Source organism: Loxodonta africana, chromosome 1 (assembly GCF_030014295.1).
Source record: "Loxodonta africana isolate mLoxAfr1 chromosome 1, mLoxAfr1.hap2, whole genome shotgun sequence".
NCBI classification, from domain to species: Eukaryota; Metazoa; Chordata; class Mammalia; order Proboscidea; family Elephantidae; genus Loxodonta; species Loxodonta africana.
In genome coordinates, this window is record NC_087342.1 from 148,805,601 (window position 1) to 149,086,435 (window position 280,835).

General features: G+C 38.6%; 4 protein-coding genes and 2 pseudogenes across 8 annotated transcripts in view; 2 read left to right on the forward strand and 4 right to left on the reverse strand.

Annotated features, from left to right (window-relative positions):
• CGA (glycoprotein hormones, alpha polypeptide) overlaps nucleotides 1-12,001 on the reverse strand; it is a 12,420-nt gene extending 419 nt beyond the window's left edge. The window contains exons 1-4 of the mRNA XM_003404364.3: nucleotides 11,795-12,001; nucleotides 2,388-2,494; nucleotides 1,172-1,356; nucleotides 1-747 (exon numbers count right to left, since the gene is read on the reverse strand). The exon at nucleotides 1-747 is cut by the window's left edge and continues 419 nt beyond it. Coding sequence (XP_003404412.1) covers nucleotides 670-747; nucleotides 1,172-1,356; nucleotides 2,388-2,487 — 363 coding nt within the window. The 5' untranslated portion in view covers nucleotides 2,488-2,494; nucleotides 11,795-12,001 and the 3' untranslated portion in view covers nucleotides 1-669. The remainder of the gene's footprint in view (nucleotides 748-1,171; nucleotides 1,357-2,387; nucleotides 2,495-11,794) is intronic.
• A 75,916-nt stretch (nucleotides 12,002-87,917) lies between these two features.
• ZNF292 (zinc finger protein 292) lies at nucleotides 87,918-199,132 on the forward strand. 5 transcript variants are annotated; one of them, XM_023544017.2, is made up of 9 exons: nucleotides 88,130-88,237; nucleotides 110,623-110,752; nucleotides 154,668-154,822; nucleotides 155,021-155,099; nucleotides 157,402-157,537; nucleotides 172,575-172,777; nucleotides 185,857-185,993; nucleotides 187,904-188,045; nucleotides 190,255-199,132. In XM_023544017.2, exons 2-9 carry the CDS (start codon nucleotides 110,633-110,635, stop codon nucleotides 197,419-197,421), a joined length of 8,139 nt encoding a protein of 2,712 aa, XP_023399785.2. In that variant the 5' UTR covers nucleotides 88,130-88,237; nucleotides 110,623-110,632; the 3' UTR covers nucleotides 197,422-199,132. The 5 variants fall into 5 exon arrangements, with proteins under 5 accessions (XP_003404411.2, XP_023399785.2, XP_023399789.2 ...); XM_003404363.4 differs by lacking the exon at nucleotides 110,623-110,752 and having other exon boundaries at nucleotides 87,918-88,237; XM_023544021.2 differs by lacking the exons at nucleotides 88,130-88,237; nucleotides 110,623-110,752; nucleotides 154,668-154,822; nucleotides 157,402-157,537.
• Nucleotides 122,654-123,987, reverse strand: LOC111750184 (golgin subfamily A member 7-like; annotated as a pseudogene).
• On the reverse strand, nucleotides 126,538-128,549 carry LOC104845694 (heterogeneous nuclear ribonucleoprotein M-like; annotated as a pseudogene).
• Nucleotides 199,133-231,157: 32,025 nt separating the features above from the next.
• Nucleotides 231,158-231,992, reverse strand: GJB7 (gap junction protein beta 7). The gene has a single exon (XM_003404089.2). The coding sequence runs from the start codon at nucleotides 231,953-231,955 to the stop codon at nucleotides 231,158-231,160; it is 798 nt and encodes a 265-aa protein (XP_003404137.1). The 5' UTR covers nucleotides 231,956-231,992.
• Nucleotides 231,993-272,230: 40,238 nt separating this feature from the next.
• On the forward strand, nucleotides 272,231-276,626 carry SMIM8 (small integral membrane protein 8). The gene is made up of 2 exons (XM_023544009.2): nucleotides 272,231-274,040; nucleotides 275,687-276,626. The coding sequence occupies exons 1-2, from the start codon at nucleotides 273,849-273,851 to the stop codon at nucleotides 275,843-275,845; spliced, it is 351 nt and encodes a 116-aa protein (XP_023399777.1). The 5' UTR covers nucleotides 272,231-273,848; the 3' UTR covers nucleotides 275,846-276,626.
• The last annotated feature ends 4,209 nt before the right edge of the window (nucleotides 276,627-280,835 follow it).

Genomic DNA, 280,835 nt, shown 5'->3' on the forward strand with positions numbered 1-280,835 from the left:
AGCCAGACATAAGCCAAGTGGAGAGAAACTTCAGGCAAGGGAGGATTCTCTTTTTCCCAAACCCTAGAGCAGTGTTCTCCAAATTTTTCCTCAAATGAATCTACTGATCAAACATCCCCAACATATGCATAATTATTTATTTATAAATTGTATAATCTATATAATGAATAGAAGCTCTCATATTTTCTTCCTTCACCCCAATGAATCATCTGATGTCTAGGCCATGGCTGGAAGGACTCACCGCTTGTTTCTAGAAAGGTTGGTGGGAACAAGGGTCTCCAGTGTCAGGTCACTGAGTGCCTGTGACCCCAACTCAGCCATTGACTCACTCCCTTCAATTAATCCCATGAAAAGCAACTGGCTTTAAGCCTTTAAGAAGAAATTACAATTTAATGATTGAATGATGATTTAAAAGATTTTATTTCTAAAGGAACCAGCTTTTTATGGTCATGCTAAATGTTGTATTTTATTCCCCATGAAAAGAGCTAGACTGCTGATTATACTGAAGGATAAGGAGAAAGGCAATAAAGCTGCAGTATATCTTTGAAGCATGTCAAAGGTGGTATGGTAAGGAAAAGGAGGGTTTTATCTCATAAGACCATAAACAGTGAACAACTTAATCTTCCATTCCGGGAAATCAGCAGTCGCCAACACAGCATGGCAAAATATTTAAGATTTGTGATAGTAGCAGGTGCTGCAGTGGCACTCCGTGTGGTTCTCCACTTTGGCATTTCCCATGACTGTGGCCTAAAGAGGAAGGAAGGAAAAAATACATACATATGCAAAATTAAATACATATATATGCAAAATATCTCTATGTAGCCAGATGAACTAAGTAGATGCTTACTGCATTTACATACTCTCCCTTTCGGCTGCTATTTTCACTCTAAAAGGGTAGGTTTGTATTATGTACAGATGGTGTAGTCTCGCCCAAACTTCCCTTCTTCACCTCCACCCCATTCTCTTCATTCCGAATAAATCCTGCCTGTTTTTTTTCTAGTACCCACAAGACTGTAGACTCTGTTAATTAAAACGGACAAATGCAGACCCTCCCTGTATAAATGTCCATCAAACAATGGGTCACCTTTGGCATTAAAACCCATGGATACACTCTGTGGGCATTTCTCTGTTTAAGCTGTTTGAAAGCTTCTGGGACCATTTAAGTTCTCACCTTGGTAAATGTTTTGGCCACACAGCACGTGGCCTCTGAGGTGATGTTTTTGGGAACCAACATTGTCTTCTTGGATCTCGCTGGAGTGGGATATGCTCTGGAGAAGCAGCAGCCCATGCATTGATAAATTGGGGCTCCCAGCTTGGAGAAGTATTTGTTCTCCTTTAGCTTGCATTCTGGGCAACCTATCATTAAAAAGGCAAAGATCAAAACAAGCCGAAGAGGATTCAGAAAGAAATACTCATAATGAGTATTTCCTTATGTATAAGATGGTAAATGTTCTTTTTTCTTTGGAAAATAAATACTTTTTTGCAATAAGTTCATCTTCATACATAATATCTATTTGTATTGGTTACAGTTATTTACATGGGAAAACAATGCTTGCCGATATGCATGGGAAATCACAGTTGTGTTAGTTTCTCTGTCCTCCAACTTGGATTCTCTACCCCAATGCTAATAGTATGCCTGTAGGGAACACAAAACTTGACAGATGAAAACACCATGCTCATCTGAGAGGAGAGTTTTGCTCAGAGGCAAAATATTCTACTTCTTGGTCTGTGCTGTTATTTTTCCCCATAGAAATTCCAAATATTGACAGAGAAAAATATGTCAGAATTAAGAATGCTCAGCACGTGCAGGGAACCTGATATTAGATCTGGCAGCTGCACTTGGGAGTTGGGATTACAATATTACCACTTTTCTAGAGAAAAACCCTAACCAATAGTGATTCACAATTTCACAGCAGATAGAATTATACCAGTTACTATATGAGATTTTCTTTCAAACTATACAGCAAAACAAATTTACTGCATAAAATGGTTTTGTTTTTCTCACTTGTTAAGTGATATGAAAATTCACCTACTAAGGGAATGTTAAAATCTTCTCAAGTCTTTTGGGAGAAACATGAAAACAAAAAATGAGGCAACTAAATAAAAAGCATTTTCTGCTTTTAAAACTCAGATAAAGAATAATAAAGAATCCATTTCAAATGAAAATGTACAAGCTGCTATTTAAATGGACATATGAGATATCACTCACTGTACATTTTCTGAACCTAATTTAATTTTATGCTCACAATCTACAAGTGCCTAGATATGTATCCAGCAGGCACAGATTTGTTATCATATTTGAAAAGGAGATGAAAATGTATTAATGGAGTTATTGATGTATATCTGTATGTTGTTCTTATTACTGCAAACCAAGTTTGGTCACGCACCCTGCAATGCAAACTCTCCATCAGGAAAGGAATGGAGGAGATGCAGAAACACAGACAGTGTGGCCAGAATGACAACCGCATATTTTCTGTAGTAATCCATGGCTTTCCTGCAAAACAGATATGGGGGGCGGGGGGGAGAAAGTTAGTTAATCTAAAAACTGATTTCCAGTAATAACAACAACAAGTAACTTTAACATTACTACTAATAGTAGTGATCACTGTCTTGATCCTTTTCAGCTCCCCAGCATACTCCACCTATTACCATTGAGTTGACTCCAACTCATGGTGGTGACCCCATGTTTGTCAGAGTAGAACTGTGCTCTAGGGTTTCCAAAGGTTGTAACCTCTTGGAAGCAGACCACCTTTCTCCCAAGGTGCCTCTGTGTGAATTTGAACTGCCAACCTTTTGGTTAATAGCTGAGCACGTTAATAATTTATACCATCCAGGACCCAGTACACTCTAAAACCATGTAAATTAAAAAACAAAGAGAATAATTTCACTGGCCATCTCTTTTTAGAAAGGAAGTAGAAAATTGAATCTTCCCATTCCTCATGTAAACCAGTTGGATTTGGCTTAATGATAACAAAAATAAATTCTCTCTTTAAATATATATCACCTTGTTAAGAAACCTCAACAAGGAAATTAAGCTAGATAGTATCAAAGATACATATTATATATGAGTGTAGATAGGCATGATATGGTGTGATATAATACAATATGATATGATACATAAGCATTGGAGCCCTCCCGTTTCCAAGTTGGAGACAAAAGGAAAATACTATGTCTCTCCTGTTTTTTATTCACTGGTGGTAGGTGAGCTGTAAGTCTCTTTGTCAATGTGTAATACTAAAATGCCGATTCAACAAGATGGCAGGGGTAGAGAGCAGAGAATGCTGATTAAAGTTTTGTTAAATGTACTCCTTGACTTACACCTGTAGATACACCTTTACCTCAGCATTTTGAGTGCATGAGGCCAGAACTAAATAGAGAGGCATAGTATGCTCATGGTTTGGAAGACTCAGCATAGTAAAGATGTCAATTCTCTCCGAATCGATCTATAGGTTTAATGAAATGCCTATTAAAATTCCAGCAAGGTTTTTTGTAGACATAAACAAGCTTATGCTAAAATTCACATTGAAAAGCAAAGGATCTAAAATAACCAAAACAATTTTAGAAATGAAGTAGAAGGAAACTCTCTAACCTGTGTTAAGATTTACTATCTAGTTACAGCAATCAAGATAATGTAGTATTAGCAGAGCAGAGGAATAAATACATAGACCAATGAAAAAGAATAGAGAACCCAGAAACAGACCCACACAGATACGTCCAACTGATTTTTGACAAAGGTGCCAAAGCCATTGAATGAAGGAAGGATAGCCTCTTCAATAAATGTTGCTAGAGCAATTGGACATCCATAGGTAAAAAATGAAACCATCCTAAGCCTCACACTCTAGGAAAAAACTAACTCAAAATGAATCATAAACTTAAATGTAAAACTATGATTTTGGGGGGGAAAAAAATGGGAAAACATTTGCACAACCTAGGTCTAAGCAAAGAGTTTTTAGATTTGACACAACAAGCATAAGCAAAAATGAAAAAAATGATAAATTGGTCTTCATCAACCAATTTCCACATTCAGCTGGATCATCGAATGTGGAAATCAACCAGACTTAAAAAAGTCTGCAGTGCAAAAGACCCTACATCTCAATGCCCACACCTCCTGCCACCCAACTACACCAGAATAATATGAGTCCAAGAAAACAAGTGTTTTCTCACCTCAGCCTTAAAGGCCTTTCTCTCTCTCACCACCCCATCCACCTCAGAGTCTACTAAGGAGCTGTCCAACTGCAAGCTCCAATGTGAAGACTTCATCCATCTCCAAAGCCAGAACGAGTAGACCCCTCCACTCCATTCTCCTACCATTTTGCTTATAATTATTAGATCAAGTCCCACAGACTGTCCTGAACTCTAGCCAGTCAGGGGTATGTCTGTCTCTCTGTCCTTCTGAAAGCTTCTTAAGGGCAGAGATGAAACCCGTTGCCATGGAGTCAATTCCCACTCATTGCAACCCTATAGGACAGAGTAGAACTGTCCCATAGGGTTTCCAAGGAGCGGCTGGTAGATTCAAACCACTGACATTTTGGATCGCAGCCAAGCTCTTAACCACTGCGCCACCAGGGGCAGAGACTATGCCCCTCTGATCCACCACCACCCTAGCAAAAGGCCTTGCTCATAGTAGATGCTCAATACGATTACAAGGTTGAACTGGAATCTTAGAACAGTAATAATAATAATACCTATCAAAAGTTGCTAATGTAGAGCTGTCATTCACATTGAGGAATAAGATAGGCCTTAAATGACAACTTAGAATAAATGTTCAAGAAAATGACATATTTTCAGATAATAAATTCATTAGAGACAATGTATTCTCACTTAGCTGTGTAATTTGTAGCTGGCAAAGGTGTGAGTCTGTAAGTATTAAATATGCAAAGAGGGAGCCATTTTATTCCAGAATATAAAAGTCAGAGATACTCAGAAGAAAACATTAATAAAAAGCATATTTAAGAGCTCCAGGGTTAAATTAGGTGTCCCTTAGTTTTTTTTTTTTAGTTTATATCAAACTACATATGTACCTAAATTTAGATTCTTGATATAATATGACTTGTGAAGAAGAGGTAACATTTTTAAAAGTACAAAAGAATATTATTACTATAATTTATTATTATTTAATATGTTTGCATTACATTATTATATTATTTATTGAGATATATATAATTATCTTTATATAATTAATTTATTAAATAGTTTATGAAATAGGTAAATCCTCTACCAGTGTACCACACAAGCTATAAATGTGTGTGTGTGTCTATGTGTGTGGAAAAGATTCTTCCGAAAAGATTACAAGTGCTTGGAACAATATGACATTTTGCCCTTCACTTGCAAAGACGTTGCCATTGATCTCCTACTGGCAGATATGAGGTTTTTTGTTTTTCCAGTGTTGCTGATAGCTGGGTGACTCATCTATAGTCTCACACCAGGAAGCCCAACTGACTCATAACGTACATTTTTGAGATGACTGGCTAGGTTTAGAAGCATAATTCTATGTTAATTAAGCAGATTAAATCTAACTGACTTCTTGAGGGTTAATCTAAGGCTTTACCTCATTAGCCCCATCTAACCAATCCAGCCTTGACTAAATGATAATTGGTGAAAGAAACCCCTTAAGGATAGGGTCTTTAATCCCCAGAACATTGCCTGTCATGAGATAGGGATTCAGTAATTGTTGCTTAAACAAAAGATAGGCCTGTAATTGTTAACTATCTGATCCAGAGAAGATAATTCAGGAATTGTCTTAATAAAAGGTTTGAAGGTAGAAAGTCTCAAAGGAAAATATAATATCCTGGCTCCTTCGTCCTACCAACTTCCCCAGAGAAGGGCCCCGAACCCATCTGCAGGCTTACCTCCACCTCCTGCCAAGTGGCTACCTCTGTCTCCAGGTAAAGAAATTTAAAGAGTCTGGGTTCAGTGGTCAGGAAATTCAGCTGTGAGTGACTCCGGCTACTAGTTTTCCTTCCTCCTGTGATCTGCGTCCAGTAAGTGGGTTTCTACCTTGTTCTTGTAACATACTCTGAATCCCAGGTACAACAGTGAGTATCTTTTTGTTGTTCCACGTTCCAGTCACCCAACCTTAATCCTCCAGGCTTTCCATTTCTTCTAAGAAAACATCTTTTCCTCAACATTTCTCCCCAGAACTAGAGTAACTTGAGACCCATTAACACATTCACTGATAGTTTTCTCCAAAGATGGTGACAAGGAATGGCTTAAGATTTGGGGGGAAAGGGAAAGACTGGTTAATACCCACACAATCTGCCTCAACTCTCCTCAACCATTTTTTAATAATGATGATTAAAGTTTATTTTATAAAAAGATGAATTTTAGATAGTTTAGCAGGAGTTCAAATGTTGTAAAGTGCAAATTTTTAAGGTTCGAATTGAATTCTTGGGAGATTTAAGGACTTTGAAATGAATACCTGCTACGTGCCAGGCACTGTGCCAAGTACACGTGATACGAATATGAATAAGATATCCTGTCACCTGAGGAGCTCAGAGGACAATGAGGGCTCCAGGTACAAAGGCAAATAATTATGAGTTAAAGTGATAACTGAAATAATAAAAGCATATTTAGGTATTGAGACATTTGGGAGGCTGGAGACATGAAAAAGGATAGAAAAACTACTGAGGATAAAGAACATGTACTTAATGGAAAAAGAAACACGACAGTAGTATATGTATATGTATATTTTGTTGTTTTGACCTTCATTCAGTAGTCCTTATGATTTCCCAGCAGGTAGAGGTAGCAAATAAAGTATCCCTCAGGTGCCCCTGTATTTGAGGAAAATAAGGCCAAATGAAGTAACCCAGTTCGGCAGCAGTATTTGGGATGACATTTCTGTTTACCAATCACTGAACAGTCATTTTTTGCCTCCACGAAATTAAGAGTGCCAACTGGTTTTCCAGATGAAATGGAAAGAAAAGAAATGAAAACAAGGGCCCATAGACAAAAGAAACATACAACACTGCTTATAAAGCTCTATGAAAACAGGGGTTTCCACAAAGAAGAATAGAACAAAGGATGAACTTTCAGAACATTTCTTTTAAAAAGAAAGAAGAGCAGTCAGTATTTAGAAGAAAGTTGATATAATGCTCATAAACCAAAAAAACCAAACCCAGTGCCGTCGAGTCGATTCTGACTCATAGCGACCATGGCATTAAAAAAATGATTTCAATTTCTTTATGAGCATTCTTGTAATAATGTTTTGAGTATTTTCTTTTCCTAATTGACTAAATTTAAGAGACTTGCAATAAGATGTACACTTTCCACTTTAATTGTTACTCAAAGATGCTCTACAGTGCTAACATAATTATGTAATCAAAATCTTGATTCTTCTATTATCTTTCTGATGTGCCTAGCACATCAGCATTTTTTTAATTTTCTGTATACTAAATCTATATTGCAAAAAAATCAATAAGATGTTGATGTGAAAACTCTACGCACCATAAAATATTGTTTTAAATGAGAATTTCAAATGTTTGTTATTTTTAAATACACCAAATTTTTAAAACAACATGATTTTTAAAATAAATACTATCAGAAATAAAACATTGCATAGTGTCAGTTTATCACACAGAGAAGTAAAAGTTCCAAAGGCCAGAAAATTTATGTGGGAAACTATTATAATAAGAATCTTCCTTGTAACTTTTTTGATTTGTGCATTATCTTCTGTTACGTTTCTATGAGACTTTTTTCATGCCATCTTCTGACACACCAAATATCATTTTCCTCATTTAAAAGTAATAAGAAAACAAACTCATTGCAATCGAGTCAGTTCCAACTCATAGTGACCATATAGGACGGAGTAGAACTGCCCCACAGGGTTTCCAAGGAGTAGCTAGTGGATTCGAACTGCCAACTTTTTGATTAGCAGCTGTAGCTCTTAGCCACTGTGGCACCAGGGGTCCAAGGTTGAGTAGGAGAAATAAACACTTAAAAAACACAAATAAATGTAGTAAAGCACATGCAAAAAAAAAATCATTTGCCTAAATTCAGTAATAGAATAGGTAGCCCAGGATTATAGATTTATCAATCCTGCCGACTTTATTTATAAGGTATTTTTTCTATGGTAAAAACAGAGCAGAGGAGCCTCAAAGAGAATTCCCTTTGTTGTTCATCGCCCCTAAGTCTTTACTGCTCTGACAGGTTGTATTTTCCCAAAATGGCCACAATAACAGCTCTCAGCCCACGTGCTCTTCGGCAATGTGACCTTATAACTCACACATCAAAAGGTATTGTGTACCTTTGTATCCCATTAGATCTAGGCAGGCCCTATGACCACTTAAACAAATAGAATAGGGCAGGAGTGACACTGGGTCAGTTCTGGACATATCCCTGGCAGTTTCTGCTTCTTGCCTTTTAGAAGTCAACTGCCATGTAAGAAGTACTACTACCCTGAGATCATCATAGGATGGGAAGGTTAAGCCACATGCAGATGCCCTGGAGGATGAGAGGCCGCATAGAAAGGGAGAAATAGCCCAAGGAGTAGGGAGACATGTGAGTGAAGAAGCTATCCTGAATGACCAGACCCGTCCTGCCTGCAGATAACTTCAGCCCCAGCCACTTTCCGAAGGCAACTGCATGGGAGGCCCAACTTAATTACCCTGCTGAGCCCAATAGGTGATAATGATTCATTATTTATTCATTAATTTTTCAGGTAGTTGGGTGCACAGCAATAGATAACTGGAAACACTGCTGATCTTTTAACAAGAATTTCTCCTCGGAAGTCTTAGATATAGAACTATAATCTTGCCTCTCTACTTTCTCCCTGTACTTTCCTCTATAGTGGGTTATTTATATAACATATATTCTGTTTATTCAGTTAATCTATTAGGGCAAATACAACAAGGTGTAAAAACATTTTGGAGTTAGCATTCTGCACGGCATCTATAATAATAGATTTGGTACTGTCTTATACTTTAAAAAAGATACCTGCCGTTAATTGAGCGCTTGTATGTGCTAAATATTCTTCTGGGTACCTTGGATACACAAATACTTTAAACGCTAATGACAGCCCTATGAGGTATTATTCTCACATTTACAGATAAATAAATTCTGGAGGTGATGTAACAAGCTAGTCACTGGCAGAGCCAAGATTTAAAAATGACCCTTTATAACTCCAAAATCCAAGCTCTGAACCATACCCCACTATACCACCTTCAACCCTTTATATATTCCAATAAGTTTCTTAGTTTTTTTAGATGGCATGCCCCTTAATAAGATGTTGACATCTTTTTTTGAGAGCAACATTATCATGTACCAGCTTAAATATAACTTGCCCATCTAACTTTTTATTTTTACCCATTTATTTGAGGTCACCTTCTTAGGATCAGACTTACGAAGTCCATTTCATTTGGATAAAGAGGGATAGCACAGGAATTTTAGAACTGATCAAGTTAAAAGGACCAGTGTCTGACTGGTAGGGGACGGCTGGAGGGGGAGAAGCCTTAGCTTTCAGATAACGTTTCCTTGTTTGATTATCTTTGCACTTCTATGAAGGAAGCATTATTTCATAGGTGAGAAACCTGCACTTCAGAGAATTAAAGGAGTCTGCCAAAGTCACCAAGAACATGATTTGACCCTAAGGCAGAACCCTTCCACCTGTGCTACCCCCATAGCCTAGAAGCACACAGTTAATCCGTTTCCTCCTTTATGACTCTGATTCACACATAGATGATGTTGTTGGCGTTGCCTTTCCCAGTTCAATTCCAAATTTTGCCCTTGATTATACCCCCTCCCCATAAGCCTCAGCCCTCTCTCTCTTAGTCCCCAACATACTAAGGATCCTAGAGAATTTCCGTAACATTATTTCTGAGTGTGATGAGCCAAAGAATTGCTGGATTACTTTGTGCAACATTACTATGAGTACTGCTGAAATGTTACACCAAAAGCAGAATTTGCAAGGATCATAAGCTGACTGTGAACTTCTTTAGGATTCACAATCTGCAAAAAAATGGAAATTTGGTGCTATAGAAATACTAATTTATTCCTGTACATTTTCTCTTTGTGGAAGCAAATTGCCTCGATCTGCTTTTGAACAAGATGCACATTACCTTCTAATTTTGCTCTTTCTATTTTCCAGCTCTTACTTTGAGTTCTCATGTAAATTTGAGTCCCACATTAAAAAGAACTATGCAATGAAACTGAGACTCTGTTCTGGAACATAATCAATTGCTTTTCTAACGTTTTTCACATACCACCCTTTCAGCAGGAAACAGAAATATGACTCACTTAAAATTTCACTAACTCAATTAACTACTGCAAGAAACAAGGAAAGATACTTAAGAAAACCAAAGTTAAACTCGTACTGAAAACACGTAAAACTTTCATAAATGGTGACTGATCTCTTTTTTAAAAAATTCAAGACTATAGCTAAGTGTTGCAATGCAATTTGGACAACTAATATTGTGAATAACTGAATTGGTCTTAAGCCAAGTAATTATTTGAAAGACTTCTTCAGAAACTTAGAAAGTTTCCTCTCTTTAAATGCAAAATATTTTACTTTTGAGGAGGGAAAGGATTGTTGAACTTAGAAAACGGAAGTTCCTATGGGGATGAAACAGTTTTTGCATTCTCAAGGAATCCATCAGGTATCAGCCCATAGTTCTTCCCATGTGCCCAAATCCTTCCTGTTCCTCAACACTCGTAAGGGGGGCAAAAGAGAACTTTTATCTTCTAGTCTCAATTTCCTAACCAGCTGCCATTTCAACTTGTGCCAATTTAAATGTGACTATTTATTGTTAGAGAAACCCTGTTGGTGTAGTGGTTAAATGCTAAGGCTGCTAACCAAAGAGTCAGCAGTTTGAATCCTCCAGGTGCTCCTTGAAACTCTATGGGGCAGTTCTACTCTGTCCTATAGGGTCGCTATAAGTCGGAATCCATTTGACAGCAACAGGTTTGGTTTTTAGTTTTGGTTGTTGTTAGGTACTATCAAGTCAATTTCGACTCATAGAGACCCCACATGACAGAGCAGAACTGGCCCCATGGGATTTGCTTGGTTGTAATCGTTATGGGAGCAGATCACCAGGTCTTTCTCCCACAGAGCCAATGGATGAGTTCAAACCGACAACCTTTTGGTTAGCAGCCAAGCACTTAACTGTTTGCACCAGCAGCCCTCCTTCTAAGGTCAGCAAAATTTTCCAGAGATCTTCATTGGAACAAACCAATCAGGCTTGGGCAAGTGACTTATCATTGAAAGGTCATTAGTAATACCTAGAGAAATAATACTGACTCTGATTTTTGTGACATTGTATGAAAGAAGAAAATGGAAACAATGTTGTTCAGGAAATTCCAGTGTGACTATTCAAGTCTACATGAGAACATCTATTCAAAAGATATCAGAAGTTACTGTCATTTGGCTGAATAGATGAGCTGTTCTATTAATGGACAGCTGGAAGTTACAGTTACGCATCATTTAAAAACTGATAATAAAAATTATTGACAATTTATTTAATGTCCACCCCTGTGCCTGACCCCTGGAAGCCACTCGGAAGAATGCCTTTCAAATGACATCTAATAATTCTTAAGGAAATTTTTTAGATACTGACAAGCATTCAAGCATCCTAGTAGAAGTTTGGTTTCTGGCTTCTGCTAGATAATATCTTAGCTTGTGATCGCAGACCACAATTTTTCAGAGTTCCTCCTAACTTAATCGTGAGCGCTGAAAGAAAGTGAGCAAATACCTCCTGTCTCATCTTATTAAGGTCTATACATAGACTCTGAAAGCTCTCCTATAGGTTCAAATGTGTCATTCCTTGCTCAATTAAAATCTCAAAAATTGTTTCATTCATATTACCTTCGTCTGGACTTTTGGCAGGATGTGTTCAGGGCAGTTGCTTGTGAATCTGAAGAGGGATTCCAGTTTCGTCTTGTGATTCTCAGTAACTGTAATTCATAAAGTCCTCACCTATCTTTTATACCAGCCGAGTAATAAAAACTACATGTTCCCACCTGCATCTAAGCCTGGGGATCAACAGTAAATCCCACCCAAGACTGAATGGTACTTAGTGTAATCACTATGACATCAGTTTGATCTTATCTTGTTTCATCCCTTAGATCATTTTTTGTTTTGAACCATTTTCAGGCAGTGGTGGCTGCAAGGTCAGCCTATGAAAAGAGAGCACGCAGTCGTTTTCTACATAGTGTTATCAAGACTTAAACACAACATCCTGAAAGTCAACACTTTCCTATAAACAAACCCTGAGAGTATCATATTTAATTAGCTAAGTACTTGATGTTTACTTAAAACAGAAGAGCCATAGATTTCAGATAACATGTAAAAAGCATTTTCAGGCTTATAACATTATTTCAGTATGAAACAGAAAAATTAATCACATGCCTATTTAGACTTTTCCAAAATTAATGTGTATCTTGATTCAATAAAATGCAAGGGAAAGATATGAGGCAGTTCTGAGAAGGACTGACTAGTTCTCGATATTCGTGCTTTTCTCTCTCTCTCTCTTTTTTTTTTCTTGTTATACTGTATGTAAGGCTCATTTTCAAGCAGAAAATGCATGTGCTATGGTTTGCCAGCTATGGGACAGATAACTCCTAGCGTGGCAATTTGGTGTCTCTCTAAAATCTACACAACTCCTCAGGCTGCAGCTCAGGTTGCCTCCCCTTTCCCACCCTACCCCTGATGCAAGAGATTGTGACCCTTCGAATGTTCCTATTTCCATCTACTCTGCTTTGTGCCACTTCTGCAGGAACCGGCTTAGATACAAACTACCAAGGGCCTGTCCAGGCGAAAGTTTAGAAGATCCATGTGATGCAAAAAGCAACTTCGGTTGAACATAAGAAACTGACCTCAGAAAGCAAAGTTGTTTTGTGATTATTACCTGTGATAAGTTGATTTTTTTTTTTTTTCCAGTTCTTACACCTCTTCAGCTTTCCATTATCCCCTTGCAGCGGTTTCTTCACTCTACCCATTCACCTTTTCCTATTGACAACTGATGTTACCATTATTCACAAATGTCTACTATTTAAATCTCAAAGGACTGGCAGTATATTTCCAATGCGATGGACTTATTTTGAAAATCTGGAACCTTTATAGTTTTAAGGAAGGGAAATCCGAGAAATCTTAAGGAAAGATTGTTTTTTCCCTCTCTCCCTTTCAGTAAAATAAAACCCTGGGCGATGCAAACATTTAACACACTCAGCTGCTAACTTGAAGGTTCAAGTCCACTCAAAGGAGCCTCGGAAGAAGGGGCTGGCAATCTACATCCAAAAAACTCAGCCATTAAAAACCCTGAGTCAGAGTCGACTTGAAGGCAACTGGTCCCCTTCCAATCAAGCATTTTATTCTCTTCTCTTGCCTTTATTTGTGTCTTTCAGTCCTTTTTTTCTTTCTTTTTTTTATGTGCATGGCTAAGTAGAAATAATGTTTCTTGTATGCTCTTATTAAATTATTATCATTTGGTTTGTGATTTAGTAATGGGATTTATTTTTATTTCAAAGGTTTCAGTGTAAGAATTAGGAAAAAATAGGCATATTAGGGGATTCAATGTGAAAGTTTTCTTGGTTTGGTTTGTATTTTTTTAATAGCATGGTATGGCAAAATAAATAAATAATACAAAAAAATTGTCAAAACGTTACCTCCCACATCTGATCTCTCCTCCAAATCCCCTGCTCAGGGGCAATGTTTACCGTTTCTTGTTGACGTTGTTGCAGATATACTGTGTATATATAAGCAGATGATACACGACTCTTCAACCACATTCAAATCCTCCTTAGAATGATGAACAGAATTCAAAACTTGGAAGAAATTGTGTAATTGTGCTCATAGTTTCAAGAAATTTCTTTCTGTTAATATAGTATAAATTATACTTTTCTGTACTTTCTACAATAAGCACATCTTTTATAATTGGAGAAAGCACCAATAATAAAAATGTTTCTTAAGCTTCATTATTTTATGTAACTGCTTTCATGTATTATTGATGGTTTTATCCCAGACCTGATAGCTCTATCTCCTCTCCCACTGACAGGACTGGTACAGTGAGGGAGTGCTGGTGGCGCAGTGGTTAAGAGTTTGGCTGCTAACCAAAAAATCAGGAGTTCGAAGCCACCAGCTGCTCTTTGGAAGCCCTAAGGGGGCAGTTCTACTCTGCCCAATGGGGTCTGTATGAGTTGGAATCGATTTCATGGCAACAAGTTTCGTTTCTGTTTTTGTTTTTTGGTAGGGTGAGAGGCAGAAGCACCAGTCCTCATTCGTTTGCAGTTACCTCCCAGATGTTAAAATTTAGAGTACCCACCACAGGGTAGGTGGGCTGGCTTAAGACACAGGGATGACTCATGGCAAACACTCACCTTCACTGGGAAAAGGCCTGACCTTTTGGTTAGCAGCCGAGCACTTTAACCTCTGTGCCACCAGGGCTCCTTTAAGTATATACAGACTATGCTACATGTGTGAATTTTTCCTAAGGAAGTTTCGTCATTTATAACACAGAATTTTTTTTAAATAACTACCTTTGTAAATGTTTCACATGCGTACCTGATTTGTTTTGTTAAATATAATCTTATATTAAACATACTTTGATCTTTCTAATAGCAAAATATGGTTATCCCAAGCACCATGCTGTAATCAGAAGAACAGCTGAGGTGTGTAAAATCTTTGCTTTTTCAAGCAGCTTTTACTTCTGTAATTTCAACCACATATTACATGATTTTAAAATATCAAAGGGTACGAGAACATAAATCAAAAGTGTCTTCCTCCTACCCCCAAATCTTCAATGCCATTCCTGAATGTATCCATTTTTAAGACTTTGTTAATGTTTCCAAACATTTTCTGTGTATATACACACACTTATTCTGGGAGTTTGCTGCACACAAATAGAAACATAATGTATACATTGTTTAGAATCTTGCCTTCTTTCTTGTTCTTAACCCAACAGTGTACCTTGGTGATTTCTCCATATCCACATGTGCAGTTCTAACCTATACTTTTCAATAGCCCAAAGTGTTTGTTATGGACCATTAATCATTTAACTAAAAAGCCCCTATTAATGATCATTTGCACCATTTTCAGTTTTTTACTCTACAAAAACTTGTCATTCTTGGTCTGGTTACATGTACAATTATACTTCTAAGATTAATGCTTAGAAATGGAATTGTTGGATCAAAGAGTGTAAGTATTTTAAATTTGAACAGAGATTGTTAAAGTGCCTTTTTCCACCACTGATCAAAACTGATGCCATGACATAGGTTAACTTTTATGAAACTAATAGATGAAAAATAGTACCTTATTTTCATATTTTTTGAGCAGGGTTGAACATCATTTCATAAATTATAGGCTATTTGTCCTTTTTTTTTCCCTGTGAACTGCCTACTCAAAAGGCTTTCTCAAGTTTATAATTTTATCTTTATATTTTAAGTTTGACTTTTTACTCTTTTAATAGTTTTATAATCACATTTATCTATCTTTTACTTTTAGGCTTGTAGGCTTTATGTCATGCCAAGGTACTAAAAAGAGGTATTTTTTTAAATTTGCCTTTATTTATTTTAGGTTTTGATCTTTAATTCATCTGTGATTTATTTTGGTGTAAGGAATGAAGTAGAAATTCAACTTCTTTTTAAATCTAAATGACAAGACAGTTGTTGCAAAACCATCTATTGAATAATCAGTCCCTTTTGGTCCAATAATTTGAAATGCCAGTAAATTCCCAAATGTTTTGGCGTCTATTTCTGGATTCTCTATTGTGATCCATAGGAATAATAATATTCAATAAAATTATTTTAAATGTTTTAAAATTTTTAAGATCATAAAATATTAGACTTAGTTATCTACTTTCTACCTACCAAATATATCAACAAAAGTACAGTATCCAAAGAGAAATTAGATATAAGTCTTATCCTGAAGTTGCTAGCAATCTGGTTGCTATAAATAAGAAATATTGGAATTTTCCCTCAGTATTTTCTTTAATTTGTCAGGAGGCTACTAAACAGAAGCTTTAATGCTTTATAGCTGTGTTTCTTGAAGCTTGTCCTGTGTGAAATTTAAATAATAATTACCAAGGTGTTTGCTTAAAATGCAGATTCCTGGGCACACCTGAGACCTACTAGATCAAAATCTCTGTTCATTGAGTCCAAAAATTTGCATATTATATGCCAGAGTTTGAGAATCGTGACTTATAGCATTACTTAGCAAGCCAGAAATGTGGTTAAGGAGCAATGTAGTTTGTTTTCATCTCCAACTGCCCCTGTAGCACAACTAAATTGAAGATGGTAAAGCCATTCATTAAACTGTGTGAGTCTGTACTCTGCACAAACAACTAAAACATCCAGCAGTAAGAATTTATGATAAAGGTATCCCAAAGCACCAAAACAACTATCCCAGGGTCACAGACACAAAAACAGGCAGAAGACTGTTTCTTGGTTGAGATAAGGTTTTTAATCAGCAGCAGCAGGTAAGGCAACTGACAGTCTGAAAGAATAACCTAGACATGATGTCTAACACACACGGCAGCAGCAAAACCTCCCAGAATTGATGGACAAGAAGCAGGTGGACTTGACACATGCAGAGTGTCCAAGAATATTCTCTGCTATTCCAGTCAAAACAGTGTGGCCTAATCAATAATGCAAACATCCTGTTACTCAGGCTAACAACCTCTGTCACCTGAACCCTCCGAGAGAGAAAGAAACTGGTGGTATAATTGTATGTAATCTTCCTCCAGTCTGAAATGTCAATAGTCTAGGCAAATAATGCTGCAAAGAAAGAGAGGAAAATCTCACCGGTGAAAAGTAATTTGTTTAACATTTTTCCATTTCTTTTTGCTTTGCCTAGAGCTCCTCCCACTTCCATTTCAGAAAGCTTTTGATAATGGGCTATCAATGAAAGGCTTCACAGGAGAAATGGATTCTTTGTAAGAACGGAAAGAGAAGCAATTGTGTTGATAGTGTGGCTCAGTTCTATTTATAGTGCAGTATTTTTTTTTATGAGAGGGGAAAATGAAGCCCAAAAGAACTTCCTACCCTAATTTTGCACATTAGAAGGCACTTAGGTTTACCCTAAAGCATCTCCTTCCTATATGGCTTGGCTATTTTGCAGTGAGATTAGGGTGCTACATTCAGAAACTTCTGCATCTTCACCCTCTGTGTCTGTATAAATGGCCATGAGCAGTTTTAGAGACAGTAAAGAACTCGGAGGGAGGGAATTAGGGCCACTTTTCTTAAGCAAAATAGATTTCCCTTGGAGAATGCTTTTGGGGTAGGTAACGGGAATCCCATGGTTCCTACAAGCAGGAGGGGCCAGCAGGGCCAATTGGTCTGACCTAAAATTTTGTGCAAATGGCTGCTAGCCAAAAAATGTTGAAGGTTCACATCCACCCACAGGTACCTTGAAAGAAAGGCCTGGTGACCTACTTCCTAAAACTCGGCCATTGAAAACCCTATGGAGCATATTTCTACAACTTACATGGGGTTGCCATGGGTTAGAATCAAGTTGACAGCAACCGAAAAAAAAAATTCAGAGGTAAATATATTTAGGGGGAAAGAGGGAGACCATGTCACAAATATTATCCTTACTGACCCCCTCCTCCCCCATCTACTCACTCATCTCTACCCCTGAGATCTGGCTAAATTGGAGGCTAGAAGGACTCTGTCTAGTCTCAGACTCTACATGCTGTGCCATAGGGTTTCCTAGGCTGTAACCTTTACTGGAACAGATCTCCAGGTCTTTTTTCCAGTGAAGCCACCAAGCAGGTTCCAATCACCAACCTTCAGATAACAGCTGAGAGTTTAACCATTGCACTACCAGGGCTCCTCCCAAATGGGAATAGGGAATCAATGCTTTCCCTCTTCATACTATTCTATATCTGATCAAATTCAAAGGCCAGTATGCCATATTACAGTGCCACCAAATTCAGCTCTTCTTGCCCATTCTCATGGGGTTTGTTTTAACTTGGGCTTAAGCTGGATTCCAAAAGAAGAAGAAAGTTGAAGAGGAGGGAGAGGGACAGGTAAAGAGTTTGTATATTCCTGAAAATTATCAAGGGAATTAAATACCATAAAATTGTAGAATGATGCATTGCTGATAAGGAGATGGAAAGAAGCCAGTATAGAGACAGGTTCCTAGACTTTAGATAATTGAGACAATGCTATTATTATCTGAACGTATGGGATGAGGTGAAGGAATTGATGACAAAGGAAATACAAAGCAACTTTTCTGTATGTTGAGTTGGTGGTGGCTACATGACTATATTTTGTCAAAACTCATTAAACTATACACATTAAAAGGATGAATCTTGTTGTTGTTGTTAGGTGCCGTCGAGTCGGTTCTGACTCATTGCGACCCTATGCACAACAGAATGAAACACTGCCTGGTCCTGAGCCATCCTTACAATTGTTGTTATGCTTGGGCTCATTGTTGCAGCCACTGTGTCAATCCACCTCATTGAGGGTCTTCCTCTTTTCCACTGACCCTATACTCTGCCAAGCATGATGTCCTTCTCCAGGGACTGATCCCTCCTGACAACATGTCCAAAGTATGTAAGACGCAGTCTCGCCATCCTTGCCTCTAAGGAGCATTCTGGTTGCACTTCTTCCAAGACAGATTTGTTCATTCTTTTGGTATATTCAATATTCTTTGCCAACCCCTCAATTCAGAGGTGTCAATTCTTCTTCAGTTTTCCTTATTCATTGTCCAGCTTTCACATGCATATGATGTGATTGAAAATACCATGGCTTTGTCAGGTGCATCTTAGTCTACAAGGTGACATCTTTGCTTTCCAACACTTCAAAGAGGTCCTTTGCAGCAGATTTACCCAATGCAATGTGTCCCTTGATTTCTTGATTGTTGCTTCCGTGGGTTTTGATTGTGGATCCAAAACTGAACATAAATTATACCTCCATAAACCTGACTTTGGAAACCCTGGTGGCGTAGTAGTTAAGTGCTACGGCTGTTATCCAAGAGGTCAGCAGCTTGAACCCACCAGGCGCTCCTTGGAACTTTATGGGGGCAGTTCTACTCTGTCCTATAGGGTCGCTGTGAGTTGGAATCGACTCGATGGCAACGGGTCGGGTTAAACCTGACTTTTGAAAAGAAAGGTGGGAAGGGCATTCTAATCAGAGGTAACAGGAGGAGAAAAAGCATGGAAGTGTGATAATCTGGTGTGCGCAACAGACCATAAACTGTTCAATATTACAAAAATATCAAATTCAGAGCAAAGGGTGGCAAGAGATGAAGTCTTGAGCTTTTCATTTGTCTCCAGCTTACACCTCAAACTCAATATATCTAACACTGAAGTTGACCCCATACACAAAAGTACATGATGTCTGTTGATGGTGTGATTTTCCTAGTCACCAAAACACAGAAGCTTGCAGTCATTCTTGACTGCCCCCCTTATCGATCCCACCAAGTCCTTGCTGCTCTCAAACAACACCATGGGTATTTTGGTGTTGGTGATGGCAGCAGCAGTGCAATGGTGTTGTTGTTGTTAGGTACCGTCAAGCCTATTTTCAACTACTATCAAAGGAATTAAATACCATATGAGAACTGCCCTATAGGGTTTCCTTGGCTGTAATTTCTATGGGAAGGAGCCCTGAGGCACAGTGGTTAAGAGCTCGGCTGCTAACCAAAAGGTTGACAGTCTGAACCCAACAGATGCTCATAGAGCCATTATGAGTTGGAATTTGACTTGACAGCAATGGGTAATCTTTATGGGAGCAGATTGTCAGGTCTTTTCTCCCTTGGAGCCATTGAATTGGTTGTTGACCTTTTGGTTAGCAGCCCAGTGCTTAACCGTTGTGCCAACAGGGCTCCTTAGCATAATGATACAGTAGTGGTTTTCCATTTCTTTCATGTACTTTTCTTCCTTCCTTACCCCACTACTGTTATGTAACTCAGGCTTTTATTTCTTCTCACCAGGACTGGTATGGCAGCCCTTTAAATGCTCTTAGTGCCTCTGGGGTTTTTTGTTTTTTGTTTTTTTTTTCCTTTCTTACCAGTACAGTCCTCTGAAAATACCAACCCCATCCCACCATGTCCTAATCAAAAACTAATTCATGGTGCTTATAAATGAAAAGCCACCTCCACTTGTCCTAATCTACTTTTTAAGTTGATTGAGGCGCATCTCTCAATATGCCCAGGTTATCAACTTCCTCTAAGCTAGTCAGCTTCATTTGTTTGTTCAAGCCTACCTTCACTTTGTTCAGGATGGATCTTCTGTCTGTCCAAAGTGCCCTCACCTTTCCTCTTCACACATTTGAAACCTCCTCTTCCACCATAACCCAGCACAAGACCTCCTTCCATTCTCAGTCTCACCCTCAATAAGCTTCTCTGAGTCACGCTTTCTTCTCCAAACTCTATTGAACTTATTGTTCCATCCATTTGGAATTGCAGACTTGTAATACTTATTCCCTGTATTGATAATAGTAGCTTGTATTTCCATAGCTCTTTGCAGATTTCAAAGCACTTTCCTATTTATCATCTCACTTGAGGTCTTCTCAACAAGCCCACGGCATTACTCTTATTTCACAGATAAAAGAAGCTGAGGCTGTACAATGTACAGTAACTTGCCCAAGGTAACTCAGCTAAGTAGTCAATTTTCAATACATTTTTTAAACAAACAAATGAAGACAGAACCAGAAAGCTGATTGAAGAACAAGTGGAAGAAGCAAGACTCTTTTAAATGGGAAAGACATAGGAAATAAAGCCAAAAATTGACTATGATTATGTTCATACAGGCTCTACTGTCTGCTTGACTTTTGTTAGACTGGTAAGGTACATTAAAGGGCAGAATTTAATCTAAACAGTTCAACAGATGAGTAAAAAAGCTTAAAACTGGGAAGCTGTACCCTCAGCAAGCACTTATTTCTGCTATTGCAACTGTTGGAGCTGACAGTGTGGGAGAGTAACTGGTGTGGAAAGCATGAAATTAAAATTTAAAAGCTCTTACTTATATTTTTAGAGAATAGAAACAATTAAAATTAAATGTAACTCAAAATCCAGTTAGTTGAGTTGGCATTTAAATTGGGTGTTTAATTGGCAAAATTTTATATGATTAAAGTAGTCACTTCAAAACGTCTTTCAAAAGTAACACATTTTAATATGCTCTAGTTTTTAGATGATTTACATAACTAGATCGCTGTGTTCCCCTCTGGGATTAACTGGTTCTGCAGTTTGAATTAACGAGCTCCTGGACTAATGCTTTAGAAGAGAGCTTATCAGAATGAAAGCAGAAAGTGGATTTTATTTGACCATAAAGTATACTAGGCCTTGAAAAATAGTTAACTATCTTCAGAGTATAAAGGAGTATAAGGAAAAAACCTTTTTGTTCATGTTCAAATCATAGACCTCTTAGTTTACATTCTATATGGGTCATTGGGGGGGTGATCGTTTTTGAGAGTATTAATGAATCACAGAATTCTTTAGGTTGTGTGCCTGACCTAAAACATTTTTCAAACAAAACGTTCATTTTCTTAAACCTCTTACACACAATCACAGGAAGGTCTTTGAGAAAGGATATCTTGTTCAATCTCTACTTTTAATTTATTACTAGACCAAAACCATGTCCAACAGGTAAGAATCAAATCAGTTTTTAAAACTCTCCATTGCAGAGACTGGCTAGATACTTACCAAACACACTTCTTCACATAAACCAAAAAACTCCTGCCGTTGAGTGGATTCCGACTCATGGCAACCCTATATACACCCAAATAAACTACACTTCCCAGTTCCATGGCATCTAGAAATGTGACTGAATGATCAGTTCTTGCCAATGGAATGTGAGAAGGATGTAATACCAGGGCTTCAAACTAGCTCATCCTGGTTCGAATTCCTGCTGAGAATTTGTACTCCAGATACTGTAATCCAGATATACTGAATCAGAATCTACATTTTAACTAGATCCCCATGTGATTCCTACATATAATAAATTTTGAGAACCACTGCTCTACTAGTAGAAGCCCTGGTGGCACCATGTTTAAAGCACTGGGCTGCTAACCAAAAGGTCAGTGGTTTGAAACCACCAGCTGCCCAGCAGAAGGATGTGGCAGTCTGCTTCGTAAAGATTTATAACTTTGGAAACCCTATAGGGCAGTTCTACTCTGTCCTATAGGGTTGTTATTAGTTGGAATCAACTGGACAGCAGTGGGTTTGGTTTGGGTTTTGGGCTCTGCTAGTGATTCTCAGAATTGGTCCCTAACAGGCAGCATTAACATCCCCTGGGAACCTGTTAGAAATTCAAATACTCAGCAGGGGCTTACTCTGGAATGAACCGCTTGGAAGCACTGTGTGTCACTTCCTCATGAAGGCAATTAATTCTCTATGTGCTGTATCTTTTCCCTTGTGTGCTTCCTGGGTGATGTCAGGGTACCTTTGGGGACACATGCTGAAGATGGCAGAGCCACAGCATGGAACAAGACTGATTTTTAAAGGACTGTGTACAGAAGACTTTCTCACACACAGGCCCCCTCACCTCCCACTACTGACTACATTGATCTGGAAGTAAGAAAGAAAGAAAGGGGGATTGTTTATTAAAGCATCTGGTGTTGACCTAACCCCTAGACCTACATTCCCAAAACAGAAATTCTCATTAGCACCATAATCCACAATGCAATGTCTAAACAATGTTGCCTCATGTCCTTTTGTTCTAGTTGCCTATGCTAGAGGCCAGTGATTCTTAACATTTTGTGGGGAAAGGCCTTTTTCAAATCTGATAAAAATCCAAAACCTCACTCCCCAGGAAAATTAACAAATGCACATATGCTCGAAATTTACCTAAAATTTCAAAATATTCCAAGAATCTCATCAATAGATCCCAGGTTAAGAACCCTGCTGTTACCAATTAGTATACTGGGAATATAGCCCTGGTGGCAATGGTTAAGAGTTTGGCTGCTAACCAAAAGGCTGGCAGTTCAAATCCACCAGCCACTCCTTGAAAACTCTATGGGGCAGTTCTACCCTGTCCTACAGGGTCATTTTGAGTCAGAATCAACTTGATGGCAACCGGTTTTTTGTTTTATACTAGGAATATAAAGGAGCCCTGAGTAAGTGTTAAGTGCACATGTTTCTAAGCCCTCCAATTTTACTCATCTTCTTCCTTTCATATACAGCTGTGCAGTCATTTTCATGTCTTGAATTTTGGTTGTGCTTTAGGTGAAAGTTTACAGCACACATTAGTTTCTCATTCAAAAATTTATATGTGAATTTTTTTGTGACATTGATTGCAATCCCCACAATGTGTCAGCACTCTCCCCATTTCCACCCCGGGTTCTCTCTGTCTAGTCATCCAGTTTTCCTGTCCCTTCCTGCCTTCTCATCTTTGCTTTTGGGCAGGTGCTACCCATTTGGTCTCATATACTTGATTGAACTAAGAAGAACGTTCCTCAAGTGTGTTATTGTTTGTTTCATCAGCCTGTCTAATCCTTGGCTGAAAGGTGGACTTCAGGAGTGGCTTCAGTTCTGAGTTAGCAGGGTGTCCAGGAGCCATAGTCTTGGGCATGACTTGGATTTTTTATTATAAAAAAAATGGATAAAACTTAGTCTTTCTACACTGATTTTTCTCTCTTGAAGCAAAGATGTCAAGGTGACAGTCTCGATGCCAAACGTCAATTCTGTGACCGTGCCTTTTGATTGCTTTATTGATTGTGAGCAGTCCGTGCCTCAGAATCATCAGCAAAGTGATGGTCAATATTCTATGCCAGTCATTGCGCAATTGCATTTGGAAACAGAATCTTAACTCCCTATCGTGACCCTTAAGGCCTTTTCAATTTTGCCCTTGTCAAGTTCCCTAAAGCTCATCTCTCATCACTCCCCTACATAAAATTTTTATTCTAATAATATACTGCTGGGGTGCACTGAATCTACAGTGTTCTTTCATGTCTCTATGCCTTCGCCTGGAAAGTCCTTTACCTTGACTACCCCTGCTATCCTTTAAGATTCAGCTAAAGAGTCATCTCTCTAGGAACTATCCCTGACCTGCCCAATCCTGCTGAGCGAAGCATTCCCATGAGTGTTCCCTAGGTGCTGTTTATCTCACTGCCATGGTTCTCATTACACACTGTACCATATGTGAGGATTTACTGCTCCTCCTCCCATTGGGCTTTTAGCTCCTTTGGGTCAAAGACTGTCTTTTATTGCATATTCTTTACTTAGCCCCCGAATCTAGTAGGTACTCAATAGAGGTTTATTGGATATGAGAAGGATAATTGAAGCATGTCATATTCTTTAGGAACTCATATTTAAGGAAGGTAGTTAGGGATATCAGAAGAAAAACAACCAAATATAGCATAACTTGTTTAAAGACATCAGTAGAAGAATGCTCAAAGTACTACGGGAACACACAGAACAGAACAATTAGTTCTGAAAGAGTGGAAAATGATAGGGAAGAAGAAAGGGGGTGAAGGAGACATTTAGGGAAGGCTTCACAGGGGAGAAGAGTTTTGAGTTGGATTGTGACAGTTGAGTAAGAATTTTCCAGAGGAAAGAGAGGAAAAAATTGTACATATCTCCCATTGGCTCCTATTAAAGGAAGCATTCTCTCCATGATGGCCTACCCCAGTATTATGAAACCTGACTAGCAGAAGCCTCAGACTTTTTCTAGGATTTCTTGACTCTCAGTTACCTCACCGCTTTGTCAACTGTATTCTCCCCAGTGCTTGATCTTCAAGATTTTTCTGCTTTATCTGAGTCACTGGTAACCCTGACCCAGGGCCATAGCCCAGGAAGCCTGCCTTGTCTATGAACTTGTCAGATATGTACAAATTTGATCTCTAGGACCGTGGTTTAGAAAACTGGAGCAAGCTGCCCCACTTGTAACAAGAGCTTAACTGGGTGCTGGCTGTATTAGTTGGGTCTTATTTAGTTGTCAATGTTAGAAACCCATCTCAAATTAGTATAGGCAAAAGGGAGAAAATTTTTTAAAGAGACTGAGGTGTCTCATTTAAACAAACCATGTGAGGCAAAAGTACATCTGGGGCTTTAGGCACCCCTGTTTTTCATCTTGGAGCCCTGGTGGCACAGTGGTTAAGAGTTCAGTTGCTAACCAAAAGGTTGGAAGTTCAAATCCCCCAAATGCTCCTTGAAAACCCTATGGGGCAGTTCTACTCTGTCCTAAAGGGTTGCTATGAGTTGGAATCAACTCAATGGCATGGGGTATTTTCTTTTTCTTTTTTTTTGGATTTTTCATCTTAGCCCCTCTATTCCAGGGGACTCCATTCTTTTTCTCTCATATCAGCCTCCTTCACACCTCAAAAAAATATGAGTGCTGTTGGATCCTAACCTTCTTATCTCAGAGCCTCCATCATCATGGAGCACTTTTCAAGTTTCAGGGCAAAATATCATACTTTTACCCCTAAATAAATTCTGGTAGACTGAATAATGTGTCCCCAAAGACGTCCATGTTCTAATCCCCTGAGCCTGTGAATGTTTCCTTACATGGTAAAAGGAACTTTGCAGACGTGATTAAGTTAAGGATCTTGACATGGGGACATTATTCTGGATTATCCATGTGGGCCCAAAATAATCACAAGAGTTTTTATAAGAGGGAGGCAGGAGGATGAGAGAGAGCAAGGAGAGAGGGAGAAGGTGTAAGCATGGAAGCAGATGTCAAAAAGCAGAGAAGATCCCACACTGTTGGCTTTGAAGATGGAGGAAGAAGTGAAAAACCTAGGAATGTAGACAGCCTCTAGAAGCTGGAAAAGGAAAGACATGGATTCTCCTCTGGAACTTTCAGAAAGAACACAGGTCTGCTGACACCTTGATTTTAGTTGAGAGAAACTGATTTGAGACTTCTGATCTCCAGAACAGTAAGATAATTTTTTTTGTCTTAAGTCTCTGAGTTTGTGGCAATTTGTCACAGTACCAATAGGAAAGTAATACACCAATAAAATATGGCGAGGGAACATGGCTAAAATTTGTTCAGCTTGAGTCAGATTTTCCGCCAGATTGATTTCCTATGGCCAGTGCAGCCAGTAGTGCCTATGTTCTAGGTGACATAAGAGGATAAAGAGTTGTGGAGTTTTTGTTTTTATTTATTTAAGCTACTAAATTCTCTTGAGTCTAGTTCTTGACATCTAGGATTTCTTTATTGTAATATGGCCAATTGGTAAACTAAAGATGAGAATTCTAATATGTTGACTGTCTTGTAAATTTTAAGACGTAGGACTTTAAAGGAATTAAAACTTACAATATTACTCTTTATTCAATCACTTTTATTGAACATCTACCATATACCAGATACTTGCTCCCAGACACTGGTGGTAGGTAAACAAGAATGTGTATGTGAACAAAACATACGATCCCTGTTTCAGAGTGCTTAAGGTTGAGTTGAAGTGATAAATACTAAACAAACACAAATAAATATGTAATTGCAAGTTGTAATAATCCTCTGAAGAAAGAGAGGAGACAAAATGTGAAGCAAAATTTAGAGAGAACAAAATTTAGCTGAGAAACTGGTAAAAAAAAAAATTCAAAATTTAGAGTTTTTACTTCTTCAGATTCAAGGAAAATAAATCTATCATAAATAAAAATGAATTAACCACAATTATATTGTTCACAAGCCCTGGTAACGTAGTAGCTAAGCACTTGGCTGCTAACCGAAAGACCTGTAGTTCGAACCCACCATCTGCTCCACGGGAGAAAGATGTGGTAGTCTGCTTCCGTAAAGATTAGAGCCTTGGAAACCCTATGGGGCAGTTCTACTCTGTCCTATAGGGTCACTATGAGTCAGAATCAACTTGAAGGCAATGGATTTTTGGCCTACCTCTTTACCTCTTTCCCTAATAAAGGCCCACTCTGATTTTTGGACATACAGCATCCTTTTTATGCTTTTTATCTTTTATTTACTCTAAATAGCTTGCAAAAGATTGGTGATAATTTCCTGTGGAGACTTACTTTAAGTAAAAGTTTGCCAGAGAGAAGCCACAAAGAATTTGTGCAGGTGAACCAGACTTTAATATAGAGACATATTTATCTTAAAGGAAAAATTCTCAATGAATGCATTTATGCACAGAATCTGGTTATGCTGAAAGGTAGCAAATAAGACAAACCCAAGAAAAACTCTAGCTGTATTTCTACCTTGGATATAGTTACAAATGATATTATGTTTATTTCTTTTTTCTCTCAAGAAATTCAGTCTCAACTGAATATTTAGACTAAAGTGAGTATTTTCCCCTTTTTTTGATTCACTGACATAGTTTACCCAGAACCCATTTACACCTGGGACTGGATGGCAAATATTAAGACCCTGGGAAGGGTAAAGGGACCATTAATCTTGCCAGTTTTGTAGGTAGCTTCTTTTTTTTTCTTGATGAACAATGACTTATAAAATCCAGCACTGGTGCTTCAATGGCAAAGTTGCTCCTCTCACTTTCTATTCATGAACTGCTGACCACGTAAACTGGAATCTCTCCCAGAAGTGGTTTGATAAGGATTGCAGGAGCCAAAAACCCCATAGTTACTAATTAAACATCTTAAATGAAGTTGGAAGATGCTACTGGCTTCTTATCCCCTACAGAGATTCCCCAAGGAGATTGTGTAATCTCTTAAATTCTCTTAATTCTTATTTAAAGTTCTCTTTAAATTTTTCTCTTTAAAAAAGAAAGAGAAGAGCAAAGAGATTAAAAAAAAAAAAACCTTGGATTACAACAAGACCCGAGTTTGACTATCAGATCTTATAATGAGGAAAAATTGTAGAGCCAAGTTATTTAAAGTATGAATTTTGTGAGTTAAGGTGAGGAATCTCAGATCTTGATTGATAAATCCTCATGGTTATCACCATAGTTATAAACAAGTTCTGAGGGCCAGAAACCAGACTAAGCAGTTAATATACATTACATTACTTTAATGAGTTTTTATAACAACCCTGAAAGATGGACATTTATTTTCTCCGTTTTACAAATGAGTGAAAAGGTAAGACAACTAGAAAGTGGTAGAGCCAACATTTAAACCCAGACCAGTATATCCAAAGGCTGTGCTCTTAACTGTTTTGTTATCTTGCCTTGATCTTGGAGGTTTAACTTTCCTGGCTTTACAAACCAGTGTCATTCCCTGGCATCCACATCCTAGAATGCTGTCTGTATTATTCTCATATATTATACATTGACTTTAAAAACTCAGCCTAAATGAATAAAAGAATGGTACAGGATTTTCTAACTCTACGGCACTGGGTTTTGGGTGGGATAATTGTTTAAGCCTTAAGCACTGTTTTGAATGCATGCTAATTTGTTCACCTTCAATATTTCTACCTGTCAAGTTAGACCCCAATTAAACTTTAACTCCATTATTCAGAGGAAAATTATTTAATGTACTAATTGACTACATCTTCTGTCTAAAGTGTATTCCAGTTCTGTGGTTTTTAAACTAATGCTGGGATTTGGAAACCAATGCTCACCATGAGGTATAGGAACTGTTTAGATAAAACCGTTTCTTATTGACATTATTATATTCTCCTATCACAGTAAAACCTGTGAAAGCCGGAACCTGCGTAAGGTGAAAACCTGTTAGAGAAGAAAAATACAAATATTTTCCACTAAAAGGGGCGACAGAAGAGTGGTAAGACTGTGGAAAACTTAGAGACCCATCGAGTTCTGGCTCTCATAGGTCTCACTGTATCTTGTTGAAAAATCTATTATAAAAATATATTAGTTGAGATAGATTGGGTTATTCCGTGATAACAAGTTAATCCTGAAAACTCAGTGGCTAAACATAATAAAAATTTGTTTCTTGCTTATACTACATGTCCATCACATGTCAGCAGGAGTCTCTGCTCCACACAGTCATTCAGGGACCCAGGCTGGCTAAGGCCCCACCAACTGGTAGAAGTTTCCTCAATCAGGAGAAAAAAAAGACTAGAAAATTATACATCATCTTTTTATTGCCTCAGACTGAAGATGACACATATCACTTTTGCTCCCATTTTACTGCCTAAAACTAACTACAAGAAGGCTGGGAAATATAAGAGACTGAATGAAACATTTGGTAAACATTACAGTCATTGCCATGATAATACAATAATTTTCTTGGATTTTATTTATCTTTCTTGGTCTTTGACTAAGAGTAGAATGAATCATTGGTCAAGCTGCTTGAACTCAAGTAGAAATCCTTTTATAGTTGTTGTTTTCTCTTTTATTTTGTTTTTTGATGCTGTATATATTTGTACTAAAAAACCTAAACCCAGTGCCTTCAAGTCGATTCCGACTCATACGGCACCGGGTTTAGGTTCTTTAGTATATATTTGTACTAGCTCAACAATAAAGGAGTCTGGGTGGCGCAAGCAGTTTGCAATCAGTTGCTAACAGAAAGGTTGGCAGTTCAAACACACTCAGTGGCACCACAGAATAAAGACCTGGCAATCTGCTTCCCTAATGGTTACCGCCAAGAAAACCCTAAGGATCAGCTCTACTCTGTAACACTTAACAGCACCATGAGTCAGGGGCTGACTTAAGAGCAGCTAACAACGGCTTAACAATTAGAGTCTGAAAAATAAAAAGTGGTTTTCTGATGAGTGGGCTAATGATTTACTTTGGGGCAAAATAGGAATCTGCAATGCTCTCTCCCACTTTTATATTTTTACCCTGGTCTTTGATAACATATTTCAGTGATCTGGATTCATGATCCCAGTATGAAGAAGAGAAAGATAAACATTCTCTTATATGTAGATGGTGTACTTCCAATCAAACACTTTAATAACAAGATTGCCTTTAATAGAAAATCAACTTTGCCCATCACATTACTTCTCAAAATAGGGCCAGAGACCAAGTCTTCTAAAGTTAAAGTCATTATTTTTATTCACTATCACCCAACATTAAACTGGTTCGTAATCAAAAATTCCATAAATCCATTTATTTCTATTTTACAATCAGTTTAACTTAATATGCTCACCAGGAAATTATATTTCTTAAAGTTACAAATTCCCTATGTCCTTTACTGTAATAGTTTTATGGCCAAAGCCAATATACCAATATAGCTGCTCTAAAGTTTTTCAAGGAGGAAAAAATTATGGACATGATGAGGGTGGAGAACTTTGACCATCTGAGAGCTCACTTGTCTGTGTTTTAAAGCCTCGCCAAATTGTTGTGGTTGTTAATAAGAATCTTGTCCTGCCTAAAGGTGCTGCCTCAGCCATCTCTGTGGAGGCAGCTGCCATATATACATATGTGGACTCATGATGACCCCATGTGTTACATGGAGTTTTCTTGGCTGTAATCTTTATGAGAGCAGATGACCTGACCTTTCTTTTGTGGCACCACTGGATAGGTTCAAACCTGTATGTTAGTAGTTGAGGGCAAACCATTTGTGCCACACGAGGCCCTTGGCTGTCTTATTGTTGTTGGGTGCTGCAGAGTTGATTCCAACTCATAGAGACTCCGCATAATTTTACTTTGGGGTGGTGCTATCAGTTTAACAGTATACTGCAGTGATTAGGAATATGGTCACTAAATTCAGAGTGTCTTGAAGCATAACCCAAAGTGAAAATTTCTCAATGAATTGAAGTTTCCTCCCCTCCCTCACCCCATCTTCCTTGTCTTTTTTTTTAAACCACAACACTTTGTCATGACTCCATCTTAGTTTAGAAGTTGCTATGAATTAAATTGTGTCCCCCACCAACACAAAATATGTGTTGTAAATCCTGGTAGCATGGTGGTTAAGAGCTCAGCTGCTAACCAAAAGTTCAGCAGTTCCAATCCACCAGCTGCTTCTTAGAAATTCTATGGGGCAGTTCTACTGTGTCCTATAGGGTCACTGTGAGTCAGAATTGACTCAAATGCAAAGGGTTTGGTTTGTGTTGTTTATACATGTTGATAAGGAGAGCCCTGGTGGCACAATGGTTAAGCCCTAGGCTGCTAACCAAAAGTTCGATGATTCGAACCCACCAGTGGCTCTTTGAGAGAAAAGACCTGACAGCTTTTCCATAAAGATTACCCATTGCCCTCCAGTCAATTCCGACTCATAGTGACCCTATAGGATAGAGTAGAACTGCCCCATAGGGTTTCCAAGGAATGCCTGGTGGATTCAAACTGCTCACCTTCTGGTTAGCAGCTGTAGCTCTCAACCACTACCCCGTCAGGGTTTCCTATGGGGTGGTTCTACACTGTCATATTTATAGGATCACTATGAGTGAGAATCTATTCAAAGGCACACAACAATATAAAAAAACACCTGCAGATAAAATCCCATTTAGGAATAGGGTTTTCTTTGTTATGTTAATGAGCCATATCAGTGTAGGGTGTGTCTTAAACCAATCACTTTTGAGATATAAAAGAACAGAATAGGCACAGAAGAAGGTAGTCACAGGGGGAAGATCAATCTGAGGACAACAGAAGCTGACCAGTTTACAAGCCCAGGAACTCCAAAGATGGGCAGCTAGAAAAGCTGAGACAAAGATCCCCAGAGCCGACAGAGAGCCTTCACCTAGAGCTGACGTCCCTAATTTGGACTTCTAGCCTCCTCAACTGTGAAAAAATAGATTTCTGTTGGTTAAGCCCACCCACTTGTGAAATTTCTATTATAGCAGCACTAAGAAACTAAGACAGAATTGCTCTAGAAATATTGTTTATGAGTGTAGGCTTTCGTGAGTGAATATTATAAAGAAAAAAATCAGAGTTTAGTTTTGTTTTTTGGCTTGAGGTTTTTTTTTTGTTTTTTATTGTGTTATTACTTTAAACACATATAGTCTAAGTTTGACTCTGAAAACTGCCTAAGAAAATGAGAGCAAAACGTGTTAGCTGAAAGTTGTGGGTTAAGGATATCTACTGAAAAAAAAAATTTTTTATACTAAATAAAATACACCTGTCAAGAAGATGGCCCAAAATACTGAAAAAAATGATTCGAGAAGCGGGGAGACACAGAAACAAATGGAAAAGGACAGGCCCCTCCACCTTGGATTAGGGAATTTCAGCCAAAGTCTAGATTCCTGACAAACACTTCATACTTGTTTTGGTGAAAGCTTGAAAAAAAATCCTAAATACAGCAGCCTCCCAGACCATCTTCCACTCTGGAATATCATGAAGAATTCCAAATCCATCTCTTTGTGTCCTCTTATCTACCTGAGAATCCCCAGAGCTGCTTCAGAATTGCTACATCTTCCAGTGTGGGCTCCTCTGAGGCAAGAATTAAAAGGAAAGATCTTCCTATTCCTATGAATGTTCTCTGGGCAAATTTAGGAGGGTGGGGGGAAAGAAAACAAATGCTTAAAAAATACTGGCTTGTACCTTCTTGTTTTTGATCTCTAAGGGCCTGATGGTACAGTGGTTAAGTGTTTGGCTGCTAACCAAAAGGTCCAAAGTTCAAATCCAGCCACTCCTTGGAAATCCTATGGGGCAGTTCTACTCTGTCGTACAAAGTCACTATGAGTGGGAGTCAACTCGACAATGGGTTTTTAAGTAGCTTTGGGGAGAAACTATTACAAAGAAAATGATTTAGAACCTTAGTGAGGTTTTCTTTTTTTAAAATCAACCACAACATATGCCCAGTAAAAGAGGGATAATGACACCTATGCATGTAAATAAATATCTTCATCTAATACTTTTCACGTGGTAAGTACTCAGTAACTGTAACTATTGCATTGAAGGCTAGTTTAAGGGGCAATCCTATCCAGATCATTGTTACATTCACTGTAAAGGCATTATTGAGGGTGTTGTTCTCACATTCTCTCCATAATATGGAATCTTAACATTTTCTAGTAATAGTCTTTTTTTTTTTTTTTTTTGAGAATGTGATGAAAGCTGTGGAAATTCTGCCTCCAAAATGTATAAATACACAACAGTTTCAGAGAGCTCTGCACCACACTGGAGCCCATTCATAAGCCCCAGTTTGAGGGCCTTTCTTCTGTGGGGTTTCCCTGATGTTTAATTCAGAGGATTCATCTTCTCCAAAACTATAACCAAGGTAGCCATTTTCAAATGTGGCCCACCTACCCTTAAAAAAAAAACCCTTAGGGATACTCTATAAGACTTTTCAAGAGATCCCCACCCAAAAACCCAGTGCTGTCGAGTCGATTCCCACTCGAGTTAAATGAGTATAAATAGTTTTCAAGAAATCAATTTCCAGATCCTCAACTTCCATAGATAACCTTTCCTAACCTTGACATGCCTGAGAATACACCTTGGTCAAGATATCATGTCAGTCCTCTTTCCTCACCTCCCCTCACCTTTCATAACTGCATTCTCCCAATTACAAAAGAAAGCCATGCCCCTCATCCACCCCAAAACTTACTATACTGTATTGCCCTGAGGGTAGAAACTGCAGGGTGAAAACATAGAAGAATTCAAAATATCTGCATTGATAAAGCCATCTTTAATCAAGACACCATAAACTCATAGAAAACTTCACCTTTTTTCTCTTTCTTTAATTAGTTTTTTAAGAATGAAGCAATGTTAGAAAACTTCATTGGGGTGTTTCAATTTTAGATTATGGTAGAGGGGGCAGCCAAAGTGACGACTATTTTTGCTTAACGAGCTCATCTCTTCTATCCTCTACATGTTACCACAAAATACATTGTCCCTGAAGATAGATTTGTCTGAGAGCAAAACAACAGAACCTCAGTAAGACAAAATCATAGTCACTTATTTCTTTCAGTAACAAACTCCTCGTAAAACCTTATCTAAATATTTATCCTAATATTAGAATTAGGAAAGAAGATGATAATTGTTGGGATGGATAGTAATTCATATACTTGATTTAAAAATGAAGTCAGACTTTTTTCTGAAACAAAGTAAATCTGTTTTGGCTCATTGGCTTGACAAAAGACTAACATGGCCCATGATTTTACATGTTGGACATTTTTCATAGACTCAGTAAACTAAACTTAAAGATCCAAGCATTTTACAAATAATAAATTGTGTGATGAAATCAGATATTGTATTTGCAAAGGTGAAATGATATTAACAATTTTTCCCAACTTCCTGAGTATATTAAGATGCCTCTAAATGAAAAATAGGGGTAACAAATACCCATTCACTAATTTTTGGTGAAGCCTTTTTAGGAAACTTTCCAGAAATGAAATGGCTCTAATGACTCTAATGACTGAGTAACAAATATGTTTGGAAGTTAGGTGGTTTCTAGTTCCAAGCGTTCAACAAAATTGGAGGAGCACCTAATCAAGCTGTCACTTGAGATCATTAAAATAAAAAATGCTACATTTTAGGCACATAACTTAAAAGAAATATTAAAAATTGAGTAATATTGCCACAGTAAAACTTCTTCCATTCCCATTACTTACTTATGGGAATAAAGGTTTCTCAGAGCTTACACCATTAAAATTAAAAAAAAACAGAGTAGAATTGATGCTGAAGATCCCATCTTCTCCAGTGATGAGGAATAGTCATCCATCCACAGACACACATAAAATGTGGGTAGTAAGAGTTGCCACATTATAGGGTTGCCATGAAAAATAAAAGACCTAACACAAAACCACTTGGTAGATAGTGCCTGGCACGTAACGAATGCTCAATACACATTAGCTATTATTGTTATCATTATTAGCCCTGCAGGTGGCAAAGAGGTTACAATCAGAGGATTCACAGCTATCTCCACATGAATTTCTAAAATGTCTTTATGTTAATGATTATTTATCAAATCATAATATATTTATGTTGTTTTGATAAACTGGTACTGAAAAATAATTGTAATGGTAACTCAATCCAGAGAAACATTTTTTAACATGAAAGCACTACGATCATAGAAAAAAAATAGAATTTTAGGTTCATTTTTTATATATTTTTTGTGGCAGAGAAATATGATAAGATCATCTATCAGGTTTTCAAACATTAAAATATATTACTTTAGGATGAACTTATGTTGGGGAAGTATGATAAAAATGAGTTCAAGAAGAAAACATAAGTCCAGCACAACTAGATGGTACCTGGCTACCACCACCAACTGCTCTGACAGGGATCACAACAGAAGGTTCCAAACAGAGCTGGAGAAAAATGTAGAACAAAATTCCAACTCACAGAAAAAGATCAGATTTATTGGTCTGACAGAGACTGGAGAAACTCAAGAGAATGGTCCCCGGACACCACTTTAGCTCAGTGCTGAGGTCGCTCCTGAGGCTCACCCTTCAGCCAAAGATTAGACAGGCCCTTGAAACAAACAATAATACACATAGTTCAACCAGGTATATGAAACTAAATGGGCACACCAACCCAAGGGCAAGGACAGGGAGGCAGGAGGGGATAGGAGCTGGATGAATGGAAATGGAGAATCCAAGGTCGAGAAGGGGAGAGTGTTGACACGTTGCTGGGTTGGCAGTGAATGTCACAAAACAATATGTGTACTAATAGTTTAATAAGAAACTAATTTGCTCTGTAAACTTTCATCTAAAGCATAAAAAAAAAAAACACAGACAATTAAAAGAAGAAGAAAAAGTAACCATATAAATCCCAATGTTAAAGAAGAATTTGTCCATGTATTTTTAATGGATTATGATAGATATCAGATTGGTATAATATTTGGATTCCATGAGATACATTTAAAAGAGTGATATAACTATTTTATTATTTTATTATGAAATGTCAAATTTATAGTATGAAGGAGATTACACACTTTGCAAATACTTTAACTTCTGATGAAAAAAATTTTATAACCTAAAACATGTGTGGAATGGAGGCGAGGCCAAGATGGCACAGTAGTCAGACACTTGCAGTGAACTCTCTTACGACAAAGACCAAAAAAAAAAACAAATGAAAGAATTACACTTATGACAAACTCGAAGACCTGAACATCAAAGGCAAACTTAGAAAACGGACTGAGCAGCAGGAGGAGAGAGACATGGTTCAGAAGCAGAGAGGAGTTGCCGGACCTGAAGCTCCAGGAATCCTCAGGCTGTAGTGGGCTGATAGCAGCATTTGGTCTCAGTTTCCTTAGGGAGAAAAGCCAGCCACACAGCCTACTCACACCTCCAGAGCCAGAGAAGAATGGTGCTCTCAGCAAAACCTAAGTACTTGTGTATATTTTACCATGGCCCAGCCCCGAAGCCAGCTTCAGTGGCTATCGATTTGCCTGGGCCTGAGATAGGCCCTGTTGCATGCATTGAGCCATTCTCCAGGCCTTGGAGAAGGAATAAATTCACAATTGGGGAAAAGGTAATCTGCCAGCTCCACTAACCTGGGGAGCTCAAGGCAGAAGCAGATCCTGTCCAGGCATAAATGGTCCGTGGACTTTGAATACTTTTCCCCTCTGCATGAACTTGTGTGGGCCTATTTCAGCAGAATAGGCCCTTGTTGGCAGACTGCAACTGTTTCAGCTGTGCAATGGAGAGGTGGGTGTTTGACGTTTGAAACCACTTTGCCTATTAATCAGGGTCTCCAACTACCAACAACAGGGGCCTAAGGACTGGTGGCTCCACTCAGGTCACCGAGCCATCTGCAACAGGGGTCCAAGGATAACTGGTACCTCCCAGTCCTTACAAGCAAAACCATTGGGTGTCGAAGGTCCATTTGCAGAACCCACCAGAGTGTGTGCTCTAGGGAACAGGAACATGCTTTCCTCTCATCACTGGGGGGACAGTTGTCTGTCCCCTGCCTTGTTGAGAGCGTGACCCCCTGCTGCAACCAGGTAACTTACCTACACCAATCACCCCTGCCCCTCTAAGACTGTAGGACAGAGCCTGTACCACACACTTCATGACCAACTACCTGGAAACCCGAGCTGAATCGATACAAGAAAAGTGAATGGACACATAAGCTCATCTACCTGGTAACAGCCCTAGCGATCTGGTGACAGGACATTACAGCTTCAAAGGCAAAAATAATCAAGATAGCTCACTCAAACAACCTATATGGACAGATCAAAACAAAACAAAGCAAGAAGCTAAGACATAGCAAGCACATATAAAATAAACTAATACAATAACTTATAGATGGCACAGAGACAACAGTCAATATCAGATCACATAAAGAAGCAGGCCATGATCACTTCAACAAGCTATCAAAACAAAGAATCAAGGGATCTTCTGGATGAAGGTGCATTCCTGGAATAATCGAATACAGAATGCAAAACACTAATATACAGAGCTCTTCAAGACATCAGGAAGGAGATCAGGCAATATGCAGAACAAGTCAAGGAACACAGAGATAAAGCAGTTGAAGAAATTAAAAAGGTTATTCAAGAACATAATGAAAAAGTTATTAAGCTATAAGAATCCATACAGAGATCACAATCAGAAATTCAGGAGATTAACAATAAAATTATAGAATTAGACAATTCAATAGAAAGTTAGAGAAGCAGAATTATGCAAGTGGAAGACAGAATTGGTGAGACTGAAGATAAAGGACTTGGCACCAATAAATTTGAAGAAAAATCAGGAAAAAGAATTTTTAAAAATGAAGAAACCCTAAGAATCATGTGGGATTTTTTCAAGAGAAATAACCCACGAGTGACTGGAGTACCAGAACGGAGAGGGATAACAGAAAATACATAGAATTGTTAAAGATTTGTTGGCAGAAAATTTCCCTGCTATCATGAAAAATGAGAAGATATCTATCCAAGATGCTCACCGAATGCCACTTAAGGTAGATGTTAAAAGGAAGTCACCAAGGCATGTTATAATCAAACTTGCCAAAACCAAAGATAAAGAGAGAATTTTAAGAGCAGGTAGGAGTAAACGAAAAGTCACCTACAAAGGAGAGTCAATAAGAATAAACTTGGACTACTCAGCAGAAACCATGCAGGCAAGAAGGCAATGGGATGACTTATATAAAAAATTGAAGTAAAAAAATTGCCGGCCAAGAATCATATATCCAGCAAAACTGTCTACAAAATATGAAGGCAAAATTAGGACATTTCCAGATAAACAGAAGTTTAGGGAATTTGTAAAAATCGATCCAAACCTGCAAGAAATACTAAAGGGAGTTCTCTGGTTAGAAAATCAGTAATATCAGCTATCAACCCAAGACTACAACACTGGGCACAGCAATCGGATGTCAACCCAGGTAGGGAAATCACAAAAATAAATCAAGATAAAAAAAAAAACTCAAAGCAGGGAAAAAGCGAGGTCATCTGTAAAAGAAGACAACATTAAAACAATAGAGAGGGACTAAGAAATGTAGTCATAGATCTTTCATATGGAGAGGAAATCAAGGTGATATAAAGAAATAAAAGTTAGGTTTAAACTTAGAAAAATAGGGGTAAATATTAAGGTAACCACAAAGGAGACTAACAATCCTACTCATCAAAATAAAATACAAGAAAAAAAGAGAGACTCAGTAGAAACAAAATCAACTACAACAAATAAGAAGAAAAGACAAAATACAAATTACTCAGCACAAAAAATTAAATGGGAAAGAGTAACTCTCAACAACACACAAAAAAAGACATTAAAATCACATTGCTAAACTCATACCTATCCATAATTATGCTGAATGTAATTGGACTAAATGCACCGATAAAGAGACAAAGGATGGCAAATGGATAAAAAAAAAAAAAACGCAATCCATCTATATGCTGCCTACAAGAGACATACCTTAGACTTAGAGACAAAAACAAACTAAAATTCAAAGGACAGGAAAAAAAAAATATTATCAAGCAAACAACAATCACAAAAGAGCAGCAGTGGCAATATTCATTTCCAACAAAATAGATTTTAAACTTAAACCCACCATGAAGCATAAGAAAGGACACTATTTAATGATTAAAGGGACAATATACAGGAGGATATAACCATATTAAATTTTTATGCACCTAATGACAAGGCTGAAAAATACATAAAACAAACTCTAACAACACTGAAGAGTAAGATAGACAGCTGCACAATTATAGTAGGAGACTTCAACACACCACTTTCGGTGAAGGACAGAACATTCAGAAAGAAGCTCAATAAAGACATGGGAGATCTAAATGCCACAATCAACCAACTTGACCTCATAGACATATACAGAACACTCCACCCAACAGCAACCCAGTATACTTTCTTTTCTAGTGCACATGGAACATTCCCTAGAATAGACCACGTATTAGGTCAGAAAGAAAGCCTTAGCAGATTTCAAAGCATCTTCTCTGAACATAAGGCCATAAAAGTGGAAATCAATAATAGAAAAAGCAGGGAAAAGAAATCAAACACTTGGAAACTGTTCAATACCCTACTCAAAGACAACTGGATTATAGAAGACGTTAAGGATGGAATAAAGAAATTCAGAGAATCCAATGAGAATGAAAACACTTCCTATCAGAACCTTTGGGACACAGTGAAAGCAGTGCTCAGAGGTCAATTTATATCAATAAATGCACACATCCAAAAAGAAGAAAAGGCCAAAATCAAAGAATTATCCCTACAACTTGAACAAACAGAAAGAGAGCAACAAAAGAAACCCTCAGGCACCGGAAGAAAACAAATAATAAAAATTAGAGCAGAACTAAATGAAATAGAAAACAGAAAAACAATTGAAAGAATTAACAAGAACAAAAGCTGATTCTTTGAAAAAATCAACAAAATTGATAAACCATTGGCCAAAATGACAAAAGAAAAACAGGAGAGGAAGCAAATAACCTAAATAAGAAATGAGATGGGTGATATTACAACACACCCAACTGAAATTGAAAGAATCCTTATCAGATTACTAAGAAAAATTGTACTCTAACAAATTGGAAAACCTAGAAGAAATGGATGATTTCCTAGAAACACACTACCTACCTAAACTAACACAAACAGAGGTAGAACAACTAAATAGACCCATAACAAAAGAAGAGGTTGAAAAGGTAAGCAAAAACTCCCAACAAAAAAAAGCCCTGGTCTGGACGGCTTCACTGCAGAGTTCTACCAAACTTTCAGAGAAGAGTTAACACCACTATTACTAAAGGCATTTCAGAGCATAGGAAAGGACAGAATACTCCCAAACTCATTCTATGAAGCCAGCATATCCCTGATACCAAAACCAGATAAAGACACCCCCCCAAAAAGAAAATTACTTTTTATCCTCATAGAAACCCTGGGGGCGTAGTGGGTAAGTGCTACACCTGCTAACCAAAAGGTCAGCAGTTCGAATCCACCAGGCGCTCCTTGGAAACTCTATGGGGCAGTTCTACTCTGTCCTATAGGGTCACTATGAGTTGGAATCCACTTGATGGACATGGGTATTCTTTTTTTTTTTTTGGTTTATATTCCTCATGAACTTAGATGCAAAAATCCTCAACAAAATTCTAACCAGTAGAATTCAACAAAGTATCAAAAAAATAAATCACCATGATCAAGTGGGATTCATACCAGGTATGCAGGAATGAGTTCAACATTAGAAAAACAAAAGACAGGAACCACATGATCTTATCAATTGATGCAGAAAAGGGGTTTGACAAAGTTCAACACCCATTCAGGATAAAAACTCTCAGCAAAACAGGAATAGAAGGAAAATTCTTCTGCATAATAGAGGGTATTTATACAAAACCAACAGCCAACATCATCCTAAATGGAGAGAGTCTGAAAGCATTCCCTTTGAGATCGGGAACCAGACAAGGATGCCCTTTATCACCACTCTTATTCAACATTGTGCTGGAGATCCTAGCCAGAGCAATTAGGCTAGATAAAAAAATAAAGGCTATCCAGATTGGTAAGGAAGAAGTAAAAGTATCTCTATTTGCAGATGACATGATCTTATATAGAGAAAATCCTAAAGAATCCTCAAGAAAACTACTGAAACTAATAGAAGAGTACAGCAGAGTATCAGGATAAAGATAAACACAAAAATCAGTTGGATTCCTCTACACAAACAAAATGAACATCGAAGAGGAAATCACCAAATCAATACCATTTACAGTATCCCCCAAGAAGATAAAATACTCAGGAATAAATCTTGCCAGAGATGTAAAAGACCTATACAAAGAAAACTGCAAGACACTACTGCAAGAAACCAAAACAGACCTACATAAGTGGAAAAACATACCTTGCTCATGGATAGGAAGACTTAACATGGTAAAAACGTCAATTCCACCAAAAGCAATCTATAGATACAATGCAATTCCGATCCAAATTCCAATGACATTTTTTAATGAAATGGAGACACAAATCACCAACTTCATATGGAAGGGAAAGATGCCCTGGATAAGTAAAGCATTACTAAAAAAGAAGAACAAAATGGGAGGCCTCACTCTGCCTGATTTTAGAACCTATTATACCAACACAGTAGTGAAAGCATCCTGGTACTAGTACAACAGATACATAGACCAACGGAACAGAATTTGAATAGGCATTTCACTAAAGAAGACATTCGGTTAGTTATCAGATACATGAGGAAATGTTCACCATCATTAACCATTAAAACCCACTGCCGCCAAGTCAGAGTAGAACTGCCTCACAGAGTTTCCAAGGAGCACCTGGTGGATTTGAACTGCCGACCTCTGGGTTAGCAGCTGTAGCACTTAACCACTACACCACCAGGGTTTCCTCTCATACAATATTTGTTCTTTTGCAACAGACTAATTTCACTCAGCGTAATGCCTTCCAGATTCCTCCATGTTATGAAATGTTTCACGGATTCAACATTGCTCTTTATCAATACATAGTATTTCATTGTGTGAATATACCACAATTTATTTATCCATTCATCCATTGATGGGCACCTTGGTTGCTTCTTTTTGCTATTGTAAACAATGCTGCAATGAACATGGGTGTGCATATATCTGTTCATGTAAAGGCTCTTATTTCTCTAGGATATATTCCAAAGAGTGGGATTGCTGGATCGTATGGTGGTTCTATTTCTAGCTTTTTAAGGAAGCACCAAATTGATTTCCAAAGTGGCTGTACTATTTTACATTCCCACCAGCAGTGTGTAAGTGTTCCAGTCTCTCCACAACCTCTCCAGCAATTTTTGTTTTGTGTTTTTTGGATTAATGCCAGCCTTGTCGGAGTGAGCCGGTATCTCAGTGTAGTTTTGATTTGCATTTCTCTAGCCATTAGAGAAATGCAAATCAAATGAATTTAGAGACTGGGGAAACCCTGAGAGTATAGCCCCTGGACACCTTTTTTAACTCAGTACTGAAGTCAGTCCTTAGGTTCACCCTTCAGCCAAAGATTAGACAGGCCCATAAAACAAAACAAGAGTAAATGGGCACACCAGCTCAGGGGCAGGGATGAGAAGGCAGGAGGGGACAGAAAAGCTGGTAAAATGAGCCCAAGGTCAAGGTGGAGAGAGTGTTGACATGTCGTAGGGTTGGCAACCAATGTCACAAAACAATATGTGTATTAATGGTTTAATAAGAAATTAATTTGCTCTGTAAACCCTCATCTAAAGTACAATTTAAAAAAAAGAAAAAATCATAATGACTAGACTCTGTTTTTTAAGGTTTGTAATTGTGCAACTAGACACACATCAAACAAAAAATTTTGAGCTCTGTGTATGTGATAACGATTACAGATACAGGGTTATTCTTACACAAAACTCTCAGATAAAGTTTGTGGTTTGTACAAATTGTAAAAGTACACCCCTAACAACAGGGGTTGTGAAACATCTTAATCTCTGAGATAACATCAAGGACTTCTCTGTCATTTGTACATAGTTCTCTTCTCTAGGTGATACTCTGTTAAGTATTAACAATCGGTGTCTCATCGCCACTGGCATTTTGTGACTAGGCCTAGTTCCAGCACTGACATAATGATGTATAAGTGGTAAGAAGCAGTAGTTTATGTTCATCATAATGCATTCTTGTAGACTAAAAAGTCAATAACCACTTGGCATTCAGAAAACATCATCATGCTGGCAAAGTCCAATATCTATTTCCAAGTAAGCAATGAAATAGTTATGCGGAGGTTAAGTTTTGTTGGAAAAGCACCTGGCGGGAATGATATGGCAATAGAGGCTCAGGCAAGAGGTACAGATGAAAGGACTTTATTGTGAACTACACACACATGCACACACAGACACACAAAATGATTTCACAGCATGACATCTACATAATTCCCTGAACTGCAATACTTGGAAGTGATAAGTGTAGCTCCTTAATATAAGCAGCAATGCACCTACCAGTTTGTTAATTCTATTACAAAAATTTATATTTCAGACTAATTTTGGGTGTTTTTTTAACAATGACACAGTGGTTAAGAGCTACCCATTAGAGAAATGCAAATCAAAACCACATGAGATATGGTCTCACTCCAACAAGGCTGGCATTAATCCAAAAAACACAAAACAATAATTGCTGGAGAGGTTGTGGAGAGACTGGAACACTTATACACTGCTGGTGGAAACGTAAAGTGGTACAACCACTTTGGAAATCAATTTGGTACTTCCTTAAAAAGCTAGAAATAGAACTACCATACGATCCAGCAATCCCACTCTTTGGAATATATTCTAGAGAAATAAGAGCCTTTACATGAACAGATATATGCACATGCATGTTTACTGCAGCACTGTTTACAATAGCAAAAAGATGGAAGCAACCAAGGTGCCCATCAAAGGATGAATGGATAAATAAATTATGGTATATTCACACAATGAAATACTACGTATTGATAAAGAACAATGTTGAATCCATGAAACATTTCATAACATAGAGGAATCTGGAAGGCATTATGCTGACTGAAATTAGTCAGTTGCAAAAGAACAAATATCGCATGAGGCTGCTATTATAAGAACTCGAAAAATAGTTTAAACAGAGAAGAAAATATTCTTTGATGGTTATAAGGGTGGTGAGAGAGTGAGGGAGAGGGATTTTCACTGGTTAGGTAGTGGATAGGAATTATTTTGAGTGAGGGGAAGGACAACATACAATACAGGTGGGGTCAGCACAACTGGACTAAACAAAAGCAAAGAAGTTTCCTGAATAAACTGAATGCTTCGAAGGCCAGCGTAGCAGGGGCGGGGGTTTGGGGACCATGGTTTCACGGGACATCTAAGTCAACTGGCATAATAAAATCTATTAATAAAACATTCTGCATCCCACTTTGGAGAGTGGCTTCTGATGTCTTAAATACTAGCAGGCAGCCGTCTAAGATGCATCAATGGGTCTCAACCTACGTGGAGCAAAGAAGAATGAAGAACACCAAAGACACAAGGTAATTATGAGCCCAAGAGACAGAAAGGACCACATAAACCAGGGACTACATTGGCCCAAGACCAGAAGAGCTAGATGGTGCTCAGCTACAATTGATGACTGCCCTGACAGGGAGTGCAACAGGGAGTCCCTGAGGGAACAGGAGAGTAGTGGGATGCAGAGCAAAAATTCTCATAAAGAGACCAGACTTAATGGTCTTACTGAGACTAGAAGGACCCTGGAGGTTATGGTTCCCAGACCTTCTGTTAGCCCAAGACAGGGAACATTCCCAAAGCCAACTCTTCAGACAGGGATTGGCCTGGACTATAAGGATAGAAAATGATGCTGGTGAAGAATGATCTTGGCTCAAGTAGATGCTTGAGACTATTTTGGCATCTCCTATCTGGAGGGGAGATGAGAGAGCAGAGTGGGTCAGAAGCTGGCCAAATGGACACGAAAATAGAGAGTCAAGGGAAGGAGTGTGCTGTCTCATTAGGGGGAGAATAATTAGGAGCATATAGCAAGGTGCGTATAAATTTTCATATGAGAGACTGACTTGATTTGTAAACTTTCACTTAAAGCACCATAAAAATTAAATAAATAAATAAACTTTATATTGAAAGGAAAGAGGACCAGGATAAGTAAAGCACTATTGAAGAAAAAGGATAAAGTAGGAGCACTCACACTACCTGACCTCAGAAACTACTATATAGCTACAGTAGTCAAAACAGCCTAGTACTAGTACAATAGACACATTCCCCAGTGGAACAGAATCAAGAACCCAGATGTAAATCCATCCACCTACAGTCACCTGACAAAGACCGAAAGTCCATTAAATGGGGAAAAAACAGTCTTTTTAACAAACTGTGCTGGCAAAACTGGATGTCCATCTGTGAAAAAATAAAACAGGACCCATACCTCACAGCATGCACAAAAACTATTCAAAATGGATCAAAGACCTAAATATAAAACCAAAACCTGTAAAGATCATAGAAGAAAAAATAAACTCAAAATTGAAGTTAAAAAAAAAAATTTTTTTTTTTAAAGTCAAAATTAGAGACTCCAATATACTGCATAAATAGTGTACGAACCATAACTAACAATACATGAAGGCCAGAGATAAGCTAGATAACTGAGATCTTCTAAAAATTAAACTTTTATGCTCATCAAAAGACCTCACCAAAAGAGTAAAAAGAGCACCTACAGACTGGAAAAAAATTTTGGCTATGACAAATCTAACAAAAGTCTAATCTCTAAAATCTATAGGAAAATCCGATACTTCTACAGCAAAAAGACAAATAATCTGATTAAAAAATGGGCAAAGAATATGAATAGACACTTCACCAAAGATGACATTCAGGCAGCCAACAGACACATGAGGAAATGCTCGAGATTGCTAGCCATTAAAAAAAAAAAAAAATTTTTAGAGAAATGCAAATCAGAATTACAATGAGATACCATCTCACCCTGACATTACTAGCACAAATTAAAAAAACAAAAAATAACAAATGTTGGAGAGGCTTCAGGGAGATAGGAACTCTTATGCACTGCTGGTAGAAATGTAAAATGGTAGAACCATTTTGGAAACAATATGGCACTTCCCTAAAAAGCTAGAAACAGAAATACCATTCAATAGAGCAATCCCACTCCTAGGAATATATCCTAGAGAAATAAGAGCCATCATACGAGTAGACACATGCACACCCATGTTCACTGCAGCATTATTCACAATTACAAAAAGATGGAAACAACCTAAAACCCCATCAACAGACGAATGGATAAACAAACTATGGTACAGGCACACAATGAAATACTACCCAACAATAAAGAACAAGGATGAATCTGTGAAATATCTCACAATGCGGATGAACTTCTAGGATGTTGTGCTGAGTGTAGTAAGTCAATTACAAAAGGACAAATACTGTATGAGACCAGTATTATAAAAACACATGAAAAACATGCACTAGACAATAGATAAGTGGTAACTTTGGTGAAGGGTAAGACAGTAAACAGTTCTGGAGAAGTCAGCACAACTTGACTAAAGAAAGGTCTTGGAGGCTTCCTAGACACATCCAAACTCCCTGAGAGACTGAATTACTGGGCTGAGAGCTAGGGACCATGGTATCAGGGGACATCTAGCTCAACTGGCATAACATAGCTTATAAAGAAAATGTTCTACATCCTACTTTGGTGGGTAGTGTCTGAGGTCTTAAAAGCTTGTGAGAGGCCAGGTAAGATAATCCACTGGTCCCACCCATCTTGAAAAAGAAAGAATGAAGAAAACCAAAGGCACAAGGCAAAGATTAGTCCAAAGGACTAGTGAGCCACAATTACCACAGCCTCCACTGAGTCCAGCACAACTAGGTGGTGCCAAGTTACCACCACCAACTGCTCTGACAAGGACCACAATTGAGAGTCCCAGGCAGTGATGGGAGAAAAAGTAGAACTAAATTCTAACTCCCAGCCTTGGAGAAGGAAAAAATTTGCATCTGGGGGAAAAAATAAATTCACAATTAGGAGAAAAGATAATTTGCCAGCTCCACTAACTGGGGGAGCTCAGGCAGAAGTAGCTCCTGTCCAGACATAAACAGTCTGTGGACTTTGAGCACGTTTCCCCTCTGAGTGGACCTGTGTGGGCCCATTTCAGGAGAATAGGCCCTTGTTGGCAGATTCCAACCATTTCAGCTGTGCAGTTGAGAGGTGGGTGTTTGATGTTTGACATTGCTTTGCCTGTTAAGCAGGGTCCTCACCTACCCACACCAGGGGACTAAGGACTGGTAGCTGTACTCATGCCACCCAGCCACCCGCAAAAGGTGTCCAAGGATAACTGGTACCTCCCAGTTCTTACAACCAAAAACATTGGGTGCCCATGGTCCATCTGCAGAACCCACCCACCTGCATGCTGTAGGAAACAGGGATGTGCTTTCTTCAGAGACACTCAGAGGTTGGTTCTCAACCCCCTGCCTTATTCAGAGCATGACCCCTGCCTTGTTCAGAGTGTGACCCTCTGCTGCAATCAGATACCAGTACCTACACCAACCACGCCTGCCCCTCTAAGACCATAGGGCAGAGCCTGTACTGCATACATGATCATCAGACCTGGACACCTGAGCTGAATCCATACAAGAAAATTGAATGGACTCCTAGACTGATGTACCTGATAACAGCTCTAGCCATCAGCGCTCCAAAGGTGAAAATAATCAAGCTAGCTCACTCAAGCAACCCATTTGGACATATCAAAACAAAACAAAGCAAGAAGCTACAACACAGTAAGCAAACATAAACTAATACAATAACTTATAGATGGCTCAGAGACAACAGTCAATATCAAGTCACATAAAGAAACAGACCATGATCACCTCAACAAGTTCTCAAAACAACGAATCCAGGAATCTTCAAGATAAAAGTGTATTCCTGGAATTATCAGAGGCAGAATACGAAAATTTAATATACAGAGCCCTTTAAGACATCAGGAAGGAAATGAGGCAATACGCAGAACAAGCCAAGGAACACACAGATGAACTAATTGAAGAAATTAGAAAGATTATTCAGGAACATAATGAAAAATTTAATAAGCTGGAAAAATACATAGAGAGCAATCAGAAATTTAGAAGATTAACAATAAAATTACAGAAGTAGACAAATCAATAGAAAGGCAGAGGAGCAGAATTGAGCAAGTAGAAGCCAGAATTTCTGAACTTGAAGATAAATCACTTGGCACTAACATATTTGAAGAAAAATCAGATAAAAGAATTTTTAAAAATGAAGAAAACTTAAGAATCATGTGGGACTCTATCAAGAGGAATAACCTAGGAGTAATTGGCGTACCAGAACAGGGAGGGACAACAGAAAATACAGAGAGAATTGTTGAAGATTTGTTGGCAGAAAACTTCCCTGATATCATGAAAGATAAGAAGATATCTGTCCAAGATGCTCATCGAATGCCACATAAGGTACATGTTAAAAGAAAGTCACCAAGACATATTATAATCAAACTTGCCAAAACCAAAGATAAAGAGAGACTTTTAAGAGCAGCTAGGGATAAATGAAAAGTCACCTACAAAGGAGAGTCAATAAAAATAAACTCGGACTACTTGGCAGAAACCATGCAGGCAAGAAGGCAATGAGGTGACTTATATAAAAAATTGAAGTTGGAGACGGGGCCAAGAAGGCGGACTAGGTAGACGCTACCTCAGATCCCTCTTGCAACAAAGACTCGAAAAACAAGTGAATCGATCACATACATAACAACCTACGAACCCTGAACAACAAACACAGATTTAGAGACAGAGAACGAACAAATATGGGGAAGCAGCGACTGTTTTCAGAGCCTGGAGCCAGCGTCCCAGTCAGGTAACCTTGGTGCCGGACTTAGGTCTGGGCCCAGGGGAGCTGAACTCATAAATCTCCTGATGGCGCAAACAAGGGGCGCAGCCCTACCCCCCTGAACTGACCCCGGGAGGGGGCCCAGCCAGTCCGCACAGGCGGCGTGGCTACGCGGCTGGTGGGAGAAGCCCCCGAGAGGCAGTGACTGGTTCTGGAGCCGGGAGTGCAGAGTCCCAGCCGGGGAACCTTGGCGCCGGGCTTTTGACTGGGCGCTGTCACGGCACAACCACAGGGTGCAGCTCTACTCTACCGAACTAACCCCGGGAGGGGCCCAGCAAGTCCGCGGGGGCGGCACGGCGATGCGGTTGGTGGGATGAGAAGTCCCTGGGAGGCAGCAACTGATTTTGGAGCCGGGAGTGCAGCGTCCCAGCAGGGGAACCTTGACGCTGGGATTTGGACTGGCAGCGGAGGATCTGATCGCAGCTTCAGCAGGCCAGACCCTGGGGGCAATCTCCACACAGCCAGCACACATAGGTGACACACCCCTCGGGAATCTCAGATAAAAAATAATCATTCCAAGCAAGACAAGCAGCTTTGGCTATATTCCAAGGTGCTACTCTCCTATTTCTCTGAACCCTCCCCCACCCTTCCCAGGCGGCTTCATTAACATTGGAATTTCCTGAGCCAGAGAGAGAACGGCTCCAGCTCCACGGCGGCTTTGCTTCCCCCCCCCCCTTTTTTTTTTTTGGTCTTTTCCTAACCCATTCTTCCAGCCTGAGAGAAGGAACCACAAAAAACCCAGGGACCAAAAATCCATCCCTAATTGGACTAAAAACACAGAACCAGCTACAGCTAAGCACATATGATCCAAATCTCGGACTTTCATCCTTACAGGGAACAAGGTGGCGGTTATAATCCAAAGGCAGTTCTGATAGGGATCTGACTGCATTTTTTTTTAGTGGATTTTCTGGAAAAACAAGTTTCCCAGGTCTGATATCTCTGCTTATTCAACAGAGCCCTAACTGACCCACAACAGGGAACTGAGGGCTGAAGCTCCCCCAGACCACCTAGCCTCTTGCCTTAGGGGTCTAAGGAGGGTGACACCTACCAATCAGTAGAGGTACTTGCATTGGGGACCTAAGGTACAGCTGCAGAGCCCTCCCACCAAGGTGCTATAGGAATAGAGACACACCTACCTCACTGACACTTGGGGGAAGCCTGTCAGCATCCTGCTCCCCCTGGAGGGTGAACCTCAGCTGCTAGTAGAATCTGGTGCGCACAACTATCACCACTACTTCTCTAGGCAGATAGGTGTTAGGGTGCAGCACAAACCTGATGACCCAAAATCAGATTCTACTCAAGAATAGTGAATAGACTCAGGAATATATATCTGGCAACAGCCCAAACTAGCTGGTAATAGGTCATAAGTAAGTCAAGGGCTACAACAAACAAGACAGCACAATCTAGTAGCCCATCCACGTATATTGAAAGAAAACAAAACAAGATAAGACTCAGTGAGCAATTATAGAATAAACGACCACTTATTTTTTTTATATCTTAGTGATGGCTTGGAGAAAGCAGTTGATATCAAACCACATAAAGAAGCAGACCATGACAGCTTCTACAACCCCCCAAACAAAAGAATCAAAATTTTTCCCAAATGAAGATACCATCCTGGAATTATCAGATACAGAATATAAAAAACTAATTTACAGAATGCTTCAAGACATCAGAAACGAAATAAGGCAAACTGCAGAAAAAGCCAAGGAACACACTGATAAAAGAGTTGAAGAACTCAAAAAGATTATTCAAGAACTTAGTGGAAAAATTAGTAAGTTGCAAGAATCCATAGAGAGACAGCATGTAGAAATCCAAAAGATTAACAATAAAATTACAGAATTAGACAATGCAATAGGAAGTCAGAGGAGCAGACTCAAGCAATTAGAATGCAGACTGGGACATCTGGAGGACCAGGGAATCAACACCAACAAAGCTGAAAAAAAATCAGGTACAAGAATTTAAAAAAATGAAGAAACCCTAAGAATCATGTGGGACTCTATCAAGAAGGATAACTTGCGGGTGATTGGAGTCCCAAAACAGGGAGGGGGGACAGAAAACACAGAGAAAATAGTTGAAGATCTGCTGACAGAAAACTTCCCTGACATCATGAAGACAAAAGGATATCTATCCAAGATGCTCATCGAACCCCATTTAAGATTGATCCAAAAAGAAAAACACCAAGACATATTATCATCAAACTCACCAAAACCAAAGATAAACAGAAAATTTTAAAAGCAGCCAGGGAGAAAAGAAAGGTTTCCTTCAAGGGAGAATCAATAAGAATAAGTTCAGACTACTCAGCAGAAACCATGCAGGCAAGAAGGCAATAGGATGACATATACAGAGCACTGAAGGAGAAAAAATGCCAGCCAAGGATCATATATCCAGCAAAACTCTCTCTGAAATATGAAGGCGAAATTAAGATATTTACAGATAAACACAAGTTTAGAGAATTTCAAAAACCAAAACAAAGCTACAAGAAATACTAAAGGATATTGTTTGGTCAGAAAACCAATAATATCAGATACCAGCACAACACAAGGTCACAGAACAGAACATCCTGATATCAACTCAAATAGGGAAAACACAAAAACAAATTAAGATAAATAAAAAAAAAAAATGCTCATAACAGGGAATCATTGAAGTCAATATGAAAAAGATCACAATAATCAAAAAGAGGGACTAAATACAGGTGGCATAGAACTGCCATATGGAGAGTGATACAAGGCGATATAGAACAATACAAGTTAGGTTTTTACTTAGAAAAATAGGGGTAAATATTAAGGTAACCACAAAGAGGTATAACAACTCCATAACTCAAGATAAAAGCCAAGAAAAACGTAACAACTCAACAAACATAAAGTCAAACACTATGAAAATGAGGATCTCACAATTTGCAAAGAAAAACGTCTTAGCACGAAAAAGTAAGTGGAAAAATGAAATTGTCAACAACACACATAAAAAGACATCAAAATGACAACACTAAACACTTATTTATCTATAATTACGCTGAATTTAAATGAACTAAATGCACCAATAAAGAGACAGAGAGTCTCGGACTGGATAAAGAAACACGATCTGTCTATATGCTGCCTACAAAAGACACACCTTAGACTTACAGACACAAACAAACTAAAACTCAAAGGATGGAAAAAAATATATCAAGCAAACAATAAGCAAAAAAGAAGAGGAGTAGCAATACTAATTTCTGACAAAATAGACTTTAGACTTAAATCCACCACAAAGGATAAAGAAGGACACTACATAATGATAAAAGGGACAATCGATCAGGAAGGCATAACCATATTAAATATTTATGCACCCAATGACAGGGCTGCAAGATAAATAAATCAAATTTTAACAGAACTGAAAAGTGAGATAGACACCTCCACAATTATAGTAGGAGACTTCAACACACCACTTTCGCAGAAGGACAGGACATCCAGTAAGAAGCTCAATAGAGACACGAAAGACCTAATTACAAAAATCAACCAACTTGACCTCATTGACTTATACAGAACTCTCCACCCAACTGCTGCAAAGTATACTTTTTTTTCTAGCACACATGGAACATTCTCTAGAATAGACCACATATTAGGTCATAAAACAAACCTTTGCAGAATCCAAAACATCGAAATATTACAAAGCATCTTCTCAGACCACAAGGCAATAAAACTAGAAATCAATAACAGAAAAACTAGGGAAAAGAAGTCAAATACATGGAAAATGAACAATACCCTCCTGAAAAAAGACTGGGTTATAGAAGACATCAAGGAGGGAATAAGGAAATTCATAGAATGCAACGAGAATGAAAATACTTCCTATCAAAACCTCTGGGACACAGCAAAAGCAGTGCTCAGAGGCCAATTTATATCAATAAATGCACACATACAAAAAGAAGAAAGAGCCAAAAGCAGAGAACTGTCCCGACAATTTGAACAAATAGAAAGTGAGCAACAAAAGAATCCATCAGGCACCAGAAGAAAACAAATAATAAAAATTAGAGCTGAACTAAATGAATTAGAGAACAGAAAAACAATTGAAAGAATTAACAAAGCCAAAAGCTGGTTCTTTGAAAAAAATAACAAAGTTGATAAACCATTGGCTAGACTGACTAAAGAAATACAGGAAAGGAAACAAATAACCTGAATAAGAAACGAGAAGGACCACATCACAGCAGACCCAATTGAAATTAAAAGAATCATATCGGATTATTACGAAAAATTGTACTCTAACAAATTTGCAAACCTAGAAGAAATGGATGAATTCCTAGAAAAGCACTACCTACCTAAACTAACACATTCAGAAGTAGAACAACTAAATAGACCCATAGCAAAAAAAAGAGATTGAAACGGTGATCAAAAAACTCCCAACAAAAAAAGCCCTGGCCCGGACGGCTTCACTGCAGAGTTCTACCAAACTTTCAGAGAAGAGTTAACACCACTACTACTAAAAAAAAAAAAAAAAACTACTAAAGATATTTCAAACCAAAGAAAATGACGGAATACTACCCAACTCATTCTATGAAGCCACCATCTCCCTGATACCAAAACCAGGTAAAGACTTTACAAAAAAAGAAAATTACAGACCTATATCCCTCATGAACATAGATGCAAAAATCCTCAACAAAATTCTAGCCAATAGAATTCAACAACATATCAAAAAAATAATTCACCACGACCAAGTGGGATTTATGCAAGGCTGGTTTAATATCAGAAAAACCATTAATGTAATCCACCACATAAATAAAACAAAAGACAAAAACCACATGATCTTATCAATTGATGCAGAAAAGGCATTTGACAAAGTCCAACACCCATTTATGATAAAAACTCTCACCAAAATAGGAATTGAAGGAAAATTCCTCAACATAATAAAGGGCATCTTTATTTTTTTTTTTTTTATACAAAGCCAACAGCCAACATCACTCTAAATGGAGAGAACCTGAAAGCATTTCCCTTGAGAATGGGAACCAGACAAGGATGCCCTTTATCACCGTTCTTATTCAACATTGTGCTAGAAGTCCTAGCCAGAGCAATTAGGCTAGATAAAGAAATAAAGGGCATCCAAATTGGCAAGGACGAAGTAAAATTATCTCCATTTGCAGATGACATGATGTTATACACAGAAAACCCTAAGGAATCCTCCAGAAAACTACTGAAACTAATAGAAGAGTTTGGCAGAGTCTCAGGTTATAAGATAAACATACAAAAATCACTTGGATTCCTCTACATTAACAAAAAGAACATCGAAGAGGAAATAACCAAATCAATACCATTCACAGTAGCCCCCAAGAAGATAAAATACTTAGGAATAAATCCTACCAAGGATGTAAAAGACCTATACAAAGAAAACTACAAAGCTCTACTACAAGAAATTCAAAAGGACATACTTAAGTGGAAAAACATACCTTGCTCATGGATAGGAAGACTTAACATAGTAAAAATGTCTATTCTACCAAAAGCCATCTATCCATACAATGCACTTCCGATCCAAATTCCAATGACATTTTTTAAGGTGTTAGAGAAACAAATCACCAACTTCATATGGAAGGGAAAGAAGCCCCGGATAAGCAAAGCATTCCTGAAAAAGAAGAAGAAAGTGGGAGGCCTCACTCTACCTGATTTCAGAACCTATCATACAGCCACAGTAGTCAAAACTGCCTGGTGTTGGTACAACAACAGGCACATACACCAGTGGAACAGAATTGAGAACCCAGATATAAATCCTTCCACATATGAGCAGCTGATATTTGACAAAGGCCCAGTGTCAGTTAATTGGGGAAAAGATAGTCTTTTTAACAAATGGTGCTGGCATAACTGGATATCCAGTTGCAAAAAAATGAAACAGGACCCATACCTCACACCAAGCACAAAAACTAACTCCAAGTGGATCAAAGATCTGAACATAAAGACTAAAACGGTAAAGATCATGGAAGAAAAAATAGGGACAACCTTAGGAGCCCTAATACAAGGCATAAACAGAATACAAAACATTACCAAAAATGACGAAGAGAAACCAGATAATTGGGAGCTCCTAAAAATCAAACACCTATGTTCATCTAAAGACTTCACCAAAAGAGTAAAAAGACCACCTACAGACTGGGAAAGAATTTTCAGCTATGACATCTCCAACCAGTGCCTGATCTCTAAAATCTACATGATTCTGTCAAAACTCAACCACAAAAAGACAAACAACCCAATCAAGAGGTGGGCAAAGGATATGAACACACACTTCACTAAAGAAGATATTCAGGCAGCCAACAGATACATGAGAAAATGCTCTCGATCATTAGCCATTAGAAATGCAAATTAAAACTTCGATGAGAATCCAAAAAACACAAAATAATAAATGTTGGAGAGGCTGCAGAGAGATTGGAACTCTTATACACTGCTGGTGGGAATGTAAAATGGTACAACTACTTTGGAAATCTATCTGGCATTATCTTAAATAGTTAGAAATAGAACTACCATACATCCCGGAAATCCCACTCCTTGGAATATACCCTAGAGAAACAAGAGGTGTTTCAAACAGATATATGCGCACCCATGTTTATTGCAGCTCTGTTTACAATAGCAAAAAGCTGGAAGCAACCAAGGTGTCCATCAACAGATGAATGGTTAAATAAATTGTGGTATATTCACACAATGAAATACTACGCATCAATAAAGAACAGGACGAATCTGTGAAACATTTCATAACATGGAGGAACCTGGAAGGCATTATGCTGAGCGAAATAAGTCAGAGGCAAAAGGACAAATATTGTATAAGACCACTATTATAAGATCTTGAGACATAGTATAAACTGAGAAGAACACATACTTTTGTGGTTACGAGGTGGGGAGGGAGGGACGGGGTTTTTTATTGATTAATTAGTAGATAAGAACGGCTTTAGGTGAAGGGAAGAACAACACTCAATACATGGAAGGTCAGCTCAATTGGACTGGACCAAAAGCAAAGAAGTTTCTGGGATAAAATGAATGCTTCAAAGGTCAGCGGAGCAAGGGCAGGGGTTTGGGGACCATGGTTTAAGGGGACTTCTCAGTCAATTGGCAAAATAATTCTATTATGAAAACATTCTGCATCCCACTTTGAAATGTGGCATCTGGGGTCTTAAATGCTAACAAGCGGCCATCTAAGATGCATCAATTGGTCTCAACCCACCTGGAGCAAAGGAGAATGAAGGACACCAAGGTCACATGACAACTAAGAGCCCAAGAGACAGAAAGGGCCACATGAACCAGAGACCTACATCATCCTGAGACCAGAAGAATTAGTTGGTGCCCGGCCACAACTGATGACTGCCCTGACAGGGAGCACAACATAGAACCCCTGAGGGAGCAGGAGATCAGTGGGATGCAGACGCCAAATTCTCATAAAAAGACCAGACTTAATGGTCTGACTGAGACTAGAGGAATCCCGGCGGTCATGGTCCCCAAACTTTCTGTTGGCACAGGACAGGAACCATCCCCAAAGACAACTCATCAGACATGAAAGGGACTGGACAGTGGGTAGGAGAAAGATGCTGATGAAGAGTGAGCTAATTATATCAGGTGGACACTTGAGACGGTGTTGGCATCTCCTGTCTGGAGGGGGGATGGGAGGATAGAGAGAGTGGGAAGCTGGCAAAAGTGTCACGAAAGGAGGGACTGGAAGGGCTGACTCATTAGGGGGAGAGCAAGTGGGAGTATGGAGTAAGATGTATATTAACTTATATGTGACCGACTGACTTGATTTGTAAAAGTTCACTTGAAGCTCAATAAAAGTTAATTAAAAAAAAAAAAAATTGAAGTAAAAAAATTGCCAGCCAAGAATCATATATCCAGCAAAACTGTCTCTAAAATATGAAGGCTAAATTAGAACATTTCCAGGTAAACAGAAGTTTAGGGAATTCATAAAAAACAAACCAAAACTAAAAGAAATACTAAAGGGAGTTCTTTGGTTAGAAAATTAGTAATATCAGGTATCAACCCAAGACTACAACACTGGGCAGAGCAATAAGAAGTCAACCCAGACAGGGAAATCAAAAAAACAAAGAAAGATTAAAAAAAAAAAAAAAAGCTCAAAACAGGGTAACAGCAATGTTATTATATAAAAGAAGGCAACATTAAAATAATAAAGAGGGACTAAGAAATGTAATCATAGACCTTCCATACGAAGAGGAAGATACAGCAATAAACAGAATAAAAGTTGGGTTTAAATTTAGAAAAACAAGGGTAAATAATAAGGCAACCCACAAAGGAGACAAACCATCCTACTCATCAAAATAAAATACAAGAAAAAAACAGAGACTTAGCAGAAACAACTTCAACAACAACGAATATGAGGAAAGGACAATATATAAAGTTTATCTACTCAACACATAAAATTAAGTGGGAAAAAGAATCTGTCAACAACACGCAAGAAAAAACATCAAAATGATAGCACTAAATTCATACCTATCCATAATTACCCTGAATGTAAACGGACTAAATGCAGCAATAAAGAGACAGAGAGTGGCAGAATGGATTAAAAAACACAATCCGTCTATATGCTGCCTTCAAGAGACACACCTAAGAGAAACAAACTAAAACTCAAAGGGTGGAAAAAAATATATCAAGCAAACAACAATCAAAGAAGAGCAGGAGTGGCAATATTCATTTCTGACAAAATAGACTTTAAAGTTAAATCCATCAGAAAGGATAAGGAAGGACACTATGTAATGATTAAAGAGACAATACACAAGAATATATAACCATATTAAATATTTATGCACCCAATAACAGGGCTGCAAGATACATAAAACAAACTTTATCACCATTGAAAAGTGAGATAGACAGCTCCACAATAGTACTAGGAAACTTCAACACACCATTTTCGGTGAAGGACAGGACATCCAGAAAGAGGCTCAGTAAAGACACGGAAGATCTAAATGCCACAATCAACCAACCAACTTGACCTCGTAGACACATACAGAACACTCCACCCAACAGCAACCAAGTATACTTTCTTTTCTAGCGCACATGGAACATTCTCTAGAATAGACCACATATTAGGTCATAAAGCAAGCCTTAGCAGATTCCAAAACATTGGTGAAATATTACAAAGCGTCTTCTCTGACAATAAGGCCATAAAAGTGGAAATCAATAACAGAAAAAAAAGGGAAAAGAAATCAAACACTTGGAAACTAAACAAAACCCTGCTCAAAAAAGACCGGATAATAGAAGACATTAAGGATGGAATAAAGAAATTCAGAGAATCCAATGAGAATGAAAACACTTCCTATCAGAACCTTTGGGACACAGCAAAAGCAGTGCTCAGAGGTCAATTTATATCAATAAATACACACATCCAAAAGCAAGAAAAGGCCAAAATCAAAGAATTATCCCTGTAACTTGAACAAACAGAAAGAGAGCAACAAAAGAAACCCTCAGGCACCAGAAGAAAACAAAAAATAAAAATTAGAGCAGGACTAAATGAAATAGAAAACAGAAAAACAATTGAAAGAATTAACAAGAACAAAAACTGATTCTTTGAAAAAAATCAACAAAATTGATAAACCATTGGCCAAACTGACAAAAGAAAAACAGGAGAGGAAGCAAATAACCCAAATAAGAAGTGAGATGGGTGATATTACAACACACCCAACTGAAATTAAAAGAATCATATCAGATTACTATGAAAAATTGTACTCTAACAAATTGGAAAACCTAGAAGAAATGCATGATTTCCTAGAAACACACTACCTACCTAAACTAACACAAACAGAGGTAGAACAACTAAATAGACCCATAACAAATACAAGAGATTGAAAAGGTAATCAAAAAACTCCCAACAAGAAAAAGCCCTGACCTGGATGGCTTCACTGCAGAGTTCTACCAAACTTTCAGAGGAGAGTTAACACCACTATTACTAAAGGCATTTCACAGCATAGAAAAGGACAGAATATTCCCAAACTCATTCTATGAAGCCACCATATCCCTGATACCAAAACCAGGCAAAGACACCACAAAAAAAGAGAATTACAGACCTGTATCCCTCATGAACTTAGATGCAAAAATCTTCAACAAAATTCTAGCCAGTAGAATTCAACAACATATGAAAAAAATAATTCACCATGACCGAGTGGGATTCATACCATGCAGGGATGGTTCAACGTTAGAAAAACAATGAATGTAATCCATCACATAAATAAAACAAAAGACAAGAATCACATGATTTTATCAATTGATGCATTAAAGGCATTTGACAAAGTTCAACACCCGTTCATGATAAAAACTCTCAGCAAAATAGGAATAGAAGGAAGATTCTTCAACATAATAAAGGGCATTTACACAAAGCCAAAAACCAACATTATCCTAAATGGAGGGAGCCTGAAAGCACGCCCCCTGAGAACTGGAACCAGACAAGGATGCCCTTTATCACCCCTTTTATTCAACATTGTGCTGGAGGTCCTAGCCAGAGCAATTAGGCTAGACAAAGAAGTAAAGGGCATCCAGATTGGCAAGGAAGAGTAAAATTATTTCTATTTGCAGACAACATGATCTTATACACAGAAAACTCTAAGGAATTCTCAAGAAAACTACTGAGACTAATAGAAGAGTTCAGCAGAGTATCGGGATACAAGATAAACATACAAAAATCAGTTGGGTTTCTCTACACCAACAAAAAGAACATCAAAGAGGAAATCACCAAATCAGTACCATTTGCAATATCCCCCAAGAAGATAAAATACTTAGGAACAAATGTTACCAGAAATGTAAAAGGCTTATACAAAGAAAACTATAACAGACTTCTGCAAGAAACCGAAAGAGACCTGCATAAGTGGAAAAACACACATTGCTCATGGATAGGAAGGCTTAAAATTATAAAAATGTCTATTCTACCAAAAGTGATCTATACATTTAATGCAATTCCAATCCAAATTCCAACGACATTCTTTAATGAGATGGACAAACAAATCACCAACTTCATATGGAAGGGAAAGAGGCCCCAGATAAGTAAGGCATTACTGAAAAAGAAGAACAAAGTCGGAGGCCTTACTCTACCTGATGTTAGCACCCATTATACCCCTACAATAGTCAAAACAGCCTGGTACTGGTACAACAACAGATACATAGACCAATGGAACAGAATTGAGAATCCAGACATAAACCCATGCACATATGAGCAGTTGATATTTGACAAAGGCCCCAAAACAGTTAAATGGGGAAAAGACAGTCTTTGTAATAAATGGTGTGGGCATAACTGGATATCCATCTACAAAAAAAACAAGACCCATACCTCACTCCATGCACAAAAACTAACTCAAAATGGATCAAAGACCTAAATATAAAATCTAAAAAGAAAAAGATCATGGAAGAAAAAATAGGGACAACGTTAGGAGCCCTAATACATGGCATAAACAGTATAACAGAACACTATTAAGAATACAGAAGAAAAACTAGATATCCAGGAGCTTCTAAAAGTCAAACGCCTATGCTCATCCAAAGAATTTACCAAAAGAGTAACAATACTACCTACAGACTGGGAAAAAGTTTTTAGCTATGACATTTCCGATCAGCGCTTGATCTCTAAAATCTACATCATACTGCAAAAACTCAACTACAAAAAGACAAACAACCCAATTAAAAAATGGGCAAAAGATATGAATAGACACTTCACTAAAGAAGACATTCAAGTAGCTAACAGATAGATACATGAGGAAATGCTCATGATCATTAGCCATTAGAGAAATGCAAATCAAAACTACAATGAGATTCCATCTCACTCCAACAAGGCTGCCACTAATCCAAAAAACACAAAACATTAAATGTTGGAGAGGCTATGGAGAGATTGGAACACACTTACACACTGCTGGTGGGAATGTAAAATGGTACAACCACTTTGGAAATCTATTTGGTGCTTCCTTAAAAAGCTAGAAATAGAACTACCATACGATCCAGCAATCCCACTCCTTGGAATATATCCTAGAGAAATAAGAGCCTTTACACAAACAGATATATGCACACCCATGTTTATTGCAGCACTGTTTACAATAGCAAAAAGATGAAAGCAACCAAGGAGCCCATCAACGGATGAATGGATAAATAAATTATGGCATATTCACACAATGGAATACTACACATCAATAAAGAACAACGATGAGTCTGTGAAACATTTCATAACATGGTGGAATCTAGAAGGCATTATGCTGAGTGAAATTAGTCAGTTGCAAAAGGACAAATATTGTATAAGACCACTATTACAAGGACTCAAGAAATAGTTTAAACAGAGGAGAAAATATTCTTTGATGGTTACGAGAGGGGGAGGGAGGGAGAGTGGGAGAGGGGCATTCACTAATTAGATAGTAGATAAGAACTACTTTAGGTGATGAGAAAGACAACGTACAATACAGCAGAGGTCAGCACAACTGGACTAAACCAAAAGCAAAGAAGTTTCCTGAATAAACAGAATGCTTCGAAGGCCAGCATACCAAGGGCGGAGGTTTGGGGACCATGGTTTCAGGGGACTTCTAAGTCAATTGGCTTAATAAAATCTATTAAGAAAACATTCTGCATCCCACCTTGAAGACAGGTGTCTAGGGTCTTAAATGCTAGCAAGCGGCCATCTAAGATGCATCAATTGGTCTCAACACACCTGGACGAAAGGAGAGTGAAGAACACCAAAGACAAATGTAATTAAAAGCCCAAGAGACAGAAAGGGCCACATAAACCAGAGACTATATCAGCCTGAACCAGAAGAGCTAGATGGTGCCCGGCTACAACTGATGACAGCCCTGACAGGGAACACAACAGAGAACCCCTGAGGGAGCAGGAGAGCAGTGGGATGCAGACCTCAAATTCTCGTAAAAAGACCAGACTTAATGGTCTGACTGTGACTAGAAAGATCCCGGTGGTCATGGCCCCCAGACTTTCTATTGGCCCAGGAGAGGAACCATTCCCAAAGCTAACTCTTCGGACAGGGATTGGACTGGACAATGGATTGGAGAGGGATGCTGGTGAGGAGTGAGCTTCTTGGATCAGGTAGACACTTGAGACTATTTCAGCATCTCCTCCCTGGGGGGGAGATGAGATGGTAGAGGGGGTTAAAGGCTGGCAAAATGGACAGGAAAGGAGAGAGTAGAGGGAGGGAGTGGGTTGTCTTGATAGGGGGAGAGCAATTGGGTGTAAGTAGCAGGGTGTATATAAGTTTTTCTGTGAGAGACTGCTCTGATTTGTAAACTTTCACATAAAGCCAAATAAAGATTTTTTAAAAAGTTTAAACACAGAAGAAAATATTCTTTAATGGTGACGAGGGTGGGGTATCCGCTAATTAGACAGTAGACAAGAACTATTTTAGATGAAATGAAAGACAACACACAATACAGTAGACGTCAGCACAATTGGACTAAAACAAAAGCAAAGCAGTTTCCTGAGTACACTGAACACTTCGAAGGCCAGAGTAGTGGGGTGAGGGTCTGGGGACCACGGTTTCAGGGGTCATCTAAGTCAATTGGCATAACAAAATGTATTAAGAAACATTCTGCATCCCACTTTGGTGAGTGGAGTTTGGGGTCTTAAATGCTAGCAAGCGGCCACCTAAGATGCATCCATTGGTCTCAACCCACCCGGAGCAAAGGAGAATGAAGAACACCAAAGACACAAGGTAAATATGAGCCCAAGAGACAGAAAGGGCCACATAAACCAGAGACTACATCAGCCTGAGACCAGAAGAACAAGATGGTGCCCGGCTACAACCGATGACTGCCCTAACAGGGAACACAACAGAGAATCCCTGATGGAGCAGGAGAACAGAGGGATACAGACCTCAAATTCTCATAAAAAGACCGGACTTAATGGTCTGAGACTATAACGATCACGGTCCTCGGACCTTCTATTAGCCCAAGGCTGGAACCATTCCCAAAGCCAAGTCTTCAGACAGGTATTGGACCAGACTATACGACAGAAAATGCTACTGGTAAGGAATGAGCTTCTTGGCTCAAGTAGACATATGAGACTATGTGGGCAGCTCCTGTGTGGAGGCGAGATAAAAAGGCAGAGGGGGACAGGAGCTGGCTGAATGGGCACGGGGCATACAGGGTAGAGAGGAGGAGTGTGCTGTCTCTTAGGGGGAGAGCAACTAGGAATACATACATAGCAAGCTGTATATAAGTTTTTATATGAGAAACTGGATTTGTATGCTTTCACTTAAAGCACGATAAAAAAAAGTTACAGAAGGACTAATTAAAATATCAGTTTTGAGAAACAATTAGGATTTAATAATAAATTTAAATAATTATTATTTTTAGATTATTTAAAAAATTTAATTTGCCCTAGATTCTTTCAGATTTCTCTAATCTTTACTTCAGGCAGCAACTCATCCTATCAACAGTTTTGTTTTGCTATGAAAATCCATCAACAATTTGTATCTGTAAAATGAAATTTTGATCATCTGATTGCTGTGAAAAGCAATGGTTTGCTCTCAGCAAAGGTGACATTTTGCCCCTAATCAAGTCTGTGAGGAGCTGTTAGCTTGGTGTTAAAAAACGGAGACTACAAGCTCCTGACAAAGAATGTATTGCAAGTAGTTAACTCCCAGTAGAATTAGAGGAGGGAGTTAATATTTTCTTGCTAAACTCTCCATCACTATAATACTTTGAATTAACTGTAAATAGTGCAAAGGTTTGCACTGGTAGGTATGATCTATATAAGAAGAGCTGGGGGAAAGTAAATTCAGCTGCTAAAGATACATATTACAAGGATTTTTATTAAAAAGTAGTTAATATTACATTCTTCTCCCAATATTTTCTTAACTCTTATTATTGCTATTCAACTGTGTTACAAGAAGAATTTATTACACTCATTGTATCCTCATTAATCTTTCTAAAAATAAATATTACATTACTTTTTCATTCACAGCTATTGTTTTTACACTAAGCAATGTTTTTTTATCATAAGGCTGAAATCAGTAGGCATTTAACAAGTAACATACATAGGTTTGGAGCCCTGATGGCGCAGTAGTTAAAAGCTATGGCTGCTAACCAAAAGGTTAGCAGTTCAAATCCACCAGCCACTCCTTGGAAACCCTATGGGGCGGTTCTACTCTGTCCTATAGGGTCACTATGAGTTGGATTCCACTCGAAGGCAACAGATTTAACCAAATCAAGAGACTAAAATTAGACAAGCTAAAAATTTAAGGGTTAATTATTAAAGCAATTGCAACAGCTAAATTAGAATATGCTACTAATTTATAATGGGAGTGGAAAAGGAAATATATAGTTAAAATTAAGGGAAGTTGGAAATATGAATCTAGATAGGTCCAATACCAAAAGAATCTGGTTAGCAATTATAAGTGTTGGTAATGAAAACCGGACAACTACATGTATGGAATATACAAAATAAGGTGACGCTGTATTGGAACCTCCAAGCTTTCTTGTATCAGTCCTCTTGTTTGCAGGGTGGGAATTCCTACTACAATATGGATGCCTACTCTTTTGTCTTAACCCATCATAGCCCAACCTGCACTACTTCCTTCTGGACTTACTTGCAGGTTTCTCCCACCTGCAAGGAAGAATTTCATGAATGAGTTTTTTACCGAAGAATAATGGTCACTTATGTTGCCATGGCATGGCATTAAGAGGGCTAGAAACCAGGGCTTTAAGCAGGTTATTCCCAGCCCCCCGCCAGCCACCTGCTGAGCAGTGGAAATGGAAATTCTCAGCAGGAGGTCAAACCAGAAATAACCAGTTCCAAGCCTTGGCGGCGTAGTGGTTAAGTGCTTCTACTGCTAACCAAAGGGTCGGCAGTTCAAATCTGCCAGGCGCTCCTTGGAAACTGTATGGGGCAGTTCTACTCTGTCCTACAGGGTCTCTATGAGTCGGAATTGACTTGACGGCACTAGGTTTGGTTTGGGTTTAAGCCCTGCTAGAAACACTCTCCCTTGATTTGAAGAAATTTACAGCGGTTTTGTTTTTACACATTACAATCACTTAATTGAACTCAGTATTGTTTAAGTATGTTTCACACACTTGGGATTGTTATCAGAAGGAATCAGTGCCTGGAAAAGGACATCATGCTTGGTAAAGTAGGTCTGTGAAAAAGAAGAAGACCCTCAACAAGATGGACTGATACAGTGGCTGCAACAATGGGCTCAAGCACAGCAATGATTGTGAGGATGGGGCAGGACCAGGCAATGTTTAGTTCTATTATACACAGGGTCACCATGAGTTGGAACCGACCCCATGGCACCTGACAACAACAATGTTGTTTGAAGTGGCAGTACTGAATATAAATAACGTGCAAGGAGATGGATATGGGGGCTATAAGTGAAATTTCCCAGGAAATGTTTTAATGATAGGGAAAAGGAAAGGAATAAAATTTAATAATTCAGAAATAAGCCTTGGCAAGAAATTGGGAATTCTGTAGAACTAACCTAAACTCTCTGGGCTCACAAATGCTTATGTAGTCATTCTGAACTCTCATAAAAACTCTCACAGGGCTATCCTCTTCATTCCCTCACTTTGGTTTATAAATTAGATCCAGAGATATTTTTCTGAAAAGGATCGACAAACTAAAAGGGGATAAGGCCCATAAAAAATGTGTGGTTTATGAAAAGTCAGGGCCTCTGGTCAGAGCCAAAGACTTCTTGACTTCTCTATGGCTAATATTATTTTGGCAGCATATGGTACAAATTAAATATGCAGTATCCTATAAAACGTTAGAAGCAAAATTAGGGTGCAATTGTCACTCCAAGACTTAGTTAGTATTCCTTCAGAGTAGAGGGATTTTTCAGAATTGTAAACGCTTGCAACTGAAAACAGCTTTTATGAATAAGAATAAGGTAGATTCTTACCAGATCAATACCTTGTCAAGGGGCCAGGGTCTCATTCTATGTAACTATGGAAATCAAATTACAGAGGAAGGCAATCTTCCCCAGGGGGAGCTGGTTACACAGGTGAACTTTCTGATACTGCTAGTGAAATCGAAATTCTAAATGCAGCTATGTTCATTGAATTCAATACAATAACGGGCATACACATCTTTTTAGTGAGTTTTATTTTAGCAAAGGGAAACAAAGCACAAATAATATGATTGAAAGGCTTACTTGGCCTCCAAGTATATGCCACCGCACAAATATGAAAACGTTCTCTGCATCAAGATCCTCTTGTCTACTTAACATGGCATCTTTTACCTCCAACAGTAACACATTAATAATTGGTTTTGAGAAATTATTATCTAAGTCGAATTCCTGCTTTTTTTCCCTCTAAATAAATGTGTCCATTTCAAAGCAATTGTCATTCCAATTATACTAAAGTTGAACAGGTTAAAGAATATCTTCCTGTCTTTTATAACAGAACTTAGCTTCCTCTGGCTGCTGTAACAAATTACCACAGCCTATTTTTTTTTTAATGGCTTAAAGGAGTCCATGGATGGTACAAATGGTTAAAGAACCAGCTGGTAACAAAATGTTAGATAGAGGTTTGAGTTCACCCAGAGGCACCTCGCAAGAAAGGCCTAGTGATCAACTTTAGAAAAATCAGCCATTGAGAACCCTATGGAGCACCGTTTTACTCTGACACACACGGGGTCCCCATGAGTCAGAATCGACTTGATGACAACTGTCAGAGGCTTAAAACAACTCAAATTTTTTTTATCTACAGTTCTGGATGTCGGAAGTCCAAAATGGGTCTCACTGGGCTAAAATCAAGGTGTTGCCACAGCTGTGTTCCTTTCTGAACGCTCTTGGGGAACATCTGTTTTCTCGCTTTTTCCAACTCCTAGAGGCTGCCCATAGCTCATGGCCCCCTTCCATCTTCAAAGCCAGCAACACTCAGCTGAGTCTACCCCCTACCACACCACTCTGAGCTCCTTTTCTACCTTTCTCTTCCACATTTAAAAGGGCCTTGTGATTGCTTGGAGTCCCTGGGTAGTATAAACGGTTAATGTGCTTGGCTGTTAAGTAAAAGGCTGAAGGCTTGAGTACACCCAGAGGTGTCTCAGAAGAAAGGCTTGGCAATCTACTTACAAAAAATCAGCCATTGAAAACCCAATGAAGCGCAGTTCTACTCTAACACAAATGAGGTCGCCTGGAGTCAGAATCCACTCAAAGGCAACTGCTAACTGGTTGTGATTTGATTGTGCGCACCCAGATAATCCAGGATAATCTCTATATTTTAAAGTCAGCTGATTAGCAACTCTAATTCAATCTTCAACTTTAATTCCTCCTTGCCATGTAACATATTCAAATTTTCAAGGCATTAGGATATGGACATTTATGGGGGAGCACTATTCTGCCTACCACAGTACCACACTATTTATTGTAATGTATCATGTCTTCCCTGTCTCATTTTTGGACTAAAATATATTTTAAATTTTAAACATCTCTTTGTAGGTCATACTCTCTTATCTTTTTTTATTACCTTCATGGGCTCTTTGTGGATACTCTTTAGTGTCTCAGTATCTTTTTCATAATAGGCTCCAAAGTACACAAATTTCCACACCAAATGAGATTTTACCAAAGCTGAGTTAAGATGTCTTCCTGCATTTCTTTAAAGTTCTTTTATTTTGACATGGACAAATACTCCCTTCACTTTCTGGCAAAACTTTCCAGTGCAATGTGAGGCCCTGTCACTTATTATCTGGCATATATCATTTTCTTCAGACTGAATAAATTATAAATTTAACTTTATTTTTAATATCAGTATTGCCTTTAGCAACCTCACAATAGATTCCCAGATCTTTGTATAAACATTTATTAAAACAGTCTATGCAAGGCACTCTTCCAAGAATTATGAGAAAATGTAACAATGGTAAAATATTATCCTCTAATCTTAAAACCCTGGTAGCGTAGTGGTTAAGTGCTACGGCTGCTAACCAAACGGTCGGTGGTTCAAATCTGCCAGGCGCTCCTTGGAAACTCTATGGGGCAGTTCTACTCTGTCCTATAGGGTCACTATGAGTCGGAATCAACTCGATGGCACTAGGTTTGGTTTTTTGTTTGTTTGTTTAATCTTTTTTATTATTTATTTTTTATTTATGGTGCTTTAAGTGAAAGTTCACAAATAAAGTCAGTCTCTCATACAAAACTTATATACACCTTGCTATGTACTCCTAGCTGCTCTCCCACTAATGAGACAGCACACTCCTCTTCTCCACCCTGTATTCTCCATGTCCATTCAACCAGCTCCTGTCCCCCTCTGCCTTCTCATCTGGCCTCCAGACAGGACAGGAGCTGCCCACATAGTCTCATGTGTCTACTTGAGCTGAGAAGCTCACTCTTCACCAGTATGACTTTATTTTTTGACAAAATACATAAAAAACATTTTTGAGCATCTTTTTCTGAATCAGTATTCTTTGAGAACTGCCCCATATCTAGAGTGTGGACCTCAGCAGCCACATTTCTGCCATATGACACTGCCTAGCAACTACAGATGACTGGATTGGAGTGGTCACTAATCTCATTCTCTTTTCCAGAAATCTGGACTTGAGATGCACAGCCATTTCATCTATGTGTGTGGCTAGAATTAAGGAAGTGTAATTCTGAGAGGTATGTGGCTGTTGGGTATGTGGAGAAGCAGAGAAAGCCAATGTGCGGGGGCAGAAGCTCATGTGCAGAAGGAAGGGGAACCCATGTGGCCCCAGAAAGGCAGCAGCTGAGGAGCACCTTCCATGGTTCCTGACAGCTTTCCAGTCTCTGGCCCTTACATGTGAGTTAATAATTTCCTCCTTTTTACTTAATTACTGTGAAGGGAATGTAGGTCAGTTGTCACTAACAGCATGCTGACTAAGACAGGAGAAATTAGATAAACACAGTGAATATAGAGAACAGTGCAGCATGCGTGACTGAAAAAGAGTATATGTAGGTCAACAAATGGGATTCGATGTCAGAAAGACAGATTAGAACTGCAGTGCTTGGCAGACACTATGGCACTATTGAAAGTTTTTGAGTAGGAAAGTGACATGTTAATAATAGCCATTGATAGTTTTGAGTGGTAACCAAGTACTCGAAAGCCTGGTGGCATAGTAATTAAGAGTTTGGCTGCTAACCAAAAGGTTGGCAGTTGAAATCCACCAGGTGCTCCTTAGAAACCTTGTGGGGCAGTTCAACTCTGTCCTATAAGGTCACTATGAGTCGGAATAGACTTGACCACAATGGATTTTGGTTGGGAACTAAGTGCCAGGAATGAGCACTTTATGTGCATTTTCTGATTCAATCCTCTCAACAACTCTAGGTCATGTTGTTGTTGTTAGGTGCCATCGAGTTGGTTCTGACTCATAGCAACCCTATGTACAAGAGAACAAAGTGCTGTCAGGTCCTGCACTATCCTCACAATTGTTGCTATGCTTGAGCCCGTTGTTGTAGCCACTGTGTCAGTCCATCTCTTTGAGGGCCTTACTCTCTTTTGCTGGCCCTTTACTTTACTAAGCATGATGTCCTTCCTCAGGGACTGGTCACTCCTGATAACACGTCCAAAGTATGTGAGACAAAGTCTCACTATCCCTGCTTCCAAAGAACATTCTGGCTGTACTTCTTTCAAGACAGATTTATCCATTCTTCCGGCAGTTCCTGGTATAGTCAACATTCTTCACCAACACCGTAATTAAAAGCTTCAATCCTTCTTTGGTCTTATTTATTCGTTGTCCACCTTTCACATGCATATGAGGTGATTGAAAACACCATGGCTTGAGTCAGGTGCACCTTAATCCTCAAAGTGACATTTTGCTTTTTAACATTTTAAAGTGGTCTTTTGTAGAAGATTTGCACAATGCAATATGTTGTTTGATTTCTTAACTGCTGCTTCCATGGCCTTTGATTGTGGATCCAGGTAAAATGAAATCCTTGACAACTTCAATATTTTCTCCACTTATCATGATGTTGCTTATTGGTCCACTTGTGGAATTATTACTATCCACATTACGAAAAAGAAAATAGGGACTGAGAAAGGTAAGTGTCTTAACCAATCTCCCATATAAATCAGCTCACTCCAGATCTGGGAGTCTCAACTAGACTGTGTTGTCATAAAATCAGAGTTGCCGTTTAGAAAGATAACTCAAGCTGGCAATCCTTAGCACAATATAGAAAAAGGAAGAGTCAGAAGACAAAGATACAAATGAAGAATCTTTCTCTAGGATAAATTTATAGAAGCCGAGTGGGGGATGACACTGGGAATGGAGAAGAGAAGAGAAACAAAAGATTTCACTACCAAGTATGAACAACTCATGGCACAGAAAGGAGAGGGAAAGGGAGGAGTCAGTGCTGAATTCAAAATTGGGGGCCTAAAACTTAGAAAGATTGCAATGCTTTGACAGAAGTAGGAAAGTCAGGTGACAGCTTAGCTTGGGTTAGAGTAAGAGTGGGAAGGGACATTTTGGGACTGAGATGCTGGCAGAACGTCTAGGTAAAGCAGTCCAACAGTCCGGCGACAGTGTGAAGCTTTAGCTCAGGAACAAATTCACATTGGAGATATTGATTTGGAACTCACCTTCATTGAGGTAAAAATTAAAGCTACAAGAAAGAATGAGATTATTCATAAAAAAAACCAAACCAAAACTACAAGAAAAACCATAGGGAGTTCTATGGTTAGAAAATCAATAATACCAGGTATCAACCCAAGACTGGAACACTAGGCACAGCAACCAGAGTCAGCCCAGACAGGGAAATCCAAAAAAACAAAGCAAGACTTAAAAAAAAAAAAAAAAAAGCCCAACACAGGGTAATGGTGATGTTATTATATAAGAGAAGACAACATTAAAATAATAAAGAGGGACTAAGAAATGTAATCAAAGACCTTACACATGGAGAGGAAGATAAGGCGATACAAAGAAATAAAAGTTAGTTTCAAATTTAGAAAAATAGGGGTAAATAAGGTAACCACAAAGGAGACAAACTATCCTACTCATCAAAATAAAATACAAGGGAAAAATACAGACTCAGCAGAAACAAAATCAACAACAACAAATATGAGGAAAGGACAATATATGAAGAAAATCTACTCAGCACATAAAATCAAGCGGGAAAAAGAAACTGTCAACAACACACAAAAAAAGACATCAAAATGATAGCACTAAATTCATACCTATCCATAATTACCCTGAATGTAAATGGACTAAATGCAGCAATAAAGAGACAGAGAGTGGCAGAATGGATTAAAAAACACGATCCGTCTATATGCTGCCTTCAAGAGACACACCTTAGACTTAGAGACACAAACAAACTAAAACTCAAAGGGTGGAAAAAAAATATATCAAGCAAACAACAATCAAAGAAGAGCAGGAGTGGCAATATTCATTTCTGACAAAATAGACTTTAAAGTTAAATCCATCAGAAAGGATAAGGAAGGAAACTATATAATGATTAAAGGGACAATACACCAAGAAGATATAACCATATTAAATATTTATGCACCTAATGACAGGGCTGCAAGATACATAAAACAAACTTTATCACCATTGAAAAGTGAGATAGACAGCTCCACAATAATACTAGGAAACTTCAACACACCACTTTCGGTGAAGGACAGGACATCCAGAAAGAAGCTCAGTAAAGACACGGAAGATCTAAATGCCACAATCAACCAACTTGACCTTATAGACATATACAGAACACTCCACCCGACACAACCCAGTATACTTTCTTTTCTAGTGCACATGGAACATTCTCTAGAATGGACCATATATTAGGTCATCAAGCAAGCCTTAGCAGAATCCAGAATATTTAAATACTATAAAGCACCTTCTCTGACACTAAGGCCATAAAAGTGGAAATCAATAACAGGAAAAGCAGCCAAAAGAAATCAAACACTTGGAAACTGAACAATACCCTGCTCAAAAAAGACTAGATGATAGGAGACATTAAGGTTGGAATAAAGAAATTCATAGAATCCAATGAGAATGAAAACACTTCCTATCAGAACCTTTGGGACACAGCAAAAGCAGTGCTCAGAGGTCAATTTATATCAATAAATGCACACATCCAAAAAGAAGAAAGGGCCAAAATCAAAGAATTATCCCTACAACTTGAACAAATAGAAAGAGAACAGCAAAAGAAACCCACAGGCACCGGAAGAAAACAAATAATAATAATTAGAGCTGAACTAAATGAAATAGAAAACAGAAAAACAATTGAAAGAATTAACAAGAACAAAAGCTGGTTCTTTGGAAAAAATCAACAAAATTGATAAACCATTGGCCAAACTGACAAAAGAAAAACAGGAGAGGAAGCAAATAACCTGAATAAGAAATGAGATGGGTGATATCACAACACACCCAACTGAAATTGAAAGAATCCTTATCAGATTACTACGAAAAACTATACTCCAACAAATTTGAAAACCTAGAAGAAATGCATGATTTCCTAGAAACACACTACCTACCTAAACTAACACAAACAGAGGTAGAACAACTAAATAGACCCATAACAAAAGAAGAGATTGAAAAGGTAATCAAAAAACTCCCAACAAAAAAAAAGCCCTGACCTGGATGGCTTCACTGCAGAGTTCTACCAAACTTTCAGAGAAGAGTTAACACCACTATTACTAAAGGCATTTCAGAGCATAGAAAAGGACAGAATATTCCCAAACTCATTCTATGAAGCCACCACATCCCTGATACCAAAACCAGGTAAAGACACCACAAAAAAAGAAAATTACACACCTATATCCCTCAAGAACTTAGATGCAAAAATCTTCAACAAAATTCTAGCCAGTAGAATTCAACAACATATGAAAAAAATAATTCACCATGACCGAGTGGGATTCATACCATGCAGGGATGGTTCAACATTAGAAAAACAATGAATGTAATCCATCACATAAATAAAACAAAAGACAAGAATCACATGATTTTATCAATTGATGCAGAAAAGGCATTTGACAAAGTTCAACACTCATTCATGATAAAAACTCTCAGCAAAATAGGAATAGAAGCAAAATGTCTCAATATAATAAAGGGCATTTATACAAAGCCAACAGCCAACATTATCCTAAATGGAGAGAGCCTGAAAACATTCCCACTGAGATCGGAAACCAGACAAGGATGCCCTTTATCACCACTCTCATTCAGCATTGTGCTGGAAGTCCTAGCCAGAGCAATTAGGCTAGATAAAGAAATAAAGGGCATCTAGATTGGCATGGAAGAAGTAAAAGTATCTCTATTTACAGATGACATGTTCTTATACACAGAAAACCCTAAGGAATCCTCAAGAAAACTGCTGAAACTAATAGTTCAGCAGAGTATAGGGATACAAGATAAACATAGAAAAATCAGTTGGATTCCTCTACACCAACAAAAAGAACGTCAAAGAGGAAATCACCAAATCAATACCATTTACAGTATCTCCCAAGAAGATAAAACACTTAGGAACAAATGTTACCAGAGATGTAAAAGACTTATACAAAGAAAACTATAACAGACTTCTGCAAGAAACCGAAAGAGACCTGCATAAGTGGAAAAACACACCTTGCTCATGGATAGGAAGGCTTAAAATTATAAAAATGTCTATTCTACCAAAAGTGATCTATACATTTAATGCAATTCCAATCCAAATTCCAACGACATTCTTTAATGAGATGGACAAACAAATCACCAACCTCATATGGAAGGGAAAGAGGCCCCAGATAAGTAAGGCATTACTGAAAAAGAAGAACAAAGTCGGAGGCCTTACTCTACCTGATGTGAGAACCTATTATACCCCTACAATAGTCAAAACAGCCTGGTACTGGTACAACAACAGATACATAGACCAATGGAACAGAATTGAGAATCCAGACATAAACCTTTGCACATATGAGCAGTTGATATTTGACAAAGGCCCCAAAACAGTTAAATGGGGAAAAGACAGTCTTTTTAATAAATGGTGTGGGCATAACTGGATATCCATCTGCAAAAAAAAAAAAATAAAACAAGACCCATACCTCACTCCATGCACACACACACAAAAAAAATAACTCAAAATGGATCAAAGACCTAAAAAAAAAAAATCTAAAAAGAAAAAGATCATGGAAGAAAAAATAGGGACAACGTTAGGAGCCCTAATACATGGCATAAACAGTATAACAGAACACTATTAAGAATACAGAAGAAAAACTAGATAACCAGGAGCTTCTAAAAGTCAAACACCTATGCTCATCCAAAGAATTCACCAAAAGAGTAAAAATACTACCTACAGACTGGGAAAAAGTTTTTAGCTATGACATTTCCGATCAGCACTTGACCTCTAAAATCTACATCATAATGTAAAGCTCAACTACAAAAAGACAAACAACCCAATTAAAAAAATAGGCAAAAGATATGAATAGACACTTCACTAAAGAAGACATTCAAGTAGCTAACAGATAGATACATGAGCAAATGCTCATGATCATTAGCCATTAGAGAAATGCAAATCAAAACTACAATGAGATTCCATCTCACTCCAACAAGGCTGCCATTAATCCAAAAAACACAAAACATTAAATGTTGGAGAGGCTGTGGAGAGATTGAAACACACTTACACACTGCTGGTGGGAATGTAAAATGGTACAACCACTTTGGAAATCAATTTGGTGCTTTCTTAAAAAGCTAGAAATAGGACTACCATACGATCCAGCAATCCCACTCCTTGGAATATATCCTAGAGAAATAAGAGCCTTCACACGAACAGATATATGCACACCCATGTTTATTGCAGCACTGTTTACAATAGCAAAAAGATGGAAGCAACCAAGGTGCCCATCAATGGATGAATGGCTAAATAAATTATGGCGTATTCATGCAATGGAATACTACGCATCGATAAAGAACAACGATGAGTCTGTGAAACATTTCATAACATGGTGGAATCTAGAAGGCATTGTGCTGAGTGAAATTAGCCAGTTGCAAAAAGACAAATATTGTATAAGACCGCTATTATAAGGACTCAAGAAATAGTTTAAACAGAGGAGAAAATATTCTTTGATGGTTACGAGAGGGGGAGGGAGGGAGGGTGCGAAAGGGGTATTCACTAATTAGATAGTAGATAAGAACTACTTTAGGTGATGAGAAAGACAACACACAATAGAGGGGAGGTCAGCACAACTGGACCAATAGCAAAGAAGTTTCCTGAATAAACTGAATGCTTCAAAGGCCAGTGTAGCAGGGGCAGGAGTCTGGGGACCATGGTTTCAGGGGACATCTAAGTCAACTGGCATAATAAAATCTATTAACAAAACATTCTGCATCCCACTTTGAAGAGTGGCGTCTGGGGTCTTAAACGCTAGTAAGCAGTCATCTAAGATGCATCAATTGGTCTCAACCCACCTGGAGCAAAGGAGAATGAAGAACACCAAGGACACACGGCGATTATGAGCCCAAGAGACAGAAGGGGGCACATGAACCAGCAATTACATCATCCTGAGACCAGAAGAACTAAATGGTGCCCGGCTACAACCAATGACAGCCCTGACAGGGAACACAACAGAGAACCCCTGAGGGAGCAGGAGAGCAGTGCAATGTACATCCCAAATTCTCATAAGACTAGACTTCGTGATCTGACTGAGACTAGGTCTGTTATGCCCCCCAGACCTTCTGTTGGCCCAGGACAGGAACCATTCCAGAAGCCAACTCTTCAGACATGGATTGGACTGGACAATGGGTTGGAGAGGCATGCTGCTGAGGAGTGAGCTTCTTGGATCAGGTGGACACTTGAGACTATGTTGGCATCTCCAGTCTGGAGGGGAGATGAGAGGGTGGACGGGGGTAGATGCTGGCAAAATGGACATGAAAAGAGAGAGTGGAGGGAGAGAGCGGGCTGTCTCATTACGGGAAGAGTAATTGGGAGTGTTTAGCAAGGTATATATGGGTTTTTGTGTGAGAGACTGACTTGATTTGTAAACTTTCACTTAGTGTACAATAAAAATTATTTTAAGAAAAAGAAAGAAAGAATGAGATTGAGAAAGTAGAAGGTATAATGAGAAGGTTGAGGACAGAAACTTAGAAAAACGTTTATTGGCCTGAAGGAGTTTCTATTGAGATCAAAGATACAATATACACAATATAATAGAACCACATCATATTACTGGAGGTAAAAATGGGGAAAACGAATCAATATTTTGAGCAACTAAGACACAAATTTAGGTCCTGAGGACCTTAGAAGATGTGTGTAAAGAACTGAAACTTAATAGTTCCACAGAACAGTAGTAAACATGTCACCAAAAAACCCATTGCCGTTGAGTCAATTCCGACTCATAGCGACCCTATAGGATAGGACGGAGTAGAACTGCCCTCTAGACTTTCTAAGGAGTGCCTGGTGGATTCGAACTACTGACCTTTTGGTTAGCAGCCATAGCTCTTAACCGCTATGCCATGAGAGTTTCCAAATATGTTACAGGGAAGTTATTTTCTCTAAATGTACAGAAAACAGCTGTGTGTGATCAGAAGTGGAAGTGATAAGCTTGGGCTTCAAACCATGGGGGTCCACACTGCATATTTTCTGCACATCTTGCTCTGCACTTTACAAGGCAAAAGTACCAGCCTGCGGCCATCTTTAACAGAATGAGGTGCTTTACTTTTGCTACGTTTTGAGGGGGAAACATTTGGAGTAACTCTGCAAGTTCTTAGACAGTGCTAAGAACTTATACGGGGAAGCAATGGTGATCAGTTACCCCTTTAAAAATAATCTTTTGTTTCCCATGCGAATAACCCAAGCATATGAAAGATGCAAAATATTCCAAAAGATTGAGTATACCATAAAATTAGTTTTCATGGTTAGCATCAGCCTTATAGCCTCAAATAAATATTTACAGAGCAGTTTCTAATAATTCTGTGAGGAACAATACATACTGATCATGTAGAAGTTAAAAAATAATGTTTTGATTTCAATCTTGAAGGTTCATTTGAAACACATTTGATTCATTTTTAAGTCCTGATTTTATGCATTTGACGGGAAAAGGAAACATAAACATCTCATGGTTTATTTTTTCGGCTTTACTCCCCTGCTGTGCTGTGCCAGTCAGCGCTCAGCGAGAAACGATTCTTGCTCTCTAAGTGATGCACCAATGCTGCAGACAGTTGACTGATTATAAATGCTCCATTCTTTATGCACTTGAAGTAGGGCAGAGCACCAAGGAAGGAACTCCTGCAGTAGAATGGAAGTGATGGCAAGACTCGGGCATCTGGAAGCAAAGGTAAAGAAGGCTGCCTCCTTGCTTCATTGTATACTTACTGTGTAAATAAGTAACTCTTACTAAGAATCAAGCCATTCACCTTTTGTCTCCAATTGAAAAAGGGAAGAATATACCAGAAAGCTTTCTATTGGCAGAATTATTAAAGAATAAAGAAACATTAGCTCCATCTTAATATTCCTCTGTTGACTGAAGAGGATAATTTGTTCCCATAACTAGACATTTTAAGTTAATAACTAATTAATTTCAAAGACAATATATCCATGGGACTTCTGTATCAATGTTATACAGAGTTAACAAACAAAAAAAGACCCATCACTGTAGAGTCAATTCTGACTTATAGCGACACTAGGGCAGAGTAGAACTGCCCCATAGGGTTTCCAAGGAGCACGTGGTGGATTTGAACTGCTGACCTTTTGCTTAGCAGCTGTAGCACTTAACCACTATGCCACCAGGGTTTCCATACAGAATTAACAACTGCTTAAAACAGTATATGATTTTAATTGGTTATATCTTTCAAAAATTTAATAGTAGCAATAAACAAATTAAAAATGTTCAATTTTGCTCAAAATTTAAGAAATGCTCATCAAGATGTGGTATTATTTTTAAACTATGAAATTGTTTTAAAAGTTTGATAACTGTTTTTCTGGAAAACAGACTCTCTTTTACACTGTTGATGAGACTATAAATTTCTTCAATATTTTGCAAGGGCAATTTGGCAACCTCTGACTAAGTTAAAGTCACATATTGATTTTGTTTCAGAACGTCCTTTTTGTGGGATTTATCCCATGGATATTTACTTGCTCAAATAATAAGATATATGTACAAGGATGGCCATTGCAGCATTTTTTTAACAGTTAAAAAAAAATAGAAATGATGTAATTGCCCAATGATGGGAGGACTAATTACATTATCTTCATTTATACTGCAGAAAGCCATGTATCCATTAAAAATAAGGCTGATAAAGAAAGATTTCTAAGTGAATTATTAAGGGAAAAAAGCAAAATATTGAATCGTCTAAATGAGCACTAGGAGCTGATTCATTTAGGAAAATGGGATGATAGTTTATGCATAAATGTTTACAGGTGCAGAAGAAAATTCTTTAAGGACAAACAAGAAACTTAATAGTTATTGAGTAAGGATGGGAGTAAGACTAGAAGTCAGAAATGGGGGAAGAAGATTTTTATTTTTATTTTTATTTTATGTCTTTAGGGCTTGAAATTTTTACCACTCACATGAATTATGTTCATAATTTTTAAATTAATGGCCCCTAATTCTCAATTATAGGTACTACAGGAATCATGGGTATTTGGAATTCACGAATCAACTTTTTAACGAAGTCTTTCTTCCCTCTCCACTTACCCTTACACACAGGGCCAAATTAAGGCATGTAATGGCTCTGAACACTGACAATCTGTGGTACCCCCTCCTCTGCTTACGCATTTGAACAGGATATGTGAACACATATATGTGTGTGTGTGTGTGTGTGTGTGTATCTTAGCTACCCATGATGTAACTTCTTTTTAAAGTGACTATGATATTAGCTATTGAACACAAAAGTGGCATAAGCCATTTTAGTGGAATGAGATGAACTGGATTATAAAATTTTTAGTGGATATGGGGTACAACGATTTTTACTACATACCACATTTTCTGCAGAAAGAATATTCCACATATTCTAAAACAAAGAAAATGAGTTAGTGAACTTAGTTATTTCAACAAAGAATGTAAAATTCTGTTGCTCTCCCACAACCAAAAATTGACTTTCACCAATTTTCCTTTAAATGGTTCATACTTCAGTTTTGATGCTCGTTTTGTAATAAATGCTGTAATTATAAGTGAACAAATAAAAAGATGTCATAAAAGAAAATTTAATGATCAGAAGACAAATACTACAAGTCACTACATTTTTAGATAGATCGTTCATCCCTAACATGTTAAAAACATTTCTTTCTATTCTTTGCTCTTATAAATTCTTCAGTAGTTTCATTACAATTAAGCTGCCAAGCAATATCTACTTCCATACATAAAAAGGATAATGAATTGAGTCTTTGTTGAAGCATTGTTGTGTGCTCACTCTTCCTTGTGTTCTGTCTGCTTGGCATCTATGGAGCTTTGCTTTAGACAACTGGTGGCCCTGTTTTGTCAATGCCCAAAGTGTGTGCTTACCTTGCTTATTGGGTAATTCATCCCTGCTTAAACACACAAAAAGCAAAATGCCTTTTATCGTTGCAGATAAATACAGGGGAAAATTTGAACTCTTTTCTTCCTATTCCTGCACACCCCTTCTAAGAGGATCATTAAGGAGTAGTAAAGTTCTTGCCCTTAGCAAGGAGTTCGACAAAGAATGCATGAGGGGAGGGGTCAAAATGCACATTTATTGAGAACATATCTCCTATGTGCCGGGTATTGAACTAGGGGCTTGGGATCCAGAAGATTCACAAAGCAAAGGTTTTGGATAACTAGAGTGAATAGAAGGAATTAAAAAGAGTTGACTATAATTTGTTTTTGTGGATGGAGGAAGAACAAGAGTTTTTGAGCATTTTTTTACAGAATTGGTGAAAGGGCCTTGAGTTGGAAGAAAGGAAGGGAAGGTAGAATTACACAACCACAGATTTAGAACAGTATGATCTGAAGAATCCTGGAGTAAAGGTTAATTCTGCCCCCAACCCATTAGACCTGTTAGAGGTGTGGCCTAAGAATCTGCATTTAAGTCAAATTATCCAGGTGATCCTTACACGTACTAAAGGATGAAAGTCTGTGCTCTAAGACAATGCACACCCTAAAGAATAAGTCCTACTTGGATTTAAGATAACTCTTCTTATATTTATTTTCTCCTTAGAGTTCTAGGAAGGTAACAGTTGCCTACGAGTTGATTCAGGCTCACGACCACCCCATGTGTGTCACAGTAGAGTTACATCCCATAAGGTTTTCAGTGGCTGATGTTTTAGACGTAGACCACCAGGACCTTCTTCTAAGGCATCTCTCAATGGACTTGAACCTCCAAACTTTTGTTTAGCAGCCAAGCATGTTAACCTTTTGCACCACCCAGGGACTCTCTAGGAAGGTAGCAAGGGCCCATATTTAAGTAGTGCCCTAGATGGTAGGAGGAAAATGCATTGAAAAGAAATCCAGAAAAGAATCAGTCACGTTAAGAAAACATTTGGATTTGCAAATTTAGAATCTTTGAGAAAGTGATAAAAAAATATTCAATATTGTGACAAAATGTAAGAGAAAACACAAATTAAATAAGACCTAAAGCACCTAAAGCGCAGAATGGAGCCCTGGTGGCACAGTGGTAAAACTGCTTGGCTGCTAAGCGAAAGGTCTCTGGTGGAACCCACCAGCAGTTCTGAGGGAGGAAGATGTGGTGGTCTGCTTCCATAAAGATTTATAGCCTTGGGAACCCTATGGTTCCACAGAACTGCTATGGGGCAGTTCTAATCTGTCCTATGGGGTCGCTATGAGTTAGAATCAACTTGACGGCAACGGGTTTCGTTTAAAGCACAGAGTACATTAGCTAAAAACCAAAAACCTGATACTGCTGTCCTAGAATGGATTTCAACTCGTAGCGACCCTACTTTCAGTAGCTGGAAGCCCAAAGAAGCTAGAATCCAAGTATTTGCGGTTCACCTGTGTAATGGGTTTAATTGTGTACCCAAAGAAGATATGTTGAAATCCTAACCCATGGTACCTGTGAATGTGACCTTGTTTGTAAACAGGGTCTTTAAAGATGTTATTAGTTAAATTAACATGAAATCATACTGGAGTAGGGTGACCCCTAACCCAAGACAACTGATGTTGCGAAAAGAGAAGAGACCCAGACAGACAAAGAGGGAAGATGGCCACGTGAAGACAGAGACTGCAGAGGTGCATCTACAAGCCAAAGAACCTTAAAGATTTCCAGGAGCCACCAGAACCTAGAAAACATCAAGGAAGTATCTTCCCTGGGAGCCTCCAGAGAGAGCAATTCGCTGCTGACACCATGATTTCTAGCCACCAGAAAGTCGCTTATGAATGTAGAGTAGCTAAAACAAAAGGAAGAAATAATGAAATAAAAGAGCTGAACAGAAAATTTCAAAGTGTGGCTCGAGAACACAAAATAAAGTATTATAATGAAATGTGCAAAGACCTATAGATAGAAAACCAAAAGGGAAGAACACGCTTGGGATTTCTCAAACTGAAAGGACTGAAGAAAAAATTCAAGTCTCGAATTGCAATATGGAAGGATTCTATGGGAAAATATTAAACAACGCAAGAAGCATGAAAAGAAGATGGAAAGAATACACAGTCACTGTACCAAAAAGAATTGGCCTGTGTTCAACCATTTTAGGGGGTAGCATATGATCAAGAACCTAGGGTAATGAAGGAAGAGGCCCAAGCTGCACTGAAGGCATTGTTGAAAAGCAAGTCTCCAGGAACTGATAGAATACCAATTGAGATGGTTCAACAAATGGATGCAGTGCTGAAAGTGCTCAATTGTCTATGCCAAGAAATTTGGAAGACAGCTACCTGGCCAACCAACTAGAAAAGATCCATATTTGTACCCATTCCAAAAAAAAGGTGATCCAACAGAATGCAGAAACTATTGAACAGTATCATTAATATCATACAAATAAAATTTTGCTGAAGATCATTCAAAAGCAGTTGCTGCAGTACATAGACAGGGAACTAACAGAAATTCAAGCCAGATTCAGAAGAGGATGTGGAACAAGGGATTGATGTCAGATGGATCCTGGCTGAAAGCAGAGAATACCAGGAAGGTGTTTACCTATGTTTTGTTGACTATACAAAGGCTTTCAACCGTGTGGATCATAACAAATTATGGATAACATTGCGAAGAATGGGAGTTCCAGAACACTTACCTGTGCTCATGAAGAACCTGTGAATAGATCAAGAGGCAGTTGTTCGAACAGAACAAAGGAATACTGTATGATTTAAAGTCAAGAAAGGTGTGTGTCAGGGTTGTATCTTTTTACCATACTTATTCAATCTGTACGCTGAACAAATAATCAGAGAAGCTGGGCTATATGAAGAAGAACATGCATCAGGATTGGAGGAAGACTCATTTAACAACTTTTTATAAGCAGATGACACAATCTTGCTTGCTGAATGTGAAGAGAACTTGAAGCACTTAAACTGATGAAGATCAAAGACCGTAGCCTTCGGTATGGATTACACCTCAACATGAAGAAAACAAAAATCCTCACAACTAGACCAATAAGCAACATCATGATAAACAGAGAAAAGATTGAAGTTGTCAAGGATTTTGTTTTACTTGGATCCACAATTAACACTCATGGAAACAGCAGTCAAGAAATCAAAAGACGAATTGCCTTGACCAAATCTACTGCAAAAGACCACTTTAAAGTGTTAAAAAGCAAATATGTCACTTTAAGGCCTAAGGTGCACCTAACCAAAGCCATGGTGTTTTCAATTGCCTCATATGCATGTGAAAGCTGGACAATGCCTAAGGAAGACCAAAGAAGAGTAGATGCCTTTGAATTATGGTGTTGGTGAAGAATACTGAATATACTATTGACTGCCAGAAGAATGAACCAATCTGTTTCAGAAGAAATACAGCCAGAATGCTCCTTGGAAACAAGGATGGTAAGACTTTGTCTCACATACTTTGGACATGTTATCAGGAGGGACCATTCCCTGGAGAAGGGCCTCATGCTTTTTACAGTAGAGGATCACTAAAAAGAGGAAGACCCTTGACGAGATGGATTGACACAGTGGCTGCAACAATTGGCTCAAGCATAACAAGGATGGTGAGACTGGAGCAGGACCAGGCAGTGTTTCGTTCTGTCGTACATAGAGTCTCCATGAGTAGAAACTGACTTGATGGTACCTAAGAACAACAACAACCACTGAAACTGTTAGGTAATAAATTTCTGTTGTTTTAAGCCACCCAGTTTGTAGTACTTTGTTACGGCAGCCCTAGGAAACTAACACAATTTGTTATAGTATAACAAGTGAGGATATGCCCTTTCTTCTTTTGATTCTGTTATAACTTTTGATTAAAGATGATTTCATTGATAAAATATAAGCAGTATCATTCTCCACCAAGTTGCTTCTGACTCATGGCGGCCCTATGAACTGTGTTCCATAGGATTTTCAATGGCTGATTTTTCTGAATTAAATCAGTAGGCTTTTCTTCCAAGGCACCTCTGGGTAGGCTCGAACATTCAGTCTTTCAGTTAGCAGCTGAACGTATTAACTGTTTGCAACACCCAGAGAGTCCATTGATAAAATATCGATCTAAAATATTTTAAAGACTGCTATAAATAAGCTTCTAAAGTTTGGAGAGCATCTGATTTCTCTGTAGAGACTAAGATACTTTAAATGATAATGAGGATAAGTATAATCAGCATCTATGACTGCCAAATATAAACTGATTTGAATTTAATTCAATGTGCATTTATTGATCACCTGTCTATTATTACCTTGCAATATACCGAAGAGTATTAGAGAAGGGAGGCTGGATATAAGACACAGCCTCTACCCACAAAGGGTTTACAAGCTCAGGAGTGAGGCACATCTATAGAATAAGTATAAGGTAAAATGACAGAGTCCAAATCAAAATTTAGGAAGTAGTGCATCAAAGCTATAGCAGCTTTGGAAAGTGGTATTTCTGTATGGAGAAGAGGTTAAGGGAAAAGAGAACAGATAAGCCAAATCTACTCTGGGGACAGATGTTGCACCCAAATTTCACTCCATTCAAGCAGACCAGGAAAGTCTTCACAAAGGACCCCCTCCTGGAAGGAACTCAAGAGGATGAGGACTGGGAAGAGGAACAGCAAGAGCACGCTTCTATGAAGGTGTGATAGAGGCTAAATACTAAAAAAGAAATTTTGCCCACTGTACGAAATGCTCAAATTGATATTGATTGAATTATTATTTTGATTGTTGCTGCTATGTTGAAGAATATATCCTTCAGATAAGGATATTACAACTTTAAAAAAGTTGATGCTCTAAAACAGGAAGAGGGATCTGTTCATTTCCAAGCTTATCACACTCTAACAGTCCTATTTTTAAAAATTCAAATTCTACTAAAAGTGATGCTGCCTGATTTTTAACTAACATTGGATTTCCAATAAGAGAGAAGGTAGGGGTGGTTAAAACATTAAATATATATATATATATATATAGAAGAAGAAGAAGAAAAAGAAAGGAAAGCTATTTTCTATGTTTCTGTCTTTGCTTCTTTGGAAAGATGTTATAAACCAGCTCATGGATTCTTGATAGAGACAGTGTATACCACATTATTCTTAAAAGTTTTTATTTTGCTTTTACTTCACAATTATTTTCACCTTGGCTGATTTAGAACTGTGGATAATTAAAGTTCTATTAAAGCATTTTTCTTAAAATGTTATTACTTTCTTATTTGCATTTGGTTTTTCCTCTTTAAAGAAAAAACATTTTCTATGATCTAAATTGGCAATAAAAATGTTCCTCTTCCTTTAATTATCTGTTCGTTTAAATGTATTTATATTATCTTCTTTCTCGGAAGAACTCAAGGACTAAAATTAATCCTCTTAGAATGTGAATACAATGTTTCCAATCCTCTTGGCATCATTTCAGTATGTGGTACAGCACCTGACTTATCTTTTAAACATTTTATTTGACTCCCTTTGCTGCTCTTCTCGAGGAAAACGTCTTCCTTGGAAAAATGTGGTGTGTTTTTAACCGATTCCAACAGCTGCATCCCATGCTCTCTTCGCATCTATGGGCAGCGCACTGGTTTTGAGATTCGGGGTACGTTTTACTGACCCATTGCCCAGACGGATTTGGCTTCCACCTCTGAGAGCCAGGAGACTGTCTGGGGCCGGGTCGCTCAGCCCTTCGAAGTGGAGCGGGGCGAGCCTGCCCGAGACCTGGCAGCAGTGCCGGCGTAGCGGCCTCCGCAGCACAGGCTCAAGCAACCCCGCACGATCGGTTTCCGGGGCCCCGCGCCCCACCGCATCCGGGAGAGACTCCAGCATCTCTTGAGCTGGAGGCCCCGGGCGGCCTCCGCTCCGGGCCAGCAGCCATAGCCGCTGGGTCGGCTTGATCCGCAGCGTTGGGTGGGAAAGCGGCTGCAGCAAATGCCCGGGCTGCGGCCGCTGGACGCCGGCAAGGCTGGCGCGCGAGCGGCGGCCGCAGCCCTGGGCCCGACGCGAACACTGGTGCGGCTACCGAGCTAGAGAGCGCCAAGGCGCGGCCGGGAGAGCTGAGCCCGGCCTCGGCAGGGTGGGGACGCGCAGAGAGGGTTGGCGGAGGAGAGCCGCGCGAGCTGGTGCCCGCCCCGGCCTCAGCCCAGCCGACCTCCTCGGTCCGCAAGTCGCCTGGGGCGGGGGGGGGAGGCAGGGAAGGAGCAACCAGCGCCCCAAGGGCGAGGCGCGCTATCCACCACCCCCGGCCTGGCGCTTCCTCCCCGCGTGCTGGGGCTAGGGCCCGGTTGCAGCATTTCTCTGGGTCTGGGGTCGAAGGACCTGCCCGGCCTCAGCTCTCTTTAGTTTTCAAAAGCCTCGCTCGCTGGATCCCTGGCGCGGCCTTGGGTCTGCGCCGCCTGCTTTTTCGCATGTACAAAACAGCTCCCTTCCAGTCCCGAGGCCGTGCTCTTTCAAGATCCTGGAAAAAGAGTGCACCAGCGTGGTGCCGGCCGGGGCAGAAGGCGCACCCCGGGTGCGGACGCATCTGTCCCCTCCCCCAAATGTCTCCCCAGCTTTATAGATCGCGCGGATGGGAGTGGTCCTAGTTTCCTCGCCGAGATTTACTCTGAAGCCAAGTCTCTTGGGAGTGAGGGTCCATATTATTATACCCAGGCCATAGCGACTGCACAGTGTCCAAAAAGGGGACGGGTAATCGCAGTGCAGGTACTGAGTTCCCCAGGGAAGCGGAGTCTTTTCGCCCAAGGGCTTATTCTTGGTTTCTCGATGCACCAGGCTTCCGAATTCCCCCAAGAACGTCTCAGTAAGTAGGAGTGTGTGTGTGTGTGTGCGCGCGCGTGTGTGTGCGTGTGTGTAATGGTTCTATGAGCTGCAGTTTGGTATTCAAAGAATAGATTTAAGTGCATTAATCATGTGTACTCGTTGATACACGCTTTCTATATAGAAGAACGAGATTATCAAATGCAAAATTAGATATCTCCAAGACAAGGTCGACCTGTCATGGAATAGTATTTCCATCCTTTGTCATGAAATTAAAAAATAAAAACCTGCACTTCTGTTGATTCTGCAGACGTTCTAGTTAGCATACTCATTTTCACAATACAACATTGTCATATTTATTGAATATATTGCAATTGCATGTAACTCTTCCACAAGACTTTAAGCTTTCCCAAGGCAGGGATAGTTTTTATTCACCTCTGTTATCTCCAAATCAAGCACAGTACCTGCTGCATATTAAGTGCACAGTAAATGATTACTAAATAATTTCACCACCACCCCCCTTTCCAGTCCTTAGGAGGCCTGATCCAGCCTCTTTCCCAGAGAAAGATGTGACAGCCTACTTCCGTGTAGATTTACAGACTTAGAAACCCTGTTGGGCAGTTCTACTCTGTTCTATAGGGTCGCTCTGAGTTGGAATGGACTTGGTGCCAAAGAGCTTCGTTTTTGGGTTCCAGTCCTTACATTTCCAGTCAGCTCTAAAAATTACTTTATGTATGTAAGAGGGAAGTTATGGAGAAATGGGGAGGTAGGGCTCAAAGATACCAAATAAAAGTGAAGGGCGTGGGCGTCCATCCTAATGGATTTTTGCAAAGCAGTAATAGTGCACAGAATCAGTTCATTAATCAAGTCTCCTGAGTGTAAGCCATTAGACCTGAAGTGAAATTGGCTTTGTTAATCTTTGGTACCTTCTCTGGCTCTGAATTTACTGATACATTTGCTAATCTCACATTTATGTTTTATATTTTTCACTGGTATCTTAAGATAAAATAATTTGCAGGTATCTAAAATACTTGAGAAAGTGAGTTGCAAGTATCAAATTTTATTTGCTGCATTAATTCCTGATCTTTCAGCTCTCAGTAATACTATTATATTCTCTTTCCCTAGCCTTTGAATGTATTCTCCAGCTTCTTCTGTGAGTAAACATTTGAAAACCCTGCATTGTTAATCTGTAACATTAGTACCTGTATGTTGTACTAATATTTTAGCTGATACTGTTTTTCATAAGGGGTTCAATTGCACTTTAAAAACATTACCATCACTGATATATTACAAAGCATTCATTCTGCACAATGTATCTAGAACATTTTCTACTAAGACTGGAAAATTCTAAAAGAGGGTGCTGTACACAAAGAAATTTCTTTTCATTTTAGATGTTTGTATTAGAAAAACATACATCATTTGAAATATGGTAGTGAAAACACTAGGTGCTGTATCAATACAGTTGTTTCTCAATTTCTGCAGACCATTCAGTTATAAGAAAGATAAACCTTCTTGTTCCCTTATACTCTACTACTAGCAAAATAATACTTTTATTCTGAGCTTTAGGGTTAAGCTCCTGGATTTCTGCAGTACCTATTCTACTCTTTTGTACAAGTACAAAGTATTCATTCCTTCCAGGTTGTAAATAAAATGCAATTCAGAATGTCATCTCCATTGGAAGCACCAGGAAAAATGCTGTTGATATTTGTAGTAATACTCGACAACCTCCATTTATTTCAGCATCAGTTTCCTCTCCTCCGTCGTGATTTTTCAGGGAGTACTTATTGCTTCCCCCCCCCCCCGCCCTTGACCTACTTTTTTTCCCCAAGAGCTTTCATGTATATCCTGTTTTCAGTGATGGTAACTTCTGCACTGTGTAGAAGTTTTAAATCACAGAGAAACTGATTAGTTCGCTCGCACTTATTCTAGAAATGTTTTTGTGGTTTAAAAACCATTTGGTTACAACGTCCTCAATTTTATAGTGTGTTTGAATTCTCTTAACCTATGCGTTTCCTAAACAGTCTCTCCGTTTTCCAGAATAAGGATTTGAACCTCATTCTGCTCTGACCCAACTGCTATTTTTCTTTGTTGCCTCCATTGCCCCCAAATTGTGTTTCCAAGGGAGAGGCGTTCTCGGGGCTGAAGAGGAGGAGAGTCTAGCGGGAGGAGATCTGGTACCTCACGCACTAGATCCCTCCTCCCCCGCCTGGTGAGAAGTCAGAGACAATTTTGACAGTTCATAGTCTCGCTTTGGCTCTCATAGTTGCGGTCCATGGGTGGGTTTTACTTTCTCCCTCTTCCCCTGCCTCTGGCCTGCCTAGAGGCCAACGGCAAATGCATCGTTCTCCCAGCCCACCCGGAACTGTCCCTCTCCCCTCCTCTTGGGGGACTGGGGCCTACGTCCGTAGACTTCGGGGACTGAGGAAAGCCAGACCAGGCTGGGGACGCTGGAGAGGGCAGCCCTGCCCTAGGACTGTCCCCGTCGGGGCGCCCACGTGACCAAGAGCAGGCCACCACCGGCCCACCCCTTTCGGCCGCGGCTGCCCACTTCCCGCTCCGGGTAAGTAAACCGGGATTCTCTGCACCGCCCCAACCCCGCCCTCCTCCTTTCCCATTCCCTTCACCTCCCTCCGGCTCTGGCGCGCCACTCTCCTGGCCTCCCCACCGAACCCTTTGTACGTGCTCGGCGGCGTGCGAGCGCGCCCAGCACGTGACCCCTCCGAACGTGGCATTGTGTTATCACGTGACCCAGGTGCGTACGCGACGGAGCGGGGTGTGAAGATGGCGGACGAAGAGGCCGAGCAGGAGAGGTTGAGCCGCGGCGGAGGCGGCTGCGTAGCGGAGCTGCAGCGCCTGGGAGAGCGGCTCCAGGAGCTGGAGCGACAGCTGCGGGAGAGCCGGGTACCGGCCGTGGAGGCGGCCACGGAGTACTGTCAGCAGCTGTGCCAGGTGAGGGCGCCTGGGGTCCCCTCCCCCTTCCCCCGGTTAGAGAGGGAAGAGGGCGAGCGAGCGCCAGGCGGAGGAGCGGTGGTGGTCGCTGCCTTGGCATCGTCTGCGCCGTTGCCGGGGCGGAGCGGGGAGTGCCAGGAAGGCGCCTTTGTGTGTCTGCCGTTGTAGCGGTTGTTGTCGCCGGCTCCTGGCTGGGGGAAGGGAGTTGTGGTCAGGGCGGAAAATACTCCCTCCCCTTTCCTTCCCCGAACTCGGAACTGTGCGGTGCCCGCGGCCGAGGAGATGTAAGCGGCGAGGACTGGAGCTCTCTCCGTTGCAGGGAGAGGGTAAGGTGGGGAATGGAGGCCAGGTCTTCTTTCTCCTCCTCCTCTTATTGTGCCCTGGGGCGTACCGCGCCCCCGCCTCTGCACCTCTATTTCCCACTCCAACGGGCCTCCTCCCCCAGGGGTTTGATTCCTTTGCCTTCCCGTTGCTTTCATCCGTCCCGCCCCGGGCCCGTCCTCGCAGTCTCTGGGCCTTTGTTGTTCGAGTTTCGCCTTAGGACTGAAGGGGCCTTTGTTGATGTTCGGAGGAGCAGTCCCAGCCGACCTCTTTTAGCTGGGCGAGACGTTGTGGCGAGGCGGCGAGGTTGTCTCGGTTTGCCTTTGCATGCTTGGCATACCGTTACCTGGGTATAGGTTGCTCTCCTCGGGGGAGACGAGCTGCCCCTTTGCATGCATTCTAGGGTCGAATGTCCCTTTGGAGTGGTTTATCCAAAGTCTGCTTCTTAACCTGATTTACCCTTCGAAGAGTACGATTTCCTCGTTCCGCTCATCGCTCTGATTTCTCTGGCCTCCTTGTGAAGCGGGAGAGAGGACTAAGGTTTATGTTGACCAGGGATCTGGTCAGTCTCAGACCTTTCTTCCCTTTTTACGCCCAAGGACACTGCCTTGCAGTAACTGCTTTCTAAAGCAGGAATGGGAACGTTAATACACTGTCTGCCTATGATAGAAATCTGGAGAGTTTGGGTCTACGTTTGGACTAAATTTCAAACCCTCCAGTTGTATTTGAAATTTCGAGGTGCTGCTGCTGAAGATTGTGAAGATTTTGGTTAGATTGTCTTAATGCGAGAAGAAAGGAAAAAAGAAAATCACATTTAATACGGGTCACATTTAGAGTGAACTCGTGAATGGACCATTATAGAAAATTTGTTTGGGAGAAATTTTGAACTTGAGGCTGAACAATGATAGGCCGTTTTAGCATTTCAGGGTAGATTTCATTTTCACTTATTTATTTTTTGCCTCCAAGGTCTGAAATATTTCCTTTATGAGACTAGGGATGCTGGATCACATACAAAAAAAAATCTCCATTGCTTTTCTGAACTTTATTGTCACAAATTATTTTGTGATCAGTCATTATCTTTTTTTTAAAAAACTGAGATCAACTTGTGACTTGTCTAGGACTATATGCAGTGTGAAACTTCCTCACTTAAGGTAACTGATAATTACTTGTGACAAAATTACAGATTCTGTCATTCCTTTAAATCCTAGTTTTAAAGAATTGTTGAAATTTATTAAGTTCACTACACTGCCAGTGCCCGCTTGTTCTTAGTTGGTCTTTTAGATATAAAGATTTATTCTATAAAGTAGTATTTCAGTAAGATATCCATGATAGGCAGTCTTTTGTTAGTTTTTTAATCAGTAAAAAGTATTAAAATCTAGCTTTAGTGAAAGGTATTTTTCACCTAATAGTGTCCACTGATGTGTTTAAAACTAATTACTGTAAATACTTTTGGTCAGCAGTATTTATAAGTAGGATTAATGATTCTGGGAAAAAGGAGTCTCATGCTGGACTTTTTTTGAAGGTGTTATTTGTAGTTATCACTTGGAAAATATTTTTTTAATGGATGAAACAGCATTTTTTTAAATCAGTATGAAAGTAATTTCCTGTATTAGTTTTACCTGATTAGTTTTTTACCACATGTAAATTGTATTTATTGAGTGCTGCCGCTGACAGAAACCATCAAACAGTAGTGAACCAAATGCTGAGTTTGTGAATTCAAAATAGTAAATATTTCTTTTACTACAACCCCACAATTATTTAAATGATTTTAAAATGGTCTCCATTATTTAATAGATACAGAGTATATGTGATGCTTAATTCCCTCTTGAACATTTCTAGATTGTTTCAAAAAATAAGTATCCTATTTAATGATTCTGTCAAATGGAGGGTAACTTGAAACAATTGTTTCCTCAAAATTGTATCCTAGCCATTATTACCTAGCATTTTGGTATGAGGTTGAGCAAAGCAGTGGTTAACATTTACAGAGTTTATTGGAGCAATATAAATACAATGTTAGAAATACTAGGAGCTAGAAATTATGTCTTGGCTTCCAGCCTTAAGATTATTACTTAGCTTTTTATGTAAGTTTTTCCTGTAAAAGTAGGCTATTCACATGCTTTAAGAAGGTGCTGATGAATAAATGTCAGGGTTAGTGGGCTTCAGACTTAATATTTGTTCATCATCAGTGTTGATGATAAAGCATTAAGATGCTTGTGTAATCTTCCTTGTTGCATGTATGAAAATATGCATTAGTTTATATGCTGAAAATTTAGTACAGCAAAAGGTGAAGCTGAGAGAATGTAGTGAAACCCACAAAAGTAGAAATTGCTTACAATCCTTAGTTTACAGATTTTCTTTCTTTTTGCACGAGATAGGAAAGTAACAAATATTTGGAGTTCTTAGAAAAAGAATGGAAATGAAAGTCATTAAACAAGTTTTCGTTATTATTAACAGTATTGTTTTATCTTTTATATTAGGTTGCTCTCTGGAAGCATGCCCTATATTTGCTTATTTAAATGAGTTTTTGCTTAAAGGTTAAGTGGGAGGAGTGAAGGGGAAGGAAGTAGAGGATGGACATATGGAAGTGCCTGTCATAAATCTTAAATATTCTTGTATCTTTTAAAAGTTAACTTCAATTGAATTTTTTTTTAAATCAACTTAAAGTAGGAATAGAGGATAACTGGAAATAATTCTTGCATCTGTTTGTTTCAGGATCATTACTGTATGTAAGCATTGGTCACGGTTGGAACCTCCTGGCCTAGTTATTGTATTAGACTAGACTAGTATTCAGTCACTGAGCATTTTTATTGAAAACTACTATGGGCCAGGCAACCATGATATGGTCCCTGGCTTCAAGGAGCTTGCAGACTCTGGAGGAAGGTAGCAAATAATTGTTGTGAACTATGATTTATATCTTTTTATCTCTGATACAAGCGAAGCACAATGGGATACTATTTACTATTTGTTTGGGAGCTTAAACACAGAGGCATCCCAACAGAGGAGTTGCTCTAAAAGGATTTAAAAATAATCTCCATTTAAAAAAATCCATTGTAGTAGTTGAAGAATGATTTCTTGGGGCAGAACGTGTGCTGACAGCATCATATACTAGGCCAGATGCGACTGGCTGATAATACATGAGTTGTGACTGTTAGGCGCAGTGGTTAAGTGCTCAGCTGATAACCAGAAGGTTGGTGGTTCAAATCCACCAGCCACTCCACAGGAGAAAGATGTGACAGTCTCTTCCCACAAAGATTACAGCCTTGCAAACCCTATGGGGCAATTTACTCTTCCTATACGGTCGCTGTGAGTCAGAATGACTGGACTCAACAGCAGTGGTTTTTTTTTTGTTGTTGTTGTTTATCTTCTGGTGGCTGAAAACTGTTTTAAAGGGTTGAATTGCAGTTGTGGGGGAAATTTTTGTTTCGTTCCATAGTTCCTGTGAGCAATGCTTCTTGACTAGGCATAGTTACTTTTTCTTCCTGCAGTTTTCTCTTCAGTGGCATTTGAAAATACTTGGGATCAGTTTTTTGATTGTCTCAGTGACTGGGGATGTGATACCGGCATTTAGTGCCCATGGGCCAAGAATGCTGAATTCTCTGAAGTGATCAGGATAGACCTAACCAACCAAACCAACCCATTGTCGTTGAGTGTATCACCTCATAGCAACCATATACTGTATTGTGGAAATTTATCTCCCCTGCCCAGATACTTATTGAATAGAAAAAGAATATATTAAGATTATTTTTTTGAGTCATTATGCTCTTTTCATATTAAGATATCCAAGTTTTGAAACATAGTTTATCTGGAAAAGGTCAGGGTAAATGATCTTCAACCACATTTAAATATAATTCACACTGAACATGAGAGATCAAGAAAATTTTTCTTCACAGAAATTATAAGCAATTAATTATTAAAACAATTCAGTTTTACTAGGTTAAAGAAGATAGCAAATTCAGCATACATAATTGTCCTGATTAAAGCAGAGATTTGACCTTTCGATATAATTGGAATTCTTTACTTTTAAAGAAAGTATATGTAAGGACAAGATTTAGATGGTATAAAACCAAACCAGAACAAACCCACTGCCGTGGAGTCAAGTGACCCCATAGAGTTGCCAAGGCCGTAAATCTCTGCAGAAGCAGATGGCCACATCTTTCTCCCGTGGAGTTGTTGGTGGGTTTGCGTTGCTGACCTTTCAGTTAGCAGTCGATTGCTTTAACCACTGCCCCACTAGGGCTCTTTAGATGCTATAAGGGATACAGTAAGATACCTGAGAGTCTAGTAGGATAACAACTTAAGATAAGATTTAAATATCACTTCAAGATGACAATCGAAGAAATGTCAAGAGAGTATATCATTAAAAAATAAGTTTTGTTTTATTTTTTAATTTTTATTGTGCTTTAAGTGAAAGTTTACAAATCAAGTCAGTCTCTCATACAAAAATTTATATACACCTTGATCTTTTTTTTTTTATATATACTCCTAGTTGTTCTCTCTTTAATGAGACAGCACAGTCCTTCCCTCCATACTCTATTTTCGTGTCCATTTGACCAGCTTCTGACCCCCTTTGCCCTCTCATCTCCTTTCCAGGCAGGAGCTGCCCACATAGTCTCATGTGTCTACTTGATCGAAGAAGCTCACTCCTCACCAGTATCATTTTCTATCCCATAGTCCAGTCCAATGCCTGTCTGAAGAGTTGGCTTTGGGAATGGTTCCTCTCTTAGGCTAACAGAAGGTCTGGAGACCGTGACCTCCAAGGTCCTTCCAGTCTTAGTTAGACCATTACGTCCGGTCTTTTTATGAGGATTTGAGGTGTGCATCCCACTGCTCTCCTGCTTCCTCAGGGATTCTCTCTTTTGTTCCCTGTCAGGGCAGTCATCAGTTGTAGCCCAGCACCATCTTGTTCTTCTCGTCTCAGGCTGATGGAGTCTCTGGTTTATGTGGGCTTTTCTATCTCTTGGGCTCAAAATTACGTTGTGTCTTTGATGTTCTTCATTCATCTTTGGTCCAGGTGGGTTGAGACCCATTGATGCATCTTAGATGGCTGCCTGCTAGTATTTAAGACATCAGAAGCCACTCTCCAAAGTGGGATGCAGAATGTTTTCTTAATAGATTTTATTATGCCAATTGACTTAGATGTGCCCTGAAACCATGGTCCCCAAACCCCCGCCCCTGCTACACGGCCTTTGAAGCGTTCAGTTTATCAGGAAGCTTCTTTGCTTTTGGTTTAGTCCAGTTGTGCTGACCTCTCTTGTATCGTGTGTTGTCTTTCCCTTCACCTAAAATAGTTCTTACCTAGTATCTAATTAGTGAAAAACCCCTCCCTCCCTCCCCACTCTTAACCATCAAAGAATATTTTCTTCTCTGTTTAAACTATTTTTCAAGTTCTTGTAATGGTGGTCTCATACAATATTTGTCCTTTTGCAACTGACGAGTTTCACTCAGCATAATGCTTTTCCAGATTCCTCCGCGTTATGAAATGTTTCACAGATTCTTCATTGTTCTTTATTGATGTATAATATTCTGTTGTGTGAATATACCATAATTTATCCATTCAACCCTTGATAGACACGTTGGTTGCCTCCATCTTTTTGCTATTGTAAACAGTGCTGTAATGAACAGTGTGCATATATCTGTTCATATAAAGGCTCTTATTTCTTTATGATATATTCTAAGGAGTGGGATTGCTGGATCATATGGTACTTCTATTTCTAGTTTTTTAAGGAAGTGCCAAATCGATTTCCAAGGTGGTGGTACCGTTTTAGATTCCCACCAGCAGTGTGTAAATGTTCCAGTCTCTCCACAGCTTCTCCAGCATTTATTGTTTTGTGTTTTTTGGATTAATGCCAGCCTTGTTGGAGTGAAATGGAATCTCATTGTAGTTTTGATTTGCATTTCCTTAATGGCTAATCATTGTGAGCATTTTCTCATGTATCTGTTAGCTACCTGAATGTCTTCTTTAGTGAAGTGCCTGTTCATATCCTTTGCCCATTTTTTAATTGGATTGTCTTTTTGTAGTTGAGTTTTTGCAGTATCATGTAGATTTTAGAGATCAGACGCTGATTGGAAATGTCATAGCTAAAAACTTTTTCCAGTTTTGTTTTATTTTGAGTTCTCTAAATTTTTATTAAAATTTAGATTTTAAGCATTTTATTAAATTTAAGATTTTAAACATTAAAGTGATTAAAAAATCCAAACACTGAGAAAGGGCATATAACAAAGAGTTAGTTGATCACCTTCCCACCACAGACGTCCAGTCACCTTCCACAGAAGCAATCACCTAATAGGTTTTTATGCATCTCTCCTGAAATAGTTTTGGCTTTTTTTAAAAAAAAGTTACAGATGAAAACATACTATATACATCTTGCTTTTTTTTTTTAATGTACAAGAGTATGTTCAAAATCATCCCACAGCTCTATATGTAGATGTATGGCTGTTTTACAACTGTATAATCATTCCAGTCTATGGCTGTATGTAATTAATCAGTTAATTATTGGTAGGTGTTTACGGGGTGACTTAATTTTATGGATATAATTTCAGTAAAGAGTTCAGAATAGGCAGTAATACGATCATCAGGCTTGGGTTTCAGGAAAGGCCGTACTGAAGTGGTAGGGTTTGAGCTAGACCTTAGTACCTTAATTGACTATTGTCAATGCCTTACTGGTATAAGAAATAAAAATCAAGTGAAAACTGTTAGGAGAGCTACTCAGTATTCGAATTGTGTATTTAAAATGATTGATTGTGCATTTCTGTTCGATCAGTTTGTTACAAGTTGATTGTTCTTTAAGTACTTGTTTTGCTTAGCTTTAATTATAGTGACTAAAAGCTCTGAGAATGCTTAATCATTTTCCTTAAAAAACTAGAATTTTTTTTTACTATTATGAGCTATTGTAAATTAATTTGTAGGACATGTCTTCAGATCAGAAGGAAGGATGGTTTGCTTGTTAAATAGTGATAATTACTTTAGGTATTGAGGGAGTAATAAGTCATTTAAATTTTAAAAGTTAAGATAATGCTCATGGGAAATAATTTTTTAAATGTTCATAATTAGTATTATTACATGCTGGAGATAATAAATTCCACTTTCCAGCATATCCTTAAACCAGTTTTAGCAAAGGGGAAAACTGTATTAAGCTCTGCTTACCTCCTTCTTGACGCTTCTTGGCCCTAAATTAACATGGGGGAAGAAAAGATACATTCTACAGTTGCTTTTCATAAGATTTTATATCACTAACCTGTAAAACCAAAGATTTTAACTATGAAACTGCTGCTGTGCTTATTTTATACCTTGAAATTTCTGTCAAAGATGAAAGGTTTCTTTATTTTCCCAACTCACACAGATAAATCCAGTTTATGAAATTAACCATTCTTGAATTGAAGTATGTTAGTAGCCTCTTCTATTTATAAAAGGAAAGGTTTACTTTTCATCGATGTGTTTGTCACATACCCCATGCAGCTTGTAACTTTGCGCTGCTTTCTAGGAGAGCCATTTGAGTCACTGTTTTTTATATGGCATTGAGAGTTGCAAATCTATTACATTTCCACCTTAACTTTACATTAGAAACAAGCAAACAAAAACTAATGGTTAATCTCTAAGTACATATGTTTAACCAAGTTTACTTGTTAAAATTCAGAAACCCTGGTGTCGTAGAGGTGAAGAGTTCGGCTGCTAACCAAAAGGTTTGCAGTTCAAATCCACCAGGCCCTCCTTGGAATCCCTGTGGGGCAGTTCTACTCTGTCTTACAGGTATGCTATAAGCCAGAATTGACTTGATGGCAACAGGTTTGATTTTTGTTTTTTTCCTAGTGGTACAGTTGTTAAGAGTTCGGCTGCTAATCAAAAGGTCAAATTTTAAATTATCTTCAGTAGAGTGCTGCCAAGGAGCCCTGATGGTGCACTGGTTAAACGCTTGGCTGCTAACCGAAAGGTCTGCGGTTCACAACAGTGGGTCCACAGAAAAAAAGATCTGGCAACCTGCTCCAGTAAAGATGACAGCCTAGGAAGCCCTATGGGGCAGTTCTACTCTGTCCTATAGAGTCACTATGAGCCGGAATCAACTCAACAGCAATGGGTTTGGTTTTTTCATTTTTAATAAGTCATAAACAACAATTTGAAAAACAGTGCTTTGAGAGATAACTGGAATCCAATTCAATAGTAAACACATAGGCAGACAGGATAGACCTGGAGTTAAAAGGTGGCCTTCTAGTGTAGTTGATCCAGAACATTCTTACATTTTATTTAAAAGAATCAAAATTAAAATACAGCTTTAAATTTTATATAGGGAATGTAAGGAACCCAGCATATGCCCACAGAACCCAATTTGATAAATACTGGTTATAAAAATGGTGTGGCAGGGGCGTCCGACCCCCTCTAACTTCACAAGCGGGGAGGAGAATCAAGATGAACGGTCCAAGGCTGATTCCTATGAGGTAGAGGTCAGATGTATCTCATCCCTCCAACTTTTTTTTTTTTTTTTTAAGCCAATTTTGGCACCAGCCATCCCTCCCACAGTACTCTACTTCTCTACTGGGTTCAATAATTTGATAATTCATTGCACTGGCCATACAGAACTCATAGTCCCTACTCAAAGTTAACGGGGTTTATTAAAAATTTTTTTTTTATTGGGGAAGTAACAGGCTACAATTCAGGATCAGGGATGACTCAGGATATAGTTCTACAGTCAGGACAGGTTCTCTGCCATGCCCACAGGCAGGCCTCTTTCTGGCTCTCAGCCCTAAGCGCCTCGGGCCTCTTGGGCCAGCCTGGCCTCTGTTCTGCTTGGACAAGTGTTACAGAGTTCTTTAGTTCCAGCAATATGTGCCCATGGGGACCCCACTCTGCCGGTAAGCCTTAGCCAGAAAGTGCTCAGGTCTTTTAGCTCCATGGGTCTGCAAGCCATGCCAGGAGGCACCCCACCCCACCAGAAAGCCTGGTGCCCAAAGACATGCAGCTGTCTCACTCTGTGGGTCAGCACGACCACTGTAACCACCTTACTCTGTGGGCCAGGAAACCCACTGCGCCAGTTTCCTGGTCCTGCTGCCACCGCTTCTCTCTGTTTTGTGCCATCTCCGGTGTTACAGCTTTCTCTCTCTGTCTCGTGGGACTAGGATGTTCTCAGTGCAGGGACCCACGTCCAAAGGACACGCTCTGTGCCTGTCTTTTCTTGGTGGTAGTGAGGTCCCACCCCCCTCCCCTTTCTGCCTCCAGGATGGCTCATTTTAAGCCTAGTGGGATAGCAAAACTGACGAGTTCCCTTGCCAGGGTTCCATGTACCTTATTTGCATGGTCCCACCCCCGCAAGGGTGCCACGCAACTTATTTGTGTTATTAACAAGCTGTCCAGTCCCCCTGGTGGGCCACAAACACATTATTTGCAGAGCACTGCTCAATCTTTTGGTGGGAATTACAAGGCTGTGGTTAGAAAGACCATATAAAAGCGATCCATTGCACCACTCTGGTACATAGGATAAAGTCTAAATGTAAGCGTGATCCCAGTGCTCTCCCTCTATTTTTTGTTTACTTTTTTCAACCTTACTTTTGATTGCTCTCTTACAGTAACTTTCTGCTCCATCTAAGTTGTTTTGTTTATTCTTCACATATATAGCTGTTCATTTTACTACCTTTGTGACTGCATAGAGGAGCTACGTTACATAGTGGAAAGTCAGACAGCTTTGAGTTCAAACACGAGCTCCCCTACAATCTTCCTATATAATATTTAGCTCTGTAAGTCATGCTTTCCTTGTCTGAAAAAGTAAGGCTAGAGGGGAGGGGAATGATAATACTTAAATCATACAGAGTGGTTGTGGAGATAGTGATGAAAGCACCTAGCACAATATCTGGCACAAGGAAGATACTATAAACAAGTGAAATGGTTCTTGAGTTATTTTTAGTTCTGCTTGTACCTTACAGCCCTACATTTCATATTTTCTGGTCTGCACGTGCCCATTGAGGTAGTCCTGACTTCTTTCAGTGATCCTTTAAGTGACCTGTGTTATATTGCTTGTGTATCATGGATTTTTCAGTACAACTTAATTTAATTTGAGTTAGTTTCAATCTATTTAAAAATCGATTTGCCAGTGTTGTCAATTTTTGATGAGGAAAATGTGTAAATATGGGTTGCCATCTGCATCTGTTGCCTTATTTCTGTATTGCCTCGTACTCATATAGTTTAACTTGACATCTCTTTATGCTCTGTGTCCCCAAGTAGTTTGGGTTCTCTCATTGCAGCTATATTGCCTTGAATGTAGTACATTCTCCATATTTGTTTTGAGTTTTTCCTTCACAACTTTATTAGCCCTTAACTAGTTTGAACAATGTGAATTTTGATTTGTCCAAGATCTCGGAGATATTACATGGTTTGAATCCAGGTCCAGATTCAGTATACTTTGCTGTCTGCTCTCCAACATTCTATGGTTGTTAAAGAGTTACTTGACTCTTTTCCTGAAATATAGATTATGCTACTCTATGTCTTTTTTTTTTTTTTTTCAAACTAGGAAGTGAACTGAGGAGGCAGGAAAAATCAACTTTTGTTATTTATTCCATTAACACTTACTGGGTGCTTAATTTGTGTCAGACACTGTACTGTTTACATAGGAAAAAATAATTGGTAATTCAGTGAAGGATTTGTAAAAGTTAAATTTCTGAAGGCAATCCTGAATCTTTAATTTTTCTTTTCTAAGTTCTTCGCTTAAAGTAAAACTGACTCTTAAATCTTCTTTGTTTTAATGGCATCCTTGCTAGAACGTTAGTACATTCAGTTTTTCTGTAGCAGTCGTGAGGTTAGGTAGAACCATGTTTGTCAAATATGTTTTGCCACTTTTTATGCAGTGAAGGAGGTAATGTGCACTGAGATTGGGTAGGAATTCTTTGCTGATCCAGATAGGGTGTATTTGATTAGTAAAATGGAAATCACTTAGTAGACTTTTATTTCATATAAAAAAACCTAAACCTAGTGCCGTCGTGTCGTTTATTTCATATAGGGAAAAAAAAAATTTGGTTGAAATCTTCAGTATAGAAATACTCCACTAACTGGCATTTAGAATTAAAGCAGACGTGAATATTCATAGTGCAAACCCTCTCTTTACCCATAAAAGCAGAACAAAAAGAGCACTCCTTAAAGCTCTTCTACATTGTCTCTGGCTGAAGGCTCTCTTGCCCATACTCAGACTATTGCTAAAATCAGTAATGTTATTTTACATGTAATCATAAGAAATTTAGCTAGTTGCCACAATCTGCAAATGGGGTGAAGCGGGTAGTTAGAGGTAGGACTTAGCAGATCAAAGAAGAGAATTAATGTTCAAAACAGGTACTGTTAGATGTTTTACTCAAAATAAATAGTTTAATTTGAAGAACTATGAAATCATAGGCATGAAGAGCCATTTAGTCTGTTTAAACATCTCATTTTACCCAAATTGCCTCCTGGGATTTCATCATTAGTATATAATAACTTAAATAATACGACCTTGATTCACTATAAAATGTTAAACATTTATTACCCATTGTTTAAGAAGACTGAGGTATATCGTTAAATGACTAAAACTAAGCAATGCTTTAAAAACATGAATCTCAGGTATCAGGTACTCATGTGGAACATCTGGCACCCTTATTGGTGCCTGAGATGGTAGGTGAATATTACATATGAGCTTCATACCTCCTAGATAGGGGTTTTATATTTAAAAAGAAGTAATCTAAATTTGGAAGCAGTATTCTTGGTTGATTTCATCCCCATCCTAGTCAGTTTTACAGGGATATCAGAAAGTTCTCATATATAAAATACTTAAATTAGGTGCAGTTGTTATTTTGGATTACCAAAGTTAATTGAAGCAGATATTTTTGTGACAGAGCAAATTATTTCCAGTAAATAGAAATGATTTTTGTACTTCTTTTAGATAAGCCATTATCATCAAAACTAGGCATTTAGAATTTTTACTTACTCAAAAGTAATAGTATCTTCTGTATTTTTCTATATAAAAATGTACAGTCATTTTTGGCAAAACAAGCACATGTTCTTGAAGTTTCTCTAATTTCTGCAAATAGGGTAAATCTCTGTCAACATGAAAAACTTTAGAAACTTCATTATGCATTTAACTCAGAAGCTTTAACATCTTGTCAATTTATGTTCTGAAATATTTAAATTATGATTTTTAATTTTCTAAACAACTTTTATAAGAGCTTATTCAAAAGAATGAAACAGATTAATAAAATACTTATTAAAAGATTGATACTTCAATAATTTGAATCTGGTAACTTCCTTTACTTAACAAATCCTTATTTGGATAACTTTATTGCAAACCTGTTACGGGGGAAAAATTTTGAACATTTTACCTGTCTAAAATAGGATATTGTGTATCATATGACATAACATTGTGCATAAAATTGATACCTTCAAACAAATTGACCATGAAGTTCATCATCACTGTGAAGGTATTTTACAGGAAACATTTCCGAATACTTGTATCATAACTACTGCTTCTTTAGTAATTAAGAATTAGCCCTGGTATGTAGAATTGATTATGTTGGCAAGAAGTGAGTCAGACTTAGTATATTCAGTAATGTGACCTACTTATAAAATATTTCTGAAAAGGTGACCTGATGTTGCAAATGCTGCCTAAATTATTTTTAATACCAAAAGATCTTTGGTCATTTATCTATCTTGAAAGAATACATTTGTGATGTGGAATTTATTTTCCCCACCAAAAGCATCATGTCTAAGTCTTTTACCTGAGAAAAAATTACATTATCACTCTAGATTCTGTCTTGCATATACACTTTGCTTGACAACACGTTGTTGTTGTCTGTCGTTAGGTGCTGTCCAGTCAGTTTCAACTCATAGTGACCCTATGCACAACAGGACGAAACACTGCCTGGTCCTGCGCCATCCTTACAGTCGTTACGCTTGAGCTCATTGTTGCAGCCACTGTGTCAGTCCACCTTGTTGAGGGTCTTCCTCTTTTCCGCTGACCCTGTACTCTGCCAAGCATGATGTCCTTCTCCAGGGACTGATCCCTTCTGACAACATGTCCAAAGTATGCAAGGTGCAGTCTCACCATCCTTGCCTCTAAGAAGCATTCTGGCCACACTACTTCCAAGATAGATTTGTTCGTTCTTTTGGCAGTCCATGGTATATTCAATATTCTTCACCAGCACCACAATTCAAAGGCGTCAACTCTTCTTTGGTCTTCCTTATTCATTGTCCAGCTTTCACATGCATACGATGTGATTGAAAATACCATAGCTTGATCAGGTGCACCTTAGTCTTCAGGGTGACATCCTTGCTCTTCAAAACTTTGAAGAGGTCCTTTGCAGCCGATTTGCCCAATGCAATGCATCTTTTGATTTCTTGACTGCTGCTTCCATGGCTGTTGTTGTGGATCCAAGTAAAATGAAATCCTTGACAAGTTCAATCTTTTCTCTGTTTATCATGATGCTGCTCATTGGTCCAGTCGTGAGGATTTTTGTTTTCTTTATGTTGAGGTGTAATCCATACTGAAGGCTGTGGTCTTTGATCTTCGTTAGTGCTTCAAGTCCTCTTCACTTTCAGCAAGCAAGATTGTGTCATCTGCATAACACAGTTTGTTAATGAGTCTTCCTCCAATCCTGATGCCCCGTTGTTCTTCATATAGTCCAGCTTCTTGTATTATTTGTTCAGCGTACAGATTAAATAGGTATGGTGAAAGAATACAACCCTGATGCACACCTTTCCTGCCTTTAAACCAATCAGTATTCCCTTGTTCTGTCTGAACAACTGCATCTTGGTCCATGTAAAGGTTCTTCATGAGCACAGTTAAGTGTTCTGGAATTCCCATTCTTCGCAGTGTTATCCATAGTGTGTTATGATCCACACAGTCGAATGCCTTTGCATAGTCAATAAAACACAGGTAAACATCCTTCTGGTATTCTCTGCTTTCAGCCAGGATCCATCTGACATCAGCAATGATATCCCTGTTTCCACGTCCTCTTCTGAAACCAGCCTGAATTTCTGGCAGTTCCCTGTCGATATACTGCTGCAGCTGTTTTTGAATGATCTTCAGCAAAATTTTACTTGCGTGTGATATTAATGATATTGTTCTATAATTTCCACATTTGGTTGGATCACCTTTCTTGGGAATAGACATAAATATGGATCTCTTCCAGTCAGTTGGCCAGGAAGCTGTCTTCTATATTTCTTGGCATAGACAAGTGAGCACCTCCACCACTGCATCTGTTTGTTGAAACATCTGGATTGATACTCCATCAATTCCTGGAGCCTTATTTTTCACCAATGCCTTCAGAGGAGCTTGGACTTCTTCCTTCAGTACCATCGGTTCTTGATCATATGCCACCTCTTGAAATGGTTGAATATCGACTAGTTCTCTTTGGTATAATGACTCTGTGTATTCCTTCCATCTTCTTTTGATGCTTCCTGTGTCGTTTAATATTTTCCCCATGGAATCCTTCACTATTGCATCTCAAGGCTTGAATTTTTCCTTCAGTTCTTTCAGCTTGAGAAACGCCGAGCTGCAGTCTGAAATTGATCGAACATGCAGTCAAAAAGCATTGGTAATTACTGGTGATTGGAATGCGAAAGTTGGAAACAGAGAAGGAGGATCAGTAGCTGGAAAATATGGCCTTGGTGATAGAAACGGTGCCGGAGATCGAATGATAGAATTTTGCAAGACCAACGACTTCGTCATTGCAAATACCTTTTTTCACCATTATAAACGGCGGCTGTACACATGGACCTCTCCAGATGGAACGCACAGAAATCAAATTGACTACATCTGTGGAAAGACGATGGAAAGGCTCAGTATCATCAGTCAGAACAAGGCCAGGGGCCAACTTGCTCATATGCAAGTTCAAGCTGAGACTGAAGAAAATCACGGCAAGTCCACGAGACCCAAAATATGACCTTGAGTATATCCCACCTGAATTTAGAGACCATCTGAAGAATAGATTTGACTCATTGAACACTAGTGACCGCAGACCAGACGAGTTGTGGAATGACATCAAGGACATCATCCATGAAGAAAGCAAGAGGTCACTGAAAAGACAGGAAAGAAACATGGATGTCAGAGGAGACTTTGAAACTTGCTCTTGAGCATCAAGCAGCTAAAGCAAAAGGAGGAATTGATGAAGTAAAAGAACTGAACAGAAGATTTCAAAGGGCCTCTCGAGAAGACAAAGTAAAGCATTATAATGACCTGTGCAAAGAGCTGGAAATGGACAACACGTTAGATGTTGTGAATTAAAATCTTAGAATTCTGAGGGCATTAGTTCTAATTTTCACATGATTGTTTATTGTGACCCTTGGCATCCTACTTACAATTCTTTGTTTCTTTATTTTTAAAATGGAGAAAATAAAGACCTATTTTTTTGTTAAGGTGAGAATTCATCAAAGGCATAAATATTTGTTTAAAATGATGGTAGAATAAAGTAATATTTTCATTTTCACTTAAACCATTTGAAAACAGCTTTGATATTTTATGTATGATGCTAGCCTAGCATAGTTTTTAAAACATTAATAATTGTATTATTTTCAAGTCATTTATTATCACTTTGAAAAATAACATTAAATTACTGATTTATCAACTTGTTTGAAGCCTACATTTTAGAGGAGACAGGATTAGATTTCATAGTAATTTATGAAAGATGCTTTTGTCTTTGGAATGGGGGAGGATGAGTTGATGTGTGTGCCCTGTGTGCCAGGAGAATATTGGCTTTACAGTTGAAACCTTTTCTTTATCTAGAATTTTAAATTGAGGATTTCAAAGGCTAGGGATGAAAGAGAATCTAGAATTACATAGTAACTGAAAGTACAGATTTTAGACTACGATTTGAATTTCAACTTTGTTACTTCCTGTGGGACTTAAGGCTTGTTTCTTTGTGTCTTCATGTATAGACTGTATATATACAGTTTATAATAGTATCTGTCTTAAAGGTATTGTGATTGTTAAGATACAATGTTGAGTGGTTTCATTATTATGATGTTGGAAATATACAGTAAATTTTAGCTTATATTGATTTAAGAGGACTAATCAGAGACTTTATAAAAGTACATTAATCTTAGTGTTAATAAAATACTGTTTAGTTTGTCATCTATATAGAGGTTTTACTTTGTAAAAAGTAAATAGTGGAAATCACATTCTCCTCCAGAGTCTTACCTAATAAGCTGCCGTAAGTGAAGTGGCACCTCTGCAGGACATCTAGGTAAGTAATAGTCTACAATATAATAGCACCATTGCCAAAGATTGTGAAGGGAGTTCAAGTATAATTATCTTTTGACATTATTTTCTTCTAAAAGAAGTGTCTTTGCTAATTGTTCATCATTCCATTGGTTTCTTCTCTTTATCTCCCAAACACAGTGTTTTTGTCCTATTGTAGTTATTAGGTGCCAGTGAGTTGGTTCCAAATCATACTGCCCATTTCTCTGCCACCCTCACAATCCTTGCTACGTTTGAGTCCACTGTAGCACCACTATGTCAGTCTGCATTGTCGAGGGCCCTCCTCTTTTTCACTGACCCTCTACACTTACCAACCATGAAGTCCTTCTTCAGGGACTGTTCTCTTCTGATAACATGTCCAAAGGACATGAGACGAAGTCTTGCTGTCCTTGCTTCCAAGGAGCACTCTGGCTGTATTTCTTCCAAGACAGACTTGTTCGTTCTTTTGGCAGTCCACAGTATATTCACTATTCTTCACCAACACCGTAATTCAAAGACATCAGTTCTTCAGTCTTTGCATCTATGTGAGGCAATTGAAAATACCATGGCTTGCGTCAGGTGCACCTTAGTCCTCAAAGTGACATCTTTGCTTTTGAAAACCTTTAAGAGGTCTTTTGCAACAGATTTGCCCAGTGCAGTACTTCATTTGATTTCTTCACTGCTGCTTCTGTGGGCGTTAATTGTGGATCCAAGTAAAATGCAATCCTTGACAACTTCAGTCTTTTCTCTGTTTATTATGATGTTGCTTATTGGTCCAGTTGTGAGGATTTTTGTTTTCCTTATATTGGGGTATAATCCATACTGAAGGGTGTAGTCTTTGATCTTCTTCAGTAAGTGGTTCAAGTCATTTTCCCTTTCAGCAAGCAAGATTGTGCCATGTGCGTATTATAGGTTGGTAACAAACCTTCCACCAATCCTCATGCCCTGTTCTTCATATAGTCCAGCTTCTTGGATTATCTGCTTAGCATACAGATTGACTACGTCTGATGAAAGGATATAATCCTGATGCACACCTTTCCTGACTTTAAACCATGCAGTATCCCTTTGTTCTGTTGGAATGACTGCCTCGATCTTTGTACAGGTACCTCATGAGCACAATTAAGTGTTCTAGATTCCCATTCTTTGCAGTGTTATCCATAATTTGTTACGATCCACATAGTCAAATGCCTTTGCATAGTCAATACAACACAGGTAAACACCTACCTGGTGGTCTCTGCTTTCATCCAAGATCCATCTGATGTTAGCATGTCCTCTTCTGAATCTGACTTGAATTTCTCGAAATTTCCTGTCGAGGAAGTGCAACTGCAACTGCTTTTTACTTATATTCAGCAAAATTTTACTTGTGTGTAATATTAATGATATTGTTTGATAATTTTCGCATTCTGTTGGATCACCTTTCTTTGGAATGGGTACAAATATGGATCTCTTCCAGTTGATTGGACAGGTAGCTGTCTTCCAAATTTCTTAGCATAGACGAGTGAGTACTTCCAGGGCTGCATCCATTTGTTGCAACATCTCAATTGGTATTCCCTCAGTTCCTCAAGCCTTGTTTTTCACCAGTGCTTTCACTGCAGCTTGGACTTCTTCCTTCAGTACACATGGGCTCTTGATCATATGCTACCTCCTGAAATGGTTGAACATTGACCAGTTCTTTTTGGTACAGTGACTGCGTATATTCCTTCCATCTTCTTTTGATGCTTTTGATGCTTTCTGCATTGTTCAATATTTTGTCCATAAATCCTTCAGAATTGCAGCTCGAGGCTTGAATTTTTTCTTCAGATCTTTCAGCTTGAGAAATGCTGTGTCCTTCCCCTTTGATGTTCTTTCTTTTTTTAAATTGTGCTTTAGGTGAAAGTTCACAGTTCAAGTTAATTTCTCATACAAAAATTTACTCATCTTGTTATGTGAGCCTAGTTACAGACAGTCCCTATAATGTGACAGCACATTTCCCCTTTCCACCTCGGGTTTCCCATGTCCATTCAACCAGCTCCTATCCCTTTGTGCCTTCTCATGCCGCCTCTGGTCAGGAACTGCCCATTTAGTCTCATGTATCTACTTGAACTAAGAAGTACACTCTTCACGAGTATTATTTTATGTTTTATAGTTCAGACTAATCTTTGTCTGAAGAGTTGGCTTTGGGAATGGTTCTGGGTTAACAGAGCCTGGGGGTCATGTCTTTGGGGGTTCCTTTAGTCTCAGTCAGACCATTAAGTCTGGTCTTTGTATGTTAATTTGAGCTCTGCTTCATACTTTTCTCTTGCTCTGTCAGGGACAGTCTGTTGTATTCCCTGTCAGGGCAGTCTTTGGTGGTAGCCAGGAACTACCTACTTCTGGTCTCAGGCGGGTGGAGTCTCTGTTTTATGTGGCCCTTTTGTTCTTGGGTAATGTTTTCCTTGTTTCTTTGGTGTTCTCAATTCACCTTTGCTCCAGGTGGGTTGGGACCAATTGATGCACCCTAGATGGCCACTCTCAAGCTTTTAAGACCCCAAATGGCCCTCACCAAAGTGAGATGAAGAACATTTTCTTAATAAGTGTTGTTACGCCAGTTGACTCAGATGTTCGCTGAATCCATGGTCCCCAGACCCCCCTTTCGATTTTCTAACTCCAGGTCTTTGCACATTTTGTTATGATACTTGTCTTCTCAAACTGCCCTTTGAAACCTTCTGTTTAGCTCTTTTACTTCATGATTTCGTCCATTCATTTTAACTACTCTGCATTCAAGAGCATGTTTCAGAGTCTCTTTTGAAATCCATTTTGGTCTCTTCTTTCTTCCCTATCTTTTTAATGACCTTTTTCTTTCTTCATGTATGATGTCCTTGATATTCCACAACTCCTCTGATCTTTGGTCATAGTGGTTTTTCTGGACTTGTTTTAATTTTCTTCAGTTTCAGCTGAAACTTGCATATGAGCAATGCATGGTCTGTTCCACAGTCAGCCCCTTGTCTTGTTCTGACTGATGATCTTGAGCTTTTCTATCTTCTCTTTCCACAGAATTGATTCCTATGTTTTCCATCCGGTGAGGTCCATGCGTATAGTCACCGTTCATAGTGTTAAGAAAAAGGTATTTATTTGCAAGGAGTAAGTTGTTGGTCTTGCAGAATTCTATCATGGACTCTCTGGCATTGTTTCTTTCACCAAGGCGGTATTTTCTAGCTACATATCCTTCTTTGTTTCCAACTTTTGGATTGCAATCACCGATAATTATCAGTGCATCTTGATTGCATGTTTGATCAATTTCATACTGCAGAAGTTGATAAAAATCTTCAATTTCCTCATTTTTGGCATTAGTGTTTGGTGTGTAAATTTGAATAATTTGAAAGTTGTATTAACTGGCCTTCCTTGTAGGTATATGCGTATTATCCTATCATGACAATGTTGTACGTCAGGATAGATCTTGAAATATTATTTTTGATGATGACTGCGACACCATGTCATTCCTGGCATAGTAGATCATGTGATTGTCTGATTCACAATGGCCAGTAAAAGTCCATTTCAGCTCACTAATGCCTAAAGTATTGATGTTTATGTGCTCCATTTCATTTTTGATGACTTCCAGTTTTCCTAGATTCATACTTCATACATTCTGCTTTCCAATTATTAATGGATGTTTGCAGCTGTTTCTTCTCATTTCGAGCCGTGCCATATTAGCAAATGATGGTCCTGAAAGCTTTGCTCCATCCACGTCATTGATTGACTGCTTTGATGAGGCAGTTCTTCTTCAGTTGTATTCTGAGTGTCTTCCAACCTGAGAGGCTCATCTTCCAGCACTATATCAGTCAGTGTTCTGCTGCTATTCATAAGGTTTTCACTGGCCACTTTTTTCAGAAGTAGACTGCCAGGTCCTTCTTTGTAGTCTGTCTCTCGGCCTGGAAGCTCAGCTGAAACCTGTCCACCATAGGTGACTGCGCCAGTATTTGAAATACCATTGGCATGGCTTCCAGCATCACAGCAACACAAGTCACGACAGTACTACAAACTGACGGGCATGGGGTGGGTTTTTAGAGACGTAATAAAGCTAAAAGTCTTTTTAAAAGTAAATAAATAATGTGGAAGTTTTCAGTGATGGCTTTATGATGTTTTTGTCTTAGTGACATTAGTCCTGTGGTCTGGTTCTTTCTCTGATTTTTGGGTTTCCTTCTCTTTTTTTTTGTTCCAGATGAATAGAGACCAATAGTTGTATCTTAGATGCCCACTCATAAGCTTTTAGGACCCCAGACACTACTCAGTATACTGAGAGGTAGAACTTAAACTTTAAGAATGTAGTTTGTTATTATACTGTGGTTTATGTATCCTCCCTCACCTGTTTAAACTTTCTTCCTTAGTGTTTCTTTTATCAATCCCATTTCTGTACATCTCCTCCCCATAATCTGTGATAAAATTGTTAGCTGCCTTTGAGTCAGTGCCTGACTCATGGCAGCCCTATGTACAATGGGATGAGACCTTTGTGATCCATAGAGATTTCATTGGCTGATTTTTTTGGGGGGGTGGCAGCAGTAGATCACCAGGCCATTCTTCCTAGTTTGTTAGTCTGGAAGCTCTACTGCAACCTGTTCAGCATCACACAAGCCTTCACTAACAGACGGGTGGTGGCGGTGCTTGAGGTGCATTGGCCAGGAATAGAGCCTGGGTCTCCCACAAGGAAGGCGAAAATTCTACTACTTAACCAGTAATAAGAGTAGGCATTTTCAAATCCTGTGTATTTTTCATGAGACGTTCGTATACTTTTAAATGGATTCAATAACTTACTCTTTTTATTGAACTTTGTATGTTTTTCTGGTTTTTATCACAGTCTCTCTGTACTAAGATTGTGTTTGTCTCTCTCCCCAGCTGCCATATTGAAGCTCTTTAAAAGCAGGGACCATGCCCTTATTTTGTTCCTTAGTCAGTAATTGAATCTTGTTAAATGATTATCTCTTCTGCACTCCTTGAAAAGGTGGTCTTAATTTGGGGGAAGGGAGTGGATTTTGTGCCTTTGAGAAACCATTCCTTACTGAAATTAGATTTTTCTGACCGTTCTTATTCCACCTCAGTTCTGACGTTGGATATCTATGTTCAGGACAAAGATTCACTTTGATAAAGGGCTTTATAGCTTTTATAAAGCAAACTCGACTGTATGATTGTTATTGTTAGTTGCCGTCAAATGTGACTCATGGGGACTGTATGATTAATAGTCCACTTAATAGCTTACATTTACTAAATGCTTACTATGTACCAGGAATTACTTAAGTTTGTGTGTGTGTGTGAGAGAGAGAGAGAGAAATTAACTCATGTAATCCTCAACAACCTCTAGAATAAGTAGTTACTATCCCTGTTTATATAGAGACTACTATTGATTTGTCCAACTCAAGTAACTAGAATTTAATTAAAAAAAAAAAGACAGAAAAAGCAAAATCCAAACTAAGTAAAACTGTTTCTTTTTTTTTTTTTTGGAGGGAGTGGTATAGATGTTGATTGTTGAAATTTGTTTTAGGGTACAAAGGGAATTCACAATAGTAACCCTTGATCATTTTAAAAGTAAACTTCAGAAAAGCAGAAACATGAATGTAGCATTTTGTTTAGTGCTAATTGAGGTTAATATACGAAACCCCAATATAGGTATGTGTAATAATAAATCATACGCATATATACATACATATATACACATGTACTATTTCAGAGTATATAATTAAGTCCTGTGTTGGTTAGTGTTATGTGTCAACTTGGCTAGGCCATGATTCTCAATATTATGTAATTATCCCCCATTTTGGGATCTGTTGTAAGGGGAGTTTCCCTTGGGATGTGCCTTTCATCCAGTATATATGAATGTTCTGGCAAAACTCGCTTGCTCTGAATCCTGCATCCAACTCGTCATCCTCTGACCTCCAGTTCCTGGGATATGAGCCAGCAGCTGCCACCTCACTTGGAATTTTGGGTTCGTCAGTTCCTGCAACCAAATGAGCCAGGAGAAGCCTCCAGCCTGATGCCTGACCAACGGATTTGGGAATTCCCAGCCATTGCGTGAGCCATTTCCTTGAAATAAATCTTGCTATCTGTATATATTCTGCAGAACAGTTGGTCCCAGTTATGTAGTTTATAACTTCTGGAAGGAGTTTTCCCTTTTCCATGTCTCTTAACCTCTGTTACGTTTTCCATCTCTTGGGGTAGCATTCTAGGTAATTTTCTTGTATCTGTGGAGCTCTGGTGGCATAGTGGTTAAAGAGCTTGGCTGCTAACTAAAAGATCGGCAGCTCAAATCTACCAGCCACTCCTTGGAAACCCTGTGGGGCAGTTTTACACTGTCTTACAGGGTCACTGTGAGTTGGAACGGCTGAACCGCAACGGAGTTTTTTTTTTCTTTTTGGTTATATTAATTTATACACACACACACTCTCTCTACTAGTTTTGTTCCTTTAGAGAACTCAGGCTAAGACAAGTCTCTTTATTAAATAATAAAGGTTTTTTTTTTTTAACATAAATTTAATAGAAATAGAAGTTTTATTTATTTTTACCATTCTTCAGTGTTACACTCCTGTTTGGAGACCACTGGTTTATAGTGCTACAAGTAGCTGAAGTTTCTGAGATATATTATTTACTAGTATCCTTTTACTTACCTACCCTATTTTCAGAGCGTATTGGAGAAATGACAGTAACGGCAATCAATCAGATGTTTTTCATACTCTTAGTGAAATTTAATTTAATGTGTTTCCAGTTCATTGTTTCATCATGCTTTATTCTTTATGAGACCCCTGAGTATTGGGTGTGCCAGTTATCAGATACTTATCCCCTCTCAGCTGTAAATCATCCTTTTGTTATTTGCTCTTCGATATTGGAGCTTGACCTTTTATTTCTCCTTTGCAATAAACACGATGTTAAGCTTTGTCAGTAGAGAATGTTGAAGGGACTTCACACAAGGAACCAAACTCATTGCCATCGAATCTATTCCAACTCATAGCGACCCTACAGGACAGAGTAGAACTGCCCCATAGGGTTTTCTAGGCTGTAATGGAAGCAGACTGCCACACCTTTCTTCCGTGGAGCAACTTGTGTGTTTGAACCACCAACTTTCACTTGGCAGCTGAACGCTTGACCGTTGCTCTAACAGGGCTCTTTGGCACAAGGTAGTGGCTTCTGTTTTTCTTTGTTTTTGCTCCTAGCAGCACAGGTATGGGAACAGATCCCAGAGTGCAAAGACCTTGATGGGCTCACAGCTCCAGCCTTGACCCAGTGACTACCTCAGTGCAGTTTTCCTGATGCAGACACTGTACACCCCAGACCTTTTGCTGGAGAAGTCCCAAAACCGTGACTTCCCCTGCATACCCCAGAGAGTTATTTCCCATGGCCCTCCTGATGCAGGCAGTGTTGGCAGTCAGGCTCCCCATTCCTCACTCAGTTCCCTTTGCTGTTCATCTGCCAGCCTCTTAGGTCTTGAAATCCAGCAGACTTCTTTGTTATCTAATGGGCTGTAACCAGGGACAGACAGGTTACCCAATAAGCAAGGTAAACTCATGCTTAGGGCATTGATACAACAGTGGTACCAGTTGTCAAAAGCAAAGACCCATAAATGCCAAGCAGACAGGGCACAAGGAAAAGCCAGCATCGTAGTGGAAGGGAACTGGCAGGCAATTAAATGAAGTGGATACCAGCTCCAGTACATGAGAAAATGCTGGCCAGAAATAAGTTTACGCAGGGTCATGTGGGCGCCCACATGCAAGGTTGTTTAAGCTATGAGGCCCCTATCACTTCAACACCTTCATTGACATCTGTGTCCTAAGGTCCCCACCTGTACAGTTGAAACTCCTTATCTTGATGGGCCTCTTGGGAGTATACTACTTACAATAAATAAGAGGTGGGGTGGGCTGTCGAGTCTAAGTCTTGCCGTATTCACTCACCAAAAATTTAAAATCCAATTAATCTCATTCTGTTAAAATCATATGCCACTTCAGCTTTCAATCACTAATATTAAAGTCCCATTTAAAAAGAAGTTATATCATGAGTAGCTAAGACGCACACATTCACATATAAAAATCACACATCACGTTTAAATGTGTGAGTAATCAGAGATGGGGGCACCAGAGATTATCAATTCTTAGGGCCCTCACATGCCTTAATCCAGCCCTGGCTGCACCCAGCCTTCTCAATAAGATCTGAGTCCTAGCCTTAAGGAAGGCCCCCTCTTCCAAGTTTGTTCCTTCCTTGGGTATTCTCACTAAGCCGCAGGGTATTCTTTAGAGTTCATTTTACATACTTATAGTTACTTCTCTGTTATAGTTAATAATTCTTTATATGAAACTCTCCCTCTTTCAGTGTCTGTGTGGTATCTGTTTGTTAATTGGACCCTGTGTTAGGGTTCTCCAGGGGAACAGAACCAATAAGATAGTGTGCGTGCACACACACACACAGAGATTGATCAATCAGTTGACTTTAAGGAATTGGCTGATATGATTGTGGGGGCTCGTAAGTCCAAAATCCATAGGTTAGGTAATAGGCTGGACACTCTGGCAGTTTTTGTGTCTGAAATTGGTAGACCAGGCAGTGGGCTAGGAACTCTGGCAGAATATCTGTGTTATCGTTTTGGGCATAACTCCTTCTCCCTTGGGAAACCTTTGTTTTTGCTCTTCAGGCTTTTAACTGATTGGATTAGGCCTACCCACATTATGGAGGGTAATCTGCTTTATTTAGAGTCAGCTGATTGTAAATGTTAATTAAATGTAAATACTTTCATAACAACATCTAGACTAGTGTTTGACCAAATGATTGGGCAACACAGCCTAGCCTAGTTGACACAAAATGAACCATCACAGACCTTATCTGGTACATTGGGTTAAAACGAGCTAAACTATATATTATCTTCTTAAATGAAAAGTGTAGGTTTGTACCAGTGCATCCTCCCCCACCCCATGGCATGTTTCTTTTATTTGCTACCATGGAAACTAGTTTTGGTATTAAAAAATTAAAATACTGTGGTTGCAAATGCAGTTATACATTCTAGTGGGATAACTGTGCAGGAGTAGCACTTAGAAGTCATTGATCCCTTTTCCTGTATGGAGCAAAACAGAATGAAGGAAACCAAAGACTTGAAGAAGAAACTAGTCCACGGGACTAATAGCCCACATGAACCATAGCCTCTTCTAGCCTGTGACCAGAAGAACTAGATGGTGCCTTGCCACCACTACTGAGTGTTCTGACCAGGGACACAATAGAAGATCCTAGATTGAATGGGAGAAAAATGTAGAACAAAACTCAAATTCCTGAAAAAGACCAGACTTACTGGACTGGTAGAGACTAGAGGAACCCCTGAGACTATTGCCCTAAGATACTCTTTTAACTTGTAACTGAAACCATTCTTGGAGGTCTCCTTTAAGCCAAATAATAGATTGGCTTATAAAATAAACTATATCACCAGTGAGGATTGTGCTTCTTTAAACAATCGACTGTACGAGACCAAATAGTCAACATTTACCCAAAAGCAAAGATGAGAAGGCAAGAAGGGTCAGGGAAGCTAGGTAAAAGGAAACAGAACAAACAGAATGGAAATAATGAGAGCACTGACACATTGTGAAAATTGTAACCAGTGTTACAGAACAATTTGTGCAAAAATTGTTAAATGGGAATGTAATTTGCTTTGTAAACTTTCGTCTGAAACACAATAAAATACTCAAAAAATTAAAAATGCTGCTTTTATGGGGAGGGGGGGAGTCATCGTTAGTCCCCAGAATGGTTGCGATGAGGAAATGGAAGAATTGTGTTTTTATAGGTAAATATCTGTTATACTTTAATATAAACAATTGGGAAACATGAAATGAGAACTTTTCAATACCATTAAGTTATTAGTTTATTTAGAGGCTCAGAAACTTTCCATCTGGTCATTTCTTTTTTAATAAATTGGAAAATGACAGTTATGTGAATTATCTTTTTAAAATTTCCCCAAGTAGGAGGTTGGGTTAAAAGAAAAGAACACCCACAATCCCAGAGGATATAGGATTTGTAAAGCAGGGGAAGACAAAAGAAATGTTGAAAATTTAAAATATTATTTAAATTTTGTTGTCGTTAGTTGCTGTCCAGCTGGTTCCAGCTCACAGCGACCCTGCGTATAACAGAATTAAGTACTTTCTGGTCCTACGCCATCCTCATAATGGTTGCTTTGTTTGAGCACATTGTTGTAGCCACTGTGTCAATCCATTTTTTGAGGGTCTGCCTCTCTTTCAATGACCTGCTTTACCAAGCATTATGTTCTTTGAGGACTGGTCCCTCTTGATAACATGTCCAAAGTACATGAGACAGAATCTCACCATCCTTGCTTCTAATGAGCATTCTGGCTGTACTTCTTCCAAGACAGATTTGTTTGCTAATCTGGAGTCCATGGTATGTTCAGTATCCTTTGCTAACACCATAATTCAGAGGGATCTGTTCTTCTTTGGTCTTCATTATTCATTGTCTAGCTTTTGCATATGAGGCGATTGAAAATACTATGGCTTGGGTCAGATGCACCTTAGTTCTCAAAGTGACATCTTTGCTTTTTAACACTTTAAAGAGCACTTTTGCAGCAGATTTGCCCAGTGCAATATGTCATTTGATCTCTTGACTGCCGCTTCCATGGGTGTTGATTGTGGATCCAAGTAAAATGAAATTCTTGGCAACTTCAGTATTTTCTCTGTTTATCATGATGTTGCTTTTTGATCCAGTTGTGAGGATTCTTGTTTTCTTTATGTTGAGGTGTAATCCATACTGAAGTCTGTAGTCTTTGATCTTTATCAGTAAGTACTTCAAGTCCTCCTTTGTGTTCAGCAAGCAAGCTTGTGTCATGTGCATATCATAGGTAGTTTGTTAATGAATCTTAAATTCTGAAGCCGTGTTCTTCATATAATCAGTCCAGTTTCTTGGATTATTTGCTCAACATATAGACTGAATAAGTATGGTGAAATGGTACAGCCCTGATGCACACCTCTCCTGCTTTTAAACCATATAGTATCCCCTTGCTCTGTTGGAACAGCTGCCTCCTGTCTATGTACAGGTTCTGCATAAGCACAATTAAGTGTCCTGGAATTCCCATTCTTTGCAATGTTACCCATAATTTGTTGTGATTCACGTAGTCAAATGCCTTTGCATAGTCAATAAAACACACTCAAACTTATTTAAATTAAAAATATAAAGTGTCAGAAATGTTTCCAGAAGTTGAAGGAAGAAAAAGTATAAGTAAATTAACCAACAGATTATTGTTTAACAAGATTTGTTAAATTTGCTATATCTAATAGCCAGAATACTCCTTAGAAGCAGGGATGGTGAGACTTTGTCCCACATACTTTGGACTTGTTATCAGGAGGGACAGGCCCCTGGAGAAGGACATCATGCTTGACAAAATAGAGAATCAAGAGGAAGACCCTCAATGAGATGGATTGACACAGTGGCTGCAACAATGGGCTTAAGCATAACAATGATCATGAGGATGGCACAGGACCAGGCTGTGTTTTCGTCTGCTGTACATAGGGTCACTATGAGTCGGAACCGACTCAACAGCACCTAACAATAATAGCCTTTACTTTAGTACAGAAGTGATGAATCTGCATATTGTAGTGAATAAATAATATTATTTTTAAGCAATCGGTGAAACAACAAGACACTAGCATCTTGTTTGAGCTGTTTACTACCTCCTTCTCCTACTGCTTTAGCTTTCCTATTTGTGATGATTTGGGGTAGTTATATTACTGAAGATAGTATTTATGGCCTTGGCCTTGTAGATAATGATCTTTCCAATGGAACATTCATCCATTTAGTATTTTAAGTAAATTTTCTAATGTAAATGCTGTTTTCTGTGGAGCAACCAATTGTTTTTTAAGTTTAGATTATAGTTACTATGTATGCAGTGAAGAAAAAAAGTGCTCTTCAGTAAATTTACAAATAGGGATATTTTCCCCCCCTGCAGTTGAAAGAATGGTGCTTTATTCAAGTCTTTAATTGACATGGGAGGCTCACTTAAGATTTGATACGCTAGAGAAAGTATATAATTACATGGAAATGAACCTAATCTTCTTAAGCTAAAGTTCTTAGCAAAGGTAAAATAATGAAGGAAAGTATTTTATGATCTATATTACTATCAAATACATTTTTTTAAGTTTCATGAATTGACTAAGACTGTCTTCTGCAAGAAAGTATAACATGTAATTCAAACATATTGTATCTTACTAAAAAAAAATTTTTTTTAAAGCCCCTTCATTTGACACAGTGTGGCTCTAATAATTTTATTTTTGTTGGTGTACTATTTGTATTCTTTTAGGACTGAAAGTATGCTTACCAAACCAAAACCCACTACTCTCAAGTCAATTGGAGGTAAAATTTCCAGGCTATTTACAAAAGTTTTTTTTTTTTTTTTTTTAATTCACACTGTATTATACTTTTAGTATTTGAATTCTGAGCACAGGATACAATTCAAGACAGAAGTATTTCCTACCATTTTTCTGAGTGTTAGGCCAGCTCAGTATCCAGTGTAGAAATAATAGCTTTTATTGAGGGGGACCATGTCTTAATCACAAGGAGCCCTCGTGGCATAGTGGTTAAGCACTTAACTGGTAACCAAAATACTGATGATTTGAGCCCCTCAGATGCTCCACAGGAGAAAGATGTGACAGTCTGTTGCCATAAAAAAAAAAATTTTTTTTTTTTCCATAAACGTTACTGTATTTTTACACAAATAACGTGCAGCTTTTGCATTTGTTTGCTGGTTGCACCTTCTCCCCTCAAGGTACCCTCACAAGCGCTGCCATGCCAGTCCTCTTCCACATGTTGCTATAAAAAAAATAAGTATAGCGTATTTACAAAAATAACTTACAGAGGGAGAGCATGGCTGGCAAACAAACACAGAAGACATTATTTGCTTAAAAATAAGGTACAACTTTGGAAACCCTACGGAGCAACACTACTGCTCTGTCTTATACAGTTGCTATGCCTTGGAATCGACTTAATGGCGTTTTTTTTTTTTTCTTAATCACCTCATTTTTCATTCCCTCTCCCTTTCCCTGCCGTCTTTCCCAAATACCCAGTGTTCTCATATTTCCTTGTGACTCCCCCACTTTGCATCCTCATTCAAATATTCTGTTCCATTGGTATAGGGGAATTCAACTAGCTCTTTAAGGAAAATAACTAAACCAATGTATGTTAATATGTAAACATGTCTTAAGTAGATATAATTTCAAGCAGATAATAATAGTGGGAAAATACGGGTAATTTGGGGAAAGATAATTTGGAATAGAAGGGTCTCCAAAGAGACAAGCTGCCCTGCTGCTACTAAGTCTAGTCTTTTGTTTATAGTTATTCCTTTACTCCTGAAGTTACATTCTCTGAAAACTTGAACTCAGATTTTTTTCTGACTACACCCATTGCATTGGGAGGAAGAATTTATGGGGTGAATGAATAGTGTAAGACTGGAGCCTTTGGTATGTATGGTTTTGTAAATTCAACATTTCCAGTTATGCCATTACTTTAGTCTTTTCCAGTCATTATGTGAACTGATAACTTATTTTGCTTAAGCTAATTGCGCTGAATTTCTAATTGTAATACTAGTAATACAAATTTTTAGAGAAAACATTTACTAAATATAGCAAGTTGTCAGTTCTCTCTTACATGTCTAAGAAATACTATTAATAATGGGCTCAGATCGATCATGTTAAATATTGGAGAACTTTTTTTTTTAATCCTGTTATCCCAGAACTCACATGACAGAATCTCTGTATTCCACAGCCTGGCTACTTAATGCTTGAAAATATGCATATCCGTAGCCAGGTCTTAAGCCGGAGAGCTGTTAGATGAACCTATTCTGTGTCAAACGGTTGGCATTTATTGATGATTTAATGTAGTTCGATGCTTCTGGGTTAAGAGCTGTTTTCACTACTTAGCCGGTTGCCTATACTAGCAGTTGCAACATTAAATGCCTACAGAAGCCAGGACCTAGAGTAAATGAATGACTTGGGTAGGGAAGTATCAGGAAGAATCCAGACAGCGCCCACCCTGATTCTCCCTGATTCCTGCCTACCTGCTTATTTCTGCCATGTGGAACTGTTGGGCCACTGTTGCTAGATCTTCTGTTTTTTGTTTTGTTTTATTGTACTTTAGATGAAGGTTTACAGAGCAAATTAGTTTCTCGTTAAACAATTAATACACATTGTTTTGTGACATTGGGTGCCAAGCCTACAACGTGTCAACACTGTCCCCTTTTTGACCTTGGGTTTCCCATTACCAGCTTTCCTGTCACCTCCTGCCTTCTTGTTCTTGCCCCTGAGCTGGTGGGTCCATTTAGTCTTGTTTTGTTTTATGGGCCTGTCTAATCTTTGGCTGAAGGGTGAACCTCAGGAGTGACTTCATTACTGAGGTAAAAGGGTGTCCGGGAGCCATACTCTCGGGGTTTCTCCAGCATATGTCAGACCAGTAAGTCTGGTCCTTTTTTATGAGTTAGAATTTTGTTCTACATTTTTCACCATATCTGTCTGGTACCTTGTATTGTGACCCTGTCAGGGCAGTCAGTGGTGGTAGCCAGGTGCTGGACTCAGTCTGGTGAAGACAGTGGTAGTTGTGGTCCATTAGTCCTTTGGACTAACCTTTTTTTTCTTCTTTCCCTTGTGTCTTTGGTTTTCTTCATTCTCCCTTGCTCCAGATGGGGTGGGACCTGTGCAGTATCTTAGATGGCCACTCACAAGCTTTTAAGACCCCAGACGCCACTCACCAAAGTAGGATGTAACAGTTTCTTTACAAACTGTGTTATGCCAGTTGAGCTAGATGTCCCCCGAGACCATGGTCCCCAGCCCTCAGCCCAGTAATTTGGTCAGACATTCGGGTTTTTCAAGAAAAGCTAGAAATCAGATTTTTATGTGTGATATCCCAATTTTGAAATATTGGCACCTAATTCAAACTGTCTAAGGGAGACAACCCAAAACATTGTGTGAGTCAAACAAAACATGTCTGGGGAATTTATTCCTGGGTATTTTGAACATTGTGTAGTTTGCCAGGAATAGTATGTGAAAAACAACTTTTCCCCTAGAGTGAGTTTTGGTTCTTTATGTTTTCACCACTGTGTGTGTCCTTCCATTTGCATGCCCAGAAATTGTAGTTTCCTTAATGCAAATGGAAAGAAGGATGCACATGCAGCCAGTGTGGTGGGCGTACAAATGGCCAGTATGGTTAAGAGGAGAGGGAAACAATTCAGGCTTTTTTGGCACTTCCTGTAGAATGGAGGTTGAAGGTATCTAACTGACAGGTGGAAATTTCTTACCACCTTCCTAGCCCTTTCTTTCAGGTTGCTTTGTTTAATTTATAATGAGGCCTGACAAATTTTAACTAGTTCTCAATTTCCGGGATTATTTTAATGTTGTATATAGCCAAGGGTGATTTTATGAGTATTTCATTAGAAGGGTAGAAGAGAGCGAACGGATAACACTAGCTTGCAGCCATGTTAACTTGACAGTTGGTTGTTTTATTTAAAACTTTGAAAATATATTTACATTAAAATTAATTTTTAGAATGTCAGTATTTCAGCTGTATTCATCTGTTGATTAATTTTACAATGTTTAGTGCACTGTTGTCTTTCAGGTAAAAATCACCCAATATCACTTTTGAAAATGAACATCTAAAGAATTGGTATCTGAGAGGGATTGGTTCCAGGACCCCTGCGGATACCAAAATCCGAGGAGGCTCATGTCTCTTCTATAAAATGGCATAATATTTGCATAAAACCTGGGCACATCCTCCGTGCATGCTTTGGATTACTTATGATACCTAATACAGTGTAATTGCTATGTACATAGTTGTTTCATCGCAACTAACGACTAGTTCTAGAAGGTAGCCCTTCTCTTCTACGAGTTTCTCGAATTCTTGCGGAAACTCCGATACTGCCTGTGATGCTGATTCTCCCTTGATCTTGAAGTTCTTCAGGCTGTAGCCCTTTACATAGCTAGCCAGCCATCCCTTACTAGCCTGAAACTTCTTCCACTCGCTCTTCTCAGCCCCCTCACACTTAACCTTTGAGGGACTGCCTTGACCGCTTTGCTTTTTAGGAGCCATGAAAAACAAAGGGTGCACACAACACAAGTAGCGAATGAACGAGCTGAGGATCTGTGAAATGGCAGGAGGCTACAGCAGGGTATGCTCACATATCGCTTAATTCAAGTGGATTCAGCGTAGTGCACGGCATGTGGCAAATTCAAGTTTTGCTTTTTGGAACTTTTTTTTTCCCCCTGAATGTTTTTGGTCTGCTGCAGTTGGTTGAATCCACGGATGCGGAACCCGCGGACACGGAGGGCCAACTCTAATGACTTAAAAAAATACTGTAAGTCTTTTTAAAATAAACTTTTTATTACAATAGTTTTAGATTTATAAAAGCATTGCAGAGATATGATTACTTCCCATATACCCCACAGCCAGCTTCCTTTATTATTCACATCTTTTTTTTTATATTAGTGTGATACATTTGTCACAATTAATGAGCCAATATTAATACTTTATTAAAGTTAATGTTTATTCGGATTTCCTTTGTTGTTTTTTTATGAATAGTTTTATTAATGTGCTAATATTTCAGCAAAGCTTACTGCAAAAAAAGATTTAAAAGGCAGACAGACACACTACTACAGGCTATAAAGTAATAAAGGGATTTTGTACAATTAAAATATTACACAGATCTATGGGATTTATTGACTAACTAGCAAATCCATAAAAAGTTAAATCTGAAAGATTAAATCTAGCACCTACAATAATAGCCTTGAAAGTAAAACTTTTAACTGTTTCATCCTCTCTTAGTATATTTCTTAACTTTCTTCCAAATACAGTGCTCTAAAATCCCAAAGATGAACTAAAGCATAAGCCTTGATACTGAAAATGTACAGTGAAAGTAAAAACTAGAAATATTGAATTAGACTTGAGAATTTTACTTGGAAATAACTTTACTTGAACCAGTCAATAACTGCATATGGGGAAGGTCTGCAATTCATAAGATTTGCTAGTAGGGATAGTTAAAAATTAGTAATATGCATTATTATTCCTATCAGATTTTTTTATAACAAAACTATAATTAAAACATTTATTGTACTTATTACACATTCAAGGGCACCACAGGGACATTATGTGTCTGATGGTTTAGCGTCCACTTTATTGTGCTAACTTACGTTTGTAATGAACAAGCAGTGTGTACCACATCTTCCCAACATTCAGGGTAAAGCAGTAATAACATAAAATTCTCCAAGAAAATAACTGGAAATGGCATTAAATACTGGTTCAATTAGAAATAGTTGCTATAATAAAACATACATTACACGTTATTTTTCCAGCATGCTTTGGTTTTAGTAACTCAGCAGCAGAAATAGATGATCTTAAGATCTGAATCCTGGCAAAACTGGTAATTCCTTGAAATCTGGGATAGGTATTAGCAAAAACATGGATACAGCCTGCTTCTCACCAAAATCCTGGAGAAAATAATTTTATTAGTTTGGGGTCATAAGACTGAACACTGGGTAAGATATGACTTGTTGGAGTCTAAGTCCATATAGGCAGTTGGGCCAAGAAATGAAGAGAACCAGTGGTATTGGCGGCAGATAAGAAATAAACTTTGCATTGGACTGACTAACAGCATATTTTATTAAATGAATTTGAATAAAAAAGTGAAATGCTTCATTGTGTTTTCTTAGAAACTAAACATTATAGAGCACTACACAATTTAGAGACACAAAACGGATGTTGAATGACTAGAAGTCACTTTAGGTGCGGAATTTTAGAACCTCTGTTTTCTGGGATAAATGGTACCAAGGCTCTGGTAGCAGATCCAAAGGAATGATGCTCTGGAGAGGAGGTAGGAGCCCCTCTGTGATTGGCCAGTGGATAGATTAGGGTCTCACCTTGAGCAGAAATTTTTAATTTGATGAATTTTATGATTTATCTTCTGCTGCTAATTCATGTCTTCATAAATGGTAATGTCAATAATTTGAAGTCCTCTTAGTGGGATCTGTCAGGAAGAGGCCTTGGGGAGTTCTTATTTTACTATTAACTATATTTGGAGGCTTTCTTCAGAACCTTCTTATAATGTGCTATTAATATTAAACAAGCCAAAAACCTTCAATGATTGGCCCCCAAGCATCTCTACTTCTGCAGAAAGGTTATTTAGAGTTCAAACTTTTTCTATTATCAATCTGGTTCTCCAGGTTCATAGGAATTTGGTGTAGAACTGGCAGCATTTGCCACTGATGTAGTATTGCTGAACGAAGACTTTTCCCAGCATCGGCTCCTGCTTTGGCCTCATGGCATGGACAGGACAGGTCTCACCATGCTGTCATGGTGGGCCTTTGCTACTTCCTGACCCAGGCTCTGTTTACTCCCTACCCACCCAGCCCTATTTGGCCTGGGAAGCATAAACCCTCCTCTTCTGTCCTCTAGCTACTGTTGTGCCCACATTTCCTTAGTTTTTATCTACTGTTCTTATAACTTTTCTGTTCCAGCATTCCATTCAGGATGTCATAATACATTTAGTCACCATGCTTTCTTAGCTTCCTCTGGGCTATGATGATTACTCAGATTTTTCTTGTTTTTTGATGACATTGACAGTTTTAAGGAGTACTGATCAGATCTTTAGTAGAATGTTCCTCAGTTGGGAGTTTTCTGCTATTTTTCTAATGATTAGACTGGAGTTACAGATTTTTGGGAGGAAGACCCCAGAGGTAAAGTGCCATTCTTAACACATCATATCAAGGGTACATTCTATTAACATGACTTACCACTGTTGATGTTAACCTTGATCACCTGGCTGAGAGAGTGTTTGTCAGACTTCTCCACTGTAAAGTTACTCCTTTTCCCCCTTGCCATACTGTGCTTTTAGGAAGGCAGTCAGTATGTATAGCCCACACTTAAGAATGAGGAATGAGGCTCCACCTCCTTCAAAGTGGAAATCTAAATTATTTGGAAGTCTTGTACACAGGAGATTTCTTTCTTCATCCCCATTCATTCATTCATCTATTTCTTTATACCAGTGTGGACTCATGGATATTTATTTTATACTTGGGTTATAATCCAGTATTACTTTATTTTTGTGTTGCTCAAATTGTTCCAGTTTTGCATTGGGGGTTCTTTCAGTGAACTCCTGTGTCTCTTTGACATACTTCCCATCGTCGTAGGTTTATTTTTTAATTTTTTTTTTTGAGCACAGTAAGTTTCACATGCAGACAGTGGTTCTGCTTTTATACCCTTGCTAGCAACAAAAAAAAACTGTTGCTGTCAAGTCAGTTCAGACTCATAGCAAGAGAGTAGAACTGCCCCATAGGGTTTCCAAGGAATGGCTGGTTAGATTTGAACTGCTGACCTTTTGGTTAGCAGCTGAACTCTTAACCACTGCGCCACCAGGGCTTCCTTGCTAATAATAATAACCCTTAATAACTAACAAATTTCCACTATTATGTTTATATCCTACTCTCAGCATTCTTCAAGTACTTTCAGAGGCATTTGTGAACATTGACTTGGAAGTGAACATTGTTAAGACAGAAGACCCTAGAAGATCCTGTTTGAAGGTCTTGAACAATGAGAGAATGTCCATGCTTGCTACAGGGACATTTACCAGGAAATGGAATTCTTAAGCCAAACAATGCACGTGTATTTTTAAGAAGACTGAAGAAAAATTTCTCCAAAGAAACGTTCAGATCTTTATTTTAAAATCGCTAATAAACATCTTTGAAGCATATGTTTGTTTCACCTTTGATCAATTTAAATATATATATATTTTTATATAAAGCACAATTCCTGAAGTTGGACTCTAAAAAAAAAAAAGTATATAATATTGTGCCTATAAGGGTTTGATTTACTGGGAGACAGTGATGTCATAGGTTGGGGTGGTATATTAGTTTCCTAGGGCTGCTGTAACAAATTATCATAAAGTGAGTAGCTTAAAACAACACAAACTTGTTCTGTCACAGTTTTGGAGACTAGAAATCCAAAATCAAGGTGTTCATAGGGTCATGCTGTCCTTCTGAAGGCTCTAGGAGGAGGAGGAGCTTTCCTTGCTACCTCCTACCTTCTGGTAATTGCTGAGAGTCCTTGGCATTCCTTGGCTGGCATTACTCCAGTATTTTGCCTCTGTCTTCACACGGCCATCTTCCCTCAGTGTTCTCTGTGTCTTCACTTGTCTTCCTTCTGTCTGGGTCTGTCTTTCCTCTTCCCCTTCTTATAAAGGCACCAATCATCTTAGATTTAGAGCCTACCCTAATCCAGAGTGATTTTAACTAATTACATCTGCAAATATCCTATTGCCAAGCAAAGTCACTGTCATGGATTGGATTGTGTCCCCCCCCCCCCAAAGAAAATCTGTCAACTTGGCTAGGTCAAAATTCCCAGTATTGTATAATTGTTTACCATTTTGTCATCTGATGTTATTCCCCCCCCCCCAAAAAAACATTTATTTCCCTATGTGTTGTAAGTCCTTTCACTATGGTGCAATGAGGTGGATTAGTGGCAGTTGTATTGATGAGATCTACAAGATTAGATAGTGTCTTAAGCCAGTCTCTTTTGTGATATAAAAGAGAGAAGCAAGCAGAAAAATGGGGGGACCTCATACAACCAAGAAGGCAGCGCTGGGAGCAGAACGCTTCCTTTGGACCTGAGGTTCCTGTGCTGAGAAGCTCCTACTTCAGGGGAAGATTGATGAAAAGGACCTTCCTCCAGAGCTGACAGAGAAAGCTGTCCCCTGGAGCTGATGTCCTGAAGTTGGGCTTGTAGCCTACTAGACTGTGAGAGTAAATTTCTCTTTGTTAAAGCCATCCACTTGTGGTATTTCTGTTACAGTGGCACTAGATGACTAAGATGTCACAATCTATGGTTCTTGGTGGACATGAATTTTGGAGTGATGCTATTCTATCTAGTGTAGATGGGCTCACTGGTGTTAATATATCCAAAGAAATATAATTTAATCATTACCATTTTTGAAAGTCAGTTCTAACAGTTTTCTAGATAGATGAAGTATCCTTTAAGTGAGATAAATATGTAACTTTTATATGATTAGTTTTTTTAACTCTCCGATAAAAAAAAAATTTTTTTTTTAGTTCCTTTCCATTTTTTTGTCTCTCTAAGTTACAAAAATAACATTCCCTAATAACCAATGAATATAAAGGTATTATTGGCCTTTCCATCCTGTTCCACTCGTATTACTTATTAAAAACTGAGTTATCTTTCTAGATATTTTTTAGTGTAGGCACAAATATAATTCACATATATATGTTTCTACTGAAATAGTGGGATCCTATAGTACATATGGAAACCCTGGTGGCATAGTGGTTAAGTGCTATGGCTGCTACCCTAAAGGTCGGCAGTTCAAATCTGCCAGTTGCTCCTTGGAAACTCTGTGGGGCAGTTCTACCCTGTCCTGAAGGGTTGCTATGAGTCAGAATCGACTCGATGGCAATGGGGTTTTTTTGGTATAGTACATATTGTCTGTGACATGTAATTCTTTTTTACCTAATACATCCTGTACATCATATATATCCTGTACACATATACAATGTGTCAGTATGTTCAGAGCTACTTTGCTTCCCCCCCCCTCAGGAACTGGTATTTATTATCAAAGTCATATTTGATGTCAACAAGATGCCACAACTACAAAAAAAATTGTGCACATTGCAGTCTCAATGCAAACAGTCAAATGGAACCCCAGTCATTAAAAAAGTTAATTCAAATTACCCCAAAAAGCGACCGAATTTTTTAAACATCTTTATACATCCAGCCAACAAATTAAAATGGTTACCAAAAAATACAAATTTCAGAGGTCTGGTCTCGATGTTTAAAAAAGGCAAATGCTTAAGCATTTCTATCGATTCGAACATCAGTCTCTCAGCCACTCGGCTTCATCCCATTCATCCTCCCGCAGGCCTGCTCAGCCACCTCGGGTGACTCAAACTTGACCACACCCCACACCTTAGACTTCCCATTCTCCATCTTGATGTCGGCTTACAGCACATAGCCACATTCGTTGAATTTGTCTTTCAGCATTTTCCATGTAAAATCAAATGGGAGCTTTCTCACAAATAACCTGACAAGCCTTCCTGGCCACTCCAGGGGCGTGGCCTCCGGCTCCACCAAAGGAATCTGCAAAGCTTCCTCCAAAGTTGCCACGTTCCATCTCAATGGCACGGTCAAAGCTGGTGCCACCACCACCACGCGTGGCTAAGCCCATGCGCTCGGTGCCGGCGCCCAAGGCTGGGCCTGTGGCAGGGCCCATGCCTCCAGGTTGTTGGCACCCAGGTGCTCCAGGACCATGCACTCTAGGCCAGTGGCCGTGCGATCCATCACGGGGCCCATGCGTTCCAGGCCAGCCCCTATGCCTGCGGGCACCATGTGCTTCATGCTCAGGCCTATGCGCTCCACACCAGAACCCATTCGCTCAATAGTCTGGCCCACGTGGTCAGTGGGCGTGGCCATGTGCTCGAGGCCAAAGCCTATGCCGGCACCCATGCGCTCCACACCAGAGCCAATGGCTCCATGCTCTGGCCCAGGCACTTGATGCTGGAGGCCATGTAGTCGAGGCCCAGTGGGGCCATGTGCTCCACAGAGCCCATGCAGTTGATCTCGGAGTCCATGTGATCCATGCCGTGGCCCAGGCCTGCGCCCATGCGCTCCATGCCGGCACCCCCCGATGCGGTCGATGCCGGGGCCCATCCTCTCGATCCCGGGGACGCTGTCTCCACCTCCACCTCCTCCCTGCTTTGCCGTGATAACTCCTCTCTTCAATGCATTACTTCGGATTTCGTTTATTCTGCCCATATTCATCCCGGATCCGAATTGGCCCATGTTTTCCATGCCACTACCAAAGGGTCCCTCCATGCCTCCCGTTTTATTTATTCCAAATCCTATGCCTTCCATTCCCATTCCTGCAGGTCCTGTGTTTCCCATTGCGATGCCTTTGTTCAGGTGATTGGCAGCGATAGGCTGCCCTCCTGGTCATAACCCCATGCCAATACCACCAAGTCTATGGGGCAGCTGCTGAGGACGCTCAGGAGGGAAAAAGTCTCCCTTTGGTAAGGCCCTCTCATCCATTTTCACATGCATTGGTCTATCAAACAGCAGCTAGCCTAAACATAGATATAGCTTGCACAGCCTCGATGGACTGTTCAAAAGTAACAGTGCGTATTCCACGACTTTTTCCATCTTTATCCTCAAGAATGCTTGGACCACCACACCAGCCTTACTAAATCCTTCAGGCTCTTCCAAACAACTTTATAATCCAGATTTGCTACAAATGCTGTGCTTCCGAGTCTTCCGGCCTTTTGCATTGCTCTCTCGGCATGTTCGCCATCGGGATCTTCTTTGACTTTCAGTGGTCTTCCACTCAGACTATGACTGTTAAGAACTTCGGCAGCTTTTTTCATGCTCTCTTCCATCTTGAATTCAACAACAGCACACTCCCTTGACTTCAGCGTCGCTTAGGAGCTCCCAGTATGTTATCTCACCAACTTTTTCTTTAACCATGTCTTTAAGGTACTGCCGTTTCACATCATACGGTATGTTTGTAATGAAGGCTCTGTATCTTTTAGTTGTGTTGGAATATGGCTCAAAGCGATTGCCCTCTTTTCATGCTTTTCTCCTTCCTCGTCTTATTCTGAGTAGGCGGTTCTCGGTTGCCCTTGGGGCCCGGAGCCTGGCCATGCCGGTCGCGCAGTTCTCCTCTTCCATTTTGGGCTCCGTCGCCGCCACCTCGGCCACCGCTTCAACCCCTGCCGCTATTTTCTTCGCGTCTTTGCTCATTATTTTGCTGTTTTTAAGTATAACATCCCATAATTTGACTCATAGTGACATACTATAATTTATTAACCAATTGTCTATTCCTGACATTTAGCTTGTTTTCAGTATTTTGGTTTACAAATAGTGTTAGAATATCCCCATATCCATATCTTTGTGTGGATGTGGCCATTTGGTTAGGATTAATTTCCAGAACTGAAATTTTTGGTTCGAAGAATATGGTCATTTAAATTGTTGATGTTCCTGTATTGACCTCTGAAAGGCTTTACTGATAAATATGCCATTTTGCAAGGTGAAATTATATCTCCTTGTTGCTTTAAATGTTTGTGTTCCTGATTACTGGAAAGGCTTTGAGAATTTCTTTTTCATAGACGTGCTTTGTTTTGTGGGATTTACTTTGTATGGCCTCTGCCTACTTTTTCTATTAAAAATTTAAAGTTGTTGAATCTGTTTATATTTTTCGGATATTCTTTGTCCAACAGAGGTGAAACCCTCAAGTCCTACTCAAAAATACTTTCCAGATGGATTATAAATCTAAGTGTAAAAAGCAAAGCTAAAGAAATATTAGAGGAAAATATGGGAGAATATTTTTATAATCTCAGGATGAAGGCTTTCTAAGCAAAATACAGAACACTGACATTTCACTACAAAGACATTTATAATATCTTTATGGTAGGAAACGTCATTAAAATGCACACAACAGACTGGGAGAAAATCTTTGCAACATAGCACTTTTGTGGTTTAGGGACATCGTTTATCACAGCAATGAGCCACAATTTCTTGTTTACTTGTTTATAAGTGAAGAATCTGAGAACTTTTGATACATGAAAAGATTCAGTAAGATGATCCCAAAAGTTCTTCTAAGTCTAATGCAATGATTCTGTGAGCTTTTAAAAAAGTAGATATAAATTCAAATGCTTTTTTGAGGTTTTTTTTGTTTGTTTGTTTATTTGTTTTTACGGTAATGAAAATAACTTTTTCTGGTAAGTTACTCAAGTTTCCACCACTAACGAGTAGATAATGGTGACCGCTTTGACGCATGTTGTTATGCATTCCAATATGCAGTATGTAGTATATGCAGTATGTAGTTACGCATAAGAAAGAACCATCTTTATCAGGAAACCCTGGTGGCGTAGTGGTCAAGTGCTATGGCTGCTAACCAAGAGGTCGGCAGTTCAAATGCGCCAGGCACTCCTTGGAAACTCTATGGGGCAGTTCTACTCTGTCCTGTAGGGTTGCTGTGAGTCGGAACCGACTTGACGGCAGTGGGTTTGGTTTTGGGTGGGTTTTTCTTTATCATGGCCACTTCTCCATATACCCCACTCCTCTAGGAAATCCATATTAATTTAACTTTGTGTTTTTCTATAATTTTTTCTATGGTCCTATAACCCTGTCTTGCGCGCACGCGCGCGCACACACACACACACAGCTGCCTTTATCAGTTCTGGCTTTTCAAGAATGGAGTTTTCAATGAACAATGACCCATGTGACTTTTCCCAATGGCCTGTGTAATATTCCAGAGAGTAGCAGTATCAGAGTGCATTCCTCAGGTCTCTACAGATAGATGTTTATTATGTTGTCAGTTCTTGGCCACTGTGAATAGTGTTTTAATATAGATTCCTGCCCTGTAATATAAATCCATATATATTGGTACTTTTATTTTAGTGCACTAATTTCCCAGGGAGCCTATGGATAAGGAATTAATTTTACTAGGAATGAACTCTATGACTGCTGTGTAAGTACTCTCAAAGCAGAGGCATAAATATGAGGATATTTTTAAGTACTTATTTATCTTAGCAAAATCTTGAAGCCGATGTGAGGAGGTAAAGGAGAAAGACAAAACGTTCCAAAGACCCAGTAGGGAAGGGGGACAATAAGGGGGAAATATAAGTATTCTTAACTCTGGAATCTGTTGTTTTCTTCTGTGAGCAGTGGAGGGATCAAAAACCAAACCCGTTGTTTTGAGTCAATTTTGACTCATAGCAACCCTACGGAACAGAGTAGAACTGCCCCATGAGGTTTCCAAGCAGCAGCTGGTGGATTCGAACTGCCAACTTTTTGGTTAGCAGCTGTCTTAGCCATCTAGTGCTGCTATAACAGAAATACCACAAGTGGATGGCTTTAACAAAGAGAAATTTATTTCTTCACAGTAAAGTGGGCTAAAAGTCCAAACTCAGAGCGTCACCTCCAGGGTGAAGGCTTTCTCTGTCGGCCTTCTGATCAATCTTCCCCTGGACTAAGAGCTTCTCTGCACAGGGCCCCGGGTCCAAAGGACACGCTGTACTCCTGGCACTGCTTTCTTGGTGGTATGAGGTCTCCCTGTCTCTCTGCTTGCTTCTTTTATATCTCAGAAGATTGCCTCAAGACACAATCCAATCTTGTAGATTGAGTCCTGCCTCACTAACACAACTGCCGCCCATCCTCCCTCATTAACATTGTAGAGGTTAGGATTTAGGAAAGTCACACAACACGGGGAATCATGGCCCAGCCATATTGATACACATATTTTCGAAGGACATAATTCAGTCAATGACAACAGCCAAGCTCTTAATCACTGCATCACTAGGACTCCTTATCATGATACACCCTTTGTTTAAAAAAAAAAAAAAAGAAATGGCTGTATTGTTGATGAAGGAGTAAAAGTTACTATTTTTATTGTATTGAATCTTGAGTTAATATTCTGTGTCCCAAAGTGGAAGTATGCATAAAGCAGTTATGCTGCACACTGAAATATGACCGTTGTCTCCAGGAAAAGCGCTTGTTTAAGTTGTGAGCTGAACTAGACGCTTTTATAGAACACCATTTTTACTTGAGAAAATGACTGACAAACTATGATTATTCAGAGTTCAGTGTTTGACAGACATTTTGTTGAAAATAAGTGAAATGGCCTGTCTCTTCAAGGAAAACAACTGACAGTATTGGTAGCCTATGATAAAAGTTGAACTTTCAAGTGAAAATTAGAATTTTGGAAAATTTGTGCCTACCACCATAAACTTGACAACTTCATATTACTTAAAAATGTTGTTTAGATCTGTGATGAAATTAACAAATATTGTTGTTAGGTGCCATCAAGTCAGTTCCAACTCACAGTGATCCTACGTACAACAAAACAAAACACTGCCTGGTCCCTTGCCAACCTTTTGGTTAGCAGCCAAGCTATATGCGTGTGCATGTGCACACACACATACATATATAGGGCTATGAAATGTGGAAACATTTGGAAGATCCCCATAACTCAGAAAAACCTATATTCTCTAAATGACAAATGCATGATGTTATAAAATTACACATGGGTAAAAAAAAAGATCCACTCAAAGTGCAAGATAGATTAATGGGCTTTAATATAACAGAGTATACCTCTCCTCACTTACTGACCTGATTAGGTTCCAAAGACCAAGTCATTATGCACAATTGGGGTTAGGTGAAAGTGGAGGATGACTGCATCATTAACTGCCAATTGCATTATTACATAACTGTCAAATCACTGAGAATCATGGCCAAGTCAGGTTGACATATAACCTTAAGCATCACAGCCAGTGTTATTCTCACCTTGCACCCCAGTGTTCGTTGCTGCCAGTACGTTGTTAACGTGCAAAATAGTCGGGTAGTAGAGTTTTTACTATTGTTGTAAATGTAAAATGTTAGATAATGAAATCATCAATAGGGGAATGTTTATAAAAAGTTCATTGATATGGCTTACTATTTCCCATTGCAAATAATCTTAAAAACACTTTTTAAAGTTTCATTTTAGTATAAAAGAAGAATTCACTGTAGTCTTTTGCAAAGGCTTATAAAATTCTCCTTTTTCCCAACTACATATTTGTAGGAGACTGAATTTCCTTCACATATTTCAGCCAAAACAACATACCATGAAAGATTGAATGCAGAAGCAGATATTAAAATCCAGCTGTCATCAGTTAAGTCAGACATTGAAAAATTTTGCAGGAACAAAAAACATTGCCATCTTACTAATTTTTCTTGAAAGCTGTTTTTTCATAAATATTTTAACAAGTTTATTTTTAAATGAATTTATGGTTTTTTAAAATTCTGTTTTAATTTCTAATTGCTGACTATAGATGTTTTTAATCAAAAAAGTTCTTTGTAAATCAGTAAGTATAATGTAAGTGGCTAAGGAAAATACTGTTTTTGTTGAATTTTATTACTGTCTGTGAAAATCACTACAGATAACAAAAATGAAGAGAATTGAGCACTTTTTAAGCTGGGCTTTCTGCCATTGTATTTAATGTTCTAAAGTAGGGATGTCATGTATGTGGCAGTTGGCCCTTCCGAGACTCATGATAGACGTACGTAGTGGGTAGTGACACCCTGTCTGACAGAGCTCTCTCTGTCGGCTCTGGAGGAAGGTCCTTGTCTTCAATCTTTCCCTGGCCGAGGAGCTCCTCAGGCGCCGGGACCCTGTGTCCAAAGGACGCGCTTTGCTCCTGGTGCTGCTTTCTTGGTGAGGTCCCCAACTCTTTGCTTGCTTCCCTTTCCTTTTATCTTTTGTAAACTGTAAGGTGGTGCAGGCCACACCCCAGGGAAACTCCCTTTCTCCCTTTTCTTTGGATCAGGGATGTGACCTGGGTAAAGGTGGTGTTACAATTCCACCCTAATCCTCTTTAACATAAAATTATAATCACAAAATGGAGGACAGCCACAGAATACTGGGTATCATGGCTTAACCAAGTTGACACATGTATTTGGGGGGACACAATTCAACCTGTGACAGATATTTACACCAAGAAACTGATTCGGTTACTCCTGTAAGCCTTGCTTGTTGCAAAGGATGTCTCTACAAGAAACTAGAGGAATTACTGGTCCACATCATGTCAGGGTAGAAAATAGGAGATTTGGGGGGTTGTGATCGGTTTATGCCAATAAACCAAAATATTGTAAAGAAAATAGGCCTTAGAGACTGAGAAATTCTGAAGATTAATAAGTGTCAATTACATTCATACTGTGGATTATTTAGGGATTCCAAGCTATCAGAATCTCAGTTTCTCTGAATTATCTCAAGCCCTAGAGTGAGTATATAGGAGTGTGAATTATGATTGGGGATCATATATAAAATTCATAATTTATTTTCTTGATGTAAAAATGGCATGGGGGCAGTGCCTGACCCCCTGTAACTTCGCAATGGGAGAAGGAGACTTAAGATCAGCAGCCCAAGGCTGATTCTTCTGAGGTGGGGGTGGGACATGCCTCCTCTCACAGACATTTGTAAGAATTCTGACACCAACTGTCCCTCCCATGGCACTTTCTACTTCTCTGCTGGGTTCGATAATTCTTTGCAATGGCCACACAGAACTCAATAGACCATACACATGATTATGAGGTTTATTAGGGAAGTAACAGGTTACAATTCAGGCTTAGGAACAGGCAAGTATAACAGTTCTTTCATCAGGACAGCCTCTTCTTAGCCATGCTCACAGTCACATCTCTCCTTGGCCATAAGCCTCTGCCCAAAGGCACTTAGCTTTTTTCTCCCTGGGTGGGAAGCCCACTATGCTGTCTTCTGCTGCTGGGTCTCTCCTGCCACCGTTTCTCAGCTTCTCTCTCTGTCGCTTGCTTCCAGGAGCTTCTCAGTGCAGGGATCCTGGGTCCAAAGAATGAGCTGGCTCTTGGCTGTTCTTCCTTGGTGGTGGTGGTATCTTTTCTCTCCCATCTCTGGGATGGCTCATTTCAAGCCCAGCAGGGTAGCAAAACTGATGAATCCGTTTGGTGGGCCACAATTACCCTGTCACACAATTCTGCTCAATCACTTGGGTGGGAGTTACAAGACCATAGCTAGATAGGCCACACAAAAGCAATCTGTGCTACTACACTTGAAGATGCCAAAGTGCTAGTGAAATAACTACTGCATTGGCTATTTGCCAGGGACAGTGGATTGAGGTGTGGAGAAACAGGTAAGATTATTAAATAAGTAAGATTCTGTAAATAAAAGAATAATGGATGAAGAATTGATTCTACTAGGAATGAGTTCTGTGACTGCTATTGAAGATTATTAAATAATCTTGCATTTCCTCACAACTAAGAAACTCCCCTGAATTCTCACTGTTTTGGAAAACGATGATATAAAGGCAGCATTCCAAGAAGAGAATATGGAAATGGACAAACTCAAACCTGAGATGCCAAGGCAAACTTGGGAGTTGGAAGTGTTACAGGTGAACATCAGCTCTTTGAAGTCAAATCTCTGACAAGCTAGATAGTTGGAGATAGCCACTTTCTGCAGTTCTAGTCAGGGAAACCTTCTGTCTCAGGGTAAACCTAGAATTTTAGTTGGTCAAAGAATTTTACCTCTGCTAGATTAGTCATTTATCCAGTTGTTTCTGTCCTTTGTCCATTTTTCTATTGAGTTGTTTTTCTTTTACTCGTTTGGAAGAGTTATTTTCATATTATGAATTTTATATTATATATTTTTATGTTATTTGTATTATGTTAATATGTATTCTTTGGAAACACAGGTTGCAAATATTTCTTCCCAGTCTATAACTTCTTATTTGATATTATATGGGCTTTTGGTGCACAGAAGTTTTTAATTTTAATGTAGCTGCATTAATCATTTTTCTGTTGTGGTTGTGTGTTTTGTGTCTTGTTTAAGAAATCTTTCTCTGCCCCAAGGTCTTGAGGTATTGCCATATGTTTTCTTCCTAAAGTATTGCTTGTCATGTTTAGGCATTTAATCCATGTGGAGTTTTATTGTATGCTCAGAATAGTTGTGATTTTTTTTTTCCCTCTATGACCAGTTGTTACAGCACTACTTACGGAATAGTCTGTGCTTTCCGCATTGATTTCTAATAGCACGTTTGTTATTTGCCAAGTTCCCATGTATACATAGCTCTGTTTTTAAGTTGTCTATATACCAATATGACAGTCTTAATTTCTATACAGTTTGCATCCTTGTACTAACCAAAAGGTTGGCAATATGAACCCACCCAGCAGCACCATGGAAGAAAGGCCCGACAGTTTACTTCTGTAAAGATTACAGCCAAGAAAATGCTATGGAGCTCAGTTCTGCTCCATAGCACTTGGAGTCGCTGTGAGTTGGAATCATCTCAATGGCAGCAGCTTTGGTTTGGTTTATAAGTCTTCCCATCTGGTTAGGGCAAGTACTCTCACTTTATGCTTCAAAATTGGTTTGACCTTTGGTGTGACTTTCGGAATCAGCTTGTCAAGTTCTGTGAAAAACGGTATGTGGAATTTCACTGGTGTTGCTTTGAATTTTTATATTAAATTTGGGTTATATTACTTTAAATTTTATCCTCAAACACCCATGAATATGGCTTTTCTACTTATGCAAGTCTTTTAAATGAAGTTTCGTAATTTTTTCTGAAAAGACCTTATAAATATTTTGTTGGAGTTATTCCTAGGTACTTATGGGTTTTGGTATTGTAAATGGCGTCTTTATAAGAATTAGTTTCTAATTGCTTGCTTGTGAATATAATTGCAGTTGAATTTTGCATATTTATCTGATACCAAGCAACTATAGTGAATTCTCTTGAACTTCTTATGTATACATTATCTGCAATAAGAACATTTTTATCTTTTCTTCCCAGCCCTTATCACTTTCACTTCTTTTTCAGATTGCACTGAGCCTTGATAAGCAAGCATCTGTGTTTTGTTTGTGACTTTAAAGGGGAATGCTTCTAACATTTCACCCTTAAGTATGATGCTTGCTGCGAATTTTTATTGAATACTTTCCATCGAGTTAAGAAATTTAATTCTGTCCCTTGTTACAAAAAGATGTTGCTTTTTCTTTGCAGTGAATGGGTTGAATTTTTATTATGTAATTTTTTTGCACCTATTGAAATGATCATATACTTTCCCCCTTTGAATCTGTTATTGTGGTAAATTACATTTACAGATTTCCTAATTTTAAACTATCCTCATGGCCCTGGTGGGACAGTGGTTAAGAGATTGGCTGTTAACCAAAAAGGTCAGCAGTCCGAATCCACCAGCCGCTCCTTGTAAATCCTGTGGAACAGTTCTGCTCTGTCCTAGAGGGCCACTCTGAGTCAGAATCAACTCGATGGCAGCAGGTTCATATTCCTCTGATCAATCCTATTGGACCCAAAATGCATTTTAAAAATTTAGTGCAGTCCTTCCTCTTCCCTTCTAAATAATTCAGTCCTAAAGCCCTTAAAAAAAAAAAAAAAAAATTTTTTTTTTTTTTTAAAGCCCTAGTGGCACAGTGGTTAAGCGTTCAGCTGCTGACCAAAAGTTCAGCAATTCAAATCCACCAGGTGCTCCTTGGAAAACCCAATGGAGCAGTTCTACTCTGTCCTGTAGAGTCACTATGAGTTGGAATTGACTCAACACCAACAGGTTTGTTTTTGATTTAAAGCTATTAGATACAAAGAAGCAAGGTAGGCATGTGCTGTGGGGTGCCTCAGCTGCTCAGAGTATCCCAGGCCTAAATAGGGTGATGAGGGCACCTACACGGAGGAGCAGCCTGATGATGGAGGAGGCAGGGTCAGCATCCAATCAGAGTGGGGAGGGGTCGATAGGGAAGTGACTATGTGTGGTGACCCAGAGTCCAACTGGAATGAATTAGGGCATTCATGGGCTAGAGGAGGAGTCAGAGCAGGATGAGGAGTGCATCTCTGTCTGCAGAGGGATAGCTTGGCATAGGATGTCATAGTCCAAGCAGGGCAAGAAGGGGTTTGGGGCTACCTGAAGAGATGGCCAGTTCCAGCATAGTGAATCAGAGTCCAAAGTCAGTGAAGAGGACAGACACTACCATCATCACGTAATCAAAATGAACATCATTCATAATCGGACAAACTGAAATTGTGTACCACTTGATAGGATGCAATAAGAAGAAATCATCACTTCTGTGTTATTCTTGCCAAAAATGGATAACGTATCAAATCATAGGAAAATGCCAGACTAACCTGAATTGAGGGACATGCTACAAAATAACGGGCCTATAATCTTCAAAAGGTTGTTGTTGTTAGGTCCCGTAGAGTCAGGTCCAACTCATAGCGGCAACCCCATGTACAATAGAATGAAACACTTCCGGGTCCTGCGCCATCCTCACAATCATTGTTATGCTTAAGCCCCTTGTTACAGCTGCTGTGTCAGTCCATTTCATTGAGGGTCTTTCTCTTTTTCTCTGACTGTCCACTTTACCCAAGCATGATGCCCTTCTCCAGGGAATGAACCCTCATGACAGCATGACCAAAGTATGTGAGATGTAGTCTTGCCATCTGTGCTTCTAAGGAGCATTCTGGTTGTACTTCTTCGAAGACGTACTTCTTCGTTCTTTTGGCAGTCCATGGTATATTCAGTATTCTTCAACATCGCAATTCAAAACCATGTCAATTCTTCTTCGGTCTTCCTTGTTCATCGTCCCACTTTCATATGCATGTAAGGTGATTGAAAACACCATGGCTTGGGTCAGGCACACCTTAGTCTTCAAGGTGACATCTTTGCTTTTCAACACTTTAAACGGGTCTTTTGCAAAAGATTAGCCCAATGCAGCGCGTATTTTGATTTCTTGACTGCTGCTCTTGTAGGTGTTGACTGTGGAGCCAAGTAAAATGAAATCCTTAACGACTTCAGTCTTTTCCCTGTATTTCATGATGTTCTTCATTGGTCCAGTTGTGAGGATTTTTGTTTTATGTTGAGGTGTAATCCATACTGAAGGCTGTGGTCTTTGATCGTCATCAGCAAGTGCTTCAAGTCCTCTTCGCTTTCAGCAAGCAGGGCTGTGTCATCTGCATAATGCAGGTCTTGATGTCCTGTTCTTCATATACTCCAGCATCTCAGATTATTTGCTCAACACGCATTAAATAGGTGTGGTGAAAGAATAGCCCTGCCACACGCTTTTCCTGTCTTTAAACCACTCAGTATCCACTTGTTCTGTTTGAACGACTGCCTCTTGATCTATGCACAGTTTCCTCATGAGCATAATGAAGTGTTCAGGAATTCCCAGTTTTCACAGTGTATCCATAATTTGTTATGATCCACACAGTTGAATGCCTTAGTCAATAAAACATAAATGCATAGTCAATAAAACACAGGTAAACAGCTTTCTGATATTTTCTGCTTTCAGCCGGGATCCATCTGACATCAGCAATAATATATCCCTGGTTCCACATTCTCTTCTGAATCCAGCCTGAATTTCTGGCAGTTTTCTGTTGATGTACTGCTGCAGCCGCTCTGAATGATCTTCAGAATTTTTCTTGCATATGATATTAATGATATTGTTTGGTAATTTCCACATTTGGTGGGATCACCTTTCTTGGGAACAGGCGTAAATATAGATCTCTTCAGTCAGTTTGCCGGGTTGCTGAATTCCACATTTCTTGGCATTGATGAGTGAGTACTTCTAGCACTGCATCCGTTTGTTGAAACATCTCAATTAGTATTCCATCAATTCGTGGAACATTTTTTTTTTTTTTTTGCTATTGCCTTCAGTGCAGCGTGGACTTCTTCCTTCAGTACCATTGGTTCCTGCTCACATGGTACCTCCTGAAATGGTTGAATGTCGTCCAATTCTTTTTGTTATAGTGACTCTGTCTATCTTGTTTTGATGCCTCCTGCATTGTTTAATATTTTCCCTGTAAAATCCTTCTGTACTGCAACTTGAGGCTTGAATTTTTTCTTCAGTTCTTTCAGCTTGAAAAATGCAGAGCACGTTCTTCCCTTTTGGCTCTCCATCTCCAGGTCTTTGCACGTGTCATTATAATACTTTGTCTTCTTGAACTACCCTTTGAAATCTTCTGTTCAACTCTTTTACTTCATCATTTCTTTCTTTCACTTTAGCTACTCAGTGTTCAAAAGCAAGTTTCAGTCTCTTTTGACATCCATTTTGTTCTTTTCTTTCTTTCCTACATTTTAATGACCCCTCTTGCTTTCTTCATGTATGATGTCATTCCACAACTCATCTGGTCTTTGGTCATTAGTGTTCAACACATCAAATCTGTCCTTCAGATGGTCTCTAAATTTAGGTGGGATATACTTTGGCTCTGGTCGACTTGTTTTAATTTTCTCCAGTTTCAACTTGAACTTGCATATAAGCAATTGTTGGCCTGTCCCATAGTCTGCCCCTGGCCTTGTTCTGACTGATGATATTGAACTTTTCTGTTGTCTCTTCCCACAGATGTGATTGATTTGATTCCTGTGTATTCCGTCTGGCGAGGTCTGCATGTATAGTCACTGTTTATGTTGGTGAAAAAAGGTATTTGCAATGAAAAAGTTATTAGTCTTGCAAAATACTATCATGAGATCTCTGGCATTGTTTCTGTCACCAAGGCCATATTTTCCAACTACTCATTCTTCTTCATTTCCAACTTACACATTCCAGTCTCCAGTAATTATCAATGCATCCTGATTGCATGTTTGATCAATTTCAGACCACAGAAGTTGGTAAAAATCTTCAGTTTCGTCATCTTTGGCCTTAGTGGTTGGTGCATAAATTTGAGTAATAGTCATATTAACTGGTTTTCTTTGTAGGTGTACGGATATTATCCTATCACTGACAGAATTGTACTTCAGGGTAGATCTTGAAATATTCTTTTTGACTATGAATGGAATGCCAGTCCTCTTCAAGTTGTCATTCCAGGCATAGTAGAACATATGATTGTCTGATTCAGAATGGCCGATACCGGACCATTTCAGCTCACTGATGCTTGGGATGTCAATGTTTATGCGTTCCATTTCATTTTTGATGACTTTTCCAATTTTCCTAGATTCATACTTTCTACATTCCATTTTCCAATTATAAATGGATGTTTGCAGCTGTTTCTTCTCATTTTGAGTCATGCCATATCAGGAAATGAAGGTCCCAAAAGCTTAACTCCATCCAGGTCATTAAGGTCGATTCTACTTTGAGGAGATAGCTCTTCCCCAGTCGTCTTTTGAGTGCCTTCCAACATGAGAGGTTCATCTTCCGGCACTATATCAGATAGTGTTCCACTGCTATTTATAAGGTTTTCACTGGCTAAATCTGTCAGAAGTAGACTGCCAGGTCCTTATTCCTAGTCTTAGTCTGGTAACACAGCTGAAATCTGTCTGTCATGGGTGACCCTGCTGGTATTTTAATGCAGGGGGTTAGCTTCCAACATCACAGCAACAGGTAAACCCCCACAGTACGACAAACTGACAGACATGTTGGGGTTAGAGTCCTAAATTGAGTCTTTCTGTCTCATTTAGGACTTACAGAGAATGAAGAAATGTTACAAATAAATGCATTGTGTGTTTCTGAACTGCATTCTTTTCTATAAAAGGTATCTTTGGCACACTTGAATTGGTGTCTGAGAATTAAATACAGTAGTAGTGATGTAGCAATATTTATTTCCTGATTCTGATTATATAGAAGAATGTCCTTGTTTATAGCAAATGTACATTAAAATATTTGGGGGTAAAGGGACATCATGTTGGCAACTAACTCCAGAATGGTTCAGAAAAAAAGATTTCTCTACTGTATTTTCAACTTTTCTGTAAATTTGTGATTATTCCCTAGTGTTTTCAATACTTAGAGTCTGGATTTGGTTTGGTAATATTATATTTAGGATTTTGAAATCTGTGTTCATAAGTGAGATTGGCCTGTGACTTTGTTTTCATACTGCACATGCCATGGAAGATTTGCCCTCAAATTGATAGTAGCCTCAAAAAAAAAAAAATGAGTAGCTTTTCCTATCCCCATTTTCTCCCTTCCTTTGTTTCAGAAGTTTATATAATAAAGAGAGGGTTATTTCCTAAGGGTTTGTTTGGTAGAGTTTTCCTGTAAAAACAATCTGATTTTTTTTTTTAACTACATTCTGTTGCATTATTGGACAAAGGGCTATTAATTTCTTTAAATAATATTTTTATTGTGTTTTAAGTTTACACAGCAAATTAGATTACCATTTTACACTTTTTATCCAAGCTGCTCCATGACATTGGTTACATTTTTCACAATGTGTCAGCATTCTCATTATTTCCCTTCTGTTTGTTCCATTTCCATTTAACCTAGCTTCTCTGCCCCGCCTTGCCGTCTCATCTTTGCTTTACAGCAGAAGTGCTGTTAATTTTTTCTATTTCTACTGATAACCAAAGACCAGACGAGTTGTGAAATGACATCAAGGATATCATCCATGAAGAAAGCAAAAGGTTATTAAAAAGACAAGAGAGAAAGAAAGGACCAAAATGGATGTCAAAAGAGACTCCAAAACTTGCTTTTGAACGTCGAGTAGCTAAAGTGAAAGGAAGAAATGATGAAGTAAAAGAACTGAACAGAAAATTTCAAAGGGCAGCTTGAGAAGACAAAGTATTATAATGACATGTGCAAAGAGCTGGAGATGGAAAACGAAAACAGACGAACACGCTTGGCGTTTCTCAAGCTGAAAGAAGAAAACATTCAAGCTTCAAGTTGCAATAGTGAAGGATTCTATGGGGAAAATATTAAACAATGCAGGAAGCATCAAAAGAAGGCGGAAGGAATACACAGAGTCATTATACCAAAAAGAATTGGTAGATGTTCAACCAGTTCAAGAGGTAACAAATGATCAGGAACCGATGGTACTGAAGGAAGAAGTCCAAGCTGCACTGAAGGCATTGGAGAAAAGCAAGGCTCCAGGAATTGACGGACCATCAATTGAGATGTTTCAGCAAATGTATGCAGTGCTGGAAGCGCTCACTCATCTATGCCAAGAAATTTGGAAGACAGCTACCTGGCCAACTGACTGAAAGAGATCTATATTTATGCCTATTCCCAAGACAGGTGGCCCCACCAAATGTGGAAATTACCAAACAATATCATTAATATCACACACAAGAAAAATTCTGCTGAAGATCATTCAAAAGTGGCTGCAGCAGTATATTGAAAGGGAAATGCCAGAAATTCAAGCCAGATTCAGAAGAGGACATGGAACCAGGGATATCGTTGCTGATGTCAGATGGATCCTGGCTGAAAGCAGAGAATACCAGAAAGATGTTTACCTGTGTTTTATTGACTATGCAAAGGCATTCGACTTTGTGGATCATAACAAATTATGGATAACATTGCGAAGAACGGGAATTCCAGAACACTTAATTGTGCTCATGAGGAACCTGTAGATAGATCAAGAGTCTGGTGTTTGAACAGAACAGGGAGATACTGATTGGTTTAAAGTCAGGAAAGGTATGCGTCAGGGTTGTATCCTTTTACCATACCTGTTCAAACTGTATGCTGAGCAAATAATCCGAGAAGCTGGACTATATGAAGAAGAATGGGTCATCAGGATTGAAGGAAGACTCATTAACGGCGTGCGTTATGCAGATGACACAACTTTGCTTCCTGAAAGTGAAGAGGACTTGAAGAACTTGCTGATGAGATCAAAGACCACAACCATCAGTATGGATTACACCTCAACATAAAACAAAAATCCTCACAACTAGACTAGTAAGCAACGTCATGATAAATGGAGAAAAGATTGAAGTTGTCAAGGATTTCACTTTACTTGGATCCACAGTCAAGACCCATGGAAGCAGCAGCCAGGAAATCAAAAGACTCATTGCATTGGGCAAATCTGCTGCAAAAGACCTTTTTAAAGTGTTGAAAAGCAGAGATGTGACCTCGATGACTAAGGTGGGCCTGACCCAAGCCATGGTATTTTCAGTTGCATCATATGCATATGAAAGCTGGACAATGAATAAGGGATACAAAGAAGAATTGACGCCTTTGAATTGTGGTGTTGGCAAGGAATGTTGAGTATACCATGGACTGCCAAAAGAACGAAGAAATCTGCCTTGGAAGAAGTACAACCACAATGCTCCTTAGAAGCAAGGATGGCAAGAGTATGTCTTACGTACTTTGATCATGTTATTAGGAGGGATCAGTCCCTGGAGAAGGACATCATGCTGTTAAAGTATAGGGTCAGTGAAGAAAAGAAGACCCTGAATGAGATGGAATGACATAGTGGCTGCAACAACGAGCTCAAGCATAACAATGGTCGTGAGCATGGCGCAGGACCAGGCAGCGTTGCGTTCTATTGTGCATAGGGTTGCTATGAGTTGGAACCAACTTGACGGCACCTAACAACATTTCCTCTTGAGACAATTTCGGTAACCTTTTCTAGGACATTTCCCATTTCATTCAGATTTTTTAATTATTTCAAATAAGGAATAGGGTTATTCAGGGTATTATCTTATGATTTAAAAAATTTGTACTGCTTGTATAGTTCCCTGTCTCATTTTTAATAGTTTTTTTTGTACTTTCTCTTTTTTCTTCATTGGTCGCCAAAGGATTTTATTTTTTTTAGTGTTTTCCATTGACCTATTTTTGGTTTGGGTGATTCTGTGTTGTGTATCTATTTTCTGGAGCCTTGGTGTCGTGGTTAAGAGCTTGGCTGATAACCAAAAGGTTGACAGTTCGGATCCACCAGCAGCTCCTTGGAAACCTATGGGGCAGTTCTACTGTGTCCTATGGGGCCACTACCTGTTTTTGGTTTGGTTGATTCTTGTCATTTCTTTATTTCCTGTTTCATTTCTTTCTGCTCTTTGTTATTTTTTTAATTTTGTACTTTCTTTGAGTGTGTTCTTTGTGGAACTTAAATTGGCTACTTAACTAGTTATTGTCACCAAATTGTGCATAACAGACAGCCACAAAAAGCTTAGTAGCATGTAACAATAAGCATTTATTGTTCACTTATCTGAGATAGGTGATGTTTCCAGCGAGTGCCTGGTAGATTTAAACAGCCAGCCTTTTGGTTAGCAGCCGTAGCACTTAACCACTATGTCACCAGGGTTTCCAGATCTGGGCTGGAATCATGCAAATATTTACTGTTGGCATACTGTCTACTAATATATGTTGTCCTCAACTGAAGCAACTAGGGCAACATCTCTCTGTCAAACAGGAGGCTAATCTGAGCTTATCTTCTCATTTTGACAGGAAAGGCATTAAAAAAAGCAAGATGCTGAGGCTCATAACTGGCCTACTATCTCTTCTGCCCCATTCTTTCAGCTAAAACAGGTCGCATGGGATAGGAAAATATTCTCTACCGTTAAAGGAAGCACTCCAAAGTTATATGACAAGGATAAAAGGAGAAGTGAAGAATTCAGTCTGTTGTACTTTCTCAATATTTTATTTTTTTAAGTTCTTATTACAGGAAAGTTACAAGAAGAGTACAGTGAATACATATATACTTTTCACTAAGACTCACTAGTTAACATTTTGCTGTATTTGCTTTATCTCATGTTTTAATTATTATTTCTGAATCCTTAAAGCAGTCAGTTCTGCTTTATTGCACTATATGCATCCGTAAAAATTGTGCAAGAAAAACCATAGGGCTTATGAGAAACAATGGGGTTAGAAGTATAACACAAAAGCTTGTCAGTGGCACACACATATACACATCTACATAAACAAAGATAGGAGCCTAATGAAAGCGGTAACACAGTTTTATACTATGTAAGTAGCACAATAAATGTGGCACTTTATCTTGAAAAAGACCTTAAGTTTGCTTTGTGGAAGTGAGTGTCAGATGGGTTGCAGCTTTTGAGTTATTGTGAGATGGTGGAAGGGTGTTCTCTGAAACTTGGCAGTAAATTGTAACACCATATGTGATGTCATGGATTGAATTGTGTCCCCCCCAAAAAACCATGTGTCAACTTGGTTAGGCCATGATTCCCAGTCCCAATGTCCCCCATTTTGTGATTGTAATTTTATGTTGCGAGGATTAGGTGGGATTGTAACACCTGCCTTACTCGAGTCACCTCCCTGATCCAAGGTAAAGGGTGTTTCCCTGAGGTGTGGTCTGCACCACCTTTTATCTCTTGAGAGACAAAAGGAAAGGGAAACGAGCAGAGAGTTGGGGACCTTGTAACACCAAGAAAGCAGCACCAGGAGCAGAGTGCGTCCTTTGGACACAGGGTCCCTGCTCCTGAGAAGCTCCTCAACCAGGGGAAGCCTTCCTCCAGAGCCGACAGAGAGAGAAAGCTTCCCCTGGAGCCAACACCCTGAATTTGGACTTGTAACCTACTAGACTGTAAGCAAATTAATTTCTTTTTGTTAAAGCCATCTACTTATGGTATTTCCGTTATGGCAGCAGTAGATAACTAAGATGTGGTAACACACATGGTGTACTGAGGTAGCCGTTACATGTTTGAGTTGTGTGCATGTGTGTGTTTTGAGTATTCCTACACAGCTCAGTTCAGCTGGATGCAGTTTTTTTGTGTTCACCTAATGTTTCTCATTGAAAAATTGCACGTAAGCAAACAAGAAATTGTTGTTTTGCTGAAATTATTTCTAATGTATCGGTTGCATTGGAACAAATTAGTGCTTTCAAAAGGAAGCATTAGGGAGAACTGACAGTATAAACATTTGCATCTATAAATTTTTCTCTTAAGACTGCTTTAACTGAATCCTAAAATTTTTGATAGGTTGTGGTTTTGCTGTAGGTTAGGGCTCAGAATTCTTTGATTTCTCATGATTTCTTCTGTCATGACTTATTTAGAAGTTGTTGTTAGGTGTCGTTGAGTCAGTTCTGACTTATAGTGACCCCATGTACAACAGAAGGAAACACTGCCTGGTCCTGCGCCATCTTCACATTTGTTCCTGTGTTTGAGCCCATCGTTAGCCACTGTGTCATTCCATGTTGTTGAGGGCCTTCCTCTTTTTTCCTGACCCTCTACTTTACCAAGAATGATGTCGTTCTCCAGGGACTGGTCCCTCCTGATAACATGTCCAAAGTATGTGAGTTGTAGTCTTGCCATCCTTGCTTCCAAGCAACATTCTGCCCATACTTCTTCCAAGACAGATTGATTCATTCTTCTGGCACTCCATAGTATATTCAATGTTCTTCACCAACACCATAATTCAAAGGCATCAGTTTTTCTTTGCTCTTTCTTATTCGTTGTCCAGCTTTCACATGCATATGAGGTGATTGAAAATACCATGGCTTAGGTCAGACACACCTTAGTCCTCAAAGTACGACTTTGCTTTTTACCACATTAAAGAGTTCTTTTGCAGCATATTTGCTCAATGCAGTATGTCATTTGATTTCCTGACTGCTGCTTCCGTGGGTGTTGATTGTGGGTCCAAGTAAAAGGAAATCCTTGACATCTTCAGCCTTTTCTCCGTTTATCATGATGTTGCTTATTAGTCCAGTTGTGAGAGTTTTTGTTTTCTTTATATTGAGGTGGTGGTGATATATAGAAGTACATTTAAAAATTTCCAAGTGTGTAGTTTTCTTTGTGGAGGTATTCTTTGATAATGGTTTCTAAATTTATTGCATTGTGCTAAAAAATGTGAAAAGTATAATACTGATTCTTTATTATTTCTTGTGACTGTCTTTGTGACTAGTTTGTTGAAATATTTGTAAATATTACTGTTTGCAGAGAATATTCTTTAAATTGTTGAATGCAGGTTTCTTCGGAGTTAAATTATTTTTTTCCTTAGCTTTATTGTCTATGTATACATTTCCTCCTAGCTCATTCAAGCTAGTTAGTCTATCAAGTTCATCTTGAGAAATTTCTCCTGAGCTATCTGACATCCAGTAGTTACTCTTCAGGCTCATTATGTAAATATCTTCTTGGGATCTTTCTTCATCACCTCTCTGTTTTGTTGGCGTCCTGACGGTGCAGTGGTTAAGAGCTACGGTTGCTAACCAAGAGGTCAGCAGTTTGAATCCACCAGGCAATCCTTGGAAACCCTATGGGGCAGTTCTACTCTGTCGTGTAGGGTCGCTGTGAGTCGGAATCAACTCAGTGGCAACGGGTTGTTTTGTTTTTCTTGCTTCTGGTAGATCCCCCTTTTCCTGGATATCATATTTCTCTTTTTTTCTGGTTTATTCTCTCATTTTGGTAAAACTCCTTCAATAGCATCCTGAAAAAAGGTGAAATTTTTGATAACGTGCATGTATGAAATAACTTTTCTATTTTCATGCTCGTGACAGTTCAGTTGCATAGAAATAATTCCCCTTTGGTTTTTAATGCAGTGTTTCATTTTCCTTTGGCTCCAGTGTTGCCGTTAAGAACCTTTCCCCTCTTCAGCTTATTAGATCACCTCTTTGTCCTTGAGCGCTGAAATTCTGTGAAGAAGTTTCTTCGTATATGTGTTAGGCTGGGTCCTCTAGTGGAGCAAAACCAATGAAGCATATATATATATACATCCCATTGCCATTGAGTAGATTCCAACTCATAGTGACCCTACAGAACAGAGTAGAACTGCACCGTAGTTTCCAGGGAGTGGTTGGTAGATTCGAACTGCCAGCCTTTTGGTTAGCAGCCGAGCTCTTAATCACTGTTCCACCAGGACCCCATATATAGAGATTTATTTCAAGGAAATGGCTCACGTGATTGTAGGCCGGCAAGTCCCAAATCTGTGGGTCAGGCTGGTGGCTTCCCCTGACTCACGTGGTTGCAGGGGCTGACAAACCCAAAGTCGGCAGGTCAGACAGCAGGCTGCTGGCTCATGTCCCAAGAACTGGAGGTTGGAGGATGATGAGTCGGATGCAGGATTGAGAGAGGAGCTTTTCCAGAAGATCCATGTATATCGTATGCCGCCTACAGCCTCTGGAAACTCCCCTTTCAACTGATTGGCTGCTTAAAACAGACCACATCATGGATGGTGATTGCATCCTATGTGCTGAACCAATGAGAATCATGGCTTAGCCAGGTTGACACATAACCTTAACAATCATAGCATAGATCTTCTTTCAGTCATTGTGTTGGGCACTAAGAGGGTCCTTTTGTTCTGGAAACTCATGTCCTGTTGGTTCTAGGAAATTATCTTGAAATAGTTCTTTGATTTCTTCCATTTCTCTCTTCTGATCCTGGAACTCCTGTTATTGATTATGGGACCTCTAATACTGTCTTAGTTATCTTGTGCTACTGTAACAGAAATACCACAGGTGGATGGCTTTAACAAAGAGAAATTTATTTTCTCACAGTGTAATAGGCTAGAAGTGCAAATTCAGATCATCAGTTCCAGGGGAAGGCTTTCTCTCTGCGTGATCTCTGGAGGAAGGTCCTTGTCATCAATCTTCCCTGGGCTAGGAGTTTCTCTGCACAGGAAGCCCGGGTCCAAAGGACGTGCTGTGCTACTGGCACTGCTTTCTTGGTGGGATGAGGTCCCCACTCTGTGCTTGCTTGTCGTTCTTTTTATCTCTTGTAAGATAAAAAAAAGGTGGTGTAGACCACAGTCCAGGGAAACTCACTTCACATTGGATCAGGGATGTGACATTAGTAAAGGTGTTACAATCCTACCCTAATCCTCTTTAACATAAAATTGCGATCACATAATGGAGGACAGCCATACAATACTGGGAATCATGGCCTAACCAAATTGACACATACTTTTTGGGGACACAATTCAATCCACGACAAGTACAGTTCACCAAATTTTTGTTTGTTTCTGTCTTATCCCTAGGGAAATTCTCCCAATTTACTTTTCAACTCTTATATTGGGGTTTTCATTTCTACTGTCATATTTTAAATTTTCATTAGTCTTTTCTCTCTAAATATTCCTTTATAACATGATATTCTTGTTCATAGGTGCAATACATTCTCTTACCTCTCTCAGGATACTAGTGATAGTGTTTTGAAAGTTTGTCTTCTCCCTGCATAGTCTCTGCTTACTCCAAATTGCTTTTTTTCTGTTTTAATCTCTCTCACATGTTCGATGTTTTCCTGAAGCACCTACTGATTCTTGGTTGTCCATAGTATGCTATTGAAAAACTGATGGAGAGCTCCAACTCATGAGCGGATTTGTTTGACCTTCACTAGGGGGTATCCGTCTAGCTGGTCTGTTTCCTTGGAGAAGGCCTGGTGTCAGAATCTTTGTGTCTTTTCTCTTGGGTTTCCAGAGAAGGACTCAGCTAAGGACCCTGGAGGTTTTAGCATTGAATGGAGAAAAGCACCTGAGAAGGGAGCTAGATCTGTAGTCAGTATGTAAAGTTGACTTAATTCTCTGTTAAAAGATACCACTCCTCAGTTGTGCCCAGATGCTTCTGGTTTAATCTACAGAAAAACTTACGCAGGGGGTGGAGAGTAGTAGTCAGTCATCTAACTGAGGTCACCCAGCTGTGGTGAGGAAGAAACCAGGGAGGCTTAACTCCCTTAAGTAGACTTTTAACCAATCCTTCTTTTTTAGCCCCACCCTCATCCCCGTTTCCAAAGGTACCAGTGCTCCCAAATCCTCAGCCTTTTGGAGATTATTGTACACAATCCTCCTATGTAGGAGTCCTGGCAGTCTCATGTGTGTCAGAGTAGAACTGTGTTCCATAGAATTTTCAGTGACTGATTTTTCCAAAGTAGATCACCAGGCGTTTCTTCCACAGTGCCTCTGGGTGGACTTGAACCTCCAACCTTTCAGTTAGCAGCTGAACACATTTACCATTTACACCACCCATAAAACAAAATGACACTAAAGGGGCACACCAGCCCAGGGGGAGTAACTAGGCGGCAGGAGGGAACAGGAAAGGAGGTAATAGGGAACCCTAGGTTGAAAAGGAAGAATGTTGACATGTTGTGGGGTTGTTAACCAGTGTCATAGAAAAATGTGTGTACTGACTGTTTAATGAGAAACTAGTTTGTTTAAAAAAATAAATTAAGCATACATATACCTTAAAAAAGAAAAGCCAGAAATCCAACTTCTGATGTAAAACTTGGGGTTTTTAAATACCAGAAACTAATTGAAATATTTTTAAAGTGATATGAACACACCAATCAAAACATATCTGTGAGCCCACAGTTATGACTATTTTCCCCTTCTATTCAGGTAGTTTTTTTTCTGGACTGTGTCTCCAAAATAGTCTCCTTTACAGCATCCTCTGACTCACAATCTCAGTCTTCTTGGTCCTCTATGAATAACTTCTTACATAAAGAGATGGTCTTATCTTGTTTTCTGGTTATGATGAGTCTGGATATGCTATATGATATCAGATGCCGGGATTTGCTATACTCTTTTTTGAGACCTTGGTGGGTAGAGTTTGGGGTGGGGGGTGCACCTGAAAATAGCAGTGTAAAGAGAAAGCGGATCCTTGAAGACATTGTCGAGCTACTAAACAAACCAATCCTTGAACCTGCCCTTCCTCTTAATCTCCTGTTACAAGAGATAAACTTTCTTATTGTTTATGATGCTTTGAGTTGAATTTTCTTCCTTTCAGCTAAAAGTAAGCTTAACTGGTAAAAAAAAGTCAGGTTGTTTAATTCTGTTGTGCCCGGCAAATTGGATAAATAATACTTCATAGCGTTGCTGTGAGGAATAATTGAAATAATATAGATAAAAGATACTTTGTAATTATAAAGTAATTACACAGATTTTTAGGAGCCCTGGTGGAACAGTGGTCAAGCCCTCAGCTGCTAATCGAAAGGTCAGTGGCTTGCTCCAAGGAAGAAAGATGGGATAGTCTGCTTCCGTAAAGATTTACAGCCTTGGAAACCTCATGGGACAGTTCTGTTCTGTCCTGTAGGGTTGCTGTGAGTCAGACTTGACTCAACAGCACACCACCACTACCACAACACAGATTTATAGTCCTGTTACATTAGTACAAATAGCCTTTTTTCATATAGACAGAATGTTGCACAGAGGGTGAGGTTGCCTAACTTTGCTCATACCAATTGTATTAATACTGTGCATGTCACTGCTCCATGTAAGGACTAATCTGTAAAACAAATAGTCTTTAAATTGTCTTCTGATTTTGTGAAGTGAATATAAGCCTGATTATTCTGAGGTTTCTGCCTGAGAGCTCTAGTATAGATTAAGTTAAAAAACAAAAACAACCAGTTGCTATCAAGTCGATTGAGACCCATGGTGACCTCATGTGTGTCAAGAGTAGAAGTACACTTTATAGGGTTTTCTTTGGCTGTAATCTTATAGATCACCAGGCTTTTCTTCAGTGCTGCTGGGTGGATTCAAACCTCTAGCCTTTGAGTCAGTAGCTCAGCACAGATTGTTTGCACCACCCAGGGGCTGAGCATGGATTAGGGCAGTAGATACAAATAAATAAATGATACAAATAAATAACTTTTTTTTTTAATTGAAGATACATAATTTATTAACCAATCATGCTGGGGAATGCTCCTATTTCACAATGGTTCTACTGATTTTAGTGTCTTGAGCAATAAGGAAAACACTGCTGTAAATATACTTAAAGTTATGAGAGCTGAAATTCTTAGCAAGTAAATATATTTCATAAATATACTTACTTGCTAAGAATTTCAGCTCTCATAACTTTATATAGATTATAGATATTTGCTTTTTAACCCAACTTTTAAGCATGTTCTCTATCTAATCAGTCATGAGCATGTCATCAATTTTGTTTTTCATACCCTTTCTAATATTCTGCCATTATCTTTGTCTTCTGACATCTCCCTAGTTAATGTTATTCCCTGATTATTACAATATGGTCACCTAAATGGACCCTGTGTACAATAGAATGAAACACTGCCCAATCCTGCACCATCGTCACAGTCATTTTTATGTTTGAGCCCATTGTTGCAGCCACTGTGTCAGACCATCTCATTGAAGGTCTTCTTTTTCTCTGACCCTCTACTTTATCAAGCATGATATCCTTCTCCAAGGGCTGGTCCTTCCTGATAAAATAACATGTCCAAAATACGTGAGACAAAGTCTCACCATCCTTGCTTCTAAGGAGCATTCCGGCTGCTTCTTCCAAGACAGATTTGCTCATTCTTCTGGCAGTCCATGCTATATTCACTCTTCTTTGCCAACACCCTAGTTCAAAGGCATCAATTCTTCTTTAGTCTTCCTCATTCATTGTCCAGTTTTCACATGCATATGAGATTATTGAAAATGCTATGCCTTGGGTCAGGCACTTTAGTCCTCAAGGTGACACTTTTGCTTTTTAACAATTTAAAGAGTTCTTTTGCAGCAGGTTTGCCCAGTCACTTGATATCTTGACTTCTATTTCCATGGGCATTGATTGTGAATCCAAGTAAAATGAAATCCTTGACAACTTCGATATCAGCCTCAACTCTGATTTCTTATTGACTACTACAGTGTCATTCATTTATAATTACATTATACAGAAACAGTGTCTTTCCCCTCCCCCAGCACCCTCACCCTATCCTTAATTAAAGTTCAGGAAGATTCTAAAGCCCTTTGTACTTGTAGGAATTCACATTTGGAGGGAGCTAGGGAATTTATCCTTGATTCTTTTTTATCGCCGTATAGAATCTATTCTGCATTACGAAGGCCTTCTGAGATGGGGTGTTGTTAAAGTGTTGACCCGATACTGGTTTCAGGGCTCATCTGGGAAATATTTGGATATTATTTTCCTGGATAACTTTTCCACTCCAACTTTACCTGGAATTTTTTGCTGTTGGGGTTGGTTTTAGACCTAGGGTAAATGCATTCCTCCTTCTCCTACTCACCTCTGCCACACATGTAGGTGTAAGTTTTCTGTCTTTTCTCTCTAGTTTTCCTGGCCATCAATAGCTGCCCTCACTTAGGGTAGATGTATGTAGGTGAAAGGAAAGTGTTGTTTTATTATGTTGTCCTTTAATTTACCGGCTTATCCTTTCTATTCTTTATTCTTTCTTTATTTTCTGTGATCACTTACTACATCTGCTAGTTAGAGGTTAGTAGAGAAGGCAAGTTGGAGCCCTGATGGTACAATGGGAAATCACTCACTTGCTAACTGAAAGGTTGGCAATTCGATCCCACCCAGTGGCTCCACAGGAGAAAGACTTGGTGATCTGCTCCCATAAAGATTACACCCTAGAAAACCCTACTCAGCAGTTCTACTCTGTCACACGGGGTTGCTTTGAGTCAAAATCAACTTAACAGCACCTAACAACAACAGAGAGAGCAAGGCAGTAATTGTTTTGAGTGTTTGTTGTTGTCAGTTGCCATTGAATTAGCTCCAATTCATATAAGATTCATTCAAAACGTTGCCATCTTCATGATCATTGGTATGTTTGAGTTCATTGTTGTGGCTATTGTGTAGTGCCTTCCAACCTTGGGGGCTCATCTTCTAGCACTATATAGGACGATGTTGTGTTGTTATCCGTAAGGTTTTCATTGGCTAATTTTCAGAAGTAGTTTGCCACACCTTTCTTTCTACTCTATGTTAGTTTGTGAGGTCCACTGAAACCTTTTCTACCATGAGTGACCCTGCTGGTATTTGAAATGCTGTAGCATAGCTTCCAGCATCGTAGCAACACAAGCCATCACACTATGACAAACTGACAGATGCGTGTTTGATTGAATAGAATTTCTAGCTATCTTCCTTTCTTCCAGTACATTTTATTTTAAAGATGCTTCTTTATGCCCACCATCTCAAGCCCTCATGGAGCTTTTTTCCTTCATGATACACTCTTTTCTAGGAAAGGACACATGCATTTCCATATGTGATGAAATGAGTCTTAGACCTTGAAGTGTGAAGAGGACCAACTGTAACAGCTTTCTTTATTACGAAAACATTTAGAATCCCACTTTATTTAAAATAGCCGTAGAGCCCTTTAGATAGTTTTTAGTAACTGAAGGTTCTAACAACTGCAGAGTCTAATGTGTGTGTGTATAACTGCTGTTACCAGTTTCTTTCATCTTTTTATTCTATTGAATAAACAGTATTTTGTTAGTGATTCTGATGAGATGAATTTGAAATATTTAATTCATTGAGGGATGGAGTGGGGAATTTTTTTTAAATAAGCACTTTATTACAAAAATTATAAAACCTTATAACCGTTTTTTAATATATTTAATATTGATTTATATATGTTGAAGGTCTTTAAATGATAATTTATAAAACTTGTCATTAAAAACATTGATTCGTTACTTTTTTTTTATGGACTGAAAAATCGTGTAAATGCCAATCATATGCAATCCATTTGTAGTTAGGTGTTGAATCTTCTGCTTCTTATATATTTAAAAAAAAAAAAGAAACATATTCTTTGAAATTCTTCAGTGCATGGTCAAGTATTGTCTAAATGTCTTCTTTTAAAAATAACTTTTAAATCTTAGAAATTATTGGATGAGAGGTTGCATTTTGACTAGGGAAGAGAAGATATAATGTACTGTTTGAAACCAGCCTTGATGAAATGCACGCTGGATGAGTTGACACTAATTTTTTCCTCTATAGAGAACTGCTAGAAATATGGGTGTGGTTTTATTTATTTATTTTAAATATTTTAATCAGCATAAGTTACTTTTTATAAATAAAACATTTTCTAAGATTTCTCAGGGTGGAAAGAAAAACACAGTTAATCAGTCAATGTATATTTTCATTTATATTGAATTTTTTTTTTTTCTTTCTAAACAGACACTCCTTGAATATGCAGAGAAATGGAAAACTTCAGATGACCCCTTACCTTTATTGGAGGTATACACAGTGGCTATCCAAAGTTATGTTAAAGCACGACCTTATCTTACCTCTGAATGTGAAAATGTAGCGTTGGTTCTGGAACGCTTGGCATTGTGAGTAGACCTTTGAATAAATAAAAAACTAGATTTAGCTTTTTTAAAAAAAATTTTATATCACAACTCTTATGACAGTTTAACTTTAAATACATTAGGTATGAGGAGTCTATTGATATTAGAATTACTGGGTTTTTTTTTTTTTTTACTTTGAATTTTAATAATTATTTGTATCCTTACCAACATTTTGTTTTTTAGAAGCTGTGTTGAACTTTTATTGTGTCTGCGTGTTGAGTTATCAGATAAACAGTGGGAACAGTTTCAGGCACTGGTACAGGTGAGACTATTTACCTATTACATTTAATATAACTTGTGTCATTTTTCCTTACTCTGAAACAATTATTTGGTTAAACTTTAAAACATCTAAGTAATGACAAACATTAATGTGCCACTCTCATTAACTCTAGTTCTTGCATATAGTAGATGCTTAATAAATGTTTGGTAAATGAATATATCCAGTTAGGCAGTTTGATTGAATATTGCATAATTCTTTAAGATCAAATAATTAGGGCTTTGTCAGAGCAGTAAGGGAACACACACATAACAAAAAAAATCCATCATTTGGATTTAGAAGTAGTTTAAATGATGAAAATCTACCAGTATGCTTTAGAAGAATTTAACATATCTTATTTAATCCTTATGAAAAGTTTATGGGGATAGGTACATTTTCCCCATTTTAAAGGTGAGGAAACTGAGGCTCATACTGTAAAATGTTCATCTGCCCAGAGTTGTGCAGCTAATGTCATTGAGTAGTTACGTGAACCAAGATTCTTTACTCCAAGCCCATGCTTTTTCTCCTGTGTCTGAAAGCACATGCTTTGGTTTCTTACTTAGTTCTGGTATCTTTAGTTCTGATGGATATTGTACTGTACAAGTTAGCACTTAGTTGTTTTGGGGTATTTTCAGGAACGTTTAGTTCTATTTCAAACACTAGATTATGCTGAATATATTATAGCTTTAAGTAAAATTTGATAAATTGGTTAGCCAAAAAGAATGTTCCTGCTAGTTAGTTTTAAAAGATACAGTTCTTGCTCTCTGTTTCTCCAGCCAGAGTTCTTAAAATGTCTTTTGATCTTACTTTTTTCCATAGGATATTGTTAATGAGGGCTAGTCTTAAATTTTGGAAGCATGTGAAATAAGCTGTAGTTGGGCAGAGAAATAAACTTTGCTATTTTAACATTAAGCATTAAAATCTATGTTAAGTGGAAGGTCCTTGGAGGTAGGAATCATTATGTAATACCACAGGATTCCACTTAGTGCCTTACAAATAATAGATGCTTAATAGTGCCTTCCATGTAATAGATACTCAGTAACTGTTGGATTGAAGGTGTCTTGTCCTGTTTGTCCCATTGCTACTAACTTTTTGATCATGCAGTTTCTGCTTCAGCATATCAGTACGTTTCGTCTTAGGTTTTTTTCCACATTGTTTATTTTTAGGTAAATAATTATTTCAGAGTGTTTCATTGTTTGGCATTCAGAACACCATGCCACAGAATTAACTGAATAAATTTTTTACACACAAATGTAATAGTTTTATGTTACTGATTTTGTTTGTCAGTGTAAGATTACTTTTAAAGTTTCTCTTTTGAAACAAAAGTTGGTATTTTTTATATGGGTTAATGAGAAGGAACCAACTCTAAATCCCTCTAAGTTAGACTCCAGTTACTTCTCAAAGAAAATTTCTTAAAGCACTTTGTTGCAATGAGAACATTTTCATGGTATTGAGGAATAGATTTTTGTTTAAATATAGCTTTAAGAGTTTCCATGGTACTTTGCTCTCTTTTCAGAGCTCCCTGGGGGTTTGTTTATACCTGTTTGACAGCATTTGTTTTATTTTGCCTGTGTTTTAACTGTTTAAACATTTCTTTACCCAACTAGAGAATAAGTTCCATAAAGGAAGAGAACTAGTTGCAGTCTTCACCAGTGTTTTGCCCATAGAAATTCTCAATAAATACTTTTTAAATTGAATGAAAACTTTGGTCTTTTGTGGCCCGAGGGATATGCCAGCTGCATGAATACTTATAAACAGCTAGTGTAAGCAGGGTTCCGTGTCACCTTTAATATGAAATTGCCAAAGATATGTAATGAATAAATGAAAAAGCATACATTTAGTTATTTTCTTTTCTTATGTCCTTTTTATCAGAATATTTGTAATGTGTCACTTAGGCTTTGATATAAGTCTGTCATTTATTAATGGTAGCAGGTTTTGGGGGAAAAATGTTTACCAACACATACGCTATACACTGCAATAAGGTCTTTTATGATGCTGGATATTTTGATAGCTTCCTTGAGAAATAAGTTTGTTCTTGGTTTAGATTTGGGGGGAAAAAAAACTTAATAAAACTTATTTCTATAAATATATTACATTTATTTGAGGTTTATAACTGATTTATTTCTTATCCTGTAGATTCATCTTTAAAAAGCAGAAGCAAAGAAATTCAACGTTTTGTAATGTGACATGAAATTTTTAAGATAAAAGTCTAATTTTTTCAAAAGTTTAGTGTTATATTTAAAACCTGATAAGCTTGCTTTTTGAAAAATCTGTTGTAATTCTTTGGATGTTTATTTAATATTTATAGGTAGCTCATGAAAAGCTGATGGAGAATGGCAGCTGTGAATTGAATTTTTTAGCTACTCTAGCTCAAGAGACTGGGGTGTGGAAAAACCCGGTACTGTGCACTATTCTTTCCCAGGAACCATTGGATAAGGATAAAGGTAAATTTTCTAGAGCGAGAGAGAGAGAGGAGAAAAAAAAAAAAAACATTAGGTTAGGAAAAAAAAAGAATTACTTAAAGTTGTTTTGATGAATTTATCTCAAAATACCCTGAAGAAGGACCATTTAATTTAATTTCGTCTGAGGTGCTTGATGCCCTTCACCTTTAATTATTTTATTTTGGGGAAGATGTATTCATAGGATTATAGAATCTTAGAGTAACAGAGAAGCTAAAATTTATTCCCAGCATCTTTCCACCGAGGAATTCCCTCTGTGATATCCCTGACATGTGGTAATGTAGACTTTATTTGTTAAGCTAACTTATATGACAGATGGAGGAACAGAAATAGAGTGGTGAAATGATTTTTCCCAAAGTAGAGTAAGAAATCAGTGCTAGGACTTGAAGTCTTCTGTCTCCAAGATCAGTACTGTTCTCAAACAGCGTGTTGCCCAACTCTTATTTTATTCTGCTATGTTGCTATTATGTTGCTATGAGTTGGAATCGACTTGACAGCACTGGGTTGATGTTGCTATTATATGAGTTCAGACAATAAAGATTGCAGTTAAACTGGCAGGTATTCTGTTGGAACTGGATGGCTGTATGGCCAATATGCATAACACTTAATGTTCAGAGTTCAAAAATTATAAATACCATGAAGAAAGTACCTCTTCTAGGTACTTTTTTTGAGATTGTTTAGGAAAGTGCCCACATTTCACCTTTGACTTTTCCAAGGTATTTAACAGCTGGAGAAGGAAATAAAAAATTTGCTATGTATCTAATGGAAAAAAAGCACGTAACTACCACTATAAGCTTCTTCCATCTTTTATTGCTGCTTTTCTTGGTGCCTGATGATAGACTGTGAGGTATTTTGAGATTTATATGTGATAGCAAAAAGGATGTTTAAAAAAAAAAAGGCCATAAGAAGCCCATGGCTTGGTACTTACAAAAAGGCTTCCTAACCTATTTCCAAACTTCTTTTCAAACTGATTGCTCCTGTCTGACTCACCTTTCTACCATTTTCTCCTGGCATTCATGATAGTTTGAGTATTGTTATCTGTTCCTTCATTTTCACAGGAAATTTGTGAATATCCACAGATTAGCTACAGTGTTCTCAAGACCTTGACCTTATTATTATTTAAAATAATAACTAAAAAATTTTTTTTAAGTTGAAAGTTTTGATTTGTTTCTTTGCACGTTAGTTTTATTCCTAATAAAATGTATTGACACCAGTATGTTTTACTTCTAGTATCAAAATTACACTTTCTAATCTTCTTGGCTTTTAGAAATATTGGATATAATGTGTTATTAAGAATATTAAATTACATTATAGTTCTGTCTGAAAAGTGCTTTTATATGCATGGTGCTATTTAACCTTCAGGATGATCCTGTGAAAAAGGGTCATTGTCCCTGTTTTTACAGATGAGAAAATGGAGGCGCAGAAGGTTTTGTTGTCTTTTCCTAGTTCACACTGCCAGTGGTAAGAGGCAGAACCAGGAATTGAAATCAAGTCTTCAACCTCTTTCCTTTTTACATTATGCCCTGCTGCACCTAGCCTAAATAAAAGATTCATTTCTTTTTCCATCACCAATTTCTGAATAGTTTTTGCCAAGCTCATTCAGTATGTTAAAGCAGGAGAACAAAGCCTCTACCTTAGCAGAGATTTAAACTTTATTTTAAAAGATAATTTGTTTGAATGTGCTTAGCATTGCATCTGTTCACAGATGTCTCTGCCCATCTCTGTGCTGCTTGATTGCTCGGTCTTCACTGCCATAGCCACTAGAATAATTAGGACTCTGCAGCCAGGAGGAGTTTCTACAATAGTGGATGGATTCTAGATAGCCAGACTTTAATATAGTTCATAAAACAACCAGATAGGTGTTAAATGGTTCAGGGATTTTTTCTTTTTCTTTTTTTTTTTAAGCCATAGTCTTTATTTGGCCATCTGTGACCCAGGATTTTTTTTGATGGAAGCTATTGTATGGATAATACACATAAACCTGATGTATGTGACAAAGTTGAAGGAGTTAACTTTTTCATGTATGCTAATTAATTTATATTGTTAAGTTTGATGATGCAAGAATGGGAAACTTTTAGCTCTTACATCTTATATCCAGACCCTTGGTTTAACTTAATCTAGCCCACAGCAAGTTTTAAGAGAAGAGCCAGAGCACAGAGATTAACGAGCACACCTCCATTGGCTGTACTCATCTTATTTATAGTGAAGCCTTTGAAGATTTGGTGTAGTATTTCAGTAGTGGTAATCCATTTACCACTGAATTGTTTTAGGTGTTTTTTTTTGTTGTTGTTGTTTAATTAAATAATTTTGCACCTAGTAAAACAAACTAGACCAAAAGATGTACTTTGGTTTTGGGGAGTGAGGGCAAGTGGAACTCCAAATTAAGGATTCTGGTTTCACTTTAAAGTTTAAACATCCTAGAACTTTTACCTATGAGGTAGCTTTAATAACTAAACCAATATAAGTCATTTTAATGGCTTTTGAAATATGCAGGGAGCTTTTAGACATACTCCTGTGTTACTTGTGCTTTTCTTTAGTCATAATCTCTGGGTTGGAAGGACACTTAATGGTCCTGTATTTCAGTTACCCAGTGTTTTAACTCCTTTCTGTATCATCACTGATAAATAAAATCAGCCTTTGCTTGAACACTTCTAGAGAATGGCAGCTATGTAGTTCCATTCTTAGCCTGCTTTTAGAAAATCTTCATTATGAAAATTGCATTCTTAAAGTCTCCATCTTCTGAATCTAGCTCTATTCCTGTGTCAATACCAAAGTGTAAATTCCTTTGTCACTCAGTAGCCATTGAGATTTTTACAGATAGCCATCAAAGATAGCTATTTGGCTTTTGTAGATTAAAAGCCTTCCTGGTGTTGGCATGGCTTTAAATCCGCAGTCATGATTCCTGATCTCTAAGTTCATTCTGTTTGTTGTTGTTCCCTTTAATGTGTAATTCTCAGAACTGAATCTGTACACCAAATATGATCTGGCCAGTTTTGAGGTTAGCAGTACTCTCACCCCTTTATCCTAATGATTTATGCTTAACTTAATGTGACCTAAGGTGGCATTAACATATGGATGGCCATATCATTCTCACAACTCAGAGAGCTTACTAAAATCGTAAAATTGTCTTATGCTTTTTTAGTGTATTCTACTCTTAAATTATGTCTGCCCTCAATTTACATTTTGTGCATTGCCTTTTGGCACACAGTTTATTACTTTTTACTCCCCCTTAAATTTCACTATGTTAGAGTCATCGTCTTCCCTGCTTTCAAGGTCCTTTTGAATCCTGATTCCCCACACCCTCCTCCTCACACTTTTGTCCTTCCCATTTTCCTTTCAGCAGATTTTACTAGCATATACACTGTTGGCATCCAGGTCCTTGATAATAACCACAAAAAGGGCATGCCGAAGAGCTAAGCCCCTGGGGATACTTATAGAAATATTCCTGCTTGCCTTCAGTCCTTTAATCAATATCCTTTGATTATGGTCGTTGTACCAAAAGCACCCATTTGCCCTTTTATCTAGCCTATGGTTGTCCTTTTTGTCTATAAGAATTTGCTGAAAGACTGTAACAAGTGTTTGGCTAGAGTTCTATTAAATAAGATTGTTCAAGATTATGGTTAATATTATTTTTTAAATAAGGTTTTTATTTTAGTATAGATCTAAATTTACAGAAAAATTGTGACGATGGTACAGAGTTCCCATATACCCCACATATAGTCTCCTCTAGTATTAACATCTTACTTTAGTATAGTACATTTGTTACAATTAATAAGCCAATATTGGTACTTTATTATTAACTAAAGTCTGTACTCTATTTCCTGTTACCTAATGTCATTTTTCTGTTCCAGGGTCCCATCCAGGATACCACATTACGCTTAGTCATCATGTCTCCTTAGGCTCCTCTTGGCTGTGACAGTTTTTCAGACTTCCCTTGTTTTTGATGACCTGAACAGTTGTGAGGAGTACTGGTATATTGTAGAATGTCCCTCAATTAGGATTAGTCTGATAATTTTCTCATGATTAGACTGGGATTATGAGTTTTGGGGAGGAAGATCACAGTGATAAAATGCCATTCTCACATCATATCCAGGAGACGTATTATCAACATGATATATCACTGTTGATGTTAACCTTGAGTGTTTGTCAGTTTTCTCCACTGATAAATTACTCTTTTCCCCCCCTTTCCCTACTTCTCTTTGAATAGAAGTCACTGTGTAACTCACACTTAAAGTATGGAGAGTTAGGCTCCATTTCCTTAAGGAAGTAGATTATTTGGAATTTTTCTGTATCGGAGATTGGTCTCATATCCACCGTTTATTTATTTATTCAGTCACTTATATCAGTATGGACTGGTGGATATATTGTTTTATTGGATTATAATTCAACACTACTTAAATTGTTGCTCAGATTGTTCCAGTTTTGTCAATTAGGAACTCTTTCTATATAGTTTCTGTGTCCCTTTGACATACCCCAATCATTGTGGTGTTTTGTTTTTTGTTTAGAATACTTCCATGCTTTCTGGCACTACAAGATTCTCCAGCCTAAACTTACATATTTACTGCCCCTGTCCTAAAATTGGAGCACTGGTGGTACAGTGGTTAAGAGTTTGGCTGCTAACCAAAAGGTCAGCAGTTCAAATTCAGCAGCTAATCCTTGGAAACCCTATGGGGCAGTTCTACTCTGTCCTGAAGGGTCACTATGAGTCAGAATTGACTTGATGGCAGCGGGTTTGGTTTTGGTTTTGGTTTGTATCCTAGAATCATTTCTACCAGGAGTCCTGAATCCTTTTATTGAACAATGATATTAGAATCTAGTAGCTAGGTGTGCTCATTACTTCTAGGGTGTTGTTGCTTCTAGATTCTTTCAGCAAACCGAGCAAGGAGATATATGTGTGTAATCGATGGCACTGTTTTTTTTTTTTTTTTTTTTAATACTAACCTGTATTTATACACGCATTTATAGATACTTTTTTATGTAACTGGCTGTTTCTATATTAAACCAAGTATGAGTTGATACTGATGTCTCCAACTCTAATCCATTATCACATGGATCATTCTAGCCTCTTCCTCATGTTTTATGTTTTATCTGTAACCTCCTACTTCAACAGAATGTCATGTAACTGGAATCATACAATATGTAGCCTTTTCAGACTGGTTTCTCCCATCAGTTGCCATCCATTTGCTTAATTTATCAATACCAGTATACATGTATAGTGGTTTCAGAATTGTTAACCCATATCCCTTTGGAAAACAACTTTATTAATTAGAGTACAATACTTATGTACAGTTAATTTTCCTTTTATTCTTTTTTTCTGGGTTTCTTTAACTCATTTCTGAAGTTACTAAGGTTAGCACCTTATTCCCCTACTCCTTGAATCTTGTTTCAGTGTAGTTCTTCTACCTTTCAGTGAGGTTATTCCATACATTTGTAGGATAGTTATATTCTTTTTTTGTATTCTTCATTCCATCCTGGGCTCCCTTACCTTTTAGTTTACATACATTAAGATTCCCTCCTTGTGTTGTGAAGTTCTGTAGGTTTTGGCAAATGCATGGTGTCATGTATCCACCATTACAGTGTCATGCAAAATAGTTTTCCCACCCTAAGACAACCTTCACCTCTTCAACCCTCCCCTGTGCCCCTGAAAGCTACTGATCTATTTTGTGTCATACTAGTTTTGCCTTTCCAGAATGACATATTGTTGGACTCATACTAGCTTCTTTTGCTTAGCAATATACATTTAACATTCATCCTTGTCTTTGTGTGGTTTAATAGCTAATCTCTTTTTATCACTAAATAAGATTTCATTGTATGGATGTACCACTGTTTGTGTATCCATTCACCTATTTAAGGACGTCTGCTTGCTTTCAATTTTTGGCAATAATGAATAAACATTTACATGCAGGTTTTGTGTTGAGTGAAATACCTAGGAGTGATTGCTGGTAAGACTTACTTAGCTTTGTAAATACTGCCGGTCTTTCAAAGAAATTGTACTGTTTTGGGTTCTCATCAGCAGTGAGTGAGAGTTCCTGTTGCTGCACATCCTTAACAGCAATTTGTATTATCTGTTTCCGGGATTTTAGCCATTCTAATAGGTGGTAGTGATATCTCATTTCAATTTGCATTTTTATAATGACAAATGATATTGAGCATCTTTTCATCTACATATTTGCCTTCTGTAGATCTTCTTTGGTAAGTTAACTGTTCAGATCTTTTGCCCATTTTTTTAATCAGATTGTTATTGTTGAGCTTTAATAGTTCTTTGTATATTTTGCATACACATTCTTTATCAGGTATATGTTTTGCTTGTCTTTTCATTCTCTTTAACAGTGTCTTTCACAGGTGGCGTAGTGATTAAGAGCTACAGCTACTAACCAAAAGTTCAGCAGTTCGAATCTGCCAGGCGCTTCTTGGAAACCCTATAGGGCAGTTCTACTCTGTCCTTTAGGGTCGCTTTGAGTCAGAATCGACTCGATGGCAATGGGTTTGGTTTTGGTTTTTTTTCTACAGAGCAGAAGTTTTAAATTTTGATGTAGTCCAACTTACCAGTTTTTTATTTCATGGATCATGCTTTTGGTGTTGTTTTTAAAAACTCATCACCAAACCCGAGGTCACAGATTTTTCTGTTTTCTTCTAGAGGTTTTTTAGTTTTACAGTTTACATATAGGTGTATGACCCATTTTGAGTTAATTTTTGAGAAAGGTGTAATCTAATTTATTTTTAGTGCATCTGCCTTGACTCTTGTTCTTTTTCTGAATAGTCACAAACCATCTTTTTAATGTAACTGATTTTTAGACTATTGTCTAAGATTACATCTAGTCCTCTAGTTTATAGTTTTGCAAAATGCACCTTCAGCCCCATTTTGAAAATTACATTTTCACATCTTTTTCCACTTAACTCCATTTTTTTTCCTACCATTTTCAATCTAAAGCTTATTATCAGAGCCATCATAGGAGGAGAGGAAATCTCCTTTTTTGTAATTCATAAATAATATATACTCAAACCCAAGCAGCAGGCTTTTCCCAAGGAATTATCCATCTCCCCCAATGTGATTGTCCTTATTATTGAAAGGAGCCCTGATGGCAAAGTGGTTAAAGTACTCAGCTGCTAATTGAAAGGTCAGCATTCGAACCTACCAGCCACTTCGAGGCAGAAAGGTGTGGTGGTAGTCTGCTTCCATAAAGATTACAGCCTTGGAAACCCTGTGGTGCAGTTCTACTCTACTATAGGGCTGCTATGAGTTGGAATCGACTGAGTGGCAGTGGGTTTGGTTTTTTGGTTATCATTGGTAGGCTATGGGTCATCTTTGGTCTTAGGCTTACTAACATTTTGCATAGGTTAATACCAGGTGTCTGACGCTCATGGTGCATCATTGGTCCCCAGCCTGCTTTTCATTTTTCGTATATGTCATTTAAAAATCTAAACTCTGGCGCATTCCCTTTTACAGTCACACTGAGGCCTTTAGACACCTTCCCCTCTATTTCTATATTGGGATAATTTGCAACCATATAAATTGAATTTTTATCAGTTTGCCAGCCCTTTCGTGAATCTTAAGCCCTGGAGTTGTCTCCCCCGTCTCCTGTCCCCCGTCCGCCCCCCAGAATTCCTTGGTTTTCAGAGGAAATTTCTAAAGCTTTTCCACGGTACTTATAATTCCTTCAGAGTTTTGTGGGAAAGTAAGTCTTTATTTCAGTAATAAACTTTGCATTTTGAAGTGAACATGGGAAATCTGCTGCCTAGTTTACTGAATGTTAGTATACGTAAGAAGTAATGATATTTCAAAGGGAGAGGGGAGGGGAAGAAAGAGCAAGTGATAATTAATTCTGTCCAGGTAAATAGGTTGAGGCCAGATATGATTGCATACAATAGTATTTGCTTTGCAATAGTAAATATCCTATTCTTTCACTATTAGATACTTCTGGTGTTTTTTTCTTTGTATATACGTCTTTATCTTTCTATCTAGAGAATACCAAAAAGGGTGACTCTGGGACCTAAACTCATATGTAGGTACAGTTCCTTTGTATTAGGACATTTGTTATAGGACGTCACTTTTTAGAGCACCTTATAGACTATATTTGGTACTCTTAAGAAAGACATTTTCCTAACCTCTTTGTCTTCAGTTGTCCTTTTTCATTTTTTTTGGCCTTGTCTCCCTTAGCTGACCTTGTCTTGATATAAAAATTAGTAAATGGAGCATTTTGGATTTTATTATTAAAAATCACTTCTAAAGCAGGTTGCTTTTTGCTTGTTGTAACCCTCAGATCCTTGAGAATCGGTGACTCTGAATAGAAGTATGCTGATAAAACTTAGCTGCAATAAGTTTATAAAGGTATTTACCATTTCAGGCTCGTGACATAGTTTGTATTTTGTTAACATTAATTATACCCAACTATTAAGCACCAGTATTAAAAACCCACTGCAATCAAGTCAATTCCGCCTCATAGCAATCCTATAGGACACAGTAGAACTACCCCACAGGATTTCCAAGGAGTGACTGGTGGATTTGAACTGCCAATCTTTTGGTTGGCGGTCAAGCTCTTAACCACTGTGCCACCAGAGCTCCTAAATTTTTATTTTTAGTAAAAATGATTTTAAAAACACTCACTGCTTGAAACATCCTACAAAAGTACATTATTTCTATTTTACTGAGTGTATTTTATAATAATGCTACATGGATAAATTGTCAGAATTTAATTAAATGTCACAGTAATTGTATTTTCACACAAAAATTTTAGTGTAGCATACTAATTAGGCTCATCTATGACATGGAATATTTTTTAATCTTTAAACAGTCAAGAAATCAGTTAGATTTAATGAAAAACCAAGCAACATGATTTAAGCAATTCTGAAAACTTTCAGTGTAAGTTCTGTTTCTTGTAAATTCTCTTTCTTGTAAATCTTCTTCCCTTGGAGTAGGGCAAGAGGCAGAGTGAAGACTAAGTCTATCCCTAACTGATAACTTGGGCCCTGAAATGTAGTCACCTAGTGCATGGTTCTCAACCCTGGCTGTACTTGAAATTACCTGGGGAGTTTTTCAGACATACCAGTGCTGGATCACTACCTCAGACCAATTAAATTAAAATCTCTGGGTGTGGGCCCCAAGCATTAGTGCTTTTCAGAAGTTCCAGATAATTATAATGTATAGTCAGGGTTAAGCTTGAAGTATTGTTTTTAAATTAAATTTCTAATTTTGATTTTTTTTGACCAGAAATGCTGAATTGTTTTTTAAGAGAAAATACAAATGTAAATTTTATATATATATATATATATATTTTTAAAGGAGTGAGTAATGCAGTTCCAAATAGGTCATGATGAAAAATTTGAAATGTGCCCTTTGAAGTTAAGGGGAAGCCATTGAAGGTTTTTTTTTTTTTTTTTAATAATTTTTACTGTGCTTTAAGTGAAAGTTTACAAATCAAGTCAGTCTGTTACATATAAGCTTATATACACCTTATTCCTAACTCCCACTTACTCTCCCCCTAATGAGTCAGCCCGCTCCCTCCTTCCAGTCTCTCCTTTCGTGACAATTTTGCCAGTTTCTAACCCTCTCTACCCTCCTATCTCCCCTCCAGACAGGAGATGCCAACACAGTCTCAAGTGTCCACCTGATACAAGTAGCTCACTCCTCATGAGCATCTCTCTCCAACCCATTGTCCAGTCCCTTCCATGTCTGATGAGTTGTCTTCGGGAATGGTTCCTGTCCTGGGCCAACAGAAAGTTTGGGGACCATGACCGCTGGGATTCCTCTAGTCTCAGTCAGACCATTAAGTCTTGTCTTTTTATGAGAATTTGGGGTCTGCATCCCACTGATCACCTGCTCCCTCAGGGGTTTCCCGTTGTGCTCCCTGTCAGGGCAGTCATCGGTTGTGGCCGGGCACCATCTAGTTCTTCTGGTCTCAGGATGATGTAAGTCTCTGGTTCGTGTGGCCCTTTCTGTCTCTTGGGCTCATAGTTATCATGTGACCTTAGTGTTCTTCATTCTCCTTGGATCCATGTGGGTTGAGACCAATTGATGCATCTTAGATGGCCGCTTGTTAGCATTTAAGACCCCAGACGTCACACTTCAAAGTGGGATGCAGAATGTTATCATAATAGAGTTTATTATGCCAATTGACTTAGAAGTCCCCTTAAGCCATAGTCCCCAAACCCCCACCCTTGCTCCGCTGACCTTTGAAGCATTCATTTTATCCCGGAAACTTCTTTGCTTTTGGTCCAGTCCAGTTGAGCTGACCTTCCGTGTATTGAGTATTGTCCTTCCCTTCAGCTAAAGTAGTTCTCATCTACTAACTAATCAGTAAATAACCCTCTCCCACCCTACCTCCCTCCCTCCCCCACTCGTAACCACAAAAGTATGTGTTCTTCCCAGTTTATACTGTTTCTCAAGATCTTATAATACTGGTCTTAAACAATATTTGTCCTTTTGCCTCTGACTAATTTCACTCAGCATAATGCCTTTCAGGTTCCTCCATGTTATGAAATGTTTCACAGATTCGTCACTGTTCTTTATCGATGCATAGTATTCCATTGTGTGAATATACCATATTTTTTTTAACCATTCATCCATTGGTGGACACCTTGGTTGCCTCCAGTTTTTTCCTATTGTAAACAGAGCTGCAGTAAACATGGGTGTGCATATATCTGTTCGTGTAAAGGCTTTTATTTCTCTAGGGTATATTCCAAGGAGTGGGATTTCTGGGTTGTATGGTAGTTCTATTTCTAACTTTTTAAGAAAATGCCAGATAGATTTCCAAAGTGGTTGTACCATTTTACATTCCCACCAGCAGTGTATAAGAGTTCCAGTCTCTCTGCAGCCTCTCCAACATTTATTATTTTGTGTTTTTTGGATTAATGGCAGCCTTGTTGGAGTGAGATGGAATCTCATCGTAGTTTTAATTTGCATTTCTCTAATGGCTAATGATCGAGAGCATTTTCTCATGTATCTGTTAGCTGCCTGAATATCTTTAGTGAAGTGCGTGTTCATATCCTTTGCCCACTTCTTGATTGGGTTGTTTTTTTGTGGTTGAGTTTTACCAGAATCATATAGATTTTAGAGATCAGGCGCTGGTCGGAGATGTCATAGCTGAAAATTTTTTCCCAATCTGTAGGTGGTCTTTTTACTCTTTTGGTGAAGTCTTTAGATGAGCACAGGTGTTTGATTTTTAGGAGCTCCCAGTTATCTGGTTTCTCTTCGTCATTTTTGGTAATGTTTTGTATTCTCTTTATGCCTTGTATTAGGGCTCCTAAGGTTGTCCCTGTTTTTTCTTCCATGATCTTCATCATTTTAGTCTTTATGTTTAGGTCTTTGATCCACTTGGAGTTAGTTTTTGCGCATGGTGTGAGGTATGGGTCCTGTTTCATTTTTTTGCAAATGAATATCCAGTTATGCCAGCACCATTTGTTAAAAAGACTATCTTTTCCCCAATTAACTGACACTGGGCCTTTGTCAAATATCAGCTGCTCATATGCTCATATGTGGATGGGTTTATATCTGGGTTCTCAATTCTGTTCCATTGGTCTATGTGCCTGTTGTTGTACCAGTACCAGGCTGTTTTGACTACTGTGGCTGTACAATATGTTCTAAAATCAGGTAGAGTGAGGCCTCCCACTTTGTTCTTCTTTTTCAGTAATGCTTTACTTATCTGAGGCTTCTTTCCCTTCCATATGAAGTTGGTGATTTGTTTCTCCATCACATTAAAAAATGTCATTGGAATTTGGATTGGAAGTGCATTGTATGTGTAGATGGTTTTTGGTAGAATAGACATTTTTGCTATGTTAAGTCTCACTGAAGGGTTTTTAATAGGGGAAGACAACTGTGTGCTTCATGGAGAAATGTGATGAAGGAGGGGTGAGAGTGGATGTAGAAGGCTAGCAGATGGGTCCAGAGTATTCTAAGAGATTAATGATTTGGGTTGGGGAGGGATGGTGGTGGCAGTAGAAATGGAGAAAGGATAATGGAAATGAGAAATATTTAGACATTGGACATATATATATGAGAAGGAGGCAGGAGAGGACATTTTTAAGGCTGACCCTTAGGTTTCTGGCTGGTGTATAAATGAGTGGATGGAAATCACATATAATGTGGCTGTAGAGATTTGCGTATGCTGAGTTTGAGATGCATGTGGAACTGCTAACTGGAGATGCTCTAAAGAAAATTAGGTACGAATCTGGGCATGGGGATATGTACCCAGTAGATAAGTGGACCCTGGTTTTGGGGTGGGGGGTGGCCCAGGACCTAGTATATATAAGTCTTGGTGCCGAGTACATGCTCAACTAATATTTGTATGTGATTTATCATAAAAATTCAACTTAAAGACTATAATACATTTTAAAGTTAATTGTCTTTAATGTAAGACTGTTTTTTAATATTATGAAAGTGGCAGTTTATGGGAAGAATGCTATTTTATTTCTTAATTGAATGGCTGAATACCATTGATTTACATTGCCGTTTTATGTCATTGTGCTTTCTTGATAGGCTCAAATGCAGTAAAACCAGCTTTTCTGTTGAAGTCCATAAATACAGAGAAAATAGGCAAAAAGGCTATACATGAGTAAAAATCAAAGTATTTTATGCTTCAGTGGAATAGAAGTGGAAAAAGCAGGGTGGGGAGTCAAATTTGATGCAACTTAGCTGCTCAAGGATAAAAATCATAAAGTTTTTTCAGTAAGTCTGGAAAGCCCCAAAACAGTTAGTAGTCTTGACAGCTGTATTATAGCTCTGTAAGGAACAACATGTCCTGGAGAGGAAAGTAGAGAAAGATGCAGAGGCGGGGAGGAAAACGAAAGCAGTGAAAGAGAAATGGAGGGAGAGGAGGGAGATCAGCTTTTAGTAGTTTCTGAATTAAGAATTAGAATGTAATCTACCTTTGATCCATTTGAAATCATGAGCTTCAGAATACATAATTATTTTCTTTTAAAAGCTGATGTTACTTCACAGCTCTTTTACTGCTGTAAAGCACTATTCTCATTAGAAGTAGACACTGTAGTCAAACAGATTTTTTTTTTTTTTCCCATTGTACTCAACAGTATAAAGCTAGAGGTCAAAAGGCCCCTTTATTCTAGTCCTGGTTCTGTCATTAACTGGCTTGATAACCCTAGGAAGTCACTTGCTTCTGTGAGCCTCAGTTTACTCATCTCCCAAATGATGGGATTGGACTAGATGTCCTGTAAGATCCCTTCTATTCTAAGAGTCTGTATTTCCTTGAAACCAGTATCGCACTGAGTGTAGCAGTGGTTCCTCATCTTTTTGTTTTGTTTGTTTTTTAACTATGGTTTTTAAATTTATGGTATTAATATGTATTTACTTATAATTGATTTAACAGAAATTACTTTGCACAATTTATCATTCTAATTTACATGTTGCTATTTGAGATTGTAGGAACTATTTCAGCTTGATTTATTAAGATTACCATCGGGCTTGCTAGCTACTTGCCATCTTCAAATTATTTCTTCACCATGTTTTTTCAGAGTTTGTCGATTATGAGTTTTTGTGGGAGTATTTGAAATAACTCCAGAGTTAGCTTTAGAGGTTCCTTTTGAGAGAATTGTATCAAGAAATGAAAGCTGTTTGGCTTTGTTTTGATTTTTTTTTTATTTTATTTATGACTTATTTATATCCCAGATAGCTTTAACTTAAAGCTCTCATTTAAAATCTTTACAGATTTTGTTTTGGCAGTGGACTGAACTGTGAAAAAATATTTGCAATGTAGTGTTGTAATAAGATTATGTGATATTAAGAAATGTAATGCTCTACGTCTCAGTAAGGCAGGTAGTCATGGGCAACAGAAACTTATGCATTAATTTTATTTGTGTCCACTAATTAAACTTCTTGGTTTAATCTACTGTAGAGAATAAAGGGTATCAGGTAGAAAGCCCTAGACTTTAAGTAGAAGGTGAAATTTAGGATCCCTGTGTTATATTGCTTATATAAATTATGTCATGGCTTTGATACTGAGGAACCATGATCACTGTACCTGATAGAAGAATCTTTTCATAGTGGAATGGAGTACTAGTGGTTAGCAAAAGTTACTCAAGGAGGGAAGAAATCTCTCATCCTCCATCTTCTAACTCACAAATTACTTGCTAGATGTATCTTCCAGTTTGTTTACAAGTAAAGAAAACGGGTTTTTTATTTACAGGACATTTTTGATTTTATTACTAAAAGCCTTCCAAAGTTTCAGGCTAACCATCTCCAAATAGAGTTTTAAACATGATTTTTATCCTGGTAAAGAAAATTTAGGGAAAATTTTAAATTTACACTTGTTAAAATTTAAATTCTCAGAACTTTACAAATACCAAACAAGTACCAGGAAATCCAAGGATTTGAACAGAAATTTATTATATATAATAATTATGGGTCTTAAGCAGGTGTTGAGATTTACCAATTGATGCGTTAAAAATAACTACCCACAGAAGTTTCATGGTATTTACCCTTCAGCTGACTTGCCCTTCCTCTTGTTTTTTGGTACATAGTTTAATTTATTCTAAAACAGTTATTAAAGAAAGATAGATGTCAGCTTTCTAAAAGGAAAAGTACATCGTCAATATGGAACAAAATAATAGTTGAATTTCATCTTCTAGAATTTCAAAATATCCTTTTGTGGTTACCCATATAACTGTGTAATACCTTAGCGTTATACATTTGTAGGGATGTGAATCCCTGCTATTTAAGAATAACTACTATGGAAAAAAGAATTTAGTATAATTTTAATAACACTGACTATTGGAATTTAATGCTGAAATATTTTTATCATCAAGAAGTTAATCGAGCTCATTCTAAGTGGTACTTTTACAGGACAAAAATATTTAGTGCATCTTTAAAAGTTAGTAACATAATCTCGTGCTTTATAAGGTCAAGCATTTTTTTTTTTGTGTGTGATAGCCTTACTGGCAGTAATAGAAAAATCACCCCCCCCAAAAGATATTAGTTCTTGCACATTTTTTTTTTAATATTCCGTATAAGTATTTGTATTGCAAATGAGTTATTACCGAATGTTAATAATCTATTATGTCTTGTTTTTTAAAGTGAATGAATTTTTAGCTTTTGAGGGCCCCATCTTGTTGGATATGAGAATTAAACATCTAATCAAAACAAATCAGTTAAGTCAAGCAACTGCTCTAGCAAAGCTGTGTTCTGACCATCCAGAGATTGGTACAAAAGGTAGTTTTAAGCAAACTTACCTTGTCTGTCTTTGTACATCATCACCAAATGAAAAGTTAATCGAAGAGGTGAGTATGTTTTCTTTTGTTAGTATTTTTTAAACTGAAGAAATTAATTTTTAAATTAGATTAGCATACCTTTGACTTCCCTTTTTTTAGATAGTGAGTAACCATTGTTGTCAATCTTAAAGTTTTATTATGATCCTGGGTAGTGATCACTTGATTCTAAGATGCTTTCAGAATTACATGTAAACTTATTTCACTTAGCTTCTATGTTAAATAATGTGGATCTTGTAAATGCTTTGGCTAAATTATGGGAAAGACAGAGGTGGCTTAACAGGTTAGTAGGATATTTATATTTGTCACCACTTGGCCCTTAAGTTGAGTTTCACTTGACTTCAAGATACTAACAGAACTTTTTAACTGGCTAATTTAAGTCAACTTTATAAAATTTATATGACCTTTTTCTAGGAAGACTTTTTTATATATATTATATATTTAAGATGAAATATTTTTATTGGCATGTTTAATGTAAAACTTTATTTTCTTTGTGAAACACATGATTCTGTTTTACTTCTACTTTGACATACAGCATAGTATGCATGTATATGTGTTTTATGACTGCAGAATGAAAAGAGTAGACTTTGTGGTCAAAACAGGAATATTTGGAGGACACATAATTCCAAAATGAAGTTAGAATTAAAGGGGTATCAATCAAGAAATAGGGAATATGTATTTAAAGAATTTAGGTGAAGAAAAATATTAGATCATTGAAAAGTGTTTTGTGAGCGCTTAATGTGTGCAAGTGTTTGGTATTTCTAGTACCCTTCAATTCCGGAGTAATAAAAACTTCAATTCCAGAGTAATAGAAGACAACAAAGGGACTGTGAGACAGACTTAGGATATGCTGGGGGAAGGGTAGCAATACAAGTCGTAGTGGAAAATTAGTACAGAATAATCCCTGAGTTAGACAGAGAGTATATAAACAGAGTCCAGGAGGGTACCTTTACACAGAATGCTAGATGCCCACGTGAGGTTATAGGTTGTATGTGGAATGGTGATTGTGTGGTTTTTCTTGAGAATAGAAAGTAAGGAGGCAGATGGTAGACTTTAACCAAGATAAGGAATAAGCCTGTTGAGTATGTAAAGAATATTGAGGATACTGGGAAGAGTGATGTCAGATATCTACCTTCTAGGCTGCATGGTACAAACCCATGGGCTCTAGCCGGCCTAGGACATTATACCCTTAGTTTGGTCACTAGCTAATCTGTAATTTTTTTTTTCTTTACCATTTCTCCTTTACCGCAGGTAATTAATTGGGTTTTTAACTGCTATATTAGAGCAAAATAGATGAAAGAAGTTTTCTTACTAGTTTAAAATAACTACATAGACAAGTTAATTGGCAGATACATAAACTTTATTGAGATAGCCTTTGAAATTTGTGTGACATTATTTTTTAAATCTTTAAATAAATTATTGTGCTGCTACATCTCAATACCTATTGTACTGTCAGTTTGTCCTACTGTGGTGGCTTGCGGGTTGCTGTGATACCGGAAGCTTTGCCATCAGTATTTCAAATACCAGTAGGGTCACCCTTGGTGGACAGATTTCACCAGAGATTCTAGACTAAGACAGACTGGGAAGAAGGACCCGGCTATCTACTTCTGAAAAATTTAGCCAGTGAATACCTTATGAGTGGTACATTGTGTGATGTAGTACCAAAAGATGAGCCCCTCAGGTTGGAAATCACTCAAAATATGACTGGGGAAAGCTGCCTCCTCAGTGTAGAGTTGACTTTAAGGATGTGGATGGAGTCAAGTTTTCGGTGCCTTCATTTGCTGATGTGGCACTACTCAAAAAGAGAAGAAACTGCTGCAAACATCCATTTATAATCTGAACGTGGAATGTGCGAAGTATGAATCTAAGAAAATTGGAATTTGTCAGAAAAATGAAAAACAAGGCAAAAACATTGATGTCATCAGCATTTGTGAGCTGAAATGGACTGGTATTGGCCATTTTGAATCAATCATACAGTCTACTATCCCGGGAACGGCAACTTGAAGAGGAACACCATCGCTTTCATTGTCAGAGCATTTCAAGATCTATCCTAAAGTACAGTGCTGTTAGTGATAGAATAATATCCATATGCCTACAAGGAAGATGAGTTAATACAAATATTATTCAAATTTAAGCCCCAACCACTAAGGCCAAAGATGAAGAAATTGAAGATTTTTACCAACTTCTGCAGTCTGAAATTGATCAAACACGCATTCAAAATGCATTCATAATTATTGGCGATTGGAATGCAAAAGTTGGAAACAAAGAAGGATTGGTAGTTGGAAAATATGGCCTTGGTGCTAGAAATGACAGTGGAGATGATATGATAGAATTTTACAAGACTGAGTTCTTCATGGCAAATACGTTTTTTCAGTGACACGAATGGTGGCTATAAACACGGACCTTGGCAGATGGGATACACAGGAATCAAATTGACTACATCTGTGGAAAAGAGATAATCATCAGTCAGAACAAAGCCTGGAGCCGACTGCAGACAGACCATCAATTGCTCGTGTGCAAGTTCAAGTTGAAGAAAATTAGAACAAATCTACGAGAGCCAAAGTATGACCTTGAGTATTTCCCACCTGAATTTAGAGACCATCTCAAGAATAGATTTGACACTAATGACCGAAGACCAGATGACTTGTGGAAGGATATCATACATGAAGAAAGCAAGAGGTCATTAAAAAGACAAGAAAGAAAGAAAAGACCGAAATGGGTGTCAGAAGAGACTCTGAAAGTTGCTTTTGAACACAGAGTAGCTAAAGTGAAAGGAAGAAATGATAAAGTAAAAGAGCTTGACAGAAGATTTCAAAGGGCCTCTCAAGAAGACAAAGTAAAGTATTATAATGACGTGTGCAAAGAGCTGGAGATAGAAAACCAAAAGGGAAGAACACACTCGGCTTTCCTCAAGCTGAAAGAACTGAAGAAAAATTTCAAGACTTGAATTACAATATTGAAAGATTCCGCAGGGAAAATATTAAATGACACAGGAAACATCCGAAGAAGATGGAAGGAATACACAGAGTCACTGTACCAAAAAGAATTGGTTGATGTTCAACCATTTCAGGAGGTAGCATATGATCAAGAACCAATGATACCGAAGGAAGAGGTCCAAGACGCACTGAAGGCATTGGCAAAAAACAAGGATCCAGGAATTGATGGAATACCAATTGAGATGTTTCAACAAATGAATACAGCTCTGGAAGTGCTCACTCCTCTATGCCAAGAAATTTGGAAGACAGCCACCTGGCCATTCGACTGGAAAAGTTCCATATTTGTACCCATTCGAAAGAATTGTGATCAACAGTATACGGAAATTATTGAACAATATCATCAGTACCACACATGAGTAAAATTTTACTGAAGATCATTTAAAAGGAGTTGCAGCAGTATATCAACAGGAAACCACCAGAAATTCAAGCAAGATTCAGAAGAAGACGTGGAACAAGGGATATTATTGCTGATGTCAGATGGATCCTAGCTGAAAGCAGAGAATACCAGAAAGATGTTAGCCTGTGTTTTATTGATTATGCAAAGCCATTCAGCTGTATGGATCATAACAAGTTATGGATAACATTGAGAAAAATGGGAATTCCAGAGCATTTCATTGTGCTCATGTGGAACCTGTACATAGACCAGAGGCAGTCATTTGAACAGAACAATGGTATACCATGTGGTTTAAAGTCAAGAAAGGTGTGTGTCAGGGTTGTATCCTTTTACCATACTTATTCAGTCTGTATGCTGAGCAAGTAATCTGAGAAGCTGGACTATATGAAGAAGAATACAGCATCAGGATTGGGGAAAGACTCATTAACAACCTGCGATATACAGATGACACAGCCTTGCTTGCTGAAAGTGAAGAGTACTTGAAGCACTTATTGATAAAGATCAAAGACCACAGCCTTCAGTATGCCTCAACATAAAGGAAAAAAAACTCCTTGCAACTGGACCAATAAGCAACATCATGATAAATGGAGAGAAGATTGGAGTTGTCAAGGATTTCATTTTAGAATTTGCGCCCATGGAAGGAGAACAAATCAAATGACATGTTGCATTGGGATCATCTCAGACCTCTTTAAAGTGTTAAAAAGCAAGATGTCACTTTAAGGACTATGGTGAGCCTGACCCAAGCCATATGTTTTCAATTGGCTCATATGCATGTGAAAGCTAGACAATGAATAAGGAAGATCAAAGAAGAAGAATCGAAGCCTTTGAATTACAGCGTTGGTGAAGAATATTGAATATAGCATGGACTGCCAGAAGAACTAACAAATCTGTTTTGTCAGAAGTATAGCCAGAACGCTTATTAGAAGCAAGGATGATGAGACTTCGTCTTAGATGCTTTGGATATGTTATCAGGAGGGACCAGTCTCTGGAGAATGGCATCATGCTTGGTAAAGTAAAAGGTCATAGAAAAAAACGAAGACCTTCAATGAGATGGATTGACACAGTGTCTGCAACAGGGGGCTCAAGCATAACAATAATTGTGAGGATGATGCAGGACTGGGCAGTGTTTTGTTCTGTTGTATACAGCATCTCTATGAGTCTGAACCAACTCAGTAACACCTAACAGTAACAACAACAACACATCTTGGACATTTTCTTCTCTACCAGAGTTTTTTTTTTTTTTAATTCCATCTCTGCCCTTAAGCCTGTCCATCTTCCCTTCCTTCAGCAAATGTTTATTAAGTGAATGATGTGTGCCAAGTAGTCACTCTGTCCTGAGATTACACGCATAACAGAAATCCCAGGCCTACCCAAGACACGAGAGAAAGAAGAGAAAGAGGGTCCTCAAAATCATATTTGCATGTAAAGCCATTGCCTTTCTTGTGTCCTGTTTGAAATTTTTTAAAGAGAGCTATTTATTACAAAAATAATTTATGACAGCCCCACATGTCTGCAAGTTTGTTGTACTGTGGGGGCTTGCGTGTTGCTCTGATTCTGGAAGCTATGCCACCAGTACTGTTACTAGCAGGGTCACCCGTGGAGGACAGGTTTCAGCTGAGCTTCCAGACTAAGGTAGACTAGGAAGAAGGACTCAGCAGTCTGCTTCTAAAAACATTAGCCAGTGGAAACCTTATGAATAGCAGCGGAACATTGTCAGATATAGTGCTGGAAGATGAGCCCCCTAGGTTGGAAGGCACTCAAAAGACGACTGGGGAAGAGCTGCCTCCTCAAAGTAGAGTCAACCTTAATGAAGTGGGTGGACTAAATCCTTCAGGCCCTTCATTTGCTGATGTGGCATGACTCAAAATGAGAAGAAACAGCTGCAAACATCCATTAATAATCGGAACCTGGAATGTATGAAGTACGAATGTGGGAAAATTGGAAATCATGAAAAATGAAATGGAACGCATAAACATTGATATCCTAGGCATTAGTGAGCTGATATGGATTCGTATTAGCCATTTTGAATCAGATAGTCATATAATCTACTATGCTCAGGATGACAACTTGAAAAGGAATGGTGTTGCATTCATCCTCAAAAAGAACATTTCGAGATCTGTCCTCAAGTACAACGCTGTCAGTAATAGGATAATGTCCATAACCCCACAAGGAAGAGCAGTTAATATGACTATTACTCAAATTTATGCACCAGCTACTAAGGCCAAAGATGAAGAAATAGAAGACTTGTATCAGCTGTTGCAGTCTGAAATTAATCGAACATGCAATCCGGATGCATTGATAATCACTAGTGATTGGAATGCAAAAGTTGGAAACAACGAAGGAAGATCAGTAGTTGGAAAATATGGCCTTGATGATAGAAACAATGCTGGAGATCGAATGGTAGAATTTTGCAAGACCAATGACTTCTTCATTGCAAATACCTTCTTTCACCAACATAAACGGCGACTATACACATGAACCTCGCCAGATGGAACACACAGGAATCAAATTGACTACATCTGCGGAAAGAGAAGGTGGAAAAGTTCAATATCATCAGTCAGAACAAGGCCAGGGGCTGACTACAGAACAGACCATCAATTGCTCATATGCAAGTCCAAGCTGAAACTGAAGAAAATCAGAACAAGTCCACAAGAGCCAAAATGTGACCTTGAGCATACCCCACCTGAATTTAGAGACTATCTCAAGAATAAATTTGATGCACTGAACACTAGTGACCAAAGACCAGACAAGTTGTGGAATGACATCAAGAACATCATACATGAAGAAAGCAAGAGGTCATTGAAAAGACAGGAAGGAAAGAAAAGTCCAAGATGGATGTCAGAGGAGACTCTGAAACTTGCTCACGAACGTCAGGTAGCTAAAGCAAAAGGAGGAAATGATGAAGTAATAGAACTGAACAGAAGATTTCAAAGGGCAGTTCGAAAAGACAAAGTAAAGTATTATAATGACATTTCCAAAAAGCTGGAGATAGAAAACCAACAGGGAAGGAAGAACACACTCAGCTTTTCTCAAGCTGAAAGAACTGAAGAAAAAATTCAAGCCTCGAGCTGCAGTAGTGAAGGATTCTATGGGGAAACTATTAAATGTCGCAGGAAACATCAAGATGGAAGGAATACACAGAGTCATTATACCAAAAAGAATTAGTCGATGTTCAACCATTTCAAGAGATGGCATATGATCAGGAACCGATGGTACTGAAGGAAGAAGTCTAAGCTGCTCTGAAGGCACTGGCGAAAAACAAGGGTTCGTGAATATCAATTGAGATGTTTCAACAAACGAATGTAGCGCTGGAAGTGCTCACTCATCTATGCCAAGAAATATGGAAGACAGCTTCCTGGCCAACTGACTGGAAGAGCTCCATGTTTATGCCTATCCCCAAGAAAGGTGATCCAACCTAATGTGGAAATTATAGAACGATATCATTAATATCACACGCAAGCAAAATTTTGCTGCAGATCATTCAGAAATGGCTGCAGCAGTATATCGACAGGGAACTGTCAGAAATTCAGGCCGGTTTCAGAAGAGGATGTGAAACCAGGGATATCATTGCTGATGTCAGGTGGATCCTGGCTGAAAGCAGAGAATACCAGAAGGATGTTTACCTGTGTTTTATTGACTATGCAAAGGCATTTGTCTGTGTGGATCATAACAAATTATGGATTACATTGCAAAGAATGGGAATTCCAGAACACTTAATTGTGCTCATGAGGAAGCTGTACATAGATCAAGAGGCAGTTGTTCGGACAAAACAAGGGGATACTGAATGCTTTAAAGTTAGGAAGGGTATGCGCCAGGGTTGTGTCCTTTCGCTATGCTTATTCAATCTGTATGCTGGGCAAATAATACGAGAAGCTGGACTGTATGAAGAACAGGGCATCAGGTTTGGAGGAAGACTCATTAACAACCTGTTTTATGCAGATGACACAACCTTGCTTGCTGAAAGTGAAGGGGACTTGAAACACTAACGAAGATCAAAGACCACAGCCTTCAGTATGGATTGCATCTCAACATAAAGAAAACAAAAATCCTCACAACTGGATTAATGAGCAACATCATGATAAATGGAGATAAGATTGAAGTTGTCAAGGATTTCATTTTACTTGGATCCACAATCAACAGCCATGGAAGCAGTAGCCAAGAAATCAAATGATGCATTGCTTTGTGTAAATCTGCTGCAAAGGACCTCTTTAAAGATGTCACCTTGAAGACTAAGGTGCACCTGACCCAAGCCATGGTATTTTCAATAGCATCATATGCATGTGAAAGCTGGACAATGAATAAGGAAGACCAAAGAAGGATTGATGCTTTTGAATTGTGGTGTTGGCGAAGAATGTTGAATATACCATGGACTGCCAAAAGAAGGAACAAATCTGTCTTGGAAGAAGTACAACCGGAATGTTCCTTAGAAGCCAGGATTGCGAGACTGTGCCTTACATACTTTGGACATGTTGTCAGGAGTAGTCAGTCCCTGGAGAAGGACATTATGCTTGGCAGAGTACAGGGTCAGTGGAAAAGAGTAAGACCATCAACAAGGTGGGCTGACACAGTGGCTGCAACAGTGAGCTCAAGCATAACCACAATTGTTAGGATGGCGCAGGACCAGGGAGTGTTTCATTCTGTTGTGCACAGGGTCGTTATAATTCGGAACCGACTCGACGGCAACTAACAACAGAATTTATTACAAGTGAGATGCGGATGGAGGTTTTAGAACACTCCCTCTAGGAGGGAGAAGTGCATGCAATGAATGGTGGTAACAAAGCTTTTGAGAGGGTCTACTGCTTTCCTTAGATTTAAATCAATTTTATGTTTTCTGATATACTTGGGAACAAATGAGGCTAAACTTAAGCACAGCATAGGCCCTGCCCTAAAAAAGCATACCTCCTCATACCCTGTGTAAACATAGGGTTGTTGGGTTAGCTTTGAAGTGCCTTTTGAAGTTGAAGACTATGAATTTATTGTCTTGAGTAAAAATACATATTTTTTAGCTACTTTAAATATTCAGAAGATCTTGCAGTAACCCAAAACCTGCTGCTGTCAAGTCAATTCCGACTCACACAACCGTATAGGACAGAGTAGAACTGCCCCATAGAGTTTCCAAGGAGCGCCTAGCGGATTTGCACTGCCGACCTCAGGGTTAGCACGGTAACACTTAACCACTATGCCACGAAGGTTTCCTGATCTTGCAATACTAAATGCAAATTTCCTCTTGGTTTAATTATCCAAAGTTGAATAGTTAGCAGCCCAGCCTGCCCTGGAACATCCTCAGGAAAATTCTCTATGAGAACTCCAGGTGCCTCTAATGTCATATGAGAATTTTTTTCCTTCTCATATTAAACAGTTGAAAATAAGACTTTTCATGTTTTTAAGCAGCGCTCATAAGGTCTCTGTATACCCCATTCCTGAAACAAGAATAGATCACATAGTGCAAAAAGGGACAGGGTTTGTGTAAATCTACTCATTCCTTGTTATTAAAAGTCCCCTTTTGCTTGGAGGTTATACTTGATACTGTTCTGTTAGAAATGCATTAAAAATTGTTCTTCAGTATTCTTGTGAACTAAGTGAGTTAAGATTGGCTGTCACCAAGACCATTTTATTTCTGCCCCAAGAGAAGAGATAGATCACTTTCCCCTTTGGAACAATCAGCCAAAGACATCGTATGCTGTCTCTCTCATATGGTCCACTTCATTTATTTTACCTGCCCAGTCCTTGTAAGCATTTGAGTTTTTCACCCTTGCCTAGGAGGATGGTGGGAAGTGGGCTTTGTTAGAAGGAGTCATTCATGGTCTGATGGTCCTCCTTCTGAGGAAATCATTCTCCAGATAAGCTAGTAGACAAGGGATGTACTGTTTCCCAGAATTTTCAATGTGATAGAGCAGCTAGCCCTGATAGATGGCCAGAGAATGCGGCTGGGAGAAATGACTGTTTTATCTGGATTCTCTGGAACAAATGAGCTTTGACCTGGATTTTTGGGACAACTAGTAAAAATAAAATTAGCGCTGTTCATTTTAGATCCAATAATACTATTGGTTTTGTTGTAAAAAAATAAATAAATAAAAATAAACAGAAGTTAAAAAAGTAAAATCCTCTATCTTGTCTCTCCCTAACCAGTATATTCCCATTTTCCACTCTTCTACCCATTGCTGTTCAGTGGATTCTGACTCATGGCAACCCTACAGGACAGAGTAGAACTGCCCCATAGGATTTCCAGGCTGTAAATATTTACAGAACCTGACTACCACATCTCTGTGTTTTGGTTAGCAGCTGAGTGCTTAACCACTGCCATACCAGGACTCCTTTCCACTCTACCAGGCTATTAAGTTTGGACATTTGTTATATAACCTTCCTGACACTTTTCTGTGGACATAATTTATTTTTATGTGCTCAAAATGTGTATATACTCTGGCTGCTAGTCTTTTTACAGATGGCTTTCCATATTATTACATATAGATCAACCTCATTTTGTCTCATGATTGCATAATTCTGTAGTATAGATTTGTATTATCTTTATCCAGATACTTAGCTTGTTGCGTTGTTGATCCATCCTTGCATCCTTGTTGGAAGTAGAGTAAATTTCTACACGTGGAATTGCTGGATCAAATACTCTACAAATTTTTAAATTAACAAATAGGATCAAAACCAAACCAAAAACTATGTATGAAATTTCTTCTTTCCCCATGCTAACAATAAAGATTTTTAGTCTTAAATCTTTGCTAGCCTGAGGGTTTAAGATATAGTCGCTAATTGTTTGATTTTGCATTTTCTTTATGATTGAGGTTTAACATTTTAAGTTCTTTTCTAGATGGAAAAGAAGATTAAATTTGATAAGCATGGGATTATGCATGAAACATGATTAGAGGCAATACATTTTAAAAGTACCCTTGGTAAATACATATAAAATATTGATTAAATGTTTTATATTTTTTTAATACCTGGCATAAAGAGCTATATCTAAATATAAAAAGTTGTTATTTGTTTTATAAATGATTGTTTTTCTTTACAAAGAGACTTAGCATAGTATGTCTTTAATAAACAGATCTTTCTAATTGGTTTTAAATATTTCACTTGCAGTTCTATTTTCTAGCATTTAAAATTTTTGCTCATTTTTTAAAGCAGTGGAGAATAGATATGATATATGTGTAATCCTTATGTACATAATATATTGGTAGTCCCTATGTTATGCTGCCTTGGTTTTTTAAAATAATTATTGTCCATTGATGGTTATATTTGACCTGTATTTAATTTTTCACAATTTTAATTCAGCCATTCATTAGTGTAAATACGGTATCATTGATCCTGCCATCCTTTTTAGTGTCATATTTTTCAAGACAGCCATCTAGTGGCACATCAGGAAAATGAAGGCAATCAAGTGAACTGTAAAAATTGTTTCATTAGTATGACTTTAAAAAGTGAGGTTTTTTATATTATTGTACCTAATGTTTTATTTGGTATGTTGTATGCATATGAATAAATGCATATAGGTGATTGTGCATGTGTACAAATAGATATTTTTTAAAATACTGAGTGTAAGCTAATGATGGTAATATGATTGGGAAAATAAATTTTTTTCTTATATGTAGTTATACATTTTGCACTATTTAACAGCACTGGCTGTTAAATAGATTTTAGAAAAACAACGAAAATAATCAGACCCAAAATAAATCAAACTTCCAAGAAATAAGGGTTTTTGTTAAACCTGAAACATGTAAAAATCAGTATTTGGCAATAAAGGGCTTCAGTATGCTTGTGCATATAGAATTCTGGAAAGAGCACAGACTTTGCAGTTAGACCTGGGTTGAAATGCCATTAGTTATGTGACTTTAAACAAGTAACTTAACCTCTCTGAGCCTTATCCCTGAAAAGAAATAGTAGTATCTACCAGGCAAGCTGTTGTGAGGACTGGCAATAGTATTCTGAAGAAGATGACACATAGTAAATAAATGGTAGCTATTATTTCTGTTATCATTAACATCATATGAAAAATTAAAGAGAGGGAAAAAAAACTCATGGTTCAGCTTCCTAACATTTGTGTTAATGGGTGTGCTTAGGTAATTGTTTTAAGTTTAAATGCAGCTTTTAATAAAAGGTAATGGGAAGAAATGGAAAAAGCATGGGTCCTTGAAGTCAGTCAGACATTTTATTCGTGGCTCTACTGCTTAACCAACTGTTGTGACTTGGGCAAATATAGAAATTCTTTGTGTCCCAGTTCATTATGTATAAAATGTTACTGATAATACATACCTAGAAGAAAACTTATGTTTAAATAATAATATATATCAGGTGCCTGACATGTTTATATTGTAGATACTTGAGAAATACTTTAATATATTAAATATATATTTCTAAGTCCTTTTTTGTTTGTTTAAATGGGGTCACTTATACGTAAAGCTTCGTTAGAAAGAGGCAGGCAGAGGAGTATAATGGGAAAAGAGCACTGCACCAGGGAATATCAAGACTTAGGTTTTGGCCTTAAGTCTGCCACTAACTTCATGTATCCTTAAAGAAATCACTGCTGTTAAACACATAGATACAGAGTTTAGTCTTTTATTATCTTAGTGTTTTCTAATCCAATTTAATGTGTAGAATGTAACCTCTGAATGCTGCCATGCAGCCTTTTTCCTCATTATAAAAGATCTACCTCAGGATCACCCCCATCCTCATTTAGATACTTGTCCAAATCCTAAACACATTGTATTTCACACACACACTCACTCACACTGACTCTTTTCTCTTACTCAAAAATTGATGAGAAAAGATAGAAAATCAGCTAGGAGGGCCTTTGTCACCTCTCTGGTGTATTAGCACTAATGGTCTATATTTGGTCTCCGGTTCCTCTTTTTGCCATCTGTAAACTTTATCATGTTAAAATTAACCTTTTTATTCTGTGGAACACCTGTGATTTGTGATTGTATGCTGTTTGTCACATCCCATATGCTTGTAGAGAGCAGAGGTAAAGTCTGTTTGTTTTATTTAGTATATCATGATAATGAGGTAATAAGTTTTAATTTTTTAAATAAGAATAAGCAATAGATGTGAATGCATAATTAATTAAATGAAGCAAGTTTTCTTTGTCTAGGTTATACTTACCCATGCATGTCTGTTGACAGGCTTTGAAATGGAGTAAATTTATATGAAAAGAAAAATAGTGGAGGTTTATAGAAAATTGAGGTGAGCTTAATTTAAAGGTGGTATAGTTGCATACAGTGTTTCATATTGTCTGTTTTATTCTTCAGATGAATAGACACTTAGTTTACCTAGTCTATGCACGGTAGACCTTTTTGTGTCTTTCGTTTATAATGCTTTTTAAATCACTAGACCAAAAGGGAGGAAAATACAAGTACTACATCCATTCTTTTCAGTATCATAGATTTGTTTTAATGGGTGAGGGTGCTTATAATTAACATCAGTTCTTTACATGTAAATGAATACTTGTGAAGTTCTCAAAAATAGTTGATTGTACTGTGTTACCGAATATTCTTCCAGAATTTCTATATTAGACTTTTTTTTAACTGCAGCCCAGTCTCTGTCCCAGCAATGATCAGTTGTGAACTGATAATGTAAAGTGAATGAAGCTTTACTGATGAAAATGATCTGTAAATTTCTAATGCAAATTTTGTAGTATGTTATTACACATCCTTATGTAACACCATTCTGTGATGTATTTGTATATCCTTTTTCTTTAGATTTCAGAAGTTGATTGCAAAGATGCACTAGAAATGATCTGTAACTTAGAATCTGAGGGTGATGAAAAAAGTGCTCTTGTTTTATGTACTGCGTTTTTATCACGTCAGCTACAACAAGGAGATATGTACTGTGCTTGGTAAGTTAATTTTCTTTTTTTAAGAAAAATTTGTTAAATAAGAATACAGAAAGGTTATGAGAATTTAGGTAATTTAGGAACATTTTTTGAACATATTTTAAGGTCTTTGCAGAACAAAAAACTTATTTTTAGATACACTTTGTGCAAACTAATCAAGTATTTCAAAACTTTAAAATCTTTTTGTACTTTTAGCATTAAGGAACACACAATTCTTTAGCATACCAATAGTGATCGTCCACGCAGGACATTTTTTAATGTTAGAAGGTGAAAGAAAGGTTTATTTTGTCTAATGCCATAACCAAAATTTTCAGATATGCAAACAACCTATAATTGAATGTGTGTATTTTTTCTTTTTTTACCCTCTGCATATTGAACCCTTTTAGCTATAGAACTAGCTGTTGGCCATCTATGTGTGGAAATATAGTTCACTTTCCACCTAGAAAAATAAGTATTGCTCACTAACTTCTTCAATATAAGTTTCTTTGTATTGTAAATTTCCAAGTGGCCAAAGCTTGGTATATGTAATCTTTTGTGAAGCTACAACTGGCAGAGACGTTGACTTCAGCTAACCAAGGAGCCTAAGATGATCAGCTGCCTTAAATTACTGTTAGCTAATATCGCTAATTTATCTTGTCAACACTAATATTAGGTATGTTTATGGAAAACAAGTAGATTTTCTAGGTATAATATAGCATAAATATCTTTGATGACTAAGAAATTAATGTGTTAAATGGCAAAAAGACATCAGTATTTGATTTTATATAATAAGACAAAAGCAGTCTACTACAAGCTTTTGAGTAGAAGGTTAGCAAAATAGAGTTTATGTTTAAGAAGCTGTTTAATACAAACAGTTGGGAATTGATTGGGGACTGAATGAGGGCAAAGTTGGGGAAGGGAGTGGCAACAGAATTGAGACAAGAAAATCAGCTAGAAAGCCATTAAATAGTTCAGCTGGGAAGTTATGAAGGCTTCCTTTTGGTTGTGGGATCAGATGAAAAAAATATTGAAGAAGATAACATTCTTGAGGAAGGAAAAAGTAGAGAGGTAGTGTCAGTGAAAGAATGTTAATCTTTTTTCATACATTGTTTCAAGTTTCAGAAGGCATCAAAGCAGAGAAGTCTTTTAAAGAAGTAGAGAGGCGAAGGTGGTCAGGATTGGAGAGAGATTTCGAAGTCCTCAATATATAGGTTAAAATCAGTAAATGGGAATGTTATTCAGGTAGGCGGTGTAAAGGCTACAGTTCTAGGACTGGAAAATGAAAAATGTAGAAGCAAGAAAGTAGATTTTTATGGAATTTAATCATGGAGAACAGAAGAGAAATAATAGGTTAAAAGGAGGAAAACTCATCACCTCAGTAGGACTTCTTTCTATGAAAAATATATTATTATTGCATTTGAAGTACGTTTTAAAGTTTATTTTTTTGATTTCTTATTTCACTGTTACAACAGATGAATTACTTTCTTTACATAGGTTCTGTGTCATCATTGATTCTTAACATTTATCTAGTAACCTTATTAGTTAGCTTTAGATTTAAATTGGAAGTCGAGGTAAGAGGTAAATGTTTTTTGAAAATGATTAAGGCATTGATACTTTGTGCTTTTTATTACATTGTTGAAGATGAGATGTGGCTCAGAGTTACCATTTGTATAATTTGCTTAAATGTCAGGTGCTTTTCTGATTAAAAGTAGTGTTTCTCTGGGATTGAAAAATATTAATCAATAAAATGATAAATCATATTTTAATTTTATTTAATCTTTAGAAAAGTGGGAACTATTTCCTTATTTTAAACTTAATTCCACATGTAGAAATGGAATCTAAAACCAGTTTTTATTTCAAATGTAATGATGGGACTGATAAGGTCTATGCTTATTACATAACTGCGCCAACTTTTTTTTTTTTTTTTTTCCTAGGGAACTTACTCTCTTCTGGAGCAAATTACAGCAAAGAGTAGAACCATCCATACAAGTGTATCTAGAGAGGTGTCGTCAACTTTCTTTATTAACCAAGACGGTATATCACATTTTCTTCTTGATTAAAGTTATTAATTCAGAGGTAAGAATAATCATTAATTTCTTAATTTAAAAATATATAAATTATCTTTAATAAAAGACTTTAACTTTTATTATTTTGGCACATCTTTGAGTGTTTTTTACTTCATTTAGTGCTTTGAACATTTGTTTTCTTATTAGCCCTTTAGGACATTTGATATACAAACTTGAAATTGCAAATGAGAGCCAGGGGCTTGCTCTTGGTCTGAAGAAAAGCAGTATACATCACACCTACATTTTATCACTCTTCAGTTGTTGCTCCTTGATGTTATACTACTTTGATAACTTGGCTGTAATGGAACTTGGGAAGTTTAAAGAGGAATAGAGAGATATCTTCCTTTGCTAGCAGTATGGCAGATTAGATTATCTAAAAACCCTCCTACTGCAAAACATCCAGAAATACTTGATAAAATATAACAAACTTTTTTTTTTTTTAACGTTTAGCATCTGGGATTGCAAGAATATTAGGGAAATTTCTAGGGCCTCAAAGGAAGAAGAACCTAAAAACTGGAGTAGAAAGCTTGGGCTGATGCTGTACCTCTCCAGCCTGGTGGGGGTTGGGATGTATTACTACTTGCAGTGACCAAGGAGTTTGAGTTTTCATATTCACACTGGGACAGGAGATAGCTATATGGGGATAAGAGATAAGGCTTTGGGCCCTCTCAAGGTAGAGAGTTAGAACTGAAGCCCTGTATATAAAGCTGACAACTGTGAAATACTATAATTTCATTGAAAAGGTAGACTAGAAAAAATATACATTTTCTAACACAGATGGATGATAGGGAAAATTGTGTATGCCCATCTGTGTTCTGGGTCAGGGGAAAATGTTTCATCTAAGAAGTTGTAACCATAGGTCTTCACTCACACAGATTTGAGGTCCAAATTTACCCTGTCTACATAGTACAGGAACTCCCATGCCAAGTAAGTAAGGTTTAAGGAAGTAGAGACGGAGCCCTGGGCTGGTAATACCCCTGTCATACCTAGCAGAAGCAAATATAGCACTGCTTTGAAGGAACATGTCATCAAAATAGTACAAAATAACTACACAAGTTTTGTGAAAGATCTTTAAAGATGCTAGAGACACCCATATGGGGCCATTTCTTCCCAGTTGTCCTTTCTTTCCTTTCACTTTCAAAATAGGTCTCTTTGTATTTTTTCTTCTTGCCCATTATCTTTTTGGTCTTTGTACTTTTGCTTTTCCTAGAATCAAGGCCCCTTTTTCAGTATCACAGCCTTCTTCCCTCGCTCTCCCTTTGGACCACAAATCTAAGCTTCTGTTCTAGTAAAAATTTATTTTCCTCTTGATCTGTGAAACTACAGGTCCTATTGCCTCTTTTGTCTTTCTTTCTTGCCTTTTGATCCTTTATTACGTATACCACATTTCCATGGATGTGGCCAGATACCATGGCTGGCTGATTCCTCATATTTTCCTGTTCCCTTCTAACCTTTTAAAATGCATCTTCTTCTTTCCTCCTGTATGTTTCAAGTGACTCTTACCTTCATTACTGCTCTTTTCTCAAAATAATAGTTTAAGATGCGAATCTAAAAAAAGAAAAAGTTTATTGGGTTTTTGCCTCCTCCTGCTTAAGTTGGTCTAGCCATGAGGTAGGTGATTTGACATTCAGTTTTATGGTAGCAATAGATTCTCCATTATGAAGAATTGAATAACTTTTTCTGTTAGAAGTGAAATTCTTCTTTCATTACTAATAAGACAGGAAATAGGGAGATACTCTTGGTTCTGTAATTTGATTAAGAGTATTTTGTTTCATAAGGATTACAAATAAAAACTTAGGATATGAGATTTGTGATACAGGTAATGACTGCCTATAAATCACTTCCTATGTGTCAGACACTATACTAAACTATCGCAGAAACTTTAGAAACAATCTTTAATACACACAGCAATTTTATTAAGTTTTTTTTTTTTTAAGTGCTATTATGACCCCCTATTTAGTAAGTGGAATATGAAAGGTCAGAGAAGTCGAATAACTTCCAAGTTTGCCTAGCTATTAAGTCATTTCACATCCCAAGTCTTATCTTGTGGCTCCAGTGCTTTTTCTGCTATTCTGTACAGTTCATTATACACATATATACACACACGTAAGCACACGTGCACATGCACATCCGCCAGACTAAGCTGCAGTGCTTTTAGAAGGGGCATCTTTTCATATGCGGCTATTATGATAATAACATTTTCTATTTGCTTTTCACAGACTGAAGGGGCTGGACTTGCCACTTGTATAGAACTATGTGTAAAAGCTCTTCGCTTGGAATCTACAGAAAATACTGAAGTGAAAATATCTATTTGCAAGACCATTTCGTGCTTGTTGCCTGATGATCTGGAAGTTAAACGTGCCTGTCAACTGAGTGAATTTCTTATTGAGCCTACAGTAGATGCATATTATGCTGTGGAAATGTTGTATAACCAGCCGGACCAGAAATATGATGAAGAGAATCTTCCAATACCAAATTCTCTACGTTGTGAGCTCTTACTTGTATTGAAAACTCAATGGCCTTTTGATCCAGAATTCTGGGATTGGAAAACCTTGAAAAGACAATGTCTGGCATTAATGGGAGAAGAAGCATCCATTGTGTCTTCAATAGATGAACTAAATGACAGTGAAGTATATGAGAAGGTAGTAGACTACCAGGAAGAGATTAAAGAAACTTCTGTGAATGGACTTTCTGGTGGAGTTGGTGCTAATTCTGACCTTCTTAAAGGCATTTGTGATGATAAGCAGAAGAAGAAAGAGATAAAACAATTAAGAGAGCGAGGATTTATATCTGCTAGGTTTAGGAATTGGCAAGCCTACATGCAGTATTGTGTGCTATGTGACAAAGAATTCCTTGGTCATAGAATAGTACGACATGCTCAGAAACATTACAAAGACGGGATTTACAGTTGCCCCATATGTGCAAAGAACTTTAATTCTAAAGAAACTTTTGTTCCTCATGTCACATTGCATGTTAAACAATCTAGTAAAGAGAGACTAGCAGCTATGAAACCATTAAGAAGATTGGGAAGGCCTCCTAAGGTCACAACTACCAATGAGAATCAGAAGACTAATAATGCTGTGACCAAGCAGGAACAAAGGCCTATAAAAAAGAATAGTCTCTATTCAACAGATTTCATAGTATTTAATGACAATGATGGTTCAGATGATGAAAATGATGACAAAGATAAATCTTATGAGCCAGAAGTGATCCCAGTCCAGAAACCAGTACCTATTAATGAATTTAATTGCCCTGTAACTTTTTGTAAAAAGGGCTTTAAGTACTTTAAAAATTTGATTGCTCATGTAAAGGGGCATAAGGATAATGAAGATGCCAAGCGCTTTCTTGAAATGCAAAGCAAAAAAGTTATTTGCCAGTACTGTAGACGGCATTTTGTAAGTGTTACTCATCTCAATGATCACTTGCAAATGCATTGTGGCAGTAAGCCATATATCTGTATACAGATGAAGTGTAAGGCCGGTTTTAACAGTTATGCAGAGCTCTTAACCCACAGAAAGGAGCATCAAGTGTTCAGAGCAAAATGTATGTTTCCTAAATGTGGCAGAATTTTTTCAGAAGCTTATTTGCTATATGATCATGAAGCACAGCATTATAATACCTATACTTGCAAGTTCACGGGTTGTGGTAAAGTTTATCGTTCTCAGAGTGAACTAGAAAAGCATCTGGATGATCACAGCACTCCTCCTGAAACAGTCTTGCCTCCCAAAGACCAACTTAATTCATCTGGAGATTCTCTTCAGCCTTCCAGAGTGAATCAGAACGTAGAAGGAAACACTGCGAAAGAGAGCTCTATGCTTCCTTCAGAAAATAGCATTGAAAACAGCTTACAAGAAGATAGAAGTGATACTTGGGATAAAAGTAAGGCAGAATCAGCTATGACTGAACAAGACCAGGTTTCTGTCCCTGTACTGAAGGAAGCCGATGGACCATTGTCAAATGGTTTGGAAAACCCTGCTACCACACCTCTGCTTCAGGCCAGTGAAGTAGCAGTGTCCATCAAAGTGTCTCTTAATCATGGGGTTGAGGATAACTTTGGAAAGCAAGAAAACTCAACTATAGAAGGCCCTGGTGAATCACTGGTCACAAACTTACATACACCGGTTGAAGATACTTGCAATGATTTGTGTCATCCAGGTTTCCAAGAGAGAAAAGAACAGGATTGCTTTAATGAAGCTCAGATTACTCAGAATTCTTTAGTAAATTCAGAAACCCTCAAAATAGGTGACCTTACCCCACAGAACTTAGAAAGACAAGTGAACAACTTAATGACCTTTTCTGTGCAAAATCAGTCAGGATTTCAGAACAATTTGCCAACTTCCAAGCTTGACTGTGGAGGTAATGTTAAAACATCATCCGGCCTTTATAACTTACCTCTTAAGACATTAGAAAGTATCGCATTTGTTCCACCACAACCCAACCTAAATAGTTCTTTAGGAACTCCATCAGTGCCTGTAAAAGCTCCAGTTCAGAAATTCAGTTGCCAGGTTGAGGGATGTACTCGAACCTATAATTCTTCACAGAGTATTGGGAAACACATGAAGACAGCACACCCTGACCAGTATGCTGCATTTAAAATGCAGCGCAAAAGTAAAAGAGGTCAGAAATCTAACAACCTAAATACACCAAATAATGGAAAGTTTGTTTATTTTTTGCCACCACAGGTGAGCAGCTCCAGTAATGCATTTTTTGCAGCACAAACCAAAGCCAGTGGGAATCCTACTTGTTCAGCCCAGTTGCAGCATGTCTCACCTTCCATTTTTCCAGCTCATTTAACAAATGTGTCAACTCCACTGTTGCCCTCGATGGAAAGTGTCATAAATCCAAATATACCTTCTCAGGACAAAAATGAACAAGGTGGTATGTTATGTTCCCAACTGGAAAATTTATCTGGTACAACCTTGCCAGCACAAATGGAAGATCTAACCAAAACCGTTTTGCCCTTGAATATTGACAGTGGCTCAGATCCTTTCCTTCCTTTGCCTGCAGAAAGTAGTTCAATGTCTCTCTTCCCTTCACCACCAGATGGTGGGACTAATTCTGTTTTTTCCCAACTGGAAAATAATGCAAATCATTTTTCCTCTCAAACTGAAGGAAACACCAATTCCTCCTTCCTAAAGGGGGGTAATGGTGAAAATGCAGTTTTTCCTTCACAAGTAAATGTTGCAGATGACCTCAACAGCACCAGTGCCCAACAGTCTGCAACTGAAAAAGTTAATAAAGACCGTGGACGGGGTCCAAATGGGAAGGAAAGAAAACCCAAGCAAAACAAAAGGGCTAAATGGCCTGCAATTATCAGAGATGGAAAATTTATTTGTAGCAGGTGTTACAGGGCTTTTACTAATCCCAGATCACTGGGTGGACACTTGTCTAAACGATCTTTCTGTAAGCCACTGGATGGAGCAGAAATTGCCCAAGAACTTTTACAGAGTAACGGACAGCCTTCTCTTCTTGCCAGCATGATTCTCTCTACAAATGCAGTAAATTTGCAGCAGCCACAACAGTCTGCTTTTAGTCCAGAAGCATGTTTTAAAGATCCATCATTTTTGCAGCTTCTTGCTGCTGAAACTCGCTCATCAACGTTTTTACCAAGTACATTTCCTCGTACTGGTGTGACTAACTTTAATACCGGTGTTAGCCAAGAAGGAAGTGAAATCATTAAACAGGCTTTGGAAACCGCTGGCATTCCCAGTACATTTGAGGGTTCAGAAATGCTTTCTCATGTTGTTCCCTCAGGTTGTATCTCAGAGACAGCACAAATAAATGCAGTGGTGATGCCAAATCCAACTGTGCCACCCCTGTTGCAGACTGTATGCCACCCAAACACCCTGCTGACAAGCCAGGATAGGACACCAAACTCCAAAACTCCCTCCATTGATGAATGCAGCAGTTTGCCTGTCTTTCCAGCAAATGACTTACTACTGAAGACTGTTGAAAATGGTTTGTGCTCTAGTTCATTTCCTAATTCTGGTGGGCTTTCACAAAATTTTACCAGTACCAGTTCACGTGTTTCAGTTATAAGTGGTCCCCAGAATGCAAGGTCTAGTCATTTAAATAAAAAGGGAAACAGTGCTTCTAAGAGAAGAAAGAAAGCTGTTCCTCCACTGATTGCACCCAGTGCCTCCCAAAACTTGGTAACAAGTGACTTAACAGCAATGGGACTCATAGCAAAGAGTATTGAAATACCAACTACTAACCTTCATTCAAACGTAATTCCAAATTGTGAACCTCAGGGGTTGGTGGAAAATCTAACACAGAAACTAAATAATGTTGACAATCAGTTATTTATGACTGATGTAAAAGAAAACTTCAAAACCAATCTTGAGTCCCATACAGTGTTAGCGCCTTTAACATTAAAAACTGAAAATGGTGATTCCCAAATGATGGATTTGAATTCATGCACAACTTCAGTAAATTCCGATTTGCAGATTTCTGAAGACAATGTTATACAAAACTTTGAAAAGACTCTTGAAATTATTAAAACTGCAATGAATTCTCAAATACTTGAGGTAAAAAGTGGACCTCAGAGTGTTGGTGAAACATCACAGAACGTACCAGTGAGTTATAATATTCAGCTTCCTTCAGTAAACACTGCACAAAATAACAAATTACCTGATTCTTCTCAGTTTCCTTCCTTCATAGCAGTCATGCCGACAAAAAATAACATTCCTCAATCTGACATATTGCATAAAGTGGATCAAATACAGGAAATCCTAGAAGGCTTACAGAAATTAAAATTAGAAAATGACCTCTCCTCTCCATTATCCCAGTGTGTACTAATCAATACATCAGTGACGCTGACTTCCACTCCTGTTACATCAACTCCAAATGCCTCAGTGGTTCAGCCAGTTTCTGAAATGGTAAATAACATTCAGTTTAGTGACAAGGTTAATAAACCCTTTGTGTGTCAAAACCAAGGCTGTAACTACAGTGCTATGACAAAGGATGCACTATTTAAGCACTATGGTAAAATTCATCAATACACTCCAGAAATGATTCTTGAAATTAAGAAGAACCAGTTGAAATTTGCTCCATTTAAATGTGTAGTACCTACATGTACAAAAACATTTACAAGAAACTCTAATCTCCGGGCACACTGTCAGTTGGTACATCATTTTACAACAGAAGAAATGGTAAAGTTAAAAATAAAAAGGCCTTACGGAAGAAAACCTCAGAATGAAAATTCGCCAGCTTCACGAATTACACAAGTCAAAAAACAACTAGCTATGACAGAGGAAAATCAAAAGGAATTCCAGCCTGCTTTAGAATTGGGAGCAAAGAAGGAAAATACCCTCAGTAATGTAGCAGTGGTCCCAGAAAATCAGCTTATAGAAAAAAAAAGTCCTGAAAATATAGAAAGTTCTGCGCAAGTGATTACAGTTACTTCCGAACAACATGATACAAATTCTCTCACAAACATACAAACCAAAGGACGGAAAACTAGGAGGCATAAAAAAGAAAAGGAGGAGAAAAAACGCAAGAAGCCAGTTTCCCAGTCCCTTGAGTTTCCAACAAGATATAGTTCCTACAGACCTTATCGATGTGTTCACCAGGGTTGCTTTGCTGCCTTTACGATTCAGCAAAACTTGATTCTTCATTACCAGGCTGTACACAAATCAGATCTACCTGCATTTTCTGCAGAGGTCGAAGAAGAAAGTGAGGCTGGTAAAGAAAGCGAAGAAATTGAAACTAAACAAACTGTGAAAGAATTTCGATGTCAGGTGAGTGACTGTTCTCGAATTTTCCAGGCAATCACTGGCCTAATACAACATTACATGAAACTTCATGAAATGACTCCTGAGGAAATTGAAAGTATGACCACAGCTGTGGATGTTGGGAAATTTCCATGTGATCAGTTAGAGTGTAAATCTTCATTTACAACTTACTTGAACTATGTTGTCCATCTCGAAGCAGACCATGGCATCGGGTTAAGGGCAAGTAAAGCAGATGAAGATGGCATATATAAGTGTGATTGTGAAGGCTGTGATCGTATATATGCGACTCGGTCTAATCTCCTCCGACACATTTTTAACAAGCATAATGACAAACATAAAGCTCATTTGATTCGGCCAAGAAGATTAACACCAGGTCAGGAGAATATATCAAGCAAGGCAAATCAAGAAAAAACAAAGCCAAAATATCGAGGGACAAAACACAGCAGATCTGGAAAGGAAGGAATCAAAATGCCTAAAACCAAACGAAAGAAAAAAAATAATTTAGACAGCAAGAACACAAAGATTGTGCAGATTGAAGAAAATAAGCCTTATTCTCTGAAACGTGGAAAGCATGTGTATTCTATAAAGGCTAGAAACGATGCCTTATCTGAGTGTACAAGCAGATTTGTAACCCAGTATCCTTGTATGATAAAAGGGTGTACATCAGTTGTTACAAGTGAAAGCAATATAATTAGACATTATAAGTGCCATAAATTATCTAAAGCATTTACATCACAACACCGCAATCTTCTCATTGTCTTCAAACGGTGTTGTAACTCACAAGTTAAGGAAAAGTGTTCTGAGCAAGAAGTCGATAAAAGTGATGTAAAAGATTCTGACGTATGTGTATCGGAGAGCAATGATAACTCAGGAACAGCTTCGGTTCCACAGAAGGAAGTTGAAAAAAATGAAAAAGATGAAATGGATGAGCTAACAGAGTTATTTATTACCAAACTAATAAATGAAGACAGCACAAGTGTAGAGGCCCAAGCTAATACCTCTTCAAGTGTAAGTAATGATTTTCAGGAAAATAACTCCTGCCAGTCAGAGAAACAAAAAGCAAGTAATTTGAAAAGACTTAATAAAGAAAAAAATGTCTCACAGAATAAAAAGAGGAAAATTGAAAAAACTGAAGCACCATTGGCAGTTGATTTAAATAGCATGCATAAAGAAGAAGAAACTGCTGTTGCAATTCAAACCACTGAGGACCACCCTGCATCTTTTGACTGGAGCTCATTTAAACCAATGGGATTTGAAGTATCATTTCTCAAGTTCCTTGAGGAGTCTGCAGTGAAGCAGAAGAAGAATACTGATAAAGATCATCCAAATAGTGGAACTAAAAGAGGAGCTCACTCAAATTCAAGAAGAAATACTGACAAGACTGCTGTGACTAATGGAAATCATGTATGTTCTTGTAAAGAAAGTGAAACTTTTGTACAGTTTGCTAATCCGTCACAGCTTCAGTGCAGTAATAATGTAAAAATTGTTTTAGACAAGACTCTTAAAGATTGCACTGAGCTCGTCTTAAAGCAGCTCCAGGAAATGAAACCTACCGTTAGTTTGAAAAAACTTGAAATACATCCAAAAGACACAGATGTGTGTGCTGTGAAAGACCTTAGTATAGGTAAAGCCACAGGGAGAGGGCAGTACTGAGAACTAATGTACTCTAAATACATCACTCACCATTTTATTTTAAGTAGGAAGCCATCAAGCATGCTAGAATTGTGAAACCTTTTCATTATTTTTGTTGTTATTGTTGTTGACATGAATTAACCTGGCCAACAAAAAAAAAAAGAAAAAAAAAACATGACATCTGTCATGTAAAACTTTTTGTTTTTATCCCTATGGGACTTGAGGAACAGAATCAATACTTCAGTTTTGTAAATAGTTGAGCTAAACCTCAAATTTCTATCAACCAGTTACCCTTTCCATGAACTAAACTGACATTTCTGTGTGATTGGTATGTTTCACCAGGTCACTGCTCATGTATAACAGTCCTCTTTGTAGATACCTTTTTTGTATATATTTATTATTGTAAATCATTTGCTGCCACCAGCAGTCTGTAAGTCTAAACTATTAAATGACACATTTATATTTGGAATTTTAATTTTTAACTAAGTGATCAAGTTTTTAACTAAGTGATCAAGTTGTTTTATTGTTTTAAATTAAGAACTTTTTCAACTAAAGCTAGAAACTCTGCCATAGTCCGTTGATTTTTACATGCATTTATTTACAAGACGGTTTCAAGATTACTTTTCACAGACTAGGCACATTATTATATTGACATCTTGCTCTGCTTTGTAAATTTACCATCCAAGATTTCTGGGTGGTATTCATATGAAATTAAGGCAGATTCTTTAGCAGTTTCCTATACCTACAGTTTTTTGTCCCCCCCCCCCAATTGGATATAGTTACTATGATCCATGAAATATAATGGAAATGTGAATAAAGATTTTACTACATTGAAGATTTTAAACATTTGGTATTTAAAAAAAAATCCTCTGTGATGTGATAGAAACTAGTAGTGTGGAGCAGTGTAAATATTGAGGTGGTGATTTGTGAAGTAGCCCAGTATTGCCTTAAATAAAATCACATTTCATTTCTTGTTTTATACATGTGATCTTATAAAGGTGGTTTTTTTGTTTTTGTTTTTTCCCCTCCATTTTCTGAAATTTATAGATTGGTGTATAGCTTTAAACTGTATAAACTTTTGTGGAAAGATTTTTTTAAACATTTTTATAAATCTTAATATTGATATCATCAAAGTGAGCCCATCTTGTGTTTATAAAATGCAAGAGTCCTTAACATTTATAATTACATAGGTAAAACACTTTCTATAAGGAAGTTGGATGTTTTGATTTTACTGTTTATAGAAGTTAGATTGACAGATTTGTCTGTATTTTCCCACCATATCTAATGATACTTTTTTCATTAGATTGGTCTGCAAGAGCAGTATTAGTTGTTATAATTGATTATTTTGGTTATTCAATATATAGTTAGCTCTTATAATTTAGCTATATTCACCATATTTATACTGTGGATTCACAGCCAGAAGTAGAGGTTCAGGAGAGCTTATGACCTTCATTTAAAGTCCAACCAAAATCAGTACTGGAAACAAAAGAAAACACCCTTTCAAGATCTACTTTTGTTACTGTTTGCCATAAATAGTAGTATTGATTTTTGACTTTGTGTTTGTTATAAAATTTGCGTTCACAATATTATTAGCCTGAGATATTGAAGATATTGTGATGATCTGAAAATGTGTATATTCCCTGTGCAACATCATATTTCAGGAAAAATGAAGCACTTAACATTAACTGAAATTGCTGGTACTCTGAATAAAGAAGCATGGTCAAGGAGTGAATTATTTTCTTTTGGAAAATATTTTTTAAAGTTTTATTATTATTATAGTTTTATTTTTAGGGCCTAATTGGTTATAACTCCTGATTTCACCTCCTTAAGGTTTATTACCAATATGCATAAAACTTGACACATTAAAATTCCTACCCTTTGGTAAGCCCACTGTTATTTATTAAAATAAAAGTTGTTTTTATGGGTGGCTAATACATGTTTTTTTTCCCCACCCAAATTAACAATAAATAATACATGTTTTTTTCCTGCCCAAATTAACAATAAATAACTAAATGATATTAAATTTTTGTTAACCACAGAATGTTTTTGTACGATTTTCTTAGAAGTTGACCTAACCCCTAAAGGTAGGCATTCAGCAAAACTGCCTATGTAATATTGCAGTAGCAAGTAGGTTTTTTCCTGATAAATGTAGTGATGAGCCATCATTAAATGAAAATGCCAGTTTTGGCTTTTCTTTTGATTACTAGCTTAAGAAAACTGACCACTAGACATTTCTGTAATTGTTCTTCCACATAAGAAGGGGGAGAGCTTGCCAACATTGAGTTAAGTTTTTTATATTCCAGGTGCTTTATATTAAAAGTAATTATGGGAAAGCGGGCTTTTTAGCATGGAACAGGAAAATCAAATTATGGTGTAAAATAGATGAATTTATAGAACAGCATGTTGGTAAAATTTGATATGGAAGATAATGCCTGTTTACTAAAAAAGCAAGTATATTTTTCATGGTATATATTTCCTCAGTCTATTGAGATATTTTCTTCCTACAGCCTGAATTTGCTTAAGTTTTCATCAGTTTTTTTTTTTTTTTAAATAGGTTTTTCCTCTTTTAAACCCAAAGAACTATAATATTACAGATCAGAACCATGTTATTCAAGATACGTCATTATCTTAAGTGAAATCTATCAATTCAGGAAATTTTTAGCAATGTTAAATTCAGCATAATTCATTGTTTTAAAGGCTAGATGGAGATAGATTTTTAACAAGGCAAATGTTGATCATCAGGTAAACACGATTATTACAGGTATCAAGATTGTTGTGTGCTGTCGAGTCCATCCTGACTCATAGTGACCCTATAGGATGGAGTAGAACTGCCACATAGGGTTTCCTAGGCTGTAATCTTTACGGGAGCAGATCACCAGGTCCTTTCTCCTGAGGAGCGGCTGGTGGGTTCGAACTGACGACCTTTCGGTTAGCAGCCTAGCAGCTGAGCTCTTAACCACTGTGCCACCAGGGCTTCTTAGGTATTAAGATAGAAGCATATAAAAATCACAGCTGGAGACATCAAAGAGAAAATGCCCTATTCTGGGAAAAGGAGGGGAGCAGTTTAACGAAAGTCTTTGTAGAGAAGATGGATGAGTCTTGCAAGATGAACGAGTGTTTATCAGATGGTCAGGGGATAAAGGGTAATTCTAGGCTTGGAGGTATGAAGCAGCATAGTGCATTTTCTGTATTGCAAGTGGCATGTGTGGCAAAATAGGGAGGAGATTAAACCAAAGAGGTAAACAGGCCAGATCATGAAGTTTTTTGTATGCCATATTTAGTCTTTTTCTGTGTTAATTTAGAAATATAATTGGCACTCTGTAGAGGACAGATTGGATGAGTTGGCTATTAGAAGTAGGGAGACTTGAAATACTATGATGGAAGCCAGAAGAAAGAAAGTGTTAATGAAGATAGGCAACAGGCTCATGAATAGGAGCGATGTTAAAAGTAGGGTGGTCTAAGGCAGTCTATTTAAAATCTGTATTGCAGTGGATGCCAGGAGAGTGGAAGGTGTGTTCTGTGATTTAAAAAATTCTATAGCATGTTATAATTCCCTCTTATAAAGAATCCAGTGTACATTGGCATATTAAGGACTTAGAAGTCCTATTATAAAGAAACATGTTTACTGTTAGACTGAGGGCTTTCCAGATTTAAATGACCTTGAAGTTGTTTTTGTTTTTAATACTTAGGTATATCCCACAGAATTGGGAACACACTTTGGGCAACACTGATCTAAAATGGCATTTGTTCAGCCAAGGCCAAATAGTCAAGGTGTACACCAATGCGCCCGTACCAGCTGTTTACAATGGGTGATTATTCTGATTGGCCAATTCATCCACTGCAATTGATTGCTTCCCCAGCTGTATTGGTTGTTAATGTTTTGAATGTCACTGTGCGTTCAAAAAGTATTGAACATCAGCTAAGAGTGATTTAACTAAAATCCAATCTCCTTACTCAAAGCCCCTGCTGACCTCTCCAAACACTGGTACCCTACTTCTGTTTCTTGCTGTTTCCATTTCCTTGAACACATACTAAGCTTTTGTCCTCACCTTCGGGCCTTTACACTTGTCCTGTCTGTCTGAAATGCTTATTCTTTTACTACTTGTATTTAAAAAAAAAAAAAGCCCTGTTGCCGTTGAGTTTATTCCAACTCATAGCGATCCTATAGGACAGAGTAGAACTGCCCCCCCACCCCCCAAAGGGTTTCCAAAGAGCACCTGGTGGATTTGAATTGCTGACGTTGTGGTTAGCAGCCATAGGTCTTAGCCAGTACACAAACAGGGTTTGCACTACTTGTATGATTGACTCCATATCTGTCTCACCTTAAATGTCACCTCATCAAAGAGACTTGCCCAGACCACTCTAATTGTTTCACAGGCCCTTTATTTATAACAACATTTTTATTTATTTTTGTTACTTGTTATTTGTGCCTCCCAACACTACCACTCCATGAAGAAAGTGGTAATAGCTTGTTTTAGTCCCCAATAGCCTTGCTTATTAAAAGTGCTCCTCATTTCAGTGATCTGTTCCTCCGAAAATGGGAGCCCTATACATTGTCATAATGAAAACCTGTATCACCTCCAGATCTTGAATTCAGATTCCTTCTCTGCAACCACCAACTTTTTCCTTCCAGCTCACCTCAAAACACCTCCCCTAAAAGTTAATTCTGCCTCATTACAACTACTAACTAGTTAACCCTATCACTTGCTCCGTATTCAACTCCTATCCTGAACTTGGCCAGGTTAGAGAATAGACCCAGTTGTTATACACAGTCCTTTGCAGATATCCTCAGGTCTTGCCCCTCTCATACTCTTCCTCGAAAAATCCCCAAACCTGCCTACTCCTGAGCAGCTGAATGCAAGAAAAGTATTCCATCAGATGGGTTTATAATCTCAAAACTTAGGTAGACTCTCAACAATGCCTAGCAATTTTTCTGTACTTTTTGTAACTTGTTTCTCCAAGCTTATGACTTACACTTTTTCTCTCATATTTCCTACTCCCCTTACCTGATGATCTTTTTGTCATATTTCACTGAAAAACAGAAACTTGATAGGAACTCTGTTAACTTTCCATCACCAAATCCACACACCTGCTTGTATCTGCACCCTTTTCTACTACTTATTTAAAAACTAATCCTTCCTTGTACTCTCTGGATTCCATTCCTTCACCACCACAAGAACTGTCAGTTAACTCCTCACTTCATCAATCTTTTCTTTTACTAGATCCTTTCCAACAGCTTATAGATATGCACTAGTAGCTACTAATCTTGAAAGAAGTGGGGCGGGGGGGCGAAGGAGGGGAATCCATTTGATGTCATTGAACTATAACCCATTTGGTCCCTATTAAAATAGGTAGTCCTGGTTGCATAATGGTTAAGTACTCGTCTGCTAACTGAAAGGTCGCTCGATCAAACCACCAGCAACTCCACAGGAGGAAGATGTGGCAGTCCGCATCTTTAAGGATTTGCAGCTTTGGAAACCCTATGGGGCAGTTCTCTGTCCTGTAGGGTTGCTATGTGTCAGTATGACTCAAGAACAACGGGTTTGGTTTGGTTTTTGTTTTATAGAGTCACTGTGGGAAACCCTGGTGGCTCTGCAGCTGCTAACCAAAAGGTCAGCAGTTCGAATCACCAGGTGCTCCTTGGAAACCCTATGGGGCAGTTTTACTCTGTCCTATAGGGTCGCTATGACTCGGAATTGACTCGAAGGCAACAAGTTTGGTTTATAGAGTCCCTATGAGTTCAAATCGACTCAGTGGCCATGGGTTATTTATTTATTTTTTTTTTGATAGGGTCGCTATGACTCGGAATTGACTCGAAGGCAACAAGTTTGGTTTATAGAGTCACTATGAGTTCAAATCGACTCAGTGGCCATGGGTTATTACAGCTAATAGGAGGCATTAGTGGTTCAGTGGCAAAATTCTTAACCTTCCATGCAGGAGACTCGGGTTAGACATCTAACAACAAAAAACATTTTTACAACTAATTTGAATCGTTTTTTATACAAATACACGGCATTCCCTCACGTCTCCTTCACTACCCCTTTGTATGTCTCTACGACTGTCCTGAAATTGCTCTTGTTAGGGTCACTAGTCTCTTTCATGTTTCAATATCTGTTGGGTATTTTTCTGCTGCCTCAGAAACATTCCATAGTGTTGATGAGTCCCTCCTTGAAATCCTCTCCTGGTTTCTTTGGCAACATTTTCTCTTGGTGTTCTTAAACTCTGGCTGCTCCATCTCTAAATCCATTCCTAGTTCTCCTAGTATCTGACCTGTAGATCATGTATATCTTTCTGCACTCTTTAAAATATATAGTTGGCTCCATGGCATTTAGAATTAACCATACACCTGTCAAACCCAAATTTATACCTCCAAAACCAAACTTTTCATAGCTCCAGACTAGTGTATTCAACTGCCTACCTCCTATATCCAAACAACTCTTATCTCCATACCGACCCCACCTTCAGTCTGTTCCCCTCCCAATATGTTTTATCTGGATAAATGTCACTACCTAATTTTCTCAAGGTAGGCTTTTTGGTATTACAGTAACCAGTTAATTTCCTTTCCCTATGTTCAGTCACAGTTGTCGTTTCTATGTCCTAAGTACAATAACCCCTCTACTCCACACCATGCCTTTTCACCACACTAATCCAAACCACTGTCATCTCTTGCCTAGACAACTATAATAGTCTCTCTACTGACTTCCAAAAAATTCCCCACCAAGCAGCTAGGAGGGTTTTTGTTTGTTTGTTTTTAGTAATCTACACTTTGAATAAAATATGGTTATTCTTCTTCCTGCCTATCTCCCTAACCAGATCTTGTTACTCTAATTTACTCATTGTGTTCTAGCCACACTGATTTCTTTTGAGTTTCTCAAACCAGCTAAGCTTTCACATCTCAAGGCCTTTGCACTGTCTGTTCCTTCAGGTCTCAGGCTTCTAGACCCATGACGGATTGTTCTCCATTATAGCAGTCTGTTCCCTTGATAGCATTTATCATAAATTGCAGTTGCTTTTTTTCTGCTTTATTCTCTGTGCCCTTCTCCACCCTCCCACTATACTATGTTCTACACGAGATCAAAATTCTTTCTTGATCGCCCACTGCTCTGTGCCCATTACAGTACCTTGCACATAGTACGTACTTTGCAGTAGTGAATATTCATGGAATGCATAAATGGATGATGAGAAAACCTGTGATTCTGACTCATGAAGTTCAGAGCCTAATTACACAATTGCAGTTGTGGTAAGTGCTATGAAGGAAAAGTACAGGGCTTTATGAGTATGTATAATAGGGTGAGAATATGGTACTATTAGTTTGCAGTGAGAGAAAGCAGTCAATAAAGACTTCCCTAAAGAAGGAGGGCTTGGGGGAGGGAAGGCAAGAAAATTCCAGGCTAAGGAAAAAGCTTGTATATAAGGCTCTGATAGGAATAACTGGAGGAAATGGTAGAAAGCTGGTACGGGTAGAGCTTAAAGTGAAGGTGGAGAGGTAATCAAGGGCCAGATCATGCAGTGTCTTAAAAAGACCTAATTATTGATCGTATACTTCATTCTAAGCAGTGAGTTAACATTTGAGTTTTAAGCAGAAGAATGAGATTCTTAGACTTAGCAGTTTTAAAAGTTCACTGTGTGGGCGTTACAGTGGGGGCTTCCAAAAGACCAGTTAAGAAGGCTGCTTGAGTCTCCTAGGGAAAAGGATACTGACATAGACTTGGGTGGTAGTGGCAGAGAGGAAGAAAAGTGGATAGAGTTCAGAGATTTAGAAGATTTGACAGGACTTGATCATTACTTATTGGGAGAAGGGAGATGTTGAGAAATTTCCTGGTTTTTGGTTTTAATAAGTGGTTAATTAGGAGTGCCATTTATTCAGGTAGGTAAGATTGGGAGAGGAACAGTTTTGTGAATGGATGATTGCCTGGTGAGAGAGTGCATAGAAAATGTCCCGGAACCCTGAGGAATTCAATATTTAAACGTAGATTAGAAGGGAAATAGGAAAACCATGAGCCTACTGGAATAGAAGTATTTCAAGGTGAGGTATTTACAGTTCTGTCAGATTCAGCCAAGCTAAGTATAATTGTAACATCCGTTGGATTTAATGGTAAGGAAATAATTCGTGACCTTTGTAATTGCTTGGTTTTAGTTTGGAGCAGATTGAGACATAATAGAAACCAATTGTAAACACCAATTTTTCAAAGTTTGGTTGTGATGAGTATAATAGAATGGTAGCTGGAGAATATCATGGAGTCTAGTCATAGTTTTTAAAATAATGGACAAATTAGAGCAAGTCCAAGTGCCAGTGATAAGGATTCAGTAGAGAGAGGTTAAGATGTGAAAAGTACCATGTATTTTAAAATTCACAAGCTTCTGGTTTGAGTGACTGAATGGTGCTGGTGTTTACCAACATAAAAAATAGATAAGGAATCAGTTTGGGTGGAAAGGGTAATGGTTAGTTTGGGGTTCCTGTAGGTCATCAAGATAGAGAGGTATAGTGATTGGCTCTTTATAGGGGCCTGCAACTACAGTTCCAGGCTTTAAATCCCTTAAGGGCAAGCATCCTGGTTTGTTTTGTTTTGAGTCCGCAATATAGTAAGCACTTAACACATTTTGTTGAAATTGAAGGAGCAAGAAAATCAGCCTAAAGAGCTACAAGTACGTTTAGGGATTAGCAATTTTTAAAAGTAGTTTGAAGCATACGGGAGGATGAAATATCCAGAAAGCATATATGCACGTGTAAACCAAAACCAAACCAATTGCCATAGAGTCAATTCTGACTCATAGCGACCCTATAGGACAGAGTAGAACTGCATTATAGGGTTTCCAAGGAACAGCTGGTGGATCCAAACTAATGACATTTTGGTTAGCAGCCAAACAATTAACCACTGTGCCATCAGGGCCCCTTTATATATATATATATGTATGTATGTATGTATAGTAGGAAAAAAGGAGACAATGTAGGAGCCCTGGACATCAAAGGCAAAGTAAGAAAATGGACTGAGCAGGAAGGGGAGGGAGAGACAGCTCAGAAGTGGAGAAGAGTAGCTGGACTTGAATCACCGAGAACCCTCAGGCACCATTCCCAGGAGCGGCTGCAGCGGGCTGGCAGTAGCGTTCCAGTCGCAGTTTCCTCAGGGAGACACAGCCAGCCACACAGCCTACTCACACCTCTGGAAACAAAAAACAGCACTCTCGGCAAAAGCTAAGTACTCGCGTATATTTTACCACGCCCCTAGCCCCCAAACCAGCTTCAGTGGCTGTCGATTTCCCTGGGCCTGAGATAGGTCCTGCTGTGCACCCTAAGCCAATTTCCTGGCCTTGGAGAAGGAATAAATTCACAATTCAGGAAAGAGAGAATCTGCCAGCTCCACTAACCTGGGGAACTCAGAACAGAAGCAGCTCCTGACCAGGCATAAACAGTCCGTGGACTTTGAATGCCTTTCCCACCTGCATAGACCTGTGTGGGCCTATTTCAGGAGATTAGGCCCTTGTTGGCAGACTGCAACTGTTTCAGCTGTGTGGTAGAGAGGTGGGTGTATGACGGTTGACAATGCTTTGCCTATTAAACTGGGTCCTCACCTACCCACATCAGGGGCCTAAGACCTGGTGGCTCCACTGAAGTCACCCAGCCACCCACAACAGAGGTTCAAGGATAACTGGTACCTCCCAGTCCTTAAAACCAAAACCACTGGGTGCCCATTGTCCATCTGCAGAACCCACCCACCTACGCGCTGTAGGGAACAGAGACACGCTTTCCTCATAGATACTTGGGGGATGATTGTCAGCCCCCTGGCTTGTTGAGAGCATGACCCCCTGCTGCAACCAGATACCTCTACATACAGCAATCATCCCTGCCCCTCTAAGACTGTAGGACAGTGCCTGTAGCACACATTTGATGACAAACTATCTGGACACCTGAGCTGAATCCATACAAGAAAAGTGAGTGCAGTTGTAGGATGTTATACTTGATAACATCTTTAGCCATCTGCTGAAAGGACGTTAGTGCTTCAAAGGCAAAAATAAGCTAGCTCACTCAAGGCAACCTATTTGGACATACCAAAACAAAACAAAGCAAGAAGCTAGGATACAGTAAGCAAGCATAAACTAATACGCTAACTTATAGATGGCTTGGAGACAAAAGTCAATATCAAATCATAAAAAGAAACACCATAATTGCTTCAACAATCCCTCAAAACAATGAATCAAGGGATCTTCTGGATAAAGGTGCCTTCCTGCAATTACCAGATGGAGAATACAAAACATTAATATACAGAAGTCTTGAAGACATCAGGAGCGAGATCAGGCAATACACAGAAAAAGCCAAGGGACAAACAGATAAAGCAGTTGAAGAAATTAAAAAGGTTATTCAAGAACATAATGAAAAATTTAATAAGCTGCAAGAATCCATAGACAGCAATCAGAAATTCGGAAGATTAAAATTACAGAATTTGGCAACTCAATAGAAAGAGGAGCAGGGTTATGGAAGTGGAAGGCAGCATCAGTGAGGTTGAAGATAAAACACTTGGCACCAATATAACTGAAGAAAAATCAGATAAAAGAAATGAAAAAAAAAAAAAACCCTAAAAATAATGTGGGACTCTATCAAGAGAAATAACCTATGAGTGACTGGAGTACCAGAACAGGGAGGGACAACAGAAAATACAGAGAGAATTGTTGAAGATTTATTGGCAGAAAACTTCCCTGATATCGTGAAAGATGAGAAGGTATCTATCCAAGATGCTCATTGAACTCCACATAAGGTAGATGTTAAAAGAAAGTCACCAAGACACAATCAAACTTGCCAAAACCAAAGATAAAGAGAGAATTTTAAGAGCAGCTAGGGATAAATGGAAAGTCACCTGCAAAGAAGAATCAGTAAGAATGAGCTTGGACTACTAGGCAGAAACCATGCAGGCAAGAAGGCAATGGGATGACTTATATAAAGCATTAATGGAAAAAAATTGCCAGCCAAGAATCATATATCCAGAAAAACTGTCTCTTAAATGTGAAGGCAAAATTGGGACATTTCCAGATAAACAGAAGTTTAGGGAATTTGTAAAAACCAAACCATAGCTATAGTAAATAACACTAAAAGGAGTTCTCTGGTTAGAAAAATAAATAATATCAGATATCAACCCAAGACTGGAACACTAGACAGAGCAATCAGATGTCAACCCAGATAGGAAAATCACAGACGTAAATTAAGGTAAAAAACGCTCAGAACAGGAAAACAATGATGTCATTATGTAAAAGAAGACAATATTAAAACAATAAAGAGGGACTAAGAAATATTTTTTAATATAGTCATAGATCTTTCATATGAAGAGGAAGACAAAGCAATATAAAGAAATAAAAGTTAGGTTTAAACTTAGAAAAATAGGGGTAAATATTGAGGTAACCACAAATGAGACTAACAATCCGATTGATCACAATAAAATACAAGAAAAAAAATAGACTCAGCAGAAACAAAATCAACTACAATGATTAAGAGGAAAAGAAAATATATAGACTACTCAGCAAAAAAGTGGGAAAAAGAAACTCAACAACACGCAAAAAAAGACATCAAAATGACAGCACTTAACTCATACCTATTCATAATTACACTGAATGTAAATGGACTAAATGCACCAATAAAGAGACAGAGAGTGGCAGAATGGATTAAATAAAACAGGATCCATCTATGTGCTGCCTACAAGAGGCACACCCTAGAATTAGAGACACAAACAAAACCCAAAGGATGAAAAAATATATATCAAGCAAAAAACGATCAAGAAAGAGCAGGAGTGATAATATTAATTTCTGGCAAAATAGACTTTAAAGTTAAACCCACTACGAAGGATAAGGAAGGACACTATATAATGATTAAAGGGACAATATACCAAGAGGATATAACCGTATTAAATATTTGTGGACCCAATGATAGGGCTGCAAGATACATAAAACTAACTCTAACAGTATTGAAAAGTGGGATAGACAGCACCACAATTATAGTTGGAGAATTCAACACATCACTTCCAGTGAAGGACAGAGCATCCAGAAAGAAGCTCAACAAAGACATGGAAGATCTAAATGGCACAATCAACCAACTTGACCTCTTAGACATACACACAGCACTCCACCCAATAGCAGCCAAGTATGCTTCCTTCTCTGGTGCACATGGAACATTCTCTAGAATAGACATTTTAGGTCATAAAGCAAGCCTTAAGAGAATCCAAAACCTCAAAATATTACAAAGCATCTTCTTTAAAAGCAGAAATAACAGTAGAAGCAGGGAAAAGAAATCAAACACTTGGAAACTGAACAATACCCTGCTCAAAAACGACTGGGTTATAGAAGACATTAAGGATGGAACAAAGAAATTCCTAGACTCCAATGAGAATGAAAACACTCCCTATTAGGACTTTTGGGACACAGTGAAAGCAGTGCTCAGAGGTCAATTTATATCAATAAATGCACACATACAAAAAGAAGGGCCAAAATCAAAGAATTATTGCTACAACTTGAGCAAATAGCAAAAAAGAAACCCTCAGGCACTATAAGAAAGCAAATAATAACAATTAGAGTAGAATTAAACAAAATAGAGAACAGAAACATAATTGAAAAAGTTAACAGGACCAAAAGCTGATTCTTCGAAAAAATTAACAAAATTGATAAACCATTGGCCAAACTGACAAAAGAAAACCGGGAGAGAAAGCAAATAACCCAAATAAGAAATGAGATGGGCAATATTACAACAGACCCAATTGAAATTAAAAGAATCAGATTACTATGAAAAATTGTACTCATAACAAATTTGAAAACTTACAAGAAATGGATAAATTTCTAGAAACATACTACCTACTTAAACTAACACAAACTGAGGTAGAACAACTAAATAAACCCATAACAAAAGAAGAGAGTGCAAAGGTAATTAAAAAACTCTGAACAAAAAAAAGCCTGGCCCGGATGGCTTCACTGCAGAGTTCTACCAAACTTTCAGAGAAGAGATAACACCACTACTACTAAAGGTATTTTAGAGCATAGACAAGGACACAATAGTCTCAAAGTAATTCCATGAACCCAGCATATCCCTGATACCAAAACCAGGTAAAGACACCACAGAAAAAGAAAATTACAGACCTATATCACTCATGAACTTAGATGCAAAAATCATCAACAAAATTCTACCCAATAGAATTCAGCCACATATCAAAAAAATAATTCACTGTGACTAAGTGGGATCCATACCAGGTATGCAGGAATGGTTCAACATTAGAAACACAATTAAAGTAATTCATCATATAAAGAAAAGACAAGAATCACATGATCTTATCAATTAATGCAGAAAAAGAATTTGACAATGTCCTACACCCATTCATGATAAAAACTCTCAGCGAAATAGGAATAGAAGGAAAATCTCTCAACATAATAAAGGGCATTTATACAAAGCCAACAGCCAGCATCATCCTAAATGGAGATAGTATGAAAGCATTCCCCTTGAGACTGGGAACCAGACAAGGATGCCCTTTATCACCACTCTTATTCAACATTGTGCTGGAGGTCCTAGCCAGAGAAATTAGGCTAGATAAAGAAGTAAAGCGCATCCAGATTGGTCAGGAAGAAGTAAAAGTATCTCTATTTGCAGGTGACATGATCTTATACACAGAAAATCCTAAAGAATCCTCAAGAAAACTACTGAAACTAAGAGTTCAGCAGAGTATCAGGATACAAGATAAACATACAAAAATCAGTTGGATCCCTCTACTCCAACAGAAAGAACATCAAAGAGGAAATAACCAAATCAATACCATTTACAGAAGCCCCCAAGAAGATAAAATACTTAGGAATAAATCTTACCAGAAATGTAAAAGACATATACAAAGAAAACTACAAGACACTACTGCAAGAAACCAAAAGAGGCCTACATAAGTGGAAACACATACCTTCCTCATGGATAGGAAGACATAACATTGTAAAAATGTCTATTCTACCCAAAGCTATCTATACATACAATGCAATTCCAGTCCATATTCCAATGACACTTTTTAATGAGGTGGAGAAACAAATCACCAACTTCATATGGAAGGGAAAGAGGTCCCAGATAAGTGAAGCATTACTGAAAAAGAAGAACAAAGTGGGAGGCCTCATTCTACCTGATTTTAGAACCTATTATACTGTTACAGTAGTCAAAACAGCCTGGTACTGGTACAACAACAGATACATAGACCAATGGAACAGAATTGAGAATCCAGACATAAATCCATCCACATATGAGGAGCTGATATTTGACAAAGGCCCAAAGTCCATTAAATGGGGAAAAGGCATTCTGTTTAACAAATGATGCTGGCATAACTGGATATCCGTCTGCAAAAAAATGAAACAAGACCCACACCTCACACCATGCACAAAATGAATCAAAGACCTAAATATAAAATCTAAAACAGGGAGGCGGAGCCAAGATGGCGGACTAGGCAGACGCTACCTCGGATCCCTCTTACAACAAAGACACGGAAAAACAAGTGACTCGATCACATACATAACAATCTACGAACCCTGAACAACAAACACAGATTTAGAGACGGAGAACGAACTAATACGGGGAAGCAGCAATTGTTTTCAGAGCCTGGAGCCAGCGTACCAGTCAGGTATGGCACAAGCACAGAGAGCTGCTCCACCCCCCTGAACTAACCCCGGGAGGGGGACCAGCCGGTTCCGTGGGCGGCATGGGACGCAGCCGGTAGAATTCCCCGGGAGGCAGTGACTGGTCTTGAAAGGGGGAGAGCAGCATCCCAGCCGGGGAACCGTCCCGCCGGGGTTTGGACTGGACGCAGGTATGGCATAAACACGGAGAGCTGCTCCACCCCCCTGAACTAACCCCGGGAAGGGGCCCAGCCGGGTCGCGTGGGTGGAGTGGGACGCAGCCGGTAAGAGAAGTACCCGGGAGGCAGCGACTGGTATTGGAGCGGGGAGAACAGCGTCCCAGCCGGGACACTCAGTCACGGCACAAGCACGGGGAGCTGCTCCACCCATCTGAACTAAACCCGGGAGGGGGCCCAACTGGTTCGCGGAGGCGGCACGGCCACGAGGCTGGAGGGACGAGAAGTCCCCAGGAGGCAGCGACTGATTTTGGAGTCGAGAGTGCACCGTCCCAGTAGGGGAGACTTGACGCTGGGCGTGGGGCTGGAAGCGGAGGATCTGACCGTGACTCCAGCGGGCCAGACCCCCCGGGGGCAATCTCCACACAGCCAGCACACATAGGCGACGCGCCCCACGGGAATCTCAGGTAAAATAGTCATTCCAAGCAAGACAAGCAACTCTGGCTATATTCTGAGGTGCTACTCTCCTATCTCTCTGTTCCCCCCACCACCCTCCCCAGGCGGCTTCATTAACATCCGAATAGCCTGAGCCAGAGGGAGAACTCTGATAGGGATCTGACTGCATTTTTTTTTTAGCGGATTTTCTGGAAAAACTAGTTTCCCAGTGATGGCTCGGAGACAACAATCCATATCAAACCACTTAAAGAAGCAGACCATGACAGCTTCTCCAACCCCCCAAACAAAAGAATCAAAATCTTTCCCTAATGAAGATATAATCCTGGAATTATCAGATACAGAATATAAAAAACTAATTTACAGAATGCTTAAAGATATCACAAATGAAATTAGGATAACTGCAGAAAAAGCCAAGGAACACACCGATAAAACTGTTGAAGAACTCAAAAAGATTATTCAAGAACATAGTGGAAAAATTAATAAGTTGCAAGAATCCATAGAGAGACAGCATGTAGAAATCCAAAAGATTAACAATAAAATTACAGAATTAGACAATGCAATAGGAAGTCAGAGAAGCAGACTCGAGCAATTAGAATGCAGACTGGGACATCTGGAGGACCAGGGAATCAACACCAACATAGCTGAAAAAAAATCAGATAAAAGAATTAAAAAAAATGAAGAAACCCTAAGAATCATGTGGGACTCTATCAAGAAGGATAACCTGCGGGTGATTGGAGTCCCAGAACAGGGAGGGGGGACAGAAAACACAGAGAAAATAGTTGAAGAACTCCTGACAGAAAACTTCCCTGACATCATGAAAGACGAAAGGATATCTATCCAAGATGCTCATCGAACCCCATTTAAGGTTGATCCAAAAAGAAAAACACCAAGACATATTATCATCAAACTCACCAAAACCAAAGATAAACAGAAAATTTTAAAAGCAGCCAGGGAGAAAAGAAAGGTTTCCTTCAAGGGAGAATCAATAAGAATAAGTTCAGACTACTCAGCAGAAACCATGCAGGCAAGAAGGGAATGGGACGACATATACAGAACACTGAAGGACAAAAACTGCCAGCCAAGGATCATATATCCAGCAAAACTCTCTCTGAAATATGAAGGAGAAATTAAGATATTTACAGATAAACACAAGTTTAGAGAATTTGCAAAAACCAAACCAAAGCTACAAGAAATACTAAAGGATATTGTTTGATCAGAGAACCAATAATATCAGATATCAGCACAACACAAGGTCACAAAACAGAACGTCCTGATATCAACTCAAATAGGGAAATCACAAAAACAAACAAATTAAGATTAATTAAAAAAAAAATACACATAACAGGGAATCATGGAAGTCAATAGGTAAAAGATCACAAGAATCAAAAAGAGGGACTAAATATAGGAGGCATTGAACTGCCATATGGAGAGTGATACAAGGCGATACAGAACAATACAAGTTAGGTTTTTACTTAGAAAAATAGGGGTAAATAATAAGGTAACCACAAAAAGGTATAACAACTCTATAACTCAAGATAAAAGCCAAGAAAAACGTAACGACTCAACAAACATAAAGTCAAACACTATGAAAATGAGGATCTCTCAATTTACTAAGAAAAAAGCCTCAGCACAAAAAAGTATGTGGAAAAATGAAATTGTCAACAACACACATAAAAAGGCATCAAAATGACAGCACTAAAAACTTATTTATCTATAATTATGCTGAATGTAAATGGACTAAATGCACCAATAAAGAGACAGAGAGTCACAGACTGGATAAAGAAACACGATCCATCTATATGCTGCCTACAAGAGACACACCTTAGACTTAGAGACACAAACTAAAACTCAAAGGATGGAAAAAAATATATCAAGCAAACGATAAGCAAAAAAGAAGAGGAGTAGCAATATTAATTTCTGACAAAATAGACTTTAGACTTAAATCCACCACAAAGGATAAAGAAGGACACTATATAACGATAAAAGGGACAATCGATCAGGAAGACATAACCATATTAAATATTTATGCACCCAATGACAGGGCTGAAAGATAAATCAAATTTTAACAGAATTGAAAAGTGAGATAGATACCTCCACAATTATAGTAGGCGACTTCAACACACCACTTTCGGAGAAGGACAGGACATCCAGTAAGAAGCTCAATAGAGACATGGAAGATCTAATTACAACAATCAACGAACTTGACCTCATTGACTTATACAGAACTCTCCACCCAACTGCTGCAAAATATACTTTTTTTTCTAGCGCACATGGAACATTCTCTAGAATAGACCACATATTAGGTCATAAAACAAACCTTTGCAGAGTCCAAAACATCGAAATATTACAAAGCATCTTCTCAGACCACGAGGCAATAAAACTAGAGATCAATAACAGAAAAACTAGGGAAAAGAAATCAAATACTTGGAAAATTAACAATACCCTCCTGAAAAAAAGAGTGGGTTATAGAAGACATCAAGGAGGGAATAAGGAAATTCTTAGAAAGCAACGAGAATGAAAATACTTCCTATCAAAACCTCTGGGACACAGCAAAAGCAGTGCTCAGAGGCCAATTTATATCGATAAATGCACACATACATAAAGAAGAAAGAGCCAAAATCAGAGAACTGTCCCTACAACTTAAACAAATAGAAAGTGAGCAACAAAAGAATCCATCAGGCACCAGAAGAAAACAAATAATAAAAATTAGAGCTGAACTAAATGAATTAGAGAACAGAAAAACAATTGAAAGAATTAACAAAGCCAAAAGCTGGTTCTTTGAAAACATTAACAAAATTGATAAACCATTGGCTAGACTGACTAAAGAAATACAGGAAAGGAAACAAATAACCCGAATAAGAAACGAAAAGGACCACATCACAACAGAACCAAATGAAATTAAAAGAATCATTTTAGATTATTATGAAAAATTGTACTCTAACAAATTTGCAAACCTAGAAGAAATGGATGAATTCCTGGAAAAACACTACCTACCTAAACTAACACATTCAGAAGTAGAACAACTAAATAGACCCATAACAAAAAAAGAGATTGAAACGGTAATCAAAAAACTCCCAACAAAAAAAAGCCCTGGCCCGAACGGCTTCACTGCAGAGTTCTACCAAACTTTCAGAGAAGAGTTAACACCACTACTACTGAAGGTATTTCAAAGCATAGAAAATGACGGAATACTACCCAACTCATTCTATGAAGCCACCATCTCCCTGATACCAAAACCAGGTAAAGACATTACAAAAAAAGAAAATTACAGACCTATATCCCTCATGAACATAGATGCAAAAATCCTCAACAAAATTCTAGCCAATAGAATCCAACAACACATCAAAAAAATAATTCACCCTGATCAAGTGGGATTTATACCAGGTATGCAAGGCTGGTTTAATATCAGAAAAACCATTAATGTAATCCATCACATAAATAAAACAAAAGACAAAAACCACACGATCTTATCAATTGATGCAGAAAAGGCATTTGACAAAGTCCAACACCCATTTATGATAAAAACTCTTACCAAAATAGGAATTGAAGGAAAATTCCTCAACATAATAAAGGGCATCTATGCAAAGCCAACAGCCAATATCACTCTAAATGGAGAGAACCTGAAAGCATTTCCCTTGAGAACGGGAACCAGACAAGGATGCCCTTTATCACCGCTCCTATTCAACATCGTGCTGGAAGTCCTAGCCAGGGCAATTAGGCTAGACAAAGAAATAAAAGGTATCTGGACTGGCAAGGAAGAAGTAAAGTTATCACTATTTGCAGATGACATGATTATATACACAGAAAACCCTAAGGAATCCTCCAGAAAACTACTGAAACTAATAGAAGAGTTTGGCAGAGTCTCAGGTTATAAGATAAACATACAAAAATCACTTGGATTCCTCTACATCAACAAAAAGAACATCGAAGAGGAAATAACCAAATCAATACCATTCACAGTAGCCCCCAAGAAGATAAAATACTTAGGAATAAATCTTACCAAGGATGTAAAAGACCTATACAAAGAAAACTACAAAGCTCTACTACAAGAAATTCAAAAGGACATACTTAAGTGGAAAAACATACCTTGCTCATGGATAGGAAGACTTAACATAGTAAAAATGTCTATTCTACCAAAAGCCATCTATACATATAACACACTTCCGATCCAAATTCCAATGTCATATTTTAAGGGGATAGAGAAACAAATCACCAATTTCATATGGAAGGGAAAGAAGCCCCGGATAAGCAAAGCACTACAGAAAAAGAAGAAGAAAGTGGGAGACCTCACTTTACCTGATTTCAGAACCTATTATACAGCCACAGTAGTCAAAACAGCCTGGTACTGGTACAACAACAGGCACATAGACCAATGGAACAGAATTGAGAACCCAGACATAGATCCATCCACGTATGAGCAGCTGATATTTGACAAAGGACCAGTGCCAGTTAATTGGGGAAAAGGTAGCCTTTTTAACAAATGGTGCTGGCATAACTGGATATCCATTTGCAAAAAAATGAAACAGGACCCATACCTCACACCATGCACAAAAATTAACTCCAAGTGGATCAAAGACCTAAACATAAAGACTAAAACGATAAAGATCATGGAAGAAAAAATAGGGACAACCTTAGGAGCCCTAATACAAGGCATAAACAGAATACAAAACATCACCAAAAATGATGAAGAGAAACCCGATAACTGGGAGCTCCTAAAAATCAAACACCTATGCTCATCTAAAGACTTCACCAAAAGAGTCAAAAGACCACCTACAGACTGGGAAAGAATTTTCAGCTATGACATCTCCGACCAGCGCCTGATCTCTAAAATCTACGTGATTCTGTCAAAACTCAACCACAAAAAGACAAACAACCCAATCAAAAAGTGGGCAAAGGATATGAACACACATTTCACTAAAGAAGATATTCAGGGAGCCAACAGATACATGAGAAAATGCTCTCGATCATTAGCCATTAGAGAAATGCAAATTAAAACTACGATGAGATTCCATCTCACACCACCAAGGCTGGCATTAATCCAAAAAACACAAAATAATAAATGTTGGAGAGGCTGCGGAGAGATTGGAACTCTTATCACTGCTGATGGGAATGTAAAATGGTACAACCACTTTGGAAATCTATCTGGCGTTATCTTAAACAGTTAGAAATAGAACTACCATACAACCCAGAAATCCCACTCCTCGCAATATACCCTAGAGATACAAGAGCCTTCATACAAACAGATATATGCACACCCATGTTTATTGCATCTCTGTTTACAATAGCAAAAAGCTGGAAGCAACCAAGGTGTCCATCAACGGATGAATGGGTAAATAAATTGTGGTATATTCACACAATGGAATACTACGCATCGATAAAGAACAGTGACGAATCTCTGAAACATTTCATAACATGGAGGAACCTGGAAGGCATTATGCTGAGCGAAATTAGTCAGAGGCAAAAGGACAAATATTGTATAAGACCACTATTATAAGATCTTGAGAAATAGTAAACCTGAGAAGAACACATACTTTTGTGGTTACGAGGGGGGGAGGGAGGGAGGGTGGGAGAGGGTTTTTTATTGATTAATCAGTAGATAAGAACTGCTTTAGGTGAAGGGAAAGACAACACTCAATACATGGAAGGTCAGCTCAATTGGACTGGACCAAAAGCAAAGAAGTTTCCGGGATAAAATGAATGCTTCAAAGGTCAGCAGAGCAAGGGCGGGGGTCTGGGGAACATGGTTTGCGGGGACTTCTAAGTCAATTGGCAAAATAATTCTATTATGAAATCATTCTGCATCCCACTTTGAAATGTGGCGTCTGGGGTCTTAAATGCTAACAAGCGGCCATCTAAGATGCATCAATTGGTCTCAACCCACCTGGAGCAAAGGAAAATGAAGAACACCAAGGCCACACGACAACTAAGAGCCCAAGAGACAGAAAGGGCCACATGAACCAAAGACCTACATCATCCTGAGACCAGAAGAACTAGTTGGTGCCCGGCCACAATCGATGACTGCCCTGACAGGGAGCACAGCAGAGGACCCCTGAGGGAGCAGGAGATCAGTGGGATACAGACCCCAAATTCTCATAAAAAGACCAAACTTAATGGTCTGACTGAGACTAGAGGAATGCCGGCGGCCATGGTCCCCAGACCTTCTGTTGGCACAGGACAGGAACCATCCCCGAAGACAACTCATCAGACATGAAAGGGACTGGTCAGCGGGTGGGAGAGAGACGCTGATGAAGAGTGAGCTAATTATATCAGGTGGACACTTGAGATTGTGTTGGCAACTCTTGTCTGGAGGGGGGATGGGAGGATAGAGAGAGAGGGAAGCTGGCAAAATTGTCACGAAAGGAGAGACTGAAAGGGCTGACTCAAGAGGGGAAGAGCAAGTGGGAGTAGGGAGTGAGATATATGTAAACTTATATGTGACAGACTGATTGGATTTGTAAACGTTCACTTGAAGCTTAATAAAAGTTAATAAAAAAAAATCTAAAACAATAAAGATCATGGAAGAAAAAATAGGGACAATGCTAGGAGCCCTAATGCGTGGCATAAAGAGTATACAAAACATTACCAACAATGCACAAACACCAGAAGAGAAACTAGATGACTGGGACCTCCCAAAAATCAAACACCTGTGCTTATCCAATGTGCTCATCCAAAGACTTCACCAAAAGAGTAAAAAAATTACCTACAGAATGGGAAAAAGTTTTTAGCTATGACATTTCCGATCAGCGTCTGATCTCTAAAATCTATATGATACTGCAAAAACTCAACAACAGAAAGACAACCCAATTGAAAAATGGGCAAAGGATATGAACAGGCACTTCACTAAAGAAGACATTCATGTAGCTAACAGATACATGAGGGGATGTTCACGATCATTAGAGAAATGCAAATCAAAACTACAATGAGATTCCATCTCACTCCTTAAAAAAAAAAACACAACCCCAGAGGTCACGGTCCTCAGACCTTCTGTTTGCCCAAGACAGGAACCATTCCCAAAGCCAACTCTTCGGACAGGGACTGGACTGGATTATGGGATTGAAAATGATACTGGTGAGGAGTGACCTTCTTGGAACAAGTAGACACATGAGACTATGTGGGCAGCTCCTGTCTGGATAGGTGATGAGAGGGCAGAGGGGGTCAGAAATTGACCGAATGGACATGAAAATAGAAAGTGGAAAGGAGTGTGCTGTCTCATTAGGGGGAGAGCAGATAGGAGTATATAGCAAGGTGTATATAAAATTTTGTATGAGAGACTGACTTGATTTGTAAACTTTCACTTAAAGCACAATAAAAATTAAAAAAAAAGAAAAAAAACACAAGATAATAAATGTTGGAGAGGTTGTGGAGAGACTGGAACACTTACACACTGCTGGTGGGAATGTAAAATGGTACAACCACTTTGGAAATTGATTTGGCCCTTCCTTAAAAAGCTAGAAATAGAACTACCACAGGACCTAGCAATCCTACTCCTTGAAATATATCCTAGAGAAATACGAGCCTTTATTCGAACAGATACACACACCCATGTTCATTGCAGCACTGCTTACAACAGCAAAAAGATGGAAGCAACCAAGGTGCCCGTCAACGGATGGATGGATAAATTATGATATATTCACCCAGTGGAATACTATGTATCGATAAAGAACAATGATGAATCCATGAAACATTTCATAACATGGAGGAATCTGGAAGCTATTCAACTGAATGAAATTAGTCAGTTGCAAAAGGACAAATATTGTATGAGACCACTATTGTAAGAAATAGTTCAAACAGAAGAAAATAGTCTTGGAAGGTTATGAGAGTGGGGAGGGTGGGAGGGAGAGGGGTATTCACTAACTAGACAGTAGACAAGAACTATTTTAGGCAAAGGGAAAGACAACACACAACACAGGAGAGGTCAGTACAACTGGACTAAACCAAAACCGAAGAAGTTTCCTGAATAAACCGAATGCTTCGAAGGCCAGCATGGCAGGGGTTTGGGGACCATGGTTTCAGGAGACATCTAGGTCAATTGGCATAATAAAATCTATTAAGAAAACATTCTGCATCTCACTTTGGAGAGTGGCATCTGGGGTCTTAAACGCTAGCAAGTGCCCATCTAAGATGCATCAATTGGTCTCAACCCACCTGGAGCAAAAGAGAATGAAGAACACCAAAGACACCAAGAGACATAAAGGGCCACATAAACCAAAGACTACCTCAGCCTGAGACCAGAAGAACTAGATGGTGCTCGGCTACAACTGATGACTGCCCTGACAGGGAACACAATACAGAACCCCTGACGGAGCAGGAGAGCAGTGGGATGCAGACCCCAAATTCGCATAAGACCAAACTTAATGGTCTGACTGAGACTAGAACGACCCCAGTGGTCATTGTCCCCAGATCTTCTTTTAGCCCAAGACAGGAACCATACCCATGCCAACTCTTCAGACAGGAGTTGGACTGGACTATGAGATAGAAAATGATCCTGGTGAGGAGTAAGCTTCTTAGATCAAGTAGACACACAAGAGTATGTGGGCAGCTTCTGTCTGGAGGGGATATGAGAGGGCAGAGGGGGTCAGAAGCTTCCCAAATGGACACAAAAAAGGAGTGTGTTTTCTTATTGGGGCGAGAGCAACTAAGAGTATATAGCAAGGTGTATGTAAGTTTTTGTATGGGAGACTGACTTGATTTGTAAACTTTCACTGAAAGTGCAATAAAAAATTTTTTAAAAAAATCCTCCCCTGCAGGGCCAAGAGTGGTCATCCCCACTTCTCTAAATAAATAAATAAGTTTCTGAGCATCTTCAAGTGTCTTTAGGATAAGACTCAATGTATTAGTTCTTTCTTTTTTTCCCCCCCTTTTACCTAAGATTCAAGTAAATCAATACAACTCTGCCTCCCACAACTGTGTCAGGCACATGTTTATTCACTCATACATTTATCAAACAATTACTCAATGCCTACTATATGCCAGGCACTTCACTAAGTGCAGGAGATATATTACCAACAAATACTTGGGTACGGTCTTGGGGGAATTGTGAAAACATATTATTTCCATACGCTGTTGACAAGCACGTAGTCTTACGTGAGCAGAGGGAAGGAGAACCTGATCTAGCTGGGATTGGAGACAGATTTCCAGAAAGACAGGAATGGACAATGCCTCTGCTAAATGCTAAAGTTGTTTATAGGCAGCATTTACATTTTGTAAAGACATTTTCCTTCAGGCTTTCAGCATACCAGAACACCTTCACATTGAACTAGAGTCCAATAGTGGTTCATTTCCAGCGTTTGCATGGGCCTTTGAAAAGCCTATGGAGCCTAGTTCTGCTCTGAAACACATGATTTGCCATGAGTCGGAATCTACTCAACTGCAACAAGTTTGGTTTTTTGCTATTAATAAATAAAAACAGAAGTATCTGGGAGGGGGAGGAAGACTTTAGGAGTAATTCAGCTTGCAGAGTCTTAAAGCAGCCATAGAAGTGGGTTACTGAGGTAGAATGTAGGTGTAGCTGGTTGGAGTTGAGGAATTTAACGAACATTGAGTCCAGTTAATTGTATAGAGTGTACACACAATATGCCCTTAATAGGAACCAATTTGAGTAAGAAGACTGAGCCAAGTGCTAAAACTCCTAAATTAACAGGTTTTTCAGGGACAGTGCTTCCAGGTTGTGTAGGTATTTACAAGGAGTTTGGGAAAACACCTCCACAGTATATCCTCTTGATCTAAGTAAGAGTCTTGGGAGATCCAGGTTCAGTTAAGATGAAGTTACAGAGTATAAATTAGTGAAGCAGCACAAAACAGTTCTGGAGGAAAGCCTTCCTAGGGAGCATAATAAACAGGATTGGAAGGCTTAAGCAGAGGAAGTCAGTGAAGGGGAATTAGAATAGTAGGAATAGTAGAAGTACACGTAATGGGAGAACATTTTCTTTAGTGGCCAAGAGGAAAGAGGAGCTTTATAATTGAATGTGCTGTCATCAAGTCCAAGGCTACTATCTAACAGGAATATGCTGTATCTGACCTTCCCAGGCCTAGGTCCCATAATATATTGATATCTGCTACTGGTTAAGAGGGAAACCCTGGTGGCATAGTGGTTAAGTTCTATGGCTGCTAACCAAAAGGTCGGCAGTTCAAATCTACCAGGTGCTCCTTGGAAACTCTATAAGGCAGTTCTATTCTGTCCTATAGGGTCGCTATGAGTCGGAATCGACTCGAAGGCAGCAGGTTTGGTTTTTGGTTTAGTGGTTAAGAAGTTTGGCTGCTAACCAAAGCGTTGGCAGTTCAAATCCGCCAGCTGCTCCTTGTAAACTCTGGGGCAGCTCTACTTTGTCCTACAGGGTCGCTATGAGTCAGGATTGACTTGACAGCCATGGGTTTGTTTTTTGTTTTTTTAATGATAACAACAGTTAACATTCATTGACTGCTTACTATGTGCTGTAGGCTCCGTGCTGTGAACTTTCTTTGTATTAACATTTATTCTCACACCAACTTTAGAGTTAGGTGCTCTTAACCCCATTTTACATTGAGAAAATTGAGTAAGATGAGAACAGGCTAGGTGTCAGGTCTAAGCGTTACACAGCTAGTATGTGACAGAGCTGAGATGTGAAGCCAGGCACTCTTAACTCCAAATCCCTTGATTTGGAGAACACCGGCAGTCAAATGAGCAGGTCGCTCAGTGTTTAGCTGTAATGATACTGTAAAAATTGTCCTGCTCTCTGAAGAGAATTCACCCCCCGGGTGATTAGGAAACAATATTAGGAGATAATTCGTGAGTTATATTCTTTTTTTAAAGGTCACATTTATGGTATATTTTTATGATTTAATTAATATGGTTTAATCTGGGGTCATGAAGAGGTGGCTGTGTTGATGCAGATAGGGAACACAGGAGGAACAAAGAGACTGGCTACAGGACATCTGCACTGAAAAAGCGAATGAGAAGCAATCATGCATGGGTTGAATGAATTCCAACCAGCTGTCTAGTCAGTGTGTACTGGGAGAGCTATGATTGAAATTTGTAGCCAGAGGTTTTGTTTGCTGTCAGCTACCATGTTCTTGTGTTACATAGCAACTTCCCCAAAATAGCTCTGGACATGGTGAAAGAATATTCATTATGCAAGTTACACTTATGCAGACTTCAGTGCTTCTACCCCTAGATCTCCTAGGTACCCCAATCTAGAGGTAGACTGGAGAAGAGGAGTGGGGCATCAGGGTGATGCAATAGCCCTCAGGTGCCCAGGTCCCCCTGCAGCAGTGAGGTGTTCAAGAAGTCACCAGGCTTTTGAGGACACAGGGTGGTTTTCAAACTATTCGGGAGCAAATCACACCAGGAAATTCTTTATTGAAATCGGTTCTTGTAATCAGTATTACAAGTGTACTTGTAATCTTTTACATACTTCCAGTGCACTTTTATAGTCATTATAATCCAAATGCTTCAAATAACTAAGTCATTCTTGGTAATCATTGTTTGCTACTTCCAAGCCTAAAAAGCCACTTACCTGGTAAACTCATCACATTTACTTGTTTGAAAATTTCAAAACCATCACTTTAAAACAATGTATTTACAGCTAAGCCCGTTTCTGTCAAGTCGGTTCTGATTCATAGCGACTGTATAGAACAGAACACTGCCCTTAGGGTTACCAACGTTGTAATCTTTATGGAAGCAGACTGCCACATCTGTCTCCCACCAAGCGGCTGATGGGTTTGAACCGCTGACTCTTTGGTGGGCAGCCGAGTGCAGCTGGAGCATTAACAGATTTTCACAAGTATATTAGCCCTCAAAGGGTCTTATAACCATATATTTATGCAGTTTAAAATTTATGCTCACAATAAGCCCTGCCCTATGAGAAAAATAGGAAAAATAGCAACCCCATTTTGTAAATGAAGACAGTGGCCTATAAGGAAATTTAATGACTTCCGACTGCAAACCAAAGGAAGGGATAAGACTGGAAAACAGGCCTCCTGACTCTGGGTTCACTACGCTGTCTCTACTGTCCTGCTTGCTAGGCTGGTAAGTATGTTGCTATTTCAAGAAGGATGAAAGTGAAAGACATCAGGATTGTACAGGCAAAGTTTTTAGGTTTTCATTGGAAAATATGAGAAGCAATGCAATATATTTATTCCAGTAAATAAAGCAAAATGTCACATGTCACATGTTGATGTCTTATGCTTTAAAAAGATTTTCTTAATGTAATCTACATGTTACCAGTAAAAATGATAAACTGAAGCAATACTGGTTTCTTCCAACAAAATCTTGATTCCACCCCAACTCCCTCACCAAGTAAACAAGGCAGAAGTATGACAGCACAAAAGTGTAAAGACCAGCAACATCTAGGATACTCTGTAATAGTGGTATGGGCCTTTCCAATACAAAATAGTGGCTGGTGGTGGGTAATCACACATTTTAAAACCTATTGCCATCAAATTGATTCCGATTGATAGTGACCCAATGGGACAGAGTAGAACTGACCCATAGAACTTCCAAGGAGCAGCTGGTGGATTTGAACTGCTGACCTTTTGGTTGGCAGTCATAGCTCTTAACCACTGCGCCACCAGGGCTCCATAATGAGCTTTTAGGATGGTTGTTATTGGACTTTTTTTTTTTCATCTCAAAGCTGATATTCCTGACAATGAAAGAAAATCTGAATTTTTTCCTTTGGCCTGGCTTCATTTTTCTTTTCCTTTACGCTGACAAAACTGTAATTTTTGGCAGCTTTCCTCATGAGAAGTACTGTAATGAAGGGGAGAGCAGATAAGCTCCAGCAGAGCCTTCAAGCCTGATTGACACACAGAAACTCAGTGTGTGTGCACTCAGGGGAGTAGCAGTTACAGAGAAAGCACGGGGCTCAAAGATCCTGGAAGAAAGGGTTGGGAAGCCCAAGACTGAGGCCTGGCTCTCTCTGTCTAGATAGTAATGACAGTAGGTGACATTTAGTAAACATGCGTTAGACACTGTTTTGAGCTGTTTACATAGAGTAACTGATCTGATCACAACTCTAAGAAAGGAATTAACTGGCGTTGGAGATAACTGTCACAGAGTTTTTGTTCACATGTTACCACATGACTCTATTCCAAGGGAGCCATGTATTCTTGCTAAAATTCTGCTTGGAGGAAAAGTTATATAGTAGTCACAATAAAAGTAGACATTGTAATGGATTTTTTAATCCTGTTGGTTGGAGTAGGAAGAAAGACCATTTGGATTTTGAAAAATCTACATTTAAATCTTGCTTGTAATTACCCTATTTCCCCACCTTTATCAGAGGCCATATTAATATTGACTTTACATTACATAGACTCCTTTTCAATAAACATGTATGCATGTTATATTCAATAAATATTCAGATTTTTTTTGAGTACCTGCCTTTCAGAGAATACTTTTTAAATTTGGTAACTTGTTTTCACTGGTAGCTGTCAACATCTGTCTTTCTGATTAAGGTTTGTCTGCCTGAAATTGCTTTGGGAGTGAAATTAGAAGTGCAGTTAGCTTACATGCTGCATGTTTAAATAAGTTTAAATGTGGACACACACACACGTATATAAAGCTCGTCAGTTTCTTAGGTCTTCTAATAGACGAGCTGCACAGGAGTAAGAGGCCAGGAGATGGCAAGCTAACATTGGAAAAGTATGTGTAGTTAAGGTCTGGAAATTAAACCAGAAATTACTTTTCCATTATTGTTTACTCATACTTTATAAGGGGTGTGGGTTAGAACGTGGTAGTCATTTATATTTTTGAATGCTTACGGTAAGTTGAACAGTTACTGAAGTACAAAACCCAAACCAAACCCACTCATAGTGACCTCATAGGGTTTCCAAGGCTCTAAATCTCTACGGAAGAAGTCTGCTACATCTTTCTCCCGCAGAGCTGATGGTGGTTTCAAACCACCACCATTTCAGTTAGCAGTTGATCACTTTAACCACTATGATACCAGGGCTCCTCATTGACGTACAGTTTTTAAAAAGTGGGTGATGACTATGATACATGAGCTGCTAGTCCATTTTAGGATGAAATACCACTCTTCATAATGGAAACAGAAAAGAGACACCTTGCATGCATTATACGTGTTTAGTTGCCTAATCAGATAAAAAGTTGCAAGACACAGAAACCCAGACAGTGTAAACAAAACAAAACAAAACAAAAAAAAAGGTGAGAAGGAGGAAGGTATTTATCTTTCACGTTGGAGACCCTGGGTGGTGCAAACAGTTTATCCACTCAGCTTCTAACTGAAAAGTTGGAGGTTTGGGTACACCCAGAGACACCATGGAAGAAAGATCTGCTCCCTCTCCCCCTCCGCAAAAAGTAACCATTGAAAACCCTATGGAACAGAGTCCTACTCTGACACACACGTGGTAGCCATGAGTCAGAATTGACTCCATGGTAACTGGCAATCTTTCGAATAACAGCAAAAAGGGTAGGGATGGAGCCACTCTCAGGGACAACAGGATGAAGGAATTCAAGCATCCTCAGGCCTTTGCCTTTTTCTCCTCCCCTGCATCTTGGCAGTCTTTCCGCCTGGATTGGCTGCATTTCCTCAGGGAGACTGGTTGGACCATAGCCACTTGCAGGTCTGGATATTCTTTGGTACAAGCACTGGAAAAAACTTTTCCCTCCAGCTCCAATTAGAAGAATCCTTGTGGCCACGGAGGGGCAAGGCATGTAACCAGAAAGATTGTGGGGACAAGGGCTGGGCACAGAAAATAATCATTGAAAGTCAGGAATGGCATAAGTGAAATTAGGGAGAGGTCTGTTTAGAGACCTGGGAAGCACGGTATGGTGGGAAAATGGCTTAAGGAAGACCTAAGATCGATTGCCAACTCTGTTTTTACTAGCTGTATGTCCCTGAAAAAGTGGCTGCCTTTCTAGGTCTCACTTTCCTCATCTCTAGGGTTGCTGTCTGCTTTATAAGCCCTCGAAGGCTGTAGGGTGGATCAAGTAAATTGATGCAGGTGGATGCAGGACAAAGGTGTAAAATTACTCCACCCCATCAACACTTCTATACTCCTTACATGGAAATTTTCTCAAAGCAGGCATTATGTATTATATCTCACAAGGTTCATAGACAGAGTCTTGGTCCTGGGTGCTTATTAAATATTAATTTATTGATAAGATAAAGCAGAATAAAGATGGCAAAATTTAGCTCCCAATTTATCACAATTGAATGCTTTGGGTCTTTACTAACACCAAGACAGCCTTCAGAATCTTCTCACAGGATACTCATGCCCACAAGCTTAAAAGAGAAAAAAAGCCATTCACCTTCCTATTTAAACAACTTCGTTTTCATTGCCCTTGCTCATATTTCCATTCAGTTTCCCCTCGGAAAAGCAAGAAATGTGCATATCCGAGCAACCAAACCTTTCTGCTTGGCCAGGCAAGTCATAACTGGAAAGTGGAAAAGCAAGAACTGTATATCCAAGGAGCCAAACCTTTCTACCTGGGCAGGGCTTGTCATAACTGATACGACGATGCTGAGGTCCACCCAGAAAAAGATATGTTGGGTAGCAAATTCATCCTCAGATTGAAAAAGTCTTTCTTTCTTCCAATTCTGCCCATGAAAACACTACTTTCTGAATTCCATGTCATGACCAGGGCTTCAAAAACCTTAAACCTGTACAACCACCTATCACTGTCAAAAAAAAAAAAAAAACTTTTTTTTTTTCCTTTAATAAGTCCTTCAGTCATTACCTGTATTTGTGGAAGCTAGATGTTTTCATGTCAAATGTTAAAGTATGTGGGTATTGACTCGTGAGGCTAATGGTGGTCTATGATATACAATGGAAAAAGAGGAAAACCACAGAGTTCATCCTTCTCTCAGTAATCCAGGATAGTTTTTGTTTTTTTTGTGTTTTAGGTGAAAATTTTCATAGCAAGTAAGGTTCCTGTTTAGTAATTTTTATACAGCTTGTTCCATGACATCGGTTATATATTTCAGAATGTGTCAACGTTCTCATTATTTCCATTCTTTTTGTTCTGTTTTCATTAATCTAGCTTCCCTGCCCCTCTTTAGCTTCTCATCTTTTAGGGTAAATGTTGACCATTTGGTCTCATAGAGTTGATTATTTAAGGGAGCAGAGTATTCACAGGTGATTTTGCGTATTTTATAAGCCAATTTGTAGTTTGGATGAAAGGTGACTGCCGGGAGTGGCTTCACTTCCAAGTTCAAAGGGTATCTTAGGGCAATAGTCTCAGGGGTTCCTCTAGTCTCTATCGGTCCAGTAAGTCTTGCCTTTTTTGGAATTTGGGTTTTGTTCTACATTTTTCTGCCTTTCTGTCCAGGACTTTCTACTGTGTCCCTGGTCAGAACGGTTGGTAGTGGTAGCCAAGTACCATCTAGTTCTTCTGGTCTCAGGCTAGATAAGGCTGTGGTTTACATTGGCTATTAGTCCTGCCAGGACAGTCTTTTTTTTTTTTTTTTTTTTTTTAATTGTGCTTTAAGTGAAAGTTTACAATTCAAGCCAGTTTCTCATACAAAAACTTATACATACATTGTTATGTGACCCTAGTTGCTCTCCCTACCATGTGACAGCGCACTCCTTCTCTCTACCCTGTATTTCCTGTGTCCATTCAACCAGCTTCTGTCCCCCTCTGCCTTCCCATCTTGCCTTCAGACAGGAGCTGTCCACATAGTCTGACGTGTCTACTTGAGCTAAGAAGCACACCCCTCACCAGTAACATTTAATGTCTCATAATCCAGTTTAAACTTTATCTGAAGAGCTGGCTTTGGGAATGGTTTTAGTTTTGGGCTAACAGAGAGTCCGGGGGCCATAAGCTCTGGGGTCCCCCTAGTCTCAGACCATTCAGTCTGCCCTTTTTACTAGAATTTGAGGTCTGGATCCCATTTTTCTGCTGCTCAATCAGGATTCTCTGTTGTGTTTGTTCCCTGTCAGGGCAGTCATTGGTGTTAACTAGGGACCATCTAGTTCTTCTGGTCTCAGGCTGATGGAGTCTCTGGTCTAAATGGCCCTTTCTGTCTCTTGGGCTCATATTTTCCTTGTGTCTTTGGTGTTCTTCATACTCCTTTGCTCCAGGTGGGTTGAGACCAACTGATGCATCTTTGATGGCCGATTGCTAGTTAAGACCCCAGACTCACCAAAGTGGGGTGTAGAATGTTTTCTTAATACACTTTGTTATGCCAATTGACCTAGATGCAGAAACAGTCTTTAAGGCAAAAATTATGACCACTGCTGCTGACATGGTCTGTAGACTACATAATGACTCAATTAACCTTCATTATGCATGAATTGTAATGATACATTTTATTTGAAGAGGGCAGGGCATGGAAGACATGACGTACTTGGGTTTTTAGTTAAAATTATATTTTTATGCACTGCCTTTCCATTAAGAAATTCCCAGTGAAGAATGATTTCTGAGCTTTCCTTACCAAATAGTGTTGCAAATCTTGTTCTGAATTTGTCAGAACAAATTTTATTTCACAGAATAATCATACCCAGTGCAGCCAAATATATCAGTGACAGCCACAAAACACTGCAAAACTACTTTATTTTTACTCTGGAGAAATGCACCTATGTTAGAACATTAAGTCCAAAGAGAATATACCTATGAATTTTTTTAAAAATAAAAAAGTAAACGAAAGCTATAGTCTTCAAAACAAGTGCTAATAAACATATTTCTTTGTTTACATCTTTTTACACCAACGTAACAGCATAGTTCTATTGTCTGTCCTAGAGGGAGACGTGCTAGTAAATTGCAGGCAGACTGTGACATATCGCGTAGCACACTGTAAGTTCCTGATTATAAAAAGGTTCAACAGTATGGGAATTTACAAAGCATGTCAACATTCTTATGGTTAGAGAGAAGCATTTGATAATTATCAGATGAGCAAATTCTTTTTATGGAGCCTCCCCTCCTCCCTATCAAAGCACTTCTTTCTGTGGGACCTGCCTTCCCTTTTGACTCGAGTGGTCTTTTCAGAAGTTATCTTCCAGTAATATTTATACTTAACTTGGAGAGCACTAAAATTCAGGCTTCCCTCTTTGCTAGCCACTCATATCCAGGGATACTTAAACTGCCAAGAGTCCTGGGCTCTGTGGCCTTTTCCCCAGCCTGGGCCTGCTCACTGGATGTGCTTCTGTGTACCCTGAAGTAACTGTTACTCCACCCAACATCTTGGTCTTTCTCTACAAGGAGTGAGTAGGACAGAATTATCGGAGCCCTGGCTGCCACTTTAGAAAGATTGCCAGTGCCTCAACAGCAGTGTGGAGGCCATTACATTTGTCAGAAGTGTCACATTTTATATTTTCCAGTTGACAGACCTAAACACTCGAAAGAATGCTGTGAGCAGAATTTCTTCAGACTAATTTTCAACTAACCATTCAAACACAACTCAAGTATCTATGCATCGGAGAACCCTGCAAGACAATGAGACCTCTGTCTAGCGTTCAAAACTGAGAACATATTACAATTTTTTTTTTTAAATCTCCCACAAATAGTAAGGCTGACATCCTTGGTTTTCTAATCCAGTTTAGGTCTTGCTTAGAGGGATTCTGGCTTTCTTCATTTAATTCTGTTAGGTGTCACAAAGTAGCTTTGCTTCAGGTTGCTGGGCTGTGCTTATGGCCGAGTCTGAGTTGTGCTTCTGGAGTAAGGGAGGGCCTCCTATCTCACCACGTTCGACATAGCTGAGGTTGTGGCACTCACACACCGAGGTCTTAAGCTTTTTAGAGTATTGTTGGAGATGGTACTTAATAAAGCACTTGAGAACTAGAAAGCTCAATTCAATGAAATTCAACACAATGCATAGGCATGAGGTAATGACCAAGAAGAGGATGAAGATCGTTTTCTCAGTGGGTTTGGAGATGAAACAATCCACAGTGTTGGGGCAAGGCTTCAAATCGCACTTCACAAGATAGGGAACATTAAAGCCATCATACAGCTTATAAAATAAAACCAGAAAGCCAATTTCGAAACCAGTTTTAACAATGAGACTGATAAGGTAAGTGTACCACAGGCCCCCATCCATTGCACCTGGGCTGACATAGAGTTTCTTTCTGTGCTTTTTCTCTCTACCCTCATGATAGGCTACATGTAGAGCCACCAGAAGCGAAGGTGTGGAGACCATGATCAGCTGCAAGGCCCAAAGTCTGACTTGGGAGATGGGGAAGAAGTAGTCAAAACACACATTTTCACAACCAGGCTGTCTAATGTTGCACTCAAACTCTTTCTGCTCATCTTTCCACACGTACTCTGCTGCTACCATGTAGACCAGCAAGCGGAAGATGAATACAACAGCCAGCCAAATCCGCCCGATCCCAGTTGAATATTTATTTACTCCACTTAGGAGGTCTCTGAGGAACTTCCAACTCATGACTCAGGCTCAAGAAAGGCAAGACTCTGCAAAAGAAAACAATTTCATCATGATTCATTTCTATTCCACTGATCATTTCTATGACTTTACTCGACAGTACTTCCTTTGGAAAGTAAACTCAGCACTATTTCTGCATTATTACAACTCTAAGAAGACTCATAAGATATGCTTGTTTTCATATAAGGAGATGACACAAAAAGTCCAAAACCATAGTGATCCCATGCCCACTTTTATTTGGAATTTGAGTGATCATCCCCTACACACACTCTAGCCAGTCTCAGACAATTCTGTGGTTGGCAAAATCCTTCTAGTTTAGTGCTTTCCTCTAAAGATGGATGAGTTTTGTTACTGGTCTGGGGAGAACTTGATACAAAATTCCACAGTGACTCTGGTACCTTGAGAGGTACTTCATATGCCAGCTTCTTGAAGTTGTACCGTCTACTTATTTTTCTAATTTATTAATGCTCCTCCTCAACCCTTAAAAGTTATTCCTTCCCCCTACCTGCTCTTAACTCCCTTATCGCATACCTGCAGTTGACCTTAAGCACAATTTGATAGTGAAAGGTGTGAATCTCCAATGTGAACTTCCTCAAATTTATGCTTCCTCTTCCTTTCAGACTTACCTACATCCACATCCAACTTAACCTCTCTTACGCAGTTTAGAGGGAGAGGTCTGTTTCCTCTTGCCTCAAAATTACCATTCCAACTCTACATCCCATTCTTGATCTATGTTTGCTCTGTTCTATGGTCTGCAACTTTAACCTTCACTGTCCCCTTCCTCTCAGCTTATAAATATGCTTAAGAGTCGTTCATTTTTAGTGGGAGGAAATCTTCACAGCCTCTCTGTCTGATAATCACTCTATCTTCCTTTATCCCTTGTTTTCCAACTATTATTTACTCCTCAACTCCCTCAGCCAAGTTTTTCTGCTCACCATTGCACTGAACTCTCCTTGATAAGGTCATCACTACCACTCAATTACCAAATCTCCTGGACATTTAGATCTCACTTAATTTTCTGTGACATATTGCCTGCACATGTTACTGTTGCCTGCACTTATGTTCTTGAACCTCTTTCTGCCTTGACTTTATACTGCTCTACTTTCTCTTCCTGTTCTACTCCTCTGATTGCACTATCTCAGTTTTCTTTCTTCTCTGTTCTTTTCACGACACAAGCTTCCTGGAAAATCTCATTCATTCCTATAGATTCAACTATTGCCTTCAGGTTCCTGACTCTTAAACCCTTGGCTCCTCCCCAGACTGCCATATCTAACTACTTCTAGATTATCATCTAATGTCCCATACGCATCTCAAACTTGATACGTTTATAGATAAATTTATTATCATCCCTGTTCTTTAATTTCCTTATCTTGTTGAATGACATCACCAAAACCCAGGATCCAAGCCAGAAATCTCATATTCATCCTGGGCCCTTTTTTAAATTGTTCACCAAGTTCTTCTGATTCCCTCCAAATATCTCTCAAATGCATCTCCAAGTCACTACCAAAATCTCTCTAGCCTAAACAGCCCTACCACTACTTCTATATCATCTCCTTCTCTCCTTTCCCAGTTTATTCCCCTCAGTGCTGTTTAATTCCCTTGCCCCTCTCTCTACATCTTTTGCTCTTTTCACTATAAAAGCTGATAAAGAGCTGGGAACCTTCTTTTTCACCTCAGTGACTTTGTGTTCTTGGCACTTCCTGCTTCCATCTTTTCTTATAATTGAACTCCATGGGATGGGCCCTGATTTCTGTTTGTTAGGTCTATCACATATTCAGCACTTTGTTCAGTGCTCTTGTGTTGGTCTCTCACAACCACCCAGGAAGAGGTGACTTTTTTTTTTAACGGTAGTGGTTTTTTTTAATAAGAAAGCAGACTCTGAGAAATAAAGCCACTTTCCCGAATTCACAAATTAAGATACAGACAGGACTGAAACCCATTACTCTAAAGTAGGGTTTCTCAACAGCGATACTATTGACATTTTGGGACAGATAATTCTTTTTTTGTTGTTGTTGAGGAGGGGCGCGGGAGGGCTATCCTGTGCATTGTAGGATGTTTAGCAACGTCCCTGGATTTACTCATTAGATGCCAGTAGGATTCTGCATCCCCACCCCATTGTAACAACCAAAACATCTCCAGACATTGCTAAACGTCTCTTAGGTTGGAGGTTGGGGGCAAAACTTTCCCAAGATGATAACTACTGCACTAAACTTATCTACTATAATCAGAAGATGTGGGCTAAAACTCCAAGTCTGCCACTGATTTACCTTGTGATTTCTCAGATGAATACCTTGCTATTGCAGGTCCTGTTTTCTGTTACAAAAACTAATTACATCTTGCCTTCTCCATAAACTCAGCCAAAAGAGTATCATGGAAATGAGTGTGTAAAAAAAAAAAAAAAAAAAAAAATTTTTTTTTTAAGGGGAGCCAGGGCTTAAGAAAGCTGGGACATTGTTATAACAGCACACCTGTCAGACCACATCACATTATTTCTCAGAGGGAACAATATGCAGCAAACCCACACACTAGAGCCCTGAGAAGATGTATGAAGATTAAGAGATGTTTTCAGAGAAAACAAAGGTACATGTACACAATGCTCTATTCAACAGGGAATACTTCAATGCCCTTGGTTTTCAGAACACAAACAAAATTGTATTAAGTAAAAAGGATTCTCAAATTCACCTGAAAAGTCAATGTCTCCATGAATTATTGAAATAAAGCCTCAAAGATTAAAAAGGGGAAAAAAAGGTATTATGTTTCCCTATGACATGTGTCACTGGGCATCTGTCCATATTACCTCAAGGATATTTATGTAAAGTTAAGAACATCTGAAAGTACCCTGTTGGGCATTTTAGAGAAAGGAGGAAGTTAAAAGTAATTCCAGAGCGTTTTGCTAAAAGAAAGACAGTAAGAAAGCAACTAGTCTGTGAATAGAATCAGAGGGCTGGTGCCATCAAATGTGTCAGGATTCTGACATTCATTTGACTGATAGATGTCCATCTTCAAGCCCTTTGCTGATGGAAAGACCCTGGCTTTTCTCGGGAGGATGTTCTAATGTTCATTCACTTTTAACAGAGGTGGTTTAGCATAGTGGATAGGAGCCTGGGCATAGACCTGGATCTCCTGGGCTCAAGTCCAAGCTCATATGTGATAATAATAGTACCTATGGCTTTCATAAATTAATACTGTAAAACTGTCAAAACAGGGCCTGGTACAGGATAGGTGCTCAGTGAGCATCAGCATTACTATTATTTTCTTATTTTACCATTCAAAGGCTTTTCTTTGTGCCAAAGAAAGACAATAGAAATTTTTCCAATTACAAGTTAAATACATTTTTTTCTCTAGCCCTGTTCCGGTGAAGGTGGATGATGGTGAGTCAGAAATGTCCATATAATAGCCCTGTAAAGATTAAAAAACAGTGAAATCTTTAGCTTGACTTTTTATTTCCTAATCTAATAATTCCAGATTATCTCCTTATTTTCCATAAGGGTCTTTGATTTACCTGGTCTCTTAAATTTCCAAAGGTTTCTTCTAATTTTTAAGTTTCCACTTACTAATTCTAATGACAATTCTCCTACATCTTTCTCCTTTCTTCTAAGAAGTAGCAGTTAAACAGATACATGAGGAAATGCTGACGATCATTAGCCATTAAAAAAACAAACAAGAAAACCAAACCCACTGCAGTCGAGTTGATTCCGATTCATAGCAACCCTATAGGACAGAGTAGAACTGCTCTGCAGTTTCCAAGGAGCGCCTGGCAGATTTGAACTGGTTAGCAACCGTAGCACTTAACCACTATGCCACCAGGGTTTCCTACTAGCCATTAGAGAAATGCAAATCAAAACTACAATGAGATTCCATCTCACTCCAACAAGGCTGGCATTAATCCAAAAAACACAGAATAATAAATGTTGGAGAGGCTGTGGAGAGATTGGAACACTTATACACTGCTGGTGGGAATGTAAAATGGCACAACTACTTTGGAAATTGATTTGGCGTGTACTTAAAAAACTAGAAATAGAACTACCATACGATCCAGCAATCCCACTCCTTGGACTATATCCTAGAGAAATAAGAGCCTTTACACAAACAGATATATGCAAACCCATGTTCATTGCAACACTGTTTAAATAGCAAAAAGGTGGAAGCAACTAAGGTGCCCATCAATGGATGAATGGATAAATAAATTATGGTATATTTACACAATGGAATACTATACACCAATAAAGAACAGTGAGGAATCTGTGAAACATTTCATAACATGGAGGAATCTGGAAGGCATTACGCTGAGTGAAATTAGTCAGTTGCAAAAGGACAAATATTGTATAAGACCACTATTATAAGAGCTTGAGAAATAGTTTAAACAGAGAAGAAAATGTTCTTTGATGGTTACGAGAGGAGGGGAGGGAGGGAGGGAGAGGGATTTTCTCTAGTTAAGATAGTAGGTAAGAACTATTTTAGGTGAAGGGAAAGACAACACACAGTGCAGGAGAGGTCAGCACAACTGGACTAAACCAAGGGCAATGATGTCTCCTGAATAATAAACTGAACGCTTAGAGGGCCAGCATAGCAGGCACACGGCTTTGAGGACCATGGTTTCAGGGGACATCTAAGTCAATTGGCATAATAGAATCTATTAAGATAACATTCTGCATCCCACTTTGGAGAGTGGCGTCTGGGGTCTTAAATGCTAGGAAGCGGCTATCTAAGATGCATCAGTTGGTCTCAACACACCTGGACCAAAGGAGAATGAAGAACGTCAAAGACACAAGGTAATTATGAGCCCAAGAGACACAAAGGGCCACATAAATCAGAGACTACCTCAGCCCGAGGCCAGAAGAACTAGATGGTGCCCGGCTACAACCGATGACTGCCCTGACAGGGAACACAACAGAGAACCCCTGAAGGAGCAGGAGAGCAGTGGGATGCAGACCTCAAATTTTCATAAAAAGACCAGACTTCACGGTCTAACTGAGACTAGAAGGACCCTGGAGGTCATGGCCCCCAGACCTTCTGTTGGCCCAGGACAGGAACCATTCCCAAAGCCAACTGTTCGGACAGGGATTGGACTGGACAATGGGATGGAGAGGGATGCTGGTGAGGAGTGAGCTTCTTGGATCAGATGGACACTTGAGACTATGTTGGCATCTCCTCCTTGGAGGGGAGATGAGAGGGTAGAGGGGGTTAGAAGCTGACGAAATGGACACGAAAAGAGAGAGTGGAGGGAGGGAGCAGGCTCTCTCATTAGGGGAAGAGCAATTGGAAGTATGTAGCAACGTGTAGGAAACCCTGGTGGTGTAGCAGTTAAGTGCTACAGCTGCTAACCAAAGGGTCGGCAGTTTGAATCTGCCAGGCACTCCTTGGAAACTCTATGGGGCAGTTCTACTCTGACCTATAGGGTTGCTGTGAGTCAGAATCGACTTGATGGCACTGGGTTTGGTTTTTGGTTTAGCATGGTGTTTATAAGTTTTTGTGTGAGACTGACTTGATTTGTAAACTTTCACTTAAAGTGCAATAAAAATTTTTTTAAAAAAGAAGTAGCAGTTAACTTCAATAGGAATTTAGTTTGGAAAATTCAACTAATCAAATATCTTCAGAAGGTAAAGTACCCAACATCAGAAATAATTTTGGGAAGTTGCATATTTTTCCTAAACATTTTATCTAAATTAAAAGTGTATATTTGGCCACTTTCAGTAAAGGACAGACCATCTAGAAAGAAACTCAACAAAGGTACAGATGATCTAAAGCCCATAATCAACCAACTAGACCTCACAGACATATAGAACACTCCACTGAACAGCAGCAAAGTAAACATTCTTTTCCAGTGCACACGGAATGTTCTCCAGAATATACCACATCTTAGGTCGCAAAGCAACCATCAACAAAATCCAAAACATTGAGAAAATACAAGGAATATTCTCTAATCACAATGCCATAAGTGTAGAAATTAATAACAGGAAGAGCAAGGAACAAAATCAAATACATGGAAAGTGAATAGCACTATGCTTAAAAACCACCGGGTAATAGAAGAAATCAAAGATGTAATTTTAAAAAATCCTAGAATCAAACAAGAATAAAAACACATCATACCAAAACCTTTGGGACAGAGCAAAGGCAGTGCTCAGAGATCAATTTATAGCAATAGATGCACACATCAAAAAACAAGAAAGAAACAAAATGAAAATATAAGCTACATTACTTGAACAAATAGAAAGCACAGCAAAAGAAAGCCACAGCCACCAAATGAAAGGAAATAATAAAGATCAGAGCAGAAATAAATGAAACAGAGACTAGAAAAACAAACGAATAAAAAAACCTAAAAGTTGGTTCTTTGAAAAGATCAACAAAATCAACAAACCACTGGCCAGACTGACAAAGGAAAAACAGGAGAGGATACAAATAACCCAAATAAGAAATAAAATGAGAGATATTACAACAGACTCAACTGAAATAAAAAGGATCATAACAGAGTACTACGAAAAAAAATTATACTCCAACAAATTGGAAAACCTACAGGAAATGGACAAATTTCTAGAAACACACTACTTATCCAAACTAACACAAACTGAATTTGAAAATCTGAGCAGACCCACAACAAGAGAAGACATTGAAAAGGTAATAATAATAATAATAAAAGCCTCCCAACAACAACAACAAAAACCCTAGCCAGATGGCTTCACTGGAGAATTCTAACAAACATTCAGAAAAGAGCTTACACCAGTACTACTCAAAACTATTTCAGAAGACAGGAAAGGAAGGGATACTTCCGAATTCATTCTATGAAGCCAGCATAACCCTGGTACCAAAACCAGGCAAAGACATCACAAAAAAAGAAAATTACAAACCAATATCTCGCATGAATATAGATGCAAAAATTCTCCATGAAATTCTAGCCAATAAAATACAGCATCATATCAAAAAAATAATACACCACAACCAAGTGGGATTCATCCTAGGTATGCAGGGATGATTCAACATTAGAAAATCAATCAAAATAATCTACCACATAAATAAAAGAATCACATGATCCTCTCAATTGTTGCAAAAAATTCCTGATAAAAACTTCCAGTAAAATGGGTTTTAGAGGGGAAATTCCACAGCATTATAAAGGGTGTCTATACAAAACCAAAACCAAGAGCCAACATCCTTCTTAATGGAGAGAGGCTGAACACATCCCCTTGAGAACAGGAACAAGCAGGGATGCCCTTTATCACCACTCCTATTTAACATTGTGCTGGAAGTCCTAGCTGGAAACATAAGGGAAGAAAAAGATATAAAGGGTGTCCAAACTGGTAAGGAAGAAGTAAAACTGTCCCTATGTGTGGATGATACGATACTATACACACAGAACCCAAAGAACTCCACAAGGCAACTACTGGAACTAATAGAAAGATAACAGCAAATTAGCAGGATACAAGATAAACGTACAAAAATCAGTTGGATTCCTATACACCAATAAAGAGACCTACAAAAAAGGAAACCAAGAAAACAATACCATTTATAACAATCCATAAAAAAATAAAATACTTAGGAATAAATCTAACCAGGGATGTAAAAGACCTATACAAAGAAAACTACAAAACACTACTCAAAGAAACCAAAAGAGACCTGCATAAATAAAAACATACCATACTCATTCATGGACAGGTAGACTCAACATCGTGAAAATGTCAATTCTACCCAAAGCAATCTACAAATACAATGCAATCCCAATCCAAATACCAACAGCATTCTTTAAAGAGATGGAAAAACTAATTGTTAACTTTATATGAAAAGTGAAGAAGTCCCAGGTAAGTAAAGCATTATTTAAGAAGAAGAATAAAGTAGGAGGACTCACACTAGCTGACCTCAAAACTTACTATACAACTCCAATCAAAACAGCCAGGTACTGGCGGAATGATAGACACATTAACCGATGGAACAGAATTGAGAACCCAGATGTAAATCTACCCACCTATGGTCACCTGATTTTTGACAAAGTCCCAAAGTCCATCAAATGGGGAAAAGACAGTCTTTTTTAACAAGTGGTGCTGGCAAAATTGGATGTCTATCTGCAAAAAAATGGAGCAGGACCCATACCCATTCAGGTGGCTAACAAACACATGAGGAAATGCTCACGATAACTAGCAACTAGAGAAATGCAAATCAAAACCACAATGAGATACCATCGCACCTCGACATTACTGGCACAAATCAAAAAAACAGAATATAACAAATGTTGGAAAGGCTGCGGGGGGATTGGAACTATTTTGCACTGCTGGTGGGAATACAAAACGGTACGACTCTTTTGGAAAATGATATGGCGCTTCCTTAAAAAGCTAAAAATAGAAATACCATATGATCCAGCCATCCCCCTCCTAGGAATACATCCTAGAGAAATAAAAGCCGTCACATGAATAGATGTATGCACATCCATGTTCATTGCAACATTATTCACATTAGCAAAAAGAGGGAAACATCCCAAGTGCGCATCAACGGATGAATGAATAAACAAACTATGCTACATACACGCAATAGAATACTAAGCAACGATAAAGAACAATGATGAATTTGCGAACCATCTCACCACATGGACGAATCTGGAGGGCGTTATGCTGAGTGAAGTAAGTCAATCAAAAAAGGACAAATATTGTATGAGACCACTATCACAAAAACTCATGAAAATGTTTATGCACAAAAAGAAACAATCTTTGATCATTATGAGGGAAGGAAGGGGTGGGAAGGGGAAAACACTAAATAGAAAATAGATAAGTGGTAACTTTGGTGAAGGGTAAGACAGTACACAGTACTGGAGAAGCCAGCACAACTTGACCAAGGCAAGGTCATAGAAACTCCATAGACAGATCCAAACTCTCTGAGGGATCAAATTACTGGGCTGAGGGCTAGGGACCACCGTCTCGGGAGACATCTAGCTCAATTGGCTTAACACAGTTTATAAAGAAAATGTTCTACATCCTACTTTGGTGAGTAGCACCTTGGGTTTTAAAAGCTTGTGAGCAGCCATCTAAGATACTCCACTGGTCTCACCCCATCTGGAGCAAGGGAGAATGAAGAAAATCAAAGATACAAGGGAAAGACTAATCCAAAGGACTAATGGAGCATAACCACCACTGCTTCCTCCAGACTGAGTCCAGCACAACTAGATGGTGCCTGGCTACCACCACCAACCACTCTGACAGGCATCACAATTGAAAGTCCCGTGCAAAACTGGAGAAAAATGTAGAACAAAATTCTAACTCACAAAAAAAGACCAGGGTTACTGGTCTGACAGAGACTGGAGAAACCCTGAAAGTATGGCCCCCAGGCACCCTTTTAACTCAGTACTGAAGTGTCTCCTGAGGGTCACCCTCCAGCCAAAGATTTCACAGGCCCATAAAACAAAATGAGACTATGGGCACACCAGCCCAGGGGCAAGGACAAGAAGGCAGGAGGGGACAGGAAAGCTGGTGATGGGGAACCCAAGACTGAGAAGGGGAGAGGTTGACATGTCGTGGAGTTGGAGACCAATATCACAAAACAATATGTGTATTAATTGTTTAAAGAGAAACAAATTTGCTCTGTAAATGTTCATCTAAATTAAAAGAAAAAAAAAGTGTGGGTGTGGGTATGGGTGGAGGGTAGCAAGAGACCTACTTAAAATATAATAAAGCAATTGTTGTTAGGTACTCATTCATAGCAACACTACAGAACAGAGTATAACTGTCCCTAGGGTTTCCTAGGTTGTGATCTTATGAGTCAGAATTGACTCAACAACGATGGGTTTGGATTTAATCTTTACGAGAGCAGATCACCAGGTCTTTTCTCCCTCTGAGCTGCTGATGGGTTCAAACAGCAGATCTTTTGGTTGGCACCCAAGTGCTTAACCATTGTGCCACCAGGGCTCCTTAAGGAAATAATAAACAAATCCATTGCCACCGAGTCGTTCAGGATCATAGTGACCCTATAGGACAGAGTAGAACTGCCCCATAGGGTTTCCAAGGCTGTAATCTTTATGGAAGCAGACTGCCACAGCCTTCCGCTTGGAGCCGCTGGTAGGTTCAAATCGCCAACCTTTTGGTGAGCAGCTGAGCGCTTACCCACTGCACCATCAGGGCTCCTAAGGAAGCAATTAGGCCCATATAATCTCAACATTTAAGGAGAAGAGTTTATATAGAAAGTAGAAAGGGGTAAAAAGGGAGAACAACAAAATATTAGCAATGCTTAACAATGAATAAAGTTCTTATGAATGATTTTATTTTTTCATGATTTTCTGTATTGTCTATGATTTCCCAATAAGAAAATACAAAATTGAATCTGGAAAAATAAACCTTATAAAAAAAAGAAACACTAAGAAACCAGAGAGCCATCACTCTTTCATATATGTATATCTGTTTTTTATAATAATGGGAAAGGTTGTTTATAGAGTACATGCTTTAAACCAAGTCTATCAATATACACCCAGAAGGTTACCATGCAGGAAAATCCAATGGTGAATGGTTTTAAATCTGCTTATATGCAAATGACTTCCCAAATTCTGTATCTCCAGTCTAGACCTTTCTCTCTAAGCTCCAGCTGCCTCCTTGTTACATCCACTAGGATGTCTTCTCATAAACCTAAAAAACCTAAAAGTGGGCTCTTGCTCTTATTTACTTGACCCCCCTTCACTCCCCAAAGAACACTGCTGCCCCTTCAGTGCCTTTTGTTTAGTAAATTTCACCACCTTCCTCCCAAGTGTTGAAGCCAGAAACTTGGAAGTTGTGCCCCAACCACACATCCAATTTATATTCAAGCCCAAAATGTCTACCTTTGAAATATATCCCAAAATATTTCACTCTTTTCATCTGCATTGCTACCACCCTAATCTAAAAAACTGAAACCCATGCTGTGGAGCCAATTCAGACTTATAGTGACCCTGTAGGGCAGAGTAGAACTGCCCATAGGGCTTCCAAGGAGCAGTTGGTGGATTTGAACTGCTGACCTTTTGGTTAGCAGCTGTAGCTCTTAACCACTGCACCATCAGGGCTCCATCCTAATCTAAACCACCCTCTTCTCCTGCCTAGAACACAATAACAGCTTTGTAACTGTCTTCCCTTTTAGCATTCTTGGCCTCCTCCAATAAATTCTCCATTCGGTAACCAGATTAACATTCAAAATGGAAATTATATCATTTCATTTCTCTGCTTAACATCCTACCATGACTTCCCATTGCTTTTAGGGTGGGAGCAAAAAAAGTCCAGTACTTATCTGGTCTACAAACTCCTGTGTAGCAATGCCCCTGTTTGTCTTTCCAACCTTACCCTGTACATCTCTAAGATACGTACCATGAATTCCAGGCATGCTCACCTTCTTTCAGTTCCTCCTTCAGGTCCTACATACATTCTGTCCCTCTTACCTGCAAAGCTCTTGTCCTCTGTCACCTAGTTCAAATAGTACTTCCCCGAGAGGCTTTCCCTGGTCCCACCAATCCTTGGTATTCTTGCTCAGAATATTGACTTCACAACAACTCTACACAGGGGCAAGGATAATTAATTCATCTGGTTTTTCTACATCCTGGATTATATGTCTTTTGAAATGATCTGACTCTCATTATTCCAATTTACTAAATAAACTTCTGAGTAATCAATTTCTTCTTCATATGCCTTAAGCTTCACAAGGAAGTTCTCCTGAGATTAGATACAATCATTTCAGTCACTGGTAAGCTGAATACCAACTGTAATGAGTTCCATCTACTGTATAAATCAGGCTCCTCAAGGCTTAGTTATTGTGAATGAGCCCCTGGGAAGCCGACTCAACTCTGGGTAAGCTGTAAACCTGAGCTTTTGAACCTTTGGAACCGAGCACCAGACCCTGACTGTGATGACACCATTCAGATGCCTGTTGAATAGCACGCCCTTCCTTCTCTTAGTGCAGGATGAAAAGTTGTATGCCAGCAATGTCTGTGCCCACACAGAAGGTTTCATTTGTGTGGTTCAAGCAATGCCCAAGCAAGCTAGCCACCAGGCAGGAAGGCAGGCAAGGTGGCTCTACTAAGAGAACCGTCTGTCCTCTGAATGGGCACAAACACTGTCTAGGAAGCCTTGGCATTTCCAGGAGTCAGAGAGCAGCTTTGTAATTCCAAGACACACTGTTTTGAAATTTCTGCTTCAGGGGCACTGGATTTCCAATTGCCTTTAAGACCACCAGTGACAGGCCTTGGAAAAGACATGAGCCTCCACACCCAGCTCCTTTTACCTCTTAGTAATAAAAATACCTATCCTTGGAGAGGAAACCCTGGTGACATAATGGTTAAGAGATACAACTGATAACCAAAAGATTGGCAGTTCAAATCCACCAGCCGCTCCTTCGAAACTCTATGGGATGGTTCTACTCTGTCCTATAGCGTCGCTATGAGTTAGAATCGACTTAACAGCAATGGGTTGGTTTTGTGTGTGTGTGTGTGTGTCCTTGGAGAGCGCTTGATCACCATTTCACAGCATCTCATCTAACCCTCACTTGCATCTTCTGTAGCGGGCAGGATGTATGGTCTGACCCCTCAATTTAGTGATTAAGAAACTGAAACTCAGAGAGGTAGGAGACTCTCCCAATTACTCAGTCAGCAGAAAAACGGCCAGCAGAACCCACATCCTGAATGGCTGGTCTCCAGCTTTCATGGGGTGCTGGGTTCTCTCGTCCATCCATAGCTCACTGTCCCACCTTGCGCACAAGTCATTTAACCCCTGAGGGAGTTTCCCTTTAGGGGCCTCTTTCCCCCACTGCAGCATGTTGCCCCTGCTGACACTTGCAAACCACTTTAACCCGTGTTTGAAAACAAGGCATCTTCATTTTTACAGGTCTATTTGGAAAATACCCAAAAAGTATTCTTCAACCTGGGATCTGTGGCCTCCTAAGGGTCTGTGAACATATTCTTAAGGGTCAATGAGAATTCTACGTGTGTATTTTTATGATCCTTAAAAAAAAATACACTGAATGACTAGCACATAACTAAGGGCTAGCACAGGGTTCTGCGAACTACACAGGCCTCAGGCCACATCCAGCCCACTGCCTGTTTTGTAAATAAAGTTTTTTGGGGGCGCAGCCATGCCCATTGTTTACTACTGTTTATCGTTGCTTTCACTCTAAAACAGTGGAGCTGAGTAGTTGCAGTTAAGACAGTGTGGTCCACAAAGCCTAAAATATTTACTATCTGGCCCTTTGCGGAAAACATTGCTGACCCCTGGTATTTAATTGTGCATAAAATTATATTGAAGCCAAGTTTCAGAACTTTAATTCTCTAAGTCTATGAGAAATAACACGTGATAGGTTTTGCTCAAGAAAAAAGCCATGGTAGGTGTGCAGTGGGAGTGAAGTTTTGCTGGGAGTTTGAGTGGAGACAAGTGGTGGAAGAACAAGCCATCACCCGGCCCAGGGGGGTACTGGCAGGCCCAGCTTCAACAATCCGGGCTTCTACAGTCAGTGTCTTATTCTCTTAGTGGGTAGCAATTTAGTTTCAGCAAAACAATATCTTTTGTCCACTCAACCTTAATTCATTTTAATTTTATTGGTTATGTGGTATTTAATTTTTGTTTTGCAAATACAGTTGCATAAGAGCTATAAACCTAAGGCTTTTATGTCTAGTTTTAGTTGTTTTTTTTTTTCACATGTAAATAACCAAAAAACCCGCTGTCGTCGAGTCGATTCCAACTCATAGCGACCCTATAGGACAGAGTAGAACTGCCCAGAGAGTTTCCAAGGAGCGCTTGGCAGATTCTAACTGCAGACTTCTTGGTTAGCAGCTGTAGCGCTTAACTACTACACCACCAGGGTTTCCATGTAAATAACAGTATAATTGAAAAAAAAAAAAAATCAACACTAGGATCCAGGAGGAGCACTGAGCATAGCAGCAGCCACACCAGCCCACGTATGAACACATATACGGCTGGCAAAATATTTTACTTCCCTGTATTAAATTAAGGCATTGTCATTTTTAGGGGATTCCCCTATTAGGAACAGGACTAAGGTTGTCCTTGACCCAACCAGAAAGGGTATTTAAAAGGTCCTAGGCTGTCCCCATTGTCCCACTCACCACATTAGCCCAGGCCTGGCATTCTGACCTGGCCACGGCATAAAAAGCCCTCAAGTCAATCACGTATCCCCAACGGACAATTTTGCTTAGTGGCAGCTTACCCAGAAGGGCATCTGTGGCAACTGAACAGCAGTATATCAGGGTTTACAATTATTAGGATTACTTTACTTGCTGAAACTTTTGGGGAAGGTTATTTCTCTGAGGTAATGACTACCCATTTATAAGAAATGAGGTTTTTCCATGAAATCAAAAATTCTACCATAAGAAAAATAAGGCTAACTTACCTTGACACAGATGTGGAGATTAAGGAGAAATCCAGTCAGTTGCTCATTCCATTAAAAGAAATTATGAGTTGATTATATTATTTCCCTGAAAGGGAGCTAGTGCTTTAAGCCCAGGAAAATGGAGTCTAGTGGTTTCCAAGGTAGTATAAGCCAAACAAGTGTAACCTGATCATTTGTTTTGGCTCATAACTTAGAGGAGAATTCTTTTGACTCTACTGTTTAGGATATATGTTAGAAAAGAACTGAAGCTGGAAAAGAGAATTCAAAGCTACTCATATACAAGCAGTTCGTTGAATATTCCTTTGTGTAAAGCCTTGTCATCATCTACACAAAGAAGCTAGAACAATGAGGCAGAGTGTTTAATCTCTTTAAATGGTTTTCCAAGATTATTTATCAAAAGCTATCTGCCAAAAAAAAGGCAAAGAACAATTTACGTCAATCTATGATTTTTGAGTTTATAACTTTGCCTTCAAGTATCCTGTTCTTAGAAATTCAGAAAGTAAAAAGGCATAGTTTCCATGTTAACATTTTTTTTAAATATTTTATTGTGTTTTAGGTAAAAGTTTATGCATCAAATTAGGTTCCCACTTAACAATTTTTATACAAATTGTTCCATGACATTGTGATAATTTTCACAATGTGTCAGAATTCTCATTATTTCTCAAGCTGAAAGAACTGAAGAAAAAATTCAAGCCTTGAGTTGCAATAGAGAAGGATTCTATGGGGAAAATATTAAATGACACAGGAAGCATCAAAAGAAAATGGAAGGAATACACAGAGTCATTATACCGAAAAGAATTGGTGGACGTTCAACCATTTCAAGATGTAGCATATGATCAGGAACCAATGGAACTGAAGGAAGAAGTTCAAGCTGACTGTAGTCACTGGTGAAAAACAAGGCTCCAGGAATTAATGGAATTTCGATTGAGATGTTTTAACAAACAAATGCAGCGCTGGAAGTGCTCACTCATCTATGCCAAGAAATTTGGAAGACAGCTACCTGGCCAATCGACTGGAACAGAGCCATATTTATGCCTATTCCCAAGAGAGGTGATCCAACTGAATGTGGAAATTATCAAACAATATCATTGATATTACACGCAAGTAAAATTTTGCTGAAGATCATTCGAAAGTGGCAGTAGCAGTATACCAACAGGGGACTGCCAGAAATTCAGGCTAGTTTCAGAAGAGGATGTGGAACCAGAGATACCATTGCTGATGTCAGATGGATCCTGGCTGAAGACAGAGAATACCAGAAGGATGTTTACCTGTGGTTTGTTGACTCTGTAAAGGCATTCGACAGTGTGGTTCATCACAAATTATGGATAACATTGCACAGAATGGGAATTCCCGAACACTTAATTGTGCTCATGAGGAAGTTGTACATAGATCAAGAGGCAGTTGTTTGGACATAACAAGGTGATACTGAGTGGTTTAAAGTCAGGAAAGGTGTGTATCAGGGTGGTATCCTTTCACCATACCTATTCAATCTGAATGCTGAGCAAATAATCCAATAACCTGGACTGTATGCAGAAGAACAGGGCATCAGGATTGGAGGAAGACTCATTAACAACCCGCATTATGAAGATGACACAACCTTGCTTGCCAAAAGTGAAAAAGAGGACTTGAAGTACTTACTGATGAAGATCAAAGGCCAAAGCCTTCAGTATGGATTACACCTCAACATTAAAGAAAACAAAAATCCTCACATCTGGACCAATTAGCAGCATCATGATAAATGGACAAAAGATGGAAGTTGTCAAGGATTTCATTTTAGATTCACAATCAACACCCATGGAAGCAGCAGTCAAGAAATCAAAAGGGGCGTTGCATTGGGCAAATCTGTTGCAAAGGACCTCTTTAAAGTATTGAAAAGCAAAGGTGTTACCTTGAAGACTAAGGTGGACCTGATCCAAGCCGTGATATTTTCAATTGCATTATATGCATATGAAAGCTGGACAATGAACAAGGAAGACCAAGGAATTGATGCCCTTGAATTGTGGTGTTGGCCAAGAATATTGAATATACCGTGGACTGCCAAAAGAACAACCAATCTGTCTTGGAAGAAGTACAACCAGAACGCTCCTTAGAAGCAAGGATGGAGAAACCGGGTCTTACATACTTTGGACATGTTGTCAGGAGGGATCTGTCCCAGGAGATGGACATCATGCTTGGAAAAGTACAGGGTCAGTGAAAAAGAAGAAGGCCCTCAACAAGGTGGATTGACACAGTGGCTGCAATGATAGGCTCAAGCATAAAAACAATTGTGAGCATGGCTCAGGACAAGGCAGCATTTCATTCTGTGGTACACAGGGTCACTATGAGTCAGAACCTACTCAACTGCACCTAACAACAACAATTGTTGCAAAATTGTGTATGTTACAGCATTTACCGAAGTTGTCCTTTTTTCTTGTGTACTTTGCAGTGTCTTCATTTACCTTGGTCAAGTTGTGCAAACTTCACCTATATTTGATATTGCCTTTCCCATCACCAAAAATAACAAGTGTCAGTTATCTGGAATGGTGGGGGGATTATCTGGCAAGTGATTACTCTTCCCTCCCCAAAGAACGTTTATTTCTGTATGGGTATCTATTCCTGACATTTTATAATAGTGGAATCATGCAATATTTGTCCTTTTGTGATTGACTTATTTCACTCAGCATATAGTCCTCCAGATTCATCCGTGTTATGTTTTGCAAATTCTGTGTTAGCATTTTTGTATGAGTCGGAATTGACTCGACTGCAGTGGGTTTTTTTTTTTTTAATGCATACTATTATGAAAAAAATCTAATAGTACAGTAGAGTGAGAAATAAAAATCACTTTCCCAAACCCAAACCCTGATAATAATCGCTAACGGGCGTTTTCCATGTACATAACAAACAAACCTTGGCGGCGCAGTGGTTAAGTGCTGTGACTGCTAACCAAGGGATTGGTTGGCAGTTCAAATCTGCCAGGTGCTCCTTGGAACTCTATGGGGCAGTTCTACTCTGTTCTATAGGGTTGCTATGAGTCGGAATCGACTTGATGGCACTGGGTTTGGTGTTTTGGTTTTTATAACAAATAAGTGAGAAAGAAAGGGGGAGAGGAAGGGAGGGAAAAAGAAGGAAGAGGGGAAGGGAAAGAGACTTAAAATACTTTAATTTATCTTTTTACAATTTCAAGGCATGAATTTGGCTGAAGTAGAAGATACGTAGAAATGTAACGGAAATTATTTCTCTCTGAGAATGAGAATGGTTTAGAAACAGAATTTTACAGGTGGAGATAATATTACATGTCACGAAATTCAATGCCTCCATTTTAGAGATGAGAAAACTGAAGGGCTGAGAGGGTGGTCTGCCTGAGATCCCAGGACCAGTATAGAAAGTATAGAAAAGAGCTCAAGTCTCCGAACCCTTTCCTCCACACTGTCATCTCCACATCTACAGATGATTTGAGTTTCATTTGCAGGTTCTGTCTTGCTGCTCTTAATGTTCATGACCTTTCAAATAACTCCATGTATTCAACCTAAAATTCAAACAAGAGTGCAGCTTATTTTCAAAACCACAGATGTTCATGATTCATTCTATAACTGGAGGATTATTGTACTTCTAACCAAACTTTCTCCATACCCAGTGAAGCAAATTATCTTCTGTTTTGCTTTGCTTTGTGTGCATGTGTTTATTGTGGTAAATGTGTACTGTAACAAAACATTTGCCATTTCAACTGTTTTCCTTTGCTTTTAGAGCTTTCAGGATCCCAGAATGTTGATCTAGTTCCCAAAGTGTTCCCATCACAATAAGAAACCAAAGGCTTTGTCTCTGGAATTATTCATCCCTCACAGTTACCACTCCTGCATTTATAATTAGCATTTACCAAACATTATCCATGATCTTGAAACATTACCTGTTTGTACTGAAACAATTTTTGCTAGAACAGTTGGGCTGAGGTAGTTCATTGTTGTGACAACCTTGAGGGTGACCTTCCTGAAGCCCCGGCCACTGATGATTCAGAGGATCCCAGCCTTCCAATAAAGTCAGCGCCAACCCAAACAAAGGCAACATTCAATGATCCAGTATGCGCAAAGGTGTGTTTTTCTAGAGAAAGATCCCTGTCCTCAAAGATCTCACAGTATCTTCCCCAGAAGCTGGGCTAGGGAGAAATTACCAGGGTCAGGAGGTAATCAGGAGAGACGCTGTAGAAGAGGCAGGATATGGCTTGGATCTTTAAGGAGCAAAATATATGAACATGGAAGTGTTCTCGGTACAGTACCACTGCTGAACCCTGTTGTTGTTGGCACCAACTCATGGCAACTTTATGCACAACAGAACAAAACCTTGACTAGTCCTGTGCCATCTTCATGATCCTTGGTATGTCTGAGTACATCGTTTTGGTTATTGTGTAGTGTCTTCCAACCTAGCAGGCTCATCTTCAAGCACTGTATTCGGCAACATTCTGCTGTGATCCGTAAGGTTTTCGTTGACTAATTCTTTTTTTTTTTTGTAAGACAGATTTTATTTATTTATTTTATTGTGCTTTAGTTGAAAGTTTACAGAGCAAATTATTTCTCATTCATCAATTTATACACAAACCGTTTTGTGACATAACATGGTTGCAATCCCAGCGATATGTCAACAATCTCCCCTTCTCCATTCTGGGTTTTCTGTGTCCGTTCATCTTGTTTTCCTGTCTGTCTTATCTTCTTGTCTTTGCTTTTGGGCAAGTGTTGCCCATTTGGTCTCATTTACATGACTGAGCTAAGAAGCACATTCCTCATCTGTGTTATTGTTTTATAGACCTGTGTGATCTTTGGCTAAAGGGTGAACTTCAGGAGTAACTTCAGTCCTGAGTTAAAACAGTGTCCAGGGACCATAGTTTTGCAGGTTCCTCCAGTCTCTGTCAGACCAGTAAGTCTGGTCTTTTTTTGTGAATTTGAATTTTATCTACTTTTTTCTCCTACTCTGTCCAGGACCCTCTATTGTGATCCTTGTCAGAGCGGTTGGTGGTGGTAGTTAGGCACCATTTAGTTCTTCTGACCTCAAGCTGGTAGAGGCTGTGGTACTTGTGGTCCATTAGTCCTTTGGACTGACATTTCCCTTGTGTCTTTGGTGTTTTTTCATTCTACTTTGCTCCGAATGGAATGGGACAAGCAGATGTATCTTAGATGGCCGCCTGCAAGCTTTTAACCCAGATGCTACTCACCAAAGTTGATGTAGAACATTTTCTGTATGAACTACGTTATGCCAATTGATCTAGATGTCCCCAAAGACCATGGTACCCAGCCCTCAGCCTAGTAACTTCGCCTCTCAGGGTGTTTGGATGTGTCTATGAAGTTTCTGTGACTTTGCCTTTGTCACATTGTGCTGACTTCCTCTATAATGTGTGCTCTTTTTCCTCACCAAAGTTACCACTTACCTACTCTCTAGTTAAGAGATTTCTTCTCCTCACCCCTCCCCACCTTTGTAACCACCAAAGATTGTTTTTTTGTGTGTGTAAACCTTTTCATGAGTTTTTAAAATAATGGTCTCAGACAGTATTTGCCCTCTTGTATTGACTTATTTTGCTCAGCATAATGCCCTCCAGATTCATTCACGTTGTGAGATGTTTCACAGATTCATCATTGTTCTTTATCGTTGTGTAGTACTCCATTGTGTATATATGTACCGTAGTTTGTTTATCCATTCATCTGTTGATTGGCACTTAGGTTGTTTCCATCTTTTTACTATTGTGAATAATGCTGCAAAGAACATGGGTGTGCATATGTCTATTTGTGGGATGGCTCTTATTTCTCTAGGATATATTACTAGGAGTGGGATTACTGGATTTTATGGTATTTCTATTTCTAGCTGAAAAAGTACCATATCACTTTCCATAGTGGTTGTACCATTTAACATTCCCACCAGCAATACATAAGAGTTCCAATTTCGCTGCAACCTCTCCAACGTTTGTTATTTTCTGTCTTTTTAAATTCATGCCAGTAATGTTGGGGTGAGATGGTTATCTCAGGGTCATTTTGATTTTCATTTTTTTTTAATGGCTAGTGATTGTGAGCATTTCCTCATGTATCTGTTAGCTGCCTGAATGTTTTCTTTGGTAAAGTGTCTGTTCATATCCTCTGTTGTTTTTTAATTGGATTATTTGTCTTTTTATTGTTACTGTGTTCCTGAATCTTATCCATTTTAGAGGTTAGACCCTTGTCAGATATGTTATACCCCAAATTTTTTGGAGGTTCTCTTTTTACTCTTTTGGTGAAGTCTTTTGATGGGCATAAGTGTTTAATTTTTAGGAGCTTCCAGTTATCTAGTTTATCTTCTTGTGTTTGTGCATCATTAGTTATGATTTGTATCCTATTTATGCCAAATATTAGAGCCCTTAGCATCATCCCTATTTTTTGTTCCGTGATTTTCATTGTTTTAGGTTTTATATTTAGGTCTTTGATCCATTTTGAATTAGTTTTTGTGTATGGTGTGAGATATGCGTCCTGTTTCATTTTTTTAAAGACAGACATACAGTTTTGCCAGGACCACTTGTTAAAGAGACTGTCTTTTCTCCCATTTAATGGACTTTGTACCCTTGTCAAAGATCAGCTGACCACAGGTGGATGGATTTATGGCTGGCTTCTCAATTCTGTTCCATTGGTCTATGTGTTTGTTATTGTACCAGGACCAGGCTCTTTTGATTACCATGGCTGTATAGTAGGATCTGAGATCAGGTAGTGTGAGGCCTCCTATTTTGTTCTTCTTCTTCAGTAATGCTTTACTTATCAGGGCCTCTTTCCTTTCCATGTAAAGTTAATGAATAGTTTTTCCTTCTTGTGAACATTGGCCTTTCTTCCTAGTCTGTATTAGTCCGGAAGCTCTGCTGAAACCTGTCCACCACAGGTGACCGTGCTGGTATTCTGAACTGTCAATTTGTCATACTGCTGAACTCTACACCTTTTCATTTATACTCCCAGCTTCAATGCCAGTTCTTTCCATACTTTCAACAAAGAAATTTGATCTTCCTACCTCATTTTTGGCTTGGGAAAAATAAACATAATAAAGACTGCAAAAGAGAATGGAGTACTGTAATGGAAATAACACCATTTTGAAGTCAGAGACCTAAGGGGGAAAAAAACAAAGAAAATAGACCTGGAGAAAAGATAGAGTAGATATTGTAAACCTTGTTCTCATCTGCTCATTTTAGACTTGGATTTTAATAGATGCCTTTTCACCATGAGCATGTGGCCTCAGTGGATGATCAGGAACAGCAGTCCAGAACAGACTGAGGCAGTATAAACCTGAGCCTTTGAATGGCTAGCATGTCCCCCTGTAGGAAAGGAACAGGGTTGGGGCCACAGGAAGACCCATCCTGATGATCACTCACTTAAAACCACAGAGTTACGCTGAAATCCTTTGCCATATGAGAACACGATCAAAATTCTAAGAGTTAACACCACAGCTGGCTGCAGTGATGGAAGTATAAATATTACCATGCACTGGGAATCATCAGGCACATGGCACTGTGCTCTGAACTAGGCCTTTATTATTTCTCAGTGTAGTGTCCCTTCCAAGGGAAGTCAGAGTTCTGGTCTTTTCTGCTCTGGTTAAACACAGTTGGACTACTGTTTTGTTCTCACCTTGGTACAGACTTTGATCAACTCAAGTAGGTCTAGAAGACAGTAAACAAGGTGACGAGGGTGTCTCTAAACATGTCATAAAAAGGAAGATTTGGAGCAACTGAAGGTGTTTAGCCTGGAGAGAGGAGATCTAAGGGAGTTATTTGTCAGGATTGGTGACACTTCTATTTCAAATTTTTTGTTGTTTTTGCAATAGTAGAGAGCCCATGGGCTCTGAGTTTGGACAAACGGGGGTTGAAATCCTGGAACTAATTCTTACTTTGTAATCTTGAGCAAGAAGCTTGGTGTCTTTGAGCCTCCATTTCCTTGTCTGCAAATGGGAAAGGTACTCCTTACTCCCCAGTGTTCTTATAATGATTAAATGAAGTAACGGCTGCCCTATAAGTGGTAGTTTTTTTTTCATTATCTTTGTCTACTGAAAGTAATACTATCTTTGGTTGCAAGATTTCCTGCCTCAAAATGGCACAAGAAATGAGAGAAGTATGTATATCACTGAAAACAAGAAAATTACCTGTCATGCTGGGCAGAAAAGCACATCTGGGGAGGACTCGCCTCTACATTTCAGAACAAAGCCTTTTCAGTACGATTTGGGGACATAAGATACCTAACAGAGGAAGGAAGCGCTTGTCTCTTTCTAACTCTAATACAGCAGTTCCCAGTTACACTGGGAGCTTACAGGAAGTCTGTAGCATTTAGAGCAACTCCAAGAACACAATATATATTACTTAATAATGATTGACATTTGTGATATCAAGCCTATGGAATAACAATTGCTTCTCAGATTTCAAGTACTAGGAAGAACGGATGGAAGAGGTCTCTGCCATGAGCTGCCTTCTCTTATTCTGGTGCCATAGTTGGCTCATCCACCTTCTGGCTGGTGTAGGAAATGATTGGGGAAAAATACTTCATGGGTATAGAATATCTGAGAGATGTAGGAATGGTCACATTTTAGTACCATTTTTATTTCAGAAATAAATTTTCAAACTTTTTTCAGATGCAAATGTGAGCCTGATCGCCTTGGTTTTAAACACAGTGCCCTTTCTGGTGACTCAGTGGCAAGAAGGGGCTTGCTCCAGTACCACAGCTGGCTGTCACAGAGCCAGAGCTCCGGCCCCATCCAGACACCAGGTCTCTTTCCTGGTAACTGAAGGGGCTTATATTTTCAGTATTTGCATTTAAAGTATTAAATATTTTCTAAGCAATTTCCATGTTCAAGAAATGCTTTGACAGCTTGTTCTTCCTAAGAAAAAGGAGCTCACAAATTACCTTCCATCAGTTTAGCCACGGCTTTCTCAAACCGTTCAGGGATTTACAAGGCTCTATGTTGATGAATATATGTGCCTCTAGCCCTAATTAGTTTTTCCTGTTATTGAGTCAACAAATAAAAGGCCATATTTCACTCGTCAGCATTTTGTGGAATTTACTTAAGAAAACAGTAAGTGTACAGTACCAGAAACATTTAAATCTAATTGATATGTTCACTGTATAGAGAGCACAACGGTTATTATACTTGTGTCACAGATAAGCCGAGGTTTTTAATCTCTCTCCTTCGTTATTATTTGAGTTTGCTAAAAGAACAGTGTTATGAATGGTTTTGTGTGCACATATAGATGTTAATACAGGTATAGAACGAACACCAAATATATCTTTTCTCCATTAACTTTGCCAGAAAAAATAGTTCTTAATTTAATCATTAACAGCCTTCCAAAAAAAAAAAAATACAGTTTTAATGGTGAAATTTTAGATAGAGACATAAACACAGGCAACAAAATCTCATTCCTTTTAGAAAATCTATACAAATCCTTGCACTTTAAATGTACCCTGGCGATTAATAATACGAAACATAAATAAATGCATTCATAGGTAAGGATCTCCCAATCCAGAGTGGTTGGAATAGAATCATTGCAACCACGTGTTCATTATGTGCTCAGAAATTGTTAGCTCTGATTATTTGGCAATAATGTGAAAGGATTGTGTACAGTGTCTGACATAAAATGGGCTAACCAAAAGGTCAGCAACTGGAACACACCAGCTGCTCTAGGGTTGCTATGAGTAAGAATCAACTCCACACTAGTGGGTTTGGGTTGTGTTTACTTTCTTTCTTTTTTTAATTCAGTTTAAGGTTGAAAAAGCAAATTGTCAATAATAGTTAATGAAGCAATTCGAGATTTTCATACGAAAGCAGATCTTAAAGGGTTAAAAGCAGAGGGCTTAACCGGAACAGCCAGAATGGAAATGATGAGAATGTTCACCCATTGTGAAGAATCTAATCAATTTCACTGAACAATTGTGTAGAAATTGTTGAATGGGAACCTAAACTGCTTGTAAACTTTCACCAAAAACACAATCAAATATTATTTTTAAAAAACAGTAGAGGCATTATTTCTTCCATCCATTTCTTCAGGCTGCTGGTTATTCCAACAGGAAAAATGGATGAAAATATTAGTATACAATTTATAGAAGATAAAATAATTAGGTCAAATACTCCCTCCAGTATTTGACTAAATTAAAAAAACAAACAAAAAACCAAGATTAAAAAGTACTTTAAACATCTCTTTCTGTGGTTCAGATGAGAAGCATGCCCTTCAAATCCCATTCAGAGTTTAAAGTCTGTGGCTTGCACCACTCCTCATGTGGCCATACAGCTCAACAGATGGTGTTCCGTAAGGTAAACATAAAACAGCCATCCATCCTTCTAAATCTTGATGTCCAAGTATGTTTACATTTTGCTTCTCGTAGTATAATAAACAAGTTAACTGTGTACACAGCCTACATATGATCATACATAGAATTAAGACCATGGAACCCAGTCACCATTCTTAATCACATCCTGAATCATGGAGACTGTTCAGCATCTTTAGCCTATTTGGAAACACTGAGTAGATGTAAACCCAGCAAGTATGATGGCCTAACACAGGCATTTGAGAGGAAGAAGGATTAAAGATTATTCCCCTGCTTTTTTTTTTTTGGAGGGGAGGCAGGAATGGAAAGGAATAAGGCTTTATTCATTTAAGTTTTCTGTAAGGGTGATGTATTTCAGAATGCCACCACTTTTTATTCTCTGAAAACTCTGGGAGTAAGAAGAAAAAAGTGCTGAAAGTAGTGTATTGAACTGGAGACTAGAAGAGAAACAGAGAAGAAAATTGGGGAAAAATTATTGCTGTCTTGCCTGTCCTCTCTGCAAGCTCTCCTGAAATGAGACTGCTAGGGTATGGGGTTTGATGCAGTACCCCATCCCTCCAAGATCATGTGTGTGGACTTACATAAAGGGCAAGGACTGAACTCTCCTTTATTGGTCTATGATTATGCCAGAGCCTTAGTTCTAAACTAGTTATATTTTGGAAGCCAACTCTTGGGGGCTTTTAATAATATTTAATTTTTTATTAATAATATTTAACACAAGTGATTTACCCTGAAGCTAATGAAGCTTAAGCTCCCAGGCCCCTCACTTTCACAGACCCCTTCCAAGGGCCCCGGCAATGTAGCCTCATAATCACATGTTTCTGTAAAATTTGCAAATATATTTTAAGTGTAATAAGTCAAGACTGCTGTCTCTTTCTACTCCATTTACTCCTGTTCTGCATTTTCTGCCATTTGATCAGTATACTTTTACAGAATTTTTGATCAAAATATTCAGTAATGGTAGCCAGGCACCATCCAGTTCTTCTGGTCTCATGGCAAAGGAGGCTGTTGTTCATGGAGGCAATTAGCCACACATTCCATACCCTCCTCCTGTTCCTGACTCTCCTTCCTCTGTTGCTCCAAGCAAATAGAGACCAATTGTTATGCCTTGGCTGGCCGTTTGCAAGCTTTTAAGACGCCATGCAGTATGTAACAAAGTAGGAGGTAGAAAAGAACAGAAGCACTAAACACATTATTAAGCCAATTAAATGGTATGTCCCATGAAACCATGACACAGGGTTTTCGATGGTTGATTTTTTGGAAGTAAACTGCCAGGTTTTTCTTTTGAGGCATTTCTGGGTGGACTTGAACCTTCAACTTTAACTGTTCATTCCACCCAGGGACTCCAAATGCATACATACATGCGTCAAAATACAGTAATGTTCATAACAGCTCCATTCGCAATAGCGCCAAACTGAAAATGTTCAAATGCCCATCAACATTAGAATGGTTAGGCAAATTGTAATATATTCATATTGTCAGCTTCTTCACAAAGACCACCAGAAAAACCTGTTGATAAGCAAATCTTATAGAGTCTTTGTAACTTCTCAAAAGAGGAAATTAGGGAATATTATTATACATAAGTTTTGAAATTCTAGACTCAAGAGGTTAAGGCAGGTCTTTGAAGGTGGGGAACTGATTGGAACTCGATGAAATTCCTAATACAACATTTAGGGTTGGTAGAGCAATTTTATGAGGAAAAAACTGTTGTTCTGGTAAGTGTGGTGTTTGTCCATGTAAGCAAATTGTTGTCCTGATGAAACAATTGTTTAAACAGACAATCAGACTGTTTGTTTGGAGAAGTCACTTTACAAAAACCCTTGAAGTAATCAGTAAAGTTCTTTATTGGTCTACAATTGTATCTTCCTGGGCAAGAATTTCCTGGGGAGTGGGGGAGCTGTTATATTGACCCAGGTGGCCTCAGCTCTCAGTCTCATCAGTTAAGTTTATGTTGATGTAGGTAATCTCAATTCTCAATACAACAGGGTGCAAAAAAATAATCTATTACTAAATGCATCAATGTGAATGAATTTCAAACTATAACATTAAAAAAAAACTAATACATGTGATGGAAGTAATAATAGTCGTTACTAAGAGAGGGCATGAATAGTGACTGGAAGGTGTTGGTAATATTCTAGTTTCTATTCAGGGTAGTGGAGCCGTGGTAGCACAGTGGTTAAGAGCTTGGCTGCTAACCAAAAGGTTGGCAGTTCAAATCCACCAGCTGCTCTTTGGAAACCCTATGGGGCAGTTCTACTCTGTCCTACAGAGTCGTTACAAGGTGGAATCAACTTGACGGCAACAAGTTTTTTTTTGTTTTTTTTTTATAATTCTGGGTGGTAAGGTCCCTGGATGGCATGAACAGTTTGAGCTTGACAACTAACCTAAAACTTGGTGGTCTGAACCCACCTAGAGACACCGTGCAAGAAAGGCCTGGTGATCTGCTTTTGTAAAGAATACAGCCAAGAAAACCCTATGGAGTAGTTCTACTCTATAACACTTGGGGTCACTATGAGCTGAGATGGACCCAATGGCAACAGGTTTTTGGGTTTTTTTTTTTTGTATTTAGGGCAGTGGTTACATGAGTGTGTTCACTTTGTGAAAATTCATCAAGCTGTACACTCATGACTGGTGTGCTTTTCTGTACATATATTATTCTTCAATTAAACAAAAACCTACTTAACATATGGAGGTGAGGCAAGGCAAAGGCCTAAATTCTGGCACCAGTTTATATCAAATAATTGTGACTTAAAATAAATGTAACAAAAACATTAAAGTATATTTGAAAAGAATCTAATCCTTTTTGGTTACATAACCTTGTTATACTTTTTGTCTTGATCCACCTTCTTTTTATTATTACATGCTGGTGTCACTTTGCCTTATTTCGTAAGGCTCCTGGGCTGATGGCAGAGCATTCTTCACCTGCCTGCTTACTCATATGATTAAAACTCTTCTTGCATCTGAAAAAGAAAACAAGGAAAATAAGATTCTACGAGTCAGAACTGACTCAATGGCAACATGTTTTGGTTTATGAAACATAGCTGGAAGAGAGACTGGGTATTCCTAGTTGCTTGAGTGAGAGGAAGAGGTTTAGCAATCTAAAAAAACAAGTAGAGAGCTGAGGGCTGGGGATCATGGTCTTGGGGGACATCTAGCTCAAATGGCATAACGTAGTTTATAAGGAAAATGTTCTACATCCCACTTTGGTGAGTAGTGTCTGGGGCCTTAAAAGCTTGTGAGCCGCCATCTAAGATACGACTACTGGTCCCACCCTGTGTGGAGCAAGGGAGAATCAAAAAACCCAAAGATACAAGGGAAAGATTAATCCAAAAGGACTAATGGAAGAAAACTACTGCAGCCTCCACCAGACTGAGTCCAGTACAACTAGATGATGCCCAACAACTGCCACTGAATGCTCCAACAAGGATCACAATAGAAGGTCCCAGACACAGCTGAAGAAAAATGTAGAACAAAATTCTAACTCACAAAAAAAGACCAGATTTACTGGTTTGACAGAGACTGGGGAATCCTTAAGAGTATGGCCCCTGGACACTTTTTTTTTTTTTTAATTTTTATTGTACTTTAAGTGAAAGTTTACAAATCAAGTCAGTCTCTCATAGAAATATTTATATGCACCTTGCTATATACTCCTAATTGCTCCTTTTTTTTTTTTTTTTTTTTAATAAGACAGCACACTCCCTCCGCTCTCTCTTTTCATGTCCATTCGGCCAGCTTCTGATCCCCTCTGCCCTCTCATCTCCCCTCCAGACAGGAGATGCCAACATAGTCTCATACGCCTACTTGATCCAAGAAACTCATTCTTCACAAGTATCATCTTCTATCCCATTGTTTGGTCCAATCCATGTCTGAAGAGTTGGCTTTGGGAATGGTTCCTATCTTGGGCTAACAGAAGGTTTGGGAACTATGACCACCAGGGTCCTTCTAGTCTCAGTCAGACCATTAAGTCTGGTCTTTTTATGAGAATTTGGGGTCCGCATCCCATTGCTCTCCTGCTCCCTCAGGGGTTCTCTGTTGTGTTCTCTGTCAGGGCAGTCGTCAGTTGTAGCCGAGCACCATCTAGTTCTTCTGGTCTCAGGCAGATGGAGTCTCTGGTTTATGTGGACCTTTCCATCTCTTGGGCTCATAATTACCTTGTGTCCTTGGTGTTCTTCATTCTCCTTTGATCCAGATGGGTTGAAACCAGTTGATGCATCTTAGATAGCCACTTGCTAGCGTTTAAGACCCTACACACTGCTCTCCAAAGTGGGATGCAGAATGTTTTCTTAATAAATTTTATTATGCCAATTGACTTAGATGTCCCCTGAAACCATGGTCCCCAAACCCCCTGCCGCTGCTACGCTGGCCTTTGAAGCATTCGGTTTATTCAAGAAACTTCTTTGCTTTTGGTTTAGTCCAGTAGTGCCGACCTCTCCTGCATCTGGACACTCTTTTAACTCAGTACTGAAGTCAGTCCTGAGCTTCATCCTTCAGCCGGAGATTAGACAGGTCCATAAAACAAACAAAAATACACATAACTTCACCACGTATATGAGACTAAATGGGCATACAAGCCCAGAGGCAAGGATGAGAAGGTGGGAGGGGAGAGGAAACCTGGACAAATGGAAACAGGAAACCCAAGGTTGAGAAGGGAAGAGTGTTGACACATCTCAGGGTTGGCAACCAATGTCACAAAACAATATGTGTATTAATTGTTTCATGAGAAACTAATTTGCTCTGTAAACCTTCATCTAAAGCATGATTAAAAAAATAAACAAATGAAATAAAACACAAGTAGAGTGAACATAGGTCACAGACTAGAAAAACCCAAGAGCCACACTCTTATGTGAGACTATGCTCTTCTGGAGATTTCAGTCTTTTTGCTTGTGAATCTTTAATAACCTCTTTTATTAATCAAGAAACGCATTTAGCTTGTCAGCAGATTACCTTCATTCAGGACATTCACAGCTTTACTGTGAATAAAAACACGGACTGTAATCTACAAATAACACTGCCTCGTGTGTCATCTGTTGTGTAACAACTTGCAAACGACTTGAGGAAAAAAACTCCACGTTTTCAGATGAAAGAAGGAACAGGAGGGGGGAAAAAGAAAATAAAAGCATAAGGGAATCCTTAATACTTGCTGTCAGTTTCTCTTAAGGTGTCATGGAATTGTCTCAGGAAAAGACAACTTTCAGTGCGATCAGTGAGACAGGCATAATATGCTGACCGTGCTATTTAATTATAATCTGGATTTCTAGACTAACAGCTATGTTTTTGAGAAAAACATGTTTTTCCTTGGTGGTCAAAACCAGGATGTGAAACCATATGCCCCAAGAGGTCTTAACCAAGTAACCATCTGCACCCCTCAAAATACACGTACTCAGGAAGAGTGCTGTCTGGAAGCCGTTGCCAACAAGATATTTTTGCAAGACAAAGAAAATACATGTAAGCATCTTGTGACCATGACCTAAGTAGCCTGTGAAACTGTCTGTAAACACTAACTATACTATTAATAATTAGTTACCATTCAGAGTGTAATTATTACAATATTCATTGATTTTCCTATAATTGCCCTCCCTATGATTTGGTTCCTCTTTTTACCCCATAAGAACACTTGTTTAATGAAACTGCCTTGTGACTACCTGGTTCCATTTTCAATGGGCTATGTGGTTCCTCAATTGTAATTGTTTTAAACCCTTAATAAAACCTCTTTTCACCTGAAACAGTGTTCAAGTTTTTCTCTACAACAGGACATTCTTTTAGGAGTATTACTGAAGAGTACTTTATCATATTTTATATATCTAAGGAAACCCTGGTGGCACAGTGGTTAAGTGCTACGGCTGCTAACCAAAGGGTTGGCAGTTCGAATCCGCCAGGTGCTCCTTGGAAACTTTATGGGGGAGTTCTACTCTGTCTTATAGGGTCGCTATGAGTTGGAAGCGACTCGACGGCACTGGGTTTGGGTTTTTTTTTTTTTTTTGGCTTTTGAAGTGACTCAATTGTTTGTTTTATGCCCTAAAAAGATGGAGTTAAAATAATTTAAATGGAGTTCTAATCTTCCTAAAAATCTCTCTATTTTTTGACTCATAGGAAGCATTAGCTTGGAATAAGTGTCATTATATCCAAATAAAATTATCCCACTTACTTGATCTTATTTGCACTGATCATAATCCATAAAGATCTATGAAAAACACCAGTTATAATTACAAAGATCATTAAATCCCAATGAACTGAAATGGTTGTTTTGTCTGCTTTGCTGAAGATTTCCTTGGAGCAGAAGTTTAAATCCTTTTTCTTTTTTTGTACTTTAGATGAAGGTTTACAGAACGAACTCGTTTCTCATAAACAGTACGTGCATTGTTCTATGACATTGGTTAACAACCCCACAACAGGTCAACACTCTCATTTCTCAACCCTGGGTTCCCTATTACCAGCTCTCCTCTTCCCTCCTGCCTTCCAGTCCCTGCTGCAGGGCTGATGCACCCTTTAGTCTTGTTTTGTTCCTTGGGTCTGTTCAGTCTTTGGCTGAAGGGTAAACCTCAGGAGTGACCTCATTACTGAGCTGAAAGGGTAACCGGGGGCCAATACCCTCAGGGTTTCTCCAGTCTCTGTCAGGCCAGAAAGTCTGGCCTTTCTTTTCTTTTTGAGTTAAAATTTTGTTCTACATTTTTCTTCTGCTCTGTCCAGGACCCTCTATTGTGATCCCTGTCAGAGCAGTCTGTGGTGGTAGCTGGGCATCATCTAATTTCACTGGACTCAGTCTGGTGGAGGCTGTGGTTGATGTGGTCCATTAGTCCTTTGGACCAATCTTTCCTTTGTATCTTTAGTTTTCTTCATTCTTCCTTGCTCCAGAAGGGGTGAGACCAGTGGAGTATCCTAGATGGCCGCTCACAAGCTTTTAAGACCCCAGACACTACTCACCAAAGTAGAATGTAGAATATATTCTTTATAAACTATGTTATGCCAATTGAGCTAGATGTTCCCTGAGACCATGGTCCCCACAGCCCTCAGCCCAGCAATTCAGTTCCCCAAGAAGTTTAAATATTCAGAGAAATTTTAAAGAAGAGTTAAAATATCATATGTCCCTCTCCCTCAAATAGAAACTATATAATAAAAGCTACTTATGCCTAATTTGGCAAATGGCAAAGGAAAGAAAGTATGCCATTGTGTACTCAGTGCTTTTCAAAGTGTGGTCCCTGAAGGAACAGCGCAGTAACACTTGGGAACTTGTTAGAAACAGGGATTCTTAGGCCCCTACACCAGACCCACAGAATGAGAGACTCAGGAGATGCGATCCTGTAATCTGTGTATTAACAAGCCCTCTGAGTGATTTTGATGCATGCCGAGGGTCAAGACTCACTGATGAGCTGGAATTTACCAGAAGACAAGTGTTTGATGTTGGATAATACTGTGGGGGTTATAGACGTTGGACCAATTGACAAGTCTTCAATACCAAGTGTTTGAGTGCTTTATGCCTCCCGTAAGGTCTGTATATTTTGTAATACACTGCATTTCACATCTTCATTAAATTTGTTTTGTTTCAAAGGCATCGTGCAGTGAAGAGCAATTTTTAGTAAAACCCAAATGTCTCCGTACTTCTCCAGTATTTGGGTAAAAATAAGGTCACTTGGACCTGGCACTTTACTGGCTTATAGCCCCTACCTGCAACATTCAGGACCTAGACCCACCCCAGTCAAGGGTGTGGCTAGTTACAATGGGCCAATAACAAAGCCTCATCTGGGGCCCCTCTCTACCTGAGAGCTCCCTCCTTCCCCCTCCTTTCTGGGAAGTGGGCTTGGGCTAAGGTAGAAGAGTGAGAAGAATGATGGACTCGTGGTTTTATTCAGTGGTGGGAGCAGGTTTACAAAGGAATGAAAGATCTATGACTCGGCACCTAGAGATAAATTGTTCCTGTAGCCCTGGATGTTGTTGAAGGCAGTTATAGAGTTGACTGGGACCTGAGTGGAAGCCCTGGTAGCATAGTGCTTAAGAGTTTTGCTACTAAACAAAAGGTTAGGAGTTAGAATCCACCAGTTGCTCCTTGGAAATCGTATGGGGGTGGGAGGGGGGAGTTCTACTCTGTCTTACAGGGTCTCCTATGAGTAGGAAATGGCTCGACATCAACGGGCCTGCTCTGGTCTGAGTGGAGGCTTAGGGTCCCCCCCATTGACAATATCTCACTCCCGCACCCCTCCTGGGAAAGCAGCCCCCCGTGGTCCATGGGCCCATGCAGGCTAGTTGGGGCATGTTCACCAGCTTAAGCACTTTTCAAGCCTCTGTTTGTGTCACATTTGCTAACATCTTATTAGCACAGCTCAGAGTCTGAATGGGAGGGCCAGGATAAGAGTGTGGATACAAGAATAAAAGCAGTAAAAAACCAGTTGCCATCCAGTATGACTCATGGTGACCCCATGTAAATACAAGGGGTGAAGAATGGGGACTATTTCTGTAATCTACCACAACATGCTTATTAATTTTTTCCAGTTTGTTAGCTAATAATTCATTCAATGGAATCAGATATACTTGGTCCACATTAATAACCTGCTGCTATGGTTCCAGGTCTGGCAACCATACGTGTGTAGGACAAAACTACATTCCACAGGGTTTTCAAGTCTGCGACCTTTCAGAGGTAGATCACCAGGCTTGTCTTCCAAGGTGCCTCTGGATGGGTTCAAACTGCCAATGTTTCAGTTAGTAGTTGAGCGATTAACTGTGTGTACCACCTGGGGGAGTTCCTCCACATCAATTATAACAGCATTATATGAGCTTGGCTTTCTGCTAGACAAGAAAAAAAGTCCAGTATCTCTTGTTATTAAAAAATAAATAAATAAATAAACCTTGCCTTTGACAAAATACCAATAAAGTAATGTCTGATTTTTATTAAATATGGTAACTCAACTATTAAGTCTTGCCTGAAGAAAAGCACCAGCACCATCAAAGATTCCCTTGAGGATGCTCGCAGCCCACCAGTGTCATACCTGGACCACACTTGGGGAACTCCTGATTAAAATGGGGATCTTTTACAAATTTGTGTGTGTGTTCACACAGATGAGCCTTTGCTTTGCACAGCTAATCCTACCAAATATAACATTTCCTAATCCTAGCAAATGCTAAATCTCCTGTTAAATATTGATAGTGCCATTTAAAAAGAAGATTATAAAAGCTGAGTCAAGACTTGGGTCACTCTTCAAAGTAATTTCTTAAAAGCATCACTAAATGGAAAGAACTACTGTTTATTCATATGTTTTCCATTATATTCATATCCATGAAATTGGCAAGGCCTTTCTGCTTTTTTCTCTGTCGTTTTTGCCTGCTCTTTCCTTGGATGTTATCTTTTCTCTGATCAGTTTGGATTCATTATGGCAGTAAAATCCTTTGGTTTCCATAGCGATATTTGTCATTTTACTGATTTGTAAAGAGAATACTAAGGCATAAGGAGAAAATTTGGGCCGTTGATAATGCACCACAGTGTTTCCTAGCCCTGTAGTTGTTCTGAAACTACTACACCAAACAGCCTTTTTATTGACATTTAACTTATTTTGTTAGATTGCCTAGTAATACCAGATGTTAATGACTTTTAAAAAATTAAACCTTAAATCAAAAATAAAGTTAATTTGGCTTGGGAGAACCAGTTTTAAATTCAAAATCCGTTTGCCAAAGCTTTACATTAAAAAAAAAAAACAAAACCATTGCCGTTGAGTCGATTCCAACCCATAAAAAAATAGGGACACTAAATAATGCGAAATTCTGGGTACTGCTATTCCAACTATTTTATTTGTTTGTTTTTTAATATAACTTGAAGTCCAGCAAACTTAAGCATTAGCAAAGTATGTGCAAACCTGCGTTCATACCTATTCTTATCTCAACCATAGCTACATACACCTTGCATCTTGGAATCTCAAGGTGCTAACAGAATGGCAGAGTATTAACTGTACACTTAATTAACAGTACTCCTAAAATGAGGTCTAAGCCTTCTTTCCCAAATTAGAATGGTTTCTACCTCCTTTAAATAAATTTATGTTTATAGGGGATGTCTTTTCTTCTTTTGCGTTGGCCTGGTCCCTGCAGATCCCAAACCCCTGCACTGCAGCCTCCTGGCTGCAGGGGCCGCTGCAGCGCGTTCGGCCCCTCTCTCCCGCGGGCAGCGGCGAGGCGGAGCGCGAGCGGGCGCTGAGACAAGGTGACTTCTCGGAAGGTGAGCGGCGGCGAGTTCCCGGGCGGTGGTGTTGCCGGCCATCTCGAGGGGCACAGGACCGCCGCCTCACTTCTAGGTGTCGCGGACTCGGCGGCGTTCTCTTGGGCACTCCGAACCTTCGCCATTCCGTGGGCGCCCTGAACCCCCTTAGGTCTCGGAGTTCTCTGGCCCCACAAGCCCGTTTCCTCATCCGCATATTCCAGGCGCCTGTAGCCGGAGCCTCAGATACCCCCATCCCAAACATATTACCCAGTCCGGAGGTTGGCACAGCACGGACGATTCCTGCTGGAGCAGAACCCTCCCATTTCCTCCACAATTTCTTGGTGTCCCAACCCACCAGACCCGTTCTCAGGGAAGATGGCTATGTAATTGCTTTCATATGATATGCCCCTTTTCTTTTGTAATTGTCCTAACAGACATGGCCCCCCACCTCCTCACCATATGCTGTCTGGAACTTAATTGAGTGCAGTTGGTTCTGGAAGCTTCGAATGAATTTGTGTTTAAGTATGCCCTTTTTTTTTTTTTTTTTTTTAACAGCCAACAGCCACGTAGGTACTGCAACATTAGAGGAAAGCCAAATAATACTTTCCAGCCCCCAGTATGCAATAACCCTGCATTAGATAATTTTGACAAAACCTTTATCCTTCTTCGGTAAATTCAACAGATTGAAGGATGCTTTTTAAAAACTGTATTTTACATTAAAATAACAAATAGAGAATCTATTTTTTGAACTTAAGGTAATTAAAATGTTATGTTTCTCTTGATTTCAAAAAGGGGTTGGACTAGATAACTATAGCTATTATTTATTGAATGTATATCCTTGTAAGATGTTATTTAATCCACACAGTTACTTTGTGAAATACTATTACCTCTTATACAAATGTGGAAACTGAGGATCAGTGAAGTCACTCAAAGGCACACAGCATATAAGTGAAGCTGGAATTTGAGGCTATGCTGGATTACCTTTAGCCATAGAGTCCTGTGAGTCTATCCCAAATTTATTTATACTAATCTAAATTACTTTTCAGGGTTCTATCCCAGACTTAAAGTTTTTTTTTTTTTAATTTTAAGATAGTATGTGGAACAATAATAACAAGTTTATTTGTACTCTAATTAAAATATTTTGTCTGTTTTATAATTCCCTAAGTCTTTTAAAAGAAAGCCTTCCGTTATTGCTAAGGTTTCTTCTCACTAACATTCTGATAATTTTGTTTTGATTTATCTTCTGTTGAGGTGCTTATTTTGTAAAATGTATACCAGAAGATTGTTTTTTCCACCAAGTAACTTTTATGTTCGTTATATCTTGGTTTAATTTTCATGTACAGTATAATATAGATAGTCATGCCAATTCTATGCCAGTGAATTGTTTAGTATCAAGTTATCAAGTATGTTCTGGATCATCTTGAAAAAGTATTACTAAGGGAGGGAAAATCATTTGAAAATAACGGGCCCTGACTCCCTGCCCAGGACCACGTTGTATAGCTTTGCAAGTTGAGCAATATTAATTGGGGCAGGAGGCTCCCTCCCTGGCATTCTCATGCTACCACGAGATGTTAATGACTCTCTGGAGTTGTGTGAATGACCCTCTGGGGTAGTGCAAAGGGGCAGCCCTGCCTTTATCTCTGCTGCTTCCTTTTCTCATTGTATGTCTTCTTCACAAGAGGATGGGCAGAAGATAAAGGTGAAGAACTTTTTACCAGGGAGGGATATAAGAAGTAATGGCAGTTTAGTCTAGAAACAGTTATGTTCTGGACTACTAGCCAACAAGTTGGCAATTCTAATCCACTCAAAGGCCCTCAGAAGACAGGCCTGGCAATCTGCTTCTGAAAGGTCACAGCCTTGAAAACCCTATGGAACAGTTCTACTCTGTGCACATGGCATCGCCCTGAGTCAAAATCCACTAGATGGCAACTAACAACAACAACATTTTAAAACAACAGTTTCTTTATCATAGATAAGAGATCAGAGAGTGGGACCATAATGAAAAAAATGAAGAGGAAGTAAGAGTAGGATCGCCTGGACAAATTGCACAGCCAGTGGCAGCAGCTCAGGTGCCTGATTTATTAAATATTTCTGCAGGAGCTCCCCACCCCTCAAATGAGTCTCCAAATGACTTAGCCAGGAGCAGTGCAGAACAAGTTCCCATCATACCTGCTGGTGTGTGTGTATTGTGTGATTCCACTTTTAATGCAATAAATGGGATTTTTCCACCAACCTTGAAAATAAACACCTTGAAAGTGAGTGTAGCTATAGATTGGTCAGTGTCATATGCAAATAAGTGAGTGCTAATTACTTACAGTGGGGGAGAAAGAGAGTAAGGGAGGAAAAAAAAAATTTTTTTTTTTTTTTTTTTTTAAGGGAGGAAGTTGGAGAAAATGATGGGAGTACTTTAGGAAGTTCTGAGGGAAGTGTGCTAGATGTTAACTGTTTTTGTCTTTGTTACACTTCATTTGAGTGATAATGTTAGAATAGGCTATTGCTGTGCTATGAACTTAGTTCCACAACTTAAAAAATTGAGCTTATATTAGTTCTGTACTTGAAAATAGCTAGTCGGCTTTTACTTCTAGAGTAAAAGTACTGATGATTACACATCTTTGAAGAAACGTCTGAGGTTTTGCATTCTTTATACTTTATTGATTCAGCTACCATTTCTAGAATTTCTGCGACAGGCTTGCACTTACAGCTCTGTGGGCCCGACATGTTGAATAGATAAAGGAGAGCCTTCTATGTGGAAAAAATGTTGTTTTTTGCATTTTATATATAACAAATTCTTGGTTACTAAGATCCTTTTTGGCCTTGATAATCTGTATTTTTTATTTAAAGTATGAATGGTTAAAAATTATTAGTTTACAGATGGTATAAGCAAGTTCATACAATTTTGGAAGAACTAGTAACATCTTCAGTGATTATGGCTCATAAAAGGAGAGGCAGCAATAAAAATGAGCTGTCATACTGTACCACTTTTGAAAAATGAATGACATATAATGGGAAATGTTACTTTTATACTTTCCAGAAAGTATCACAAACAGTGGAAATTGTGGTATATTAAATCTTTAAAAACATCCTATAGTAGGTAGTCCCTTAATTTGTAAATGACTTTTCAGTAAACATTTGCAGTGGTTTTCAGCCCAGGTATTCTTCTTTGTCATTTCAGGTAAAAGCATTCAACTTTACCAGTACATTGTTAAGGTGAATATGGATACCTGGAGGTTGCAGTGTAATAGATACTACCTTGATTGCTTATTTTCTTGATTCTTTACAAAGGAAATGGAGGTTCTGCTAAGGAAAAGGGGAGTCCAAGGAATCTTGCAACTAAAATTAAGCTATTATAGTTCATATTGTTGTTGTGTGCCGTTGAGTCAGTTTCGACTCACAGTAACCCTATAGGACAGAGTAGAGCTGCCGCATAGGGTTTTCTAGGCTATAATCTTTACAGAAGCAGATCACCAGGTCTTTCTCCTACAAAATGGCTGGTGGGTTCAAACTGTGGACCTTTTGGTTAGCAGCCAAGCGCTAAACTGTTGCGCCACCAAGGCTCCTTAGTTCATGTTAAAAAAAAAAAAACCCCATTGCCATCAAGTTGATCCTGACTCATAGCGACCCTATAGGACAGAGTTGAGCTGCCCCATAAGGTTTCCAAGGAGCGGCTGGTGGATTTGAACTGCTGACCTTTTGGTTAGCAGCCGGATGTTAACCACTGAGCCACCGGGGCTCCATGTTAGAACACTCTTAATATATATGGTTTTACAGACATATAGGTTGAATTTCATAACATTCTACATCACTGCACCTCTTTCATTTTAATATAGTGAAACTTACTGTAGGTCGTAACTAGCCTGCCTTCCTTCCCCCTTCCTTTCTTATTTTTGGACCTCAGGTAATGATGAATTAATCAGCCTCAGTTCTTGGCACACTGCCTTCTACACAAATTGTACACGATGGACTGCTCTGAGGACCGTATTCCCAATATGTTCTTTTTTTTTCCAGTACCAATTTGACTAAGAAAACACTACACCCACCTTTCCCTGTTGCCTTATTTCCCTTCCCAGTAAACAACTTTTAACATTTTCTACAGGGGCTTTTTCCTAATTACAGGCAGCTGATTCCCAATAATAATAGGAAAATGCTGTGTGTGTCACATTCTGGTTAGAATGACTTTTACCTTTGCATATGTGCATTCAAGCCTTCCTAGTATTTTTGTCTAATGACCCAATTTCAATTAATGGTAGACTCTGAGGTTGCGATTTAGTTCTAAGGGTATGACCATGTGTTAACCATTTCCTACTTACCATATCGTATAAGCATGACCTGCTTATAGACTAAAATACTGCTTTCACTTGGAATGATCACTTCTCTTTGAAATTTTTCTTCCCCATATTCGTATTTAAACTAGTTATTAGCATAAGGAGAAATATCACCAGCCCATAGATTAGGCACTTGGTAGTCAACACTTGTTACTTAAAGTACTAAATACATTTGTACAGTCCCTCCTTCCCGCCATCATAGCTTAGAGAGGAAAGATGAAATACTGGACTGGCAGTTTTCATTAGAATAAAAAATTAAAGTAGTAGAAGCAGTAAAATCTCACCGCAAGAAAGGAGAAATAGCAAAGGAATGTGGAATAACTTCCTCTACATTGTCCATATTATTTAATGATTAAGCCAAAATTGAAGAAAAAGTTAAAGAAATCCTGGGACTAAAGCGGAAATGATTGCAAGATGCCCTTTAGAGTGACACTGATGCAGCAGTTCTTGCATGGTGTCAAGAAGTCCTTGCAAAAAAATGGGCATGTAAGTAGAAACTTGTTTGGCAAAAAGCACTAGATTTTGCCAACCGTATTGGACATGATGAGTGTCAAGCAAGAGTGGGCTGATGGAACAAATTTGGGGCATGATAATGGAATTGTTTCAGAAATTGTGAAGAAAACACTGTTCTAGTATGGAAATTGGTGACTGGTGTGCAAGAAAAACTAATCGCTGTTACAGCTTGGGTGATATCTTTGCAAAAGAGGTAAACAGAGTGACAGCTCTACTATAATGCATCTGGGATGCAAAAAATGAGACCACTTATCAGTGGCAAGTCAGCTAATCCCTAGTGTTTGAGAAAGCTCATGTGCTCCCCTGTGATAGCAAAGCCAATACACATGCCTGAATGACAAGAGGTTTATGTAATGAATAGCGGAGAGATGTTGACAAGAGAATGAAAGGAGCAAAGTGCAGTCTTCTCTTGCTGATAGTCAGTTGCTCTGCATACAACACACTTCTGTACTTGAATCATGTGTGTGTTGAGTTTCACCCATTGAACTACGTAGCCATTCTGCAGCCATTGGATTGAATATGATTTGTACAGTGAAAGCGCACTACTAAGCCAGTTGCTGGAACATCTCTCAATTTGCACAATAAAGAGAAAACTGAGCAAATCAACATGAAACAAGCTGTTAATAGGAGCGCTGAGGCCTGGTGGCCTGTAGTCACTCAAAGTAGTGAAAAGTTGCCATGATTCCTGTGGAATCTCTGGGGGTCAGCCTGAAAGAAGACAGTAGACTAACTGTGGTATTTGAACCAACCTGGCATTCCATTGCTCCTGTCACTGGTGTTCTAAATAAGTTTGATTTTGGAGACTTTGTGGCTACAGATAACAATTTAACTATTTCTCAAGAACGAGAGAAACTTGAAATTGCTATAGTAGTGCTAACGTGTCAAGATGGTACCAGAAAGTGATGATGATGATAATGATGGTAGTGACAGTTCATGGGGAACAAGTGATGGAAGAGCCAACAGTGACCATTTCAGAAGCCCTGGCAAGTGTAGAGTGTCTTTGGAGATTCCTCTCCATTCAAGCAGATGTCCCTGACGAAGTGTTGACTCTGTAAGTGGCGTAGATGAATATTACATGACCACTACAAAATGAACTGTTTTGAAAAGCAGAACTCCCAATATTCACAACTAATGAAGTGCAAAAATAATGCTTTTATAAAGTCCGTGAAACAGAAGACCTAATGAATAAGGAGTACTTGCGTAAACAAAGCCCCATTGAGGAATTTGTCAGTGTTTAAATTGAAATGTTTGACTCTTATTTCAAAGCATTTAGTGGAGTTGCAGCATTTCACCCAGAGAATTTTATTGTCATTGAGACTTTCTTTGGAATGTTTCTTTCTCAACATCTTCCCCCTTCCTCCCCTCAGCTTTAGGTAGCAGGAATGAGAAAGATAAGCATTTGCCTGGTAGTACCTAAACCTGTTGCCATCAGGTCGATTCTGATTCATAGCAACCCTATAGGACAGAGTAGAACTGCACCTGTAGGGTTTCCAAGGAGTGGCTGGTGGATTTGATCTGCCGACCTTTTTTGATAAGCCTCTGAGCACTTAGCCACCCCACTATCAGGGTTCCTGGTACTACCTAGAAGAGAAGAATGTTCCCAAAATGTTGACACTCCAGTTAAGAGAACGAGATGGCAAAAGACACACTTAGATTTAATAGGAAGGATAGATTTAGAATAAAGAAATAGCTAAGAGAGAAAAGGATATTCAGAGGGAGAGAGCAGAGCATGTTCTTCCCAGAGAGTCGCAGACAGGCAAAGGGGAAGTGAGTATAGCTAGTTATCCTAACTGCTTGGGGCATGTGCTTGGATGGGCCAAAGGAGGAAGCCAGAGGGGGAGGTGGGCCAGGGGCAATGAAACTGTAGAATATATTGAGTAAAAGAATGCTGATATTTCCCTCAGGTTGGGATCTGGAAAAGGCTACTGGAAGGTGAGAAAGAGGGAAAATGGAAAAAAAAAAAAAAAGGGGGGGTGTGGATAACCCACTGACCACTCCATATCCTTAGTACCCCCTTAATGTAACAGGATACATGTGATTCAGACCGACAAAAATTCTTCAGACTTCTGTAAAAGTAGCAAAACAGCCTTTGTCTACCTCATGGGTATGTGTTGAGATGAGAAATAAAATAACAATTTTATGAAACAAAATCATAAAGCACCATTTACAAAGTGTGTTATGCAGAGTAACAAGATAATTGACTGTTTTCGGTATGTATCGGTCCCGGAATTAAAAAAAAGAACAAGAGAATGATTTTTAAAAGGAGCTTGTGAAACACTGTTATGAAAGAAAAAATGTCTCTTCTTTTGATTTTAGGTAATAAATCATCATTGATCAAGATGTCTTCAGCACCTGAGCCCCCAGCCTTTAAAAATGAGCCGCCCAAAGAGAAAGACTTTCGAAACCCAGGGCTCAGGAGTGTTCGCACAACGACCTTATTTCGAGCTGTGAATCCAGAGCTTTTCATTAAACCTGTAAGAAATACATCCAGAATAAGGCTTTATGTTTAACTAGGCTATCAAAAAAGTAGGTGGAAGGAAAATCTTAAATTCAGTTTCACTAAATACACATATAAAGTTAAATTTTAAAAAAAGTAAATATTTTCAGAGTATTCGAGAATTATAATGGAAAATGGTTACATTTTAATGGAGTACCTAGTCAAACTATTTAAAATGCCATTTTAATAGTTGCATTAATTTGAAGGAAATTATTGTTTGATTAAGTACTATTAGGTAAAGAAGACAGTCCATTGAAGTAAAAAAAAATGAAAATCTGGTTATTACAGACTGCAATTCTAGTTTTATTAATATTTTTTATCCAAGGGATATTACAAACATTTTATGAAAAATTTTGAAACATACATTTATATACTGTAAGGGAGTAAGCCAGTCATTTATATTTTTGTTGCAAATTAATGAATACATTTGATTTGATGAATTTTACTTTTTAATATAGGTACTGTTCATTTTTAAGTAAATGTAAATGAAGTCAACTTACTATAAAACAAAAGTTTAAATGCATTAAACTTTTATAAGTTAAGTAGGTCAGCTGAACAGTCAAATCATTATATCAAAACAATGTTAAGAACTAATGTGTTCTTTAATTGCTAAAAGCATTTCAAGAACTGCACATTTAAACTGCTCTGAGCTTGTGGCATTTCTTATATGTCCATTCAAGTGAGAAACTTTGACCCTTATTCTTTTGATAAGTTTAAAGTTTGAAATAGTAATACAGCAGGTGTGGTAACAGAAGCAGAAAATACATACTAATTGAATAGAGGAAAAATTGTATCAGTACTGTGCATTCTTACTGACTTACAAAAGGCCAATTTGTTGAGTGAATGTGTGCAAAAAAAAAGAGGTTCTTAGTTTGAGGTAGTCCTAAAGTGAAATAGACAAGACAAAACAGTTCTCTGGAATTGTAAATGTCTTTCCTATATTTAAAAGCTTTTTTTTTTTTTTTAAATTCAAAGCTACATTGCTTTGCCTCTTAGGGTTTTGGGTTTTCCAGTAGTAAGTTAAGGTTATTGTAACAGCATAATACCTGTTCCAATCGCTGTACATTTTTTGAGGTAATAGAATACAGTTCCTAGATAAGAGTGGATACACTGTCATTGTTGCTGTGCCTAATATATGTCATGAAAGGCTTTTTGCCAGCTAGTCGTGACTCAGGCTAGAAGGATAGCATGTATGCTTCATTTATCACTTCCCAATACAATTAACTAATTTGAGATTTGCAAATGAGTAAACTTGTAACAATAGAGATCTAGTGACTTCTTCATGTCACACAGGTAACACTGAAAACTCTGAGTGCCAGACCAATTTTATGCCTCTTATGCCTCCCACTCCTCTCCCAACTGCCATCTACCTGACAGTGGAGGTCTGAGATGTGTAGGCTATAGGTAGGAGGAAGACAGGAAGAGAAGCAATAATCATCTATAATCTTTACATACGTTGAGTTGATTGAATAAAGAACTGGGTAAATAATTAAAATTATTGCCGTAAGAATGCTATTGTGGTAATAAAAACTTAGCATGTCAAGAGGAAAGTACAACAGATATTTGGGTCTCCTCACATGATTAGTTTTAATGAAGCTTTGTAATTTTTTTTTTCTTTGATAGAACAAACCGGTAATGGCTTTCGGATTGATAACCCTTTCACTTTGCGTGGCATATATTGGTTATCTACATGCAACAGAAGAGAATAAAAAGGACCTCTATGAAGCTATTGATAGTCAGGGACACAGTTATATGAGGAGAAAAACATCTAAGTGGGATTAACAGTGCTACGGAATTTTATTAAAGGCTGCAACATCTTCAAATGAAAGACTATGAGTGCACAGTGTCATGTTTCTTGTTCTAGAATATGTTAATGAGGAAAGAAGATAGCAGTTGCAACCAGACCACTATAGTAAATTTTGTCCTTTCAAAGCTGTAGCCATTATCTCTTTTTTTCCACAGAAAGAGCTTCTCAATGTTTCTTCTTATTAAATTCTCTTATGAAAGTACCGTAAGAATGAAAGTAGTTTTTGTAAATTAAGTTTTCTATAATAAAAGTATGCTGTGCTGTTAAATTTGTACGGTATTTTCAATATTTTAAGGTGACTTGTGCATTTGTAGCTGTTGTGAGGGTTTAATTTTGTTTTGCTGTTTGCAGAGGAAATGTTCTTTTTCTACCTGGAATAGAACTGGTATTCGTGAAGAAAAGGAAGTTATAATTTTAAAGCCTGCAGACAACATTAAGGTGTGAGAAATGGAAACTGAGTTGGCGGTGATAAACACTTTTTTACAGAATCACCACTGCTTCACATACTTTGGTTTTCCATTTCAGCTCTTTTTCGTATAGAATTTTATTTTAATTGAAAAGATATCCTTACTCAACTACTAAAGTAAATATTAAGAGAATAGCCCAATGTAATTGGGGTTTTGCTTTAAAAAAAAGGATGCTATAATGAGGTTTGATGTTTTTATTTGACTACAACTATCTATCTTACTTTTTGTAAATTAATATGTCACAGTGATTTTATAAACATAAGAACGCGTGTCCTTATAGTTATTTAAAAACGAGGACTACTCAGTAGATGAGAAAAGAAGGTCTCCTTACTGTCCTGAATTTACCTTATATAAGTTAAATTTTTTTAACAAGGGTTCTGTACCTATCTTATTTCCAGATACTTCCTCCTTTTTCCAAGTCATTGTAATTGAGGGGCAGTAGTAAATCTCCTCTTTGTAGTTTTGTTTCACTCATTATTAATAACATGGCACAGGCAAAGTTACCATGATTTAGTTTTAATTTCCAGTTCTTTATGGTAGTTTTGCAAAAAAAAAAAAAAAAGTTTTGCAAGGTACGTAAAATGCAACTATGTCCGATTTTTAGATATTAAAGAGCTTAGCTAATTAAGTTTATCTATAGGCAGTTAAATCTTTACTAAAGAACCTAAATAGAAAGGAGAATGAAGAACGCCTCAGATATAAGGAAAATAGGAGTCCAAGAGACAGAAAGGGCCATGTAAACCAGAGACTCCCATCAGCCTGAGACAGGAAGAACTAGATGGTGCCTGGCTACCACCAGTCACTGCCCTGACAGGGAGCACAACAAAGTCCCTGATGGAGCGGGACAAAAGTGGAGTGCAGAAATCAAATTCTAGTAAAAAGACCAAACTTGATGGTCTGACTGAGACTGGAGGGACCCCAGGAGACAGTCCCTGGACTCTCTGTTAGCCCAGAACTAAAACCATTCCCGAAGCCACCTCTTCAGACAAAGATTAGTCTGGGCTATAAGACATAAAATGATACTGGTGAAGAGTGTGCTTCTGGCTCAGGTAGATACATGAGACTAAATGGGCAGCTCCTGTCCAGAAGTGAGATGAGAAGGCAAAAGAGGACAGGAGCTGGTTGAATGGACACAGAAAATATCGGGTGGAGAGGAGGAGTGTACTGTCACATTGTAGGGAGGGCAACTAGGGTCACATAACAATGTGTGTGTAAATTTTTGTTTGAGAAACTGACCTGAATCGTAAACTTTCACTTAAAGCACAATTAAAAATATATATATGTGTGTATATATAAAAAAAACCTAAATAGTTCTTTGCTATGCTTCTCCATATAGTATGTTTCATATGGTTTAAAATGAACTTCTAAATCAAAACCCATTGGTGTCAAGTAAATTCCAGCTCACAGCGACCCTGTAGGACAGGGCAGGGCTGCCCCATAGGGTTTCCAAGGACATAGTCTTTATGGAAGCAGACTGCCACATGTTTCTCCCGTGGAGTAGCTGATGGGTTTAAACCACCAACCTTTCGATTAGCAGCCAACCGCTTAACCACTGCACAACCAGGACTCCTTAAAATGAATTCAGATAGTATAAAATGCTTTTTCTTCATGTCGAGGTGTAATCCGTACTTAAGGCTGTGGTCTTTGATCTTCATCAGTGAGTGCTTCAATTCCTCTTCACTTTCAGCAAGCAAGGTTGTGCATCTGCATAATGCAGGTTGTTAATGAGTCTCCCTCCGACATAGATTACACCTCAACATAAAGAAAACAAAAATCCTCACAACTGGACCAATAAGCAACATCATGATAAAAGGAGAAAAGATTGAAGTTGTCAAGGATTTCATTTTACTTGGATCCACAATCAGCACCCATGGAAAAAAAACAAAACAAAACATGGAAGCAGCAGTCAAATCAAAAGACGCATCGCATTGGGCAAATCTGCTGCAAAGGACCTCTTTAAAGTACTGAAAAGCAAAGATGTCATCTTGAAGACTAAGATGCACTTGACCCAAGCCATGGTATTTTCAGTCGCATCATATGCATATGAAAGCTGGGCAGTGAATAAGGAAGACCGAAGAAGAATTGATGCCTTTGAATTGTGTTGGCAAAGAATATACCACGGACTGCCAAAAGAAGGAACAAATCTGTCTTGGAAGAAGTACAACCAGAATGCTCCTTGTGAGGATGGCAAGACTGCTTCTTACATACTTTGAACATGTTGTCAGGAGGGATCAGCCCCTGGGGAAGGACATCATGCTTGGTAAAGTACAGGGTCTGCAGAAAAGAGGAAGATAATCAACAAGGTGATTGACACAGTGGCTGTAACAATGGGCTCAAGCATAACAATTGTAAGGATGGCACAGGACTGGGCAATGTTTCATTCTGTGGTACATAGGGTTGCTATGAGTCAGAACCAACTCGACAGCACCTCACAAAAACAACAAAGTGCTTTTTAAAATTTAAAGTATCATTTGCTTTTGATTTCCCGATGTACTTTGGTTACCACAGAAATAGAATTGTCAGTGAGTAAGAACACATACTCTGTTAAAAGCAAAGAGATTTATTGAAGGTTCAAAACAGTTCGAACAGGGAACACATCTCATCTGACAAACAGAAACCAAATGCTCCAAAACGATGGCGTTACAGAGGCATATTTACGGAGTAAAATCAAGAACTAAAGGTATAGCATGCTGATGGGAAGTTACAAGATCAGGGAAGCAGAAGATGGGACAACTCGAAGTGGGGCCTTTACTGTGATTGGTTGGAAACACAAATGTGGGCTATTTGGATTGGTTAGTTTGAATACGTGACTACGGGGCAGGGGATTAGAGGATGGTCACAAGGTAATTATCTTAAAACATTTCTTGAGGGTTGCTGAGGGAATTCTGTTAATGGCCTGCGTCAAGACCCCCCTTAGGAATATTCTTTTCATACCTTTAGTTTAACCATAGAGAAAAACATTTCCTTTGTTACGTACTTAAGTCTTTCTAAAGGTTTGATAGTTACAGAGGAAATAAGCAAAAACTAAGATGGAGTTGGGGCTCAGACCTGAGCCAATCATTCTGGTATGCGTCAGTCACCTCAGTTTTGGAACTCTCACACAGGGTTCTTCTGTTTTGCAACCTAGGCATTTTAATCTCACATTGCTGTCTTTTAGACTGCTTTTACTCTTAAAGTAAATCAACATTTGGCTGCAGGGGGTATTGGTTGCGTGAACTATCAAAAGTTTATTGCAGCACGGCAGGGCAGCAGAAACTACACTGTGCAGCCTTAAGCCATGTGACATCTTTGTGAATGAACAAAGGTAACAGTAGATTCGGGCAGGCACACATTATGAAAAATAGTCAGTGTGAGGGAAGAATCACATCGAATTTTCGTAGCAAGTACCTAACTATGATACTTTTTATAGAGTGGTTACAGATTCTAGCACAGCCTTTGCGTGTGCAGTTTCAAAGGCTGCCTGGCTGTGTTGATATTTTCAAGGTAATGAGGGCATAACTAATAAAAAATATCTTTTGAAATAGTCATAACATTTTTGAACATTGGACTTCACCTAGTCCAATCCATTCAGTTTATGGTTAAGAAAACAGGCTAAGAATGGTATAGGATACTTGGATCTTCTTGCTCTAAGTCTAGGGATCTTTTAACCATATCATACTGTCTTCATGTATAGACATCCAATTAATAAGCAAGCAGCCATACTAGCCCCTACTTCAAAGACATTCCTGTATTGTGAAACAATTATGTAAATGATAGTTGACTGCCAGCTCCCCAAAAAGATCATCAGAACAGCCTGTTGCTCAAACAAAACTAAGTTTCTTAAACCTACTGCACTAAAGGGCAGTGCCACTTTGACAAAATCAGTTCTGTCTCAGAAGAGAGTGGTCTGGAAGATATTTACAGTTTTGAACTCTGGGCTCAAGTGGTTAAGGGAGGGTCTTTCAATGTGGAAATCTGTCTGAGATAGGGCAAAATTCGTGATATAATAGATCTTGAAGCAAGTCTCGGTAAGTAGACTACTGTTTGATAAGCAATAATCTTTTTGACCAGAGGTAAAAAGATCTTGTTCTTATAGAGGAGCTACCTGTTTGCCCAGATGATCAAACTGATTGATAAATTCGTTTTCAGGGATTTTCTGAAGCAAACACTGAATTGACGTATTGGTTTACAGCCTTTTCCATAGGGTGACTGACAATCCCAATTTTCCCAGCACTGAGGGGATTCTTGGGATGCAGGACTTTTAGTTTTAAAACAGACCTGGGCAATCCAAGACAAATCGGTCACTGTACCTTCTTGAACATTGTCTGATATAGTACCAGAATATGAGCCCCCAGATTGGAAGGCACTCTAAAAGATGACTAGGGAAGAGCTGCCTCCTCAAAGTAGAGTCAACCTTAATGACGTGGATGGAGTCAAGCTTTCGGAGACCTTCATTTTCTGATGTGGCACGACTCAAAATGAGAAGAAACGGTGGCAAACATGGATTGACACAGTGGCT

Excerpts from the sequence above, each read along its gene's own strand:
- GJB7 (XM_003404089.2), bottom strand. The coding sequence starts at position 231,955 with ATGAGTTGGAAGTTCCTCAGAGACCTCCTAAGTGGAGTAAATAAATAT.
- ZNF292 (XM_003404363.4), top strand. The coding sequence starts at position 88,070 with ATGGCGGACGAAGAGGCCGAGCAGGAGAGGTTGAGCCGCGGCGGAGGC. Across the intron at positions 88,238-154,667 it reads ACTGTCAGCAGCTGTGCCAG|ACACTCCTTGAATATGCAGA; the intron begins GTGAGGGCGCCT and ends CTTTCTAAACAG. Across the intron at positions 185,994-187,903 it reads GGAGATATGTACTGTGCTTG|GGAACTTACTCTCTTCTGGA; the intron begins GTAAGTTAATTT and ends TTTTTTTCCTAG.
- SMIM8 (XM_023544009.2), top strand. The coding sequence starts at position 273,849 with ATGAAAGAAAAAATGTCTCTTCTTTTGATTTTAGGTAATAAATCATCA. Across the intron at positions 274,041-275,686 it reads CAGAGCTTTTCATTAAACCT|AACAAACCGGTAATGGCTTT; the intron begins GTAAGAAATACA and ends TTTCTTTGATAG.